The 248,871-nt window shown below is 47.2% G+C and overlaps 9 protein-coding genes and 1 long non-coding RNA gene across 30 annotated transcripts; 5 read left to right on the top strand and 5 right to left on the bottom strand.

Annotated features, from left to right (window-relative positions):
• The first annotated feature begins 1,917 nt into the window (after positions 1-1,917).
• On the top strand, positions 1,918-6,567 carry LOC139829400 (uncharacterized). The gene is made up of 3 exons (XR_011741882.1): positions 1,918-4,660; positions 4,755-4,931; positions 5,762-6,567. It is a non-coding gene; the product is annotated as an uncharacterized lncRNA (long non-coding RNA).
• A 100-nt stretch (positions 6,568-6,667) lies between these two features.
• Positions 6,668-19,795, bottom strand: LOC136109998 (trafficking regulator of GLUT4 1). Its single transcript, XM_065853127.2, has 3 exons — positions 19,177-19,795; positions 12,638-12,770; positions 6,668-12,080 (listed from the first exon to the last, which is right to left on the bottom strand). The coding sequence occupies exons 1-3, from the start codon at positions 19,723-19,725 to the stop codon at positions 12,073-12,075; spliced, it is 690 nt and encodes a 229-aa protein (XP_065709199.1). The 5' UTR covers positions 19,726-19,795; the 3' UTR covers positions 6,668-12,072.
• Positions 19,796-22,113: 2,318 nt separating this feature from the next.
• On the bottom strand, positions 22,114-22,866 carry BHLHA9 (basic helix-loop-helix family member a9). Its single transcript, XM_065852823.1, has one exon. It carries the CDS (start codon positions 22,864-22,866, stop codon positions 22,114-22,116), a length of 753 nt encoding a protein of 250 aa, XP_065708895.1.
• A 3,942-nt stretch (positions 22,867-26,808) lies between these two features.
• On the top strand, positions 26,809-65,747 carry ABR (ABR activator of RhoGEF and GTPase). Of its 5 annotated transcripts, none has more exons than XM_065852835.2 (23): positions 26,809-27,171; positions 40,349-40,533; positions 45,525-45,629; positions 46,275-46,460; positions 47,157-47,264; positions 47,999-48,059; positions 49,803-49,855; positions 50,068-50,208; positions 50,550-50,671; positions 50,790-50,955; positions 51,079-51,201; positions 51,278-51,353; positions 51,500-51,604; positions 52,115-52,189; positions 52,319-52,416; positions 52,523-52,654; positions 59,684-59,743; positions 59,880-59,989; positions 60,264-60,403; positions 60,884-61,018; positions 61,302-61,407; positions 63,058-63,205; positions 63,393-65,747. In XM_065852835.2, exons 1-23 carry the CDS (start codon positions 26,814-26,816, stop codon positions 63,480-63,482), a joined length of 2,883 nt encoding a protein of 960 aa, XP_065708907.1. In that variant the 5' UTR covers positions 26,809-26,813; the 3' UTR covers positions 63,483-65,747. The 5 variants fall into 5 exon arrangements, with proteins under 5 accessions (XP_065708907.1, XP_065708909.1, XP_065708911.1 ...); XM_065852837.2 differs by lacking the exon at positions 26,809-27,171 and adding an exon at positions 35,570-35,850; XM_065852839.2 differs by lacking the exons at positions 26,809-27,171; positions 40,349-40,533 and adding an exon at positions 43,232-43,729.
• Positions 65,748-66,895: 1,148 nt separating this feature from the next.
• On the bottom strand, positions 66,896-70,601 carry TIMM22 (translocase of inner mitochondrial membrane 22). The gene is made up of 4 exons (XM_065852843.2): positions 70,319-70,601; positions 69,686-69,882; positions 68,600-68,672; positions 66,896-67,505 (listed from the first exon to the last, which is right to left on the bottom strand). The coding sequence occupies exons 1-4, from the start codon at positions 70,542-70,544 to the stop codon at positions 67,429-67,431; spliced, it is 573 nt and encodes a 190-aa protein (XP_065708915.1). The 5' UTR covers positions 70,545-70,601; the 3' UTR covers positions 66,896-67,428.
• Positions 70,602-70,843: 242 nt separating this feature from the next.
• SPECC1 (sperm antigen with calponin homology and coiled-coil domains 1) lies at positions 70,844-151,640 on the top strand. 10 transcript variants are annotated; one of them, XM_065852820.2, is made up of 15 exons: positions 70,844-70,916; positions 87,825-88,000; positions 88,882-89,017; positions 113,569-115,136; positions 116,426-116,633; positions 117,307-117,380; positions 117,666-117,844; positions 126,493-126,638; positions 126,860-126,960; positions 128,258-128,339; positions 131,385-131,535; positions 132,359-132,461; positions 144,887-145,003; positions 145,689-145,748; positions 146,649-151,640. In XM_065852820.2, exons 2-15 carry the CDS (start codon positions 87,854-87,856, stop codon positions 146,736-146,738), a joined length of 3,162 nt encoding a protein of 1,053 aa, XP_065708892.1. In that variant the 5' UTR covers positions 70,844-70,916; positions 87,825-87,853; the 3' UTR covers positions 146,739-151,640. The 10 variants fall into 10 exon arrangements, 7 of the variants coding, with proteins under 7 accessions (XP_065708892.1, XP_071673253.1, XP_065708894.1 ...); XM_071817152.1 differs by lacking the exon at positions 70,844-70,916 and adding an exon at positions 79,851-79,929; XM_065852819.2 differs by lacking the exon at positions 70,844-70,916 and adding an exon at positions 80,132-80,234.
• Positions 151,641-160,284: 8,644 nt separating this feature from the next.
• Positions 160,285-176,664, top strand: ADORA2B (adenosine A2b receptor). The gene is made up of 2 exons (XM_065853365.2): positions 160,285-160,825; positions 172,801-176,664. Exons 1-2 carry the CDS (start codon positions 160,461-160,463, stop codon positions 173,492-173,494), a joined length of 1,059 nt encoding a protein of 352 aa, XP_065709437.1. The 5' UTR covers positions 160,285-160,460; the 3' UTR covers positions 173,495-176,664.
• A 370-nt stretch (positions 176,665-177,034) lies between these two features.
• ZSWIM7 (zinc finger SWIM-type containing 7) lies at positions 177,035-185,661 on the bottom strand. The gene is made up of 5 exons (XM_065853060.2): positions 184,992-185,661; positions 183,075-183,096; positions 181,228-181,330; positions 177,939-178,043; positions 177,035-177,334 (listed from the first exon to the last, which is right to left on the bottom strand). Exons 1-5 carry the CDS (start codon positions 185,065-185,067, stop codon positions 177,218-177,220), a joined length of 423 nt encoding a protein of 140 aa, XP_065709132.1. The 5' UTR covers positions 185,068-185,661; the 3' UTR covers positions 177,035-177,217.
• Positions 185,635-189,419, top strand: TTC19 (tetratricopeptide repeat domain 19). 2 transcript variants are annotated; one of them, XM_065853058.2, is made up of 10 exons: positions 185,635-185,836; positions 185,907-185,980; positions 186,100-186,210; positions 186,294-186,332; positions 186,892-186,948; positions 187,208-187,269; positions 187,789-187,883; positions 188,082-188,236; positions 188,494-188,656; positions 189,119-189,419. In XM_065853058.2, the coding sequence occupies exons 1-10, from the start codon at positions 185,650-185,652 to the stop codon at positions 189,250-189,252; spliced, it is 1,077 nt and encodes a 358-aa protein (XP_065709130.1). In that variant the 5' UTR covers positions 185,635-185,649; the 3' UTR covers positions 189,253-189,419. The 2 variants fall into 2 exon arrangements, with proteins under 2 accessions (XP_065709130.1, XP_065709131.1); XM_065853059.2 differs by having other exon boundaries at positions 185,640-185,836; positions 189,122-189,419.
• A 1,107-nt stretch (positions 189,420-190,526) lies between these two features.
• NCOR1 (nuclear receptor corepressor 1) lies at positions 190,527-248,234 on the bottom strand. Of its 7 annotated transcripts, none has more exons than XM_065853057.2 (47): positions 248,114-248,234; positions 237,290-237,467; positions 235,537-235,673; positions 233,718-233,913; positions 232,060-232,242; positions 229,544-229,657; positions 228,304-228,360; positions 227,808-227,860; positions 226,578-226,644; positions 226,247-226,419; positions 225,905-225,995; positions 224,232-224,410; positions 223,717-223,771; positions 222,836-222,937; positions 218,869-218,999; positions 218,239-218,456; positions 216,569-216,631; positions 215,846-215,985; positions 215,012-215,138; positions 213,750-214,305; positions 211,961-212,090; positions 211,464-211,659; positions 209,549-209,722; positions 208,568-208,728; positions 208,056-208,176; positions 207,852-207,953; positions 207,256-207,353; positions 206,706-206,874; positions 206,038-206,178; positions 204,675-204,758; positions 204,112-204,368; positions 203,382-203,742; positions 202,646-202,870; positions 202,246-202,455; positions 201,913-202,062; positions 201,220-201,393; positions 200,627-200,792; positions 199,860-200,356; positions 199,289-199,417; positions 198,597-198,754; positions 198,141-198,286; positions 197,591-197,728; positions 196,913-197,055; positions 195,641-195,694; positions 194,332-194,553; positions 193,605-193,787; positions 190,527-193,353 (listed from the first exon to the last, which is right to left on the bottom strand). In XM_065853057.2, the coding sequence occupies exons 2-47, from the start codon at positions 237,395-237,397 to the stop codon at positions 193,166-193,168; spliced, it is 7,527 nt and encodes a 2,508-aa protein (XP_065709129.1). In that variant the 5' UTR covers positions 237,398-237,467; positions 248,114-248,234; the 3' UTR covers positions 190,527-193,165. The 7 variants fall into 7 exon arrangements, with proteins under 7 accessions (XP_065709129.1, XP_065709126.1, XP_065709124.1 ...); XM_065853054.2 differs by having other exon boundaries at positions 194,332-194,520; positions 198,141-198,364; XM_065853052.2 differs by having other exon boundaries at positions 198,141-198,364.
• Between the last annotated feature and the right edge of the window lie 637 nt (positions 248,235-248,871).

The following is a 248,871-nucleotide window of genomic DNA, read 5'->3' on the forward strand; positions in this document are numbered from 1 at the left end:
GAAAATGAGCTGATGCTTCGAGCGTGGTAATAATTAGAACAATTAAAAACTGTCTCCGTGGAGTTCTGTCGTACCCTGTGATTTTCTGGCCGTGCTGTGGTCTGGACCCTCCCTCAGGTGTTAAACCAGGCAGCACCTGCAGCTGGTGGGGTTGCGGTTGGCACTAAATCATTCAATGCAGCTCAAAGCAGCAAATCTGCCCGGCTGTGCGATACCTGTGTGTGTGCATACGGCTCGCAGTGAGCAGAGATCATTCTCTATTTCAGAGCTGTCGTGCTGTGTCTAATGCTGCTTTAGAGAGAGATCTCTGTATCCTTAATGTGCCTACTAAATATTCAGGAATGACCATCTGCTTTCTCCAGGGAAAGCTTTGACTGTATGTTTCAAGATAGAGAAGAAACTTCAAAACCTGTTTTGAAAATGGAAGGGCAATTCTGTTTTCAGGTAGTGGGAAGTGCAGTTAGTTTTTCCAGTTTGCGCCGCTGGTAATAAGTGGTGCATAAAATTCCATCTTCGTTTGGATTAGAAAATAAATTATTAATGGAGCCGAATCCTTTTTTCCAGCGCCCTGTACAGTCAATAATTTATAGTGGCACAGGCGTAAGATATATATTTTTAACCATCCGCCTCCCAGAATACTGTTGTTCATACTGAGAGCTGCTGTCCTTCCTGACAAGCTGAGGCGCAGTGGGTGTTCGTGCATTATGGATGAGCTCGTCCTGGTGCAATTCCACCGGCAGATTTCCTGCTCAAAGGGAGCCGAGCGCTCCATTGCAAATGCAGAGGGGAAGGCAGGAGTGTCTTTTGTTTTCTCCGTTTCACTGAACATGGGAGATGTGCTACTGTGTGAGAAAATCTCCATGTTTACAGTAGGTATTTACATCTTCTGAATGCTGGCCCTTTATCCAAAACCACGTCTTCAGGTACAGGAGCTGTGCTGCCAGCACTGGTGCTCATTAAGCACTCGGATCCTGCTGCCTTCATCCTCCTCCTGCTGTGCAAGCTGTTGTGGCCGATACAAGCGTGTGCTGCTGCTCAGCCCTCGCTTCATCCTCCCATCGCTGCCGCGCTCCTCGCTCTTTGTTCCTAACGGGACCCTGAGGCTTTGCTAACCCACTTTTACCGGCACTACTGGGAGAGGAGAAGTCTGCCCGTAATCAGAGTCCCTCTGCCTTAGAAACGGCGTTTGCGGTTCTCATTGTGGATCATTTTCTGCTTGTACTTTGGCTTTCAAGCCCTGTGGATCTGTCGGTCAGTGGTGTGATTTTCAGAGGTCTCTGATTGTGTCCATTTAGGTCACTGGTCCTGCTTTGCCTTTGCTTGCTGCCCTGCTCCTCAGATTCTCCCCCCTTGCGTCATGGGTGTTTGGCTTAAACTAGACATTTCAGACACGTTATTTTTGGTCTCATCATTTTAATTTCTTTTAAAAAATCTACCCTTCCTTTGAAGTTTAGAAAGATTGTCCCAGCATAACTTGCAGCTTATCAATCGAACCCACACCTGGAGCCCTAGCTGAGAATCCACCGATAACCACGTCAGTGCACGAGCCCAGCGTGCTCTTCCACAAATGCTGTGAACAGGTGGGGTTTAGTCCCTTCAGATGTTTTCTTTCTTATCTTCCTTGCCCATACCCATCTGTCTGATGCAAGGTTCTTGGAAGCGGGGATAATATTCTTCATCTTTTGTTTGTATTGTTCGTCTTTGTCCAGCAACAAGAATAGAAGGTCCTTGCTGCAGGGTGCTAAGTCCTGTTTTGCTGCTAGCAATACAGCAGAAACTTTCTTCAGATGTTTGCTGGTCTGTGTGCCTGTGTGTGTCATCTGCTGCAGACCCATCTGACTTCAGCCCTGTGCTGAGCTGGCTTCTTTCAGGGCAAAATGCTGCTGAAACGTCAGGATATATTATTTGTTAAGGGAACATTTTCGTAAAACCCTGTAGGATACTCAGGAATATTGCAGGTGTAAGAAGAAATGATGAGCAGCTGTGAGAGTGCTGAGCAGATGTCCCTGGCAGGTCCAGCTATTAACACGCAAACAATTGTTTGTCACATTAAAGAGTCACTTGATCCTGCAAGGACCTTGTCACCTCTGGAGGCTGCGGTACCAGCATCCTGGTACCAAAGAGATCCCGTGAGCATCCCCCACCTTGCAGTGTAGGTGGGGGCTGAACCAACATTTGGGCTTTGTCAGCTCGTCTCGATGCGAGAGAAACACCCCGGCAGGGAGGCCAAGCGCAGAAAGGGGCCTCCGTGGATGTTTCCCTACTGCGCTATAAATGGAGTTCCCTCTAGGTCAGGCATGTATCACCAGTGCTAAATTTACTTTAAAATATTACTGAGGTGGGGAGGTTTGTGAGTCAGGTCTATAAAAGCGGGCGCTGCTTATGTAAAAAATGTAGCGTACAAAGAGGCAGAAGGCGGGAGGGCTCCCAGCTGGCAGCAGGGACCGTTCTGGTGTGTCTGCCTCTCGAAACAAATGGGTCTTTGTATTCAGGTAGCGACTGCGCCTCCACGTTGTGGCAGGACTGTGGGATCTGCTGGCCAGCTCTTCCTGAGCGCCCATACATTTCAGGAAATGTGAACATCAAACCTACACTCTGGCTTAGATGAAGGGCTTAAAAAAAAAATACAGAGAAACGACAAACATTTGGGGGATGATCAGTTCTCGTAATGCTTCAGGGATGCTTCAGCTCCAGTTGTGCTGCGGTGCCTCTGGGAGGGGAAAGGAGGAGGGATGGGAGGGATGCTGCCGCGGGAATTTCGGAGTTCAGACATTTTTAATTCATTCAGGTACATTTATCTCTTTGGCCTTTGGAAACCTGCGGCTCCTGGAGGCAGCTGTGCCTTTGGCAGAGCATCGCCGTGCGCTTCGCCACGTCAGACAGGCAGACGTTGACCGTTCTGCACCGCCAGCCTCCGCGGGCCTGACCGCAGACACAGCAGCACCCCAGGGGAATGAGCTTCTCCTGCGCTTCCTGAGAAGGAGAATTTCCTTGATGCATCAGCCGGGTCCTTTCTGCAAGCTCGGTGCCTCCAGTGCCCTTTGGAGACAAGTGCTGGACCGGCCGCGGTCTGGAGCTCTCGGCAGGAGAGGCTGGGACGAGTCATCCCCATGCAGGGGAGGAAGAGACTATTCCACGGCTGTTAACTCATTTTTTTGGACCCCTTCAGCTCGCACCCACTGTGTATGTTTTGCAATCAAAAGGTAAAAATAGAGCATCACTTCAGATGCCAGTTCTGTCAACATTCCTTGAATTTCACTCCTGTTTCCTGTGTACCTGGGGAGCTGTTTCAGACCGTAATGAATTACAGTGCAGTGGGTGAGGTGCTGTTTCACTTTTCTGCCCAACTGGAATTGATGATTTGATCCGTTTGCATCGATCCTTGCTGGGAAGGCGTCTAAAATACAAGTTTTATGAAATTGGACTTGAGACCAAATAATTGGAAGAAAACGCTTTAGAATCTGCAGCCTATAATTAAACATTTCCAAGATACAGCAACCTCAGCAGAAGAAGGCATTTCTCTGTGAAGACTTCCCGTCGTTGCTTTGTTTCACACTGTGTGCTATTAAAGCAAACAACTTTGCAAGCTTCAGAAGCATTCGGAGCTCTGGAGCAAGAATAGTGTCGAACATTACAGCCAAGCTGGAAACAATGAAGGCCATCCGTTTTGGTTTGGTTTGGTTTTCATGTAAACTTGGTAGCTGCAATCCCCATTACTCTATTTTAGGTATTCTAGAGATTGAAGGGTGGGAGTTTTCATCCTCTGAAGGATCCAGCGGAGACTGCTGTGAAGGAAAGGTCCTCATGTAGAACATGCCCTGATCTGCTTTGCAATTCATGCTTACCTCTGCAAGCCGGGCTCTTCTTTTTTCTATTGTGTAAATCCTAACCACTGCTCCTTAGACAAAGTTTATCAAATATGTCTCATCTGATTAAAAAAAAATAGTTTGAGATGTGATAGAAACATCTACCGTGTGCCACGTAGGATCGTTAGGAATGAGAGAGAAGATGGGAACAATTTCCCTGTGGTTTTTAGTTCATAGCTCCAGTCTGGAGTAAACTCTTGTAAACCAGTTGCAGAACTGGTGACCAACTTCTTGTCCTTTGCTTGAACCACAAAGTTCATGCAAATTCATTAGTGAAGACAAACATTAAGAGGTGAATGGAGAGTCTATAGTGTTTAGTAGAAAACATATGCAACATGGAAATTGGATGTAAACCTCTTGCTGTTCCTTTGCGAATCTATTATACATGAGCCCATCAGAGCAGCATATTAATAAAACAGGAGGCCAAAGCACTTGGCACTCCCAGCTCTTTAGCGAAACATCAGAGGAGAGCCTGTCAGCTTTGGTCTTTGAAGTCTGGAACTCGCATCTGCCCAGCTGCGTGGGTGACACGGTCAGGATGCTCCGAGGGGAATCTCGCCACCAAAGGGAAATCTTCACATGGCATGGGGGTTTTTAAGTGAGGAAAATCCTCCTCCTCCAGGACAAAACCTTTTGTTCTTTCTTGCTCAGGCTTCTTGCCTGCTGAATTCTTTAAGCAATATGCAAAGAAGGCCAAAGATGGCTTAAAGCAACATCAGACGTCTGCTGAGACGCAAACTGCATCTGTTCGTTGAAAACTCTCCCACCCTGCCCCAGACTCTGGTCATGCACAGGTACCACCAGCCACAACCACGAGTCCCTTTGCTGAATAGCGGTGAGTGAGACACCCTGATTTTTCCAAACATCTGCATTTTGTTTCTCCATCAGGACAACTAGAGGTGGTTCTTTGGACCCCCGCTGCAATGACACCACGTTGCCAAGGGCCCTTGTGCAGACAGTGGTGCCTCTCGCACTTCTGGGTGTAACACGGGCTCGGTGCAAAGTCCGGCCTTAGCGCAGAATGGGAGCAGCTGTGCTGTGCTGTGAGTTTGGACCCGCGTGGCTGTGAGTATTCATTGGTGGCTCTTAAAGACAGAAGTTTGAGCAGCTGTTATCCTAGCCCTAGTATGTGTGACACTACAAGACCACTAATTTAGGTGGTGTTACAAGGGGAGAGTATTTAGGTGTAAGAACCAGCAGATCTAGTTTGAAACTTTATTATTATTAAGTTATTATTATTATCTATTAGTGCTTTGAAACTTGCGGTTTTCAAAGCAATGGGGAATGGACACACCGAAGAACAATTTACTGTTCCTTTGATTGTTTTCTGAGGTGCATGTGAGGATAACAGACCTGTTTTTCATGAGTTTGTGAACGTTTAATCCGCATTCTCTCTGAGTATATGGGGGGTTTGCCTATTTATTTTTTTTCCCTCCAAAAAAAAGCCTTACAGCTTGCGTATTTAAGAAAGGAAAAAAGCTTTGTATCATAATATTACCTATGAAAACCACAGCCAGACCAAAGCCTTACCCTGTCACGTCAGAGGCCTGGGGATTTGGGTTTGGACCAGAGAGGTGGTCTTGAATGGCCTGTTCGTCCTGCTGCGTGGCCAATGTGGGCATAACCATTTAATAAACGTGAGCGCAGCAAGTCAAAGGGCTGAATCTGTTTCATGGCAGCTGGGTTATCGCCCCGTGGGCTCCATGGGGAGCGGCTCAGTGCTCCCAATGCCTCCGTGGCCATTTCGGTGGGGCCTGACCTGCCTCTCCTGGAGGGAACCCCATGGGCAGGACGTGTTCCAGACGGGGCCATTAAATACATTTCTTGCTGAATCACGCTGCAGGCTGCCAGTGTTGCAGAGAATTCACATCTATTTTTTTTCTTTCCCATCATAGGTATGGATGGAAGTGGAAGTGCAGTGTCTGGTAGCTGCTCTGGGGCTATAAAGCCTCATTTTAGATCCCTGGTGCTGGTGGCAGGACCTACCTCCCCCGTGCATGCTCTGTGTGCGTGCTGGGCTGGGAGAGGGAAGGAATGGTCCTGGGGAGGCTGCGGGACCACGTTACCTCCAGTAAGTCCTACCCTGAAGCCTGGAGAGCTCAAGCACATTGTGACAGAGCAGAGAGCAAGGCAACTAATCCAGCTCAGCCTTGGTGAACCTTCTCTCCAAGCCGAGCTGGGTTGGAAGCTGCGTTGTTCATTCCTGGAGGGCGTTAGGATTCAGCCGAATGAGGTTGTTGTGCAGCTGATCTTCAGCACGGATCGGCAGCCGTGACCGAGCGCTGTGCGGTTACACAGAAACCAACTCCGGTGGTGACCCGGGGTGCGTGTTACACACAACCAACAGCTTTCCAGCCTGATTAGAAAAACTCCTCCTGGGAAAAGACTAAAGCCAATGTTTTCGGTCATGGCTGAATTTTCAAGCCTTGGCTTAAGGAACTTTTAAAAAGCACTCGCTTCCTGGGAGCAACCTGCGTTTAGGCTTTCCGACTAGGGACCAAATATTGCTGTGCATTCTTGAAATCTATGGTTTTGATGGGTAATTTTGTTTTCTTAGCAGATTTGGGATGTTGTCTATGTTCTGACTTGGTTGTTCTATTGAACTGCAGTGGCAGGGCCAGCAAGAAGCAGCAGCTCCCAGTGGCTGCTCCCCAGCCCATCCCTGTGCTTATATGTATTGTTTGTAACCCACTGCACCAAAATACCAGCTGATCTACATGCTCTTGGAGTATGAAGTAATAGTTAAATGACCGGTTTGGATTTCTTTTTTTCCTAATTTAGACAGAAGAAACAAGTTCGGCTTTGACCATGCATGTTACATTTTAATTTTTTTCTCATGCCAAGAAATACAAAGAAAGTATATAAGATATACCATACCATCCTGCAGAAAGAGAAACGTTAATCAGCAAAGAGAAGCGCCCAGCTGCAATTCCTGATGTGTTCATGCTGTCTGTGAAACACGGCTCTTCCAGTTTGGGTTCGAAACGGGAGGAGCCGGCGCATGGATGGTGGTTGTGGCGGTGGGGGCAGAGACCCCGCACATCCACGCAAAGGGTCGTCTCCTGGGCACCATCTAACCAGGGCACCCAAAGTGCTGTCAGGGTTGCCTTGGTGAATCCTGCACACGTTCCCTTTCTGATGTTTCTTATCCTGGATGGGTATTTATAGGTTTCAATTTTGCTACCTACTGGTGTCAGCAAATGCTTTACAAACATTCCTGCTTTGAAAAGGCTGCTTTCGCCCCTCCCCACCCCCTTGGCTTGTGCCCAAGCATGGGAGTCTTCAGTCCAAATCTGTCTTTGCCGATATTAAAGGATGTATGCTGAAAAAAAATCGACCTCAAATCTGAAGTGATTTCAGCTTGACTGTGCGGCCCTGGATGTGGTTCTGTGGTAAGTAACACAGTGATAGGGCAAGAGTGGGGGGCATCAGGGGGAAAAATCAAGAGGTCATGGGACCAGCCCAGTGGGTGCATTTCTGCAGCCTCTCCCTGGGCTCGGACAGAGTGGAAATGGAGTTTTAATTCTATCTCCAAGGCAGGATCTGCTCCCCTTGTCTACATGGAGAAGCCTGTATTTGGAAGGTCAATTACTGCCGCGGTACGTGCTGGAGTCCACAGCCCTGGAGGAGCAGGTTCTCTGCCCCTCGATAACCCCTTTCAGCAAAGCCCAGCAATGGCACCTCATTGCCAACAAGACCTGGCTCGGGCCAAAGAAAAGGCAGAGGATGGGAGGGAAGAGCCTGGGACACGTGCGTTGCATGAGAAAGCAATTTAAACTGGCAAAGATGGGGAGAGAGGAGCAAACTGGGACAGAGTGAAATACTGACCAGAAAAAGCAAATTCATCATCAGTGCAGCAAACTGAAATCAAACCTTTTGTCACTTTCTTTGATCTCCTTCGCAGGTACCAGCCAGCGTTTGCTGTGACCAACTGGCTCCTGCTAGACCTTCTCTGGCCATCGGTCATTGCATCCTACAAGAAGATGTATGAAACCAAGCAAGCACATCTGCTCAGCAGCAGCAAATTGCTTGTTCAGCCTAAGCTTTAGATTTAGCATTGCTGTGCCCAGCAAGGGCTCTTCTGTGCCACCCCACAGACCCCAACTGTCCCCAAAACCCTGGGAAGAAGAGCCTGGGGACAGCATTGCCAGCGAGGTGCCACCAGCCACGTGCTCCGCTCAGAGGCTCTTTCCAGAGCAGTGCAAACCGTGTATTTATATCCCACCAGGACCTCACACTTGTCGATCGTAACTCCTACTTCAACTCGCATTTAGAGACGTTTCCCACCTTCTCCATCTCTTCAGCAAGCTATCCTCCTACCAGCTCCGCTTCGCTGTCAGGTAAGGCTGGATCACCACCACGGCTCTTGGATCCCCCACTTCTGCCCCACCACCTGCTTCACCAGGGGGCAGAAGTTCCCCAAATCCTAAGGGTTTCATGGCTGTTATAGCTGCAAACACAGACAACTCTGTTCTGATGTGTGTGCCTAGAGGAGGCTGCAGTGGGTGGCAAAGAGCTGTGACATAACTAACAAGGCTTGTTTGTGGGGATGGAGAGGGAAAACCTTTAATTACATAGTTTTTGTTATCCCACTCCTGTGCGCTAAAAGCAAAGTTAAGGAGAAGGACTGGTTGTGCTTGGATGAAGAAAAAAATGCTTTGCACTTAGGTGAACACTAAATAAGCAAAAAGTCCTGAGGGATGCTCTTGTTCCCCAGATGTAGACCAAAGGAGGAACCGTGCCTGCTGGTGGCCTCAGGATGAAGTTCTGCCGTGATTTACCCCCTCGTAACGCAGTCACGGGTGAGGTGGGTGTCAAGGGCTGGGGGCTCAGCAACTCCTTCCTTCACAAATACAAGTTAATGCACCTAAAAGAGCCAAACAGGAAGCTGAGCTGCAATAATACCACGTATGCCATGGAGAGCAAGGATCTAGTGGCAAAACCTTTGCAAAATGTCAGACTGCAAAGTGTACGGAGAAGATGGCAGAGAGAAGAGACTTTCCAGATAACCCTGGGGAGTTTCCTTTTCGTGGACTGGAGATCCAGGTTACAAAGAGAGAAAATATTTTGTCAGGGGTAGCTGTAGAGGCTTTCCCCAGGATTTAAGTGCATTATAAGGACCAAAAAGCTGTATTCAAGAGTGCAGAGCGGCACGATGGTATCTAATCAGAAAGAAGATTAAAAATGAAATGAATTTGCCTTAGTTTTTCATTAGACTGAATAGTGAGATGAGAAGCAATTGCCTCAGCAGCCCGGTGGCACAGGAGCATAAGCAGAGTTTGAGCACATGCAATAAATCATTATCGTGAGGTTTTCTGGGAAAGCTTCTGCCTTCTCCTGCATTCAGATGAATTCTGGTACCTCTACTGCAAGAACCATTGCAAGCTTCCTCACAAAGCCCCCTCGTTCCTACGACTGCAGGTATTTCAGGCTATTTTGAAGTGCAGCGTGTGTTTTTGCTGAGATCCCTTTGGATAAAAACAGATTAAAAGACAATCTAAATTCACTCATATTTATATTAAGAGAAGAAAGAAAGACGGGTTTATTTCAGAGCTGTGCGGTGCACGTGAGACTGAGCAACGTTGCCATCCATGCAATTAGAGCAGCGTGATGCTAACCCATCTCCTGGGCCGTGGCGAGGTTTAGGGCTTTAACTGTGGTAAAGCATTTTGGATGAAAAGCTTTATATAATGATAAAAGAACGTTTACATTCTTACTTAATACTTGGCGCTCTCAAGTCCTATAACTCATTGTGGTGCTTTTCCGTGAATGTCAGCTCTTCCAGCGCAGGGAGGAGCTTGCTCAGCTTTACCATCAACTGGATTTCAGCAGCTTAGAGAGCAAAGGGCAGAAGATGCACGGACAGGCAGGGCTGCCCTTCTCTATCACAAAAGCACTAGCGTGTGTTTGCCAGCAAGCCGCGTTTCACACCGAGCAGCGCTCAGCGGGCCCTGCTTGCTGAAGCTCACAAAAAATTAGTTGCAAAAGAAAGGTTGCAAATTTGGTCCATTTTAGAAGCCAATGGTTTATAATAAAGCACTGGGAAAGCAGCCCAAGGAAGTGCTGTAGTGATGTGCTATTGCTCGGAGTCCCTGGAATCCCTTTTAATGTAGAGAAAAATGTTAACAGCCTGTCTAGGGGATTTGGCTTTCTTACCCCCTGGATTCAAATAACACCTAGTGAAAGAAAACGCTTTAAAAAGGAGCAGTCAAAGAGGTGACAAGAGTTGCCACAGCAATGCCCGTGGCTTTGCCCATTAGATACTCGAGTAACTACAGCGTGGGTTTACCCTGCAGCCCTGCCCTGTGCTAACCCTGCATGCACACTCGCGCACCCCAAAGAAGAAATCAGTGCCAAGCAGTCATGTTGTGAAGTTTCTTGTGGTGTGCAATAGATTCTCCATGTAGACAAGCCCTTGGAAGCATTAGATCGGATCTAAGGCTTGGGGTTGGTTTGTTTGTGGTTATTTTTCAGGAGATTGATGGTAGGGAGCAGAAGTGCCCTGAAGCACTTTGTTTCTCAGAACATTCCAGATTTCCAGGCTGCCAGGTGGGGACAACAGAAGGGCCAGGGAGTGGCAGCTCTTGGCCATCAACTTGTGCCCGCAAAGTTTTGACGGAAGAGAGAGGCTCGGCTAACACGGAGCCAATGGTTGTGGCCAGAAGCCATCTACAAAGCCTGAATAAAAGAACAGGTGATGAAACTTTGCATAGTCTGGGTGGCTGGATAGAGAACCAACCCCAGGAACAACCCATGGCGAGGATGGAGTTGGGGGCGGGAAGAGAGGACGGGGATGGACGGAGGCTGGAGGGAGCGTGTTGGGATCGGATCCCATGGTAAGCGGCCAAGGAACCGCGTGTTGTGGAAGACGTGGCGGGGCACAGGGTACCTATAAGCAGATTGGTAGGAGCAAAGTCTGTTTTCTTGTTATGATAAATAGAAAACATTAAAAAATAATACTGCTTGTGGAACCGACCCCAGCCAGTTCTGGGGATACTGGAGATTTTCAGAGATGCAGAAGAGCGTGTGAGAGGTGCAGGACAGGGACCTTAACCTTCTCCATGCCTCTGAAAATCTCCTGGAAGACCCTCAGCTGAAGCCCAGAAGGGTCGGGGAGACAAGGACTGACAGTGCTGCGTGCTGGATCACTCTGAAGCTTTTGTGTGATGGACATGACGTGACATAAGTGGGCAGAATGGGCTCTCCGTGCCTTGGTACCGCTGCTACAGGTTAACCAGGCTCTTTTCTCAGCAGGGAGAGTATTAACCTCACTTTGGGTGCACAGAGAGAGAAACGTGTGGGTTCACAGAGGAAGCATTATCTTGCCTTCCATTACAAACCCCACCGTGGGACTGGGGTGAGAAGGAGCCTGGCGTTCTCATGCAGCAACATCCCGCTCCGCCAGCTCTGAGATCTGCCCTAAGTGTTGAAAGAGCTTGTAGGAACAGACATGGAGAACATTCCCAAAGGCATGCAAATGGTCATTGTCTCTTTTTTTTTGTTTTTTTGGTGTTTTTTTTCATCAAAAATACAAAAGCACCCACCACATCCTCCAGCTCTTGCAGCTGCGCTTTGCTCGGGGCAGAGCCGTGGTCCCGCTGCAGCTCTGCTCTCCTTCTCCTCCATGGAACAGCTCTCAGCTCCTGATGGCAGTTTGAGCTTTGTGGTTTGTTTTTTCTTTTCTTTTTTTTTTCTTTTTTTTTTTTTTTTTTTTTTGTTTCTGTAGATACACAGAATTCGACGATTTAAAAACCAAACCAACGACGCCCCAAAAATTCAGTGACTTGTGCCAAAATTCTTAGGAGGATTCCTCGAAACGTCCTGTTCTCGCCTTAAATTTTTCTTTTAAAACAACTTTTGTTCTCGAAACTCTCTCCTCCTCTTGCGCTTTAATTGTCTCCCCGCTCCGTGAATTTTGCTGGAGGGGAATGAGGTAGCAGACTTCCCCCTTCTCCTCTCCGCTCGGCATCCGATGTCCTTTCCCATTCCTTCTTGTGACATGTATTTTAACCCATTGCTTGTACAGACTGGTTTCCAAGAGGCGGTGAAGTAGAAGCATGCGTTCCTTCAGACGGCGCTCCAGAGCAGGCTGTCTAGGGCTGCCCACCTACACTGTGACGATTTTTTGTTGCAAGGCTGAAAGTAAAAACCCCAAAAGGAAAGTTGTCTTCCTCCTCTTCGAGGTATTTGCATGCTAAAACGTCTTCTAGGAAACTGTAAAACAAAGAGAGTCTTAGGGCAGCTTCCAGCAGTCACAGGTGTTTCCCTGGTGCTCGTGGTTTGGGCTTTGAGTGTTTCTGAGGTTCCCATTTGAGCTCTGCTGCCCATTGGTCATGCTGGTTTCAACAAGTGTTTGGGAAGTTCTGCAAACATTTTGGGATTGCATTTCTGGGCAGGTTGATTTATGATGTGAAACCCTTTGGTTTTTACCCCACAACACACTTCTAAACCCACTGCAGCCTTGGCCAGGGCAAGACCTTTCATCAGTACGGTCACCACTGCACTATCGGCCAGCACGGGGGACTTTCCATCCTGGTCATTGGAACAGTTTGGGTTGCTCCTACAAGGAGCCTGTTCTCCGAGATGGTTTTTTATGTGTGTGTGCAGCTGGTGATGGTCAAACCAGCCTGGACCATATGTGTGCTTAGTGCCCTAGCCCTGCTCTTGGGTGGGAACGGAGCACTGCCTGCCCTGGGGGTGGTGGATAAGTGATAGGAGCCACATGAGGTTCCTGTTCTAGCTGGGCTAGGGAAAAGAGAAGAAGATGTTACCTCTGACGCTGAGTGCAATGTAGAGCACGATGATGATGGTCCCCAGGATAATGGAGACGATGCTGAGCAGCCTGGCCATGCGGCCGAGTCGCCGGGCTCCGTCCATGTCCCCTTGCTGCCCGCTGTTCCTCGACTGGGGGAAAAAGAAAGAGGCTCTTCAGAACGGCTCTGGGTGACTCTCTGGCTGTAATCCCCAAAATAAGAGCTGCTTTGTCTGCAGGGAGCTGGATCTGCTACCCTGGTCTCTCGCAGGGTCCCCATCTCCACCTGGGACACCGTTCTGCTTGCCCTGGGTGGGAGCTGGACCGGCTCCAGTCTGTCTTTTGTTGGAGTGACTGAGAAATGCCCCAGCAGGGGACAGGAGGCACAGCACAGCCAGCAGCAGCCCCTCCCTGCCCCTTTCATGGCAAACCCTGAAATTCATGACTTTGTTCTCCAGATGAGCTCACTGCTATGGGGCTGTGCAGGGGTTTGCATCCCCCAGGGCTACCACTGCACTTGTGCAGCTCACGTGCAGGACAAGCATCCTGCCTCCATCTTCTGCAGATGTATGCATTGAGAAGCGATGTATATTGCGAGTTTAACTATCCCCGACAAACTGAAAAAGAAGCAGCGGTGACATTTCCATAGCAGCACTTGGCCCCTTTGCTGGCCGGTGGAGCTGAATGTGTGTGTGAGGAATGGGTTTGACAAAGCCGGCAGGAACTGCTGGCTCTCATCTCGTGCTGGGACGTGCTTTGGTGCCTCTGCGTTACCCTGAATTTCTCCATCAACATACGTGGGTTGTGTTCACCAACTCTGTTTTTAAATGTACTCCTTCTACAGTGAATTCCTGCTCTTGTGTGTGCTGTAGGGAGGGAAGGAATAGCCCAGGTAGCGTCTCTTTTCTGCTTCTAGTTTCATTGTGATTTCCCCTGCTGCTCTATTGATTTTTTCAGGCAGCTCAGTGAAAGCTTTTCCTGCTCTGTAACTAAAAGAAAGGGCTCCCTGGCTGTGGCAGGGGTGGGGAAGGCGCTAGCAGGTGCCTGGAAATTATCCTGTGTGAACTCAGTAAGGAATGAAGAAATATCCCCAAGAGCTGGAACCAGAACGGGACTTGCCTGGACCTGGTGTTGGTGGGCACTGGCATCATAATGAGAAGCTCTCAGTGGGATAAATCACAGCAGTCCTTGTCTTTGGGAACAAGTGGCAAGCCAAGGTGGATGGAAAGCACAAGTTGGAGCTTCCCTTGGAAATTTTGCTTTTTGCTGTTTGGTCAGGGCTGGCCACCCTTGGGCTCAGCAGATTCCAGCTGCAAGGGGCTGGAAGGGTTGAGCAGGATTTGGGTTTGCACCCGAAGGGAAAGGACATGAGACTGGGTGAGCATGGGCTCACAACACCTTGCCTGGTGCCTGGTGATGGGGCAGTGAGGGCAAGAGCAGCCTCCACCTGAGCTCACCGCACACAGCAACCTGAGGACCAAGCACAGCTCATCAGATGAAGTTTAATACACTGATGCATCATAAACTTTCAGAGTAAGTGATTAAATAAGAAACACTCTTATTCCTTGCTCTTGTACTTGGTAATTATTTGGTTCCCATGTGAAAAATACTGAAGGTAAGAATTCCTGGTGAGGGAGAAGCGTTACGGCTGAGATGAGCCCAAAGTGCTCCCCAGCCTGCTGGAGCAAGTGCGCTAGGCTTCCTGCTCTTGGCCAAGGGAGGACCCAGCACTTAGCAAAGGGCAGCTGTGCGGTGCCACGGCAAGGTTATTAGGGCTGGATTGCTCACCGTGCGTCAGCATTCGCCGTGGAGAGGCTGGAGCCCCTTCATCAGCAAAACAGGAGCCGCCTGCTCAGGAAGAGGCTCTCCAGACCGAAAAGCCTTCCCGAATTCACACAGAGCCCTTCTGCATCCCGTGAAGCCCATCGGGAAGGGGGTTTGGAGGGAAGGAAATGGGATAAGGAGTTTGAAGGTCCGTTGATAACTTTTTCATCTGGTTGGAAAGGCTTGGAGCGGGGGGAAAGAAAGGCAACGTAGGCTGGGTGGAGGGAGCAGGGCAAGCAGAGCCCAGCATACAGGTCTGTCACTGTGATCTGGTGGAGGAGTCAGGAAAAATCCCTTGATCTCACTGGGAATGGGGTTTTGTAGACACTTTAACTGCCTTGGAGCAGTTATTCTTTCTTTAGAGATGCTTTAAAGTATTTAACTTTTTTATGTGGGCTAAAGGCTTCTTCCCCACCTGTCTCCAGCCAACCTGCCTCAGCTGAGCTGGGTCTTGGGACAAGAGGGAGATCTGGGGCAGCCCCCCAAGCACCGTCCCATGTGCTGGTTCCTCCCTTTGGAGTCTGGCTGCTAAAGCTGGGGAAACTCTGAGTTAAAGAAGTAAATATGCTGGTTAAAAAGAGTTAAAGGTGGAAGTGTATTAACAATCCCACTTCCCTTTCTAAAATGTGTATCTCAGAAATAACTGTGCTGGAAAGGGTCCCCTGTTGAATGTTGGTGGGTTGGATTTTGTCTTGTTTTTCTAAATAAAAAAAGAAAAAATTAAGAGTCAGGAGGCCTAACCAGCACTAACCATGAAACATCATGAAGAATTCAAATAAACAAATACTTGATGTTGCTACCCCATTTCCCATTCATCCTGCTTTAATACCGCTACCCTCTTGGCAGTCACCAGCCCCAGCCCAGGCGGTGCACTGGCTCCTGTTCTGTAGCGCCCAGGTAGGTAAAATGCAGCTTTGAAGCTTTCCAAGTAGTAATTTCAGTTTGCATCCCCACGTAAATAACGTAGCAGAGCCTCAAACAGGCAGCTGCATCCCTGCAAAGGTCCCACTCTGCTCCCATACCACCCTCTATAGCAGCGTCCCCACCGCTGACACCAAGAGAGCTCAAGACCTTGTTCCTTCTGGTCTCGACAATACATTTGACAGACAATATCCTGATGCAGCCAAGTTTCATTACAGAACAGGAGGTGACAAAACAAAGCCTCATGGGCTGGTGGTGAGAGATGGGGAGAAGGCAGCAGCACAGGGACCGACCGCATCCCTGCCCCGCTCACTGGCAGCTTCCAACACTTGGGGTTTTTGTTAGGCTCAGGTTTTTGTAACAAGTGTCATATTTTTGCAGAGTATGAGTTAGATTGCAGTGAAATATGCAGTTTTAGCTGTCCTCTAGGGAAAATATATAGGCTAACACATTTGATATATTTATCCCTATAGCTCCTGGAAGTGTTTGCTGTTCGTTTATCCTGAACAATTGTGAAAAATACATCAGCATTGGCATGGGGTGTTTAGCAAGCATTTGTTACTGTACATATATTATTCATCGGCGTGGAACGGTTTGATTACAGCTCTCTAGTATCGCTAATCCCATGTTTTGCTTTCCACATAAAAACATGAGCATCTTGTTTATTAATCAAGACTTGCCAAGGTAGAATAGCTCAGAAAGGCTTGAGGGCTACGGGGGAGCGAGTCGCTGTGTGTGTGCCAAGGGACTTGGTATTACGGCAGAGTATTAGAAAATCTGAAGGACCTTAGAAGTGGGGCTGGAAGGGCAGGTTGTGCCACAGCACCCACAACCCAAGGTAAGTCTGGTTGATTCAAAGGAGTTATAAATCTTCCTTGTTTTCAAACTGTTATCTGTTCAAGTTACTGTTCAGAAGGGGTTTTTTCCCTAATAGATCATCTTAGTCGTCCTGTTGCAAATGAAGGCAATTGCTGTTCTGTGCTAGGGATGGAGAAGATGAATCGTTACCTTCTCTTCCTCCACAATCTTTCCCAATTTATGAACTGGCTTTGTATGCACTCTGCTGCCTTTCACCGGTTACTCAGAATAAATCATTAATCCTCGACACTTGCATTTTTTTGAAGAAAACATTCTGAGAGAGGTATAAGTCAACATCAGGCTTAGATAGATGACTGTGCCATTTAAAATGAGTAAGGATAGTTCGACTTCTCCCACATCTTTTGGGAATGACAGTACTTATTTTGGACACCAAGTGCTGTGCAGAATTGCTCTTGGCATTACTTTATGTTGGTTCTGGCTGGATTGACCTTTCTTTTTCATTTCACTTCCATTTTGGGGAGTTTTAGATGCTGGTAAGTGACCTCTCTGCTTCTTCCCCTGATGTGTCTGCACTTTGGGGAAGGGATTCGACAACAATACAGCATGTGTGTGTGTGGTACCCAGCCCTACCCTGCACACCCCTGAGATGGGTCCCATGGGGTTGTGCTGCTCTTGTGTCCATCAGCCTCCCGTGCTCCAGCTCGGGGAGGAACCTGAACCCCTTAGTGCAGCCAGGTCCTCGCTTGGTCAAGAAAATGCATCCAAGGGTCAATGGAGGAGCCTCCAGGTAACCAATTTCCAGGAGACCAGCGTTACCAGGAACAGGCTGGGGGGTAGAGCAGATCCTTTTTCTATCTCTGGCTATGGGCCCTGCTGGGATCTGAGAGAAGCTTTTGAAAAATGATTTATGAGACACTGAACCCAAAAGCATTCATTTGCTTTCTTCTCTGCTCGCTGCTTATTACCCAGGAAAAAAAAAAAAGCTTTCATGTGCAAAAAGCATTGACTTAGGGAAGAAAAATACAATTACAGAGCTAAAGGAATGTCAGCACATTGTGGAATGGCCCCCCTGCCCCCACCAGGCACCAGGAATCACGAAAACCTGATTCCTGCTCAGATTTATGTGTGATCAGGCACTCCTGGCATTTATTCTGTGAGGACACCTAAGCCTGTGGGAGCCTCAGGGGCCACTGGGAACTAAATTCCTCGCTGGTGTAAGGGGGGGAAACATCAGCCAATTCCCTGAGAGCAGGAGGACCCAGCCAGGTGTTTCCCAGTTCCCCAGGATCAGCACAGAGCAAGGATCACTCACTGTCCTGCTCCGCTAACCACACAGGGGCCCATGGTTGGCATCTGGGGGGGCGTGTGGAACGGTTTAGGCATGGCCAGGACTAGAAAGGGCAGTGACAAATCCATTCTCCCATGGGACAAGGAGCGTAGGGGCCACTGTGAAGGGGCCAGAGGGTGCACACCGGGTACTAATGTGCTGGAAGCCTCGTCCAGGAGAACATGCTCATCCAAGTGTGCCTTCTGCCTCGGTGGCCACATAGGGCTGGGCTCAGGCATCCCCTTCCCCAGCTCTGGGTGGGTTCTGTCAATGCTGTCAAGGGCCCTGGGAGCAGCGGGCAGGCAAATAGTTGCATTGCCTTGTTGGTCCTGCTTCTTTTTGGGTTTAACACAGTGAATACACACCCCTCCCTCCTTGTCTAGCAGTATTAACTGACTCCTGCTCTTTTCTTACTGTTTATTCTTCTACTCCATGGGGCTTATGTGGCCCACGGCACATCCCCACTGTGCTGGAGGCTCTAACGCCTGCAAGGGAGAGTGTGAGAATCTATTTTGCATGAAGGCTAATGTGGTTGGAAAATCCCCGTGAGAGACCTTGTTTATTACCATGGATATGCAACACTGAGCTTCTTTCCCTCTCATTGCAGTGCGAAGCCAAACAAGGCTGGCTGGCTTCCCTGTATGCTGCCTAAACAGGCTCTGCCACACAACTGTACGACGCAGATGACAGCTGGCACTGGCAGGAATGATGATTCCTCCTCAAAATGGAAACTGGTCTCTCTAAAGGGCCTTCTGTGGCAACCGCCAGTGCCTGCCTTCAAGTTGTTGGTGGTTTCGGGGGAAGTGCTGGCTGCAGGTGCCCCTCAATGTATTTCTGTATAGCAAGCAGGTAAATTGCTTTCCCTGAGAAGATTTTCAAAGAAAAGATTTGCCTCTGTTGCTGTAAAAGCAGTGGGGTTCACCAAGGGGTAAGGAGGTGGCTGTACTTGCAGGGCTGTGCTGGCTGAGCCACCTGTACCTGAGATGGGTGGGAGGCCAGCTGGCTTTTCTTCTCCCCTGCTCTGATGTTGGTGTATTTGCTGAGGTGTGGGTGGAGGTGTTTAATGGAAAAAATTGCTTCTCCAGGGCAACTAAAAGAGCTGCAGGTGCAGCCTGTCCCTTTGAAGTGTCCGAGGGCGGGAACCAGCCTCTAGCCAGGGTTTCCCCGGTGCTGCAGGGCTGGGCTCGGCTCTTGGGAGATGCAGAGGGAGATCCCTTGTCCTTGCCTCGCCTCTCGTCTCAGCTCCTTCCCGGGGAATCCCGGCAAGATGCTCTGGACCATTGCCTGGCGGCAGGGACCAGGCTTCCCGGAGCCACTGGGCTTCCCGGTGTCCTGCCCTGGGTGCACCCGGATCCCACCCCAAATCCCAGACCGTCCCTCTCCATCCCGCCACCTCTCCCCGGGTCCCCATCAGCTCGGAGAGCCCCTGCCCGCCTCCACCCGCCTCCGTTCCCCGGAGCCCGACCGAAGCGTCCTGCGAGAACCGAGCAGCGGCACAGCCCGGCATCTCAACGGGAGCTGGGCGGGCCCCTCCCGCGCCGCTCCCCGCCGCGCCCCGCTCCCCGCCGGTGCAGCACCGCGGACAGCTCCGGTCCCCGCTCCAGCCGTCGAGGGCGGCGGCGGAGGGAACCGGGCGGGTCCGGGCGCCTGGCGAATCCCGCACTCACCATGATGGAGAAGACGAGGGCCACGACGTTGATGGGCCAGACGGGGCAGAAGCAGGAGAACATGGCGAGCAGCAGGTAGTCCCGCGGGCGGCCCTGCTCCGGTGCCGCCGTGCTGGTAGCCGTGGAGGAGGCTCTGCCCAGGCTGAGCCGGGACGGTGACAGCGGGGCCGCCTCCAGGTGCCCGACCGACACCGACTTGTAGGCGAGCCCGTGCCCGTTACGCTCCGCCTCGGCGGCCAAGGCGGCCGTGAAGGATTTGGAGCCGCGGAGGCCCTTCTCCTCCCGGCCCTCGGTGGGCGCCAGCAGCTTCTCGGTCTCCTGGAAACGGGTGGGCAGCGCCGTGCCCGAGCCCGGGCCCGAGCCCGAGCCCCCGGGCGCGGCGCCGCCGCTCGCCATGGCCCGGCGGAGCGGGCTCGGAGCGCGCCCCGCCGCCGCCGCTCTGCGCTCGGGGCCCGCCGCCCCGCGGGAGGCCGTGCCGGAGGAGGGGCCAGCCCGGCTCAGCCCCCGGGGCAGGATCGGGGCCGCGGACCGCCCCCGGGGTGTCCCCATTCCTCTCCCCCTCCCCGCTCCCGGACCGCGCTCGGCCCCCGGTTCGGGCGGCGCCGCTGCCCCCGGGGATGCTGACGGGGATGCGGCGGGGCGGAGCGGTGGGAAAGCTGGGGCTCTGTCCCGCCCCACCGACCCCCCGCTCTTCCCGCTGCAGCGGTACGTGAGAGCCCAGCCCTGAAGGGGCTTGGCTAGTGCCAGTGGGGCTCGGTGGCCGTCTCCAGCCCCGGAGGAGCAGGGCGATGCCGAGGGCAGCTTGTGCTGGGTGCCAGTGCACAGATCCCTGGGTTCCTCCTGGCTGAAAGCCTTTCCTGGGCAGGCTGTGTGAGTCTCCCCTGCCCTCGCTGTGCGTGGGTGACCCTGGAGACACAGCAGCCGGGGACAGGGATACAAAAGCAGTGACAGACGCTGTGTCGCTACATAGGACCTGCAGAGGAGAAAGGGTGCAGGGGTGGGTTATGTCCTATAAAGCCAATAACAGCATCCTTGGGAGCGGGGGATGCTGTGAGGGGTAGGAGGAAGGACTGAAAAAACCCCACAGAACCCGGGAGCCTGGCAAAGGAGGATGTTTTCCACCCATTCTGTATTATGCTTCAGCTCCAAATTTGTCAGTGATTTCTGTGGCAGTGAGTGCCATCTACGGGGCACAGCCAGCACCTTCTGCCTCTCTCAGAGGTGCCCGAGGAGCCTGCTGCCAGCTGGGGACTGCACCCCGATGCCAAACACTGCCCAGAGCCTGCCAGGCTGCTGCCACCCCCCCCGGCTGCCCCTCCGGGAGTTATCCCATCCCACAGCCTCCGGGCAGAATTAGGACTCAGGTTTTGTAAATGTGAACGGGAGAGCGATGGGATCACCCTGCCCTGGGCGGTGTCGCAGGGTTATGCCTTCCTCCCTGCTCCTGCCTCTCTGGCCATCTGCTTCCATCTGTCTCGCTTTGACCGACCACCAAAGCCGGAGGTAAAACCTGGAGATGTGAATTTGGGTAGAGGGAGGAGTTCGTGTCTGGTTTAGAGCTGGGTTTTGCTTAAATCTTTGAATCCTGGTGTTGTGGGGCTCTGAGTCCCCGTGTGGTGGGTGCTGAGTGGCAGAGGAGGAGCACACGCTGCTCTGGGGAGAGCCAGAGCAGGGGAAGCCACCTGGCACAGCGATGCTGTTGGGAGAAGCAGGATTCCTTCAGCGGACATTGCTGCAGGCCTTCTCCTGGCAGGGGGAACATCTGTTGGAGATTAAAGCCAAGATGCCTCTCACCGTCAGCACTTTAGAGAAGCTCCTTCGCTGAGCAAAGAGCTCTCCCTCCCGGCTGCTGCTGGCTTTCCTCTGCTCATTGCCCAGCTCCCTTGTCCCGCCAGGGATTAAGGCAGGAGGAGAAGGAGACCCCGGGGAGGGACTGAGACACTGGAGCAGAAGGTTGAGCTCGTTGTTCCAGTATGTGCCTCCCAGCAGGGAAAGAGCTCAGGCTGCCCTTGGTGTGTTGGCAGCCGGTGCTGGGGCTCGGCTGGGAGAACTGGGGGCGGGAGTGGAAGGATCAGAGGAGCTCTGTGGGGGCTCAGCACTGCAGGAATCACACTGTGATTTACCCTGTCCAAAAATCTGCTGGTTGTCATGTGTGCGGCAGTAAACCCCTGCCTAATTCCTGTAGCAATTCCATTTTGCTGAGCCCTGGGCAGAAGGGAGCCCTCCCAGCTGGTCTGAGCTCTCTGAGCTGGAGAGAAGGGGCCAAAGAGGCCTTTCAGGTAAAACTCCCCTCCTTCCCGCCAGGGCTGGCTGGTCGCACACATCAGCCAGTCCCACCAGAGCCACCTTGCTGTGATCAGGAGGAAACTGCAAACGGATGGGTGGGTTTTATGAAAGCCGACATCTGTCTCCCCGCCTGGCCAGGGCTCACAAATCTACCGGGCACAAGCATCTGCAGCAATGAGCTTAGCATCAAAAGTCCCCAGGGCGCTAACATTTTGCTGTTTCTGCTCCCCTCCTTTGCTGGCAGGAGCCAGAGTGACCAGCCAGACAGGGGCTTTAGCATGATCCCCACGGTCCATCTGTCCTCCCCACCCATATTAACAGCCAATGCTCTTGTGCTGGGTTTTAAAATCATGTTTTCTCACAGAGCAAGCAAGAGAGAATAAATAGCAGTGACCATCAGCAACAGTGAGACCTCACAAGAAACCCAGAGCTGCTGCTTCCAGAGGACTTTTCACCTTCTTCAGTTTTCCCCCAGAGCAGAGACCCACAGTCGGGCAGCACCGGCGGCCCGGGAGGCGTGTTGGGGTCTCACAGCTGAGCTCTGTATCCTGCAGTGCTTCTCTCTCGCGTGACACCCCCTTCCTGCTCCCCCAGTTAGTCCCGCGGATGCGTTACCTTCCTGGCACCGTTTTGGTGCCCCAGCCCTGCAGGTCAGTGGATGGGGAGGCACTGCTGGTGTCCCCAGCTCTGGCAACAGCCCAGCTGCCAGGGGACCGTTCCGACCAGGGTGTCTTGCAGGCTGCCCATGTATCTCTGCTGGCGTTGGAGCCCAGGGTGGTGTGTCCCGCTGGAACAATAGGCAGGGCTGGGCATGGAGCAATCCTCCTTTGGGCTCTCATAGCGCTGAAACTGCTTCTCGGGGGAAAATGCAGTATAGAGAGGGGACAGAGGGCAGCGCTGCGAGCCGGCAGTGCCTGCACAGCTGGGCTCCCAGGGGAACTGGGGGTGGCCGGTCTTCGTCCCTGGCTCCTGCACAGGGACCCCAGCCCGGCCATGGCACTCAAAGTGGGCGCAGGGCCAGCAGCGCCCGGTGCCGTGCAGGGACAGGGACAGAGCTGTGATCCTGTTGATGGCTCGCCGAAGGGTAGCGATTTTGGAAAGCCTTTTGCCACCAAGGTCGTGTTTGAGGGCCAGCCGCAGGGCGTTGAAGGCTTGGTTGTAGTCCAGGATCCTCTTGCGCTCTCTGACATTGGCAGCCATCCTCCTGGCCTTGGAGCGCACCGGCCTGCTCCTCTTCCTCACCTTCATCCCTTCGGTGTCCCCCAGACAGGCGGCTGCTTCTCTTCCATGGGAGACCCACAGACCCTGCCCATAGCACGCCTGGGATGCAGCGCCCCGTTCCAGCTCCTCTTCCGAGCTGTCGGGTTCTGGGACTGTGCCTTTCCCTATGGCTGCTCCGGACATGGCTGTGGTGAGGGGGAGCGGGAGAGGTGCTGCTGCGGTCCTGCCTCCTGCGAGGTGTGGGAGACACTCCCCCAGGGACACGCAGACGCCTGTAAAAACCCCACGGTGGGGCCTGTCACGTGGCTCCCTCCCGACCCTCCTCACCTGCCTGCAGGTGTGCTGCCTGCTGAGAGGCACAGGGCGAGCCCTGCCTGGCCTCTGCCCGCAGGGATGCTCCTCAGCACGGTGCTGGGCTGGGACATGGGGTGCTGGTGCTGGGGTGCCCAGAGCTTGCATTGGGATGCTCACAGGCCCCGGGGATGAGAATCACCCCCACAAAACCGACCATGCAGAGGTTGCTTTAGTCTCTGCTAAGTGTTTGGTCACTGCAGGAGTCCCCCATTCTGCTCTGCCCTCTTCTCCACTGGGCAGGCTGGCGGCTCAGCCTGGGCCAGGTCATCCCTGGGTTTTATATAGTGCCATGGGGCATGACCACCCTGCTGCAGGGCTTGGGCTCTACTCCCCCACGGTTGCTGGTGCTGCAGTATTTCTTTTATTTCCCAGCCAGGGGAAACTGAAGCATGGAGTGACAAGGTTGCTGAGGAAAGCAGGGAGTCTTGTACTTGGGTGCAGGAGAATACAAAATGACTCCTGCCTGAGGAACGGGGCTGGAGCACTGAACTGTCTTTGAGACAGCAACTCAGGGCTGCACTCAGTGAGCTGGGAGCACTGGTGGGCAGGGAGGTCGGTGGGTGGCTGGGCAGGAGCCCCCCCGGGAGCCAGCGGAGGAATGCGGGGCTTGGCACGCCTCTGCCCTGCAGAGCAGGAAGCAGGAATGTGGCAGGGGGGACTGGGGCAGGTGATAAAACAGCTAAAGTGCTACCTGCCTCCAGAGCCTTCCTGTCCCTTCCCAGCAGCGGGGAGCCTGGGGGCAGAGCTGTCTGGGCTGCTGCTGCCGGGCCTGCCCAGCACTTGCTCTGGGAAGATGATGCTGAAAGCAGCTGCTAGTTCCCTGCATCCCCAGGCTGCTGGGTCAGAGGCACTTGCCAGGTGTGGAGGCTGCGGGAAGGCCAGGTCCCTGTCCTCCGAGCAGCACGGGGCTGCCACGTGTGTTTGCCCATCACTTCATTAGCGAGAAGTCGCCAAATAACTTCCTGTGCAAGCAGTAACATGTTGAAAAATGGCCCAGGAGTGGGTCTGACAAATTGTTGGGGTGGCTGGTGCAAAAGCAGAACCCCAGGAGAACGTGCCCCCCCTCTTGAGCCATCTCTTCCTATCTGATTGCCCCGTCTCATGTTTGATCAATAGCTACAATTAGTGGGGGGTTATTTGTCTATTGCCCTTCTCCTCTCTTGGCTCTTTGATGTCAGGGCTAATTTAGGTGCCTCTGCTGTAGGAACCCAATAAATCAGGAGCCAGGGCCTCAGGGAGAGGGGAGGACCAGGCAGCAGGACTTCAAAGGAAGGTGAAGCTTACAAATATTTTTGAGCACTCACCTGTGCTCACTATGGCCCTCTTGTTCTTCCCAGCAGCCTTCTGGCCACCCAGTCTTGCTCTGCACAGGAGCAGATGCTCCACCGGTCACTGATTTACACAGTAGAGCTCTGCTCAGGAGCAAGAGGCTCTTTGGGATGCTTCAGGACAGGCCCACTTGGAGACACAGCTGTCCAAAACCCAGTTAAGCAGGACACATCCCTGCTGCAAGGATGTTTTTGCTGGTGTGGGAGGTCAGGAGGTGCGGTATGGAGCAGATGTAGAGGTTGCTGACCTGGGCACAGCCCTGTGTCCCAGCTGGGGTGATGCTTGGGCAGCGATAGGGGCAGAGGGCAGGCAGCAGCTTCCAGAAGCCCACCAGGCAGGGCAGAGCCCGCTGCCCCATCCTGCCCGCAGCCCCTGGGAGCTCAATGGGCAGCGCTGCTGGGGGTTTCCAGCATCTCAGCTCTGGGCAGCACTGGCCCTGCAGGGATCCAGCCCCAGCTCTTGGAAGCAGGCAAGATAAGACCATAAATCATGGGTCAGCGGATGCCGTCTGTAATTAGTGTATCCCGCTGGGCTGTCCCCACCTTGTCCTGCATGCTTCCTATCTAGGTGCCCATTACAGGGTGGGAGGCCAGGAGGAACGCCCACCCTGGCCCTGCTCCCTCGGCCCCTGCTGATTTATCGCAGTGTGCTGGAGAGATTTATGGGCTGAGACAGGGAGTCAGAAACGTGTTGTAAGGCTCTGCTGGGCCCGTCTGCCTGACAGATGATGAAAGAGCTGTAATTATCCGTCGCCATGCATAAATCAGGCCACTCATGGCACCCCCCTACTTCTTCTCAGCCTCCATGAAGGCGTTTGACCCCCAGGGATACCCCACCTATCCAGTGTGTGTCGCATGGGACGTAGGGCACTGATGATTGCTGGGCACCTGCCCATCCTGGGCAGCATCCTCACAGCTCTCATGGGTTCCACAGTCCAGGAGAGTGTTTTGGGTGTCTTTGCCCCATGTTTTGTGTATCTTTGCTCCTAACAATGCTGCTGAGTTGGGGCTGCAGCTCCTGCAAAGGGCTCGGGACTGGCCCCCTCCCTCCTGCATCCATCCAGCACCCCCAAACTCCCGCTGCTTCCAGCTGAGAGCTACTGGGGCTGTTTAGGAGCACAGCCCTCACTGCAGAGGAGATCCTGATGGTGAGGTGGCACAGGCTGGGGGGGCTGCCTGGCTCCTGGCAGTGTCCCAGCAACATCCACCAAGGCTACGCTGCGAAGCACAGCTTTGCTGAAGAGACCACAGAGAGGGAGCACACAGTGGCCCCCTGGGAGCAGAGCCAGGGACTGGCACGCAGGGAGGTGCCCACCCCTGTGCAGCCCCCTGCTCCCGGGTGCTGATGGAGGGGAAGGAGGAGGCGGTTGTTGCGACACCGCCTGGGCCCCGTGGGTAAATAAATAGGGTGCTTTGTTCCTGGTGGGGCATGGCCAGGTGGCACAAGGGACACAGCCTTGTGAGTCATCCACAACCACAGTGAGGCCCCTGGAGGGAGGAGGGGGAAGGCAGCTCCACGCAGCCACACAGCCGCTGCCTCCAGCACCCCTCGAGGTCCTGCACCCCAGCATCTCCCATGGCACTAGGGAACAGCTGACTCCACCCAGGGCATGGGGTTGGAAACCAACATCCTGTGGGGCAAGAGTGAATGCCCTTCCCTGGCAGCTTAAATGCAGTGGGCACGTGTGCTGTGGCATAGAAAATCCTCACGCAGGCCTTTGTCACCCATCACAGGAGCATTTGCCTGCCCCTACACCTGGTGGGAACAGGCCATCCATTCTGAGACTCACAGGGCCCGCAGAGCATCACTGGCCTGAGGATGAGGATGGCCAGGAGATGGGTAGAGCTCCATAGCAAAGGCTGGGGCACACACTGGCTGTGGGCACAGCAGCTCGGTGACACAGGAGCCACCCCACGCCTTCAAGGCTCAGTTGTTCTGGCTCGGGGGCCAATTTCTTGCAGCGCGTGGGATCGTTTGTGCCGTTAGCTGTCGCTTTGTTAACTGCTCTGACGCTGCCGGCACCAGACGCTTGCTCGCCTGCGCAGCGTCCTCTGGACCACGTCCCGCAACTCCTCCCGGGAGACCCAGAAATCGGGGCGGAGGAACCGAAGGTCCAAACAGCCGGGAATACAACACCCCCTCCACACCCCGCTCGGGCTCTCAACGTCCGTCATATTAGAAGCGCGGGGAGCTCTTGCGCTGCTCCCCGGGGAGCGAGCGGCAGCGGCGGCGCTACCGGGCGCAGGTGACCCGTCCTCTCCTTCCACCGGACCGGCAGCCGCAGCCGAGCCGGGGGGGCGGTGGCCGCGCTGTTCCCCGCCCCGGCGGGGCCGTGCCGAGGCGGGGCGGGCCGGGGGCGGGCTCCGACGTCAGGCCCCGCGGCGGCGGCGGGGGGCGGAAGGCGGTGGCGGTAGAGGAGGGGGGAAACTTCGGACCGGGGCGGGGGGATGGCGGCGGGTGAGGCGGTGGCGGCAGGCGAGGCGGCCCGGGCGGACTTTGCGCGGCACTGGCAGGCGGAGTTCCCGGGGGAACCGGCGCCCCGCATGGAGCTGGGCTCGGTGCGGGCCATGGAGCGGGAGCTGGAGCGCTGCCGCCGCCACCTGCGCCGCCTGCAGCGGGCGCTGGCCGAGGAGCGCTTCAAGGTGGGCTACCTGGAGGCGGCGCTGGCCCGAGTCCCCCTGCCGCCGCCGCCGGCCGTACCCGCCGCCCCCCGCCCGCCGCCGAGCCCCACCGGCGGCCCCGAGGGCAGCTCCCCGGAGGGAGGCAGCCGTGGCAGCTCCGACGCGGAGGACGCGTCCTCGGCAGGTGGGTGCCGCGGGGGTCCCGGGCCATGGCACGGCCGAGGGGGAGCCGTCCCCATCCCGCGTCCCAGGACATCCCACAAGAGCGACGAGGGTGTCCCCAGCCCCTGTGCTATCCCCGTTTCACGGTCAAGGGCATCCCGTGGCCGAGGGCACCACCAGCCCTCGTGCTGGCCATGCTGAGCTGCTGTGCCGTGTTGGTGGCACAGGCAAAGGCACCCATACCCCATGCCATGCTGCTGCTAAGGCCATCCTGAGCCCCTGTGCCATCCCTGTCACACAGTCAGAGCACCCTGTGCCATGGTGTGGCAGAGAATATACCGGTATCCCCATCACACAACCAGGGACAACCCATGCCGTCACATGGCTGAGGCTGCCCCAAGCCCTTTCGCCATCCCCATCAAAGAGCTAATGCCACCCCCAGCCCCTGTGCTGTCCCCATCCCACCACTAAGGTCACCCCAAGCCTCTGTCTCGTCCCTGTACCACTTCGGAGTGCAGCCTGTGCCAAGACCCCATCGTCGGGCATGTGAGGAGTGCAGGTGGCTGGCCAGTCCGCTGCATAGAGATCTTGGTGATGTGCCACTGGCCCAGAAGCAATCTCTGCGGCTGGGACACTGCAGGGGAGTCACTTCCTTTGGGTGTGACCTGGCTGGCTGGGACACCTGTCCTGGGGTGACACCCTGTGATCTCTCAGGGGGAAGTCCCGGAACCGCTAAAGCAGAAGCATGCCAGAGTGCTGAGGTGTCTCAGAGTGGTTCTCTGGGTGGATCGAAGGCAATATTGTTTTGCAACTCGTTTTGTGGCACTGAAGGCGCAGCCAGCTAGCGCTGTCACCCATCACGCTGCCCTACTTCCAGTGGCCTGGAAGTTGTTATTGCATCAGCTTTAATCCTGGTTCAAACAGAGTCCTGACAGCTAAGGAATGTCACTTTTTATGTTGCTAATTCTGCAGCTGACTTGAGTTAATTTTGTTCTTGCTCAATTGTCTGGGGTGGTGGTTTTTTCCCCAAGGCTGTATCGTGCTGGTTTAAGATTGTCTGACTAGAAGGACTCTGATGTTGAACCATGCTTAATATTTAGCATAATTTATATTTATTGCATTAGTCCACAGGGCCAGGCAACAGCTCTGTTTCGGTTTCACCTTCCCAAGCTGTCTGGAGGTGAAACATCCAAACTACATGGCTGCTTTGGGTGTTGTCTCCATGCCAGGCTTGCTCACACATGTGTTTCTGTCCCTCTGTGGTCAGTGGGAACATGGGAGCCTGCTCCCAGCCCCATGGCAAGGACGAGAGTGTTCCATGTGTCACCTAAAAGGACCACCCCAAGCCTTTCTGCACCTCCCCATCAGCAGGCACCCGTTGTGGTTTTTGGAGAGCTGCTCAGCAGCCGAGGAGGCTTGAGTGCATCAAAGCGACCAAGCACAAATCTTGCACACGGATCTTGCATTTTATTTATATCTGGGTATTGCTCCTGAATGTTTCCAAACACTCAGGATTGTGCAAGGCTCTCTCGGACTGGGCTCATTGACGGAGTTTCCCTGGAGCATGGGGTTCCAGCATTGTAAGCCAGAGGGGTCCTCCACCCCCAGAGCTGTGCTTTGAGGTGGCTGGACCAAGACCTTAGCAGCCAGTCGGGGTGAATCTTTTGGGCAAGACCTTGAAATCCAGTGTTGTGTCTGCTGCGATTAAATGTGGCCTCTTCCTCCTCCTCCTCTTCCTTCCCCAAATGGGTTTCCGTCATGGTCCCCAGCTCCTGTGCTTGTCCGAGGAGGCAGTGTCCCCTCCACCAAGCAGCCAGCTCCTTGCCCCATGGCATGGCCGGGCTCTGTGCGGAGGTGGACCGATGGTGATGAGTTCCCCCCAGCCTTGTCCCGAGCCCTTCCCGAGCATCAGCACTTTTCTTTGTTGCACGTTATAAGGGCGCCTGTGTGCACTGAGGGCGCTGACATTTAAAAGCAGAATTTGAGAGTATAGTAAAACGCGTGCGGTTGTTGCCTGGATCCCCCTTTCTCTGGGCAGTTCGTTAACTTAGTGCTCCCATTGTTTTCTTCTCACTTCTCTTTATTTTTGTCATATATAATTAGAAATTCCTGACTGCGCTGCTGTTCCCTTCTCCCACCAGCAGTTCGGGTGGTGTGTAATTCGGTCATGGTGTTCTGTCTGGGATCCCTCAGTATTTCATTGTGAATTTTGGAGCTTAGCTGTGCTGTGGCTGAATGTGATCAGCCCCCAGCCATTTCACCATAACCTATGGCAGCGTTATCTGGATAGCAAACGAAGGCATGTTGAATATTATCTTTATGAGAATTACCAAAGACAGTGGTTTCCTTTAAGTAGCTTGTGATTAATCTGATTTAAAGCAAAGAAACCTGCAAAATGCCCCTGTTTGCAGCTATTGCATGAAAGCAGCGCGTGTGACAGCCAGATACATGATCCTGGCATCTGAGATAACGCCTGTGCCAGCTCATCCGGGACCAACAAAATCTGAGCGTCAGTGAGCAGATGGCTAAAACGAAGCGTGGAAAGGACTAAAATTCCCTTCATCTTGGCCGTCACCTGTCCCTGTGGCCAAACACGCAGCTGGCCTCACAGCTGAGTGTGCGAGGTGGTCGGGGTGCAGCGGTGCTTCGGCTGGGTGCTGCCTCCATCCCATCCCTTTGCCGTGGCACAAGTTTGTGGTGAAGGTTCTGGTGCTGTGGGTTGGTACCCACGAGGAGAGGGTGAGCTGAGCGGGTCGGGGGTGTCTGTGCTGGTCATCGGGAGGAGTGACACGTTGATGCTTTGTATAGCCAGGTAGTGCACACAGAGCTGGAACAAACTCGGTGTTGGGTTTCTCTGCTTTGCCCTTGGGAAGCTGAGAAAGACGCTTGCTTTGCTGTGGAGCTGGGGTGCTGCGGGAGCTGCTGAAGCTCTTCTGGAAGGCTGCTGTGTTCGGGACCCTCCAGCCTGTGCTGTGAAGCGCCTTGTGTCCCAGAGACATGAGCTCTGGGGTGGGGAGCGCTGACCTGCTGGTTCCTGGTCTATTTCTTGAAAACAATCCCATAAAGCCCCAGCAAAAGAATAGAAAATAGTGAGCAAAGTCCAGAGTTTATCCCGGTGTGTCTCCTTCTGTCTGAGGTAGGTCATGGCATGCAAGAGGCGAAGGAGCGGCGATCCCGAAGTGGGGAGGTGCATGAGTGGGACTTGTTCCTTCCTGAGACTGCATTGACCTCCTCTGTGTCCTGTTTTGGTTTTTCTGTTGTTGTTTGTTTTGTTTGTCTTGTTTGTTTGTTTTTTCCCACTGTTGCAAAGTGCTTATTTGGCTCTGAGGATGCTGAAGGCTGTTCTTCTGGCTGGGGAAGGCCAGGCAGAGCTGCGGTGTTTAATTTTATCTTCTTAGGGGAGAACAAAACCACAGCATGTGTGTGTGCCTGCTGGGGACCTTTGAACCGTCTCCATCTGCTCCGGGGCCTGGTGGTGTTTTGGGAAGTGGCATTTCTTCATGAACTCCCCTGATGGCAGCGTGACAACAACCCCTGTGTGATGTGGAGCTGCCTCCCCAGAGAGCTGTGCTGCCCGAGCCGAGGACTGAAGGGTTAACGCTGGGGCAGGTTGGCACCGTTAAAGAAAATCATAAATAAATGCAAAAGTGCGTGAGGTTGAAAAGCCTTTGAGTATAATGGAACAGTTGCTGTCTAAAAGCAAGGCTTTTAAATAAGAGCAGTAAGTGGTGGTGCCTGGAGTAACTTCTCTGTGATGGGCAAATAGTAGAGGGCTTGTACAGGTGCTGGAAGAACAAAGGGGAAAGCTGGGACCAGCTCTGCCCGTGGGCACCATTAAGGTCTCTGTTCCAGCACAGAGCTGGCAGTGGCCGCAGCATCTGCTGGGTGGAGAAATGCCTCATCCTGGAGCTGGCACCCTGCAAATGGCGAGAGGATGGGCACACAGTAAGGTTGGGGTCCCTGTCCCTCTCACCGGGCAGGGGGGCGGTAAGTGAACCAGCCCTGGTGGGCACATCTGTGCTTCTGGCAAGCTGGTGTGGCTGGTCTGGCTTTCACCCGGCTTTCACCCACTCTCGCATCAGCGAAGCGCGATTACAGTGGGAATTTGGCTGTTGCCCAGCATCACGAACCTGCACCTCCTCCCAACCAGATCCTCAAAATTGGTGTGAGCGTTCCCAGGGCAGCTTCCTCCTCTCCCCCAGCATGGCTGTGGTACCCACTCTTGTGGGCTCAGAGATGCGGTAACATCCCTTGCATATCCTTGTGTGCCATTTGCTCCCGCTGGCTGGGTGTTTGTCTGGGGCGGGTATTTGCCCAGTGGCATTTGGTGCAGAGACGATGCTGAGCTCCCCCAGCAGCGTTTGGGCCATGGGCAGCAGCGCTGCGCTGCTTAGGCTGCCCAGAGCCCTGTGGAAGGGAAGGAGGGAACGCAGTTCCCCTTTCGGTGCCCGTGGCTGTGCCACTTCGGCTTGGAGGTGGCCCCCTGGCCCCCTCGGGCTTGGTGCAGCAGTGGCTGGTGGTGTGGTGCTCGGTGGGCCCCGGCAGCAGCAGGGCACGCAAGGAGCCCTCATTTGGTGGCTACAGCCAGAAGTGCCTTCTGCGGCTTGAATACATTTGCATTGTAAGTCTATTGAAATCTGTTCGTGGTTTTGTTTTGGTTTTGTTTGTTTTTGTTTTTTTTTTTCTTCCCGGGAAGGACACTTCTGTGCAGGGGACTCTTTGTTTGGATGGTTCCTCCTTCCCTGTTGCCCAGCATGGCCAGTGATACCACCGCGTTGGATCCCAGCAAATGGCTCTGCTCTGTGTTCTCCAGGGCCAGCCCTGCAGCTGTCAACAGAGGCAGACACTTTCCCCATGCTGACGGGGGAATAATATTCCCTTGGGTTAGAAGGGGGAGCCTGGTTTAGCCAAGGCAGCTCACTAAAGTGTGCATCCATCCCGGGAAAATGGCACCTCTGCTGCTGGTTCGTGGCATTGCTGGGTGTTCCCTCCCGCGGAGGCCGGCTGGAGCAACCGCCACGAGTGCGACCAGGTCTGAGCAGCCAGGGGGAACACACAGGCCTGGCTGTGTCCCCACGAGACATCTTCAAATAGACTTGGCTTTCCCAATGCTAGTTACTTTATCAGTGTTTGCTAAGCAGGATAATTTGCATATGTAGAGCAGTAGCAGCAATGCTTCTTGGCTGTAGCTGGGAGGCAGAGCCTGGCCAGCCCACACAGAATCCCGAAGGACCTTCTGCAGATCTGCCCTGAGATAAGTCCCAGCTGCAAAGTTCAAGGATTGTTTGAAGATTTGGCAGATAGGCAGACCTTTATGCTCAGACCAGGGCTTTCTGCCATGGGCGGTTTTTGTTCCGATGCTATGAACCAACACCTTTTCCTTCTCCTTTGCAAGTCCTGCAGTAGGAAGCAAACCTGACCGAGCCGTCTTGACAGAGCTGAGAGTTAGGGCTGCGATCTCATCCCTCTCAGAAGAGAGATGCACTGCGATAGCTAGACCAGGCCTTAATCTGATATTAGAGGCTTTTTCCTGTGAGCAGCCACCACCTTTCTTTCCTTCCCTGGTATTTTGAGAGGCTGAGGGTGTTGCTGGTGTTGCCCGGGAGGAGCTCACGTAACCGGGCTCTTGGCCGCGTCTCCCAGTGTAGCTCTGGGCTCTGCAGCTCTGGCCGTGTCCCTACCACGGCTCCGTGACATCTGGGCTTCACTGCTCCAACCAAAGGACTCAACTGCTCTCTCAGTCCTTGTCTAACGCTGCCATTTGTGTAGTGCCCCCAAACCACCCTCTCTCCCCCCAGGAAAACATCTCCTTTGCCCCATGCGGGTGTTGGAGGTGCAGGTGGCTCCAGAGCTGCTCTCTGGTTGTTACAAGCCCAGGGTGCTCACCAGTGGCCCCAGTCCCAGGTGGTCACCACCAGCCCCAGCCCAGCCCTGGGCAAGCGCTGAGGCTCGTGTGGCTGTGGCTGGAGGAGCCTCTTGCACAAGAGTCCAGAAATAGCGATGCGTGGGCTGGCGAGCAGGGGCTGGGCAGATGCCAGGCAGACAGACAGACACCAGGCAGGCTGCATGGGGCGGCCAGTGGCAGGGAGGAACTGCAGGACTTGGCTTTCGGCTCTCACCGCAGGGATGCTCCCATCTGCAGCTATGATGGGGGCGGTTGAGGGGGTGGAGAATGTGGTTGGCAGCATCTTCTCACCCAGGGCTTCTCTGTGTCACTGCGGGTGAACCTGCTTTAGCAGGTGGGTTGGACTTAGATGATCTCCAGACATCCCTTCCAACCCCAACCATTTTGGTGATTCTGCAGGGTGGTGGTTACCTGGGTGTGGGTGGGTGAGTGCTCCCCCCAGCCCTGGGGAAAGGTGGGAGGTTCAGCTGCTTTGCAGGTTTTGGAGTTTTGTTGTTGTGTGTCCAAAGGTGAAAAAAGCATGAAAACCGAAGTAAAAATAGAGCCCAGCAGTTTGGTGGGGCTGTTTTGTCCAGGCTGTGCAAAGGAATTTGCTCGGATTGGTGTGCGCAGCCAGATATGGCCCATCAGGTGGAGCACATGGGTGGCTCCGGTTTGGGCATCTGGGTGCTTGGGGAGGCTTTGTAGGACACCTGCCCAGCCGGGCTCCAGGGCACTTGCCTGCCTGGTTCTCTTGGGCCTTGGCACTGCCCGTGCCTGCTGAGTGGTGTCATGCTGGGGGGTGTCTGGCTGCAGGAGGGCTCATGAGGGTCTGGTGGCCCATGGGTGGCTCCTCCAAGTGCTCAGCTCATGCGCTGCCTTCAATAAAGAGGAAGATGTGCAAAGGGGGGGGTTGCATGATGGTGTGGAGAGGCTGGTGTGATGGGCAGGAGCCACCAGGGAGTGTGTCGAGCTGGGGAAAATGTGAGAAAACCCTTATGTGCACACAGAGAGCTGTGCATGGAAAACTGGCCACCCTGGGGGGCCACTTGCTGCACCCATGGCTCTGTAGGTACCGTGCCAGAGTGGGAGCGGCTGCACCTTGTGCTGCTGCTGCTGCTACAGCTGCTGGTGCTGCTGCGGTGCTCCCCAAGGTGCGAGTGGAGCGCGGTTTCCTGCTGTGAACAGGGCTGATGTGCTCAGCCCAACCGCTGTCACCTTCCTGGCAGCTCGCTGTGCTGATCGGCAGGGCCCGGTGCTCCAGGGGCACGAGATTTGGCTGTGGAGGATGAGGGGGATGCTCCATTGGGACTTGTGAAGGATGGAGCGAACACTGTGACACCGCAGCCACCCTTGGGCAGGGCTGGCACCGCCCGTACTAACGGTGTGGGGACAAGGGGAGTGTCAGCACTGGGCAGTGCTGGGGTGATGGTGCCCAGCAGCATCCTGTGGGGTGGCTGGGGGGGTGCGCTTGGCTCCTGAAAATAGCCAGGAGTGGGGCAGGCAACCATGTGAAATGGCAGCTGGGGTGTTGCACCCTGTGATGCTGACTCAGAGTCTGGTGACTCAGAACCTGTGCAGGCAGTGGGTCCTCACCGCACCGGGGATGGATACAGCCCCCCCAGGGAGGCACAGCTGTGCCAGGGGCAGCCATGGCTCCTCACCCTGGATGCCCGGTGTCTGTGCCCCAGCCATCCCGAGCCACAGCCTTGGCATTGCTGTGCTCTCCCAAAGTGTACCAGCTGTGTCTGAGCCTGGTGTGATCCCTGGGAGCGGGGTTCAGGTGGTGGCTGCACCTCAGCAGGGTCCCCTCAGGTTTCCCAGCTGGGGCGGTTGCCAGTGCCACCCGCGTCCTGGCACTTCACGCTCCAGTGGCTCTACCTTCGCATAGTGCCTGGTGGAGCATTATCCCTCCTACCCGGTTCCCATCTGGCCCTGGTGCCTGGTTCAGGCTGAGCCCGCAGGGGTGCGTCCAACGGTACGGGCAGGGGACGCTGCCCACACCACAGGGACAGGGGCAGCGGTGCCGGCACAGGCTGAACGAGGGCAGCCTCTGCACTTGAACGCTTGGCTGGTGCCCTGACATATTGAGGTTGATGACTCTGGCACTTTATATTTCCTTTGGCTACATGCAGCTGGGGAGGGTGGTTTAACCCCTGCCTGCTCACGCCCTGCTCTGCCAGCCCCAGTTGTCTGGGGCAGGGCAGCTCCTGGGGGTCCTGGTTCCTCCCGTGGGATCAGGGCCAGGAGGAGCCTGTGTCCCTCAGCTGTAGTGGTTTGAGGAGCTGGCGAGGTTTTTCTGGGGAGGGGATGCAGCATCCCTGGGTCATAGGAAGGGGATAAGACCATGGTGGAAAGGGTGGTGGAGCCGGGCTCCTCCTTTCCCCGAACTCTCCTTGAGGTGTCTTGGGGTGGCAGCCGTGTTGCCCTGTGCCACCACTGTCCCCTCCTCCTCCTCCCCAGTCCCCAGACCCCTGCAGAGGGTCGGCGTGGCTGCGTCTGGGGGGATGCTGAGCTCGGCTCCCCCCGGCGAGGCAGGGGCGGGAGGCGGGACGCTGCCATCGCCAGGCAGCACCTCCTTCCCTGGGCACCCCTGGCAGAAAAGCCGCTGTGTGCCCAGGCAGGCGGCCGTGCCCCGCTCTCCCATCCAGCCCCCGCCTGGGCCTGCGTCCCCCGCCTCCCGCCCTCGCCCGCCGCCTTTGTTGTGAGATGCGAGCGGGCTGGCGGGGCTGAGAGCTGGCGTAGCCCTCCCGAGCATGGAGCCGCTGAGCCACCGCGGCCTGCCGCGGCTCTCCTGGATCGACACCCTCTACAGCAGTACGTGCCCTGGGCTGGGGGGGCCGAGCGGGGCCAGGGTGGGGGGTCCTTTCCTTACCTGTTGTGTAACGCTGCGTCGCGCTGGGGAGGGATGCTGTGCCTGGGATCCTGTGCCGGAGGGCTCCTGGGCTGAGCCCAGCCCAGGCAGGGGGCAGGCGATGCTGGCAGGAGGTTGCACTCTCCTCCCTGAGCATCCCGCACACCCTAGTGACAGGGCAGCACTGGCCGGAGTCGATCCAGCATCCCCCAGGCTCCGGGGACTTGTTACCTGCACCGGGGGGGCTGCATGAGCGGGATGGGTGACTGTGACTGCGGTGCTGTGGGGCTCACTGGGGCTGGAGCAGCCTGACACATGGTTCTGCCCACAGGGGTCCTTGGGGACGTGGGTGCTTTCTGCCCTAGGTCCCATCCCTCTGTCTCTGTGGCCATGGGAAGGCTCCTCACCCTGAGCCGTGATTTTTGCAGCAAGCTCCGAGGCGCTGTGCTGAGGATGCTGTGGCAACGCGGTGCTGGTTCCTGGGGCTGGCAGCCAGTGGATAGGGGCATCCTGCAGCAGCACAGGGGGTGCGACCCCCTCCTGTCCCATGGATGGGCAGCAGGCAGGAACAAGCCCTGGAGCTGTGTTGGTCCCAGTCTCAGCAGCAGCCAAGGGAGCCAGGGACACAGCTTGGGGATGGGGCGGCTCAGTCACGGTGTCTCTGTTGTTCATCTTGGGGGAGTGCTGAGCTGCATGGGCACCCCGACAGTGGGGTTTGGGGTGCAGTGTTGAGCTCAGAGCCTAGCATTTGTGGGGCAGCAAGATTTGGCATGAGTGTGTGGGAAGGTGGGATGCTCCAGAGAAGGGAGCACGGTGCCCCCTGCACAGATCTGGCATCTGCTGTGCCCTGGAGGGAGTGGGGGTTGTGGGGGACACATTGTAGATGGCTGAGTCCCCCAAAGTTTTCTAGCCCAAAGCATCCAACACCCACAGGCAGAGGCCGCATCAGGCAGCGGCAGCCCTGGGGTCCAGCATGGCTTGTGTAGCTGGCTGGGACTGGAGCCCCGAGGCCACATCCAGCCCCAATCTCCGCACCCCCCTTCCCAGCCTTGGCATCTCTGCAAAGCGATGGCTCTGCCATCCCGAATCCTGTTCCAGCCACCCTCACCATGGAGGGGAGAGGCACAGGGTGGGCTGCTTGATGTATTCATGTTTTGGGGGATGCGAGGAAGAGTCCAGCCTTCGTCATGCTGGGGAAAAGTGGCAGTGTGGAGGAGATGCTGTTTGTGTTGAGCCGCTCTTTGGAGGAGGCCCGCGGAGGCAGGTCTGAGGCCAGCTCACGCATCCGTGTTGTCATGGTGAATTTTCACCCGTGCACAGGGAAACCGAGGTGTTTCCTCCAAACCTTGCAGGCTCTGTGCAGATGCTGGGCTTCTCCCGCTGGTGGGATAGGACAGGCGACCATTGGGGTGTGCAGATGTGCTGCTGGGTGTGTGGCAGCAGCACACACCCAGCTGGAAAGTGAAGGAAATGCCACCCTGAGCTGCTGTGACTGTGCTATCACCTACCCAAGCTGGGCAGGAGCCAGCCGCTGTCTGTAGCCGTGTTCCCTCTTGGGAGCCATCATGCTGGGATTAGCCTAGGTCAGATCTGGGAAGATGTGACATAGCAGAAATGTTATTTTTCTGGAGAAAGTAATCCCCCATGGGGATGCGTTCCTGGCTCTGTCACCCTCCTGGGGCCATGTGCCAGCTCCCAGGACCCCTGCCTTGGTGGGGGTCAGCATCCCATGGGTGTCAGCATCCCACGGGTGCCCCTCCTTGGTGCATTGTGGGGCCAGATCCAGCTCAGGGCTACAGGACTGCATGTGGGAGCTGGAGTTACAAGGCTACTTCAGGCTGGGGTGTCCTTGTCCCCCAGAGTGGCTCCCCTGGGCCAGGGTGCTCCCCCCCGCTCAGTCTCCATGCCTGGGGTGGAGCAGGAGGATTTCCACTGCTGCTAAAAAACGAGAGCAAAAATAGCTCTGGGTTTTGGCATGGGCACAGGAACAGGCTGCAGGGGCAATGCAGCTGTGCGGGAAGGAGGGAGGTGCTTGGTTTGGGCTGACTTGGGTGGCGGGAGCACCCCACAGGCAGGGAGACACAGGGGCCAGCCCCTCCAAGTCCCCTCACCCAGCAATGTCCCCCTCGCCTGTTCTGGCTGCTTGGTGGTGCTTAGTTCCCTCACTGCTGAGTGTGCTGCGGGGGGTCATTCTGCCCGGTGTCCCCAGCTGAGAGCCCTGTAAATACTGCACGTCTATGAGTGGCACAGCTAGAGCCATGGGGACACATCTCTGTCCTCCCTCCTGCGGGCAGGGCAGAGTCCCGCTCCCTTGGTCCCTGTTGGGGCACTGTCTGGAGGTCTTGTCCCCAGCTTGGGTCTGGGACTGGGATGCAGGTCTGTTCCAACTGGGAGCAATGGCAGTGTGAGGGCCAGGTCGTTCCTGTGTCCCCACAGGCCAGTCCCTTCCCCCTCCGTGCCATCAGTGCTGCCTTCTTCCTTGTGCTGCTGTGGTGTCACCTCCCAGGGTCCCCAGCTGCCTCATTAAAGCTGTGTTCTTCATTACCTTGCCACCAAGCCACCCCAGCCCAGCTTCTCAGATCTCTCACAGTTTCAGTGCCGCTCTGGGTGACAACATTGACTGCCCCGTGGTTAAGCCTGGACCTGCAAACCTTGGCCTTGGTGGAGGGGAAGCCTGATGTCCTCTGAGTTGGTGTGCCTGGTGGGGACAGCCAGCTTTGTCCCCTCTCTGCTGCCTTGGCTTCCCCTTAGACCTTCCTGACTGATGGGGAAGGGTGCTTAGGTGAGGAGTTTGGGTTTTTCCAGGCCATTCCCAGCCTGGAGATGGTGCCCGGCTGGGTGGGCTCAGGGGAGCTGTGTGGCACAGGTGTCCCAGTGGCCATCATGAGGGGACACCCGTGCTAATGCTGCCTTGCTCCTGGCCTGTGCTGCAGGCATCCCAGCTGGGACCTCTCAAAGGCAGGAGGGAAAAGGGACATCCCACCGCGAGAAGGCAGGATAGTTTAGAGCCAGGGATCCCCTTTCCCTGGAAGCTGAGAACCAGGGAGAGCTCTGGGCTCCCCCATCTCTGCTCATCCAGCTCATTCATTCCCAGTCAGCTCCTGGACTGAATGGGGGCTGTGGTGGCCTGGTGAGGGTGGGACCCCAGCCTCTGAGGGATGGTTATTAGCTGCTAATTGCTAATGAAGCAAGATCTGAGAGGGGCTGTGGTGACCTGGCAGAGTCAGAGTGCATCTGGCCCATGTCAGGGCTCTCCCCAGATGCACGATGGGACCCCCCATATCTTGCACCAGCACTAACAGGGCTCCAGCCTGGCAGGCTTTGCAGCACTCTTTCATTTAAAGATTTATCCACTCTCAGTATGAAGCCACATGCAATATTAATGTGCTGAGTGGTGTTGGCCGGAGTCAGGGGAGTCCTTAGCTGGGGTGGCAGGGCCATGGGGGGACAAAGTGGCAGCAGTGTGGGGTTTGCTCTGGGGTAGCTGCTCCATCCCCACGCCCCCAGTTTTGACTGGGGTCTCTGACAGTGTCTTGGCCCCTCCTGGCTGAGGGGTGCCAGCTGCACCCCATGGCCACCCCTGCCGCAGCCGGGCTCCCTTCCCCCTCCCCTTTGTCAGCATCTTGGGGCTGCTGCAGCCGCCTCTTCCCGCCGCCACCGAGCCGCTGCCGTTTCCATGGTAACAGGTTAGGATGTACCCTGGTCCCCCGCTGCGCCCCAGGGACCCGTTGCAGACCCCGGGGCCTGCCCACTTCCACTCGGGGCTCCAGCTCCCCAAAATCACTTCCTCTGGGCCACAGCTGATGAGGGGGACAATGTGGGGCATCTAAAAACAGGTGCTGGTGTGGTGTAGCCGTGGCCTCATCCTGCTCAGTGTGGCCCAAGCTGCCCACCCACCATAGGGCTGCTGCCATCCCCCTTCTTCTGTGGGGGGTGGCACTGTCCTCCAGGCTGCGGACCCAGGCATCCTGGCACCCGTTCTCACCCTCCAAGGAGGACGGACATGGGAAAGTGTGGAGGACGGTGGCTGTGGCTGCCAGTCTGGCTCCATCTCTCCCCGGGGATGGGACGGGAATGGCGACTGCCGGGCAGGCACGGCAGAGCCGCTCGCGTGCGGCCAGGGCGTCTGGCAGAGCAGCTGTTCCTGCGCAGATGAGGCCCACGGCCTCTCGGTGCTGTTAATTATGCAAATATAGGGAAGTGTGTCGAGCAGAGGCTGCCCTGCGGGCCGAGGATGCTCTGTGTGATGCCCTGCCTGCTCGCCAGGGCAGGCAGAAAGCAGGTAGCTGAGGCCAATGGGGCCGGTGCGAGCATCCATGTCCGTGCGTGGTCACAGGTATCGGACATGGGGTCAGTCACCCGCAGGTAACCGTGGGCTGGGGCAGTTGTGGTGTGCCATGCGGTGACCCTTGGCTGTGCCGCTGCCTGGATGCTCACCACCACCCTCTCTTCCCCTGACAGACTTCAACTATGGTGCGGATGAGTACGATGCTGAGGGCAATGAGGAGCCCAAGGCGCTGCCAGAGGGCTCGGAAACCATGCCCTACATCGACGAGTCACCCACCATGTCCCCTCAGCTCAGCGCCCGCGGCCAGGAGAGCGGGGATGGCGTCTCGCCCACACCCACCGATGGCCTTGGCACAGGGGTAGGTGCTTGGGATGTGGAGATCTGCGCTGCATGCGGTTGAAGCTGGGGCTGCAGGTGCCCAGCTCGGTGTGTCAGCAGTGTCAGCAGTGCTCTGGTGCTGCTGTGACCTGGGGGACTTGTCCTCCGGCATCCCAGTCCCTGCTGGCCGTGGCTCTCTGGGTTCCGAGGAGCTGCACCCAGTGCAGCTGTTGGTTGTGGTGCCATATCTGTGGGACACGTTGTGTCCCTGCCCCGTTGTGCCAGGCCGGTGGCAGAGCCAGGACTGCGTGGGCTGGTCAAGGAGCGGGGTCTGGGTGCTGGAGCCCAGCTGGGTTTGCTGGGGAGCGGGGGTTCCCGGGGTCCCCTGCTCCGAGGAGCCCTTGGGGACAGGGCACAGCCACTTTGCCGGGCTGCCGGCTCCATCTAGCGGCACTCGGTGATGAGCTGCCAGCTGGAGGGGACACCTTGTCCCCCGCCTCTTCTGGGGAACTTAGATTTAACCACTTCTCTGCCTCTGCTCTTCCAAGAGCATCCTCGGGAAACCCTCGGGGTTTATCCAGGGCGTGTCACGGGAGGGGTGCTTGGAGAATTGCGGGATGGGAAACCGAAGGGAAATACTTGATTTTTTTCCGGAATAAAAGTTTTCCTAAAGCCCGGGGTCAGTGCAGCCCCTGTCCCCGGGGGCATTTGGGCTGCCATCCCAGTCACCGAGGACATTGGGGCTGCTGTCTCTGGTGTGTGCCCTGGACCAGTGGGCTCTTGGCAGGACAGTAGGTGCCATTGACCCCCCGGCACAGGACTCGGGGCTGCTTTGGGGAGCGCCCGCCTTGTCCCAGGGGTGCTCCTCCAGCACCTGCTGCTGCCCGGCCTGGGGTAGCTGCTGGGGTCCCACCAGGGGCTGGGGTTTGGCCAGGGGGGAGGCCGGGCTGGGAAACGTGAAGGTTTTTGTCGTGGCAAGAGTTAAGCCCTTAACCCGGATGCTGAGGCAGAGGAGGCAAGAGGTGTGGCTTCCTCCCCAGGGCTGCGCAGCATCCTCCTCCTGGCACCCAGCACAGCAGTGATCCCTGGGGAGGGAGAGGGAGCTGCTGGCCCTCTGCCACCCCCCTGCACCAAGGACCCTGTCCCAGAGCTGGGTCCAAGCCACCTGGGCTCCGGGCCTCTTGTCCCCAAGTGTGACACTGGGCACAGCCATGCGAGCTGTGTGCCTGACGCCCCAGTACCGGGGTTTGGCAGTGGGGTTTGGCGATGGATGTGCTGTGGGCAATGAGCTCTGTCCCAGGGGGCTGGCAGGGACAGCAGAGGGTGGCCCTGGGGAAGCAGGTTTTGGGGAGACTGTGGGGGATGCTCACAAAGCAGTGCCCTTGGGGCTGGCGGAGCGTGCTGGGGCTGGGAGCTGGTTCAGTTGGCACTAACAGGATTGGGAAGTGTTGGAGCTCAGTGTCAGCTCTGCCTCCATCTCTTTATCTGCAGCCGCTTGTGCCAAGGCTTAGCGGAGCATCATCGTTTACCTTTGTGATGAGCAATGGGCTTGTGTGCGGGTCCTGTTGTGACCGGTGGCACAGAGCGCTGGGCTCACCCCATCGCGCTTCTCCAGTCAGGCAGGACCAGTGTCACTGCCGTTTGGAGGTGTCACCTCCCAGCCTGGGAGCTGGAGGAGGTTTCTGGTGGGTCATCTCTTCTTGCTGCTGGGTGCAGACTCAGCCCGTCTGTCCCTCTCCTGCCTGGGAAGCATGAATGCCATGGTCATGGTGTGGGGTGGTGGCTCAGCCCCTGCTAGGATGCTGCTGTGTTTGGCACTGCAGGTGGCATTCCCTTGGGCAGGGAACGTTCCCTGCTCTGTTGACCTGGCTGTGGTGGGCACGGTCCTGCTGCCCTGGCACAGGCTTCTCTTAGCAAAGGTCGAGCTGTGGCATGGACACAGGGCTGGGCACGGGCTCTGGAAAGCCCCTGTGCCTGTTTCTGTGCCCACTTCTCACAGCAGGAGTTTCTCCCAGGCTTGGACAGGCGTGGGGAGGAGAGCTGGCTCCTGCGGGCAGAGCGTGTGCAGCCTCTGGTTCCCCTTTTGCCACCGAGGAGCAGGGGGAAACTGCTGAAACAGCTCTTGCGTTAGTGTCCCCTCCTCCAGCCCGTTCTTGCCCCATTCAGCAGGCACCACAACGCCTGCTTGCAGGCATCATGTCAGCGCTCATGTCTCTACTCCCTGGCTGCCCTGGGGTTGTGGTTGGACCCGGGCAATGTTGAGATGCCCGTGCTGGTCCCTGCAGGACACAGGCAGATGCTGCGGGAAGGCGTGTGTCTCAGCTGCATTACCCTGCCCTGAGTCCCCTCTGGAGCAGGGAGGGGCCCAGAACCCTTCTCGGGGTGCAGAGCCAGGTCCCCTTATGGGACCTGGTGATGCTGCTGCCCTCCAAGGTCACTTCTTGCTGGTGGCAGTCCCCATGGTCCAGCTCTCTGCCTGCCTGTGGGACACAGGAGGGCCAGGGGGCCACAGCAGGCAGAACGGTTGCTCCCGTGTCACTGGCTGCTCTGCTGGGGGAGAGCACAGGGGTCTGGCGGGGCCAGGGGACCCTTCCCCATGGGTCTTGCCGGGCATCTCCGCCGGCGCTGGGGGAGCCTGCTCAGGGAAGGCGGCTACTGCCGCCCCAGCCCCGACCACAGGCCGGCGGCGGAGCAGCCCCACCTCCATCGCTAAGAGATGCATTTCCTGTAGCGAGCGCGCAGGGCGGAGCGGCGGGGCTGGCTGGGGCGCAGGGCGGCGGGCAGCGGCCCTCCACCACCGGCGGCCCCCCCGGCTGAGCGGAGCCCAGGGGAGAGCCAGGCTGTCCCTCTTGTCCCGCCGCTGGTGACCCCGGAGTTGTCGCTGCCGCCGCTCGAAGGCGGTTGTGCCGCCACCCCGGGAGCGCCTGGTTCTGCAGGCGGGACGCTGGGGCCGAGGGCCGGAGCTGGGACAGGCGGGAGCACCGGAGATCCCATAATGGCTCCTTTCATCCCACGGTGGTGGCCGACGGCCAGGGCTGAGTCAGGCCAGGCCAGCTTGGCTGTGTGAGCCCCTCACCTGGAGCCTTGTGGGGTCCCCTCTGTCCCCCACTGCCCAGCCGGCCATGGAGGAGGAAGAGGAGGCCATAGGGTACCTCGATAAAGTGCTGGAGGATGAAGATGACTCAGAGCCAGGAACCCCCACCAGCCCCGTGTCTCCGTTCTCGGCCGGCGAGAAGGTGGGCGGCAGGGGCACCCCACTCCCATGGTGGGCGGTGGGTGGGGGGCAACGAGGGGTGTCTTGCTGGTGCTGATGACACTTGGGTCTTGAAGTAGCTTCTGGCTTGGTGTGGTGGATGCTGTTGGGGGGCAGAGCCGAGGGGGCAGCAGGAGCATCACTGCAACATCACTGCAGCCCCACTGCCCCCCTGGGACCGCCTGTGGCAGGGGACGCGGGACAGGGCTGCACCAGCCATTGGGTGCAGAGGGCTCAGTGAGTGCCTGCGGTGAGCACCCGGCTTTCCTCCTGCGGGGAAGTGGGGACCAAACTTGTTGCTGTGGGGGAGGTGTGTGGCTCAGCAGAGCTGGTGCCGGATGCTCAGGAAGGGGTTGAACCACTCTCTGCCACTGTCCCACTGCATGGCCACCAGCAACCCCAGTGCTGGGGAGCAGCCATGGGGAACCCCTGTGCTGGCAGGCACAGCCCAGCACTCTTCTCTCACCCACCTGACTGGGGGTCCCTGGGTCCTCCCGGGTGCTGGCACAGGGCTGGAGAAGGGCTCTGGCCTCGCTCTCCCTGGGGTCTCCTGCATGGGGTGGTCACCAAACCCTTCTTTAGGGTTGCTCCTCTGGGTCCCAGGGATCCAGCTGGCATCGTCCCTGTGGGTCGCTGTGGGCACAGACAGGCCCTTATCTCCCCAGCTCCTGCGCAGGGCCCGGGCTGGGGGAAGCAGGAAGAGCCCGTGACTAATTGGTGGCAAAAAGCCCGCAAGCTCCCAGTGCACAAAACTGCTTCCCCACCCCGTGCACCCCCCTGCCATGCTGGTCACCATGGCCTGGCCAGGTGCAGCCTGGTGGGGAGCCCCAGGGTGGGCACCTCGGTTGGCAGAGCTGGCTGGCAGACACCATGGTGGGATGGGGAGATACTGACCTGTGGCCATGCCCACCCCATGGCCCTGCACCCCTGGGTGTTTGCAGCTGCCAGACACAATGTCCAGGGCTGGTGGGGTCAGCAGTGGTGAGGCAGGACCTGCAAACTGTCGTGAGGGGCTTATTGCCCAAAGCAATTGATGTCCTCATGGCTTTGTTTGGTCCTGGTCTGGGTGGCAAAGCCTAGCTGCTGAGTGTGATTTTTTTGTGTTTTTTTTTCGTAAGTGGGGAGGCCAAGGCACACCAGGTGTTCAAGGTGGTCCTGGGGCTGGGGTGCCCATGCTTGGGTGCTGGCAGAGCCTCACTGGTGGGTCCCAGAGCCCCCAAGCTCAGCCATGCATCACCCATCTCCCTGCCACGAGGGCCATGCCACCGGAGCTCCAGTGCTGCAGCAGACCCGGGCATGGACTGAGCTGTCAGCAGCCGGAGTGCCCCCACACAGCCCCGGACCTGCCCCAGTGCCACCGGGCAGGGACCGCTGGGGTGGCACTTGGACCTCTGGGGTGGCACTTCCCTGGGAAAGCTTCAGCTGGGGAAAAGGGTGGTGCTGGATCACGTGGCAGCACCGTCGCCGCCAGCCATGATTTCACCGGGCGCCTCTGGACTCTGCCCTGGGAGAGTCCTGCCGTGCCGCACGCCACCCTGGAGTGCTGCCAGCAGTGCCGGGCTGCTGGCCAGCCGGGAGCAGGGAGGGGAGCAAAGCCAGCACAGCCCGTGGCTTCCCAGATGGCTCCAGCCTGGCTGTGCCACCCAGCGGGCACGTGCTTCCCCAATGCTGGCAGGGACGCATGCCCATGCGTGGATCCTGGGGATGGGTTGGTGGGATGAGGAGTCTCCTCCCGTGCCACTTGTTGGCTCAGCCTGGCTCCTTCCTGTGTTGCACAGGGCGAGCGAGATGCTGGCAAAGGTCTGGAGATGCGGAAGCTGGTGCTCTCCGGTTTCCTGGCCAGCGAGGAGATCTACATCAACCAGCTGGAGGCCCTCTTGTTGGTGAGCACAGTCCCCAGGCCAGGCGCCCCCTCCAGGGATGTCTCCCAGCAGGGAGGGATGGATGGGTGGTTGGGTGGGTGGTAGAGTGGGTGGGTAGGTGGGTGGTTGGATGGGGGAGCGAATGGGTGGATGGATGAGTGGAGTAATTTCTTCCTGGACAGCCTCCCCTGGTCAGGTCTGGCCCGGGCACTACCAGGGCAGGAGTAAAGCAGCAGCAGCAATGCCAGAGCCAGCCTTGCTCTGGCCCATCCATCCCTGTTCTTGCCTTCCCCTGGTGGGGAGGTATTTATAGCTCCAGTTCCTCTTGCGGACCCACTGGCCCTCATGGCGGAGACGCTGTTGCACAACACAGGGGTCACCACCACCGCAGACAGGGAAGTCTGCAGGGATGTATGAATTGGAAGTGGCTCCTTGGTCCAGCGGCTGGCCAGGACCCATCATGGGCAGCTCACACCCTGCATCCCCAGCATCCCCAGGCTCCATGGCGGGGGCAGCCATCAGCCATTGCTACCTGCGGTGCGGTTGCAGGGCTGCCTGCGGATGCAGCTCCAGGCTGCCACGAGCTCCATTGTGGGACCAGAGGAGTCTTGGGGTCACTTCCCCTCCCGGCCCTAATCTTCAATGTTCTCCCTTCTCCTTTGGCAGCCTATGAAGCCACTGAAGGCCACAGCTACTACGTCGCAGCCTGTTCTCACCCTCCAGCAGATTGAGACGATTTTCTACAAGATCCAGGACATCTATGAGATCCACAAAGAGTTCTACGACAGCCTGTGCCCAAAAGTGCAGCAGTGGGACAGCAATGTCACCATGGGCCACCTCTTCCAAAAGCTGGTACGCACCTTCCCTGGGGCTTGCTCTGCTTGGAAGAGGAGGAGGACTGGGGAGATGGAGCATTGTGCTGTGGGGCTCAGCCCCATGGCATGGCTCATGCCCTGCCATGTGCTCACCAGTGGCCATGGGACTTGTTGCATCCTTCCCTGCAGCAGCCGCTGCTGCCTGCCTGAGCCCTCCTTTCCTGGGATATCAGTTAGTGCAACCTCCATGCCCCTCGCTGCAGTGGGGATGCCCGTGGCGGGCGAGTCATGGATGCAACTGTGGCAGGGATTTGGCTAGAGGTGCGTGGTGTGGCTTTGCCACGGGGCTGGCAGGAGCCTGGGCACATGGGTGACCCTTGGGGGAGAGGGAGGAGATCACTGCCGTGGTGGCTTTTCAGGATCATGCTCCAGGTCCTGCTGCTGCTTTGGACTTGCTATGGTAGCATGAGCTGTGCCCCTGGGCGCCGTGGTCGTGCGGAGAAGAGAGGAGCAGAGGGCAGGTGGAAGAGTGTTGGGAGATGGCTGTAGCTTCAGCCCTTGTTGTCTGGACACTCCTTGGCTCTCTGCTGGATTCTGGAGGTTGTGGGGTCACAGGGCTGGGCAGGAGCCCCAGCATCCTGCCCCTGTCATCTTGGCAGCTGCCTGGTCCCCTGTGCTGTGGGGGGGGCTTCAGCATCCCAGTGGGTGCCTGGCTAACCCCCGGTCCCTGCAGGCCAGCCAGCTAGGGGTCTACAAGGCGTTTGTGGATAACTACAAAATTGCACTGGAGACCGCGGAGAAGTGCAGCCAGAGCAACTACCAGTTCCAGAAGATCTCAGAGGTAAGCTGGGACAGGGCTGTGCTGGAAGGACAGGGCTGCCATGTCTGCGCTGTCCCAGCACAGGGCAGAGAACATCGTCTCCATGGCTGAGCCAACCATGTGTGCCCCGTGGAGATGCTCTCCCTGCCCTGGGCACTCTTGGGGACTGTCCCCGAGCGGGACATCAGCAGCTGTGCTGCAGGGTCATAGTCTCTGGGTGTTGTGGGGTTTGTGTGCTGTCTCATGTAAGCTCAGGTCAGGCTCAGCCCTCACTGCCATCATTTCTGGGGTGCAGAGCAGCCTGCACCCACACACCCCATCCAGTGAGTCTGGGTGCTGGGTACCTGTGGCTCATCTCCTGCTGGCTGCATCTCCAGGTTTGGCTCCCTTATAGAAATGGGGACCTCAGTGGCTACAACCAGGCTCCCTGTGCCCCCCCGCAGTGCAGGCTGTTCAGCTCGATGGGACCAGCAGCCTCCCAGGGCTGCTGTGGGGCTGGGGGTCCTGCTCCAGGGTGCCCCACAGATCTACTGCATCCCGGCCGCTGGGTACAGCTGGAGCTGCTCCCAGCCAGGCAGCAGCCTGTGCAGCCTCCACCCCAGCACCCGTGTGTGGCCTCCAACCTGGCTGGGCTGCGGCTGGGGGGAGATATCAGAGTGCAGGAAGGGTGGGGGAGGACCCCATGACCTTGAGCAATGACCTTCCCCCCCCCCTGTCCTGCCATGGGCTGCTCTGATAGACCTTTCCCTCCCTAGGAGCTGAAGGTGAAGGGTCCCAAGGACTCCAAGGAGAGCCACACGTCCGTCACCATGGAGGGTATGGCGGGCGCAGGCGTGGGGTGGGGGACGCAGCCTTTTGTCTGTGCGCGGGACCGGCGCGGATGAATTATTGAGCGGCACTTGCGAGCAGAGCCCTTTGCATTCCTGTGTGCGGAGCCAAGGAGGAGGGGGGTGACTGCAGCTCTCTAGGATGCTGGGGGCTTGCAGCAGCCCCCCACCCCCTGCCCACCCCCTCCTCCCCGCCCGCCGGCTGTGCCGGGAGCCGTGTTGAGGGGCCGATGCCGATGCTGTGCTGCAGCCAGGCTGAGCTGCCGCGGGGCGGCAGAGATGGCTGCGCGGAGACGGGGCTGCCATGGAAATTCTCATCGTCGTCCGTCTCTGCTGTAACTGCACCTATGGTGAGGTGGGGGGTGTGGCTCTGAATTCGGGTGCTGGTCGGGAGCGATGCTGTGGGGCACTGGTCCGGGGCTGGCTGTCCTTGCTGGGGGTTGGAGGCTGCGTCGTGCTCTGCAGCTTGAAGTTGGGAGCGTCTTTGTTCCAGGCTCTATTGAATCATCTTGGCTCCAGCACATGTGGCCACGCGTTTGCTTTTCCTGCTGGGCAGGGACTTGTGCTGGTGGCGGGACAGCAATGGGCTGGAATGGGCAGGGGGACACCCCTCTGCCTGGGCTGTGCCGCGGGGATGGCGATGGGGAGGGGTCCGCATTTGCTGGCCAGAGGCTGTGAGTGTGGTGGGGCTGGAATGTCCGTCTGTCGGCAGCACCGGCTGTCCCTGCCTGCTGCTGCCTGCCCCCGTGCTGCAGTGCCCGGGGCAGCAGTGTTGGGATGATGCTTTGGCCCCTGGGGTCTCCGTAGGTGGGGGTTTTGCTGCTGCTGGGGCAAGCTGGGTTCCCCTTGCACCCCGGGCTCGCTGGGGCAGGGGGATATGGGGTGTTTCATGGGGTGGCAGAGCCTGGCGAGGGCAGGCAGGGATGGGACCTTCCACTGAGCCAAAAGGGAAACTGAAAAAGCTGCTGGCTGCTGGGGGTGATGAGTGGCTCTTGCTCTCCACAGCCACCGCACGGCGAGCTGGTAGTGCCAGTGCCTGTGCCGAGCCCTGGGGGGTTTGTCACCCCCTGGAAGTCCTTCACCCTGAGGGGACGCACTGACACAGTCCTGGTGGGGATGTTCTGGAGCTGGTGGCAGTCAGGGCAGAGCCGTGTTTGTGACGGTCCCTTCAGCTTTGCCACCCGTGATCTGTGACAGCAGAGTGGGGCAAGACATGGTGGCTGGGTCTGTGTCCCCATCATGTCTTGTTTCAGGGCAGGAACAGACAGGTCTGGCATGGGGTCATGACTGGAGGGGATGGCCACTTGGAAAGTGCCATGTGGGAAGTGCCATGTGGCAGTTTTTCAGGCTTGTCACCCCAATGGGGACCCTGTGGGTGCCGAGGCTGCTGGTGAAGCTCCTCGGGCACAGCCCCAAAATCAAACAAGGCAGGCATTAGGCAGCTGCCAGCACTGAGCTCTGCCCTCACCCTGGGCTCCAGCCGGGCTGTGGTTTCTCTTGCCACCTCTTGCCCTGACACCTCTGGGCAGCGATGTGATGGTCCAGCCATCGCCGTCTCCATGTGGAACAGACCCTGGACACTTGCCCAGGGGCTCTGTGCAGACCTGGAGGCTCTCTGTGTGTCTGCTCTCCCCTCCTTGTCCCTGCAGGGTGCAGTGCTGGCTCTCATGGTTGGGAGAGGGGCCAAGCCACAGTGGTGGGTGGCTACTGACGTCTCCTCTCTTCCCCACAGCACTGCTGTACAAACCCATTGACCGGGTGACGCGAAGCACCCTCGTCCTGCATGTGAGTGTGACGCCAGTCCTGGGGTGGGGGGCAGTGGGCTGTGCTCCCTTGGGTGCCAGGGCTAGGTTGGCCTCGCTCGGTGGGGGGCTGCAGCTGTGCCACATTACTCCTGGGGACCCACGGCTGTGGGGAGCACTGCTGGGGGGTCCCTTGGTGGGTGCTGCAGCAAGATCAGTGCCCTTGGGCCACTCACCCACCCCATTCCCTTCCAGGACCTCCTCAAGCACACCCCAGCCGACCACCCTGACTACCCACTGCTCCAGGACGCCCTCCGCATCTCACAGAACTTCCTCTCCAGCATCAATGAGGACATTGATCCCCGGAGGACAGCAGTCACCACCCCCAAGGGGGAGGTGAGCCAGCGGGGTGGGCAGTGCCTGGGCACAGGGAGAGGGCTGAGCCCTCGGCCAGCTCCTGGCTGGTGTCTCCACTCTGAGGAGCATCATGGTGTTTGGCCAAGAGATGGAGGGTTTCCTCCAGACACAGTCCTGGGTGCAAGGTTAGGGCTGTACCTGGTCTTTGCTGCTTGCTGGCACCCTACTGAGCATATGGGACTCAAAATAGCACCCAGAAGAGATGGATATTCCTATATTGCTGGTGGCCAAGCCATGGAGAGGGACGGGAGCATCCATCCCCTGCGTTTTGGTGGCCTTTGCTCCCTGCCCGCTTTCACACCAACCGTGCTGCCCCACAGACCCGGCAGCTTGTCAAGGATGGCTTCTTGGTGGAGCTGTCGGAGGGCTCGCGGAAGCTGCGGCACGTCTTCCTCTTCACTGACGTGCTGCTCTGCGCCAAGTTGAAGAAGACGGCGGTGGGGTAAGGAGGATACTGGGCATGGGGAGGGGAATGTGTCACAACCCCCTGTCCTCCAGCAGACAGGAGGATGTGCTGGGAGGGGGTCAGGCATCACTCAACGCCTGCATCCCTGCCGCAGGAAGCACCAGCAGTACGACTGCAAGTGGTACGTGCCCCTGGCCGACCTGGTGTTCCCCTCGCCAGAGGAGTCGGAGCACTGCCCACAGGTCCACGTCATCCCTGACCATGAGCTGGAGGACATGAAGATGAAGATCTCGGCCATCAAGAGCGAGGTGCAGAAGGAGGTGAGAGGAAGGTGCGGGTGGTCGGGGAGGGCATGAGACTTGCTGCTGTCCTCTGGGGTCAGGGATGGGACGTGTGTGGGCTGGAGACACCTGCGAAAACTCCTTTCTGCTCACTTTCTGCAGAAAGCCAACAAGGGACAGAGCCGGGCCATTGAGCGCCTTAAGAAGAAGATGTTTGAGAATGAATTCTGGCTGCTCCTCAACTCACCTGCCATCCCCTTCCGCATCCACAATCGCAATGGGAAGGTGAGGAGGGAGGGCTGGGGGCGCTGGGGGGCTCAGCCCTGCCTGCACACAGCTGCCGCATCGCCCTCTCTTGCAGAGCTACCTCTTCTTGCTGTCATCTGACTACGAGAGGTCCGAGTGGAGGGAAGCCATTCAGAAACTGCAGAAAAAGGGTAATTCTGGGCTGCTGAGGCCCCCTCAGCAGGGATCCTGTCTCCTCCCAGGGACCGTGAGGAGGTCCCGCGGGATTGCAGCCTGCTGGGTCCCTGGGCCAGCAATGGCTGTGTCCCTCTGAAGCTGCTCTCCTGTCCCCTCCCAGACCTCCAGGCCTTCGTCCTGAGCTCGGTGGAGCTGCAGGTGCTCACGGGATCCTGCTTCAAGCTACGCACCGTCCACAACATCCCGGTCACCAGCAATAAGGACGGTGAGTGTCTGCTGGGCTGGCGGGTCCCTCTTTGCCTCTGGATGATGCCAGGGGGAGCTGTGGGGTCCCTTGGCTGGAGCAGAGTCCCTGCTTGGGGACCCTGGCTGTGAAGGGGACAGCTTCCCACCAGGTGGCACTGCCGGAGCAGAGTTGGGCTCCCAGGCAGAGCAATCCCGGCTGCAACATGGGGCTGCTTTTGGGGTGTCTCCAGCACCCCCACGGGGCTGGGCACGACCAGAATGTCCTCAGGGTGAGACCCAGCCAGCCCTCCTGAGGCCAGAGAGCTGGAGAGCTCGGAGGGATGCAGGGATGATCGGTAGCAGGGGGTACATGTCCTCTTCCAGACCTTAGGGATGACCCTCTGAGGGGCATGGGACATTGAGGTAGTCACCACAAGTACCTAGCGCTCACTGTGTTCGAGCCCTGGGGACAGCCAGCCTGCACACTGGCCCCGGGGCACGGGAGGTGGCCACTGGTCCCTGACGTCAGCCTCTGCTCTCCCCACTGCAGATGACGAGTCCCCTGGGCTCTACGGGTTCCTGCATGTCATCGTCCACTCCGCCAAGGGCTTCAAGCAGTCTGCCAGTAAGTTGGGGTGCCCACCCTTGCTCGGTGGGAGCTGAGGTCCAGCATGTGGCCTCGCTCTGTCCCCAGTTATCCCTTGGGAGCCAGTGGGGATGTTCCTTGTGTGCTGAATGGTGTTTGCTCTCCCAGACCTTTACTGCACACTGGAGGTGGACTCCTTTGGCTACTTTGTCAGCAAAGCCAAGACCAGAGTTTTTCGGGACACCACCGAACCGCAGTGGAATGAGGTGAGAAGAAGGTGGGATGCAGAGATGGGACTGTGCCCCCACTTGCCCTTCCAGTCCCAGATTTGGAGCTGCTCTAGGGCTGAGCCTCCCTCGCTCTGCACTCCAGGAGTTCGAGATCGAGCTGGAGGGCTCCCAGTCGCTGCGCATCCTCTGCTACGAGAAGTGCTACGACAAGACCAAGCTCAACAAGGACAACAACGAAATTGTGGACAAGATCATGGGCAAGGGGCAGATCCAGGTAGGTGCTGGGGCTCTTGAGCATCTTCTCACCCAATGCCGGACCTCCTGGGGGCAGGTGCCTGGGCTGGGAGGGCTTGCCCTGGAGTGATGCCTGGGATGGGAGATGCTGCTCTCAGGAGCTGGGTACAGGGATCGCAGCTCGGGGTTTCTGGCAGTGCAAGGTGCAAGGAGGGGCTTGACATCTGCCCAAGAGGGCTCTGAGCATGCAGCCCCCCATCCCTCCTTGCCAGCCGCAGCTGTCCCCCTCTGCCACCATCTGCCTCCCCTGTGCCTCCATCAGCTGCTGTTATGGCAACGGGGGTTTCCAGGGCAACGGCTGAGCCACCTCTGATTGGTGGTTGCCAGGCAGGGAGGATGGAGGCCTGGGCTGCCCTGAGATGCTCCCAGAGGTGTGTGGGGGGAGCCCAGGCAGCCCCCAGACCCTGTATCCGCCCTAGCACCTGCCTTGGGCCAGGCTGCAGGGAGGCCCAGGGCAGCAGGGACAGTTCAGGATGGGCATGCCCCTGTGTCTTGCTGGTGGGGACCCCCAGTCTGGCTGCCTTCCCAGCTGTGCTGGGGACAGCGTCACGCCTGGGACACAGCCCTTGACCCGAGGCCACTTCAAAGGGCCCAATGCAGCCGCCTGCTCCGTGGGAAAGTGACTGCGGGCAGGTCCCGGGGGAGCAAGGAGCAGCAGGGAAATGCTGCTGGGGAGGGGACACTGCAGGAGGACGTCACCACACCAGGCACAGGATGGAAGACGGAGGCTTGGCTTTGCCAGTGGCTTGTTCATACCCCACATCACCTGTCTGTTACCCTCTCCCCATGGGTACAGCGGTGCAGGGGTGGCACTGGGCCAAGAGGGAGGGCTTGGGCAGGGAAGGGGCTCAGCGCCCCACAGGGATCAGCCCAGCTGCACTCTCGGAAATAGCCTGGGTCAACAAACATGAGTCAGCTGAGGGTTGCAGGGGTCGGGACGGGGACAGCACAGTTCGTCCCCACCATGCGAAAGTTGTGCGGGAAGAAATGAAAAGACAGAAGGCCCTGGGGCCGCTTATCACAAGGGAGACCTGGCTGGACGGAGCAGTGTGAGGGTTGGGGCTGTCCTGCTGTCACCCAGAGCCACAGCTCAGCCCCTGCCCCAGGATCGGAGTGGGTGACAGGGGCAGGGATGGGGCAGCATGGTTATGGGCAGTGCTGCCTGTGGGGCTGTGGGCTGTGCCAAGCTCCAGCACTGCCCCTTTGCCTTGAGCTGTTCAGGCAGAGATGCTGCCCTGAATGGTCCTTACCCCAGCCAGTCCCTGGGCTCACCATGAGCTGCTGTTGGCCACCAAAGCAGCGTAGTGGTGTCATGCCCCAGTGGCAGAGGGGCAGCGTGTAATGGGGACGTTGCAACCCCTCTGCAGGGAGCAATCAGGGCCTTTGAGGCTGTGGAGGTGTCACGAGTGGGAATAGTGTCCTGCTGGCACAGAGGACGTGGCTGGGTCCATGGAGGGGCTGGTGTTGGCACCGTCCTCTTGAGCATCCTGGCAATGAGCTCTAAGGGGTCGGCGGCGTGGCAAGTGTTGGACCCCTGCCCCACACCCCGTCCCCGTGGCTGGCAGTGAGGGGCACCCTGTGCCGTGTGGGCCCAGCCGTGCCACTGGCTGCTCCATGGGCAGGTGTGTCTGGGCGTGTGGATGGTTCCGCTGCAGCTCCTGGTTGGCTTTAACCCTGTTTTGTTGTTGTTAACCCCATTTTGCGTGCGGTTTCCAAGGCTGGGACATGCCCTGGTGTGTAGAGGTGCTATGGGGGAATCTTGTCCCCGTGGAGGGTTTGTGTCCCCAACACTGCAGGGCTCAGCCCTGCTCTGAGATGTCCCAGTCGCTCCCAGCAGCTGGGCTGCCTCGCACCAGTCTGTGTCCAGTGAGTGCTGGCCCGGGTGCCATGAGCTGTGGCGGGTGGCAGACAGATGCTGGGGGTGGGCAGAGCAGGCTGTGAGTGCTTGTGCCCACACTACGGAGGGGAGAGGCTGGATCTGGCCCCCGTGCCCTGGTGTGGGTGGGGAAATGGAAAGCGGGTGATGAAGGGGGTCTTGGGGTGATGGGGCTGGATGAGCAGCCCCTTCCTTGGCCCCTGCTTGATGCACGTGGGGGATGTGACAGTTGAAGTAGAGCCTGTGTTTTCATGGGCACGGTGCCTGCCATACCCGCAGGCAAGAGCTGCCCGTCTGTCTGTCTGTCTGACCCCCTCAATGCTGGGCTGGCGGAGACTCTGGAAAGGAGATTTGTGTTGCTGGGGCTCCCTAGACCTGCAGGGACCCACAGGGTGACCCACATGGACTCGAGGCTGCTGCGGGCTGGATGGGGGAGCAGTACCCCCCAAACTGGCACCTCGCCATGTCCCTGCCTGTCAGAAGCGGGAGGTAGGCAGGCAGGGACCCTTCCCTGCACTGCCTGCACCTCCTCCCCCTGCCCCACCACATCACCCCCTGGCAGTGGGGCTGACAAGGGCCAGGACAGGCTGAGGGGGATATGGGGTGTCCCTTCCTGTCCCTAGGCCTGACAGGAGACCCCAAAAGTCCCATCCCTGTGCCAGTAGCTGAGGCCAGGAGGGCCAGCCTGGCTCCTCCATGGAGCCGGGGGTGCTGCGGCCGACAGCAGCGATGCCTCTGGGGGCCGCGGCTGCTGATGGCGCAGGGAAGCGGATAACGGTGGATAGCGGATAACAGAGGTGGGGAGGCCAGGCAGCCCCTCCAGCCTTCCCAAGCGGCAGCAGCGGGCGGCAGGGCGAGAGTTAAACGCGTGAGGGCCGCCGGGGAGGGGGGGCTGCCTTTGAGTCACTTCCTCGCAGGGGGAGGGAGGCTTTTGGGGCTGCCGAGCTGCCTCTCGCCAGCCTGGCTCACACCCTGAAGATGAGCCCTGCCTGCTCGCCTCCCCGCCAGCCCAGCTGGGTTCCCCTCGCCGGCCCCTGACCCCCCGGCCACCGCTGACCTCCCACCCGGAGCAGATGAGATGCGGGTGCTGTCCTAACCCAGCCCCAGCCACCCCCACGGACCCTGGTCTCGCCTCCCTGGAGCTGAAGCGTTCGTGGTTGCGATGACGGAGGTGCTGGTGCAGCCAGACGGCAGCCCTGGTCCCGTGGGCGAGCGGTCGGAGCGTGGCGTGGAGGAGTCGGAGGGGAAGCGTCCCCCCAACACGGGCGCCCGTCTCTGGGGCAGGGTGCGCAGCAAGCTGCTCCGGCAGAAGGTGCCTCTTGGGGTGCATGTGGGGGGGAATGGCTTGGGGGAGGGCAGTGACAGGCACCAAGTGGCCTTTGGGACACCTTTGCCATGTCACTGGGCTCTGCTGTGCATGTGGCTTTTTGGCTGGTGGCTTTGTGGGGTGCAGAGGGCTCTGATATGGGTGGATTGTGTTGCTTGCGATGAGAGGGCTGTGGAGTCAGTGCGCAGAGCAGGGGGGTTGTTTGGGTGCCTTGGGAGCTCATAGAAGCAGTTGACAGCCTGTGGGGTGCTCGTTTCTCTTCTTCCCTCTCGCTCTGTGCACTGGGGGGTCCCCTGCAGAGGGAGGGGAGGGAACCCCCTCTTGCCCAGCTCTGTGGCTCATCCAGGATGCAGCGATGCGGTGCCTGCACACCCCCTCTCACTGGGGTGCTGCTTGGTCTGCAGCCCCCCACGCTGGGTCCATCCAGGTTTCCCTGAGCTCGTAGCCGTGTTGCAGCCACATCACCTGGTGCTTTGGGGGAGAATGAAGGGCAGGGGTGGGCGACAGAGGTGACAGATTGTTCCAGAGTCCTCAGGATCTCGTGGGGGGCTCTGGGGGTTTCCCTTGGTGGGTCCCCCTTTGCAGGGTGCTGCTGGCTTGCGGATCGGCTGTGGCCACAGGCAGGAGTTGCCTGGGCGCTCGGCGGTTCAGTTTGGCAGCAGCGAGGTTTGCTCGGCAGCGGGGCTGCCTGTGACGCAGCGGCATTAACCTCGATTCTGTGTCGCCGCCGCCGCTCCCGCAGAGGGGATTAAAGGGCAGCGAGGGCTGCGCGGGGAGGCTGCCCGGCGGCTGCCGCTGGCTGTTGCTGGGTCAAAACATGAGGGGGTTTCATTTCCCAGCCCCATGGGTCCCCACCGCAGCCACCGGCTTCCCAGGCTGGTGCTGACTGGGAGCACTGGGCGGGCTGCAGGAGCAGGTTGTGGCCCTGGCAGGTCTGTGCGTGGTCCTGGCGTGTTGTGGGTGTGTGCTGCTGCTGCTCGGGTCGCTCTCAGACAGGGCTGTGAATCTCTGCTTTTTTTTGGGCTGTGCTTTGCCACCAGCAGCATTTGTTGGTGTGGGGGCTGTTCTGCCCCCATGGCACAGGGAACCACCAGTTCCCTGAGGAGAGAACTGATGGTGGAGGGGTCTGGTGGGGGCACCTGCCCACCGGGACAGCTGTGGATGGCCAGGAGGGTGTCCATGGGTGTCGTGCTGATGAGAAGTGACCTTGGCTGTAGCAGCTCCCTGAGATCCCACTCCCCAGGGCTGTGGCAGAGATGGCCTCACCGGTTGAGTCACTGGTTTGCTCCTGATGGCTTCAACCTGGGCTGGTGCTTGGGTGACCTCATGGGTGTGAGGCACAAAGGACATGCCCAGCCCAGCAGCCCCTGCCCTGCCACAGCATCCCAGCACTGGGGGCCCTGGAGAGCTGCTACGAGCGTTTAAAGCCATCCCGGCTCCTCACCTGAGAGCCGTGGGAACCAGGTGCTGCCTTTGTCTATCATCTCGGCTGTTGCTGCCTGCACAGGAGCTTTATCCATGGTGCACAGCCTGGAGGTATCTTGGGGACAAAATCCCAGGATGTGGCCTTGTCCCCTCAAATCCAGAGTCACCGCATGCAAGAGACAAGCAGCAGGCAGGAGCTGCGGGTGGCAAGCGCCAGCAGGACTGAGGCGTCCCTCTGCCAGCCGAGCCTCCCCAGGATGCAGGAAGCTCTGCGGGGCTGCCAGGATGCTCATTGCCTGCTACGCTGCTGCCTCTGCCACTGTGGGCCTTATCCTACAAACAAGCACCTTCAGCTAATTTGGTAAAGCAGGACAGTGGCCCATCCCTGCAGCCAGGACCAAGGGATGTTCCGTCTCGCCATGGGTGACCGTGGCACCATGGCAGATGCTGACTTGAGCACAGATGCTGCACCACTGCCGAGAGTCCCCTGAGACACAGGAGAGAGCAGCCCAGAGAGGCAACGGTGACCTGGCTGAGCCATTTCCCTGAGTACGGGCTGGTGTTTGAAGCCAGTTGAGCACTGAGCTGCCAAAGAGGAGACGTCTGGGACAGCAGTGTGTCGCTTGTGCTGTCCTGCACAGAGAGGCTGTTCCCTGGAGCTCCCAGGCCAGCAGTTCCCACCAGCCCAGGACGTCCCCGTGTTGTGCTGGAGGGAGGTGGCTCCATTTGGTGGAGAAGCCGGAGATGGTGGTGGTAGCTGAGACGGGGTGTTTGCCAGCACGGCGTGGGCAGGAGCTGCCTCTGGCACTGTGGGTGGATGCTCCCATCCATCCTCCCACGCCTGGAGACAAGCATTGGCCACAGCTTTGCTTCCTACAGGCAAAAGCAGGCAGCGTGGTGGCGCTGCACAGGTGCCAGTGGGCAGGGCTGGGGGAGCACTGGGACCAGGCCACATCCAGTGTCCCATGGGTGCATGGGGACCTGCCCCAGCTGCAAGGGAGCTCAGGCCAGTGGCTGGATGGGGACGTTTCTGCCCAACTTTCAGCAAGAGGCTGTGGGAAGACAGCGTGCTCGGAGTAAGGTCTGTGGTGCTAGCAGCAGCCAACCTGGCTTTTATTAAAGCTTTCTTTAGAACCCTGCTAAAGCCCTTCCAGATGTGAGCTGCCCTGGGGGGACCCGGGGGACAGGGGTGGCAAAGGCACATGTGGTGGTTGGAATTAAACCTGCGCTGCAGAGCAGGGAGCCCCACAGCTCTGACCCAGCCAGGGGCAAAGGGCTTCACTGGGGCTGCCCAGGGCTCGTGGAGTTGGAAGCTGCCATGAGCAGGACCTGGCTGTGTGGGGAGAAGGGGCGGAACCCCCATGGACAGGCAGCATTGGGTTGGTGTTGGCCGTAGTGGGTGCACAGCAGCACCGTGGGGTGATCCAGTGCTGGAGGGGGGAACATGGGGGCTTGAAGCAAGAAGGGACATGAGGGACCTCGTGGTCACCTTTGTGGTGGCTTCACAGGCAGCCAGCAGCTGGGGCAGGGGAACGGCAGCTCTGTGTCTAAGGCAGCAGCAGCTCTGGACATCTTTGCACTGGCCTGGAGCATCTCCTAAACCAGCAGCTGTAAGGAAACTCCTGCGTCCTTGAGGAGTGACCCCGTGCACTTGGTGTGAGCCTGGCCTGGCAGCAGCCACACGCAGCACCGGGATTCTCCACCAACCCCTGCCAGCTCCGGCGTCCCGTCCCCTTCCCCGAGGGGACATTAGTGCTGGGCTCTGCCCTGCTACCCACCCCGTGCATTACATGGATCAATGGGGCCAGATCGATACCGCCAGCTAGGGACCGAAAAGCCCCAAAAGGTGACTGCAGCCACCACTGCCCAGCCCTGGGACACGGCACTCGCCATGGCATGTGCCAGGGCCTTGGGAATGCCAGCACCTCGCCGCAGTGGCCTGGTGCCGGGGCAGCGTCATCGAGTCCCCCGCTAGCCCCAAAGCCAGAAATAGCGGAGCCCGTCATTCCCAGGGGTTATAAATAGCCTTGGCTATGGGGAGATGTTGTTTTTCTGCACGGAAAACGCTGCCCTAGTTCTGTTTCATCAATGTGCTGCCAGAAATAGTCCTGATTTCTTGGAAGTTTCTTGCTGCTGGGGTGTGGGTTAAAGCGCTGCCTTGTGGGGGCTCAAGGGGGGACCAGGCTGAGCCCACTTGGCTTCAGGGCATCGCCAGAGGGACCCCAGACCTTCCCCTCTCCATCTTCCTGCTGTGGGCAGCACGTGGCCAGGAAAGAGCATGTCCCATGCCCCACACTGTCTGTGGGATGGGGGCTTTAGGGACAGTGGGGCTGACACGGGGCCGTGTCCCTATGGAGCTCACACACCATCTCTCCCTGCAGCTGGACCCGCAGGCTGTGCAAACGAAGAACTGGCACATGGATGTGATTGAGATGAACGGGGTAAGCAGGGCCGTGGGGACCCACAGCCCCTGGCTTTGATGGCAGCCCCTTCCCCAGGGCTGTGCTGTGGCTTCATGTGATGTGGAGGTGATGGGCCAGGGCCGGGCTGCTGGGGCTCACCTCTTGTCTCCCACAGATCAAGGTGGAATTCTCCATGAAGTTCACGAGCAGAGACATGAGCCTGAAGAGGACCCCGTCGAAAAAGCAGACTGGCGTCTTCGGGGTGAAAATCAGCGTCGTGACAAAGTATGTATGGGGCTGGGGGGCTGATCTGCTCTGGTCCCTGTACATGTGGGGTTGGGGCACTCAGGGGACCTGCGCCGTCCTTGCAGTATGTCCCTTTGCTGCCACCAACACCTGGAGAGCTCAGCTTTTGCTCTTCGCTGGGGACTTGCCCGTTCCTTCGCCAGCCCCATCCCTCCCACCCACCCTGCCCTTCCTGCTCAGGGTTTGCGGGGCTGGGCTGGCCACAGCGGGGTCCCCCAGGACTTTCTGCTCATGACTTCACTTTTTGCGCCAGGCGCGAGCGCTCCAAGGTGCCTTACATCGTGCGCCAGTGCATCGAGGAGGTGGAGAAGAGGGGCATCGAAGAGGTTGGCATCTACAGGATCTCTGGAGTTGCCACTGACATCCAGGCATTGAAAGCCGTCTTCGATGCAAGTGAGTGTCCTGGGCATTGGCCACCCTTCGCATCACGTTCCCCTGGGAGGGTTCACAGGCACCAAGACCTCCCCCAAGTCCCCTACCTTGCAAGCCCAGGGTCTGATTATTGCACTGCACGTGTGCAAAACATGCTGGTGTGGCCAGGAGGAGGGTGTAGCTGGGAAAGCAAACATCTAGAGGTTGCAGCCTTGTTTGTGCCTCAATGTCTCTGAGCAGCTCCTGCCCCTGGCTGGCTTCTGGGAGACACTGAGTCAGGACAACGTTGCAAATGGATTTGCAAATTGTTCCGCATCTCATTGCCCAGCCAGGCGGGAACTGCTCAGCTCTTCCCAGCCCCAGCCCGGCTAAACGGGGACGTGGACGTAGTGGTGCTGTCCCTGCCCTCTGGCCGGCAGCCTGCCCCAGTGGCTGGGGTGATATGGGGAGCTGAGATGCCAGAGGGGAAGGAGGTGTCACATGTGGGTGCTCTCTGGACAGATAACAAGGACATCCTGGTCATGCTGAGTGACATGGACATCAACGCCATCGCCGGCACGCTGAAGCTGTACTTCCGTGAGCTGCCCGAGCCCCTCCTCACTGACAGACTCTACCCCGCCTTCATGGAGGGGATCGGTAAGGGCTTGGGGATGGGGAAGGGGTTGATGCCCAAGTGTGGCTGTTTGGCATTGTCTGCCCTGGGATGGGAAACTCTGGAGGGTCCTTCCCACCTTGGCCCACTCGGTCCTGGCCATTCCTGCCAGCTCTATGCAACTCTGGGCTCGTGGGGCTGCTCCCCAGGGTGCAGGACCGGTCACTCATGCGCTGGCTGCCAGGAGGCATCTGGCCACGGTGGGTCCCACTGCTGCACAAGATGTCACCAGCCCCTGTCCTGAGCCCTCTCCCTCCTTGTCTCCAGCCCTCTCAGATCCTGCTGCCAAGGAGAACTGCATGATGCACCTTCTCCGCTCGCTGCCTGACCCCAACCTCATCACCTTCCTCTTCCTGCTGGAGCACTTGAAAAGGTAACACCTCGGCTTGCGTCTCCTGGGGGGCTGCCTGGCGCAGGCGGGAGGTGCAGAATGGGTCTGTCTCGTTGCTTTGCCATGGGGATGGGATACGAGTGGAGTTAGAGCTGTTGTCTGATTCCTGTGGTGCCTGTGGGCTGATCCCGAACTGGAGGCAGATGGTGCTGTGCTGGTGCAGAGCAGGGCTGTGGGCAGCAGCTGGGGCCAGCACCAGTGGCTCTGTGTTGGGCAGGTGCCAGAGTGGCCCTTTTCCAGCCCCTCCAAGAAGGTGCAGCCCCAGGTGTGTCCCACCTGCCCTGTCCCCCCAGGCTCCGTCACATTCGCCGGGGCCCTGGCGAGGCTGGGACCCGGCACACGTGAGTCCCTTTGGTTGATATTGGTGTTGGCTTCCCACAGCTCCTCTCCATGGGCCCTATAGGATGCTGGAGGGATCCTGAAGCTGTTCTGCCCCACAGAGCAGCTCCCAGTGCCCCGGGGCCACCGGGACTGTGCAGCGCACGGCTGTTGACACGGGACAGCTCTGCAGGCAGCACACGTCCTCTGGCAAGATGCAGCTCTTGGCTGCTGCAGCCGGTGTGCAGCTGGTTGGACGAGCTCTCCGGGGGAGCAGCTGGCCCCAGCACAGGACAGGGAAGCTGTTAGGAGCTGTGCAGTGTCCCCCAGAGCGGGAAAGTGGAGTGCTGTGTCCCTTCCCAGCCCTCCAGCGGTAACCCCTGCAAAACACTGTAATAATCCCTGTAACGTGTCATCAGTGGGTGGCCAACACCCAGGGACAAATCAGCTCTGTGGACATGCCTCAAAGCTGCAGGTAAACCCCTGTGTCATTTGTCCCAGAACGAGTGCAGCAATGCGTGGTTTGCTGGGCTGTATCTTGGCTCAGATGAAACCCATCCAAGCCTGGGGATGGGCAGTTCTGGGGTTCATTGCGACCTCAAAACCCGTGGAGGGCATGGGGCTGTGGGCAGGGCAGCCATGCAGGACACAGAGCCTGGCCAGAGCTGGCCATGAGTTTGGGACCAGAGCTCACAGCTCATGTTACTTGCATCATAAAGTTGTGGGTTTTTTTTTCTCTGGTTTGGCTAATACCAAACAGAAAAAATGATTGATGCTGGGGGATGGGGAAGGAAAAATCCGTTTCCATCCTGAGAACCGGGCACAGCCAGTTCCCACATCTGCTCCCCTGGCTGGGGCTCAACCGTGCAGCCTGTGCCGGGGAACACAGCTGCCTCCTAACATGGCAATGTTGTGGCCCTGGTTCCCTCGGTGCAGGCTGGCGGGGGTCCCATAGGGTTGGAGGGGTAGGGAGCCTCAGGGGGAGTCGGTGTGGAGCTCCCCGTACCCTGCCGGGGCTCGGGGAGGGTGGAGGCTCCACTGAACGCAAGCAAGCAAGGGCTTGGTTGCTGCCACATCACACCCGGGGCTCCCAGCCAGGCCCGGCGGCTCCGGCGGAGGCCGTGAAGGGGGCAGAGCTCCCTGCCCTGCACCTGGGTTTGCTGGGAGCCGGGAAGGGCAATGGCCAGCTGGAGGTGTCCCGCTGGGGCTGGGAGAAGGGAGATCAGCACTTGCCTCCCACGTTGCCCCACGGCTGCCCCATGCCGGGAGAACAGCATTAAGGGCTCACGATTTTTCTTCCCTTGCATCCCACAGGGTAGCTGAAAAGGAGCCCATCAACAAAATGTCTCTCCACAACTTGGCCACGGTCTTTGGGCCGACTCTGCTGAGACCCTCAGAGGTGGAGAGCAAGGGACACCTCACCCTGGCGTCCGACATCTGGTCCCACGATGTGATGGCCCAGGTAAGAGCTGTGCTGGCAGCATGGGGCTGCAGCCTGCACCTGCACCCCTGGAGTCGGGAGCAGAGGTGTTCACCTGCCTCTCTCAGTAGATTTGTCACTCTTTGCTGGATGTGACTGCACAGAGCCAAGCTGGGAGGTGGCAGCTCTGCCCTTTCCTGTCCTAACACCCCCCATTTGCTTGCTACAGGTCCAGGTCCTTCTCTACTACCTGCAGCATCCTCCCATCTCCTTCACTGAGCTGAAACGCAACACACTTTACTTCTCCACGGACGTGTAGCCTGCAGGGAGAAGGCATCAGCTGCACATACTCCCAGCTCCCTGCTGGGGGACACGGACTGGATTGCAGCCCCCCAGGGAGACCGGCCCGGACCCAGGATGGTGCCGCCTGCAGCTCCTGTACAATCGTGTACCAGTGGCCCGGTCCCACCCCAGGCGCCGTGCCTCTCTGTAAAGTAGTCGTGTCTTATGTCCCTTCTTGTGTTCAAGAATTGTTTTTATGTATATTTGTTCAACGGAAGAGGTAGTGACTGACAAGGGCTGTGGACACAGGCTTCCCCCTTGGCTAGTTTTCTCCTGGACTCCTTTCTGCCCGCTCACTCCTGCCAGACACCCCTCGTCTCGCCCAGCTCGAAGCCTGCAGCATCCCATGAGTGCCTGTTTCGCTGCCCAGCTCCCCTGCCCCACGCCTGCATGTGCAGCACCGGCTCGCTTCAGAGGCTGGGAGCTCACGGGCTTCCCACCCGGTGACGGTGACGACCAGCTCTGCTTTGGCTTGCTGCCTGCGCAAACGTTGGACCCTGTGCCTGGATCCTCCTCCGGCCCAAGCAAACCTGCGACCACGAGAGCAGAGGAGCAGGTGCTGCTTCCTCCTCAACACGTCTCTTCTGGGTGCTTTCAGGCCAGTCCCCTCTACAGCCCTTATCCTGTGCTTTGCCTGTCTGTGTGTTGCGTGACGGTTACTTCCCTCACCTCCAAGAAGCGTTTTGGGGTAACCCATCCCACAAGGCTGGAGCGAGAGGTGCTGTGCTGGTCTCGATCCACGGCAGGTTTGAGGGACGGCCAGCCGGGCAGGTCTGCTCCTCCGCCACGGGCTGTGCTCTGGCACCAACAGGGTATCATCGGGGCACGCGGGTACCACAATTTCCCCAAGCAGCCCTGGCAGGGCAGGGAACACGGTCCCTGCTGTTTCCATATGCCCAGATCTCTGCCATAGTAAGGCAAGGGTTGCCAGCACTGGCTGTGCCCCATGGCAGAGCCTGCTGGTGCACCAGCGGTCCTGCCGTGGCCATGAGAACTAAGATTGGTTTTCCTTCTTGGCCTTCCCCGCTGCTCCGGGCACCGGGCAGATGGCAGCACGTGGCCCTGCCTCGGTGCCAGCCTGGCTGCCGGAGGCGAGGGCTCTGCGCGGCAGCTGGACGGTCACCCAGCCTGGAAACCAGCACAGAGCAACGGGAGGAGGAAAGCCTTCCTGGTGCTGAAGGCAGAAGTGCTCAGTTCACTCCTTCTCACAAAGCAGTGGCTGCTGGGTTAGCCGTGCCCAGCCAGCTCAGGTCCATTTTATTTTGTGGCTCCAGTTCTTGACCCCCAGGCTGATGCTGGAGTTGTCACGCATGTCCAGAGGCAGAACAGCTGCATGTGCCACTGCCAGGCTGCGCTCCGGCCACCCGAGTGCCTGGCTCCCGGTATGCCCCCCACCCTCCCACACTCACAGGTAGGTGCTGGTACCTGCTGGGACACGAAACCTTTCGCTCTGTGAGCCGAGTCTGTGTTCTGGTGGGAAAAGCCCCCTCCCTGATTGCGTTGGCCCAGTGCTCTCCTGTGCCAAATGGAGATGGATGAGAAGTGACCAAGCGTATCCCCGCTGACAGCGGCATTGCCTTTACCCTCCCAGCTAACAGACTGTTCCAGGTAGAGCCCAGCCGCCTGCCACGGATGCAGATTCCTCCCTGGGGAAGGCAGGACCTGCCGGCCCCGCACCAGCAAAGCAACTAAAGGAGGAGAGGTCTTTCAGTCCCCCTCCAAAGGGCTCACACTCCAGACCCTGCTCCTCTTGACTACCAGCTAAACAGAAGGGAAACAGCATTGCAGAAAATAACCAGGCGTCTGTCTTGGCCCTGGACCCAGTGAGGAGGCCGAGTCTTAGATCTGACTGCACAACGGATCCCTGTGTGTGTGTCTGATTTGTTACATGTGTCCAAGTCTCTGTCCATGATACTGTCATTCCAGATGGAGACTCTGTACAGCCAAATTTCCCCCCCCCGTGCGACAGTGGCTGGAGGCCTGGTCCACATAGCCCCAGTACAACAGGCTGTGGCTTGTGCTTGTCCCTACGGGAAGGAAAAGAGGGGGGTGGCCAATTGCAGCTACAGGTAGAATAGAACTGTTAATTAATATTTGACTTTCAGAAGTTGTTAAGGATATATTTTTGTTTGTGTTCTGTTTCAATTTCTGTAGATTATAAACTTTAAATGGCTGTAAACCATGTGAGGAGAGAAAAAAAAAGTTAATAAAAATGCAAAGCCCCAACATTTGCACAAAAGGAGCCCTGTGGTCTTGCTGTTTGCACTAACCGATCACCTTGGCGTCACAGCTGCTTCTCTTTCCGTCAAGGAATTCATGCTTTTTGCAGTTCAAGCCAGTGCTGTAAGCACAGGCATTGTGCCAGGCAATCTTTTAAGAGACATCTTATGGTTTGGGCTACATCCTTGCATTTCAGTACATTCTGAAGGCAAAAAAACCTGGACCAGCTGGAGCCAGCCTATTTGGTCAGCCCAGAATTACTCAAGCTTAAAATTCAGCTGACTTGCACAGCCTCTGGCCTGAGGATACTGAACAGGCACAACAAGGGACATCAGGCGATCTGGGAACCTCATCTGATAGATCACATGGTGCTGTCTCCCCACTTCTCTCCATGTGGGAATGGGAGACAATGTGCCTCCCAACTGACCACTGCGTCAGCCAAACCACCCTGCTCGTACTGTTCTCCCAGGTAAGCACGTGCTGTCACTGTTCTGGGATGTCAAACTGTGGATGCAAAGGAAGTGTAGTTGGTGGGAGAAATCCCACTTGGTGTGTGCACCGAACCTGAAACCCCCCCATCTCAAAAACATGAGGGTTTTTGTCCTTGTGAAGTGGATTAATAAGGGTTAAAATCTAAATTACCATCCCAGAATATAGTTAGAAAAGCAAGAGGGTTAATATAAATGCAGATCAAAAAGGGAGCAGCCCCTTGAGCTAATATGTACCGATGTTTTGACTTCAGTACCAATGTTCTGCAGGAATAACACTTCGCTTTCCCCAGTATAACACTGGGGCACTCAGAGGTGGTATAGGGATGTGATGGGAAACAGGTCATATGCTAAGCGAATGCCCAGTTATCTAACAGTGGTTTCTTTTCACAATTCTGCTTTCTAGTCTCACCATCAAGCTACTGGAACAAATGGTGCGAGGCTGTGGCAGTTAAAGCAGTAGCAAGATTACTTGTACTCCCACAGCGAGGTTAAATCAGGCTAGCCAAGTGGCTAGAGGTAATTATACTTCTTTTTTTCCCCTTAAGCTGTTTTGTTGATCTGCCAGTAACCACACGGTTCTAAGGCTAAGGATTCCTTACTGCTTTTCCCTTTAAGACATGGTAAAGAAATCTGGCACTTCTCTCTGTACTTGAAATAAGACAAGTTGTGCAGATGGTGGTTTGTCTTCAGCTGGTATTTTAAGAAAAGCCTGGAACAAACTTATTTCTCCACAGGATCTTACCTCTCCCCAACAGAGTAGCAAGCTGCAAACTGATAAGTGTTAAACACTTGCAGCATGTTCAAATACATGGTAACTGAAATCACTGCATTTCTTTTTGAAGATTGTCCTCCTGCCTCTTTTGATGCTAGCAACAGACTTAATCAAAATCAGACCCAAAGGATCAAAAAAAGCTCAGAGTCCAGGCACGTTTCCTGGAAACTGGCAGTCAGCTGATCCGTCCTGGAGATCCTGCTCGCTGCGCCTGGCTCCGTCCTCGCGTACTCCCGCAAGTCTGCCTGAAGCAGCACGCCAGGGCTCCGAGCCAGATTATTGTTAGTCATTCAGGAAAAGCGGCCAACGCCATCCAGATTGCACTGATCAGGACTCCAAAGGCAGTGGAAAGGTAAGCCTGATGGTTCTTGTGCCGTGATGCAGGCTCTTAGCAGCAGCGCTGGAACAAAAGGGAAACTTGCTCCCAAGGGATCCCACTGTTACCGTAGATAGTAATCAATTGCGGCGGAGAAAGCAGCAAATCCACCACAGCCGATAACCCCTGCCTTCAAACCAGCTGCAATGCAAAAAAGGTGGGAAAGAATGAGACAAAACAGGAAAGATATTTTTCTTTCCAGTAACTAACTTACGCTGCACCAGCCTGAAGAGCTTGCACCCCCAGGAACCTGGCGCTCATCTACCAGGGTCACACTCACACTACCCAAGGTGAGGGGGAGAATCTGGCATGCACGGGACTTGAAACTACCACATTGCATGAGCACAGCACATTGACTGGGGGCTGTGCTGGTAAATGTCTCCCCAGAGGCTAGAAGAGAAAATGCCAGTGGCCATTGCTGACTTCGGTGCACCCTGATCCGAGCACCGCAAGTGGCTTTGCTGTTGGGATGGACAGGAAGAGGAGCTACAGCTTTGAAAGCGCTAAGAGGATTAGGTCCAGGACAGACACAACTAACGAGCTCAATTAGAAGCACTTTCAAGAGCACTTTCTTTTCTTTTATGCTCTGTGGACAGGTTTTTTTCTTAAGGAGAGGTGAGCAAAGTTTGATATTTCTGATGAGCAGAGCAGCTCTCTTCATACTTGAGGTTTTCTCCAGATATTGTTAGCGCTCAAGCCTTCCCAAAGTCCCCACTAGTGCCTGCTGGACTAAAATCCCACTGCTCCTGGTCTTTTACAGCTAAATAGAACTGTCTGTTTGAATTGATACATGAGAAATGAGGAAAGCATTTTACACACTATGCAAGTTAACAGAGTTACTGCCAGTGAAACAGTTTATATAAGTAGAGCTCTGTTAACACAAGAGCTGCAGCTTCAGACAGTTGCTCAGTATGTATTATTTTTGGCGCCCTCCCCACGACACCACAGAAGACTGTGGATAGCTAACACCATTTCCTGATTTTTCTTTCAAGTCAATTCTGTTGATTTTCCTCCAATCTCACTGTCCTGTACGACCAAGCCTTCCCTACCTACACATCTTGCAAGCTGACAGGAAAATGACAGAGCAGTTCTACCTGTTTAGAGTACACTCTCATGTTAACATCACTGTAACCTCACGAAAAGAGAAGTCGCGTGTGTTCAGTTAAAAACATTGCATACTGTGTAACCAAATTAGTCTCTTATCATAGAAATGGTTCATAGCAGGCACCACCAACCTCTGAAGCCAATAGCTCCTCCTGTGATGCAGCCGCTAATAACACTGTTCTTCCAGTCTGATTTTCCACGATACTGTGGAATCAAAAATCAGAGTCAACAAGCAAATACAGAACAAATGCTCGCTAATGCTAATACCAAGAGGGATTACATGACCTTTCAGCCCCTTCTCAGCTGAGGGTGTTTTTCCCCTCTATCCTCAGCAGATGGCCTCCTACACTTTCAAACATGAGACTTTGCAGGGCCAGAAGAGGAATGAACGGGTCACTGGGAAAGACAAATCTGTGTGGTGCAATGCAGTGCTACGGCAGACTCTCAGGTGAGCCGATAAAGCATCCAGAACACCGTGCACTGGTACCAGCTCAGAGATTTTAAAGGCTCCACAAGCACCTGAGTGCGCCACCGAGCCTCGGCCACGCAGCCTGGCTCTCAGCACACACGAGTGCCGCAGCACCCTGCTGACAAACACGCACTGTTTCCACAGCCAGAGCACGCTACTTTTGCACCAGTGCAAGGATCAATTCGTTCTGCTGCACTGTGCAACTAGACACCACGGTTTTGTTCTAGATGACTTAAGAAATAGTTGTCTTTCAATTAAAAGGCAGTACCCAAAATTCATAACAAGCTAATTTTCCTATTTAAGAAAATGGGCGATAGATTTACCACTAAGCAGCACAGGTAATTTTTTGCTGTAGGGACAAGATGAAAATAGGCCTGTTAACTTAAGAACTTTCATCAAAGGATCTCTTTCTGCATATGGAATTCGTAGAGCCTCAAATTACTGTGTTGCTACTCATAGTTTGATGTTTTAAAGTAACAACGCGTACTCCTAATTAGAGTTTCAAAAAGTAAGGCTTATACTTGCCAATATATTCAGGGCTTGAATTCGCATGCTCTTCTGCTCATATTGTCAGAAAACAGTGGTTCTGAACACAGGTCTCAAAGCTGAAAAGCTTTTATAGCCAAGAAGTAAACCAAACTAGCCTACTCTGCCCCATTACAAAGGAACTACATGTACTTATTTGGATCTAGTAAAAGAGGTCATTAAGCGTGCAAGAAAACATAACGCTTAAAAAGTTATTACTCACAGATTCTACCATGCATTCGGTGCAGGAGAACATGGCGCCCACAATGGCGAAGTTCTTTGCGTAGGATATGCCTCGCTGCCCCATATCTTTGAGGACCTCTTTTGCAGTTGGCGTGCGATACGGATCCTTGGGATCGAACGCAACGTTGGTGTCAATGCCGGCTGTGAAGACACCGAATGCGCCTCCCAGAACAAACCCTGCAAAACACAAACAGTTTTAAATGAACCCTGGCTGGATTCCAGCAGCACGTTCTATGCAGGCACTGGAGCATCTTTGCTCCCACTACCTGTCAACACTGTGGTGTGAAAGCAGCAATGCGAGAGCACAAATGGCCTTTGTCTTGACACTACAGCCACGGCTGCTGCCAGCCGGTGCTGAGCGAAGGCTGTGAGCGCCTTTCTTTGCAAGGCAGGCAGACAAGTAGAGATCCGTCCATGGGGCCTGTGACAGAGACTGGATGAGACTTCAAGGGAGGAAAATTAAACGTGGGGCCCCCTGTGCTGCAGCTTCTCCACACCTGCCCCTTTCCCGATGCAATGGGTCCAAACTGCCCCCAAACCGCCACGATCACTGCTCCCCTCAGCACCCCATCCCTTTAGCCTCCCCCGGCTCCCTCAGCCACCCCCTCCGCACCTCCCACACAGGCCAGCGCCGCCTTGAAGGCGCAGCTCTCCATGGCCCGCTCCACCATCTTCTGCTCCTCGCTTTTGGGCGGGCTGGGGATGCCGCCGAGGGCCGCGGGGTCCCAGGCGCGGGGCCGCCGCTGCTCGCCCACCAGGTGCTGCAGCAACAGGCTGTACTGCAGCGGCGGGGGAGGCTCTGGGCCGCCCGGAGCGGAGGGAGGCGGCGCTGCCGCCATGACCGACCCCGGACACCCGGCCCCGCGTCCCGGCCCGCTGCAGGCGCCGGTAACGCGGCTCCCGGCAGCCGCGGCGGCGCGCGGGGGCTCATGGGTGTGGTAGTTCCGCCGACTGGCAGGCCCAGCGTGTCCCGCGGCGGCGCCGCTCACTGAGAACTACAACTCCCGGCAGGCTCCGCAGCGCGACGGCGTGTGTGGGCGGGGTAGTGGGAGGGGCGCGCAGCGTCTCACGGGATTGGTTGTCCCCCGGGGCTAAGCGGACTACATTACCCGGCGTGCCGCGCTCCAGCCCCCTAGCGGCCGCCGGGAGCGCTGCAGGTGAGGCGAAGGCTCCGGCTGCCGGAGCATCCTCGAGAGCGGCGGCGACGGCAGGTGAGCGCTGCTCGGGCTCCGGTTGCGGTTGGGGCTGGGGTAGGTTCGGCAGCCCTCGCCTGGGGCAGCCCTGAGCTGCGGAGGGAGGGCTGTAGTGCCGCAGTGCGGGACCGAGTCCCTCAGCCTTGGCTGAGGTGGGGGAGTGGGCGGGAAGCTTTGAGGTGTCGCGGCGTCGGCGTCGTCTCCCCCCGCGCCTTGCCCCCCTGACTGACTTTTGGCTGCCCCGGTGTCTGGGGATAACCGGTCCCGCACCCTACGGGGGGCTCGGCGCTGGGGTGCCCCTGAGGCGCTGCTGCGGTGGCTGTGGGGAGGCTGGAGCCCGCGGGTCACCCCAACAGCCTTCGAGCGTCGGCTGAGGTGGGAGCTGAAGGGCCTCCTGGCACCTCAGGATGTGGGCTTGGAAAAGGTGTCTCCAGGCTTCTGTGTCCTCCCACAGTCCAGGTAATAATGCCACAGTATCAGGCCGTCTTCTTTCTGAGGAAACCCTGGTTGCCTCTGCTGTAAAGTGGCAGTTTTACTTCAAGACTACTGTATCTCAAAAGGGCATAGATAAAAACCAAAGTCTGTCTGTCACTAAACACAAACTTAGCTCGTGTCAAATCACATAGGAGCTTTGGCTCTTGGATACTTGTTTCATTGTTTTTTACCCTCAGTAAACAAGGTGCTGTGAATATTAAAAGCCTTGCAGGTGCTTTGTTTGTGCTGCATTTTGCTTTAATTGTTTTATTTATTGTTCTCGTGGACTGGAACCGATGTTCTGTTCAGCTCAGCACAAGTGAAGATGGGTATGCCTTAAAAAAACAGCTTTCTTGACTTCTATTTTGATTTTTTTTTTTCTATTTTAATGTGAAGTTACCCAAAGGTTTTTTAACCCCGGAGAAGTAGCTGTGATGGTTTCAACAGGATGCTTCGATCTAGTGTGTTTCAATAAGTGAAAATTATTTTAAAGATTTAATAATTATTTTTAAACAGTGCATTAAGTATGAATCTTCCTGATATCCAGCAACTCAACTCTTCAGAGATCCCGAAGTAATAATTTTTTTTTAATCCTTTGCACTTTGTCTTGCGTATGTCTTAGTTTAGGCCTGGCTAGGTAGGTTCAAATAATTATTTAAATTGATGGTTTAATATCTTAAAATATTTAATTATACGAAGTTAGTTTTCAATAACTTTCCTCTTAAATTCCACTGCCCTCTACTGGCGTAACCAGTAGGGTCCACCTGCCCAGTGCTCTTCTTTCTCACCCTGTTTTTTTAACTCTCTTTTAATTTATTTGTTGGGGTTTTAAGTCAGAAGCCATTGAAAAGCTTGCTGTGAAAATCTACTGTAACGCTATCTTTTCAAGGTAGAGAAGATTGCTGGCAGGATGATTTCCCCAAGGAGCCCTGAACTTTAGATTTCAATCTTCTCCTTGATCCAAAATAACCTAGTTGGGCTGATCTTGAAGTCACACTGCAAAGCCTGTTTTTTCAGAGGCATAAAGGCAAAAATAAAGGTATGGTTGATTTGGAATCTGAGCACTGAGAGCTTACATGTATTGCTGGAATATTGTTTTGACTTTATCTGTTCCCAGGTTTTGGAGAAAATGCTGAGTTACTATTTGTTTGGAAATATCATATTTTTATAAATACATATTTTGTAAATGTAATTATGTGAAATAATTATATTTGTAAATACTCATATATAAAAATATATGTGCTATATTTTCCCCCATTAGGTGTTTAAATAGTTTTTTTTTTCCTTTTCACATTTATGCTGTTCTGCATTCTACATGTGCTTGAGTCTTTGAATAATCTCATCTGCCTGAATGGACTTTTCATGTGAGTGAGATCAGGTGATGAACGGAGGCTTGAAGAGAGAATCTGAGAGTCCAACACATCTTTAGTAAATTAGTTGTTCAAATTAAACTTTCAGCTGTTTCTTTTTTATAAATGTAGGAACCTTCCTTATTGCAGACATGTATAGCCAATGCATTTGATCCTTTTCCTTTACCAGGCTCTTATCATCTGCATGCTGTGTCTGAAATCACACTTTCATCTTGGAGCTATTAAGTCCAATATAAGAGCTTGGGTTATTTTTAACCCTGCCTGGTCCTGAATGAGACATTTGTTGTGTGTGACTGTACCCCTTTCCTGTGTGATGGCAGCATTAGGTGCAGATGACAGTTTTTCTACAGCCTGCAAGGAACCCAATGCTCCAACATGCTCAGCATCTGTTTCAGCAGAGGGCAGCACATGGGGATATGAAATAATTGCGCTTCACTTGAACTTTACAGTGACTCAGTCCTTCTTCCATACTTCAATATTCTCCAGACAGGATAAACCTTGGAAATAATAGGGGTTTTGTCTGAAATTCTGGTTTTGCATATGTCTGTTAGTTGTAGGCTCCCAGGATTTTAATAGGCTTTGGCTGTCTGTTTTGGCATTGCTGTTTAAAAATAAAAAATAAGTTTTCATAGCTCTCAGCTTTTTGTAGACCTGCCAATTCCAGAGTCTTTTTTGAAGTTATCTAACTGGGCAGGAAGTGGCTGAAAGGTAAAAGTCAAAATTAATTAGATTAAATCAATTTTTTCATTCTTGCACTTGTCTACCCATTTTTCCTATTAACAGAATGGTGATGATCTAGAGGGATGAGAGGAAGATGGGATAAATTAATTGATATTTTTATGAAAAAAAATGAAAAGCTTTCATTCACGCTGAAAGCAGATGAAAATATGTCTGCTTTGCAGTTGTGTTAGTTGGTCATGACCTTGCCCCTCATGTACCAAAGAGGTTTCCAGTGGCTACAAAAGGCAACGTGCTGGGTCCTGCTGGGCTCTGATTCTGGCAGCACCTCTTCACATTTTCTCTCTGTAGTCTTCTCCCCTATATGTTATGGCTGATGATTTCCTACTTCTTGTCCAGGTTGTGAATGTAGTATGATTTTTTTTTTTTTTTTAGATTTTAAGATCTTAACTTTGAAAAGGCAATGGAGAAATGCTTTGTGAAATATACCTAAATTTGGTGAAGGAAAGCTGCTTTAACTTCTGTAATTCCCTTGAGTTATATGAGTTTAACCATTTTTTTTCTTTTTGAGGGTGCAGTTCTTTTTTTCTTCTGAGGTAGCAAGACTTTCCATGTTGGAGAATACTGTTGCTATGATGGCAGACAACTGAAGTACTGAAAAAAGGTTATATGGTAGCTAGATGGCAGGTACATGGGAGTTAAAACTGAAAAGGCACCCTGACTTAGTGACTTGTTTTTTTTCTTTACGTCAATGTAAGGTAGACTGCAGAGAGATATTTCAATAATGTCTCCTTTTAGGATCAGCAGACTTGTTCCTTGTGACTCTGTTTTGTAACTTAGAAGACACAGGATGTGGGTTTTCAAGATGGTGGTTTGATCCTGTCTTCGATATTTAACGTTTTATATCTCAAAGTGTACGTCCTTTTTGAAAGTAAGGTCATTTCTTTGTGTTTGTCCCACTTCAGCAAGTTATTCCTTCCCCCTTCATAATTTCCCTAATATCACGCAATGCTTTTGTTTTCACCTATGCAATTTGAAATGCACTTGTATTGGAACTCGTGGTCTAAAAAAAGATCTGTGTAAACTCTCAGACATCATCATCTCCAAGGGATTTTAGCTGTTGCTATAGAAGCCTGATTTCTCTTTCAAGAGACCTTTCCAATATAAAGAAGTTGATACGGGGGGGAAAGTTGTCATGGAAATATGTAGCAAAAAGAGAAAGGAGATCTCAATTTGATGATGTTACATAGGCTTAACCAACTTGGTGAAGTGGCCTCATACCTAGAGATCTGATTCTGCAGGTTCTCTGTTACATTCTGTAACTAGAATGCTACAGGCTAGAACCTAAAGAAATATGTGATTTAACATTTATATAGCCAAAGATATCTCCTCAAGTCAGTGAACTTTAGCTAGATTCTAGTTCCCTAACATAATAACATTTAAAAAGCAGTATGACACTACTACTTAGGCCACCCAACCCTCCAGATGGGGAGGAAAGGTCCCTTGCGAGCTGGGTTTGTGGCTGTGTTGCAGGAATGGGTCTCATCGGTTCCCTGATGTGAGGCCATTGGGGTGGTTGCAAAGGGTGACGTTATCTAAAGCTGCTACCCACATTTTTCTGTTAGAAGGAGCCCCCTCAGGTGACGCTGGTAGGCCAGGGAATTTCCAGCCGCCCAGTTCTAATGTGGCATGAGCTGTAGCACAGCTCTTTATTCTACTTCTGGCAATGACTGCTCTGAAAGGCTTTATAGAGCTACCACTATTGAAATGAAGCTTTCAGAACCAATTTTTAAATCACTAACTAAAAATAGTTTATTCTGCAAGCTTCAGTGCTGTTTTAGATTTGAAGAGAAGGAGTCCTTTGTGTCCAGCTAAATGGTGGTATAAGCAGATCTCTCTCCATAAATTTCTTGTCTGCTTATACTGTCAGTAAGCCTGGTTGGTTCCCTGGTTTCAGGCTTTTTGTGTCTCTCTTACTAAAGCCTCCTGATATCTAATAAATGTGATTATGAGTGAGCTGCCTTTAAATATCTATTACCAGGGTCACCATGGTAACTGCTGGAAGAGTTTCTTGCTGGTAGAAGGTTTCCAGCTCCCTGAGATACCACAGGACAAAATGCTTAGGCTGTTGTTTTCACGGTTTGAATGAGATCACAGACAATATTAAAGAGGAAAAAATAATGTATTCCTCATTTTTCATGTGATTTTATGATTCAAATTTCAGCTGCATGGTTCAATTTCTCAAGTGTGCCAAGTTGATTTAAAAGTTTAAGCAGCAGCAGCAAACATGTTCATTCATACAAGCTGCCTGGAAGCAATGAATTGCTGAACTTTAATTTAGATTCTCCCATTTTTGCTAGATTTGATGTCACCAAAGCCAAGCTTTGATGCTCTGATTTGAGGTGTCTACATATAACAATATGCATGTCTTTTGCAAAACTTCTGACTTATGGGAGCTAAAGTCAATGGGCATTGTAGATCCTTACTAGCTTGTGATATTTTGTCAGTAATTTAGGTACCTTTGTTTCCCTACCTGTAAAATAATTGAGTCATTAAGCTACTGCAATGATTAGCTGATTCTGTTCAATTAATCTGTAAAAGAATCAGAGTAAGAACAAGATGGAAACTGTAAGATATTGCTATATGGGGAATCAAACCTTACCAATAGTTTTATTTTTTGACAACCTGATCTACATTAGAGGGCTCATTCGTCTCCTGGGACTTAAACTACTCATGCTTCATCGCTTTTCTGTTAATTTGTCCTAGTTTTTGTTGCTGCTGGGCTCCCTGTGATGCACTCTCTGCATCTAAGCAAACCCTGCGGTTCTGCTTCCATTTGGGGGCTGTCAGCAGTTTCAGTGCAAATCCCTCTGAAACAAAGCTGACAACTCAGGTCTTTTATTTGCATTGCCCTGAAACGCCCCACAAAGTTCAAAGCAGTGGGATATTCCTCCACCATCCCGTTGGGGTTTTTTAATTCTGAGGCAGCCTCCAGCGCACATCTTCTCCAGTCCTTAGTTTTTCTGCACAGCTCTCTGTTGCCAGTGATCAGCAAAAAATAATGAAATGGGTTTTGTTCGAGGCTCCTTAGTGTTTCTAATGGATACCTGTTGTAATTCCTTTCCCGTTAGGTGTTAAAATGCAAGGTTTTCCAGCGTGTGATCTCTCTCAGACAATAAGCAAAGGGAGCAAGTAGGGTTGTGCAGTGTTTTGCCTGTGTAGGGAGTAAGAACTTGCTGTGCTACCTGAATATGGTAATTCTCTATGAATTGTTAATGAATACCACATTGTAAGCTGTATAGCAGAAAACTAACAGTGAGGAATAATAAAGAATGGAGATATTCCCTTTTCTTGAAGTCTTTCATTTAGTGATTAAAATTAAAAAAAAAAAAAACAAAAAACCAAAAAAAACAGTTAAGTGAAAAAGAACACTGAAAATCTCGTCTTCCTCTTTCAGGGAAGACCACTGAGTATTGCCTTTTTTACATATTTAAATTTATCTGCATTTGAAATAGAAGGGTGACTGCAGTAAAGCTGTCATTGGTTTGTTGCAATATATGTCTCTGATGCCTAAGAGAAGTGCAGAGAATAATAACTTTAGGATAAATGTGTGCAAAAGTGATCAGATACTTTTATTTTAAATATATGAAATACAAAGAATATTCCTTCACCACATGGATTTCCTTCCTCGTTTTGCCTTTTCTGTGAGTTGGCTTTTTTTCTTTGGTAGATATCTGTTAACTCTTCAGTGTTCTAGTCGGAAATGACAGAAATGCTGAAAAATGTTGGCGCTTTTTACAGACTCTTACTTTTGAAACAGGCACTTTCCTAATTCTATTTTTGACTTACTTAGTGGCTGTTCCCTTGGAAATTTTCAAGTTGTTGTCTGGTCTTCTGGCAATAGGCACCAGAGGAAGCTGTTTTTCTTGTTTCTTACAGCACTCCGTGTTCCATAAAATGCATCTGCCTTTTTTCCAGACTTCATGATTCTAGTCTCTTCCAGCAACAAATATTTTCTGTAGTTGCAGGTCAAAGCTAGTGACCATGCCACAAGCTGAGCTTCTCAGGTGTGAGTGGAACATGAAACTGTATAATAATCTTTTAAGAACAGGGAGAAAAATCTGGGTTCTCCAAGGCAGGACACACAGCTTTGTTGCACTGACAGAGCCTTTTTGGCAGCAGTTGCAGGAGTTCGCTCTGTATATCCACCCATTTGATCAGCATCATCTTGTTAACTGAACAGCGGTTGTTTTTGTCAAAATGAAAAGTGGTGCCCCATGATTCATTCTGCAAACGTCCACTAGCTGCCTCAACTTCCTGACATCTGTAGTGGAACTGAGAAAATAAAGAAGTTTGTATCAGTTACATACAAAAAGGAAGAAAGTGCATAATAAATGCTGTCCCAAAGCCATGACCTGACTCCACTTATACCCACTGTCTGGTGCAGACTTTCCCTTGTAATTACTTTTGGTTTTAGAACTCCAGACAGTAGTGTTCCAGCCTTGTAACTGAATTAGAGACTTGCTTTAAAAAGATGTTGTTATTCGCATAATAACCTTGTTTATGAAATTTCTCTCCTCTGTAATTGAGATTGTAGCGTGCACAAACCCAGTTAAATATAGCGTAAATATCTGTAAATGCAAAGTATTTTGAATTTTCTTCCTTGTGCGAGTCTTTCCCCCCCCCCCACTGTCTTTGTGTTTGCTTCTCAAAAGAAGTGATGCCACTAGAAATTCTGCCCTTTACCCACTTCATCAAGTTGTGTGCCATCCATATTGTAAAATTGTGCAGGTTGCAACATAAAGCATTTGAACTCCTCCAATGCAGTATTTTTAAAGGATATTGATGAGTGGGGTTTGGTCTTATTCTCTCCTGTCGTGTTGCAGAGTTGTGGGAGCTGGTGGATTGAGCAGCATGCAAGCAATATGCTCACTGTTATTTTGTCTGTCAACTGAATTTAGCAGCTGGGTGAGAACTTGGCAGATTCTTTAAGAAGTTTATGCTGGTACTTGAAATTGTTTTCTCATCCTGGCTGTGTGAAAGTAATTATGGTTAAGGCCCTGGACAGGCCACAGGGTTGCTTTAAGACCATGGTCAACTCATTTTAGCTGTCTGATTCTGAGCACTTTGTTCATTAAACAGGCAATTTTCCAATTCAGAAGGTTTTGTGCTGATTAATTCTTCAGTCTAAGTAAAGAGATCAGATAATTCTAGCAATAAGTGCTACCAGAAAAACCTCTAAATAAACAAATGTGCTGTCTAGTCTTGTTGGGTTTGGGGAAATTGTATGCCACTGTTCCAGCCTGTCTACCAGAGCTGAAGCATGTAAATGCTGTGACTGTCTCCTTATGTCCCAGCATTTTCATTTTTAGGCTTTGCTGAAGTTGTATTTATCAAAGCTAAAAATATGTTTGCAAATGAAATATAGTAGCTCATCCCTCCACACTCCCCTCATTTCAGCTTTTTTATTTCTCTTGGCTGAAGGGCAGGAAAACCTCCTGAGCTGCCGAGGCTGCTCTCCTGCTGAGCCCATACCAACTCACCAGCAATGGCAATGCGACACTGTGCTGCATCTAAAAAGTGTGTTTATTTTCCTCAGGTAAAGCAGCTTTGCAGCAAGGTGTGTGCAACTGATGTTCCTTGTGTTTGAGTTCACAAACCTGCAGTCGTTTGCTTCTGAGTCAGTACTTTTCAGCGGTATCTGCTCAGTTTTTGATGGTGCGTAATCAAAGCAGGTGTGACTTGCAGTCCCTCTGCTGGGTACCTAAGTCACAGTCTGAATGTTGCTGGTCAGATGGATCAGAGCAAACAGCCCTATATCTCCATGGAGTTGAATAAAAAGCCCAGTTCTAAACTCCTTAGGTTGCTGTGTTTGCCATTTGAATATGCATTTGATTTCTCTCTGCATCCCCTCTGTTTGCTCTAACTTGATACTATTTTTGCCTGCTTTAGCTCTGTTTAGACCTCTGGCCCTTTCCTTCCTGTTTTCAAACTCTCTAAATTATCTTCAGAAAGCTTAAGAAAGGGGAATGTTTCTGAGCATTGCTTACTCCTGTCCTTTATTTGCTCTCTTCTAAATAAAGACCAGATTGACACTTCTTGGACAGTCCAGGAGAAGTCACTCAGGACTGATTCTAGTTACTACTTGTGTAAAAGCCCATGTCTTAATACATCTCCACTTTTTTGAAGCAATGATGGAGGCAAGGGAAATGTCATAAGGTGTCCTGGCTCTGACTGCTGGCACTCTGGGGGAGAGATTATTAGCATGGAATATAAAAGCTTCTGGAAGCTGCTTCTGTGGTTTTGTCTGAAAAACGCCTTCTTTCTGTGGCCACCTCCTTGCCCTTCCTACATTGTATGCACTGCAAGTTTTTACTTGATTGGGTCATGCAGACTGGTCTGGAGCTTACACTCTCTGCCCAGTGTCCATTTCTGCTCTCGGGGATGATGGGATACGAAAAGAAACTCTTCATCTGCTTTACAGATTGAAGCATCTTGGTGTTTGGAAGGTGAGATACAAATGGTTTTCTTGCATAAATCCTCCTTGCTTTGAAAATATACTATTTCTCATTCCCCTGAGTAAGCAAGTGTGCATATGTGTGTGTGTGTGTGCTGAATGCCAAAGCGCTGGTGAAGCCAGCTTGCTTCCGTATGTGAATCATTTCTCAAGCAGCTCTCTGTGTCTCACTGCAATGTGGTTTTCCTCTTGGGGAAGCACTCAAGCCCTGAATTTTCAGTCTGGCTTGCACATGCTGTCAGAAGCTAGTGGGAGACAGTTTTCTTTTTAATGCAGAAAAACAGACAAGCTTTTACTGTAAGTATTTAAAAATCTTTTCTTTAAGGTGGGAACTGTATTATCTCTAGAAGGGTTATAAGATTAGCAATGTGTTCTTAGAGTGAATGGATCTGGTTCACTCCACAACACTTCTTTTCTTAGTATCTCCCTCTAAAACTAAACTGCATTAAACAAAATTGTATGGTGCAAATGATTCTGCATTAGCTGAAAATGAGCTGGGGGTGGTCTAAAAGCCATTATGACAGCAAAAATAAAATCCCACCATGTGAGCCTGCATGAGCTGGCTACTGTATTTTTCTTCTGCTCAGCTTCATATATTTTAGTGGCAGAAGGGTTGAAGCTGTTTCTGTGCCTGTTTCTGCTTCTCTAGCAATTCAAGGTTGTGCTCCAGCAGTAAATGAAGCAGGAGCACGAGCTGACTTTCCTCTGCTACTGCATGTTCGCATAGTCCAGTCAAGAAAGGAACAACCTGCTGAGCAAATAGATTTGGCGGCGAACATCTCTACAGGGGATCAGTGAGAGCATCGGGGAGCACACCAGACCAGCACCCTCTTACGGCATTACAGAAAGGGCTGTTCGTGTTCTCAGCAGGACCCTTTAATTGTCACAGTTTTACATTGTCCTTAAAATTGTACTGTGGACTGAAGCTTGATCATAATAACAATAGTAATAATAGCATTTATATAGCATGTAATATGGTGACGTTGTAGAGATGTTAATTAAATCCTGTATTTGTAGCAGTAAGAGATTACTGGTAGAACTGGTTTGAAAACAGGGATTCTCTACCCCTTTCTGTTCTACACAGTTGAAGTTCTTCTAGATATTCCCTACTAATCCTTTCTGTTTTCATCTCCAAAAGGAACAGTTTTGCATGTTCCTCTTCCACCCTTTCTAAAATATAAACTGTTCTCTGCCCATGTAGCCTCAGCAGGAGAGGGGATATTTGATTTGCTGAAATAGTGTTCTTTTTCTGCACAATTTCACAGCTAATGCAAGAATACCTCATCTTGACATGCACAGATATAAGTACTACCCCTTCCCTTTCTAGTTCAGTTTTAAACCAATTTAATTTCATTATGTAGCTGACCAAGGTGGGTCTTTCAGTCCATAAGAGGTCCCCAAAGTCACAGTTGTAAACTGTTGATGCTATTGCCTAAATCTGTTCTGTTCCTGTTTGGTATGAATATTTTTAAAATGCAGAAGTCCTCTAGTTTCTCCTGCAGTTTTAGAGTTCTGTGCCTGTCTTTGCAAAGACCCTTTCTGTTAAAAATTCATGCTCTCACTCATATAAATGTTCAGAATTTCCCAATTTATTAACTTCAATAAGTGGTCTATTCTGCACTTAATTAGAGGATAAATATCTCCTTAAGGGATAGCTTCCAGAGCTCTATTTCTCTGTATTGTGATGGATGAAAAATGGGAGTAAGGGAAACATCCCAGCATGTGCAGTCTGTGGGGCTGCTCACTTGTGTGCTGTGTGGCAGATGTTGATTTATTTCACTTTTACTTTTTTTTTTCCTATGGGATTCCTTTCTAAGGCATGTGAATGTCTGTATCTTCATAAATGTTATTTAGTGAACAATTCTGATCCCATTTTTATAAATGAAAAAATGAAGGCATAGAAAGATTACATGGCTGAGGTAGTATAGTAAATCTGTGCTGGAGCTGAGGATGAAATTGGGTGCAGCATCATCCCCCTGTGCTTTGAGAGGATGGGGAACCTGCCTGTCTGTGTGCATGTACCAGTCAGGATTGCCATGTAGCCACACGCTGTGCATCTCTGCTGTTCCAAATAACATGATTGTTCCTTCCTTCTTGTAGAAGTATCTACCCACTATGCTACAGAAAAATGTAATGACAGGTAATTATCAGGCAAACCACTTTAATTGTTCTTAATTTCTTTAGCAATTATATCACTCTTGCTCTATCTAAAATGAGACCTTTTCTTCTTCCTTGCGGGTTGGAAGAATGTGAAGTATTAACTGTATGTGTCACTTGCTTTGTGCTGTATTCACTGGGACAGTGGTTCAAAGAACCTGGATTAATGAGCAGTAGCTGCCTTGAAACGGTAGCTCATTGAGTCCTTTCAGCCTTACCGAGACAACACATCTACCTAGACCAGAGAAGCTCGGTGGGCTGTTGATTGACTGCCAGCACACAGTTGTGCTTCACACCTTCTGCAGGCATCACACTATCCCACTGGTAGCTGACACTGTCCTTCTGGATGGCTGGAAACCAGAAAATTACAGCTAGGTTGGGATTTTTGTTTCCTTATGCCCATGTTCTAGGATTGGGGTCACTGGGAGGTAGCGTAGTTTATCTTCTGAGAAGTGACTGGTTAGATAATCAGTGTGAGAGAGGAGGAGGAGGAGACTGAATATCCATGTGCAAACAGCAGAATTTAAATTTAAGGAGGAGCATGTTGCCAGATGTTTCAAAGTACAGCTTTGGCTTGATTTCTAAGCATCAGTCACTGTGCTGGATGACAGTTCTGGGTATTTTAGCTAGAGAAGTAGCAAAGTTATCTGTATTTTTTTCCTACCTTATAAATGGCCAGTATTGTGGAACCAGGACAAGAGAAATGCAGCTAAATAAATCCTTTGTTCATGTGCACACATCAGGATTTTGTTGTGACTTCTGCCATTTTTAAATGCGATCTAACCAAGAATAAAAGTTTGACAAATCCAAAACTCCAGGGAGAACTTCTGTGGAGGAGGGTGGGCAGAAGTTTTTGCTCTTATTCTCATCTGTCCATGCCTGGAAAAGTCATCAATGACCCTAATGGTTGCTGTGGGAAGGGGCTTTTATTTTGAGCGATGCTGATACATGGAGTTCTGCAGTTGCTGACCTGGACTCTGGCAGTCTTGTTGGAATGGTTTGGGAAGCTGAGTTGGTGGCCAGAAACTTGTCACTTGTGGCTGGCTGGAACTGCCCTCACCTAGGCCATTCTGATGTGTTTTACACATCCTTGTAACCTTTCTGTGTGTGTATATACTCTTAATAAATATACATTTTAGAGAATTATGGAAAACACACTAAAGAAATAAGCAAGAAACACCTTAATATAAAAATTAGACTATCTCTTACCACTGTAACCACAGGTAAAGTAACTGTGTCTTTGAGAGATACAAGGGGGTTTCCACTGTCTGGTTCCATTTGATACCAGCAAGGGAAGGAAGGAACTGGCTCTGCAGTGGTTACTTCTACTGTAGAGGAAGGGAACCATGTGCCCTGTAAAGAAAAATCTCATCCGATGCCATATTGAAAATGCACTTCTGATTTTTTTTTTTTAAAGTCCTACAGCAGAGCAATTAAACTGAACAACAACAACAACAACAAAAAGCAAAGCAAACTGAAATCCAAAGGATTAATTTTCATATGAGGAAGCAAGCTTAGCACACTGAAGATTTTGAGGATGTGACTCTTAAGCTATATTGGAGCCACTGATGGTTAAATCCCAGGACTGGTATTTTGTTTTGTGTTTTCCCAGGGATCAGTTGGGTGACCTTGGGCATGTTTGTGACTTCTGTGTATGTCCTTTATATCGAAAAACTATGAGCACTTCTAACTCCTTGCAAAAGCAGCTGGATTCTACAACTGCCTAGCTTTCTTATTATACTACACTTTTCTCCACACTTTAAAGTTACAAAATAGTAATAATAATAAAACCACCTTTGCTTGAGGCATGCATAAAACCAGCAGAGTTTACCCTGCTGTAGTGTGCAGTCTGGACTTGAAAACTTCCAAGTGGTGTCTTGTCTCCTAGTACTGTACCAGCAAAACATGAAGATTCAGCTGCAAATGAGACTGGAAAGAAAGTCTGAGGCAGACCAAAGGAAACTGCTGCTCACTGTAGTTGTGTTTGGGTGGAAGAAGATGGTCTGGCTTGTGATTTTATTTATTTTGGGGGGTGAGTCTTTAATCCAACTCTAATGGAAGCCAAGCTTTGTACCAGCAAAAATCCAGCGAGAGTCTTCATTTGGTGGAGCAATGGAGGCAGGTTGCACTGAGCCTCAAAGGCACTCAAAAATAAAGTAATAGAAACTAGATGAAAGAGAGGATGGATGTGTTAGATACAAAAATACTACATACTGAGCTGAAAGGAGCAGATGCCCAAGGAAAGCTGCTAAAGATGACCAATAGAGAGTAAACAGTTTTTAATTGTTAGCCTGGACTTATTTCCAAATAGATTTTTAACCTGTGCCATCTATCTTCAAGTTATCAATTACTATATTGAACTGTCAGCTTCCCTGGCTGGATTCCTAATGCCAGCTGAGAAATCAAGATGAGTCATGGAAGCATCTGTCAAGCCTAAAAGTCGTTGTTTAAAGTTAATTGATGTGAAAGGCAGAAAATAATTCTATTTTAGCCCAGCTGGCTATCCTGCCATATAGCTTCCTGCATGCCTTTAGAAAATGCTTTACAGTTTACTGAACTTGTTAGATATTTCTATGTTCTGGTTGATAGTTTGTCTGAAAATAGTAAAGATTGATTAGGTTAGAAGGAAAATAGTATAAGCATGATGCAAATTTTACATGCTAAAAAACCAGAAGGGAATTTTGCTTTGATTTCATGAGAATGTGTAATAAAGAGTCTAGAATAGTCTGACCTTCTGATGTAATAAAAGTAACTGAATTACATGAAAATGGCACTGGGGATTGTGCTTTTTAACCCACCAAAGTCAGACTTCTGTCCTTTGAGAGTCTTATTTGCAAAGTTGGTAATTCTGACCTCATTTTTCAGAAGTGCTGGGCACTCACAGGTCTCAGTGAACCTGCCGTCTGGTACCTTATGAAACTCATTACTAGATGTAGAGAGTAATTCTTTTTTTGTTCATTCCCCCAAAGCAACTTGAATGACTACTTTAATTTGACGGTCCTGTTGAGTGAATAGTTACAGACATGAGCACCAAAACCTACCTTGTGTAAATTACATGGGGTACAGGTAATTAATATTTCTAGCCCCCCAGCAGGGATTTTCTTATGTAACTTCATTTCTGCAGATAGGCTAATAGTTTTTCTTTACTTAATAGTCTGACTGCTAGGTTTCTTGACTGCTTCTCCTCAAGCAGTACTTCTGATAACTCAAATGTGTGTCACCTACCTAGGAATGAAAAGAGCTTAAGATGTGTGCAGCCTGGTTTTGTTCTTTGAAGTACGTGTAAGGTGTGTTGAAAATATTGGGATCCCAGTTCAGAGACTGAAATCCTTATCTACAGTGCAGATTCAGGTTAGCCAAATATGTAAGAAGCCGTACTTCTACCTTTTACAAATGCTGGTTCTCATATAAATACACAGAAAAACTAATAAACACTAATAAATTCAAATATACTGTTTTCAATTTTAGTTTCATCTGCTTGGTGTAGTAAAATATTATTAAATCCACATGGTGCATAAATCACTGTTGTTACATGAAACAGCCAGTTTGCCTCAGGCTACTGGATGGATTTCTTGAGTTGCAGGTTTTTGTTTGGGTTCTTTTTTTTTTCTGGTAGCTCATTCTTTTACTTCTAACATCATGGTCTAATGAGCCTATCACTCTACTGCAACTTCAGAATACCGTGAATGGCTCACAATTAAATTCTTTAGGATATCAAAGCATCTGTACAGCTTAAGGCAGGAAAGTATGAGATACAGTTATGAAGAAATGCAGAGGGTCTACTAAAGCAAACTGCATGCGCAACTACGGGATCTACAAAAACCAAAATCTGCATAATTTGGCGTTCTAATCAGGAAGGTAGTTTGCATATGTGTAGTTGCTTGTTCACTCATATAAATGCAGTGAAAGGTATTGCTCATTAAAAAATAGCTAATTAAATAATGTAAAGTACCAGAGCTTGCTAAGGTAGATCATGAACTGTGGGAATGCTTGATGTTATTAGATAGGTAAGCTCTATTACAATATATATCAGTGCTTTAAAAGAAGGAGCCAGGTCAAGTGATCAACATAATCATCAAAGACTACTCTGCTTTTTCCTCTAATGAGATCAGTTGATGGCTTCACACTTTATGTGTTAAGAATTTTAATGGAGTAGTGACTGTACTTAGTAATAATAACTACTCTCTTATTTATTTAGGAGCTGACAGGTTAGAGCTGTGGAGAAAACAGAGAGCCCTCTCTGCAGGAGGCACCAAGGATAAATAGATGTCACTTGCTGGCTTTGTTCTCTGTAAGACAGCAGCAGAGCACTTGACATTCCCCTCTGCCTCTGTGCTGCAAAACACTCCTTAAATAGACCCTCATGGCACCTGGAAGGTGCTGTCTGTGTCGAATATGACTTGGCCCCAGACAGGCTTCTTTCCCATGAGTTCATTGAGTGTTATTATTTGTGAACACAAAATAAAGTATAAAGCAAATTATGAGACACAAAACGTGACCTAAGCCCTTCTTCTGACAGCCAGGAATAAATTGTTTTGGTCTCTGTTGTCCACATTCACGCTGGCCCAGCTGGACTCCTGTGGGATAAGCAGTGTGTGCTTGCTGTGGGCACATGCTCCTGGCTGAGACGCTGGGCTGGTGTCTTCATCGGTCTTTTGGTTACCTGTTTGACAGACAAGAAGCAAGTTAGCCTCTGCCTGCACAGGACTGATACGCAGCTATAATAAATCCTGTGACTGTTTTAGAAAATGAAGCTGTAGAAGAAAAATGTTGTTCATACTGAAGTGGGGGGGAAGGGGCAATACCAGGCAATCTCCCCTACCTCCCACTCCCAACTCAGACTGATATATCTTCTTTATTTATTTATTTATTTATTTTAGTCCAACTAATGATGTTATTCTGTTTCTGGTTTGGATTGAACAATGGTTGATGAAAATGTATGGCTTCAGATCTGCAAGAGATGAGCTAGCTGTTTAATTGGCAACAGTCTACCCAGAGAAACAGACTAGTTTTTCTTGCTGGCAAACTAAATCTATTCAGATATATCCAAAAAAAGGACTTTGTCTATTTGCTGATTCCTGGTGGGATTTCTCTCTTGTATAAGCTTATCTCTGAGGAATAGTGGATGTGGTTTTGTTTGCAAGGAAGTTGATATTTTTACCATGTGTTGTAAATCTTTGTATTGTGAAACATCTTTTTATCACCACGTCAACATCCACTGCTACTTCTCTAGAAACTCAAAGATATTGTGTTTTCTATACAACTGAGGAAACTTGCTTCTCATGTGACTTTCTAGAAGTGAGTACTATTTCAGTTGAAGATGCCAGATCTAACAGTAAGAAAAGTAGTTTTCTTTTTATCCCAAGGTTGTCTTCAGTTGCTGTGGACTTCAGTTTTCTCAGTTATTCTTTCATCATGCTTCAGCATTCACAGATGTTCTGCTGTGGCTGATGAAGACCTCCAACACAGACAGTACCAACAAAAGTCAGTGTGCCTTCTGTTGTGTTCAATGTTACCAATCGTTGTGAAAAATGAGTGGTTGGAGCATGCTCTGAGGGATCCTCCAGGTTGAGTTTTGATGTGTCTAACAGAGGGAATAAAGTTTAGCACTACCTTTTGAGCTCTTTAAACTGATGCCAGATATCTCTGCTCTCTTTCAGATGAAATAAAGACAGTTTATGTTTTTGTGTGTTTGTATACTTACATGTATAAATATTTTTACTTTTTTAGGTTCTGTAGACTGAGTTTTTGGGAAAAAAATGAAGAGCACTGCGAGGCCTTGGAGTGCAATAGCAAAGCAAGGGAGTCATGGGGTTGATAGAGGAAAATCACTTTCCACCACCTCAACAGGAATGAAGACATCAAAGTCCTCAACTTCACTTGCCTTTGAATCTCGGCTCAGCAAGGTACTAACCAGTCAGGACTATGCAAGCTTTGTAGCCTTGTTCCAGGTTAAAGCTTCGATTTAGTCCTGGAATGTTACATTTTCACAGAATCGACTGGGTTGGAAAAGACCTTAGAGATCATCAAGTCCAACCCTTGGTCCAACTCCAGTTAATTTACTAGATCATGGCACTAAGTGCCATGTCCAATCTCAGTTTAAAAATCTCCATGGGCTACCAGCTTTTGCAGGAGTATATGATGGGAGACAGTGTCAAAGGCTTTGCTGCAGTCTAGATAGACCACATCTACAGCTTTCCCCTCATCCACCAGGTGGGTCACCTGATCATACAAGGAGATCAGGTTGGTCAGAGAGGACCTGCCCCTCCTAAACCCAGGCTGGCTGGATCTGATCCCTTGTCCATCTTGAAGGTGCTGTGTGAACATATTAAGGGCCAGTTATTTGATGCTTTGATCTGCTTGGTGTGTCAGGCTCTGCAGCTGGTATTTATCTGCACAGTCCCAAATGCCTGGCCTAATGTAAACCAGTGAGGAACTATGATGACTGCTGTGCAGAGCAACACCTGAGAAGCTGGGTTTGCCAGTAATCTACTCCTGTAAATTGTTTTTTCCCTGCCTTTCAATTATTTGCCAATTTTGAACGCTCTTCCCCACTTTCATTCTTAACTGTTGAAACTGTATTGTCTCTTAACCCACTTTGCAAATACCTAGAATGCAAAACAAATACAAAAATAAATAAAATTAGTACAGTTATTAAAACAGTATTTCCATTGGGTTACTTTATGGAAGTGTGCCTTTTCTTCCAAGAACCTTGCACTTGGAACTACTTGATGGGAATATGCAAGATCTTTATCTTCTGGTTGCTCACAAAATCTGTGCATTGCAGCTGAAAAGGGCAAGCAGCGATGACATGCTGACCAAACCAGGGGTGGCTGCGGCTGCTGGAGTCTCTAGGCTGAAGAAGACCATTACAACAGGAGCGATTTCTGAACTTGCTGAAAGTCGACTGAAGCCCAGTACAGGTAGATGCAAAGATTCTTGAAGATTGTCTGCTCTGTACAAAATGTGCTGCAAGTGTCACTTGGTTTACCAAGATCCTGATTTTTCCTTATCTCCCACTTGTATTGCAGCTATAACTTACCTTTTATAACATACAGCATATAGGACGAGACATACTCTGCCTTGCAGACTGCATCCTACACCCCCATGAATCCTTAATCTAAAGTTGAAAGGGGGAAGCCGGGGGTTTCCCGGAGCTGTCGGTGTTTGAGGCTGCCCGGCCCTGAGCAGCCTCGCGGTGGCGCTGCCGGCCCGGCTCCGTCCTTACAGGACATCTCATTTTCCTTTTAAAATCTTTACCATATATCAATAGCATTCTCCTTTCTCTCCCCTCTGAATGAGCAGAGCCGTTACCCTGCTGTTCCTGGGACGCGGCAGAGATGCGAGAACAAAGAGCCGGCCACAGCATCTTCGTGTACAGCTTGTGCTCCTAAGCTACATTGTGGCATGCTCGCTCCCTCAGCCTTAGCCACAACCTCTTATTCACATTGGTTTCAAATTTAAGCCGGTTTCTAAAGGCAGCAACACCATCTGCATACCAAGGGCTTGTGTGCAAATGCTTTGCTTTCCCCCAGGAGCTCAGCAAACGCTTGCTTTTGTCTGCTCCCGGGTGGCATTTCCAAGGAATGTGAGATCTTATTAAATTTGACCATGACCTCCCTATTTGTCGCAGCCTCGGCAGGGTTTGGCAGTGTAACAGAGCAATGTTACTAACCAGAAAGGGATTTCTGGGGAGGAAAAAAAAAAAGTGTTACATACTTCCCCCCATCAAAAAGAAAATAATGAAATAATGCGTCTTGTAACAGCATAAATGCTTCGCAGTAACCCAAAAAGAGATCCTGTTCTGCAGTTAATTGGTGTGTAAATCCGCAAATTTAATAGTGACTAGTCGTATCCAAAGGCATTTGAGATTCACCGGCCAATAAAGAGGCATGATGCTGGCAAAAGACGCTTGGGAGGAGTAATGAGGGGAGAAGAGGACCTGTACAGATGATGCAGCATAGGATCCTGGGAATGCAGCCAAGGAAACAGCACTGCAGGGAGTCCAGAATGGCATACGTACGTCAGATGCAAAAATACCAGCGCTGGAACAGAGAGCCCCCTTCTGCATGCATGTATAATAGCTGGGATTGGGGGAGGGATAAGATTTATGGTGATGACTAAATACAGAGGGTATAATGGCTTATGGAGATCAAATTACATCTGGATATTGGTTTGCCTGTTTAAATTACATCATTAGATCTGACCTCATATATTGCTTTGCATCAACATCGGTAGAAGGATGAATGAGAATATTAGTGCTAGGTGAAAAAGAGTTCAAGTGTGGAGTTACGTTTATCATGTAGATAAACACTAATATTGTGTGCTACCCCTCTAAAATTCCTGTTTACCTAGAGAGAACTGTCCCAGGTCTTATAGGAGCTGTCTATAGGTATGTATACAGAAAGACCTATACCTTACATATCTTAATTTTCACAGTGATTCCATAGTCCAAAAGGGTGCTTGGAAATCTAGTTCTGTTCTGAGAATGTGTCACTATCCTGGCCACTGAAAGGTGCTAGATGTTAGTGAGCAAGGTTACTAAGCTGAATGCTACTTTTAGATTGCCACACCATGAAAAAATACCAATGGCATATTATAATACAGTATGTTGTTGCTAAGAGGAAAATTAAAAATCAGATATGACAGAAGGCACAACATGTTCCTGGGAACATGAAGTAGAAAAGGAAAGAACGTTGTTTCAGCTGCTATATTTTATTGAAATGACATCTCCATTGGTCTCTGATTCTGATCAAGACCACACTGCAACACTGATTGTGGAGCTAATCCAAGTAGGAATGTTCCTGTAGCTGGGAAATGCAGATGTTTGTGTACATGGCCAACTGTATAAATCTTGACATTTTTTGTAACTACTTTCTTTGGTTTCATCAGTTCTGTATTTTCCTTTCATGTCTTAACTGCAGACATCATGTCTTCCCCCACTCCTGCCTTGTTTGTGCATTTTTAGATTGGCCTTGCTTTTTCTGTAATTCAAGTGAGCAATTTTATTATTTTAATGCAATTCTATTAGTTCCAGCTACGCTCTGGTGTTACTTGGTATAGTGGTATTGTGTAAGAGAAATTAAAAGAAACAAGGTATAGAAATAATAGCAAGAAAAAACTTAGATATCTTTCTTCTTTGGGTGTGACTGTTTGACATTTGTGTGTTGACCTTGAGCAATAGTATGTGTTCTAAGTGCTGCAGATAATAAATAATTGACATCAAGATTGCCTGTTCAAATAGACTTGTTGGTATGCTGCCCTTGGTGGAGTTCAGGTTACTCATTCTAACCTTTTGCTGTCATAACTACCCTGTCCACCTTTTTGAAAGTTAATGCAGTAAATAAGAAGTGACTTCAAGGGAGACGAGGCCAATCTCATGTCTCCATTCTTGGTGAATGGAGCTGAGCAAATGGAACTGGAGATGGATTCTGGCTGGAAGTTCTGTGCTGTGAGGTTTGGCTTTGTAAGTACTTGGTGGTTTTGAAATCCCAAGTAATGGGAAATGACATGGAGGGAGAAATAAATGTCTTGGATTTAGCTTCCTTATCCACAGTGTTATGTCCTTCCATGTACAGTCTTGAAGTATCAATTTGGTTTTATGTTAAGACCAAACTTAGAGCTCTTGCATGGCTTTTAGTGCTTCGATAGATGAAGAGGTGGAAAAATTGCAAAACAGGAGGAAGAGGTCACTAATCTTGAAAATGCTTATTTTAATGCTTGTGCTTGTAAAGCTGTCCAATCTATGAAGCCATATAGTAAACAACTTATTTTAAAACGCCTAGAGGAATGTGTATCTTCATGAAAAGCTAGGACTGTCCTCTCCCTAAGGTTCAGGATTATAGGAAGTCAGTGATGTTTTTCAGATTCTGATCCTTAGAGGTTTGCAAGCCAAATAACCTTATCACTCATTAGATATGGTTTCCAAACAAAACTGGAAATGTGGCACACTACAGATTTTGGAGCTTCCTGCCTGTTTCTAGAATTGTCACTTCAAGATTCCTCTCTGAGAGTAATATTCATATATTAGATTTCATAATCTATTGAGTTTTCTGCCTGTCTTCCAGCTAACTTCTCTGCTTGGCGAGCATTTGTCGCTTTCTGATGTGGGCTAACTAAGTTAATGGGAAGCTAATCCAGACCAGAAGCATCCTTCACATAATCAGAAAACTCAAACAAAACATCTTTCTGAATAAAACCCTTCTTCAAAAAAAATCCTTGCAAAAATCTAATTGACAGTTTAATTCTTCATAAGATGCTAATGCACCCCGATTAGAACAGGAAAAAGGAAAGTGGTTTCCTTTGAAGGACAGCTCTCTGTTGACCTTGGGGTCCTTTTAGTCTCCCATTCATCAGTTTTTGACAGGCCCTGCTTTTCGTGATCTGTCACATCAAAGGACTACTGTAGGTTTGTAGAAAGGTTGCTACACTTTGCATTCAGTCTCATTACTGTCTCATTTTTCTTCTGAAAGATAGAGACAAGTGGAGAGACACTAATGAGGTTGGTGCGTTCTGTTCCACAAGACTTCACTAGAAACCAAATGACTGATCTCATCTGGGGTTTCCCAGGAACAATAGATGTGCTTTAAAACTTCATCTGGAAAGCTAGTTGTGTTTTGCTGCCCTTTCAGGTACAAGACACAGCTCTCACATAATTATTCTTTCATATGAAGAAAGAGATTCTAGCTCTGGATCTGATATAAAAAGGAAAGGAAGACTAAAAAACTTTATTTAGTCAAGATGTCATTCAAATAGGCAAGAAATGCTGCAGGAATTTAACATGCAAAACAATGTAGAAATATATGCATATCTATAGCTCTATGTGTAGCTGGATATGCATATTGACATCTGCATACACTTGTATGTATCTGCATGGTTGGTTGTAACATATTGGTGCAAATGTGAATCTGATCACTTCTGATGCTTTTGCTGGAAAAGTTACTGTATTAGGTTTGTTTGCCATGTTAATTTTTCATAATCTTCTAATCTTCTAATCGTATGAACCTTCTACTGTAGCTGGGACTAGAGGGGGAGCAATGCATTTTAGTGACTGTCTGCTGGGATTTCTGATACCCGATCCTGTTAAGGATTACAGTTTCTTTGAGAGGCATTCACAGGCTGTCTGCAGTCATCGTGCATTATTAAACAGTAAGAATTAAATTCTGCTGACAATGCTGTCTGCAGTATGTACATTTTTCACTTCTGTTGCTATCTTAACCCACTACGCAATTTACATTTACTGCAGTGGATCTCCATTAACACATGCTAAGATTTTGCATGCAACTTCTTGTTAAAACAATCTAAATTGGAGACCATTTTCTCTGTTGTATATTCCCCTGAGAATGACTTTGTTGGCACGTGTTTACCACCCTGGGACTTGAGCCAGTTAAGAGGATTCAGTGTGTGGTAGGGCTACTGAAATGCTAAATTTCAGGCTGTAATGACTTGACTCATTAAATTGTTGACAGTTAATTGGCTCAAGCCAGCACATATAGGGAAGATCCATTACAGCTGTAAGCAAACTGATGATCACAAAAGCCTTGCTAGGGATGCCTAAACAGAAAGGGGAGCATGCTTGGATGGTCCAGGAATAGTACAAATCTATAATCGGTTTGTTTTCATTTCTTTTTCAGGCTTCTTTAGAGAAGTTGTTCAGCAAAGTCAACACAATGTTGTGTTGACTACCTGCCCTAGGTCAGTGATCAGCTTTCCTTCAGCTGGTTTGAAGAGAAAATGATCCTTAACACAAATTCCCTAGGCCTAAATGTATCACAGCCAAAATACCTTGGCAGAGTGCCATTGTGTTTGCACTTGGAGAATGGGAGAGAGTGAAAGAAAGGAACGCAGAGCTGGCCTGGTCCAACAAGTATGCATATCAGAAGAGGGCTTGGCATTCCTTGTGTAACTTTTCTTTTTCCCCGGGTTGTTGGGGTTTTTTTTGAGCAGCTTTTGGCTTACATTAGATTTTAATGCTGTAAAGTAAGAGGAAGGGATTGACAGCTACATCTCAGATGGGTTCCTGGAAGGCTGCACTTCTGTGCCATGAACTTAACTGTGACCTCACCAATTAACATCACAGTGAAAATTTAGTTTTTAATGTGGTTAAAAATACATTTCCTCTTTCTTCTGGGTTTCAACACAGATGTTATATTCCTAATCCTTTGGGGTCCACCACTGTCCACGATACACGCATCCCTGTAGATTTCTTTTCCTTTCTACATATGCATTTAGTGCTTACAAAGTCTTTTGCATTAATGGAAAAAGCAGAGCATGATGATAGTGATATTGAGAGTCAGTGCCTGCCCCTAGGGCCCATTCCATTTAGTTCAGTCTTTGTCAGAAGGTCCAACCCCTAGGTCCTGTTCGGCATCTCTTTGTTAGGCCTCGGCCTTCGGGAAGGGATTGTCAGTCATCTGGCTGCTGGAAGTCTGGGATAATTTGGTGACACCTTCACACTTCAGAGCATGGATTGCAATTTGAATTTTTAGAAGTTATGCTAATTAATGTGCTGTTGTAAGAGCAGGATCCAAGGAAAGGCTATGCCTGATAAATTAGTCCTGTCATTTGACTAGTGACTTGAAAGAATTATGTATGTCACACCTTGAGTAATTAATTCCTGCTTTCACTACATAGCAAAAAGGTGTTTGTGGGGTTTTATTGGTAATCCCGCAAGTGGATAGTGCAGAAGGATGAGTCAGCCTTCAAGCCTAGGAGGAAACCAGCTAATCTACTTTCTAGAGATAAAATGGTTCATTCATTTATTTTTATACCTTTATTGCTAAGGAGGAATTTGAGCTGCAAGCTCCATAAGCATCTCTTATCCGTGATTTTTGTGGAGGCTAGCTGTATTTTAAAATTCATAACTTACCTTTCACTGTGGGCTTGGGCTACAAGTCCTTCATCTGACATCATTCTCCGTGTCATGGTGTTAGAACCTTCTGACTTATGTTTTGTGCCACTGTCAAACTTAACAGATTGGTTCTTCCTGTCATGACTCCTCTACAGTGCTCATGTTTCATGTGTTTTTGCTCTTACTTGGTGATTACATTTTATAATTAGTCCAGGCTTGCACCTTAATACTGTACTGGGACCCTATTACACTATTCCCTTTTGTGTTACACAAATAGAAAGCAGGTGTTGAAATAATAAATGCTCAGTGTTGGGATTTAACAACCCAAGAGATTATCCTGGCTAATGCAATCCCTGTGGTGAATCCTGGTGAAGAAAAGCAGGAGTCACTCTTTAGTCTATAATAGAAGAAAATCTCTTTGTCTTGGAGATACATTTCACCAACATTTGGTGGACATTTGTGTCTGTACCTTTGAGAAGGGGAAGCTGAGAACCCATCCTAATAAGATGCAAGACATAGGAGACCATAAGATGACTTTTAGAAAAAGAATGCACTCTGCGATCCTTTTTTGTAGAACTTCTATGGCTTATTCATTAAAGCATTTTATATTTTGCATGTTCTAAGATAAAGTAGACAGGAGTTTTATTTAATGTCATCCAAATATAGACAGCTGTATGAAAACTTGTAACTTCATCCATGAAGTGTCAAAGCAAGAACAATGAAAAATTTAAGATTGACAATTAGAGATTTCTGCTAATATTTTGGTATAATAGGGTGAGCTTTCTATCTTATGGAATGATCTCCAGATTTGTAAATTTGAAACAATGGATTCATAACTAGCCAGATAAATTTCTGTATGTTTTCTTTTCAATCTGTTTTGAGCCTGGGACACATTAGTTATTTCTGAATTTATTTTTAACCCTCTTGTTAAAACAAAGACTTTAAGAAGATGATTTGTGTTAATTATCCATGTAATGGAAGAGTCACTGGAGTCATTCAATATTCCTCTTTCCCATGTACATCATGACTCCATTAGTGAGGAGCATCTCAGTTTCTTTCTTTGAAAGATCAGCTGTTGGCTGATCCGGGGTTGGGGGGTAGTGTTGTGAATTAGGAGCAAAACGAATTTTGGAGGCATTTGATTACTCTTGTCTTCTCTGAAGACGCTCCTGCTGTTCTTCACTCTGTCACATTTCAGTAATTTGTTTTGAATTTTACTGATGTATGCCCTAAAAACAGCCCCCTGGCCATTCACCCCCCTGCAGCCAGGGCTGCTTTGGGGCACTAAAGCCCTGCTCAAGTTTCCCAGCTGAGTTCTTGTCTGTGGTGGATCTTGGTTCCAGGCTTCACCGGGGCTCGCTAAAATAAATCAGCGCCTTTCTCGGAGCCGCCTGCAGTTTGCGGCTGCAGCCCCTGGGTGGCCCGCACTGCTCGCTGGGTCACTCCTCCTTTCTCTGCCAGCGAGCGAGCTCTTTCTCTGCCTCTCTCGCTCCCCTCCCTTTTATTCCAGCAGTCAGGCAGCTAATTAACTGCACAGCCCGGCCTTCAGTGCATAATATTGTAATGAGGTAGGAGGGAGAGCCACAGCTGCCTCAGCATGAGCAGCAGGCCCTGTTCCTGGTGCCAGGAACTAGGAAGGAGCTGATTATTTTAATTCTTTTTTGTTTTCCCTTTAAGTTGGCTGTAGCGTAGACGTTAGGAGCAGATCGAGGCAGGTCCGCCGCTGACACGGAGCATGAACGGGGCGCCGGGGTCCTAGAGGAGCCCGGGGAAGAGCCGGGGGAGTGACCGAAGATGGGCAACCAGGCTGGGCGAGCGGAGGAGCCTGACCAAGGTCTGTAGGGACCGTGGCGGGGCTGCTGCCGGCGATTCCCGGGGCTGTTCTGCAGGGGAAGGGGGTTTGTTCTCGGGGGGTTTCACCGCAGCGTCGCCCTGAGCGGAAACGGGCTGTTGGCAGAGCTGATGCTGATGGTTTTGAGACTGTCAGAGAAATTCCTGCTGTTTATCTTGTGCTTTGTAAATGCTGTTTGTTACTGCTCTGTACCTGAGATCGCAGCACCGTCCCTAGGGAAGCTTTTGAGAAAGAAATCCTTTGCTGGCTGGAACAGAATGCCTACAAGGGAGGGACCTTAATGCCTGACAGATATTATTTTATGTAGTCTGCATGATGCAGCTAAAAAGTTATAAAGCTTATCTAGTGATGCACATATAACTTGTCAGGATCTGTAGCTTGGCTATGTTCGCCTTTACCATTGTTCATGGCCTGAGGCCTGAAATTTTCCAGGCTTTAGAATTTAAAATGATGTCTTTGTGGAAGGTTTTCCCACCATTGTCCTTTCAGAAGTGTAATGCTTTGCATGTTAATCAGTAGCAGATTTTATAGAAAGCCAAGAGCTAGTATCAGGTATATCTAATTCCCCTTGTGCCAAATGTCTATACTGTGCACTAGGAAGGCTGGTAATCTGTTCCTGATGCCGTAGTACTGTTTTGGTTGCCTTTTGATTTATTTTGCTTGTTTCTCAAATGCTGAATGAGGAAAAAACAGTAGGCATACTGATTTGTGCTGTTTATTTTGTAGTTTCTGTTTAATCTTAGAACTCTCTAAGGTACAGAAAACTGGAACTGGTTGTATTTCCTGGCACTCTGCTTCTTACTGTTACCATGGGAATTTCATTCACAAAATCCCATTAAAGTTGTTATTGCTTGGTCAGGATTTCTTTATAACTTCAGATTAGATATGTGGCTATTATGTTCAAAGAAACGCATATGTACCTGATTTCTAGTATTGTGAAGAAAAGCAAGAAGCCGACAATGCTGCGTTGCTACTCACAGTAGGTCTGCCCGTGAGTGCTGGAACAGCAGTTGGGTGTAGTGGAGAACTCTCTAGCAGTATGTTAATCAGCAGGCTAATGAAGGACACAAAAGCGGCCAGTATCCAGTCACCAGAAGAAATGCTGCCCTACGGGAAAGTTAAACTTTAGGCTGGAAAGTATGGCGTCCTACATCCCTGGGCTCTGAAATCTGTATTTCACAGGCCACTGTCAGCTATAGAAATCTTGCTGGAACTAAACGTGCTATTGTCATTTGAGGAGGGATAATACTAGTGATAAACTAAGAGGGAGACGACTAAAGGCATGGGGAGGTACTCTGTTAACTTCTAATAAGAGTATGAGAAGACCAGCTCTGATTTTGTAGGCCAGTGATGGGATTAGCTTATTATTATTAACAGTGATGATAAATGAGTGTGCAGACCCCCTGTGGGTTTTGAAAATCTTTCATCCATTGTTTTCTGTTGTCCTGTGATTTATTTTAGGTTTTTTATCGAAAGAGAAAGGGTTGTGCTTCTGTTGCACCTAAGCAGTTTGAACTCTTCTCCAGTTTTTAAGTGCAGACTGTACTAAGTCTTGTTTTAATGTCTTCACTCTTCATAAGATATGAATATGACTGAAAAACACAGAGTACTTTGTATTCAACTACTTACTCAAAACTGCTTAATCATGAAAAAAGTTTCAGGAACAGCACTGCTGACAATAAATTCTGATGACATATTCCTGGTGTGTGAGAGCTCTGGCTTTGGAAGTTAGAATAATGTGAAGACATCTGAAGCAGAGTTTGTTGATTTTTGACAACTAGGATGCAAAAACTTGTTTTTCACATTAGAATGTGATACATGGAAGTGTCTACATTGGGCTTTGTTTCTACTTGGATGAACTTAATCGAGCTCTCACTCAGGAATACCTACATCTTGAATAACTGTGGTACTCTAAGTTGGGTCCTTTTGGAATAACCAAATTAAAACCCAGTACCATCTCCTTTTAAATTAATCTTACAAGCAGGCTTTTCCTGACTTCAAATTTAGAACTTATTTTAAACCATTTTTACAATCATTTGTAAGAACTTTTGTGGTATGTGGCCTGAGTTTGCATCAGTTTTTTGCATAAACTGGATGAGTGGTTGCTTTTCCTGCTGTGAGTGCTCTCAATATGAATCTTTAAAAGCATGTAGAGGTTTTAGAATGAAAACACCTATAAAGTAGCACAGAATAAGATGTGAAACGGTAGTGAATATTGCTGCAGTTTGTCAGTAGAGTTAGTTTTCTGCTTCTAAGACTGACTGCCTCAAGCTAAAGGAACACCAGATACACAAACATGGGCCAAGGCACCTGTGAAATAGTGGGAACGTTTCATGGGAGCTGTATGGAAGAATACAATGTTTTCCAGTGCATCAGTATTTATTGAGAGAAGCCTTTCAAACATTAGTTTGCCTTGGAAACAGTGAGGCAGCCTGTATTTGTGAACAGGAGTGCCTAAGATTCTTTGATATCAGTTGACACAGTGATGGTGGGGTTTTGTTTATCCTCTAAACATCTGCAGGTGATGTGATGATTAAAATCTCTGGGAAGAGGTGGAGAAAATGACTCAATAAGTACAAAAACTTTCTTTAAAGAAGCAGTTGAATGGGAAATGTTAACTTCTCTAGTTGGAACAAGGTGAGGGGTGGGGTTATCCAAGGGTTAGACTTTTTTTGGGACTGTGCTTATTTGTAAAACATGTTTACAGGGCTTGGATGAGAATATCAAATGTCAGTGTGTATGCTAAGCCAGTATTGATCTGTTTTCTTATGTCTGTTTTGTCCTGGCCTAGGGAGGCTTTCATTTTATGTTTGAGGAAGGGATTCTTCAGTGTGGGATGTATAGTGTGTAAAACAGACTTTGAAGATAAAGGGTCTTGTAGAAATATATTATTTCTTGTGAGTTCTATTTTTTGTTTTTGGGCTGTGTGTTCAGGTCTTTCTGGGTACTCTCTTTAGCCTCTCTCATCTGCTTCTCTTCCTTTCTTCTAAACATGGGAGCCATTCATCTTAACTCTGTTACATGTCAGCACACCATTTCTGCCAAGCAAGAGCTCGAGAGAACAGATGAGTTTAATAATGGTGTGGGGAGGAGGGAGGGAGGAGAGAGGGGCCAGTGAAGCTAATGAATCACATAACAGCTTGCATGGAAATACCGACAGCAAGTCGTGTCCTCCTCGAGCTCGGGCAGCGAGCCGTAGACCTTTTGTTCCCAGTGGAGCCAGCAAACCACAATTTGCTCTCCAGTGGATAGTTTAATTCCTTAGTCACCTCTTCCTCCCACAAGTCATTCTCGCATGGGGGTTTTACAGATGCTCTCATTCTTCAGAGCAGTAACACATTGATTAAACTGGTATTGAAGAAGTTTATTTTCCCCTGGAGGGTAATTTTTACTCTGCTTAAGCCTCTCTTCCAAGGCCAGTTAGGGCCAGCTCTGTTGATTAGTCTTGTGATGTGACTTGACTGGACTGACACTATTAAATAATTTCAGAAATACTGAAAACATACTGACAAACAGATGTCAAATGGCAGTGGTCTCCTCTGCTCTGCAGGCCAGTGAAATGAGTACAGCCAAGAGACTATGTCACAATTTGGACTGGCTTCTTAGAGGAATTCAGTTGTGAGTATGACTAACTTGCTGCCTCTGAAGGTATCTGTTTGAGGCGGAGTTAAGTGATAATCTGATGTCCCCTGATCCCAAGATGAGAGGTCAATGAACGCTAAATTAGTGGAAGAAATCACCAGGCAAGGGCCTTTACAGCAGTTTTCAGCGTTGGCTGGGAGGATGTGCTGAGTGGGAATACTTTCTTTAGGCAGGACCGGAGCTTTTACAAGAACAACTTTTAGGGCATGGCAGGCAGCAGGATGTGGTTTTTGCATTTTATTTTGTGTTAGATTGGTTTGCTGGTGAAAATTAAAGCCATTCTTGGATGAAGGCAGGGAGCTTCTGCTGGGAATCTTACTGAGTAAGCGGGTCAGCAAGAACTTGTCCTACAGTTAAAGCTCTGCAGACTGTGCTTTTACACTAGAACTGATGGTGTCTTAGGATCTACAGATAGTAGATCTAGTATGATAGTAAATGTAAAAGCTGATTTTGTTGCCTATTGTTTTATTAGTTTAGTTAATGTGCTGCGACTAGCTTGACAGTGGCAGAAGAAATAGCTAGTGGATGGTTGTGATGGTATGTTTGTTCTGACACAATATTAAATTAGTCTAAAAGGGTGAAAGAAGGAGAGAATAGTGCTGGCCTTGGAGGAAAAAACAAAGCTTACTGCTTTTTCTTTGGGTTATATTTGACTCCTTGAGGTCTTAAAGCTATAAAACTAGCCAAAGAAACCTGGGCAAGGACTGCACCTTGGTCTTCCTGCTGCTAGAGCCCTGTGGGTAGCCAGGAGTCTGTTCAGAACCTGCCCTGTATTTTGGGGCTTCTACTAATATTTCAGCAAGTATTTTTCTAATTTTTTCCTGTTTCAGTTCCTTCTCTGTTTTACTAATTTGCCCTTCATAAAATCTCCTGGTTTCCACTGGGAGTGCAGCTTTCAAAACAACATGAAATTGTAAAATTGAAGCGAAGTGCTTCTCTGATTTCATTGGCACTGGATTGCTTGAAGAGGACTTGGTTTGATTTTTCTGTGATTCTCACAGACTGCCACTAGCGGATTGACAAATCTTGGATACTTTCATTAATTTTTATATGTTCCCATGCTGTATCTCCAAGCAATTTGAGCATGATGGTTAAATATTATATAAAAGAGGATCTTTGATAATAGACGCTGCTGGATTTTCCATGTGTAAACTTTTTTATTCCTGTAATCCAAACTAGACCTGTGTTCGCAAATGTCTTTTGAAATGTTCCATCTACCATAATTCATGGAGCAGTGATGTTTTTCAATAAGCATCAATAGATATGGATGACATGTTCTGAGGCAGAGTCCTCTGTCGTTGTGTGATCTATGCTCATCGGTCAGTTCTCTCAGGCTATAGAATTACAGCAGAACTCTCGTTTTCTGACCTTTTAATCAGTCTGCGTAGCACACAATTAACAAGCAGTATATTTTTATCAACATCAATTTAAATATGAAGTTCTTGCAGGCTAATTTGATTTTGATGGCTGGAAAAATATACCCTTGGGAAAATGTAAGGCTAGCAGGAGTTTTCAGGGTCCAGTTCTGAGCACATGTGGGGGGTGTGTGGGATTAAACAAGGACATGCACTCTTCCATTGGTTACCAACATGAAAGAACTGTGTAGTTTTTGTCTTGTTTGGAATTTGTCCAGTTGATTAGGAAAAATATTAGGGGCTTCTGCCTTGGGAGATTGTAGTAGGATCCTTGAATTTGGCAGAAAAAACAGTAAGGCTGTTTGGTTTTCTTACAGCCTTTTATTTTTGGCCTGTTTGCAGGTAGATCATCTTGCCTTTTACCTTAATGGTTTCTTTTAGGGATGTTTAAGCAAAAGCATCTTGCACCAATGTTTCGATAGGACTGTGTAAAGCAAGTCTGAACACAGCAAGGTAATGCTTTTGGAATGCCATAGAGAAAAAGGCAGAAGCTGAGCATATTGTCTTCCTGATCATCACTGTTTGAACTGTCTCTGACCAGTCCAAATGACTGGAGAAATCTCATCCTGTACTAAGGATAGAAAGCTGTTTTAATTAATACAAACGAAGTAAAATGCAAAGGTGGTTTCTTACCTCCATCTGGAAGATATTATTTGTATTTTTTGCACCCTAAAGGTCTTTTGCATTTTGACATTGCAGCATTGATGCTGAAGATGTAGAAATCCTTATAATACCATATAATTATGCCTCTTGTAATCAGTTTTGTAGGGATTGTCTCTACAAGGGTGTGGATAATGATGATTTCATTGGCAGGAACCTGGTTCTCTGCTAGACAGGGAAGAGAAAGACATTCAAAAGTGTATCTGAGTATGTACTCTCATAGACAAAACCACATTTGATTCCTGAAATAAAGCAGAGGTAATACCTTTGTATAACAGAAGGCTGTGTGCAGAAGGCAGCCTGTTTTCAACTGGCTAAAACAATGTACAGAAATATTTCATGTGTTTCCAGGCCACCTAAAGTACATGGCAGCAACTTTACCTAACCCAAAGCTGAGTATCCGTTTGGGTATCCGTTGGTCCCAGGTTTACAATCTATCTTGAGCCAAGGTGGGAGGCACAAAGCTCTGATCATGTTTCTCCAGGCCTGAGGTGAGGATGAGGATGGAGGCATCAGAAGGAAGGAGACACAGTGCTCTTTGAGAGACTTCAGATATTTCCACAACCCTTATCTTCCACATCTTGAGAAATACTGCTTTCATAAAGCCTTGTTGAGTTTGAAGAATGGACTAATCATGTTAGAAATTACTCTCAGCCTCCTCCACACATAGTTTCTTTGAGGCTGCTTGACTGTGAAAAATCTTTGACTGATCTTTTAATTAAAAGCTCCTTTTTTTTTCCTTCCCCACCAAGGAGTTGAAGCTCTTCCTGCTTTGAAGTGGGCAGCTTTTTATAGATAAACATCTCATTAAGTTATGAGATTTCTTCCTCTCTCTCCTTCTGTCCCATTTCCTGATGTGTCTCCTCCAGCACTGATAGTTTTAATGATTTCAGCCCAGTTCCCAGTTCCAGCTATTCAGGACAGTGTGAACTGGCTCCCTTATTGCTATACCAGGCAGAGCTAAAGCTCTGGATGAGCTGTGGAAACTAAATTGCAGTCCTCTCCCCACCCCCTCACTGAAGCAGGCTGGAAACAACAATAAAACTGGGTTTATTATGTGGTCATCACATTTTAGTAAACAAAAGGCAGTTGGAATACCAGTGCAATGCACACTAGTTAATAAGCATTAAGCAAACAATTTTTAAAAAGCCTCTAGCTTTTAAGTTCTCCCCTCTGTTTTAGGAGAGGAGGAGGAACCTCCTTTCACATTTCCTATTTTTGATCCCTTTTTCTCCACTCTTTCTGGATTGGAGAATTCACAAGGAAAGAAGTTCTTTTGGCTCGGTCCGCCCTCGCCTTTTGGCCAAGCGTGGGGCAGCATTCCTGAACTGAAGGGTTCAGGTCATGGTTTCTTAATACAAAGCACTCACCAGCAGTGCTGTGCAAAGGCATTTGCTGCTGCTCCATTCCTCTGTAGCGGCTGCTGCTCACTCAGCAGCACAAGCTGAAGTGTTTGTGGGAAGGACAGTGAATTAGATCAGGATCTGCCTTTAACACAGCAAAAGGGGTGGAAAAAAACGTGCAGATATTTTTATAGCCAAATCAGTTCCATGATTCAATTCACAGCATGGCCTCATGAACAGTTAAATAAACAGGATGAATCGGTTATCCTTTGAAGTGTGCAAATATTGATATCAAGCATTTTTCCACTTCAAATTGGGTTTTGGTTACTTTTTGTGCATATAGCTGTGATGTCAGGTAGATTCTGGTAGCCTAGAGGGGTGACCCACAGCACCTGACTTGTATGGAAGGAACAGGGTTCTTTTTACTTCCCTTTTGCTTTCTTGGGCCAGGAGGTTTTAGGTAATTCCTATGGATATTTTTCTCAGGTGTTGTTTTGACCAGAAATTGTCTAAAAAATAAAAACCTCAGAATAGTCTGACTTAAAATTTACTTTGCTGTAGGTATGAGATGATAATACCTGATCTTATCTCATTTTGACAGGTGCATAGGCAGGAAATGCTCCACAACAGAGTTGGGAGGTGTCACAGAAATCCCTATAATTTTGGTGTGCTAGTATCACAAGTATGCAAAGTCAAGGCTCTCTTAAGAAACATAAAATTATATTTTTTCAATAATCTATGATGATTGTGGAAATTCTCAAACTGGATAAAAAGAAGCAACAAGGAGAGATTATTTTTAAAAAACAAAATTCTGGATTTCTGTGACTTCTGCCAGATTAATTTTGCAATAATGCTACATACAGAAAGTTTTAGTCATTCTTTTTTGGGGGGTAGACAAGGGGTATAGTTAGCAGGTGACTGAAGTGTTTGGCAGGCCCACTGGTATTAACGGTTCCCAAAAAAGTAGGTTTTATTTTACCGGGGGGACATTCCAGTGAGTGTACGATATAGAGTTTCTCTGAACATTTGCTAGACCGTTTGCTTTGGATCTCTCAGTGTTTGTTATGCCAGGTTGCTGGGTGCTCTAGAAATCCAAAGCAGTGATTGCGATTGCCCTTGTGTTTTGCACCTGTGTTGGCAGATGGGATGTGCATTGGGGTTTTGGATCCCTCATTGCGGAGGTGAATGCAGTGGTACCCTCATGATTCTCTCTGTGCCTGAGGTTGTGGCACAGTGAAGCCCCTTGAATGCTTCTTGACTCTTGATTTAAAAGGGAAATTGGCATTTGTGAAAGCAGTGACTGGGCGTGCTAGTTAAGGATACATAGGCACAGAACAATTCTTGCCTCCTCTTAGCTTTGCCAATGTATTTCAGAGCTGTATCTTTGGTACTTAGACTTCTGAGCAAAAGTTCCTTCTTATGACACAACCTGCACTGTTTTTGTAGTGGGTAAAAAAACTGTATTATATGTGACACAGGCGTATCCAAGACTCAGTTTTCATTCCAGGCTTAAACCTTCAGAAAACCCAAGTAGATGGTGTAAGAGATGTTCAGAGGAGCTCCTCTGTATGGACACTGACATGTTTCCCTGAGTAGAGATTTTAACTACTGCTATTCTTCAGAGAGGAATTGTGTGTGAACAGTCCCATAAAGAAGAAAGAAAGTCAGCTGAAATTCACAATGAGACTTTGTGAACAGGATTTGATCAGATCTCCTCTCATTTACATTCTGAATGCAACCTTGTTTCCACTGCAACAGCATTGAGTTGTGACAGTGGGAACTTGAGCTTCAGTGCTTGTGTCTGTGCTAAGAGCTTGGAACCAGCAGATGCTGAGAAGAGCTGAGCTTTTTGTGTTTTAATACTTTTTTTGGAAGAGTTAAATGGGATTTTCTGTGTAAGAAAGAAGATGATGAGTTATTGATCAGGGTGAATCCAACAAGCTGAAAATGAAATATTTGTGATTTTAAGAAATTCCTTAACTGGGCAGCAGAGATTCCCTGAGCACCTGATTTTCAAAAATCACTATATAACTTACTGAAGGGGACAGTGTAAGTAGAGCCTTTTGTGGATTCTAAGGGTACTGGACAGTACATCTGTACTCTTTTTGCTTGTTTTAGATGCCAAAATTTGAGCTAAATGGAGATGCTTCATATATAAGGTTGTTTCTCCTATTGGGTTACATTCCTACCATGGGAGAGTCTCTTTTAGTGGCCACCCTTCAAAACAATGTCCCACCAGCAGTTCATCTGCAGATTTAAATTGATGACAAGTAGTTTTGTCATTACTTAGTTTTTGAGTTACCGATAGTGCTTTTTCTCATGTGCTGCTTGTACTTAAGATCTCTAGACTTGTATCTTCTAATTAAAGCAAAAAATAAGCCAAACTTTACAAAGTCTTCAGCTAACGTCAGTTGTCTTTGTAGTCTTAAATTATGAATTGCTCAGATCAAGATGCTTATTAATGCTTTTTCTTTGGAATCTCTGGTAGTGTAACTTTTCAAATACAGGTATCTGTTGTTCCCTAATACTTTGTAATGTAACTTTTGATTCTTTCTTAGGTCTCTCACTCCTTTGTGTAGCTATCAGTACTTTAAGTCTCAGTGTTTAAGGGAGTAGAAGGCCTTATTTGAGCAGATGCTTCTCTATAATTAGTGTTAGATTATCAAAACCACCTTTGTTGTTTTGCAGCCATCTCCTTGTCTTTTTCAAAGCTGGGTGGAGTCCAAGTGAACCTTCCCAAAGAGTTGCTGACCTCTAAAGGTGTTGGCTCCGTGACTAATACTCCACAAACAGACTAATTCTGGAGAACCATGGCTGGCCAAGCCTAGGTTTGCTTTGTTTGTTGTTGCATGAAGACCAGGTAGTAGAGAACATTGTCTTTCTACAGGACGACCCTAAAAGAGATGGAAAAGGGTACGCTCTTCTGAGTTATTGAGGATTATCCAAAGGAGTGTCCAGCACTGTGGTCACTGTAAAATGCTGCCAGCATGAGTGAGAGTTTTTATATCTGCCCTACTTTTCAGCAGTTTGCTTTTTCTCATGTTGCCATTAAATTTATCGCTGTTGCTTGTTCATTACAATATCAGATGGTCTCTTGTTAGCAGGGAAGTTAACAGTTTTATTTGCTTAAACAAAGGGGAAAAAAGAGCAGGGAAAAATAGGACATTTCAGTGAAGCAGGTATGTGTGCAAAACTCAATCTTTTAATTAAAAAGTACTTTAAAGGAGTCAAACCTACATCAATCTTTCTGTGCTTTATAGCCATTTCCCAAAGGACATTCCTGGTTCACTCTTAATCAGTCTCAATATCGATCTCAGGAGCAATGCTGGAGCAGGGTAAGTGATCTGCCCAGTCCCTTGGGCTTTCAGTTAAGCTTTGAGCTCTTAGTGGCTTAGCCCCTTTAGGAAAATGGATTTTAAGCACCAAGTTAATTAGGTTCTTGAAAACTTTACTCTGAGGTGACAAAAGAAGACAGAAAATATGGCTGAGCTCCCTGTAACATGTACCTCTTTATCACAGGGACTCAACAGAGAATGCAATGGCTCCAAGCTAATACCATCTTTGCTGATCTGGCTGTGACTAAATTGATACTGACAATGTCACGAAGTCACATATTAATGCATTCTGTTTAGTTGTTTGTTGTGTGGTACTTGGGTACTGAAGGAATTCTGAAGATGGCACATAAAAGCTGCTATTGCAAGCCCTGTAACACCAGCCTGTAAATGTGTTGTGAAAGTCTGACTGTTCAGTTCAATGTCTAGTGCTGTTCTAGATGTCTTCAGACACCCCAGTTGCTCTGTCTGCCTCTCGAGCAAAGGACGGGTCTCCCACAGGTACTGTCTAATCTTTCATATCAGTGAAGGTGTTTTAAATATACCGAAGGGGCATCTGAAATGGCACTAGACATCTGTATTTTGACTTCCTACATTAGGCATCATAAACTTCATGTGATTAAGGTATGTCTGTGACCCAGATTTGTTTTGCATAAGAAATACCGAGTTGGCTAAAAATAGTACACAGGCAAGACTGGGCCCATGTGAGTACACAGCTGCGTTACCTGTCTGCTGGACGTTACCAGCACTGCTGCGGATCCTCTGCAGGATCTCAGCAAATCCGAGTCAATGCAGTCCTGCTGAGTCCAGGATCTACTCAAGTCACAGCCAGAGGATAAGCTGAAAACCAAAACTGAGAAGACCTATTTCAGCTGAATCACATGTGATGGAGCACAGTACAATTGTATGGGGAGGTTTTAATAACTCTTTTTATTCACTGTACGAGCGTGAGCTGTAAATAATATTCTCCTTGCTTACCCATTCTGCTAAATGCTTGCAGTCCACTTGATTTATACCAATCTTTCCCTCAAGGTATTGCAGGAATCACTTTTCTGAGGCTTGGGAATTCTGTTTGGATGGCAAAATTTATTAAAATATCTTAGCATGTGGGAATGGAATTCCAGAACAATGGAAGAATCACTGTCTTCTGTTGTCAGGAAGACTGAAAGTTAGCCCAAAACTTCTTGTTGCTATCTCTTTTGTTTCACTATCCTTTTTTGAGGTGGGAGTGATATCAAAGTGAAATAGCTGGTCTGTTGCAAATGGCAGAGATAGAATTAAAGAGATATCACAGTCCTTCCAGAGCAGCAGATAATCATGAGAGTACAAACTTGTCTTCAGGCAACAGTTTGAAAAGTATGACTTTAACATTGCAGAGTGCTATGAATAGCTTTCTTTTATTTCTTGTTATCCTGCCCTTGCCATTCAAATAAGCTACCCATTGTTTAAAATCATCACACCCAACATGCATCTGTCTTCATGTTGTGGTCTTACATGACTGAAATGCTTTCTGGAATGAATCAATGATCAGCATGCTGAAAATACATAGATGCCCTCTACATGCAGGAGACTTAATACATCCTTAAACTATGGAAGAATGCATTGCTAACACAGATTTTTAAATATGTTGAAAATGTTTTTATTGTTCTTAAGAGTTGACAGGATTAAAGTTTAGGAAGAAAGTACAAAACAGAACATTACCTGTTGATTCTGTCCCTGGAACAGCAGAAGCCCATGGCATTAACCTTTGGGTTATTAATATGTTAATGGAGGGAAGGATTAAGAAAAGGGCAGGCTGTGGGAGACAAATGGCACAAAAGCCAGAGGCAAATAACCTTGTATTGACTCCAGTTCCAGAAAATAGATTCAAGGCAGAAATTAGAACGTTTCCAAAGGTGGTTGTGTGGTCAAATGAAGTTACTTCCCAGTTGAGACTCTTCCTCCTCTCTGGGATTAGAGAAGCAGGTATTTGAACTGTTAATTATACTGAAGAGTCAAGTAAAATAAATGTAACTTCAAAGCTAGTACTTCACTGGGAAGATGGTTATAATGTGCTATCTTGGAGGACACAGAGTGTGATGGCTGATAAACTTACTGAATCCCAGAAAGTCATCCTGTCCCTTATTCTGCCAGCACTATGGGTGTCACTCCTGAGCAGCAGCCCTACGTGCTCCACCCTGGGGGACTGGGAAATGGGTTTCTCCATTTCCTCCTGGTTGTGGGTGCTGCCTTTGGGAGCTGATGTGGCAGGTGCTGAGAGTTTAGATCAAATATAGATGGTTATGTGGAAAAACTGAAGAATAATCTTGATCCTTCGTAGCTGTGCTGAAAATGGGATTAAAATGCCTGAAGATCATCATAAAGGGTCAACTTTTATCTTGTTGGAGTTGTACTTTGTTTCTGACATCAGTGGAAAGTCTGTGAGGATTCCCTGGCAGAAAGTGGTGCAAACAAACTGCCAGGAGCTCCAGGGTCCTAATCCTCACTGACTTATTCTGACCTTGGGTGAGGCGTTTTCATTCTCTCCACTTCCCTGTCCTGTAACCTAGACTTAACAATTATGTGTTTCAGAGGATTAGAGTTACATAGCTGTTAATTTTAAAGCACTCTGATAATTATAAGCTCTACATACATGTTAGGGTTTAATCCTTCACACCTTGAATAGTATAGCTGATATTGAAAACTGAGTTCTTACTGGGTGCTGAGGCAAAGAACATGATGATGAGGTGACCTCAGTCAGAGCAAAACAGGTTGAAAGGCAATGACTGAGTGGAGTAATTCAGGAGTAATTCCTTGTTGCTCTGAAGTGGTGGAATGCCAGCTAAGGCAATTAGCAGAGTGGGTGTGGGACTGGGAGAAGAGGTGGTTAGCTATGGTGCAAAGGGAATGAGAAATACACTGTTGGTCAGAAGTAGCCTGAGCTTGAATATGTGGGACAGAGGGAAAGAGTTCTTGAACTTGGCAGGAGAACAGTTGAGGTAGCAGGTTGGACAGGGTGGATGGACAGAGAAAACAGGATGAGGTACCATAACACTGTTTTGACCAAACAGAAAGGTTTGGTCCCAAACCCAATGGCTTGGTGTTGTTTTGTTTGGGTTGCTTGGTTGGTTGGTCTGTTTCTCCAGAATGTCTCTGAGATACAGGGCTGATGTTTTTCTCTTCCCTGCTCAAAAGCAGCAGCACTTTCTAGGAAGTGAAGTTCTTTGTGATTCCAGCCACATTAAGCAGCAGCATAAATCAACCCCAGATTGGGTTCTGCACCTTGGCAGCCGCATCTGTCTGGAGTCTCCCATGGAGCATAACCAATGTGGGCTGCCGGGCTAATCGGGTCACCAGGGTGACTTGTACAGCCCAAATGCACAGTGGGCGCCTGGGGCTGCGGGGCTGGCAGCTCCATTTGTAACTGCTACGCTGCTCACTTTCAAGGTCATTCAGAGGGGGAGCCACATAGACTTTAAAGTAGTGTTTAGACTCGTTTTGGTGCTTTGTAATTAATATATATATGCATTCATTTTTTTTTTTCTTGGGCTCTCTGTGGCTTTTTAGTATTGCATGGCACTGTTTTGGAGGGTGGAGAGAGGTAAATATATAAACACTTCTACGTCATGAAAACAGGTTGGTTAATGGTTATTGATGGTTAGAAAATGTTTTGATTTATGACAGAACAAGTCAGCAGAGCGTGGAGTCTTACAAAACACATGGAACAGGTTGAATAAGCTCAGAGCCTGCACTGGTTGGCAAACTGGTGAAGTACAGATAATCCTGGTTCAGTGTCCTTAATTGTCCTTACGTATACGTCTTCCATTGCTCAGGATCATGTTGCAATCGTCATCTGGTGGCGATTATGAGCACATTGGCATTGCTACCAGAAGTGCTACATTTCTCTTGGGAAAAGCTGTTTAGTCTGTGCCATGTGATTTGTACCAGGTGTGTAGTAGCATCATTATTTCTTGTAATATATATATATATAATGCTGCCCAGTCAACACTACCCACTACTTACATGACACTATGCAGTCAGTACTAGGTGATAGTCATGTCATTGCACTAGTTTGGGCACTTGCTTTGTCACAAAATTTTATTATAACAGTAGAAAACCCTTTCAGATTGAATAAAAGTCCAGGACATATCAGAAGGCTTTAAATCTACTCTTTAGGCTACATCCGGGAACATCTGTGTCCATTTGTAGTGCATATTTTACATCTTAAATCAGTAGAGTGACTATAGCCTGTGTAAGCACTCCTGCTCTACTCTTGGACGCTTGTCCTGCTCTGTGCTCAAGAGACATTCAAACAAGGCCTGATGCTCTCTTGCCTGGACACGTGGGGTTCAGTCCGCAGGATCCTTTGCCTCTTGGTAAGACGGAGATGTGCTGAGCTGGTGTTTCTCTGCTGGAAGCAATGCACCACATCATGGTCCATTCCATTTTCCTCTTGGCCTTCATCTTACAGTGTTATCTGCATTGACACTAAAAGCTTTACTTGTCTGCTGAGCTGAGTGTGGATGTGCTTTACAGGTGCCAGATCTTGGCAGCTGGGAACCCTGAGGTTAAGAAATGGGATGAGCAGTGAGGTGGGGGCTTTCAGCTCTGAAATGAGTTATCAGGGCTGGAGTTGCACCCACAGCCACTGGAGTTGCAGTGGAAAAAGCTTCCCCTCTCTGCTGGCGTTGCACTTTTCACCGGGGAGCCTGGAGCTGCCTGGGTCTGTTGATGCCTCCAGCTGTAGCTGACTAAATGAAGCTGTGTGGGCTGCTGGCCGTCCGGCCAGCCTGGCCCTGCTATCTCTTCCCATAAACACTGGAGCCTTTGTCTCTGGCCTTATCATGCCCCTGCCATCACAGAGCCTGTTCTGTGCTCTCCTCCCAGCACAGGCTCCTGTGTTCAGGGGTCTTTTCTTCAGCTGCTCTTTGTCTCTGGGTGTTTATTGTGCCTGCTGCAGAGCATGTTTGTTTGGGAGGGAGGAGGAGGGGCTCCTGTTGGTGTGGGGTTTATAAACCTAGTGCATTCTTCAAAAGAGATGCTGAGCAAACTGGGTAGTGTTAATATTAACCCTTCTCTGCCCTGTATTACTGAGAGAGATTCCCTCAGTGTGTGAGAAGTGCTTTGGGAGTGTTATGGAGTTGCTTGCGGTGTAAGGCAGTAGCTGCGCAGTCGTACAGCAGAGTCTGTTCCCTCTTTGGTCTTCGCTGCCCCGAGATTTTCTGTGGATGCTGCTTTTGTGTACCAAAGAGAGCCTCCTGAACATGGGAGAGGTAGCAGAGTCTAGGATTTCTCCCAAGAGCGCTTCTGGAACTTGTTTTTATTGCAAACGCTGCCTCACTAGCCCTTTCTGTTTGCATAACTGGCCCTTGCATCCTGTTTCTGTGGCTACATCAGACAATATCTCTTCATTCCCGAAATTCTATGGCTCTGTACTTTATGGCTTTTCCTGTTGAGGAAGGTTCTGAGAACAGGAATTTCTTAAATTCATAGTGTTGCCGCTTGTAGTGGCATAAAATACCTTCTGTTTGAACCAGCTTCTTTTCTTTAACCAGGTTGTTAATATGTTCGTGGTTAGGATAGCTTGTATTGTCTCTTCAGTACATGTGGTCCTGTATTCCAAGAGAGCTTTGGAAGATGAAGATCAGCAACTCAGAAACTTTATTTCCCTTGTAGTCACATAATGCTTTGCATTAACCTGGTTGGGGGAGCAAAAAAAAAAAAACCAACCCACAATACCACAACCAAACAGAACAGCATCAACTTTCTAACCTCCTTTAGTTCTTCCTCTGTAAGAGGATGGGAATTTATAACATGACAAATCTCTCGTCCATCTTGGCAAGAAGCTGCAGCACCACAATTGTCAGTGTGGTAGAAGTGCCAGGAGAGTTTTGTATTTCACAGAATCTGCAGTCAGTCTAAACATTTCACACCTTTTTTATGGTGATCTGCATGAACTGAGCATAATGTAAATAACGCAAATACGTTAGTTTTGTGTGATAAAACCACTTTTTTTCCACAGATGGTATATTTTCTTAAGTTACTTTTCCCCAGAAATTAATAGGTTTAAACTCAGTATTTTACAAAGTAGTGTAAAGAGTTTTTATTTTCAAATAATTAATATCCTGGCATTGGGGGTGTCCACTCATGTATTACAGTATCTAGACCTTATATTATTACTCTGGGAAAAAGTTCGGCAGCCTGTGTTCCTTTGTGGGGGTGGGAGAGGAAGAAACACAAAATAATCCAAGCCTTTGAAACATGAATCCACACAGTCATGACTAAACCTATTCGAACACTCAGGTGTTTTTCCCAAGACTGCTCTGGGCTCTAGTGTTGCTGTCGGATGACTTGTTTTCTTTATGAACTAACTAAATTTGCCTCATCTCTTTCCCTTCAAGGAACAGTTTCAGCTGCAAAGCGCACAGGGATTCCAGCACCCAGGGAAATATCATCCTCTGTATCCAGAGAGCGAGCTGTATTGCGTGGTCAAGCCAATACTAGGAAAACGCAACCCAGCCCCACCTCTTCTGGTACACTGACTCCTACCAAACACGTGCGCCCCACTAGCAAGTCCAAGCAAGAGAATGAAACCGGTGACAAGGCTGTTCTGGAATCTCAGGTTAAAGAACTCCTGGCAGAAGCGAAGACAAAAGATTCTGAGATCACCAAACTCCGTTGTGAATTGAAAAAATGCAAAGAGAAGGGGTCACTGAATGCTGAAGGAATGGGTGCTTCCAACCAAAATTTAGAAGCAGTATCACCTGCTGACATAGACCCATTAATACGGACCCTTCAGGAAAAAAACAGGACTTTTCTAAAAGAGCTTGCTAGCTTGGGAGAAGAAAACCGTGTTTTAAAAGAGAAATTGCTTTATCTAGAGAACTCTCCTCTCTCAGACACAACAACAAGCAGTGGAGCTGACAGCAGCCTCCCAACCCCAACTACCCAAGAGTCCAGTTTTGGAAGCCCATCAAAAAATGCCTCGAGAGGTGAAGCGGATGAGCACCGGCAGCACGTGCATGGGGGCGCGCTGCGCAATTCGGGTTCTTCCAGCAGTGATGTGACTAAAGCTTCCTTATCACCTGATGCATCTGATTTTGAACATATAGCAGATGTACCTTCCAGGCCAACATCTTCCAATAGCAACCACTTGAAAGGTTCCAAATGCTCCACTGCAGGAAGTTCTCCAAACAATATTAGTGACCTTTCTGTTGCATCTCTCACAGAGAGAATACAAAAGATGGAGGAGAATCACCACAGCACAGCAGAAGAATTACAAGCCACTTTGCAGGAGCTGTCAGATCAACAGCAAATGGTGCAGGAGCTGACAGCAGAAAATGAGAAGCTAGTGGAAGAGAAAGCTCTCCTGGAGACTTCTTTTCGTCAGCATAGGGACAGAGCAGAACAACTGAACCAAGAAAATGAAAAGCTAATGACTCTCCTTCAAGAGAGATCCAAGAACGAAGAAAGCAGAGCTCAGGAGGGGAAGGTCCTTGAACTGGAGCAGAAATGTGCGGAAGTTCTTGAAAAAGCACAATTTGAAAGAGAGAAATTGCTCAACATTCAGCAACAGTTAACCAGCAGCCTACGAAGCTTAGAAAGGGAGCATCAAGATGCCCAGCAGGTGATTACAAGCCTGAGAGAAGAAAATGAGAAGCTGCTCAAACTTCTCGAGGTAGAGCAGCAGAGCAACAGCACAGTGACAAAAACTCTGGAGGACTGTAAAATTGCCTTAGAAGGTCTAAAAATTGAGAATGGCTCTCTCAAAACCCAGTTAGAGAGTGAGAAACAAAAGGCCGCAGAAATCAGCGTGATGGGATGTACCACAGACAACTCTGAGGTGCAAGAGATGCTGAAAGTAGCCCATGCAGAGAAGGATCAGTTAGAAGCATCTTGCACTGAGCTTAAACAAGAGCTGCTGAAGGCAAACAGTGAACTGAAGCACATTCAGGGTCTGCTCTCTAAGGTAAAGTAGTAGCAGCTGTAAAATATTATGGCTGTTTGTCCTTTCGTAAGTTGATGGTTAATGGTTATTGAGCCATTGATTGTAAGTGTCCAGGATTTAAATTGCATTAACTAGTTTTGAATGGAAGCTGGGGTTGTATGATATCGTCTACTTCTGCTGCTGTATGCATATTTTCCCAGGAATAACTGTTTCTGTTTTCTGTGCAATCCTGGATGTTCGGAAGAGCTGCAATGTGAGGCATCATCAAACAAGTGTTAAAGAAGCACAAGCCCCACCACTGCAGGGACAGTGACAATCAGTATGTTCAGCCTTTCCTGGATGGGGAAGGGATTGTGATGAAAACAGAAAAAATGGGCATTTGCAGGGGAAATTAAAAAATCCAGATGTCTTTTCAGCTTCAACAGGTGACCACAGCAAATGGAGTGAGTAGAGGAAGCTCCCAAGTGCTTGCTAGGGCTGCAGTTCATGAAGAGTAAATGAAAAACTGCTGAGTGCTCAGACTCTGTACCAAACTTCTATTGCTTGGTTTGGAAACCACAGATTTCCTCCTTTTTACTCTTCCTTTCCCTCAAATTAAGCTGTTTTGAATCATTGGCTATTTGTGACACCCAAATAAGACCACAGGCTTCTGTAAGGCTGCCGTTCCATCAGGCTGTGCCAGTGCTGCTTGCTGAATTTGGCAGCCTGCACCTTGCTTTTCCAGGGCTTGTTCATACTCAGAGATTTCCCCCAAACCTGGGAGCATCCATCTGTGGGCCTGAGCCAACAAACTGAAGTGCAGCAGATTCCCCCTTCAGTAATTCCAGATGTCCTATAGCCAGAAAATATGCTCATCTGCAGTAGCTAGCACTACTATGTATGTTTTCACAATCCATTGAAAATGCACATGGTAAAAGCAAGAAAATTGTTAATGTGGACAAACTGGTCATCATCTTGTCCCTAAGGTGGTGATATCGCTCTCATGACACAACACATGAATAGATGTGGAGCTTTCCAGGAATATCATTCCTCTCTGTTCATTACCTGTAGAGTTTGGTTTTGGAATTATGGTCATCATATAAAAAAATTAATTTCATTTCTAGCATCTTGTTTTATTATCTCTATGACTCGGAAGGAAAACTGACATTCGTAGCTCGTCTGTCATTCCTGAAACTGGCACATTAGCATTGAAACTCAGATTATACAATGCTTAGAACACAGGTTCAATTCTTAAGTCCAATAAAATCTCTAATGAGTGATATCTGTTAGGAAATGTAGACAGACTTGCAGCTTGCTTTCTTCTCTTCCAGGCTGAGAATGAGTGTGCTCAGCTGAAGGAGCAGTGTGACCAGCAGGCTGAGCAACTGAGCAGAACCAGCCAGAAGCTGCAGGAAAAAATGTCGGAGAATGAAGCAGATATCAAAAACCTGAAAGAGACCATTTTTGAGTTGGAGGATCAGGTGGAACAACATCGTGCTATAAAACTTCACAATAACCAGCTCATCAGTGACCTAGAAAGTAGGTGGAGCTGGAAAAAGGATTTAAGTGAACTTACTTGGGAGGGTGAGTTGTGGCTGCAACAGGGAGGAGACAGCACATCTCGATACGTGTGACAAGAGCCTCACATGGGAAATATTCCAATTCATGCACAGAAGTCACTATTTTAACAGTTAGTGCTATAGAAATGATATTAGCGACAGTCTCCAAGCCTCATTATTCAGTGAATATTGTATTGCCCGCTTCAGAAACTGGAATTATTGTCCTTTCAAAGAGCTTTTAGGGGAAAGCCCCAGTAAGAGCTGTCGAGCGGAGGCTGCCGTAACGTTGGGACAGGGGAACTGCCACCTGGTGGCATGAGCGGCTCATGTCACCAGTGTCCCCTCGAGTGCTCCAGGGTGTGTGGACTGAACAGGTGATCCTGTGCATGTGATTCTGTATGTTTAAAAGTCTGGTTAAATGCCTCAAAATAATGACCTCCTTCGGAGATGCTTGGGAAACAAATCTACTGTTGATTTCCTTCCTGATCCATTGACAGAATACCTTAATTTCAGTTTAGTTTATCTAGTGGCATTACTAGAAGCAAAACCAAATAGGCTGCTCTGCCCTCCCATTTTACTTTTCACCCTTTCCCTTACGTGTTTAATAATCTTTTCCTTTTTTTTTTAATTTTTATTTTTTTTACTGTTCCTAGGCAAAGCAATGAAGCTGGAAGAACAAAAACAAGATACAGAGAGGCAGCTGAAGGCTCTGACTAAGCAAATGAAGGTAAGGCTTTGACTCCATGACTAAGCTAGGCTGAGCCTTTATTGCAATACTGGATTTGAGAGAAGCACTGTATTTTTCTAGAACAACTGCAGAAAGTTCTTTATACATCCTTCCAATCTCATCGCTACTGTGTAAAGAGGCAAGTATTTAGTTTAACCTCAGCATCATCTTGAAATTGTGGTGAAATCTCAGTTGCTTGTGATCACTGAAGTGTAGATTAAGTGCTTGGCTCAAGTAGGTGCATTTTTACAGCAAACAGTTTGGGGTTCTGATTGCTCTTTCCAGGAAGATACAGAAGAGTGGAGGCGTTTTCAAGCTGATCTGCAGACTGCAGTGGTTGTAGCCAATGACATTAAATGTGAAGCCCAGCAGGAGCTGCGTGTGGTAAAGAGGAAGCTTCAGGAGGAAGAGGAGAAGAGTGCCAGGCTGCAGAAGGAGCTGGATGAAGTGAAGGGCAGCAACAGGTTGGTTATTTACAAAGGCCAAGATCTGATCTCTGTGACTGCTAACATGCATGAAAACAGTGCTTTGTCAGTAACTATTCATTGGCTTGGATGTGCACGTTGTTTGTTTTTAACTCTTCCGACAGATTTTGTTGTCTCTTATTCTAAGATGTTTCTGTTCTTTTTCTTTATGGCTATCTAGTTCTGTCTACTAGGCCATGACGGTTTTAATCAGCAAATATTAAGTAGTAACAATTGCTAATATCCTGTTATAGCTTTGTTCTCGATATGGTATTCTGCTGTGTTTTATTGCCTTCATAACTCTCTGTGCAGCTGTACAAAACCATCTGTGAAAAGTCTGGTTGACTATATCCATTCAGTGGGACATCCAGAAGAGAACTACTTAACCTGAGAGGAGTCAAGGACTGTGTGTGTTCAAGTTAAAATGAGCACTAGGTGAACCTCTTTGTTCTTCAAGCCTGATACACATTGACTGCGTGATCAGTGCAAGTACTAGGATTCATCATCTCACATCTTCTGTCGTTAATTTGGAGCCTATTAAGTGACGAGCTGTGGTCTGGACTGTGCCCTGCATTAGCATTTAGCCTGGAAGTGACTTGATCATGCAGTGGAGCCACCTGTAAAACAATTGCTGTAGTCTCAGGGGGTTGGAGAGGCAGCAGTAATTGCATAAGCTGTATATGTGGGGATTCCCTCTGGGGAAGCACGGCGAGAACAAAAGTGACTTTTACAATTTAAACTGGAACCAGTACATACAGTTGCCTTACAGTGTGGCTTTTATGAAGTGCGTGACCTTTTATGTATCACCTTTCATTCAAAAAATCACTCCACAATTAAAGTACTAAATAAGAGATGGAAAACAAAAGATGTATTAGAAGGAAGAACCAACATTTCTAAAGAAGACTGTGGTCTGCTCTTTTTATGCGTTGGTGCAAGCAGAACTGCAGTGACGAAAACCCGTACAGGGGGAACAAAGACAAAATAACATGAACAGTGGTACTGTTTATCAAAAATATGTGCCAGATTAATTTTGTTCCCCTAGTTTTTTTTTTTCATTTAATCTCTGTTCTAGTAGATTCATGGCCACTGGTAAAACAGCCACAGGAATGCAATGAATCCCACCACTTCTTTCAGGTAGAATAACAGTCCAGCTTCATGTTGCACATATTTGCTCAGTGTTTTCCATTAGGGAGTTTCCACAGCAGCTGCACAGTAGATGGGACGGCTTTAGTGTGGAGGTGTATGGGTCAGAATTCCTGGATTGAAGGAACAAATATACTTTTCAGAAAAAAACAAAAGTGTGTTTAAGCTCCAGTTTCATTATCAGCATCCCCCGTGGATGCAAAGAAAAGCTATCACAGACTGTGTATTCAGACAAAATGATTACCAAGACAGTACTTAAGTTCTGGGCTCAGTTTCCATTCCTAATTTGTTCTTAATGAAATTTCTCTTGTTTAGAGTGGGGTCCATGTATAAGAGCAGGTATCATTAGCTTCCTCTCTTTATTCCTTTGGTTTTAAATCTGAAGATGCGTTTGATAGTACTTAAATTGAATTGAAGATGACCTGCTAATTTGCAAACTGGGATATTTGTCTTCCATGTCTAAGGAACATGGCTGCGTTGTCAGCTCTTTGGCATAAGAAACCTGAACTGCAAATACTGCTTTTGAAATTAGATGCCCAGAATCCATACATACATAGTTCCAGAATGAGGTATTCAGACATATATTTAAGTCAGTTTGGGCATTTGTCTCTCCCTCTCTTTCACATACATATAGACATGTTTGTCTTTGCGTTGTGTTGATTATCTGTATAGCTTGCTTTGAGTATTATGTTGGTCATGGAGCCAGATACACTGTCTGCAGTGGGCAATATTTTCTTTCAAAGACAGGTGTTGAGACCAAATTTTGCATTTGTCGATTTAGGTATAACTAATTTGACTCAGTGTCCACGCAGAGTACGAAATTTGAGTGGTGTGGAGAAGATAATGAAGCCTATAAGTCGTTGTCTAAACAAACCAGTGATCAATAGCAAAGTACTGAAATTTTATAACTGTACTGGCTGATAAAACAAATTCCTGAAGTTGCCAAAGCTCCTGCTGAGAGCCAGTTCTACACTCCCAGTTATTTTTGCATTCCTCGAGGTCACGATCTTCCCCAGCACCTCAGCTTCTTTCTCCCAGAAAATTCTGGAGATATTCTCATAGTTGCTTTTAGTCAGTTTCACAAATGCTTCTGCTTGGAATCAGCAGCAGATCCTGGCACCTGCGGTGAGTTTTAATGCATGCTCAGCACTGGTGGAAACAGTTTGTAGTGTGATACCTTAATGCAGTCTATAAAATATTCCTCATATTGGCTAATACTGAGCAGCTGTGCATGCAGCTGAATATCTGATGTCCCCAGTGAAAGTTTCCAGTCTGATTTCTGAGCTCTTATTGGAAAATGTACCTTCCAAATAGCTTGCTGCTCAAAGGTTTTTTGGCAAAATCTCAGTCATCTCTTGAGGGTCATTAGACTCCACCTCATAAATTGATCTTGAAGCCAGTTTATCTCCTACGACATCCTGCTATTTTAATGTTTGCCTGTGGCTGCCTGAGTTCCTGCCTCCAAGTTTGTTTTCACCGTTACATTCTTCTAATGAGACAAAAAGTCATTTTTGGTTCAGGAACAACCAAAGAACTTGCAGAAAAAATCCTGATGAGGTCATCAGAGTTCATCTGAACGAAGGTAAGAGCCTCCCAAAGGCATCTTTAACACAGAGTAAATGTCTAATTCTATGACTAAAAATGTTGGGGGGGAGGTTGGACCAGTATCAAACAAATGGAATAAGGAAGAGAGATGTTAACTTGTCCCAAGTTACTACTGACTGAAACTTCCAAATCGGTTAACCCAATGTTTCAGACAGTCTTCTATGATTTTTACATCCCAATTAGTGTTATTTCTTTGCAGTAAAATGCAGAACCTTATGATCCACAGTTGTGTCTCTCCTCATAGGTGATGGAATTGAAATTATGTGGCCTCCATCCTTGGAGGTTTTTAAGACCAGACAGAATAAAACCCTGAGGAACCTGGTCTGACCTCACAGCTGACCCTGCTTTGAGCAAAAAGCTGGAGTAGGTGACTTACGATGTCACTTTCAACCTGAATTATCCTAAGATCCTGTAGCAGGTTTCATCTTTTCAGAACATTCACCTTGGAAATAAACTCATTTTTGTAGCTGTTCGAGGATTAAATATGTAAGTGGTGGGGAAAAAATGCTATATTTGCTTTGTAACACAAATGAAGAAAGTTATTGCTGGAAGTACCAAGTTATGGACGGCCCTTTTTGACTTCATTATACACCCATTTCCAAGCCTTTCTAGAAATACACTGTTCAGCAGCAGTGAAAGTCCCAGAGTCTTCCTTTGATTTCCCTTCTAGTTCTCAAAATTATTTTGGCACTATAACATTATATTTCCTGAACCAAGAACATGGAGGGAAGATGGGCTGGGAGTAGTACTCAGAAAACAGAGAAATTATATATGTAATTAGATGAGCGACTTCTCAGAATAATAAAGTAATCTAACCAAATCTTCAAACAGAACCCCGAAGTGAAGATTGTGATGTATCCCACTAATTTGCTTCTATTCTTCCTCCTAAGTCTCAAATACCACAGCATGGCAGTGTTACATGCTTTTTCTCCTGGCAATAAGCTTGTACTCGGCGTATTAAACCCTGCTGTCAGTCTGTATGTGCTGATGTGCTGCTCATGTCTGCCTGTGTTTTGCAGCTGTTCTGTCTTTTAGAGATTCGATAGTTCGTTCAGCTCTCACTGAGAGTAAGCAGACCAGAAAGTCAGAGCAGGGCCCTTGAAGTATTGTCTGTTTGCTTTAGTCAGGGATTGCTCAGGGTTGGGGGGGGTTGTTTGTTTTTTTACACTGTATGGAGATTATTCTGTCCCCTTTGGTCTAAGGACCCTGAAACAGAAACTCTGAGATAGAGCAACTCAAGTTGCTCAGGGTGATGTACCCATTTTGAGTGCATAGTGCTAAATGATTATAGAAGAGGAAAACCAGGAGCATTACCTTCCCTGTCCTTTGAAATTGGTTCCCTGGTTTTAAATACTTAATTTCTTCCCAGCTGAGTTAATGGAGTGTTAAGGCACTCCTACAACACTACCAGTATTTTCCCCCCTCCCCTTTATTTATTGATGGGATGATTAACTGTAAAATGAAGAGCTGTACCTCAGGCTAGGCATTGCATTGCTTCTTATAACTTCCCCGATTGTTCTCTCTATCTCCATAGGTGCCTGATCTCTACCAGCTAACACAGCCCTGGATGGATGCACAGCCAGGCCTGTGAGACACTTGAGGATGTACCTTCGACTTGCAGCTGAAAAAGGGAAGTTTCAATTTGAAAAAGCACCTCCGGTTTTCTATTGCCCTGAAAAGTCAAGTGTATCACAAAGTGTGAATGCTGCTCAGGTCCACCACCTCCCCATGGGCAAGAGCCTCTTTCTTTGTTTCAGAAGGCTGCTCTCTTCAGAAGACTCCATGCAGCAGAAGAAGTTTTGCATTAGCCTGAAGCCAACTAGATCATAAGTAGTAATCACAGAGATTTGGGGAACGGAAAAAACTGAGGGTTTTTTTGGAGGGATGGGGATCTTTGCCATGAAACAAATTCAAACATGCCATTTTGAGCTTGAGCAAAAAATAAAACTGGGTGTGTATGTCTAATTTGTAAAAAGCAATGCACATACACATTGAATTCTCCATATAGTGTTATATTAATGGATCTGTCTGTGTGCCTAAATACATGTATGCATACAGATCGGTATGTACGCATACACACACAAAGTCAAGTGATAGAGTAGTGAAATCCAACAGGAAAACTGAAGAGAAACATGGAGTTATTTATTCAGTTATCAGCTGCTTTGCTGGTTTGGGATTTTTAACATTGTATTGGCAAGGCACTCGCCACTGGGTGGCATGTCTGACTCGGTGTGTGTTAGGGAGCAGGCTGGTGCCCAAGGGGCATGTCCTGCTATGACTTTCACAGAGAATGTCCGATGTGAGGTTTGTCCTGACTGTAAGATTTGCAGATGAAGAGATCAGAAGGAAAATAAATTAATATATCAAGCCCTTAGTAAATATCCTCTCAAAAAGGAGCCTTTCTCATGCCCTTAACTCAGGTGAAGTATATGATGATCAGGGAGAACTTACTGAAGTTCAGCTTTGCAACTGGAGACAGCTGGAGAGACCTTTACCTGGATGCTAAGGAGAAACTCGGAAGTCACCATCTCTACCAGATCATCAGGATTCATTGGAGGACCGGAGTTTCATGTTTTGGCTGTGGGATTCCTGTCCTTTCTTCCTGGATGTGTGAAGACCTAACAAGGGCCTGGTCTCAGAGCAGGCTGAGCTAGCAGAGAATTCTGCGGAGTGGCCTGGCCTTGGCATGGCCGTCACCTTTGTGCTGTGCTCCTGGAGTGTATGCATATATGCACACTTGTGTTGCCTTTCTTTTCTGTGCTGGCAGCTGTTGAATGTTGGTTTTTATGTTTAAGAAATATGTATTGAAGTGCCAAATAAATGTTTAAGTGTCTGGAATTGTCTGCTGCCTGCCCTCGGCCTCTCTTCTGTTCTGTGCATCGGTAGCTGTGTGTCTCTCCTTTGTGTCCCTCGGAGTTCAGGAGGATTCACAACAATGACAGCAATTGTGTCAAAGACTAGATTGCAGAGAAATTATATCTGAAAATATGGTTCTGTGGTCCTAGGCCTCCTGTAACAAAGAGGTCATTGAAGCAGTTTAGAAATTTCACGAAAATCTAGGTTAAGCCCAGAAGGACTTGCACCTTGTTGGTGGTCTGTCCACATATTCCAGACCTAGGAAACTGCATCTACTTCTCTCACCAGTGAATGAATGAAACTAGGCAGTGATTTTGTGAAAAGGACTGCACGTTTTAATTCCTTTGTGGCTAAAATGCTCTACTTCCTCCTGGAGCTGTTCCAGTCAAGCCAGCTGCACTTGCAGCACTTATCTCTGTAAACCATTCATTCTTGTTTTAAGGAAAGTGTACAGCAGTAGATGACATTTTGTTCAAATCCATCCTTTTTGTAGCAAAGCTTGGATGGTCTAAGCTATATTAAGCTGAATAAATTCTGTGTACAAGGAGTCACTTTTGCTTTGCAGTTATGGCTTGTCATTTATCTTTCTAAGTCATGCTCTCCTATACTGTCCTTCTGAATAAGCTTGCTGCTGCAAGTTAAGCTGTTACTCTTCTGCTTCTCTATTAAGAAAGCCATGTATGTACATATGTGCATCACCTTATCACATGATTTTTTTCGTTACGGATAGAAGGTGGTCACCAAGTTTCATATTGCTTGTTTGCTGGCATGTGTGGATGTAGTTGAAGCAAATAGGTCTCAACACTACTCGCCTTTCATGCCAAGGTTTGCAGCATGAGAGGCCTCAGTTTTCTGATGTGATTGTGTTTGATCTAGGAGGTTGTCTCAGGGTGTACTAGGAGCCTATTACAAATATACAGACTTAAGATTATGAGAAGCATCCTAACAAAATTGGAACTGGTAATAGCTCCAGAACGTGAGTTTTCATAATTATTCTGTACAATGGATTTTTGTGGCACAACATAGGGGCTGGTCTAATGGCTCTAACTTTAACACATTCACATCCTTTTGCAGCCGAAGGCTGGACTTGAGGAGACCAATCTATGAGGTCTGAGATGTTCCCAGAGTCAAATCCAAACCAATGAAGTGATGGCTGCCTAGATTGTACCTCTGACTTACTTTAGTCTCAAGATTTGCCAGTGGCCTATAGGCATTTACTGTTCCTTTCTTACTCTGATGATACTCTACAAACTGTGTGCATACCCTTGCTACCTGGATAACTAGACAGAACTCTTGCATTTAGTTCTTGAAAGTGTAATGGATTGCATTGGGTGTTTTGGTATCTCAAGGCAGAAATCTGTCCGTCCTCCATACTTTACTAGAAGCAAAACTCCTTTAGCTCTTGTGGTTTTTGTATAACTGAAGTGCAGATGCCGTCATCTGTTGATTTGTTATTTATGCTTTATGAAGCCACAGAAGAAAAAGTGAAGGGTAAAACCTAAAGTTAGTCAGCAAAACACTGGCTCCTTCAGAGCTCAGTGGTTCTTATCCAGTCTGCCTTTCCTCCGGATCCGATTAAATGGAGAATGGAACTGAAAGGACTTTTCTCTGACCATCTGCCTCTGCAGGCTCCTCTGGCACACAAGGAGCTTGGATGTATTAGCAAAGAAAGAGCCAATGTCTGCTTAGAGTCAGCACCTCCTTGAACTCTGCCAAAAATAGAAACGTTCTTACTCATTGACACCCTTTAGCCCCTTGTGTTTTGTAGACTGTGATGGCACATGGGAAAGAGAAAGACTATGACTTCCATTTTTAGCTCAACAAAAGTTGTTCAGCCTCATAGGCACTTTCTGGATGGAGTTCTCCAGCCTTCTTCTGGAATAACTTCTGGGCTTGTGTTCATGTGGCTCTTGGTGCTAACCAGACTTAGAAGTAGGGAAGAGTGGTGATACCTCAGAACCTGTAGATCAGCACACATTTCTTAAGCAGCTAGGAGATTAGGAAAGCAATGTATAAATACTATTTTTACATGACTAGACTTTATCTAATCGCAGCTTTTCTAAACTAAAGCTAGGTAATTACCCTTGAAGTCTATCTGAGAGCTACCAGGTAAGTACAGTGTCAAGGCTAAGCAATGTCAGCCCAATCCATAAAAATGCATGACTAGAAGCAACAGCTACACTGTGTAATTGCATTTGCTGTTTAACACAGCTGTGGAGTTTTCTGTGCTCACTCCTGTCAGTCCAGCACCTGATCTTGATTTCAAAAGTGCTTTTAAATGGAGTAACCTAATGATCCTTCTTGTTAAAATATGAGCCTGGTTTCTATTTTGAGTTGGCCTATCTTCATTCTAGCCATTGAATTTTGGTTTTCTTGTGTCTGCTAGGATGAAGCACTTAAGTTTTATTCCCCATATAACTGCTTATGGATTGTGATTGAGGGTTTACTTGTTCAGCAAATATCCTGGTTGATTAGCTGTAAGAGTTGAGTTTCCAGAGTTTTTCATTATAAAATATATTTTCTGGTTTTATTTTTATGGCTCTTACTTGAAACCTGTACAATTATTTCTTTTAAATTATGGCATTTTAACTGGTAACAATTACTCCAGCAGTGGTCACACCAATTGAAAACATAGAGCATATAAATAACATACTTCTCTTCGATTACTTTCCTCATTATACACTGAGGACCACAGTAGCCCCTTGGCCCCGTGCTGTATTGAAAGCCCATCTTCAGGTAATTATTGATGATTATTCACAAGACTCATCAAACTGCTTTTTTCTATGATAATCCTCTATCCTGTTGTGATGATGGGGAATGGGGATGATATGGTTAACAAAGCAAAAAAGTTTGTTAGACTCGACGATATAACGTTTGCCAGGCACTCCAAGAAAAGAACGTGAACGTTCTAATGAGTGGTCCATGCTTTAGGCTTTACAAGAAAAGATGCACATCGCTGGATTTACCTTATTGCATATAAAAAGCTTTAATCTAGGCCTGTGCTTCCTGTTGCCCCTGACTTTGATCTGGTTTCTGCTTTGCAGGCTGACCGCTGAAGAGGTAGAATCTCTAGAGGCAGATGCAACCAACCGCTGGCAAGGAGTCTGCATTAGCAGAGCATCTCCCACACCCTCAGAGTCTGCGGCCACTGTGAAGTCGCTGATAAAATCCTTTGACTTAGGATGCTCAGGTATTTGAACACTGGATTTTGCAGTCCAAAAATTTTCTAGCAGTGAGCAGGTAATTTGTGCCATTTTGTGCTGCTTTTTGCTTCTTAGTAGATGTTATTTGTCGGTGCTTGGTACATAAATACTATCTGTGGAATGTCTCTATACCAGTGGTTTGTTGTTCTGACAAAAGGGAGGTAGTTGAGTTTGAAATGCAAATGTTTCCACGTTTTTTTGCTTGCAGGTAGCACTGGACAAAATATCACAGTTCACAAGGTCCCCAGGAGCCCTCTCAGTGGAATTCCCATCAGGACAGCCCCGGCAGCTGCTGTTTCCCCCATGCAGGTACAAGGACCTCTTTCTATCCTTGTAGTTTTAAAATAGGTAGATGCAGTGTTTGCTACAGCATGACATAGCTTCAACATGCCAGCACGCATGTGTTGGCAAGGGGAAGGGGAAACTCACCTGTTTATTTGCTATAAAACATCAAATGCTGTAGTACTAACAAAAAGGATCAAAGTGAGTTTGTCTATGACTTTAACTCTAGAGGTCTCAGTGGGCGGATGTGAGCTCTTTGGAATAGAATTCTGAACTCTCATCACTGTTGGCCAAAAAATAGGTTCAATTATTTGGAGTGAGTTACAAGAAACATCAAACTAAACTAGGTAGCTGACATGTGAGTTGAGAGACGTGGGGTAATAAGTTTCTAAGATGTATGCTCCCAGTTATCCAATCAGTTCATATAGGGCTGAATGAAGAGCTCTTACAGTTTGCCTTTTTTGATTTTCCTACTGAAGTATAACTACTCTGGAATGTAGGACTTCTTATGTCACTGCACCAGTGAGTTAACTTTGTTAGCAATTTTGAAATCCATGGTGCGGTGTTGTTGGAAATACTGCTTTTTGTGAATGGTGGAGAAGCAAATGCACTTTGCTTCCTGATTTCCACACATGCTGAAGGTGGCAAATGATCCGACTGCTGACCTCTGGAGACTAGAGAAGACACTGTTTTGACTGGGGGATCACTGGATTTACAACAGGATATTTACCTCTGAATCTGGGTAATAAACAGTTGCAAGGCTGGGGTGCTTAGGTGAGTGTTCTGAAGAACGAGATGACATTGAAACACTACCTAATGAATGTGTGAGCACATTTCCTTCAAAGAATCAGCAAAAGAAGTTTAAAGAATGAGATTAAACAGAGGTCTGGGAGCCTTCTGTTAGTGCCTGCCTGGGGGACTCTTAGTGCTGGAAACCAATGATAGGGCTACAGAGACAAGAATTGTTCTGACTTCTTATCCGGGGTCCTGGGGGCAGAGGTTGAGTTAGGAACAGGCATTCTTATTTAGGGTTTGTGACACTAGATTATGTTGAACAATAGAAAAAGCGGTTCAAATAGAAATGTGAAATAGCTCAGGAACCAATAAATTACCAGCTAAAAATGTCGTCCCTTTGTCCTTTTATTTTTCACAACCATTTATGCAGCTCTACGTACAGCTGATACAGAAACCTTTCCACAAGGTATCTCTCCACCTGCTTTTTGATCTTGAGAAAGCAGAAACATCTCTTCTTTCTGCTTGTCTATTTAAGCATCTTCACTAGTGGTTTTTTTAATTATCTTTTGTATGTGTGTTTGTTTCACAGAGACATTCTGTTTATAATAATGCCAAGCCAGCCAGCAAGGGCGTTGCCAGACAGACAGACCTTTCAGACCTTCCTCTTGCAGGTAAATTTCAGTAAATGTACAAATGTTGCCTTTTTTTACCAGCAATAACTTGTCATTGACTGTCGGCCTCTGCCTGGGCCATTTTTCCTCTTCTGGTATGGTCAAAGGAAACATGAAAAAGTGTCTTCAGAGTTTTTGATTTAGAGAGCTTATTAATTTTGCTGTGTTTCCATTCCCATCTTGATTGTAGCCTTAGAAAACTAGAGAATAGCTGATTTATTATGGTTTGCCAACATAAACTTGCCTCCTTGATTCCAAAGTATCCGTGGCACCTCTCTAATCCATGCTGTGGAACTGGAGAGGATTGGATTTTGTTCAACATGTATGTATTTGGAACCAGTCCAAAGCGCTGTCTTTTCAGGGTTTATTTGTTTTGAAATTCAGCTTCATTTAAAATACATCAAACATTTCAGATACCAATGTGACTGTTTTGGGAGCAGTTATATTTGGGCTTGAAATAATTTATTTTGAGACTTCTCAAGAGATCTGTTTGTTTTTATTTCACACTTTGCTTTTGTTCTCTTGTCATTTAATATTCTTTTCTACCAGTGTTTGTTTCCCGTTTTCTCTAGGGCCCTTTATTTTGGTTATCTAGTCCTGAATGTAGTTGTTGCATTGGAATCAAAGCTAGTAACAACAGATTATTGAATTTTTAAGGAAAGATGAAATATTATATTCCTGTAGTGAAACTGCAGGGAGGGACAAAAAAAAATCAGTCACAACTTCATTTGTAGAATGGATTATCTGCAACAGTTTGCTTGTACAAGAGAGAAATTAGAGCCTGTCTTCATTTCTAGACTCTCCAGATAATCTGCTAAGCTTCCCCTTCCATTGTTCAAAGATGAAGAGATGCTGGATCTGAACAGCAAAAGAGGTTATAGGGGAGGTGGCTGCATAAACAAATAACCTCTCGTCTATGCTACTGGTTTCTCCTGCAGGAATAGCAGAAGTTATCAGTGGAACAGACAGGGGTTACTTACTTCTATCAGTTGGTTTCCAGAAGAAGTCTCACACGAGAGTATCCAACAACCCTAAACAAAACATAAACCCATTTTAATCTCTACCAGTTTACTGTAGAGTGAAGTAATCTGTCAACTGTGTGATATAATGCCAACTGTTAATAATAAATATCCCACTTTGGGCCATGGATAATTACTGTTATTACCCATAGGCAATTGTTCTGTGAAAATCTGTTGAAACCAACAGATATTTGTATGGCAAAAATTTATGGTTGCTTATCTAACAAGTTCCTGTATTTACAGCTTCTCTTTGTACCTGGGTTTAATTTAGTGCCAATAATCCATAGCAAAGGCTTATTCATTACACAGTTGTAATAGCTCTGGTTCCAATCAAAATAATCCTAGAAGGCAGCTGATCCAAGCCCTGTGCAAACAACACTGAATTAAAAAATATCCCCAAGGAAATTCAGAGTGAAGTAGTCTCCATAATAATAATCTTCTGGCTGATTCCATCTGACCAGTGTCACAGCAGGGTTCTGTGATGTCTTTAACATGACCCAAATGTTACATTGTTGGAGAGGAGAATGGATTACTTTGCAGAGGCAGCTGATCTTTGGCTGTGGCTGTATTTTCATTTAGAATCAGAGATTTACTGGGTTTGTCCTGGAGTTTCTAGCAGCCAAGAAATAAATCAAAGGAAGTATATTATTCCTGCAAGTGCGACTCAAAGTACGAAACTGGATGCTGTTAATTCGAACCACTTCAGGCACTAGTATGTAATTCAATCCAGTAGCCACAAAGTTTCTCTAAATAGTGCAAATAGTGCTAACGAAATGGGGAGGGTGACCCTGACTGAGCAAGGTGTGAGCAATCCAGTGCGACAAAGCTCTGACAGCAGCCACGTTGTTGGAAAGGAGACAGTCTCCTGGGACTGGATTCTGTCCTTTTCCACCTGGACTTCTTAACAGATAGGAACTTCGCAGGCCTTTGTGCTGTGGAAAGAAGGTACAGAAATGCCTATAGCTCTCAGCAGCTACAAACGCTGATTTAATGAAATTCAGGAGCCAAAGCAAGGGCAGCTGTCTGTCTGTTGGAAGGATGTATTTATCTGGCAACTGCTGATATACACAGCCCAGTTACCACTGAAAAGAAATTCAGGACTGATTCAGTACTATTAGCCTTTGTGAAGCTGAGAGAAGAAGGAATTCACACCTCTAGGTAATACGACATTAACTGATAATTAACATAGGGAGGTAACTGAGGGGGCGTAAAAGTTGTGTTCCACATTCAGTTAGTTTCTGATAACAGCTCAGAATGTGCTGGCCATAGACCTTTGCTTGTTGACAGTGTGTCTACAGAAAAGAAACAGCCAACTATCCCTGTGATACATTGCTCTGCTTCACGATCGATATGCATGGGGAGGTAACTTGATTTCTAGGATCTCTTTGGCTTCTCTTCAAAAACCTATCAACATTGGATCCTATGGCCACTAATTTTGTTGGTTTTTATTTTCTTTATAGATATCTACACATATATAAATACCATAAAATATAGAAATACATCATATTTGTAATCAAAATCTGCTATGAATATATTGAGGCTTCCCAAAGTCCTGTTACGGTGCTGAACATCATGTGATAGTCAGCGCCTTCTACTGCGGCCTTGAGCTGGGTTGTATTTGGGAGATGAGAGGCTTTCTTGTTACGAGTCTGCCAATGGCAGAAGAGAAATTATTGTACTAGGGCTGGTCAGTCATCTGGTGAAGATATCGGGCGATCAGCTTTTGAACCTTTCAGACTGTAGATTTTGGTATTTCCCCTAATTCACCTGAGGCCCCAACCCCCCAGCAGGAGTATCAATCACAGGAAGCCAGGCGGTCTGTACTGTTGAAATCATCAAAGCCGTTCCTTGTTATGATCACCTCTAATCTGCTCAAGGTTTCCTAGCCCCATGTGTGTTTAATGAACAAATGAGTACATTTGTTTAGAATCAAAACAACAGGCTACATATTGTGTGCTGCGTGGCAGGACAGTGATTAATCAAATTCCTCAGACTGCGAACTGGCAGCTTTTTTTAATTCCCACAGACCTTCTGAAGGGGAGAAATGAAGAGCTGAAACCAGACCATTACCTCCGTAAAAGCCCCTCCCTGGAATCCCTGAGCAAACCCCCTATGGCCTTCAGCAGCAGGATGCTTAACTCTACCCCTAGCAGCTTCAAACCCCAAAGCAAACTCAGGTACCAACTCAGTTTCATGGGAAAACAAGCACACTGGAAATGTTTGACAGCATTACCTGGCCCCAAGATGAATTATTTAATACTGTGGACCCTTGTCTCCAGTGGAAACTGTGCTGGCTTGTCTGACCAGTTCAGAATTACCAGGCTGTGTCATGTCTAAATATAAAAATTCAGATGATAACAACCACAGTTATCCGTAAAATGAGCAATCATGACAAAATGAGGATAGCAAATTTTCAGGAACTTTGAGGTCTAAGGGAAAGCTGGACACAATTTTTTTTCTATCTTAGAGGAAAACATACATATTTTCCTCTGATCCCTACCATTATTTCAAACAGTAGAAGAAGTAGGGTAAAAGCTGGTAGCCCATGGCGTGGACAAGCGCACTCTCTGCTGGGTTAAGAACTGGCTGGAGGGCCAGGCCCAGAGAGCGCTGGTGAATGGGGCTGCATCCAGCTGGTGGCCAGTCACTAGTGGTGTCCCCCAGGGGTCAATGTTGGGTCCAGTCCTGTTGAACATCTTTATTGATGATTTAGATGAGGGAATTGAGACCATCAGCAGCAAATTTGCTGATGACACCAGGTTGGGAGGGAGTGTCGACCTGCTGGAAGGCAGGTGTTTTGATTGTTGGCCTTAACTGTCCTCTAGGCCTTGACTACAATACAGCTTCCAGAGGTTTCAGTTTATTCTGTTACAGTTTGGTTTCCATTTAGGTTCTGTGTTGTCGTACTGCTTTGTCATACAGATGTTATTTACACACTGGTAAAAAATAAGAGACTTCCAGCATATTTATCTTCTTCTCCCTTATGCTTCCCTGGATTAGCGTTGAGAGAAAGGACCCACTGGCAGCCCTGGCTCGGGAGTATGGTGGCTCGAAAAGGAACGCTCTGTTGAAATGGTGCCAAAAGAAGACTGAAGGTTACCAGGTAAGAGAATAGACACCAATATGTGTGCAGTGAGCAGTGTCACGACAAAGAAATATGTGTATTTTATTCTGCTGATTTGTGTGTGTTTGTTTCTACTGGGTGTTGCCATCCTCTTCATTCAAATTTCTTTAACACTGCAGTCTCCAATACTCATTGTCCTAAGTAATTCATATACAAAACCCATTAATCATTTTGGTAAAACCAAATAAATATTTCCTTGTGTGGCCTTGGCCAAATCAAGTTTGCATCTTTGGGTCCTGCTCTTTTTCATCGGCTGCAGTTTAAGGGAATTTTACAAAGCAAGTTTTGACTGCTTGAGAACATCTAATTTATTTGCATAGTGATTTTCACTGTTAAACCGACATAATGATTTGTCAGTTCTTGTACGGCCATTGCTGTGCTTATCAAGCTCTGGCTCGTGTTTGTGTGCAGCTGGGTTAGGCCTTTGGTTCTGCTTGTAGCTGAGCTGTAGCAGGCAGTTCTAGGCATCCTGTGATATATGCTGGGTGTGCAGGGTAGTCTTGGTTTGATATAATGCTGAGATTTTTCTTTCTTAAGAATAATATTGTTTGTTACTTAGAGCAGAAGACAAAAGCAGTTATCACCACATGATATGCACCCTGGAGCAAATCTTAAATAAAAGCAGAGTCCATCTTTTAAAGTAAATAACATTTTTTTTCTTCACAGCCTGCTCTTTATGAAGCATTAGCTGCAGGGGGCAGGAGTTTGGAAGGAAAGACAGTAACTTTCCCTTTAATTAAATTGATCTATAAAAATTTGAGACATTTCTTAGCACTGGCATATTCATCTGGCTTGCACAAATTTCACAAGACAGGTGTCAGGAAAAGCTCTTGATTTTTAGATGCACCTTAAAAAGAATAAAGCCAGGACTAGCATTGAGCCTCCAGTCCTGTGCTACTGCTTAGAAGGCTGCAGTGCTGTCCCCTGAAGTTGTGTGCTTGATACTGTTTTGATTTATTTTATCTCACCTACTAAAATTCTCCTGGTCTTGAATTTAAAGGTGTGGATGAAAATTCCCGTCCAGTCCTCAGCAAATTTTTCATGAAATACAGCTTTCCAAGTCTAACTTCTGTTAAGCCAGCAGGCGCATCTTTTGAGTAACACTTTCTCCTGACAGTGTTGTCCTTTTTTATTTCAAATGGCACATATGGTGAGCATCCTCCACTTACCTTAAAACAGTCTAGCACCGAGTTCACTGTTAGAAGCATTCTCTGAGAGTCTGTAGAGTCCTGCAGTTTCCTTTCTCTGATTACACCCTAGCTGGACTATATGTTTTGCTTTTAGAAATTCTTATGTGGCTTTGCAAATACAGAGGCCTGTCCTGATTCTGTAGGTACCAGACTGGCACCAAGAGTGACAAGTATTCCCTCTGTGATAGAATAGCAAAGGAGTTTTGTTTTTCTAGGCTGAACCCAAGCGGTGGAGCTGTGTGTCAGATAGCTGGCCACCCAGGAGGTATGCAAGGCGATCCTGCTCTATTTGTTTTTCCTTTAATATTAGTCTCTGGAGGAAAGTGTGTCTGTGCTTTGGAGGACAGTGGAAATCTTTGCTTTATATATGGCTGCTGGAGTGTTGTTGCTGTGTGACTGTCCAGACGATGTTTCAGAAGAAGCTTTGTTGTTTTGGCTCCTGCTCTGAGGAGCCTCTTGTTCTGTGGGTGGCTGTCCTCTGCTGTTACTCTTTCTAAAACAAGAGAATGAGGCTGCAGCAGTTTTTGAGAACAAGCAGGTAAAACACTGCCAAACTGCGTAATCCAGGAGAGTCTGAGAAGTTCAGACTCTTGTGTGATGGTGGGGCCTTATTACCCAGAGTCTAACACCTTGAGGCAGAAATTAAAGTCAGATGAACCAAAGGACAAACACTGTATTGATTGATGATGAGAGTCTTGCCTCTTTGTCTTCACTGCTTCATTTAGAGGCGTTATCTCCTGGTCATTCTTCCTCAGATTCTCGTTCCCATTGCACTCTCTCAGTACATTCACTAACTGTTCTTGAGCTTGCTTTTCCCAGACCCTTGCACTCTTGCCTTAAGGCTGATAATGAACTCCACAGGGAGTTTTTATCGTTCTTGAGTACAAAGAACTGGAGTGGAGCAAAGAACGTCATCCCCCTTCCTGCCTCGGCTGCTGCAATGATGGGAATGAGGCAATGATGGGAATGAGGCAATAAATTCTGCCAAGCAGAGCCCTGGTGATATGCACAACTTCCATACACAATACCCTGTCTGTGAGGCATCACCTGTGCAAATTCCTGTATACTCTGTCATGTTCTTTCTAACATGAAGCCCAGAACGACAGATAACTTTGGATGCAAACGGTTTTCAGCTCTGTGGCACAGTAGAATGAGAGAATAAAAGACTTGCTGCTTGGCTTCTAACTTCTTTTTCAGTGGCAAAACGTACTGCATTTGAGGCTTAGTGACAGTTCGTAATCTGAACTGGTAAGGGAGGAGGAGTTCCTTTCTATTTTAATTATGAAAATAGGAGATTTAATTAAACAGTATGAGCAAAATGGATTAGAATAACTGATACTCTCAGTAGCAGCTACTGCCCATGTCCCAGATTCCCTGAGGAAAGCTGGATTAGTGACCCAGGCAAGTGTCTGAGGATAAGACCTGGGGAGCAGCACACAAGACTCCACTTTTTAAATGCTTTAATCCAGACAAGCTTATACTATAGATAGAAATTTACATCCTGCTTCTGGCAAATATCCTTGAGTTGTCTACAGTGGGAACATTCGCTGGCTTTGAACTTCAGCATATTCCCCACGAGGCAATGTCATAAAACAAGAGAGGGACACTGGAGGGAGTTGAGAGAAGCACAACACCAATTAGTAGTGGCCTGGAGGGTTTTGTTTGTTGTTTTTAAAAAATGAAATTGTGTGGGTGTACAGTAGCTGAGGGGAAACAAGAAAGCATCTATGTTTCCGTAATGTGCTATGTCATTTTTAAGATCCCTATTTAAACAGTGATTTGATATCAAAAATAGGTGAATGCTAAGGAGACTATTTAGAACATGAAAACAATTACTAGAATGAAAATGAAGTGGAAGTTCAGTTTAATGATTAGGAGAAAAGAATATGAAAGTGATTGCATGAACTGTGGCATAATTGATCACACAATTTCAGTTGTCATATTCCAATGCCTGGTTGAATTATCTGACATTTTGATCATCAATGTTGAATAACTATGCAGGGGAGATGCTAAAAAAATAATCTCAGCAGTAAAAAGAATTGTAGTGAAGCAAGGCTTTTTATAATTGCCTATAAGAATTGTGCACAGGCACATGATATCTTTTGTCAGACATACATAGACTGTTCCTTCTGCCTTTCTGAATTTGTTGACATCGTGGTGTATAATGGAGGGTGGGGAGATGACCAGACTTGAGAACTGCTTTTGTGGCTCTGGAAATCAATTACTTCAAGTCCTTTAAACCACAAAGCCTGCTGAGAGTAAGTTATTTATGTTAAAATAGCTTTTTCTGTTGGCTTGTGTTGTTTGATTGGTTTTTTTTAATGTTTTGAAAAGGTTACACATCATAGGAACAGTGTGAAGTAGAAATCGGGTGCCTCTTTTCTAATAGGCTCTGTTCCCATGAGTCGTAACTCCTGCAAGCTGCTGAGAGTCGTTCGTGTTGCATTATCACCTTCCATAATCATATCATTAGTGACTCTGGTGTTATTGAAGTGCCCTGGTTCTGTTTGCTCTCTGCGGAGACCATTTGTCAAGGGGCCAAACCTCTCTAGATTGTCTATTACTATCCACAGATGTATTGTGAAAATACGGAACATCAAGAGGCACTTAACCCGTGATCATTAGAACTGAAGATTATTGTTTTTGCCACATATTACCCTCTCCAGAGAGGGGAGGGAACTGCAGCCATGTTAATGAATATGGTTCGCTTAATAGAAATATTTTAATGTTTTTTCCCCAACCGCTAGACATCCATCCTAGGGCACAGAGAAAAAGATAATCCGAGACCAACTCTTTTCTCCTCTGCTCAATCATTGTTATTCTTTTTATCAAAGTTATGTTTGGTTTAACAGGACCCATTTGGGATCCACTTGGTGAAGAACCACCATCTTATCTTGAGTAGAGAAATGTTGAATAGGAAGAGATGAGGAATGTGGAAAATAGCAGCTATACCTCAGAGTTTCCAGAAATACAGGTTGGCGTTAAGAGGAGTCTAAATACTTCAACTTTTGTCCTTGCCATATATATTAGTAAAAATGCCTTTCCTGTATAGTGCCTCCGCTATCTAAAAAGAAGAAAAAAGCCTCCCTACCTTGAAGTATTGCTGCTAGTATGGCTATTCCAGCCTTGAGAGACTGAAATTGGAAACAAATTACATCTGAACTTAACCTAAAAGTCAGTAAATGTAATTCTGAATGCTTTTACTACTAGAAGCACAAAGCTGGTGTATTGGAGTATGTGAAAGTTTGGGTGTCTGCACAGTACCGTGTTCTTCATATAGCAAAGATGCAAAAGCTTAGGGAGAAAAATAAAGGCTGTTGCAGTATTTGCTGTATGTCAAGTAATTATAGCAAGAGACTGGTTGGCTAGTGGTTTGGCAGTGGGTATAATATAAAGCTTTTTACCCTTTTGTATTCAGTTTAAACTGAGACTAATACTAGCTTTTTGTTTATGAATTTGTGGCTTGCTTTTTCTCACAGGAATTTGCATTCCTTTTCTTTTTGCACTAGGCAGTATTTCCTCCACATCCTCTTTGTTCTCAAGGCCTCCTCCATTATATTATCCCCTGCTTTTTCTCATATTTTTTTGACTTGTTTGCTGGCTGGATGAGATTCAGCATAGATTTAAGTGTGGCCCAAAGATGTACAAATGCAGATGGCCTGATGAGGACACAACGTATTCCTTTTGGTCGCGTGGTCCTGGGGCCAATGCGCTGTCCTTAGGGAGGTGGCCTCTCTCTGCTGTGGGAACAGCCAGCCAGGATCACTGGGGTTTCATCACAGGTACATTCCTGGGGCTGCAGGTTGCGGGGACCTGTTTATAGGAGATCAAAAAGGTCCTTCATGGTACATCAGCACGTCTGTGTTTGACGGATTCTTCCTTATTCTGGAAACTGAGGGTTATACTTAGAAACAAGAAGTCTGTTATTTCTTTGGATGTCATTAGTGTGGGTAGTTGACGTTATCCTACTTAGGCAACTGCTGTCTCAGTCTTTTCTAAGTCTTGGCTAAGCACTTTGCCTCACATGTCAGTTATGCACCCTCTTGGACTGTGGAGAGTGAACTGAGACTTTACTGCAGATGTTACCACGATCCTCAGGGCTGGTGCTCAGGCTGTAGAGAATCAGAGAGCTGAAAACCCCAGAATCAACCCTCTCAACATCTGAACCTGGGCAGAATACAATTCCTGGAGCTTGACATAGAATAATCAGGCAAACATTTCCTTTGACATTAACATAATGGAGCGTAGTTTTAAAGCTTTGAGAGTCTCAACACATCTGTGCTCTGTCCTGAAGAAATACTGAGAACCCAGCTGGTTCTAAATCACAAGATGTGCACTGCGGTAAGGGAGGGATTCTCTCACCCTTTTCTACATTACTTTTTGTGTTTGTGTCAACAAGTAGCATAAAACTGTTTCAATATGTTTCCAAATTATATCAGTGTTTCTCTAGTATATCAGCATTAGCCAGACTTCTGTCTAATTATTTAACTAGTCCTGAGAACTAGGTAAGCTGTGGCATTCTGTAATTCTGAATTAACAGAGCGGTGAATGTTCCAGCTCTGGAAGCAGGAAAAACCTTGTCTGTCTTAATATTCACCAGTGCCATTAAGGCAACCAAGTTCTTCTGGTGAGCAATGACACCCTCAGGTACCATATGCTGGCATGTCCCTTTGGGTATGAGAGGGTGCACGTGCTTACTGAGAGCTCTGTATCCACAGCTCTTGTAGCATTTTGACATTTAGAAGCAGGATTATATGTGCCATGGGTTTTCCTGGGAAGTCATTAGTATATTCAGTGAGTTTCTGAGAAATGGGTGAAATTTATGGCTCTCTTTGTGTTCCTCTGATTTTTGCCAAAGAGGAGGGTGTTGACTTCAGGGAGACTTTTCCTATCTATGCAAAAGTGGAAGGGAGTTTTGGTGATAGCTATTGAGATAGAAGGGATTAAATAAATAAAAATTGACAAGAAGTGGGTCAGGAATTTGCTCCCAGGTCTGTGCTTTGGACCATATTTGTGACTCTGGCAGACTTGCATAATACTATTGCATTGATTTCCCTAGCTGTCAAAATATAGATCATCATGTCATATCATTGGATGATGAGTTTCAGCAGTATTTTGAAAGGTGCTCAGATAAAAAGGGCAATCGTGAGAGTTTTTAATTAAAGAAAGCATGGGCTTAAAATTTATATATATATATATTTTTTTTTTTCAGAATAAATATTTTCTTTTTCTAAATAAAAACACTTATGGTGGAATGTGTACAGGCAGTTTCTCTCTGTTTCCCAGCTGGAGCCAGGGTTGGGTCTGGAAAATAAATGCAGCAGCCAAATCGCGGCATGTTGGGAATAATCAGGTTGATTACCAACGTGCAAGTCCCCTTCGCAGTGATGCCAATGCACAAACGTGCTCCTCCAGTGCAGCCAAGTAACTTGAGCCAAGTTCTACCTTTTTTTTCACATAAAGAGCTTTATCCTGTAAACAAATACAGGTCTCTTGATTGGAGGGATAAAATGAACGCCCATGCAGCTCTCTCATGTGTAACTTTCTATCCTGCTGGGTAACTTTAAAAATAGCATTTACATTCTGTCCATCCCAAAGTCCAAGACTTTTTCCTTGTGTTGCCTGGATGCAATGACAATTGGGGAAAACACTGAATTGATTGGTCACCAGCTGGAACATCTCCAGACTCTGAATTTAACTGGGAGAGAGCTCAGCCCTGCTGCCTTTTCCATCAATATCCTTTGCTGTCCAGACCTCACCCCACCTTCTCTCCATCCTTTACCGTGAGCCTGCTGCAGCCTGCCCCTCCGCCCAGGAATTCCAGGACATAGCTAATGGCTGAACTCCCAATACAGATAATTAGAAATAGCTGTGGGAGCAGCCAGTGTGCTCATTAGTGATTCTGTGCCAGGGCTCTGGGCAGGAAGCAGCTGAGCTGCTGTCTTGGACGCAGAGGGAGGTGGTTCCTCCCCCTCTCTCCCTCCCTCCTTCCCCAGAGCATCTGTGTGGTCCTTGGAGCTGCGCTGCTGCATCTCCGCTCCTGCAGCCTCGGGAATGAAGGAACACAGCCCAGCCTGTTTCTCCTCTGTGGTGCTCAGCGGTGATGTCATTTAGATGAGTTGGTGAGAAAGCTGATGGAAGTGTTAGTGGTGCAGCAAGCAGGGAGTTGGCTTTCAGCAGGTGAGCATAACAAAAGTAATTCATGCTGAAAGAGATGCATAGCAAAAATAAGACATCATCAAAGTCTTACGGCGTTATTACAATGAGAACTAGTTAGTTCCTGGTCTTGCTGTGTAATCCATCTCTCCATCTCCAGATACAACTAACACTCATTTTACCCACTCACTGCATGTGACAGTGGTGTGAATTACAGAGGTATCTGTCACACCTGATATTTATCTTTTGTCACCATTACCTCATCTCTGAAATGGCCCAGAGATACCCATAAAATTGCTTCTGCATATACCAGCTCTTGTTTGCCCTGGATGTTTGTGTAATGAAAAGCCATCTCACTGTGAACTCAGCATTATACACTCTCTCTCTTTACATGTAATTCTCTCCTCATACAAGTGTAATTGGCACTAAGATGCATGACTTACTGACATGGCTGGTAGAAACATTGCAGTCTTATGGAGACTGCAGCTGCCTGAACCATTTGAACTAGGGATATTAATACAGCCTGGAGGGTAGAAGATCAGTTGGCTTCTTTCCCAATCTTGGCTAGCCACTTAATCTCTATACGATAAGCAGTATTGCTGTTCCACAAGTTATTCTGGATATTGGTAATCAAGAGGCATTGCTTTATTGTGTATTCCATGTTGGAGAAAAAAAAAATTGTAAGAGAATTCAGAAAGGCTCCTGGTAGTAGATTGACTGAATGTGATACGCAGATCACTTTAGATTTGCAGCTACCCATTGAAAATAGCTGTGTGCAATCGTCCAAGTCATCTGGCTGCACCCTGTAATTACAGAAGAATCCAGGCAGTCTTTAATTTTAGGCATTCATGCCTTTCATCCCTGTTAACTGGACCCGACCACACTTCCAATTCACCCATATTTCCAGTAGATTGCCCACATGTTTCATATCTTTGCTGGAGCGTTTTAGATGATCTGGAGTGGTTTGTTTGCTCAAAGCAGCCCTTCTTCACTTGTGTTGCTTCTTCGGAACTTGCCTATCCAGAGCTCAAAGCTCACATGCATCCTTTGACAAAAGCTCTTGGGCTGAAGCTCACTAACACGTTCTTCACCTATTAGGGTGTAATGGATCCAAATTCAATTTGCAGTTTCATGCAGCTCTTGGTAACGATTGGTGGATGGCGGGAGCCTTTGGGAGTTGCCCTTCAAGGTACCTTGGTCAAATTTTGCATAAGAAAGGTCAGGGTTCAGATTCACAGGGTTGTGGCTCATGAAAAGGTGGTTCCTGCTCAGAAACATGTCTAAATATAACCACATAAAAGCACTGAGCTGTGTGGCTTTTAGTCTGTGGGGAAGATGTGGGTCCCTGGTTTGTGATAAGGAGGAAGGACTGCAGAAAGCTGGACTGCAGAGAGCAATTCCCTTTGGTTTATTAAATGTAGTCATGTTAACTAGTTCTGGTTTTAGTATTTAAGTTTATATTCCGCATGGGCTGAACCTCAATAATTAGCCCCTCTGGGGTGTTCCCAGTGTGCCATTCTGTACCAGTGACTTCTGAGAGGCAGGAGGGCAGGTTGGATGCTGAAGCGGGGAGGATGATGCTAAGGTCATGTCTTCTACAGAGTTCCAGGCTAGCTTCAAACTGATTCACGTCTATAATTTATGATTCTGGGTCTTATAAAGAAAATTATGACTCAGAGAGCCATTGCTGCAGCCACAGTAACATCTACATAGCGGGAATATCTTGTGTCAGTATTTTAACCTACTCGGGCTGTAATGAAGATTGTATGATGTCATTGTTGCTTTTTGCTGAAGAATTGGAGTGAAAGATTTAGTGAAATCTAATAGGGTGGTTGTTTTTTCCTCAGACAAACAAGAAATTGTTTTTAGTGAGAACAGATCACACAGATTTCCCTGTGTGTCTTTACCGTGGCTCTCGGAGCGCTCTGTTATCTGCAAGCAAAGGTCCTGGTCCTGGGGTGGGAGGCTGAGGTTAATGACTTGCATTAGTATAATAGATAATACATTTGCTCTCTAAACATTGTTTGGAATTTTTTTTCACTTGTTTGCAAGACTTGGATCCAAGAATTACTAAAGATGGCTGGCTGGACAGTGCTGTTGCAGATGTTGAGGATTTCTGGACCTGGTTCTGATTTTATTGTAGGCATTAGCACTTCTTATCTCTAGGTATTATTACATAGATGGGAGGAGGAGAAGAGTCAAAGTATAGTTAAAACTACGAAGTTGAGTAAAATTACCAAACTGATGCTGGGCTGGTGAAATACCGTAGGAAGGAAGAGTTTTGTATCTCATGTGTCTCTCTCATAAGAGCATCATGAAAATAAGGGTAGGGTGTAATGTTCCTACACAAACATGACTTGTCTGCTTGTCTAGTCCTGTTGCTTAACTAAGGCTTTGCTTGTTCCTGTTTCCATGGCCTTTGGCAGAGTAGGGGGACAACCTCCATTTTCCATTTCTATCACACAATATAAAATGAGAATATTGGCATTTGGTAGTAGGCTATTTGCTGATAAAGTATATTGGCCTCAGTAAAAACACTTCTGTCATTTGGCAGTCAGTCCTTTCCCACTAACTGCAGATTGATAAATAGTAATTTGTTTGAAACACCAAGAAAGCAGAGTAATTCCGCTTCAGACAATTCCATAACACAAACTTGGACTTTCACGGTGCGACTTTATGGATCAGACAAAGCCAAGGCAGCTTTCAGAGCAAAAGATTTTTTTCTTGTAATGGTATTCAGCCACTACGTCGCTTTTCTTTTATCTCTGTTGACAGATGTTAATAGAGCAAACCAGAATGAGGTGGCTGGTGCGGTAATGTCTGCTGCTGATGGCCTGCTTTCTGAGCCCATTAGGTTTGTACATTTATTACAGCCAGAGTGTTTTAACCTGAAATACTCTGTACTGCTTCAATTTGAGTCATGTTTGGTTATGGACATTTATTGCTAATCTGAAATCCTGTCTAACTGGACAAAGTCCAGGTTGGACAACTAATCAGCGAGGCATTGTAAGTGAAGAACATATGCTAAAGTACTTCCTGTCTGGCTTTTAGTGCGTCTGTATTAGCTTTTGTATGAGAGTCAAAGCTTTGTCTTCGGGGGAATCTTGAAAGAAACCGGAAAATAGCTAAATAAAGAAAACGAAGTGACAGAGTCTGAGTTGGGGTTCAGCAGCCAGGAAGACATGGCTGGTGAGGATGATTTGAGGGCAGCTCCACACCTGCTGCAGTGGGACAGATGGTGCAACACCAGCATTTCCTGCAGCCTTCTGTGCTCTGGGAGTTACTTTTCTAGGCAATACCACTCAGTTCACTGTTTGTTTTCAGCTGGTAATTGGAACTACAACTGCTATTCCGGTGGCAAAACTCAGCCATGAGGATTCTTCAGTGTGCTGGTACGGTCAGCGCAAACAAGGGCGTTAGGAAGGTCAGTGTGTTCACAGAATCACACCTGGGCCACAAGCATGTGTTAAACTACAGCTGCATGTGGCCAGAGCATCCGTGTGAAGAAACCCAAGTGCACCCTGCACCCCCTGCAATCTTTGTATTTTAAAGGAGTTCTTTACGGATGGGCTGATTTTTAAAAGTCAGTTTCTGTTTTTCTAATCACTGTAATCCACCTGTTGAGTATGTTCTGGACTTCAGTCTAGCCGGTAAATAATTAAAAAGCCCTTCAGTTGTCATGAGTAGGGAAACTGGGTTTCCTCTGTGTACCTGAGTGCACTCTTGTAATAAGTTCTGTGACCTGCAGAGAAGAATCCCACCGCCTAGCAACAAGGGGAAGGAAGATGGTTTTTAGCCATTTAAACTCCTAACCGTATTAAACTATTCCTTTCAAAGTGTTTCCCTTTCACTGTCCTCCTGTTGGAGCTGGCAGTGGTGGGAGTGTTGCTACAGACAAATCAGATTTTTGTATTAATGGCTCAGCTCTAGGGTTTGGTTCGATGTTTATTAATATATTCATGAACCCTGAAACTTTCCTTCCTCAAGCAAGTGCAGCCTTGTAATTGTTAGGAAACACGTGAAGACAAGGTTTAAAGGTTTCTATTTGTTTCTGTTCTGTAAAGATCTTGTATCATACTTGTTACAAGTGATGCAACCGCCTTTATTTGTTGGTGACTAAACAGAAGAGTGAGCATCAGGAGACCTCTGTTTTCAGCTACTTATTTTGTGAATTAGGGTAGATGGTGAAATTCTGTATCCCTGACTTCCCATTCTTTATCTACCTTTTGTTAAGTGCTCTGTGATGTGCAGATGAAAGATGCTGCATTGATAAAGAACATGAGAATGCAGACATGGATTCGTGCAAATGCCTGCACACCAGGCACATCTGCCCAGCTCTGGGAAAGCTGCCCATTCAGTTGGGGCTGGTGCCAAGTGTGAGCCTCCCTGTCACATACAAGTAAGCACATTATTTAGGGCTTGAGGAATATGTTAGTATTTCATCAGTTTGATATCCCTCTTGATAAGGGGCTGAATCAAATCATAATTAATTACATATTCTCATTAAAGCATGTATCTGCTGTGTAATACCAGAAGGATAACAGTGGTCAAATACACTAATTACACTGCTTCATGGTTCTGTAAAACCATCCCTCTGTTACACATCCTGAGACAAGGAAGCATGAAATCAGTTACAAAACACCAGTTTAAAATATCAGTGACTTCTGTTGTAGGTGCTGGAGAAATCATATTTCTGCCATTCTGTAACTGAAAGGGACAAGACAGAGTCCTTCCTCTTGCCAGCATGGGAAAACTGCAGCTGCAGCACGTGCTGCACGTGGTGTTTCTCACCTTCTAGAAAGCACTGGAAAGCCTCTCTGTTTGGGTCTTGCTGTGAAAAGCATTTAATTCCTTAATAATCCCCTATCCAGGACTTTGAAACTTGCCATCCTACTTGGTGTCTTTTGATTTCATATGAAAAACAAGATGAGAATGGAGAATGTAAACCTATGTTCCTTTAATACGTTGAGGTTTTGTTTCATGACTGCGTAAGAACTACTGTTCATAGATTGTTGTTGTGTAGCACTGTTCAGGGATGATTCCTGTTTTCTATTACAGAATATTGATATTACCAACTTCAGCAGCAGCTGGAGTGATGGCCTGGCCTTTTGTGCTCTCCTGCACACATATTTACCTGCACATATTCCTTACCAGGAGCTCAACAGCCAGGATAAAGTAAGTTTTGTTGTACCTACTCCTACACACTCTGCAGAATTCACAGTGAACATTATTTGTTTTGATGGATGTGTGGTGGAAACAAGGTGTTGCAAGATCTTCATACAGAATAAGTAGATGGGAGCAACAGTAAAAGACAAGTATCAGTTGAGAGCTTACAAAGCAAACTGGATGAAAACGGGAAGGAAAACACCAGTGAGCTCCCAGAGAGGAAATGCAGGGACCACTGGATAAAGAATTAGTGATAAGATGCCTGAGTTCAGTGAGTGGATTTACTAGTTTTACTTCAGACAGCTAGTATTTATTACAATGAGAATTATACTGTCTATAGGAGGGCCTTCTATGTTGGTTAATGCATCTTCAAAAACTTTTCACTCCATAAAGACAAACTCAATGGGCTTTTTGTTTTTTTTTTTTTTTGCCCAGTTGTAATCAGTTTCACAAAAAACTGTCTAAAACAGAGGGTTATAGCTTGGGCAAAAGTAGGCAAGCTGATCAAAGATAAAGAACTTGTAGTATACCTTACTAATACAAAATAGTGTCTCTGTGAAAGTATTGAATCTTGTCTTTTTCGGTTTTCAAATATATCTGCTCATTTAAACTTAATGATTAACCAGGTGCAAGGTAGGGTTCAGGAATCAAATTTTCATTATAATCCTTTTGAACCTTTGTGTTATTTTTACAGAAGAGAAATCTGCTGTTAGCATTTCAAGCTGCTGAAAGCATAGGCATCAAACCCAGCCTGGTGAGTTACCTGCTTTTAGCATGAGAAGATTTACTGCAAACACCATTCCAAAGCCTTTGTTGCCATGTGGCCAGTCAGTGGTGGATTCACCATCCCTGGAGGGGTTGAACAGACGCAGAGATGAGGTTCTCAGGGACATGGGTTAGTGCCAGGGGTGGGTTAATGGTTGGAATTGATGATCTTGAGGGTCTCTTCCACCCAAATGATTCTGTGAAAATGTTCATGTAGTGCTAGGAGAGGCAGCACCACCATCTCTGGAAGTTCATAGTGTTAGGAGAACTTCCAGAAGAAATTTGTGGAATCACAGAATTAATATAATTTGAAGGAACTTCTGGAGGTCACCTGGTATTGAAATGAGAGTATTGATTACGTCCTCATCTTGGAAGCCTATTCCAGGTGATTCCGATCTTCTTGGGTAGATGTTCATATTAGACTATTTTCTTTCCTTTTGTTTTAACATTTTGAGAAACAGAAGAATAATTTGCTTGTTAAAATGTTTAAAAAGCATTTTCTAAAATCAACAATATGATGACAAGGAAGAGGAGTTTGATATGAAAGAAAAATATTACAAGGTTTGTGAGCTAAATACAGAACTGAAGACACGCAAAGAGGCAGGAATTTTAATAAAATGAAGTTATATAGAGAATTGATCTTTGTAGATAGAAGAAATCTTTTCAGGATGTAAAATGCATATGGCCATTTAGCTAGTCTGTTAATGAGTTTCAGAATTGCACTAGGCCAGTAGATCATTCCCGTGGACTTTTATATTGTGCGTGTTTTTAAGGAGCTCTGGAACGGAAGCAGAAGTAGTGTTCAATAGCCACAGCTACTCAGAGCACCCAGTGATGTTCCCAGTGCTGGTGCTTGACTAAATTTCGACCGTGTGTCTGTCCTCTGCAGGAGCTCAGCGAGATGATGTACACAGACCGGCCAGACTGGCAGAGCGTGATGCAGTACGTCGCCCAGATTTACAAGTACTTTGAGACCTGAGATGCAGAGCAAGAGGTGGACAGAAGTGGGGAAGAGAACAAAGAATGCTACAGATGCACTCGATCACTTTAAAAACCCCCTTGCTCCTCTTCCACAGCCAACCTAAGCTCTTTAGTTTGAAAGAAAGCGTATCCATAATTTGAATTGAATGTGGGACTGCAACCAAATAAATATGCATTGCCCATCTATACAAACCAAATTAATCTGTAATTTTATTCCCGTGTGGAAATTGCAAAGCATTTTCAAACACACGTGGGATATTTCTGAAGAGGATCCCTTGTACTAAGCAGTGTTTGCCTCAATCCAGACTCCACCACCAAGAGACCTGCTACAAGATGAAGTTCTAAATCAATGTGGACTATGCTGGCACTCAAGGGAGACTGGGAGATTAATATCAATCCAAAAGCTCACAAAAATGCTCTTCTTGCCAAAACATGCTTAACTCATCCCAAATACTTGTTGTTTTCTTGCCTACATGTATTTTATAAGACATTGAACACATGCACATAAGTGTGTAGAACCTTAACCTGAGTTACTCTCACACACCTGACCCAATAACTTTTCTCGTTTGCTTGTCATAGCTTAACCAGCAGGATAACAATGGGATCATTTGTAACTTGGAAACCACACTCTGTTCCATCACCAGTGCATGAACGAACTCTAAAAGATGCTGTTAGGTGCTGGGACTCCATTTCAGATCAAACAGAAGTCATCTCCTTGAGGAAAAATAGCTTTATTTCTACAACTTTCTTACTTGATTATTATGGGAAGCCAGAGCTTGGTTTCCCAGCTGACTGTGCAGGCACAGTTATCACAGGAATTTTGCAAATGCAAGTTACTAGCTTTAGTTTGCAAGATGCCGGTAATCAGGTGGTGACTCTAAGCAATATGGTGACATCTCAGTAGTTCATATTTTTGTGGATTAACTTCTTCCCTGTTGATCCTGTATAATCAGATACATAATTGCTGTGTAGAGGCACAGATCTTGAGACAGCCTGTGTCATGCCCAATAAAATGTAGTCCACAGTGCACTGTTACGTGCTTGGAAGTGATGTTACCCTGTAAAGAAACGCAGTAATATATTAGTACCAATGAAAGTTGCAACTTCGCAAGTTGCAGAGAATGTAACTGGAACCCCTCTCTGTGTCTCAGAAATCCCTAAGGCGCCAGAGAACAGCTTTCCAGCTCGATAATACTGTTAGTAAAATGTCTGAAATACATTGTTTAATTTCCATTATACCATTTCTCTTATTTCAACTCATGAAGTTAAATTTCTGTTTGTTTCCAAGGATTGCAGGATCGAACAGGCTGCTTAATTTGTTCTAGGAGCAGGTCTTGGCGAGCGTGCTTTGTACAGGGCCTCATAGAAGGCTGCCGAGCTGCTTTAGATTATGCTGGTGGAAAGAAGTTGTTGTTTAGTTGGCATGTTTAACCTTGTGAGCAGATCTGATGCTTTGTGAATGTTAATCATAGGGAGCTAGGGATCATTTTTGTCTTACAGAAGATAATAGTGTGTGCTCACTGCTCTCAACTCCTATAAAAAAGGCTCATGAAATAGAAACAAGTGATTCCACAGAAGAAACTTGGTTCCAGGTTTTCTGGGGCTTTGCAGGTGTCTGATCTCAGCCTCTGGCTTCCCCACAGTGCTTTGTTGTTTGTTTTGTTGTTTGGGTTTGTTGTTGTGTTTTGGTTGGTTGGTTGTAGTGCTATTTAATTAGTAAACAACTTATTTCAGATTTTGCTCTTTTTTTTGGCAAAATAAAGGATTAAGGGGTGGATGACGGTGGCCAAGGTCAGTGAGTGTATTGAATGGAAAGGAGGTTGGAGCAATGCAGTGTGTGCCTTTTTTTTCAGGAGAAGAAAAGCATCACTTGGTCATAGTTTTAGTCTGACTCTTATTCTATTCCTTCACCCCCAAGAAAGTCTGATTCCAATCGTTTGAGAGTCTGTGTGATAGAAAGGGACAGCGGCACACACTTGAAGTGTCCTTGCACTCTGTGTCATCCTGTCCTGTGAGAAAGCCATTGTAAATGCTATTCAGTTATTTCTTTGCGGGAGAATACTTTCTAGATCAAGTTAACTCTCCAGTATTTTTCAGCATACACTCCGCCGTCCCTAGAGAACAGAGGATGAGCTGCTCTAAGTGTTCTCAGATATGAGCCTCCCGTTACGTGATAAGATGGAAGAGAAGAGCTGCTAAGCAGAGTTCATTCAGGAAGGCGGCCGCGCTGCGGGGCTGTGGTGGATGCAGCCGGCGCTTCTCCCTTGAGGAATCCCTTGGCAGAGATCCCCGTTCTCTCCAAGGGGCTGTAGTTCAAAGGCGAGTGAAGTCAATGCAGAAAATTCCATGTTTCTCAGCGGGCTTTGGATCGGGCATTTGCAGGGATGAAAACTATTTGAATTCCCAGTGTCTGATAAACATTTCAAAGTCCGAGTGCTCCAGTTGGTCTAAAAGAGAATTTATAATCTTAACCCTCTGGCCACTGCAAGTGTGTGTTCCATGTGACTGTTAGATGCACACTCAATACATATGTTATCTAGCATGCCAGGATCATTTGCTTCAAGGACTGTTCTGACATTTATTCTAATCTGTTTCTCCAAGGCTAACTCTAACCTTACAAATCATTCTATTTGATCAAGCAGGGCTTTTTTAAGATTATTTTTGCAAAGCCATGTTTCCGTCATCTCTATGTGGCTTTTTCTCCCGTGCCCCCCATTAGCATAGACCAAACATTAATTCTACCCAATTTTAATGGTATATTTTTTGAAATTTCCTGTCTAGGAATTAGAACAAAGAGCTGTCTGACAGGAGGTATTCAGTTTCACCATTTGCTCAGTGGTACTTTCCAGTCGTCAAACCTGCGAAACATCTCATTTTGAAATGCTGATACTTTGAGACTGAGAGATGCTCCTCTAGATTATTTTTTGAGATTAAGTATATTATTTGTTCATTTAACTGTTACAATATTGCATATACTTTTCTTTTGAAAGTTGCACAGTTACATTTCTAGACATGGATGTTCAGAAATTACTGTTGTTTTTTCATTCTGCCTTAAAGCTTGAATTTGTCCCACACAGGATTCTGCAGACCCACCTGATTTTCAGAAAATCTACAGGCCCATGTAAAACATCTTAAATTTTAACTGCAAAATCAAATTCAGGCTGCCTTTAAAATGAGACATGGATGGTGTAATGTGTTGTATCAGTAAGAGTTTGCCTAAACTGCCTCAATCCTTCCTCATTTTGCCTCTTAGGAGTGCCAGGTCTTTCCCTGACGCAGGCAGATGAAATCTCTTCCACATGTCACTAAATGCTCCCTAAATATACAGTCACTCTCAAACATACCTGCATATGATCGTATGTGTGTAGTCTGTCAGACTACAGGAAACCAAATAGCTGATTTTGGATGAGCACGTGAGAAGGATGGTCAGGACGGGGATTTCGGTGGATTTCCATGGAGAGGTATCGCGTCTGGTGACTGTTGCACTATAGCTGCTAGGAGATTGGAGTGTGAAAAGTATACAGACTGGCTTCCAGACTTTCTGGGGAGTCGCAGAAGGTACAAATTGTTTCATGGCTTGGGAAGGTACAGAGGAGTTGAGAAACGAGCCCAGGGTCGGCCCTCTAAGAAGAGTTTTTCTTTTAGAAAGGCTGCTGAGCTGTTTCTGAAGGTACAGAATGAAATGGAGCGGAAGACTGGTGTGTGAGGAGAGGGGTGTATATGGGACATGTGTATGTGGGCCTTTGTGGACAGCAAAGAGCTTGAGAGTCCTTCCTGACTGTCTGGAGTGACATTTCTCTCCAGAGTGCAGCCTGGGGGGATCTCAGAAGCTGAGGAGGGAAGAGCACAGAGCTCGCTGCCTCTCCAGGGTCCCCTTCCTGTGCCCGGGACACCCATGGGAATACAAAGGGGACAAGGATTTCCTGGCTCTTCCTGTGCTGCAGCCATACTTGGCAGGCTGGTTTATGCCTTATGGAGATTCTTTGGCTTCCTGTCAGTTGAGACATTTTTGTTTTGTAATTTGAAGCACTTTTTTACAGGTTTTCTCTCTGATTTTTCTTCTTTTGTACGTGCAACTGGTTCTGTGCAAGTTTTCTGCCCAAACCAAATAAGCGCACATTGGCAAAATGACTGGTTCTTCCATGTTGGATTCCTGACCTGGAACTCTTCAAAACCTGCTTTTTGGCTTCACTGACTTTCTTTTCCCCCTTCCTTGGCAATGGAGACATGAGCACTGGCTCATCCAGTTGTAGGTTTTTCGTACCTCCCTCCTCTCTGTGCTTACGGTACGGGGTCCTCCAGCAGGAAGTATCTGATAGGGCCAGCGGTTTGCAAAGCTGTGCCTCATGTTTCTGATAGAAGGCAGAGTCTGTACGGGTTGAAATTATGCATTTCCCTGTCAGAAGAGGGCTTTTTGCCTAAAAAGACTCAGGGCACTGAGCATTAAGACATTTTTAAACCCAGCAATAACTTCTACTATGCTAGACTAATGGTTTGTACCAACTCCAGTGCCATTTAGACTCACCCACCAATAAGGTGTAGAATCCAGCTTGTAACTGAACTGCAGTTAACATTTTTCTCGATGGATGGTCTCTACGTTTTTGACTTGCACGTGTGCCAAGTTCCACTGGGCAGTGCTGGACACAATGTTTTTATTGATTATTGGTTCAGGCTTGAGTTTGTTGTATGGGATAATGATCTCTAACAGTCAAGTACTTTTAGCTTTCTCTATTGGGTACAGATGTTACATCGTAATCTAATTTATACAAAGAGCACATTAGAATGTATATACTAGGCATTGCCAGATTTGGACATGCTAATATTTAAGGATTAACATTATTAAAATGTATGATGCAAAAATCTGTGTAATATTTCTAATAAATCTTTTTTTCTGTTTCTGATATTTGTTGCAATGGTTCCATTATCTACATAAAAAAGATGGATTTTTCTGCAGTCTTCTGGGAAGCAGAAGCTTCCAAAGATGCTGAAATCAAATTCCGGAATGCTTTTCACAGAGGCTGCTTTTATGTCCTGACAGTAGTGGCAATACCAGAACAATCACCGAGTCAGTAAAGAAAACAAAAATAAGACATGACCATTTAAATCTCTTCAAGCCTCCCAGGTATGTTTGTGTCCAGTTGGGTAGATGAACCCTAAATGGAAAAAGTTCTCATTTACATAATCCAAAGTACTTTGCCTTTCCCCACCTCAGGATCGTGTTTCAGCCCTGGATTTTTAACGCTGGGCTGCTCCTTCCTTGTGGGGATGTCACAGCAGAGCGATGCTGTTTGGATCATTTGTCTGATCTTGGGCAGCTTTGTCTCCCGGACAAAGTACAACTGACTGAAATGGCAAACCAGAGTCCCGAATTATTTCATGCTGCCACTGCGCTTTATTTTGAAGGTTTGCTGTAGCTCTCTTAGAAAGCACCAGGCTCAGTATTTGCACCTCGGTTGTCTTCTGCAAAGGAGTTCTCAGGACCAGCCCTGTCTCGCTCTCACCATCACCAGCATTGCAGGTTTGTATTATGCTTCCAGTGTCAAGAGCAGGACTCTGAATACTTCAGTGGTTGTGTGACCTTGGAATAAGGCAGCTCATGTCTGTCTGTCTAAATTCCCAGTCCTTTCGTGACCTATTTTCAGCAGCAATTTTTTGATAGGCGTAGACTTTTGAGTCCTGGGATGTGGAAAGGCAACAATCATTTCTGCCCTACAGACCAGGGAGCCAAAATTGCATGTGATGAGTCTCAGTCCCATTCTCTGCCTGTAAAGAGACGAGAATCTCCTGAGATATTGCTGTCAGAGTTAATCTTAGTACAGTATGGCGTTAGCAGTGCGTAGCAAGATACCTGTTACTGCAGTGACTTTAGTTCTTGTTTGCTTTGGTTTCAAACAAATGATTAAATGAAATATCTGTTTATTGACTCTTTAAAACCTTGTCCCCATAATCCTTGCTTGAACTGTAATTGCTACAAAACACAGTGTCATGCTATCAGACTGTGACTCAAATCTTCAACCAAACAACAACTCAAAGCTATTTATGTTAAAATGGATTCACTGCTCTGCTGTTTGACTTCAGCAGGTTACCCTGGCTGTGCCGGTGCCTTTGCTGTGGGAAGTACATGCTGGGATGCCAGCAAAAATTAACAGCCTGACAATCAGGATCTATGTCTACAACTGGAAAGGGCGCAAGACAATTCTTTGTCAGAATGTGCTATATTCCATCCTTGGCAAATATTATGTCTGTGAGAAAGTGATTGTTGTCTTCCAGAAAATAGATTCTGCTTAGGAGCAATTCATTCCGAAGACCTGCTGTCTCTCACTGCCGGGCTGGGTGTTTCCATCACTGAAGTAAACTGTTAGATGCTCACAGACGGTGCTGTCTCAACTCTTTTCCAAATACACTCCAGATGCTTTGATTTATTTTCTGGGAAAAGCTGGATTCTCTGTGGAGATTGTCAGTGAGTAATACATGTGGATATGTTTGCAAGTGGTTCAGCAACAGGCTGGAAATGAGAATTGAGGCCAGTGTTTTCCCAGGATTGTTTCTGGCTGGTTGTAGGTGGGTTGAGACGACAAGATCCAGGATTGCTTTCCTGCTGAGTTCGGTTTCATTGCCAATATACTGACCAACTTCCAGAGCCAGGTGAGTGTCTTACCCCATCTCCTCGGGCTGTCCAACTACCAGTATCACCAGTGTACATAAAATAATGACTCGCTATCTCTCCTCTTTTTAGGCTGCAATAGCTGTAGTGATGTTTGGGCAGAAGTCCGTGCAGGTGAGCATTAGTTGAGAAGCTGACTTTGTTATCCATGTGCTTGGAAGTTCTAAGCCATAATAGATGGTAGAGAAGCACAAGCAATACAAGTAGGATAAGAAGTCTTCCAGGCGGAGACTTGGTGGGCTGCAAACATCAGAACCACGTGGCTGCAGTGTCACGGGTGCACTTTTTCAGAATTCCATGCTGGAAAACACAGGCACATACTCTGGGTAGCAGGACCCTGAAGTAAACGTCACCCAGAAAAGATGGTAGTCAGATTATGGGGGCAATCAGTGGTTTTTATTGAGCATAGCAGGAAGAAAATCAAAGCTGTAAAATGCCAATGTGGGTAAACATCATTCTCATATCTAGAATGCGAAATGTTGTCCCTTCTTAAGTACATAGCAATGACCGAGGTTTTGTCCTTACCCACACACCATGAGTTTAAGCTGGTTAAAGAGAAAGTAACAAGATTATAGAATTAACATGCGAGCAAGTGCCTTTTCTAACCTGCTGCACACAGCCAGCTGTACACCTTCTGTGCTGCTTGGCTTGAAAAAAGAATACCTGGCTGTTCAAACCCTTGCTCCACCTTGATGTGCTGTAATTTTTGTCTCTGCAGGCAGCTCATCCTTTCTGTCTCACACTAAGCCACTCCCACACGCTAATCGAGGAAGGGAACGAACTTCTCAGGTTAGTGATTCAGCAGGACATACCCAACATTCTCTTGACAGGATCAAGCTGCTAAGAAGCGAGGCTACCACCATGGCTCTGCTTGGCTTTTTGGGTTGCAAAACATCTGTTCTTTTCCTTGCCAAAACAAGAACTACAACCAGGACAGTTCCAGTGAAAGCAGTGAGTGTGGCCTCTTGCTTATTTGTAATGCAGCTATCAGTATTCACACAACCCAATGCATCTGAATAGCACAGCAATAATAATATCATATGCATAGCTCAGCCCTTGAGAGCAATTGTTCTGCCGAGGCCCTGGAGAGCCGTTCTGGGAAAGGGAGAGTTCAGTCTGAAGCTTGCAAATGGGCTAGTAATATTAATATTATTAATAATATTAATAATAAATAACATGCTATGGGATAGTGCAAGCCAAGTTCCATGTTCTTCCCCTTCATCTGGGATCAATACATTTCTTTCCTAGCTAAGATCTAGCTCTTCTCTGGCAGTTGGAGATAACCATAATAACAGTAACAACAGTTATTTACAAATCTTGGTTCTATCTTGCACCGAGAAAACAGGCTGAAGGTTTTGAATTAAGTCCAGCTTTTCTCTAGCATAATACTACATTCAGAGCAGTTATGTTGCACTGATTCAAGTCTCCTCATCATATTTATTTGGAGCTCCAATTGTCACAGTTTTGCATAAAGCAGAATAGCTTTGCCACTTGGGATAAGAGCTCATTTCCCTGCTCTGTCAGCGTTTGGCAGGGAGCAGAATCACTTCGCAGTGTCACTGTGAAGTTTGAATTGGGAGGGAAGCTCTGAGTCAGCTTGCGGAGCAGGGACTTCTTCTGGGGGGCATGAAGTTGTGAGGTGTTTGCCCAGGGAAGCTGTGAATGAAGCAATCGCAGATTGTTTGAAGTGCAAACGGCCTCACTGTCCAGCCTCACCCTGGGCTTCCCACTACTGATGTTGGGCTAGAGACACAACCATGCTTTTTATTGATTTCTCTGGGGAAACTGGCTGTACCAGCTCCCCCAACACAGATGACACAACTGGGCTCAGTATCCAGCGGCAGCCCCGTGCAGGTGAGACCTGCAGCCAGAGCTCAGCGCTGTGGGGCTTCGTACACTCTTGGCTTGAGCTGCAGCTTTCATTTAAAAATACCGCTGGAAGAGGTACTTGGCTTTTCATCACAGAAGGTGGTTAGTAAATAAAAGCAAACACAGAGATAAATTAAAAATTTCTTCAAAATGATGTCTTTATACCCTCACCTCTGCTCAGCCAAAATCCTTCCTTTTTAATTTCACCACTGTTTGTAGTTTATATTTTTCACTCTTGTGGTGACTTTTTTGTTTTCTAATGAAAGGTGCAAGATACAACCCACAATTTACAAAGAATTCGCACACCTGCATTGTTACAAGATGAGTTCTTGCAGATAATTTAAGCACCGGTCTTAAATTCCAGGATAATATACATTTATTACCTGGCAGTGACCCCGGGAGACTAGGAAGATCCAAGTTTGTTGATCTGCAATTTGTGATCTTACAGTAAATTTTCTGCTTTGTTTTCCAAGGATTTTGCAGGCTGACTGAAGTCTCCAGTGTGGAAAGAGTTTTCACTAGAATTTCACTCTCTGCTTTCCTTTCCTAGTCTCTTCCAGAAAAAACGCCCACAGCGATACAGCAGCAAACCTCACCTTTGGCCGTTCACCTCCATCATTGCTTTCTTCAGAGCTCATCTGACATCTTTGACATGCTAATGCTCAGCACAGCAATGCAGGCAATAAATATTCAGGCAGAGGTTAGTACTCAGTTAGTACTCGTCTCACCTGCCTGCATACCAAGTCAGCCTCAAAAATCATGTTCCCTTCACCCAGCTTGCGTACACTGCATGTAGTTCAACCCATCACTGGAAGCACCACTTTGAAAAGGGCTTTTGTACCTGCTGCATGGTTTACAGGTGAGACTGTGCCTTGTGCATCCTCTCTTGGAACCGGGTTCAGGACAAGCTGTGTCTTGTTCTGTGAAACAGCTCAAAAGTACTTGAGTGGTGATGGGGGTTTGGTTCACAGGGCTGTGCTGGCTCTTCCTGCCTCATGGCTCCTATGTAGCAAGTTGTAGCTGAGGTTCGCTGCCCTGGCAGGCAGACAGAACCTGCTTCTTTGTACAGCTCCTTCTGTCCACCTTGCAAATCCCTGCTATCACTAGCTATTCCCTTCACCAGTGGTCATTGCAGAGGAGACAAGTAGTGAAAAGAGGTTAGAAACAAAGTGCCTCCTGGGGACACACTTGTGGAGGCTTGTACCGAGGTGCACTGGTGAGGTCTGGAGGGGGAGAGAAACTCTGAGCCTCCGTGGCCATAGAAGGGCACACGTCATGGCACAGGACTGTGCCACAGCCCCTGCTGCACAGCAGGGCTTGCTCAGAAAGCCCTGGGACTGCCTCTGCCGCCTCCTCATTCCCCAGTCTCACCTCCCTGTGGGCAGTTTGGGGATGGAGCTGCCTCTTTGCAGAGGGGCTGCCTGGCAGCTGCTTTGCTTGCCAAGCCAGCAGGAGCTGGGCTAATGCCCTCACCACCCCAGAGCCAGTTCCACTCGGGACTGCGGCTCTCCCTGGTTGTCACAGTTGTTATGACAGATGTGCCTGTAGAAGCAAGACAAATGAACTTTTTGTCTGGCATCCACCTTTTTAAATTTTTTATTTCTGTTTTTGATATCCGGAGATGTCTGTGTCCCTTTGATGCAGAACCACTCCCACTTCAGTGCTTGTTGCTCCTCTGTTAAATGTGTGCTTAGGGACTGAGATGGCAAATCTGGCTGCAGGACCAACAAGAACATCCCAGCTGACTCGGGAGCTTTTCTTTGTGTTTATAGACTTGCCCCTGAGGGCTGTCTGGGCCCCCCGGTTCAGTGTTTATGGAGAAATGTCTGTTAGTGGGGCTCCTCACCCGTTCTTTGTGTCTGGACCAAGAGCACTGAAGGTGTCAAGACAGATTTTGCGAGGGAAGTCCTCTCTGGAGCCTGAGGCTGCGCAGAGGCACGGAGCCCTCACACAACAGAGATCAGAGAGGGCTGCAGGAAATGCGTGGCCTCCGCAGCGGCAGCTCCGCTCCCCGGGGACGGCAGCGACAGAAGGAACGGCACGTACGAGGTTGGTGGGATTCTGCCAAACCACGGGGACGCGGGCTGTGGCCACACCAGGGTGCCGATCCTGTCTCCCCTGCATCGCCATTCATAGCGTGGGATCTGCTTGAATCTGTTCCTCTCTGAACAAAGGAGCCAGATTAGCTCTTACACTTGGAAGCAGCAGATTGGGGCTGGTGCTGTTTCCTACGTGAGTGTTGTGAGGCAAATCCCTGGAGCGAAATAGAATCCAGGAAAGTAATAGTAATGATGATTCATTTGTCTCTGTCTTTGACACCCTAGCATCCAACAGTGACCTGTTGCTGTGTTATTATTACTCTCTGGTTCTTGAATGAATTCCACAAGTTGCAAGCTTTGTGCTATATTTACCTTGCTAGTGGTGTCACTTCCTTGCTCCTTTACAGACTTCAGTATATAAATATGCACATTATCATCTGTGGATTCATCATCTTCAGAGCCTCAAGAACTGATGAGTTTCCCAATGCCTGCTCCAAGGATTACTTTACAAGGCCAGCGCATTCAGACAGTATTTAATGGTAGGGTGTACGATGCGATATATTTTAAAACAGGGCTCAAAGAATGCAGCTGGAGGGCAGGATCGGTGTCTCTGGCTGGAAATGGGCTCATCCTCCTCTTACTGCCAGCAGGATTTAACCACGTTTGGTACATCAGAGCTGAGCACACTTGTCCTCCACTCTACTTGCAGCTACGTCGTATTTGGAGTAAGTTCAGCTGCATCATTTAACACCAAAATAAACCACTGCACCTTGGCGAAGGCTTTGCTGCTTTGGAGAACCATAAATCTCCATGTAATGCAAAATCCATAATATTTACAGTGCCTTACTACCTGTCTCACAGAGAGACCTTGCCCAGCACAACCCGTTCATCAGAATTTGAAATAATGGTTTCTCTGTCCATGTCTGACTTGATAAACCACAATTTCCCCTGGCTCAGCCCGTAAAAAGGACTTCCAGGATCACAAAAGCAGATCCTTTTCCAATAAAATGTATCCACTGCAAAAAGCTGATTATTGTTTCACCAAAGTGCTATAAAGCAGCATAAGGTTTTTATTGGCACGTGTTTTAGAACTAAGAAAACAACGCATGTAAAAACCCTGAGGTAAATCCATTGCTTTGGGGGGCAAAGTGCTTTTCCATGGTAGTTTACCATGGTTTACATGATTATAACAGGCTCTGCGTGAGGGAAGCTACACTCATCCCAAAATAATAAATAAACCAAACCAGTGCAGGCAAGTCCAGGATCCAGCCAGTGCTGGGGAGGATGGAGCAGCCTGACATGGGGGATGTACCGGCAGCTCGGGGTTCCCAAAGCTCTGCTGTTCCTCTCGCTGCAGTCCCAGGCGGACACTGAATGTGGAGCCACAGGAGTTCTGTGGTTGCTGTTAGAGCTGTCATGAGAATCCATCTGTTCTTTGTGCCCTCGGAGCACTGGGAAGAAACAAAGTGCAGAGGTGTTTGGGGTTGGGGAAGGGGTGACTGCACTCCCCAACTGCAGATCCTTTTGTCTAAAAGGAGCAAAGGGAACCTTGCTGTACATTCCCACTGAATTAAATGTACCACAGACACGGCTGTCCTTCAGCATCCTGGTCATCCTTAAGCATTCTGCTCCTGAGGTGTCCAGCTTGAAAAAAATGACTCCATTCCATATAAATTAGGAGTTCTTCCTCATATCTGTCTGATCCAAAGCATTTGTAGTCAATGGGAGTGTTTCCATTTACACCATGTCCACTGAAAAAAAAAAAAAGATTCTATTTTTCCCCATGTGTTTTTGCTCGGCTTTAACTCCAGATCCCCAGAAAGATTTCCCTTCCACAGGGTTTAATTTCCAACTTTGGGTTTCTTTTTTTTTTTTAAAAAAAAACCCCCAAATTCTTGTACTTTCTGTTTTGCTTATTTGCTTATTTTGTTTGGTTGGATTTTTTTCCCTGCTTTCTGTATTGGGTTCTTCAGTGCTGCTGGATGCTACAAAACCAGTGTGATGTTCAGCCTCTGATCTGTTTTGGTGGTGAACACAATACAAAGCATGAAAGGTGTGATGAAATGGTGAGTAGTTATTCAATTCTATTTATCTTCCTATTCAGTGCTGGTTTTAAGATCCACTAGACAACCCCTTTCTTTGATGATTGCACCAGGTTTTAATGTTTTCCAAGTTCCTTAGACCTAAACTTAACAACTCTGGCCCTGTGAGTAATACTATTTGCTAATCATGGTATTTTGCCACTTTCTTGCATCAGGAAATGTCACGTTGCGTGATAACCGTTCACAGCCTGAGTGCTCTCATGATTTCTGTGAAATCTTTTCGTTTCGCTCAGCTCAGTGGTCACGGGGGATTTTTCCCCGTGTGGCAATGCCGCCGGCGGTGACCAGCGGGCTGTGGCAACACCAGAGCCCAGCTTGTCTTGGGCCGAAACGCTCGGGGGAAACTTCTCACTCCCCGTTTGGCAAAGTGTTTCCCCGCCGGGCTTCAGAAACACCCGGGGCGAGCATCCAACCCGGAGGCGGCGGCGAGGGTGCTGTCCCGGGAGATGCGGGGGTGCTGTTCCGGGACCGGGGGGTGCTGTCCCAGGACCGGGAGATGCGGGGTTGCTGTCCCGGGGCCAGGCAGTGCGGGGGTGCCTGGCTGGGGGTGCAGTCCCGGGGCCCGCCGGTTCTCGGCCAATCGGCTCGGCGCCGCGCACTCCCCGCCCCGCTCGCCCCATGTGCAGAAATAGCCCCGCCGCGGCCGGCAGCGGCTTTTCCGCGGGGAGCGGGGCGGGCGGGCGGGCGGCGGCGGAGCATCCCCGGGCGGCGCAGCGGCGGGGCCGTCCCACCCCCGGCCCGGCCCGTCCGGTCGCGCCCCGAGGTGCCGGCGGGCGATGGCCCCGCGGCGGGCGCAGCGGGCGGGCCCCGCGGCGGGCGGGCGGTGAGCGCTGCCCGCGGGAGCGCAGCCGCGGATGCCCCCCGGGGCCCGGGCGGTGCGGGCAGCGGGGGGCCCGGGGTTCGCCGCGCCCCTCCGGCCCCCCAGGGCCCGGCAGCCGGGCGGGAGGCGGCGGTGAGCCCGGACATGGGTGTTTCTCTCCGGGAAGCGCTGCCCTGTGGCCTGTTGGTACCTGCGGACGGGCGCCCGGTGGAAAGTACCTTGTTCTCATGAACGGTTCTAGTTCCTCGCCCTGGGCTCTCGTCATGGACACTATGAAAACCACCTATATCGTGCTGGAACTGATCATTGCTGTGCTGTCTATCGCTGGCAACGTCCTGGTCTGCTGGGCCGTGGCCATCAACAGTACTCTGAAGAATGCCACCAACTATTTCCTGGTGTCCCTGGCAGTGGCTGATATCGCCGTGGGTTTGTTAGCCATCCCTTTCGCCATCACCATCAGCATCGGATTCCAGGTGGATTTTCACAGCTGCCTCTTCTTCGCCTGCTTCGTGCTGGTGCTGACCCAAAGCTCCATTTTCAGCTTGCTGGCCGTGGCCATCGACAGGTACCTGGCTATTAAGATCCCACTGAGGTAAGTGACTGGAGCGGACGCACGTAGCCGCATTCCCTGACAGCCTAGACTGTGGCCTCCTTGCCTTCGAGTGCAGGAACATCTGGTCACTAGTGTTGCTATAAGAGGTTTGCTGCCCGCAGGTGACGATGAGAATACCAGAGAGTTTGCACTCACTGCAGGACTGGGATCAAGTTTTCAGTATCCTGCCACTGACTTCAAAATACACCTTGAAGCTCAATTTCTTTAGGATGTTTGTCTTGGGAGGATCAGTGGCATCTTGTGGGGGGGGCTATGCATTGATGTAGTTGTGTGCTTGGCATAGTTGCAGCTAATCTATGTAGGTATTTATACAGCCCCCATTATTGTGGTGTCTGGGCATCTCCCAGGTAATTAAACACGGAGGCCACCCCTCTTTCTCTTACTTCCCAGCCTGTTAGAGAAGTAGTTTCACAGGCTGTTTGGTAAGAGCTCTTGTCTCTTCCTGAGCTCAGGTCACAGTAATTCAGAAAGGCTGAAAGTTATCTTAAGTAGATCTTAATATGATTTTGTACGTAGTTTGTGTTTTCAGCTATGACTACGGCCTAACTAGGCTGACTTCCAGTTTTTAGAGGGACATAATGAATGAACTGAAAGCACAATTTGTTGCATTTATAAATGCTGAAATTGTGTTTCAGTGCTTGTATGCGTACCTTTTCTTTCTGAGTGCTTACTGTGAGCAACTGTGTAGATCAGTAAATGTCAGAAGGTGACAGCTTTGTCCATCTGCTATGAAAGGAGAAGAGTGAAGGGGAAAGGATTCATACCTCAGTTTTCAGAATTTCACAGTTTAGCATTTCATCCATGCACAGCATCAAAAGACGGTTCTTTCTAATCCATGGGACATTGCAGTATTCTTGGGAAAAATGTATTTGATCTGTTTTAGAGGCACTTCACCAGTGAGCTGGTGCAGCAGCTTCCTTAAGCTTAAGTGCAGCAAATCCCCAGCTTTGCATTACAAATGTCCTGGGTCTGTTAGTCCCCATCTCCTTCATGTCTCTGTTGTTCCTCCCTGAGAAGCAGACACTGATGGGACCCCTGGGGAGTCCAGGATGGCTTAGGGCACTGGTCAGGATTTGTCATAAGGGACCTCAGCTGAACTCTCTAAGTTGCTGCTGTCCTAGATTCTGCTCATCTCTGGTATCTCCCTTGCACAGGCACTGAATTCACCCTAAAATTACTTTAAAAGAAAAAACCCCTTCACTCTGTTCTGGCACCTTGCATCGGAGAACTCCCATATGTTGGGCAAATATTAATTAGTCATCAGGCAGATGATAAAACTGGTAGTGGAAATGCATGTACGCTGAGTGGCTGTGTGTGTCATCAGGGCTTGGTGCTCAGAAATTCCACAGCGCGTAGAGTAAGCGAGAGCCGAGCTGTATCCCTCGTGGGGAGAGGGGACGGAGCAGGTCAGTTGGTGCCAGCACCTCTGACCTGCTCACCTGCCCGCCACCCACCTGGGTGACACCCGCATGGGCTTCAGATAACTATTTGGTGTTTTTTCCATTCGTTTGGGGCTTTCTCAAACTGGGGGTCAGCAGCACAGCAACGGCTACGGAAGCAGGTCGGATTTTTTTAAGTTTCAGTTCAATCACACCACACACCACAAGCAGGCTGTTCAAGCACGGGCCGTTTATTTTAACTCTCTCATTTCGTACCACAAGCTGCTTTTTGCAGCACTTGGCTGAGAAAGTTGGAGCTTGTGAGATCAGTTTCTACTCCGCGGGAATCCGAGGCGCGAGTCGCAGATCAGAAATGCTCTGAGGGCACCGTTTATGTGTTTGCAGAAGGGAAGTGGTTTTGCCATCTGACAAAATTGCAAGTATTTCCTCCACACTCTTTTTTATTTTCCCAATCCCGGTCTCCAGCAAGTTTGCTGGGCTCTCCATTAGATCTGTACACCTGTGTGGGATGAAATCTCAGGGCAGTTTGTGTTGCTTTGGGATTCTTTGCCAACATTGCTTTTTCACCCAGTCTTAGGCCAAGTCTTTTATTCTGTTTGCATGAACATCTTTATTCCTATGAGCATTTTCTAGCTGGACACATACAGCCCCTTCAGCTGTAAATGGAGATCCAGGAGTCCATCCTTCCTAGGCTGGTCTGAAGTGTGAAGTTTGGATTAAACTTGGTCTTGGCACTGAGGCCCCTTTCATTGCTCTCAGAGGTGACCAGTAAGTAAAACTCCATTAAAAGAACAGTGGGTTCTCACTGCTGGGGTGCAGGGCAATGGGCAGCTCGTTGCTTCGGCAATGGGAGATTTAGGGGCTGGCACTGAAAGGCTGTTTTTATTTGTGCGACCAAGATCAAAAGAGGACAGAGTGGGTTATAAAACTGTGCTGGCAAAACACTTTTCTATTGCACCAGGGTTTTCCAAGCAAGGCTTGGTTAGAACTGTCTCATCAGCATCCTTGTTCCCGAGATGCTCCCCAGCGCTGCTGTCCCACCACCCGCTCCAGGTACATTCATGTGCGGTTTCTGGAAGGCGGTTTGTGCCATGGAGAGGGAAAGTTGGTCATCATTTTGTAGGAACAGTGACCTTAGGAGAAGTTTTTGTCACTAAAACTCTCATTCTGGAGACCGGTGCAGGGTCTGATAACCGGCCATTTAAGAAACTGATTTGTACCCAGCCCCATATAGCAATTACTTAATAAATAGCGCAGTTGTTGCAGAGCAAACAGGTGTCCCTGTCACATCCACCAGCTCCCTGTGGAAACGTCTGTAGGGACAGTGAGAACCGAGTATGCCATAGGATTTAATGCCGTTTCAGGGTTATTTAAGCACACCCATAGGCTGGGCAGGCGGGGGAGCGCAGGAGATGTTTGCATTGCAGTCAGGCTAGTAATGGATTTTTCAGTCCTGTGGCTGAACCAAAAATCCCATGGGGAAGAGGGAAATTGTTTCAGTCAAACTGAAACAGCAATGTTTGGAGGTTTTAGTAAAACAAAGTGATCCAGACCAACCTGGCAGATTTTGTTCAAGTTGCTTAACCCTTCTGATGTTGCTGTGCTGCTTTTTGAAACGGAGGCATCCTCACTGGAAAGGAACTGACAAATTCTCATCTGGACAATTGCAGAACAAAAATCTTATTTAAAAATGGTGTTTTACAACCCCCACTCCTCTGGCTAAAAATATTTGCTGAATTTGACCTGAAGCCACAAATTCTTTCTGTCCCTTGAAACTCTTGTTTTGTTTGTTTTTGACAAATCTCTGTTTGTGGAGAAGCCCCCACCGCGCTGCCCAGTCCGAGCAGCTGCAGCTCCGAGCCCTTCCCCGGGTCCTTTCTCCCCCGGCCGACACACCAGGACACGGCTTCTTGTCTTCAAACAGGCACTGACCCTGCCTTGCTTCCCAGTCCTCAGTGCTTCTGACCAGGTGGCATCACCACCCGCGTCTGCCCGTCCCTGTGGCCCCCAGGTACCCGACAGCATCCATTCTCTGCCAGGCTGACCCCCCCTCAAACGCTCACACCCCCACAGTGCTGCCTCCAAGCAGAATATCAAAGCTGGGCAAGGCAGCGTCTTCCAGCATCAGTAAATCCATCGCACAGTGTTTGGCACAAGAGCAGTGCGAGGCTTTCTCTCTCTGGCTTTTTCCAGGGCTGGTTTTCACCCTGCAGCCCCATAGCTGCGAGCCAGAGAAGATTTGTAAGCTGGAATAAGATATTTCCCTTTTATTTGCATTATTGCAAATTATTTGGTGTGGCTGATAATTGTACGTATGGAGAGATGCCTGGAACAAATGTATCAGGAATTAGAGAGGGAGAAAAGCACCTGTATTTAGCGAGCAAAAGCAGAATGAAACACCCTGTACAACATCACGCTGTGTGCCCTTGTCCTGCAGGATGGCGAATGCTGTACTGCTGCTGCCCACCCGGCAAACACCCCCCGAGACCTGCAGGGGGAAAACCAGCCCAGACTCCCTGTGGCTTGAGCTGATCTGGTGCTTGTTCTTCTTCCCTGGATTTAGTTCTCTCCCGCCTTTGATTTTTATCCCTGGCAGAAACACAGTGCTGATGTCCCCAGGCAGCTTTGCCATGAGCTAGAACTGGGTTATCCATGACTGTGCCCTCTCCCCTTCTTCTCCTTGTTGAGCCCTCGCTGCCCCCGGCAGCCAGAGCACCCGCGCTGGGCCCCAACCTGTTAATGGTCTCCCACAGGAGCTGCTGCCCCTCGTCTTTGACATGATGAAGACAACAGCCCCATTCCTTTCTGCTCTCCTCATGGAGATGAATTCCATTTGGATCATGGCTGCCTTTTTCTCATCCTTTTAGCTGTGTGGTGTCCTTTCATGAGGTGGTTTGGCGGATGCTTTACAGCCGCCTGCCCTCGCTGTGCCCTGCTGCAGAGGGGCTCCCCCCTCCTCCAGACAAGAACTGGTCCTGGATTCCCCTCAACCCCCAGTTTGTTCCTCAGCAAAGCCTTGGTCTCCACCTGCCATTTTCTGTGTGCCATCAGCGACACGCAGAATTGCAGCTGCTCTTCCTTGCCCTTGCTTCATTTCCTTTCTCAAGGGAAATCCTTGCCCTGCCCTTCATCTGGTTCATGTGCCGATCCCGAGCGGCACGGGAGGCATCGTTCTTCCAGAGCCGGGGATGCTCTGCCCCTCTTGTCCATCAGACGGCTGTGCCGGGCCAAGGTTACCATCAATTAATAGACTTAACGTGCAGCAAACATGCTGAGTGCTGCAGGCAGGAGGTTCGGTTCAGCAGCACAGCTGTCACAGCTTTAAGGAAGTTCAGGTCAGTTGAGCTCGACTTGGGCAGAACGTGGGGGGTTTGTGCTGCAGCCGGGGGCCGGCAGCGCCCGCTCGTCTTCCCAGGGCTGCTGTTTGCCCTGGGCTTTGGATGCAGCCGACTCTGGAAAAGAAACACAATAAAAACCAGCAATAATCACATATGCCCTCATGGCCATCAGCCAGAGGGGGAAATCACAGCTATTTTTAGTTGCGAGCAGCCTGGCTTCCTTAAAACGCCTGTCTCCAGTTTTTATATTTTTCTCCACCTTGAGGGTCACTTCCCTCCAAAAAAAGCAAAAATCCTGTCAGGAAGGGCATTAATTGTCTCTGAGACGTGAGCCCCTGCAGAAGCTGGGGGTAGGGGATGCCAAGGGGTGACCGCAGTCGGCATGTGGCTCCAAGTCTCATTTCCAGGCTGTTGACTGAGCCAGAACCTTTGGGTTTAGGAGCTTTTTGCATGTTGCTCAGCCCAATCTACAAAAAACACAGGTTAATTCTTAGGTGGAAAAAGAGCAGCTCTTGAAATCTAGCAGAATTTTATTCTAGAAGTGAGGCTTTTGGATTTTCCTGCAAGAACAATGTATTAAACCAAAGTGTTCTGACAGTGAACTGTTTGATTTTGCAGTTGAAAGTTTTTGCTTTGTAATTATCAGGCTTGTTCTTGGGGTTTTTGTGAATTTGCTGTTTTTCATAGCAATGAGCACAGATTGCAACACTGAGATTTTTAGGAATGTTCTGCCCTGGCCCTTGGCTGTGCCGGGCAGGGGCTGTGCGGGGAGCGTCAGGGCTCCCGTCACTGCGTTACGGGCGGCTTTGGTCCGCAGGATGCCAGGAATCAGTGGTGCCAGCTGTGCCTACAGATGTGTCAGCCCTCTCCCCTCCCCATGGGCTCTCGCGGCTTTGCGAAGCCTGATGAGCAGCTCAGGGAATTGGTGCGTGCCAAAGCGCGGATTATCTCCCTGATCCTATGGATGACATCAGGCCTGGGCATGAGCCACAAATAACTTGCGAGAACATCGGTGGATGTGTGTCCGGGCACTTATGCTCACCGTTCAGCGCCCTGTGGGCACCGTCGTGTCACTGAGCGCCGTGACCAGAGCTGCTGGACCCACAAGGGACAAGGGACGGAGCGCGGTCCCTGCAGGAGCAGCGGTGCAGACGGGTCGGTGCCACCATGGCTGGGGCTCTGCCTGTGCCCCCAGATCATGCACTGGTCACCCCACACCCTGGCGTTCGCATCCTCCCTCCCATCGCTCAGAGAGGTTTGGAATGGCAAAAATTCTCAGCCCCAGGCACCCCCAGGTAGATCTGTGGGGATTCAGAGCCCGGAGGGAGGGTGGTGTCGAGGAAGAGCTCGGGAAGGCTGAAGGCTCCAGAGGCTCCTCTCAGCCCTGTGGTCTCAGGCAGGGAGAACCAGATTTTTGTGCTCTGGGACTCAGAAACCCCCTCTGGAGCACAAAGGGCGGGCAGGTACCACACCCCTGCCTGCGCACGGGTGTCTTGAGGTGGCTGCTCGTGTTCTGAAGTGAGCGTGAGAGCAGCGTGCGGAGCGCCGAGTTCATTTCCTTCCTGCACCCAGCAGCTCTGCGCGCCCCGGCACCCCCGGTGCCAGGCGTCCTCGGGGGAGCGCGGGGTTGCCCGGCGTGGGCAGCCAGCCCACAGCCCCCCCTGCTCCCCGCTCCACCCCGTGGCTCTCAGTTCAGTTTTCAGTCACATCTTCTCGCCCTGTCGGGGCGGCCGGGCTGTGGTGTGAGCAGCTGCTACAGACAGAAAACAGGGCAGCCAATGCAAATTCCTGCCCGGCTGCTGTGAAAGCACCTTCGTGAGAAAAATACCTGCACATCCACACGGCAGGTGCTGTCGGTGTTCCACACGTGCACGGCTCTGTGTTCCCCTCCCAGCGCTCCACACCTCGCAGCCACCGTTTCCCTTCTCTGTTCTCCAGATGACCCAAACGGGTGCTGTTTGCAGGGTGCTTTGGGCCAAAACTGAGCTCTCCTGCATTTCTCCTTTCCACATTCTTGGCTCTACAAACCTGGTGCCCTTCAGCCATCCCCTGCTCTGAGCTGTTGCTGTGTGGTGGTGGCAGGGCTGAGGTGCGGATGGGTGTGCTGGGATAAACTGGGATAAACTGGGGCGAGGTGGGAGCTGGGGGCCGTGGAGGGCAGCCGTCATTCTCCCAGCTGCCTTGCCTCTAGCCCAGGGAAGGAGGACTTCACAGGAGGGATAAGCTGAGAGGGTTTTGTGCTTGATAGTTTAAGCTCATGAGCAGCAGGGTCTTGTGTGAAAATGCCATATAACATGAACAAAGCAAGCCCTGGAGGAAGTTAAAGCCTTCTAGTCTTTAAATGCCTTTTAGCGGTCCCGCAAATGTAGCACCTGTGACCTCGCTGGTCGGCTGCAAACCCAGCAGCACCGGGGACGAGCGGGCGGTTGTTCCCCTCGCGCTGTGCAGATGGGAGCCAGGCAGGGCTGGGTTCCTCAGCATCCAGCCCCAAAGCTCAGAGCAGCACCCACACATCGGCCCCCACTTTAGAGTCAATGCCTGAACACTCTCCATCCTGCGGCAGGTGGGTGCACAGGGGCTGAGCACCATGAACACAGCGGGCAGCGGTGCTCCCGGCACCCAAAAACGGGGGTGCTGAGCCATGCTCCTGCCCCTCCAAGTAACCCCGAGTGCCCACCTGCGCCGTGGGGCTGGCGTGGTCGCAGTCACCGTCCGGCGGAAGGCCGGGAGTGCGAGCGGGGGCCGCTGCTGCCGCCCCTGCGCACAATAGGGACAGATGTGGGAGGAAGTGATTTGTCTGCAACTGGACAGGGACCGACGCAGATGTCCTGCTTCCTCGGCTGATACTGCAACTGCTAATCAGATTTCTCACTCTCACCGCCAACTCCTTCCTGGTTAAAAAGCACAGCTTTTTATGGGCTTTTTATTTATTTCTTTTTTCTCCTCTCTAAGGTGCAATTTATGATTCATTTAAAATGTCCTGCCAGGATATTTCTGCTGGTATGCGATCTCCGTTCCATGGCTGCGCATGGAGCAAGCAGAACAGCAGCAATGGTGCTTATTCCGTGCTGTCATAGCTCCAATGGGAAAAAAAAAAGAGCAAAATGCAAAGTACAGCTGCACGTAGATGACCAGGATGCAATGCTTGGCAGCCAAACTGCTCTCTGCCCTTGTGAATCGAGGTGTCTGTGTCTTTTCCTTCACACTTAAAATAGAAATATATAAATTATCACTGCTTCTTTGTATCGGAGCACCTGCAGGGTCTGAGATCTGCGAACTCCCCGCATCCGGCGGCCCGGGCACGGGGCAGACAGGAGGGAAGCTGAGAGCCCCCTCTCCCCCATTCCTGCTCCCTGAGATAAATTATGTGGGAATAAGAGTCTCCTTCTAGAATGTTTCCTCCAGGCTGGGTTCTTTCCCAAGTCTCATCACCCCAAATGCTGAATTACACCCAGCAGTGCCTGTGCTGGGTGATCTCCATGGGCTGTTGTGTCCCAGCTGAAGCTGTTTCGATGGTGACACAGCAGGTACAGACCCAGCAGCACTTGTACACGGAACCACCGGTGGGTCAGAGCCCTGCTGTGAAAGCCACTGAACTTCCCTTGAAGTATTTGACCTCCTGCGCTGGGACTGTGGGACTGGGACACTGGTGGCAAATGTATAGTCATGTACGTTGGCAGAACAGAAACCTGAATGGCTCTGTGATGGCGGCACTGGGTGGGAGCTGTGATAATTAGCTGCTTTATGATGATTACACCAGTAAAGAGGCTTTGCCTGGCAGCGTAAAAGGAATGAATGCATTGCCAGGTTATTTAATTTCAATAAATCATTTAAAAATATTCAGCTGTTATTTACATTAAAGCAACATTTGATGCCTCTGGGCAGAAACAAAGAGGAGATTCAATATTTGTTACACATTAATCGAGCAGACTTAGGTGAGTAAAGTTACTATAATAGTTTTTGCCTGATAATATTAAGCCTTAAAGAGAATGAAGGAGGGGTTTGCTGGAGCATTCAGAGCTGTGCAAATCTGTTGGTTCCTCACTGTCTGGTCATGTTTTATAGAGCTTAGGAAAAAAGGTGACTCTGGGTTGTCTCACAGCCCGTGCCTGCTGCTCTTGGTGGTGGCTGATGATGGGATGCGGTTGTGTGCGGTGGCTCACTAACGAGACTCTTCTTTCTTGACCTGGTAATAGTCATGCATCCTTTATTTTCACATGCTTAACTTCCATTAAGGGCAATACAGGCAGTGTCCTGGCAAATAAGTGTATTAAGTTAATAAGAAGGTAATTAGTGAACAATTTTAGAGCATCAAACCGTCCCGTTTCACCTTGGCCTCTTCTGGCTGGTAGCTCAGCGACCCACCATGACCCTTCTCTGTAGTCTCAGCAGGGACCACCATCGTCTCTGGGATCGGTCACTGAGCGGAGAGGTGGTGGGAAGAGTTTGTAGGGCAACCCTGTGAGAACGAGGAGTTAATCTGCGGAGTGTGCTGCTCACTGTGAATATCTATCTATCTATCTATCTATCTATCTATCTATCTATCTATCTATCTATCTATCATCTATCTCTATCTGTCTCTCTGTCTCTCTGTCTCTCTCTATCTCTCTATCTCTCTATCTCCACTCCAGTGAACAGCATCTCCTCCCTGTGCCGACAGCCCTGCAGCTCTCCCGCTGCTCAGCTCGGGCTCTTGCAGACACGAAGTGCAGCGTGTTTTTCCATCTCCTCCTCGCAGAAGAGGCCCCGGCTTAAATGTGATCCGGGCTGCAGCTCTGCTGTGCGCGCTGGGGAAGAGCGGCACTAAAATAAACATGCCACCATTACAGCCACTGGAAAATCAAGTGACTTAACTGGATTTGTAAGCCTCCACACTGAGAGTTATGTTTGCAGAAGAGTTCAGGAGAGGAGCAGATGGAAAAAGCCTTATTTGGGGTCATAAGCTTTCAGCAAGGGACAGCAGCGGATGTCACCAACCTGGCACGGTGCAGTGGACACCGGCCCCAGCAGAGCAGAGCTGCAGCGGCTTTTCCTTGTGCTCCTGCACACCCTAATCTAGATATGCAAAACTCTTAGCATTGGGTTTCTCTCTATGAACAATGGTCCATTTTGTGTTTGCTGGTCTTACCAGCAGAGTTTTTTGGGATGTGACACAGCTGAGGCAGCAGAGAAGCAACTGAAATGACCAGCTAAGCGTGAACAGCACAAGCCGAGGAGCCGCGGGCTCCTCTTCCCCGCGCAGAGCTGTAGAGCAGCAGCTCCTGCAGCACTGGCTGAGCTTGGCCACCGCTGTAGCCTGAGACTCCGACTTTGCCAAGAGATCGGATTTCTGGGAACTTGCTCCAACTCAAATCTTAGTGTTTTCAAGTCCCACAACCTCAGAGCAGCTCCAGCTCCTGAAAACCTAACACAGGGTTTTGAAAGCAATGGGCTTGGCCTCACTGATCTGATAATTTCTTATCTTCTGAAGCAGTGAGGCTTAGTAGTAATGAGAGAAAAGCACAGGAGAAACCCCTCAAACCTCTCAGTGGCTGGACCTGCCCTTTAGACACGTACCCTGTGGCCTGTGGTCACAGATCAGCATCTCCTAAATGTGGCAGCTGCTCCCACATCCTCTCGGCCGGCCCCGTGCACAGCGGCTGTGCAGGAGGGGCCGAGGGCTCCCCCAGCCCTGCTTTGCTGCCCGGTTGGTGCTGACAGATGCCCCACTTACCCTCCTGTTTCTGTAGCTTGCAGGAGGAGAGGGACACGGGGCTCTCAGGGAGGCAGCGCAGTGTGATTCACAGGCACAGCTGCGGTTCTGTGGGAATAAAACCCTCCCCTGCCTCACGGGCCGGAAGAAAATCAGAACAAACGTTCTTAGGAAAGGAGGAGCAGGGTAGCCAAGCCAGAGTAAACAAGCACTGAGAGACGGGTGTGGGACGGGGGACGCGTGTCAGCCAGCAGACAGGAGAGGACAGGAACGGGTTTCTCACGGTGTCTTTCTGGCAGTCGCTGGTTCTTTGCTTCTCCAAAGAGTGACCCGACTGATGCTTTGATGTTGGCATCTGTTCTGGTTGCACCAAAACCAGCTTGACTTCTGTGGCTTTAGGATCCAGGTCCGTTTGTGTCTCTGAGCATCTGGGGGCTGGAGGGGCACCTTTGTTTTCGTGGCCATGAAGACACTCAGTCTGTGGGCTTAGGAAAGGTGTGGGCAGCACATGGCTCTGCAGCCCTTGTCAACTTGTCCCTAGGCCACCGTGGAGCTTCTCCGTAACGCATGTGAGAGCAGCAGGTGCCCAGGAAGGCACAAAGCAGGGACATCAAATGGGGGAGAGGAGCCCAGTGTCCCTGGCTCCCAGCTCCACGTCTGGATGGAGACACTGACCCCAACTTGCAACTCTCCTAAGCAATCCATCATTAGCAATTGTTTTCAAATACTGGCTCAGGAAAGTCTTTCTTCTTTTGTTATGCAGCCACAACAAGCTTGCGTGGGCTGCAGTCTGGCATGTGCAGGCCAGGAATTGCACCGTTTGGGAAGCTGGCAGGATCTCCGATTTCCACACACATGTACTTACTGCCCAGCTCAGAGTACGAGGTAGCACGGGGGGGATATCACATTACGGGACTGCTGCAAGCTCCAGTGCAAGCAGCGTTGCTGCAGGCGCTAGAGCAGCCCAAGCTGGCTGTGGTATAAAGGCTCCAAGTGTGTGGTGGTGCTGGTTAAATCTTCAGCTACCCATCACAGCGTAGAACTGAAAGCCAGCATTGTCTCAGCCGAAATAAGTCAGCCCAGAAGTGCATGTAGCCCAGCAACGTGCCGCGGCGTGCCCAGTAATGGATGCTTAGAGCAAGAGAGTAAGTTGGTGGTTAGAGAGTGAGCCTTCCCCCTGCTCCTGCCCTCCTAGCAGTTGGTGGTTTAGGCTCATGCAATGATAAAGTCTTTCCTAAGACGCTAAGTCTTTTACCTCCTGTTGGAGGATGTTCACAGCCAGGGGCAGCGCTTGGCTCCTCTCAGGAATAGTAAGTGAATCACCTCCCCAAATCGCCTTGCCCAGGCACAGAGCACAGGTGAGATTTTTTTACCCCTCAGGTGATGAGAGGGGTGAGGTTCCCATGTGGGCGTGGGTGGGGCTTTTGTGGCATTAGCCAAAATGCTGATGACTTTAGCTGCTGGGAAGTCATGGGTGTTCCTTTATTTAACGGCTCTATCTTGGTTTTGCTCTTGGTGCTGTAGGTATAACAGTCTGGTGACGGGCAAGCGAGCAAGAGGCCTCATCGCTGTGCTGTGGCTCCTGTCCTTTGGAATTGGACTGACTCCTCTTATGGGCTGGAATAAAGCCATGAGTGGTTGTCCCAACGCTACCAACGAGACAGGGGCTGACACCAGGACACAGCACCATGGCTGCTTCATCTCGTGCCTCTTTGAGAACGTGGTAACGATGAGCTACATGGTGTACTTCAACTTCTTTGGCTGTGTGCTGCTTCCGCTTGTTATCATGTTGGGAATCTACATTAAGATATTTATGGTCGCCTGCAAACAGTTACATCAGATGGAACTGATGGGCAACTCCAGGACCACCCTGCAGAAAGAGGTCCACGCAGCCAAGTCTCTGGCCATCATTGTAGGACTTTTTGCCTTCTGTTGGCTGCCCCTGCATATCTTGAACTGCATCACTCACTTCCACGAGGACTTCTCCAAATCCAAGCCTGAGTGGGTGATGTATATGGCCATCATCCTCTCCCACGCCAACTCTGTCATCAACCCCATCATCTACGCTTACAGGATCAGGGACTTCCGCTACACCTTCCGCAAGATCATTTCCAAGATCCTCTGTAAGACGGACGACTTGCCCAAGTGCAACACTGACAACAACCAGCACCTGACAGTCAGCGGCCTGAACTCTCCGGTAGCCTCTGTGTCCGTATGACCCTGCACGTCCTGCTCTGCGGGTTCCGCAGTCTGTCCCCACATTACCCCTCCCTGTGCCTATGTGAACAGTTGGAGCTACCTCCGCCAGGAGTGCTCAGCGATGACCACTATGCAGTTATGCAGCTGTATTTTTATTTTATTTTATTTTATTTTTGTAATTAACACAGTGCCTCCTAGAGGAATAACCTGAGTGGGGAGACTGAGCACAGCTCACCCCCGACTGTAAACCCAGGTTGTGTGAGTGCTGGGGAGCATGTTGGATAGGGTGTTTCAAAAAGACGGACCCAATTTCAAACACATAGTGATTTCAGATCGGTTCCATCTTTTTGAAGCACCCTGTAATTCCTTTCCAGGTCAGACATTGACTGTGGAAGACCCACGTGCTGGGGGTGTTTCCCTAATTGTGCTGCTCGTGTCAAGTCCTAGGATCTTTATTTTAATTATTATTATTATTTTTTAATCTCTTGTTTCATTTAGGAGTAATAATTTTGTGTCCGTTTTCGGGTTGTTCTTTGAGTCCATACTTGACAGCACTTTGGTAATACCCTAATTATTCCATCAATTGTTTGATGCAGCTCGTATTCTCTGATGGGAAAAAGTCTTACTTAGCCCAGTTGCTGGTGTGAAACTGAATCTGCATTCCAGGCTCTGAGGGACGTGGCCGTGTTGATGGGAAAACAAGATCAGAACTGGCCAGCTATTTTTGGCCCCAGTATGGAAGCCCTACTTACTGAAAGAGGAAAATTCTAGAAAAGAGTGCACTGAAGCTTTAGAACAGCAGTTTCATTGCCTTTAAATCACTTTGGTCTACAGGATCGTGCAGACCAGTGCAACAGGTTTGATTTCAAATCTGTTTCCAGCTGTCAAAATGCAAAAGGCACAAGTGCCCTAATGGTCTGATCCGGAGTCACTGAGGGTTGTGCGGACACTCCCTTGCTGACACGATTTTTGCTCCCAAGTCAGAACCTGACAGCCTTGCAGTGCTTTCAGAAGGGCAGGTTTAGCTGGGATAGCCGGCTTCTGCAGCTCACCTAGTTCCTAAAACTTGGTCTTGCTGGGCTTCCTCTGTAGCCCAGTAACCCCCAGAAGCCGTGAGTGCTTTTATTTTGTTTTTTCTAATAGTGATTTTTATTTTTTTACTGTTTATTTTAATCTTGCATCAGTAGCAAGAGACAGGAAGGGAGGTAATTTGCTTGAGAAGCTAGAATGCCTTGACTTGGGTCTGGTTTTGGCCCAGCTCTTTGTGGAAGCAGACGGGCCGGCCTGGCTGCTGCACTGAGCCTGCTGTCCGGGCCCTTCGTGAGGACAAAGCTCAGCCCCTCATCAGCACAACAGTCTTAATTTGTGCTGCGAGTTAATAACACTCTGCAACCGCAGCTCAGTAATTACTGCACCTGATTTAATATGTAACTGTGATATGCAAAACTAGGCAAGGGTAGGAAGAACAGCGCACGGATTTCTGCAGTCTGAGCTCCGCTTATCCGGCCGGCGTGCCGGCACGCGCAGCGCTGTACGTGAACCGGTGCTCCCAGCATGGCCTTCGTTTTGCAGCGCAGTTTCACTCCACAACGGAGAGGAACAGGGAGGGGAGTCAGAGAAACACCAAACAGCTGATGGTGGTGCAGACCCAGCTGTTCTTGACTCGCTCAGACCTGCCATCACCTTGTGGTCCTCCTACAAATGGGACCCTTGCCTGACGGTCCCTGTGTGGTAAAGTGATGCCATCTCCGAAGCACCCAGTGCCAGCAGCGTCGCAAGCGATGAGAAGCTGGACCGCAGGGATGTGCTTTAAATGTGCTTTTCAGTGGTTCCTCACGGAGAGAGGCAGAGACAGAGCAGCCTTAGAGCCAGGGGCAGGGAAGGGAGTTTAAGCACAGCCACAGGTCCAGCGGGCAGACTGTGATATCTGGAGAAGTTTGTCCCTGATAAATTGTACTTGAATTATATAGAAAGCAGTTTTCTTTCTTTTGTTTCCCCTTCTTTTTTTTTAACTGCATTGCACTAAAAGGGGGGCAATAGAAGATCCTGAGAGTTTCATTTCTTTGGCATAAACGATGACAAATACAGTATAAAATCAGCTGAAAACAAAGAAATCCTCTTCCTGCAGCATCTGCTGCGCCGGCTGGCACGACCTGCAGGTCTGACCTGGGGCCCGGCACGCAGGCAGAGGATGATTCACTAGGAGTGATGGATCTCATACCGTGTGTGTAGCAGCTCAGCTGTCAGAGCCAGCCCCAAACCTTGGAGAATCACCAGTACGTTCTGAATGGGTTTGTACATGTTTATACAATGTCCAAATTTAGCTACAGCTCTGAGTCTCAGATACTGGCATCTCCAATAAGAAGCTGAATAGTTAAAAGTTACTGTCCCATGTGTTTCTCCTTTAACAGCCCCATTCAGCTTTGCTGCATCTGCCTTGGTCGTAGTCCAGCTAACACATGTAGCCACCTCCTGCCATTTGGGCAGGGTTTGACTCTCTCCTCCTTCTGTATTATCTTTGGCTGTGTTCCTTCAGTTAATCACAGCGGGAAACAAGCAGGATTTCACCTGCAGGTCTGGCAGTGTTGCAAAGTGGTTGCAAGCCACATTTATCCTCACAACAACAAATGTCAAGTCTCTTCTCCCACTGGCTGATTATGAACCAAACTCTGGGCAGCAGGAACAGACTGAAACGCAGCACTGAATGCAGAGACAGCCGCTCCCAGAACAGTTGCTCATATGCGACAGCTTGCACTGCAGCTCAGCATCCACGATTGCTGCCTTTCATATGCCTCTTATGAGCCAGAATTCCTGCAAACAGATGCGGTGTTACCTTAGCATGACTGTGCCATGGGGTTGTTTCAGCCACTATTAACTATGGCCCGGGTCACTGCGGTCTTTAGGCACATTAAGTGCCTTCGTGGATCTGAGCCAAAGTAATTTCAAGGCAAAATAAAAATAGGACACCTCTCCCCCCCCTCAAAAACAAAGCTCTGAAGGTTTCTATAAAAATGTGAAGTAAAAATGGGAGAGGAACTTTGTGTAGCGAGTGCAGCTGTAGCCATTCAGCTATCACTCATTACTGCTCTGATGTACATAGGGTGGATGTGTTTTCCTCATGTTGCTCAGTTTTTGTATTTGCAGTAGCTGTTATTTACATACAGAATGCTTAATTTACCACCTACACAACCTGGCTCAGCCTGTGCCCCATTATTTCTTGCGGTGTTGTGTTCACATGGTGTGTCATACGAGGCTACGCTGTACTTGAGGAGGAGCCCAGTCTCGGAGCACGGGCTGGGGTTCACAGCGCTGGAAGGAGCTGGCTCCCAGCTCAGCGGCTGGCGGGTCTGATGGGGACAGCCTTGCCTTGCCACCAGCGTGAGGGGCTCAGCTTCTCTGAAATGGGTCAGTTTAAACACACAGCAGCTGGGGTGATGCTTCCAAAGATCCTGTCTCACAGTAAGCACAGCAGAAGCACAGACCGCACAATACTACAGATCAGTTCAAACATCTTCAGCAATCCCAAGAATAGCCTAAATAAATGAAACTGAAGTCAACGCAGGCTTCTTAACATTTATTAATTAATCCATCAGTGCAAAGTTGATAACTAATGTCATGCTCAGCTGCAGCACAGGAAGAAACCTACCAGCCATGATGAACATTTGACAGCCTTGTAGATATGAAAAATGCTGGTTATGCAGTCGGGTACACAGAAAGCACATCCACATGTGATCCAAATCCTTCATCCTTCATCCTCCTCCTCGGCCAGTAAGATGCTTGTGAGCTGCTCCTCAGAGACAGTTAGTTCCTGGCAGGCTCCCATGGCCTGGCTGAGGTAGACGGCAAGTATATGTTTGCACTGCAAGTAATAGCGCAGCCAAGTTAACAGCAGGAGCAACGCAGGAATGCCACGCGCTACGTGGAAGCCACAAAAATGCATCCTGACCAGAATGGGTCTAATGAGGTGCTCATCTCTCCCAGGAACACAGCTCCCTCTTGGCTCACCAAGTTGTGCCAGGTCAGTCCTGCCATCAGGTTAACGTAGTACAGGGATCTGACACACAGTGTTATTGGTTTCTGATGCCGTCCCCGTAGTTGCAGATGGGTTAGTTACCCTGAGCCCTTTCTCACTGGCACCAGGTGAACTGCATCACTTCATCAGCCAGACTCCACATGGCAGCCCCATTAGCAGCAATAGCCCGTTTCCCAAGAAACCAGGAAAGTCAGAACATTAATGGGTAATTAAGAACAAAACCCTTCCCTAGTCCTTGTAAGACCCAGCTCCACCCACGTACCTGACTCCCAGAGGCCAGACCAAGCAGTGGGTCAGGCACAGCCTCCATGGGCAACTCAACACTCAGGCATTTGCTCCCTTGGAAACCTCAGGCTGTTCAGGTTCAAGGAGCAGAGCACGACCTTCTCTTTGTGCCCTGTCTGGCCCCAGGTCAAGGCAGACAACTCACCAGAAGGCTCTCGCTCTTCTGCAATACAGTGAAACCAAACGCAGGACACGTGCAGAAGTGGCAGGAACTGTAGCAGGTGTAGAGTTTGCCTGAGCTCCCAAGGACCTGAAAGAAGGGCAGAGAGAGCATTCAGTCGCCTCTAATTTCTCTCACTCAGCCTTGTACCTGGCCTGACGTTCTCTCCACAGTCACAGCGTGGAACAGGTGAGCAGGTGCTGCAGTACAAGTGTCCCCAAACACTGCATCGACCCCACTAAGCTTGAAGCTCCTCAGCCTTCTCACAACCTGTGACTCTCTTGTCACAGAAAGCTCATTCGTGACTCCAGGGCCACCACAGACCTGGGGACTGAAGGACAGCAGCAGCGAGCACCCGCAGCGAGGCCTTTTCTAACCAGCTCCAGTGTCTGGAGGCTGCAAAGGCTCTTGCTGTTCTGCTCCCAAAACCAGCTGCAGCTAATGGAATCCATTTTCGTCTGAATAAACAAAGTTGAAGTCTCCAGAGAAGAAGCCTCCCTGCTCCAGCTCTGGTTTGGGAACAGCACTGCCTCCTTTTCCCACATGCTGTTTTACATGGTTTGTGGCACACAGACACCTAAATCCAAGATAAACACAAAGAAGTGAAGAGACAGTGCAGCTCTGCAGAGTGCTTCTCTCCTCCAGGACACCCCTAGCACTCCTAAATCCCTCCAGAGGAACATTATTCCTCCCAGTCCAGAGCTACATTTGCAAGGGAAGCCTCCCCTGTCCCCTGGAGCTCTCCCTGCACCCTGTGCCCAACAGGTAACGTCCACAAGTCTCAGCTCTCCCACAGAAGTGCCTGTGCCTCCCAATCCCCCTTAACTACCAGCAGATTCAGGACACAAGACTCGCAATCCCATTTCAGAGTAAACCTTTCTTTTTTCAGCCTGGCCTTTACCCTGGGCCCTCCTTATACTCCAGGCTGTGTTTGTTTCACTTGTGATAAGTTTGTTTTTCTCTGGCCCCTTTGATTGTTTTTTCCAAGATCAAGTATCCTAATGGTGCCTTTCCGGGGGGAAGACACAGACACTGCTGGATTTGGGCTGAGTTCAGTGTTCCCCTGTCCCTGACCCAGATGGCATGAACGCAGCTTCTGCCTAATAAGGCAGAATCTAAAATCCAAAGACCAAGATAAAAAGGTGCCTCTGTTTCTGGCCACTGCAGCCAAGCCAGGCACTAAGAAGCTGAGAGATTTCCTTCCACCTCCCTCATCTCCCAGCGCTTGCTGGCTGCACCGCGAGGAAAAGTCACCGTGGTGGTGGTGGTGGTGGTGGTGGTGGTGGTGGTGGTGGTGGTGTCCCTGCCAGGAGCGCCAGCTCTGGCCCCACGGCAGCTACTGCTGCCACCAGCATAGAGCCAGGCAGCCCCACAGTGTGTGCCAGGACATGATTCTCAAATCCTTCATGGTGGGGCAGGCTGCCATACAGTTCTAGGAAACTAATTTTAACAAGACATAAAAAAGAAAAATCCAATAAAAGCGCAGGACGTGAGCAATGCAGGTGACATTGGCAGGAGGGCCAAAGCAATGCCTGTCCTCCTGCTTACTGGCTTCGCCCCACAGCTCACAGCATTTCTGCAGCTCGGGCATAGCTAACAGGTGCCCCAACTGCCACCTTCTCACCACTTTACACTTGTGCCCAGCCCAGCGCAGCTCCACCATCAGCCAGCGTCCACCGCCTCTGCAGCAGGGAAGATCTGTTTATCCCCGACTCAGAGTTACAAGGGCTGGCTTCAGTCTGCAGCGCAGGCAGGTATTACACAAGCTCTTCTGGGACGATTAACAACCCTGAGGTAACATCGGCCTTTGAATACCCCATGAGTGCTACTCCTCTATTAAGTAGCAAGAGCATTAACGCCCAGGCATTAAAAGACAAATCACAGCCTTCACTTGACTGAGGGCTCTTTCTTCTCCCATCTCAGTTCCTGAGGGCAAGCGCTGCCCACAGTACAGGCTGCAGTCCCCAGGCCTGTCTGAGCAGAGCCATTTTCCCCTGAAGCAGGACCTGAGATGTGCTGGGTGATACAGAATGCAAACAGCATTTTAGCCTGTGAAGTATCAATGTCCCAGATTTCACAATAGGACCAGCCTCATGGCCTCCAGGACAACCGTTCTCTAGACCCAGCGGGAAGTGAAAGCAGCTCAACCACAGCTCAACCACATCTGGGTGTAAACGGCAGGTGAATGGGGTGACCGTGCAGATGTTCCCCCACTCCCCACTGCACTGGGCACGCTTCTGCGCTGGGGGAGAAGTGCACACAGCTGGGATATGTGTCTATACCATACACACACACAAATGCAGAGCCAGTCACACTAGCCAGCTACTCTGAAGTGCAGTGTCCTTCTCGGTGTTTCGGTTTCTATGGCCCGGACTGTGTTCCTGTCACTGCTCCAGCCAGCAGCCTCAGAGGAGGCTCTGCTCTTCGTTTCTGCATCTCAAACAGCTGTGCTGAGGAAGAGTTTCGCAACGGGACCAGCCTTACACCCCCAGAGAAAATATCTCTTCAGATTCCTCTGTTAATGAACTCATCAGCATGGCCTTAACCAGCAATCAAGCTCCACTAAAGTGGAATGCTGCTCAGAAGCACCGTGCGCCCGCAGGCAGGGACTGCGGGCTGCCTGTCGGCTGGGAGGACACAGACACAGACCCTGGGTGATGCAGATCTCCAATCCTCGTGCTGTAAGAGGATTTTGATCTTTAGGGCTAATTGAGCTCTTCTCCCTAAAATGCTATTTTGTGAAGATGTTTCCGTGATTCACAGACTTGGCTACGGTGAACTAGGATGAAACCCACGGGCTTGGCTTGCATTGCTTCCTCCCAGGCAGCAAGGATCCTACCGCCAAGTAGAGGTCAAGAGTGCTCAGGACACTAAGGATTTGGAGTGCAACAGGGAAAGAAACGTGATGGCAGATAACGCTCCATTGCGTACACTTTGTCAGATGGAAGAACTGCCTTTGCCAGATAGGATGAAAGCAATAAAGTAAAATTAGCAATCCCTGGAAAACTTCCTTCTGATCATGATACCTAAAACACGTAAGAAAACATCTCTGACTGGCTGAGAGCCGCAAAGAAATCGGCGGTGTACCATGCTGTTCTAATTCTACTCTGCGGCTACTGCTCTTCAGTATCACTTTAGGAGTCTGTAAAACACTGATATTCTCTCCACGTTAATCCAAGTGCCCTTCCATGATATGCAAGTCAGGAATATCTTGGCTCACACGTCAACTGGAAACCACCAGAAAGTAAGACTGAAGAGAGGAAAAAACACGTACCTGGTACGCAGTCCTTCCGCTGGGCGACGTGACTCGGGTGACAGAACGCTGATCCACCAAATCCAACGCTGGCACAGCAGATGAGCCAAATATGAACTTCAGCCTGAAAAAGAATGTGTCTCTAATTAGGTTACACCACAAAACGATACCACTTGGCTTAGCCTTAAGCCATAGGATTTAGCCCTATGGAGTCCAGAAGGCCTGTTGCCAACGGTTCCCGTTGCCTCCCAAAATTCCCCCAGTTACAACCCCATTAATTACGCCACCAAACAATAAAGTGCATTTGTCCTTCTCAGCTTTGCTGGCTTTCAGCAAGTGGCCACAATCCCGGGCCCGTCCCACTGAGACAACCCCAGGACTCGGTCCTTAACCGCGGCCTCTACTCTGCCAACTATTGCAAGCTGGTTTTTTATTTTCCTAGAAGAACTTCCAAATTTCCAAGATGCTCTCAAACAGTCTCACGCCTCCTTGCAAAATTGCACTCGGATTTCATTAAAAGGCATTTTAAAGATTTTTTCTTACATAGGACATTACATCTTAGGTGTTTCTTCTTCAGCACTATGAATCAAACTCTATTGCACTGCTGATGCCGTGCAAGGGTATATGATAAGCTATATGTTAAATGCGGACATCTGTACCTTTAGCCTATTGTCCAGACAGCTCATAGGTTTAAAAGTTATTCTAGACCTGTATATCCAGCTGCTCCGAACGTGTTCCAAAGAGCTCAGAGGCAACTCAGTTAACTTTACAGACCTTTTATCCACCGAGAAAGATCCGTGTAGTCCAGATTAGTTACAAGGGTAAAAAACAACAAGCAAATCTGCAGTGATGAAAAGATAGTTGAAACCATGAGCAGAAGAGGAGAAAGCAGAGCTTTCCAACTGCAGTGAGGACACAAAGAGCCAAGGCAGAGCCCTGGCGTCTCCGCAGCACGGCTGACCTAGGCGGCTGAGTCAATCTCATTGAGAACAAGCCAAGCAGACAGACTTATTCCAGGAAGACCAAAACTTCAGTTGCACAAACTCAGGGCAATAAGGATCAGCTTTATCTGAGGACCAAGAGGAGGTGGGTGGGGGAACACTCAACGTAAGACATTCCTTAATGATGAGGTTTGGGACTATAAGGGGCCTGAGTTTAATGAGTTTCAGTAACTCTCTCAAATTTGGAGAATTCTTTTTTTTTCATGTATATAATTTGATCAGTCAAACAGGAAATAAGCAAGGGGAATACCCAAAGGAAATGCAAAGACTTCAGAGATCTGGAAGAGATTCAGAAATTGAATCAGAATATTTCTGAGCTGCTGGTCATGGAATTGATGGAAATCTGACTGCCAAGAGTTACCACCCAACCATTATTAAACTTAACAAGGGAATTTCTTTCCTCCTCTTTTCTTTTATGACAAGAAGGAAACAAAGTTATGAGACTTGTCAAATATAATCCCACCCTTCAAAGGTCACTGTGGTCCCAGAAGAGGGAGCCAGCAAGCATGCCTTTCCCAAGTGTTATGTTAGAGAACTTTAGACCAGAAGATGCTAATTCCTGAAGGGTTGCTGCTCATCTCCTCTCCGGGCAGGAACACAAAGTTGTTAAAGAAGAATCTGAAAGGCCTTTCTCACGGTGATGGTGCCTTTTCTCTACCTTTGACACCAATTAGTGAGGGCTGCAGAAGTTGTGAAACTCTCTTTGCGTCTTCATTTCCACTACCAGCAAAAACACATAGCAACTATGCATGAGAAACACCTGCTGATCAAAGACAGGAAAACAATAGCAGTAGTATGATGAGAGCAGATTATCAACTGTCATTCAGCAGGACACTTGGGACAAAAACTGAAGCAGGTGACACTTACCCCAGCAGGAGGTCGTCAGGGACTGCAACAAAAAGAAAACAAAGCTGATTTTGCTGAACTTCCCCACTGTGAGAGACACCAACATCACAGGGAGGCCGGTGTCCCCTAATGCAGCCCCACAGGCCACACAGGACAGTGCTCCAGCCACCAAAAAGCAACGAGGTGCAGCAAAATGATCTGCTATGGTAGTGCTGAGGCACTTATCAAGTACAGCAATTAAATATACACTCAGAAACACAGGGATTAATTTTAAAACGAAATGTGGAAGCTCAACTATACTTACTTTTGTAATATCTTGCTTTTAAAAGCATGCAAGAAACAGCGTGCGGCCTCAACGTTTTACTCTGCCACTTTAAGAAGTTGGTTAAAAATATATGTATTGGTTTCCCTGAAACTCTCTTGGCATGAGCTGAGAACTCTGGCATCAAAACTTTAAAAATGTTGTTCTTTTCCCAGCATAGTTTGCAGGGCGCCATTAGTTTATAGCTTTTAAAACAGCACACAGAAAAGTAATGTCTTCGCTTATTAGAATTTCTTGTTCGGATGGAAAATTGCACTTAAGAAATCTAGTCTGTTTGTTGTAGCTAACAGCTTATGCTCTGATCTTCCGATCTGATCTGTGTGATCACCAGTGGGACACAGTGAACTACATCTCTCTGTTCCACTGGAAGATCAAGACTTCTGACTTTAAAATCCTTTGTTCCAATAATTCCAAATATTTTCTATTGCTGTTGGTTTGACTTTATCATAACTTAATTATCTAAAGTAATTGATCAGTTTGTCTTTGCAGTTATGTCTCAGTGTCTAAGTACTATTTTGGTACTTCAAGGAGAAGTATACCTTAAAAGGAATGTTGCCCCAACCCCCTTTTTTTCCTACTTTACAACAGGATTTATAAAGCTCTTTTAAAAAGTCAAATATAGATTTTGGAGCAACTCTAACCTGACAGAAGCCGTACTCCAAGTGTGCCAAAAAGCTGTCAAAGCTGTCACTCTGACAGTTTAGACGTTAAGTCTCAGCGCATTTCCCACTCAAATGTAGTGCTCAGACCTCTCTGTGTTTTTATTTGGTTGGTTTTACTGCAGTTAAAATATTCCTTAATTAGATGCTTTCCTTAGGAAGAACCATTCTGGGCTACGTATGAAGTAAACACAAACAGTAATATTCTTTCAGCACAGATTACAGAACTACGTTAGTAATCCAGAGTGCAACTCAGGTAATTGTTCTTTACTGGCTGCTAGAATCGGCCAAGATTTAACTGCTGGCTTATGCTCACTTCATTCAATCAACAGGGAAGTTGTTCTTAGCCCTGGAATCACCAACACACCCCCCTCTGCCGGACAGTGATGAAATGCAATAATTTGTTATGAAGATTCCCCTTTCAACTCTAGTTTTGTGATTAGTGAGTCTCTAAAAGCAGCCCAACAAAACACCCACCTACAAGGATACAAATTATCATCCCTCAAGCAACCACCTGCACCACAAGCTCTAAGCGAGCAGCACTGCCCTGGGTCCCCTGTTCAAAAAAGTCTCCAACATGGTCTGAATTTTGGAAGGTCCTGACTTTCAGAAGGGGGTTGCTCCCCATTACCTCTGCTTCAAACCCCTTTGTATCCAGACAACTTGTATTAACTACAGCAATTAAATACACACAGAACCACTGGGATTAATTTTAAAAAGAAGCGTGGAAGCCCAAATACACTTGCTTTTTGTAATATTCTACTTTTAAAAGCATGCAAGAAAAGACAGATGGCCTCCACATCTTACTCTGCCAGTCCTGAAAGCGAAGGCCACCCCTTATGCGACAGAGTCAGCAGAAGATGCAAACAAGAGGCCAACGTTCCTCACCGCTACCTAAAGGCGGGACAGCGCGCAGCCCCCAGCCTGCTGGGACGGTTCTGTTTCCATTTCACCTACCGTGTGAGGTCTCTTGAAAAGCCTTTTTGATCTCTTTCAAAAGCTCTTCTGCCGCTGCTGACAAGGTACTATCCATCTCATGGGCACTGGCCGTGACTGGAAGCAAGACAGACGAGGACAGGAGGCGCTGGGAAATGGCTCAGGCCACCGCAGGGCTGTTTATCTGGGCAGTACTCTCAGCGCTGCACCGGGGCCAAGGAAAGGGCATCCTCAGCACCTTTCGAGCTGTGTTTTTTACACTTCCTGGGAACAAAGGGTTTCTCAAAAGCGCGCAGGTGTCTCGCAGTATAACCAGATCCCGTGGAAGGCGAGGGGGCGACACAGCCGGCAACAGGAGGATGCTCCGGCCTGGAGCCTCCCGGCGCTGGGCCAAGGCCGTCCCCGGCAGAGGAGGCCGCACAGCGGGGTCTCTCAGGGAACGGCCGGCAGCTGCGAGGTCCCGGCAGCGGGAGTGAGGGCGGCTGCTCCTCGCTGCGGCCCCCGAGGGCTCCTCAGCCCAGCGGAGCCGCGTCCGAGCCGCTCAGAGCCGCCGGGCCGGGCCTACCTGCGGCCGCGCCGCCATGAGGGCGCGTCTCCATGGCAACAAGCGCCCTTTGCCCCTGGTGACGCAATCCCGCATCACGTGGCGAGGGCGCGCTCTTAAAGGGCCCGCGCGGGGATGCTGGCGGCCGGGTTGCCGAGGCTGCTGTGCCGCTTGGCCGCCCGGCGCTGCCCCGCGGGGCTCCGGCCGCTCCGCACCGCCCGGCGCGGCGGGGCCCGCGGGGAGGAGGATGGCGGCGGCAGGACGGGGTTGGCGCGGCGGCGGTGGGCCCGGCCGGCCGGGGGTGCCCTGGGCTTCCTGGGAGGTGAGGCGGGCGGCGGGGGCGGTGCGGGCGGTGCGGGGCAGGGCGGTGCGGGGTCACCCTCGCCCCGCAGCCCTCTCCCTCTTCCCCAGGAACGCCGAGGAGGACGGCGAGGACGCCATCATCCTCCTGCTGAAGAAAGCCAAGGTCAGGCTGCAGGGCGGTGGTGCGTCAGTGGGGCGGGAGCCCGTCACGGGTGTGCACGGGGGGGTGCCCGGTTCACGGGGGTCCCTGACCGGCCCCTCGGCTTTTCCTGCTCTCTGCAGCTCAGCGTCATGAAGGGGGAGCTGGGGGAGGCCGATCGGATTCTGCACCAAGCCCTGCGGCTGTCGCACCAGGCGGACAACAGGGACGCCATCGTGTACACCTACAGCATGGTGAGTGAGCTCCGCGCCGGCTGGGGCTGTAGGCAGAAGGAGAAGCGGTTGTGTGGAGCTTCGGCACTGTCTGTCTCTTCCAGATGGCAAACGTGGCCTTCATGCAGGGACAGCTGGACAATGTGAGTAACTGTTTTGTTTTGGTTTGGTTTTTCCCTTTGAATGTGAAGATGCTGACAAGTTCGTGAAGGCGCAGCGTGCTGTGACAATCTGTGTGCTGTGACAATCTGCACGCTGAGTGTTGCGAGGCGAGAGATGTCCCAGTGTAAAGCCAAAATCTGCTTCGGGACCGCAGTCCCATGGAGCACAGGCTGCTAAGATGCTTTCACAGTTTGAGCTCCAAAATGGTGTGAAAGGGAAGGATTACTACTTACTTTTAGATGCCACAGTCAAGCACTTAGGTGACTGTCCCAAGGAGAGTCCAGGGAAGCCCTGAATGCACACAGATGTGGCAAACTCATAGCTGGCGGAGCAGTCCTGCAGCAGAAATGAAGGGACTCTTCTTTGGCAGTGCTGTTGGGCTCTGGTTACTCTTTCACTTCTAACTGGTCTTGACATACAATGTAAATGTCACAAATGGTGAGGCAGGTTTCTCCCAGTAACTTGTGTCCACATGGGGTACAGATATTTTGTTCTAACTGCCATTTTTCCTCAGTGTTGTCTTCAAAATTCTCATTTCAGGCAGAAAAGCTCTACAAAGCAAGTATGAGCTATTTGCTTGCAGGGGACACAAAGGAGGTATGTTCTGATAAAGTCCTTCAGGGAGAAGCATTAACAATTCTTTGGTGTGTTTCTTGTGCTGTAATACCGCCTGCTGGAAGCTGGCAATACCAGCTCTGAGCTTGCCAGCTTCTCACAAAATTCCTTTAAGGGGATGGCAGCTCTGGAGACAACAGCATGGGCATTTTCAGGGTCTGAACGTGTTCTCTGGCAAAGTAATGTTTCTACTGGGGAGATGCAAGAAGAATAACAGTTGCATTATGTGTCCTCCTGGCAGGATGACAATGCAATCCTTGAGATGTCCCTCAAGCTGGCCAGTATCTATGCTTCTCAGAAACAGTGAGTTCCCTGTTAAAGGCATCTTTTGCTTTCATCTCAGTGTGGCAGTGGTGGCCAAGCAGTGGCTCTTCCAAGTGCCGGAGGAAGCTCTGATATGACAAGATGCCATCAACATAAAGTTCCCACAGGCATGATATTTGCCCGCTGTCACGTAGCACAGTGACTGCTGATAGACCTGCCCAGCTTAGGGCAGAAGGAGCCATAGAGGACAGAGCTCTTTAGCCTTAAATCCACCTCTCACAGCAGATAAAGCTTTTGAAGCAGTTGGTGGCTGGTAACTTGCAGCTTTGTCTTTCAGTGAAGCATTGGTATGGGTTGTCTTGGCTGGTCTTGTTTGGGGGAGAGGAGGGGTCCTCTCTGCCTCTTGGATCCCTTTGCCCATGGGTCAAGAGGAGGGTCCAGGCCATGATCAAGAAGAGAGAACTGAGGGCAAGAAGGGTCTGGTGAAGGGGAAAAGTCAAGGGATTGAAGGTGATGGATGGAAAGAGCTTTGCTTTGCTCAGTTGTTGCACTTTGCAGGCACAATTTAGCTGTGGCTGGCTACCAGTTCTGCATCCTGACTTTAGAGGAGAAGATTGCCAAGCAAAAGGACTTGCCTGAGGATATCCTACCAGGTGGGGCTGCCTTATCTCTCAAAGGCTTCTCTTATTATATTTTCTCCATTTTCCTGTCCTTGATGTTGCTTTCCATATTGCCTAAGCACCATCTTTATGTCAATTTGTTGTCTTCACACTGCATGAGTTTCTCACACAGGATGGAGACTCGTGCTTCATCTTGCAGAAGGGATCACTTCCACTCCTCTCTATTTGCAGCTGAAGAAAAGGCCAACACCCGTCTCTTGCTTGGGATGAGCCTAGACTCCTACGCTCGCTATCTCCTAAACATTAACCAGCTCCCAGCGGCCCAGCAAATGTATGAGAAGGCTCTGCAGATCTCAAATGATGTTCAGGGAGAGACTCATCCACAGGTGACGTGTACAATCCTAGGGAATGAGGCAGCCTTAAAAGCAGCTTTGCTGACATCAAAAACATCAAAAATACACAGCACTAAGTCAGGTTTTGTTTCCCTGCCAGGCATGCTGGTATATAAGACACTTTTTTACTGAAAGCTTCTCTAGGAAATGCGACTTTTGCTAGTGTGACAGGGGGATGAATGTGGTGCTCCTGCTGCCCCAGCCTTCCACAAAAGTCTTGCTCTGAGGCTTCCTTTTCTGTCCTGGTGCAGACTGTGGTCCTGATGAATGATTTAGCGACTGTGCTGGATGCTCAGGGACGCTACGATGAGGCTTACTCCTATGTGAAGAGGGCAGCTGAGCTGGCCAAGGAAACTGAACACCCTGAGGAACACATGGTGCTCAATAACCTGGCAGGAATTCTGATGCACAAAGGTAAGTAAATAAATGTCTGGCCTACGTCACTGTGCTTGTACCTGTAATGTAGGACTGAACTATAGCGTTATTTTTATGTTACTATTTGTAGTTTACACAGTAGGTCTGCTGACTTGGTGTAGGCAACCTGTGTTGTGTTCAAGTTGAATTCAGCTGCTGAAGGGTCCTGTACAAGATAAATGCAGCACTACTGCATCTGACTCAAAAGGTCGCCAGCAAATCTAGTTTCCCTTGTATAGTAACTGGTTCCAAGAGGACAGAAGACATGCTTGAGACTTATTTCAATGAGATCTTAATGCTGAGGCAGCACCTTGTCCTGTAATCATTGCTGCTGTCTAGCTCCTTTAGTTGGCACCTTCTGCTGGATGTTTTCTGAAGCTCCCTTCTTCTTGAAAGTTCCAAGTAGCTCTCTGCCTGTCCTTTGCCTGTGGGCAGTGATACTACTTTTTCCTCTTGCTACAGAAGACTTTCTGCAAGCAAAGCAAGTGTACAAAGAAGCTCTCAAGCAGGCACAACAGAAGGGAGATGTTGCTTCTGTCCAGCATATCCAGGAAGAACTAGCAGAGCTGGCCAAGAGGAGAAAGGGCTCCAAATAAGTTTGGCCACGGAGTCCAGCCTTGAGGTGGCTGACAGCAGCGAGTCACATACAAGCAGCCAGGTTGGTGCAGTTCTCCAGCAGAACAATGAGGAGTTTAAGGACTGCTTAGCAAGGGGGCTGCTATTGCCCAACAACTTAGCCCAAAATAAAGTCATGAAATCTTAACTTTAAATTTGTGGTGTAGTTCATGGTTAGAGTGACCTACTGTGCTAGTGATTTAACTTTGTCTCAACTGCCAGCAAACTGCAGCTCTAGCCTGGTGTTAATACTTACAATAGTCATTTGCTACTCCTGACTGCTCACAGAAATATTCCAAGATGGATATAGTAAAGCTAAGTCATGAAAAAGAGAACAGGCAGGAATTGCCTCCCTCATTACACACTGGCTGGCACAACAGGGTGTACTTTTGTCAGTGCTCCGGTTCAACCGTATTCACTTCAACAAAGCATTTCGCAGGCTACACCCATACTGTGACAGAGCTGCAGCTCCACATCTTTTTCAAACAGGTTGCTTGAAGATTGTCCTTTTTGCCAGAGCATTTAGCATCCAAAAACAGAACATGCCCTCTCAGAGGAGGGGTGAGACTGTTACACTCAGCCTCCTTACCCAGTCCATGGCCCACCAAGTGCCAGAGCTGTTGTCCTTTCCTTGGAGAGGTCAGTGCTACAATGCTCGGGCTTTCTGTTGGAAAAGATGGTTATGTACAAACCAGCACCTGCCTTCACGTGAGTTTAGTGCAAACAGCCTGCTTCTACCACAGAATCTGTCAGTTCTGCCCCACAGGGAAGCCTTATGTTAAAGATGGAGGATTAAACCAGAAGTTATCCATATTAAATTTGTAGTTCTGTTACTAACAGCATTATTTTAACCTCTCATTCATAAGAACTTCAGCTATTTGCCATAATCCTTAATGTTAATTGCATCACTATTAGTTTACTTACAGCAGCATTAGTGGCTTCAGCTCTGCTTAACTTTTTGCTAAGAGGAGGCACGCAGGCTTCCTAGAGTAGATGTTCATTGAAGCTGGGAAAATTCTCTGTCACACATACAGCTTTGTTCTCAGAAAGCTAGGAAGTAAAAACATGGCTGTTACAGGCACGTTTGTGCTAAGAGAAATGCTCTAACATGTTAAAGCTGATCTCTGAAGTGCTGGTTTCTGGTTTTGAAGTGTTAACTGGGAACCCTGCAGCACCCCCTCAGGGAAGTGTTTTGCCTGTTCTGGTGAACATAGTTTGATGCTGCAAAACAAGAGGGAGACACAGGAAAAGCAAATGGAGAACTGATCCCCTTTATTGATTGGTCTGAATCCAGAAGTCACTGTCTACTGAAGACATTGTGTGAAAAAAAAAAAAAGCTGAGTTTGATGATGCATGGGATTTTCAAGTCTTAAATGATCTCATATCAGAATCACGAAACATATCAAAGATGAAAGCATTGTGAAAGCGCTGATCAGAAATCAGTTAAAAGTTTGAAGTAAACTACACTTTGTAAACATGATTTACAAACACCTTCCTGTTTGAAACAGGACAGATGTAATTCCATACTTGAAGATGACTGGAATTGTGGTAAACCCTAACTTAGGCTCTGGAGAGGTTTTTTTATACACTGGAGAAGTTAGAACTGATAACGAACAAAAAAGCAGCAGCGTTTTATGTGCATATGGCACTCAAGCTGTATCTGAGGAGCAGGTGACTACCCTACTTTGGCTATCGCTGCTGCAGCAGCGCCCACATGAAGCTTTGCAAGGAACATGCTCGACCGCTGGCACAGTTAGCAAAGACATTTCTCTCTACATGCCTCTTGCACACTGTGTTTGTTACACTAAGAAAGAGAACAAGTGAGTTTTAGAATGAAACTTAACTCTCCACTCCAAGTTTACATCTACAAAAAGGGCAGACTGACTTGTTTTCCAGTATATGTTGCTGTGGGAACAAAAAAAAGGTAAGAGCACAAGTTTACAGACAGGATGAAAAATGCATTAATTCAGGCCAGAAGGGTAAAGGATAGGAGGGTGAGAAAAATCTTTCTTAGAGAAAGACTGCAAGGAGATTTAAGACTGCCAACCCATCTATTCTGATGCAGTGTTTAGAAAGAGTAGCAAAATAATTCTGTATTTGCAATGCAGTGTCAAGTTTCCACATGAGTTCCTTTGGATTTTCTTTCCCACACTTGGGGCAAAAAGGCTTCTCTAAAGTACCCAAAGTAAATCTGCTATCGATAAATAGTTCTGTACTTCTGTTTGTAACTGGACCATTACAGTGCCTCTGTAAGATGTAGCGCTTACACAGCTTAAGGTTACACAGCTCCATGATACCTTCCATACAATGTACTGCAAATACAGTGTTAAATTAATATTTTGACTGGAAAATAACTCTTCATCAATGAGATGCAAAAGCAGTTTGGAATCTGACAGACCATGTCCCCCCGCTCAGTGCTATCTGTAAATCAGTCCTTCTACCCCGGAAGATTTAAATTCGCTTCCTGAGGTCAGTGCAGCAAAAAATAAGATGCTCTTGAAGACGGATGTCAGGACACCCTGCGGTATAACTAACCAGATGTATGTATACGCGAGCTACAGGCATATCATAGCAGGCATTGATAGATGAATGATTAAGGAGACTTTCCTAGTACCATATACAATTTAAAAATAAAAATCAAAATCACCCTAACAAGTATTGCACACTGTAGGAGTCAAGCCAAGCGTTTGTAAGGACTTCCACCAAAAGCTTGCTTAGAGGGCTAGGGATGGGGACACAGACTTTAAAATAATTATTACATCAAGATTTTAAAATCAGACTGGAGGAAGGTTAAAAAAAAAAAAATCACAGTACCTATTGCAAACTGGTTGTAACAGACGCCAAGTAGTTGACTTGTGTGTTGCTCAATTATTCTATAAAAGCATTTTGTTTTATTTAAACTTGGGATGTCGAGGTTTTTTCTTCTTGAAGGATCTATCAACCCACCCAGAGCCTCTGTTCAGATAAGCCATTCGCTGTGGTTAAATATGACAGTAAAATTTAGTAGCCTGTTTTGACTGCATACAATGCAGAAACAGCAAACACTAAGATAGGCTTTTGGGGCACAATTAAAATTCCCAGTGTGCACAACAGTGAGGTAATGCCTCCAGAAGCTGTTCTTTTTTTTTATCCTTTTAAAAATGAACCATAACATACCCATGCAAGAATATTTCTGCAGTGTTGCTAAATAAAACCAACTGCACCAAAAATTTACAATGTGGCAGAATTTAAAATTCAAAGAAATATATCATCTTATTCCAGCGAACCGGACTATGTTAATGTACAGAATTCATCAAGGGGTCAGTTTTAAAAATCAACATTTTCACAAGAGCTTGAACACCACTGAGAAAGTGTGTCTAGGGGAAAAAATATATATATAAAAGCACGATGCCTGCAAGAAGTGGCAGGGCATTAAATGGGCAAGGATGCTAGGGTTCTGTTAGGCTAGGCCGGGAGGGAGGCGAGGGTTATGAAGAGTACTCTACGCTGGAGAAAATGCTTAAAAAAAGTTACAAAATGACCCCCAAAGTTTAGGCAATGATTTGAACATAAGTACACCAGATACTATAGCAAGGGAAAAAACACTGCAAAAAGTACTCTCTATTTACAGAAGAATGATTTAAAGACATTATGGTTTTCTTTACAAATAGATGTAGAACAGGAATAGTCCACATTTTTAAAAACTCTTTACATATTTATCTTTAGTAAGTCAACCTTCTTGATCACAATCCTCCAACACACGGCCTGTGCAGAAGGCATTGAACGGACTCTCCATCAATTCTTCACTGTGTGGCCCTCGCTCTCTTGGAAAGTCTCTATGGGCACAAGTCAAAAATAGATTGTTTATTTTTTGACCCGCAAATTAAAAAAAAAATAATAATAATTCTGCATAGTTCAGTCGTCACTGTCAGACAGAGTCTCGTATTGTGCTGAAAGCAGTGGCGCGGGCTCTCGCTCCCAGATCCTGTTCTGTTGGTGAGTGGTTGCTTGGCTCATGGACGGTGGGGCGCACGCAATGGAGGTTGGCGGCGTACTGCTCAGCATCCTCATGGTCAGCGGGTTGTAGGGAAACTGCGTCGAACCTGAATCAAAGAGAGTTTCTCCAAGTCAAAACCAGGAGCTGGTCTAAGAAACCTGTATCTGAAAGACAGTCTGGTTTTGGGTGTGACAACCAGCAGAAAATCTGTTTCAGAAAATCCTCATATACTGTAACCTAGACCTATAGGTGCTTTAATCTTTTGACCAATATAGCAGTGATACAATATGTCTACATCTGACCTTTCCAAAAATATCACATCTGATTCACTAAGTTTGAAAGAAACACATTTCTCACCTGTCGATGAAGGCCGGTCTTCCCAGGCCCACACCGGAGTCTGTCTGTGGTAGTCCCCTTCTGAATGCACGGATGAGACAGACGAAGGTCTTTCGGTTCCCAAATATCCCTGTCCAGGAATCGGAGACTTCGACTTCCTACTGTTTGACTTGCCGATGAGCTTCTGCTTGCCCACTCCCCCTCCTGGAAACAGAAGGGACAGAATTTTAGAGAAACGTTACACTGCGTTTTAGCTTCTCTCTGTTTCTCTAAATTATCACGTTAACAGCAAACAGAAGTGTCACACTGGTGCCTTCTGGCACACTGAGTTACGACAATCAGTGACCGTTCAGGCTGGTCTTCTAACACCCTATTGCTAGGAAATCCCTATTCTTTCACAACGGAGTTGTTTCTCCATGTTCAGGAAGGGAGATGTTCTCAGTTCAAGCTACTTCCCACTGTCACGTGTATTTTACAGGTGATGTACTACACACGCATTGTCATCACACCACTGAGAAGCTCCAGGTATCTCATACACCCCGTTATCTCTTCCCTTTCACCAGCGTTGTCATTCTCTGAGAATTACTGGCTAATGCTCCTGAAGTCACCAGCACCATTTTGGAAGCCAGGACCACAAGAGGGAACTGGAAACATCACCTCTATGACTTCCAGAGGAAAGACAGTGATTCTCAGTGACACCAAAGGTATCCAAACCCTTAATTTACATTTAGCAGCTGCAATACCTCACCTGAATTTGGTGATGGATTAGCCTCTTCCCTACGCGTCTCACTGCTCGCTGATACTGCGGCACTGGAACTGCCGGGTGCGACTGCGATGGCTTGTGGCATCACAACTCCATGTTCCTCACTCTTGTCATCAAAGTTTCCCATCAATGCTTTCCTAATAATGTCTTCCAGACCCAGATTGCTGGCAGGATCTGCAAAGGAAGGACCCCTAGAACTGACTGCACCTGGGAGATAAAAGAAAACATACAGGGAAAGGTGGAAGGGGAGGCAAAAAACATCTCAGAGAAATTACAAAGGGATACGGGAAAAGATTTTTAGAGAGGCAGAAAGGTGGGAAAAAAAGAAAAACAAAAAAAAAGAGAGATGAGATCTTTCAAAACGCAAAGCTACATGCTCCAAAGCAGCTCACAACGACTGGAGTTAGACATGCCGGCAAACACTGCAGAGCTACGCCAGACTGATCGCAAGAGGGGAAATTCTGCTTTCGTTTTGGTGGTTGTTTTTAAATAGCAAAGGAAGCTGAGCATGCTGATTGTGATAGCGTATTGAGTAAAATCTGCAGTTATTATTCAGTTGTAAGAGACCAGAAGAATCCTTCTCTCATTAATGATCCATACTCATTTGTCTTGCCAAATGTGATACCTGGCAAATATTCATTGCAAAAGCTTCTCTTTCATCTAAATTAATGGAGATCGGGACTTTCTCCATTTAAAAGACAGCAGCACTGTTCCAGAAGGGACAGTGACTGGCCAAATTGTGTCAGGTCAATCATGGTACAACTCAAGATTCAGATTTGGCAGTTCCTATCTCCCACATTTCAGTTCAATTCTCTGTCTCAGTCGCTTCTTAAACACGGTTAAATTATGGCTTTCGTTTAATTTCCCTGTCTCAGAAAGCCGGGGGGGTTATTCTTTATCATAGAAAAAAATCTATCACTATTTTAAATACACCAGTTTATAAAGTAAGCTACATGTGATGAACTAAGCTCCAGTTTTGTTGAACTACACTGTATGTATATTTATATTAAGTGAGATGCTAACCAGTTTCATGACTTCTACATCTGTGTAGGATTTACAGAGCACACAGAAACAAAACATTCTTGCCTACGTTCCCATTTAAAATATTTTCTGAAACTTCCTTTGGTCATTTTGCTTTTCCTTTGGTCATTTTTGCTTCACAAGAAACAAATCTTTAAAATTTTCATCATCTTCCTTGTTTACTGGACTCCTCATAGCATATAATAAATGGAAGATATTACATTAGTCTATTTTTTTCTGAAATATATGTTGTTTCTTCTACCGAAAATCTTACCTGAGGTAGTGACTGCTGGCAAATTGAATATTTCAGTCCCTGGCTGAGCAGTTGCTGCAATTAAAGCACAACATTTCATTCCATTTTCCAGCATCGATGATCACTACAAGTGATCGCTACTAGTCCTAATGCGCAAGGCATAATTACTTTGAACTATTGTCAATATTCTGGTTTTTCATTCTTAGTCTTCTAAGATGAACGTGCGTCTATGTCTCCTCAGGCAAATGATCTATACCAGGGTAAAAGTATCTTATGTGGTGGCGTCTGGCCTTCTTTTCAAGATGTTACTTCAGGAAGCAGACTGACTTTTTGAAGTTTCACAGTCTATGTACTTTCAAATGCAAAGCTGCATTTGATTTGCTAAATACATATTTTAACATGAACGTCACAGGCTGAGTATTTGTATGTATTAAAAAAATGAAAGACAACAACTTTGAACGGCTAAACACCCCCTCGCCAACATTACTTATGTCCAATTTGGGAACAAAGATTTTTAACCAGAAGACCGAATAAATGTATAGATGTGTAAATGTATATAGATTATGTATACACTGTATAAAGGAAAAGATTATGGGCAGTAATGGAAAGTGTGTTTGTATGCCAAGCATGCACGCGAAATTTCCAAAGGAGCAAAATCTATCGTGCGCACAATGGGAAACCAATAAGAGAATATTGCAGCCCTTACTGACACAGCCCTGTTTCTTAGGGATTAATTTACTGCTCGAGGCAAGAGCATCCACTTTCAAATAAACACTTCCTATTAGGTACTGAGGTCACAAACAGCTAAACTTTTACTACTGATAAATTTGATACAAAGTTCCATTAAGGTTTTTAAGAGAAAAATAAAGAATATACTTCAAGTATCATATTCCGCTATGTCACTGTCCACTACTGAAACTGTATTAAAATGTCTTTTTAACAGCCATAATCCTAAGGGCCAAGAAAGCACAAAACATTCAGTTTTCAAGACCGCTTTTAACAACTCATTAATTATGCTCTTTTCTCTAGTTTTCAGAAATGGTTTCCATCTAAAATTAAAGGTTAAAAAGCTTAAATGTGACAGTTCTACATACACTGGTATTTAAAAAAAAAGGAAAAAAGCCAACAATTTTCCAGTTCTTTGGTCATAAATCATTACATGTGTGTCTTATATTCATAGATTTATATTAATTCATATGTTATTTGTAACATATTTAGGTTAGGACATCTGTGGATAGCAGTGATGTAAAGCTTAAGCTGGAAAGATTCAGTGAAAAGGCAAGTCCTCCATACCCATGTCAGAGTCACTTCCACCAGATGAGTTCAGCTTTCGAAATATCTCCTGTTTCTTGGATTTTACCATGGGTGAAGTGTTCTCCAGTTTGGTGAAGAATGAAGGCAGGTAGCTTATACTGCCCGGAGAGCGGGAGTCAGTCCTGCCAAGACCAACATGCGTCAGAGAACATTCTTCCAAGATGTACATTTACACCTTTCCAAAAGCAGTCACGCAGAAACCACCAACATTCACGTCCTTTAAGACTCTTTCCTCAGCCTATTTTTTGGGGATTAGACAAGTCTAATGACTCTCCAAGAACATCCACTTTATCCAGGTTTAAGATTCTACAGCTCGCAGAAAAGATGACCGTGTCATTGTCTGTGGTGGGGTGTGACACAGAGATGCTGCTCCTACAAATGATCTCGGGGCTGCGTATTTCTGCCTTACGACCTGCATTTTGCACTGCAAGTGTTTAAGCCGGAAGCCCAAATACTCATCCTAGCTGCTCCTCCTCTTTACAATCTTCTCACTCTTGTCCCCAGCACGTCTCAAGTATCAAAGTCTGAATACTAGTGCAAAACAGTGATTAACAACTTGCTTGTGGTACCAGAGGAGATCGCTTAAACTGCTCTTTAATAAACACAGTGTTTGCAACACAAAAAATCAGATTGACAGTTTTACAGTTTTACACGTACCTCTGTTCAGTAGGCTCAGTTCTTTGGGAAAGCAAAAGAACATTTTCCTGTTTCTCATGTACAACGGGGACCTGAGGTGGCGAGATTGGCTCATAGGGCTCTGAAGAGATATGACTCCTCTCTGGAGATTTTCCAGGTCTACATCCATAATTCAGAGACAGATAAGTACTCTTAATGCATGTAAAGCAGTAGTTAACACATGTAATTTCATTCCTGTTGTTGCATAACTACTTATGTCTAGTTATGTGTGACATGCTTTAGTACGCTTGGGGATCTCAAAAAGATGACTTTGAATTGTCCATAATGACTCTGATAAGTTCTAAGTAATTAAACATCTTAATCCCTCTAAGGACTGGAAATTAAGCATAAGAAGTGAAGGGAAAACAGTTGCAAGCTGTGTTATGGAGCCAAGCAATTGTCAAAAACAGTGCAAAAAAAGACCAAAAGATACCTCTGCTTCTGCTCTACATCGAGATTACTGTGCTATTTTAAAATAAATATCATACTTGGGCATTAATTAAATTTGCAGTTAAACTGATACATGGATTACCTTCCCCTGGACTTGTCAGACAGATTTTCAGGTGACACTCTAGCACCTGGCCGCTGGTGGTGGACAGACTGCGACTGTGACTCAGGGCTGTAGCGACTCGATGTCTTTGCTCGGGTAGAAACAGGCGCTGGAGCAGGGGTGGAATTCTGGAATGTAGTGGTGGGAGGCTGCAAAGAGGGCTGAGAAACTGCTTGGTTTCTAGCAAAGTCTTGTGTAATAATTTGCTGATTGTGGCCAAAAAAATAGAAAAGAGATCTTGGTCAGACACTGGCCAGAGTGTACATATTCATGAACTAGATGAATATGAGACCGATTGCAACAAATGAGATAAGTTCAGGCACATTATTGTATATATTGTATAATATCCTCAAGTAACATTAATAATTACAAAATAAGTATTTTCCTCATCCAAATATACCATTTCACATCTGAAAGAAAGCATGCAAATAAACCTACACAGATGTGATCAGCAAGGGTGATGAGTCGGTGGGTCCTGGGCACGTGTGCCATCCCTTCTGCTTGGGAAGAGGGAGGTGGAGGCTGTTGGGGTGAAGGGGGTTCCTGTTGTGTCCTGTAGCGGTGAATCGGCCCCTCATATTGCCTGTTTGGGTCATCTAGTTGAAGAAGAAAAGGTCAGTCTATTAAGATGGTATTACTGAGGCGTCAGGGTTTCAAAGTTCTGTGGTTACAAATTTAAAAGATGATGTGTTTCTGCATTAGATTTTAGGTATCCTGTGTGATAAGCACCTTTTCCCCCTTCATACATAGGCCCTACTATTTAGTATAGATAAACAAAGCTTCATTCCACAATGCAGGTGAATTTCAGCTGTTCTGTAATAGTCTGAGTTTTACTAATAGATAAAAAAAATTGTGGGCAACGACGTCAATATGCATTAATTTTAAATATTGAAAATAGAAAATCTATTACTAAATCAGCTGCACTGTAATGTAGAGGAGCTCTGTTTAATGCCAAGTGTCAGTTCCAATACATTTGCTTTAGTTTTTCCACAGATCACTGCAACAACATACTTGAATGAAAGTTTGAGAGAAGTTAAGAATATGTCACTTGAGGACTCCCAAGATATTTTGGAGCTGGTAAATATAAGCAAGATGATTGTGAGAATATTTGCAGCTGCAGATAAACTTACTCTCTGCCTGGCTTGGTTTAGGTGTCTCTTGTTGATAGGCCTGTAGCTTTTCTTGAGCAGGTACAGGTGAATTTGCAGGGCTAATCACCTCAATGGCATCTCCAGAAGTTTCATATCGGTGGGAGGATACTGAATGTCAAGCACAAGTTGTGGAATAAGGTGTAAATAAACCAGAAAATTTTTGTTGCCCATACATAGCAACACTAGTGCTTCCATTAAAATCACAGCAGTGAAATGAAAGCCAAAACACTGTCTTTTTCTAATGATAACCAAATACATCCACAAAACAGTTTTCTAACATAAACCAAATAACTTTAGGTTTCCTGACTTCTGACAAGGTTAGTTGTCTTATCCCGCATTTCATGTTGTAGTATGGAATGTGAACAAAGCAAAGTAACTGATTTTGCAAGAATCTTGAGTCACTATATGCAAAAACTGTATTTGTCTGTGAAGTGTTTCTATTGTGCAGAGCTGAATATTTTATCATTAAACACCAGAATAATTTTGCATGTTATTTCCCTAAAAGGCTACAACAGACAGCAAAGAAGTAGATAGTTACTAAGATACGTACAACTACTGGAAGAATCTGAACTTTGAGAGCCCCTATCTCGTGCATCCTTGTCTGAAGCAATCTGTCGAGTGATGATCACATCTATGAAGTTAGCAGCAGTAATTGTGGTCTTTCCTCGAGTTCTCAGCTCTTCCTCGTACCTGGATTTAGGAGGAGGTCCTTTCTCTTTACCAGCCTCTGAATAGACTACCGATGAAGACTGTCCCTGGGACTTGCCACCAGAAAAATTTGCAGATGTATAGGGGCACTGCACAGTCCTCTTTTCTACCTCCAGTGTCTTCTGTTCAATCTGCTGCTGCTCAGTAACCACAGCTGACCGGCGTCCCATATTCTCTTCTATCCTGGTTCCTTCGTGCTTGTTCTCTTTTGCTTTGGCAACTTCCATCTGAGGAGCAGAGGCTGCAGCATCTACGAGTGCTGCAAGGGCATCAGCAGCAGTATTGTAACGGGAAGCTGGCAACCCCTGAGTAATAGAGGGAGCTCCAGGGGTGAGCTGCCTGTTGGTAAACAGGGAATATTCTGAGTTATATCACATGAAAAAATTAACTAGGCCCACATCACGCATACAATAAAGCAAAGCCTTTGTGACAGTAATTTCTATCCAAACTGGACTGCTGAAAATGCATTGGATCATTTCTGATAGATCCAAGAGCAACCACATAGTGGTATATTCTCATCTTGTAGTATTTTCCTCAGGGTAAATGCATCTTTTAATAAGCTCAAATATTAGAACAGGTATCTCTGCAACAGTAATTTGTAAAACATACATGATACGTAGCTGAGCAGCAGGATCCAAAGGTGTGATTACACTTGTTCCATTGGTTCCTTGAAAAATACTAGGCCTTTGCTGCAGTATGTTTTCCTGGCTTCTAACTGAAGGGGACGGGGACCGAACATATCCGTGACTGCCAGGTCTGCCAGGCTGCTCAGTACCTGCAGGACACAGAGCAGAGGGGTAAAACAAAAAATATATATAGATCATTCTCACAGCAATGCAGAACTATGTATCCATGCTGTCTCCTCCGCATCCTTTCCCAGGTGTCTCCACCGCTCTAGATGTGACTGTATGTATTAGAGGTTTAAGTAGTGGCATTCTGTTTACAACACTCTAAATGTCAGGTAAGTTGTGCTAGTGATAACTGGGGTCACACCATTCCCTGGGTATGTCACAGCTATGAGAGAAAGATCAAGAAGTCTGGTACTTGCAGAAGTTGCAATTATGACAACTGCTAGGTAACAGGAACCTGCTCTAAGTGCAGACTAAAGCCAAACTGTGTGATGTGTTGCTAACAGTGGCTATAGAAAATGAGCAGTTACAGTCAATGGGACAAATGATCCAAATGTAGCAATGTGCACTCACCTGGTCGAAGATAAAGTTCAGCAGGGACTGAAGCTATTCTCTCCCTCTCTCGTTCCCGTTCTCTTTCCCGCTCTCGCTCACGTTCCCTCTCCCTTTCCCGTTCCTTCTCCCTCTCCCTTTCCCGTTCCCTTTCAGCATTTGCAGCTGCAGAAGCTGCCAGGTGTGTAGGGTGTCCTGGAAGGTCCACAAGATAAAATGGAGTAGCAAAAAGAGACAGTCAAGCACAATTTGTTACAAACACTTGCCAGTATATTCTGCCCAAATACCTTTTCATTCCATTCAAGACTATTATCCACTTACCCAGGAACACAAAAACTTAACATTCAGTGACAGTGGAAGGCTCATTGGCTTTTTACTAAAGTGGTTTCTATACACTTAGAAACTAGACAGCTTATAGACCCAAACTCCACCCTTCAACACATGTAATATGAGGTTAGCGAAATCATAATCAAGGGACTACAAAGACCTGACCAAATGAGGCAAATTCTGAATTTTTCAGGGCTCTTTCAGCTGTTAATGTAACTCTAAAGGATATCATTAAGAAAATATTTGCTATCCAAGTGAGATGTGCATGCAAAAAGCATCACCTGAGAAAACAACAAAACGTGACATTAATGAAAGCTAAATAAAGATGGCCGATTATCTCAGCATGTCAGAGGATTAGAGACATCACCAAATCCTAAGAGCTCGTACCTGGTGACAGAGAAGCAGGATTGTAAGGCCTGGGAGGGAACGTCAGCTGGGTACCGGGAATATAGGTGATTCTCTCCATGGGCGGTGTGCTTGTACCTCCAGGATGAGGCACTAAGATAGTGGGAGCCATGTTGTTCAGGTCAATAATTCCTGTCAGGAGATGACACACGTAAGAATGGCCATTCAAGGACAGACTGATGGTCCACATGTATGGATGCATCCATCTGTACGTACACATGTATTTACAAGCAGCAACAAAACAAACAAATCAACCAAGCCACACCGCACATCCAAAACACACCCTTCAAGAACATCAGAAAGACACAGGCATACCTCTTGCTCCTGCATACGGGAGAGCTAATGTTTGCTCTCTAGGAGATAATCCTCTTGTTACATCAGGACGTAAATTGACTTGCATCTGCTGTGAGGTAATGTAGTCGTTTAGGATTGTCTGCCGTGTGTTCTCCATTGCGTAAAGCTGATACTGACTGGGGTAGCCTGGGGTGGGTGAGAGCTGCCTTTGGAACAGGTAAGCAGCAGCAGCTGAGGGTGAGGGAGGGAAAAAGCAGATTTAGTAATCAGTATGGGTGCTATCAAATCAAAGTTTCAGATAGTTACACAAGCTTCAGTGAGAAGTGCTATCACTTCTATCTAGCCAGTGTCAAATCTTCTTTGTGCATCAAAGCATAGAATATTTTTAAAACTAAAAGCAACCCAACACAAACATATTTACCAGGATCTAGAGCCCTGTGAAATGGCATAGCAGGATCTAAATGAGGAGGGAGGTGACTCCTATAGACTTCAGGAGTTGCTCCTCTGTGATGAGGGTCAAAAGGACTGTGAGTCACTACGGGATCAACCCCCGGGACTGGAGATTTTGCTGGCACGCTCTCCCTCTGTGTTGGAGTAAGTGTGTTTTTCCTTTCATGGTTTGCTGGCTTCCCAGAAGATATTCCACCTAAAACCAATGAAAAACCCAAATTAATTAAATGCACATTTTTTCCACAGAAAATTCAGCTGTAAGTATACACTGGCTCCCAAGGAACATCCTAGAGGAACTTGCAATCTGATACAATAAATCACAGAGAATATTTTATATCACAAACTATTTCCAGTGAAAAATCTAAATCCTAAAACGAAGATTGCTTACACTTCACCATATTACCTTCCTCATCTATATACCTCTATAGTTCACTAATAGCTTCTGCCCTTAAACCATTACCCTTGTAGGTAACACTCTGAACCTGATTTGTAATCAAACGCACATTGACATTGAATTGCCTTCCCACCTCCACATTACAATGCAACAGATTTTCATTTTCTTATTCCAATTAACATCTTAGAGCCTTCTAAAATTCCTGTTAGCCACCCTCCAAAATGAGGGAAGGCATTAGAATAACGTAGAATGGGTTACAGAAAGCAGTTTAAATTACTGAAATTTGTCTTACTCTGGATAGCTAATAACGTACCCTCACTAACTCTGTTCATCATGGGTGAACTCCTAGACATTGGACTCTGATAGTTCACAGGTGTCCTCCGAGCATTGGTATCATCATAAATCCCAGGGCTCAGCTGTGATTTAGGAGTTTCATGAAGAGTTGACCTGAGGACAGAGGGACCAGAGCTGACTACTGACGTGTGACGGGAACGTACTGCATCCCCGGTCTTCACATCTTCGTATTTTCCTCGCTCCACCACCTTCACGTTTTCTGGCACCATTTCCAGCTGGGGCATTCCACGGGGTAGCTTGCTTGGTCCAGTGATTAAAGATTTTACATTGTGTTTGATGGCAGACTGGCCAGAATTGCTTTCATATTTTATGGGTGTGCCCTGAAAAGGAGAGAAAGATCAGGTAAGGTTATCCTGCCCATGTTTCACTCCTGCTAAAATAAACGAACAAACAACATTATTGCGCTGCTGATATCATAGTTCATTGCTTCTACCACATCAGTGCAGAATATAACTGGATCTTAATGATCGTTACTTGTCAGTTCTCTCATATTTGCTTGCAACCCTGTTCCCTACAGGCAAAGTGTCAGGATTTTTCTAATACGCAGAAAATATTTTTAAGCTTTACAAGTTGGCAACTTTCTTAAAACAAAACAACTCCCCCCATTTGTCGTTATTCAAATATCCTGAATGGATTCATTACTGAGTCTGTAAGCAACTGTTTGAGTCTAGAGCGCCTTTTGTTTTTACCTGAGATATGGAGCCTTCGATGATTGGCCTGGTCGCCTGCACCATTTCAGGAGTCTTGCGACTCTCCTGGCTTAATAGGTCCTGTCGTGGAATTTCATGGATGGAACGACCCATTTCTTTTATAGTCGTGACTCCATCATATGGTTTCCCCTTAGTAATGGCTCCTTCAAATGTCCTTATGGGAGGGGACTCTCTCTTAATCTGTTTGGGGTATTTCAAGCCTTCTTCAAAACTTTCAGCTGTTGCTCTTGGTGTGCCTTTTATAGAAAGCAAGAGTCACATCACTGGTATTAATACGACTAAGTCTCTGTTTCCATAAGCAGAGTGCTAATTACCAAGTATCCATATTAAAAAGAGTCTATTTTCCAAAAGGAAAATAAATGCTCTGTTTACACAGTAGCTTTTAGTACAAAAAGCTGCTGATTTATGCTCTGAAAACATGTTTAATAAAACAAGCTCCACCTTTAACACAGCTACCATTGTTACTAAGAGTTCAAAGGTTCAAAAATCCACATTTTTGGAGATGTCATTAATGCTTGGCTTTTAAACTTGCAATACTTTACCTTGCATTATAGAGCCAGACAACACTGTTCTCTCTTTTAGTTCAGCGTGTGGGCTACCCCTAGGCAGTGCACGGCATATTAAACCTAAAATTAAAACAAACATAATTTAAAGAATTAAACAAGTGTTCAAAAAAAACCCCAAAACAACAACCCCCCTCCTCCTTATTACATATATTACAGATATTATCTGTACCACAGTAGTGCCCAGAGGGTCCAGCACCAGTGTGCCAGTAATTGTATCAACATGTTAGAAACACCATCCTGCCCTCAAAAAATATTTTTCAGTTCAAGTATTCACGCTATTACATAGTTGCAAGTTTTAACATATTTAGAAAACTCAAGGCATTTTTTATAATTAAGCTTAACTCTTGTCCCACACTGCAGTTCAGTTTCCTTACCCAGTACAGAAAGGCATTAATGATGGGAAATGGAAGAAAAAAACCCACCTCGAAATATACCTCGGGATCCTCCAATTTAATCAAAGTTCATATTGAATCATCTGGGAAGAGCTGAATTTACTGTTCCTACAGTAGGAATCTAAATTAAGCCCCCAAAGAACTCATAATTCTCCACAGTTTGAGGATGGAAAATGTGTCTGAGTGACTCGATGCAGCGTAACAGCATCAGAGCAGCTTCTCATACACCACAAGAGTTCGAACATGAGCCAAATGCATCAGCAACTTAAAGCCAAGACTGCATTTCTATATACAGTCTAAAAACCTCTTATTCCTGTTGTTCCATCTGATGAAAATGTACACAAAATGGCCTTTAAGGGCTACCCAAAGATGGGACAAAATGCACTTAAGGACTAATAGCCTGTAGTTTAGGCATATAATAGCCTGACTTGACCTTTGCAGGTTCAGTTTGATTACAGTTTATTAAATCAGAATAATACTAGGGATGCCCTTGGGCAGGATACGGCAGCTGTGCAGGTCTTCAGCTTGGCATAACACAAGAGGTTTATTGCAGGGATGCAAAAGGTCACACCAACGTGTTCCCAAGAGCGTGTGCCATGGCCGAGAGCACTATTTAACTAAGGGTTGTATCCATGGAGTCCAGGCCAGTGGGACTTGGTGCCACAACCCGCTGAGACTGTGAACAATGTCAGATCTACCAAGAGGAGTAAGAGCTACCTGAACTGTTATTGTAACACCAGCAAATCCAAAAAGGAAAACTAGTGTGTACTTCAGTCATACTCCCAGCATGCTTTAACTGTCATGGTTATTACCTGGATTGGGTTAGCAGTGTAAGATTTAGACCTAATTTCTCTTTTAGTCTGCTCCATAAAATAACACTAAATACTCTTTTATCCAAACCTTTTGCATTGATATAACACTGAACACCTTGGAAGGAGCTGTTTTACCTTCCAGCGGCGCAGACACCGGAGACTCCCGCATGGACATTCCTTGCTTTATATTTCCTTCCATTGTATCATAGCTTCTCTTTAAACCAATCTCATGAGCAGTTCTTGGACTCCTTGTTCCTTCACGAACATTTTTAATAGCTGGCAAAATTTAAAACAGTGTGGTTAGGGAATGTGGATGGCAAGACACACACACAAGCATTACACTTACTGAGAACTTAAGTCATTAATACTTCAACAACACAACTTCAATGTAACATTGTAACATTAAGACTCATCCTTAAAAAGATCTTTTGTGGTTTGTTACAAACATATTTGTTCAAACAGTTAATCATTTATCAGTGTTTCAATTAAAGTTCATAGTTAAACGATACCTTAAAAAATTTTAATACAGATCATTTTGAACTTGGCTGTTTAACCTCTCAAATAAAAATATTCCATGACAAATTGGAAATAAACACCAGAAAAATGAAATAGTTTAACTATATTTTGCATACATAGTACAGAAGACTCCTCAGAACACAGGCACAAAAACACGTGCAGGTCAATACTTCTCCTAGACAGTACCTCAGTGCCTGGGGTCAGAACTATCCATTTGGGAGCAGATGTACTTCAGCAGAACTTGCTGCAGCCTTGACTTTAATTAGGGAGAATATATAAATACTCACTATCGTAAGATAAAATATGCCCACTTTTGCCTTCATAAATAACATGGCCTTTGGCTGAAGCTTCCTCTCGGCACTTTTCTGGGCTGCTGTCTTCTGTAGCCAGCCGGGTGATTGTTCCCTTCAACAACGCATCAGCTGCTATGCCGGACTGGGACAGAGCTGGCGTACCCTGCGTTTAAAATCAAATATAATTCAGAACATATGTTTTTATTTAAGAGAATAGGGAGCAGTGAAGGGGGGAGGGGACAAAACATGTTTTAGATCTAGAAAACCAATCTGTGCAAGACTGGTTACAGTTAATACTTGAACTCAGGTGTGACGCTGTTTTCATGGAAGTTGCTAACAAGCCGCCAGTTCGGTGTAGCAAAGGCTCTGGTGGTTTTATTTAAAAAGTTTAAAGACTTGTATGCATGAAGACGAAAAAATGGTAATGCTGAATTTATTTTTTTTTGAGGCAGTGATATTAATTCAATTTTTCAGACATGCAAATACATTCACGGTGATAATTTAAATATGTTTGCTACAGCCTTCTCAGTAAGGGGAAGAATACCTGAGTTATGGAGCCTCTCAAAGAAGGAATGGTCTCAACAGAAACTTTATTAGTTGGAGTTCCTCGTGTTATACTTCCCTCCTGTATTGTTGTGGTACCTGATTTGCAATTGATAAATAAGAGAATAAGAAAGAAAAGTAGCTACTCTACTTGAAATAATTAAAAACACTAGTTAGAACTGTTGGTTTACACTAAAATACAGGGATGATTTCAGTTTAACAACATGCATTTGAGGTAGTTAAACTATTTCCTCTTTTAAAAGTATTTTGCAGACTAGAAGTCTTTTCCAGCACGTGAAACCATTAATCCATGGTATTTAGCCTCTTTTCTTTTGATGTATTTGGATATTTCACGTGTATTGCTCTGCCGTGCTCTAGAGAACAACTTAATTTTGAAACTGGCATGCCTTGAAATAAGTTTTTAAATGAGGCACACAGACAAGAGGAGCTAGCTACAAATACAGGTCTCGGACACAGGGAGCAGATTTATCATACAATACTTAAATACAACACTTCAGCAGTTTGAGTTCTAGAAGTTAATTCTCGCCGTTTCATCAGGCTCTGACAAAATTTCTTAATTTGCATGCCTTTCTTTACCTCGCACCACACTTTCATGTTGTGCCCTGACGAGGAGTCCCTCAGGCTGGGAATTCTGACTTCTGGGAGAGAATTCTTCTTGTTTGATATAGGGCAGGGAAGCTACTCAGAAGAAAAAATACAAATAAAAAGGTTGTTTTTTTTTTCTTTAATTATGAGTCATTAAATAGTCTATATAAGACATGTCGGCTTTTATTTTCTTACCAGATTTGGCTGACTCCTGCTGCCTTGGCAGCCCAAGAGAAATAGAACCCACTGATGGCTTTGCATTTTCTTGGGTGTAGGAAGCTTGACTATGGGATGTTAAGTAAGTGCCAGGTGTTCCCTGAAACAACAAGTAATATTATGTTAATTCTTGTTTCTGGAATGAAGATTCACATCTACATTGAAAGCAGAATGCTAATACTGCTATGACCCTGTCTTAGAATGCTACAGTACAGCACTGCAAATATGACAGTGCAGAACACCAGGAGTGCAGTGTCGCCATTAGTCTGGAGTTCACCTCAGCTGGACATCCTCAACCATGCTACTAAATGCCAATAACCGCACCATGTTCTATTTTCTGAGGCACCTGTAATTCCTGGACTTTCAGAGATGGCACGTACAGGTCTGAAGCGTTAATGCCGGGAACACGTAACTGAGTACAAGGCGTTGAAAGTTGGTGAAAGGGCAAAAAAATTACGTAAGCACAGACTTTCAAATAATAATTCTCTTACTTGTGAGATTGAGCCTCCCATGATGAAGGAAGGCTTTTCTGATGGTACACTTGTCTTGGAGGATGGAATGAGTGGAGGTGGTGGTCTGGTGGGTCTGGTGGTTGGAAGGCGGACTCCCTCAGGTATGTTGGTTATTACTTGGTGAGGTGCTGGCTGGAGAACTTGGGGGAAAGATTGTACATTAAGCATTACAGTCTGTTGCAGCTCTATGAGTTGTTAAGAGACAAGAAGAACAGAAACAGCACAGTTCACCTGACAATTTCTGATGGGAATCGCCTCACAACACCCAAAAGCTCTGTAGCCGTGGTTACAGCTCCAAAATTCACTCTGTCCCAATGTATGTTATAAATAGAAACTGAATGCAGAACATCTAACCCTGCATCAAAGTTCAAAAAGAAATGGCAAAAGCTGCACTGCATAAGTGCAGACTCTGGAAAGTACCTTTTGAAAATAGAAACCCAGGGTACATTCAAGTTTTTTGTTGTTTTCCTGTTTTTAAAGAAAGTTCTTATTTTTAAAATGGAATGCAACTGAGTCAAGTATAATCTAAGCTTCCCTGGTTTTGTCTTGTCTGGCTGAAGGGAAGAAGCCAGAGAGTCATGGTCAATGGGGTGGAGTGCAGTTGGAGGCCTGGATCCAGTGCAGTGCCTCAAGGGTCAGTACTGGGGCCTATATTATTCAATATATTCATCAATGATTTGGATGAGGGAATAGAGTGACTGTCAGCAAGTTTGCTGATGACACCAAGCTGGGAGGAGTGGCTGACACGCCAGAGGCTGTGCTGCCATCCAGAGACATTCTGTGATTCTGTGATTACACTCTGAAGGGAAAAGCAACAATCCAAGTTTCAGAATTCAGATTGTTTTTTAGTTATTTCACTGCTTTATAAAACATTCTGGCTATAATATGAAGCAATTACAGTGTGAAAATAATGCCAAGGATACCAGCAGCTTTCTGTACGATCCATAACGAAGTCTTTACCTGGTGGGACACTATAGCGAGCTGCATTCATGTCAGGCTGGGGAGAGGCTTTATTGACTTCTCTTGGAGAGAGCCTGTACGGCGACGCTGACCTTGTTGCTGTGCTTTGCACTTGTGCTTCCTGCTCTATCGCTCGCTTGACTTCAGCGTAAGGCATGTAGGCCACCGGTTTTCCTGCAAAGGTTAAAGTCAGCAGAAAGAAAAGAACCCAGGATTAGAAACTGGAGTCAAACAGTCCAGTTTACAGCACAATTTTAACAAATGCCCTACTCCAATGTCAGGTGTACTCATCAGGTACGCGACATGGGCAGCGTTCTGACCTGCGCAGTACAAGGTTTTTAACGGTCTGTGGGTTCTCTGCTGCACACAGCAGTTGGTGGACAAGCTTCATGTGCACAGTATATCCTGGGAAGCAGCTGCTGTAATGACCTGATGACATCTCAGTCCCTTCTTGTTTTCAGATTAAGACGTCCAGGCTTGTAGAACCCATTTCCATTAACCGCGTATCCCTCCCTCTCTGTCTCCCTCAATAACCACCTTGATTTCTGCTGGCAGAGGCTTCACCCCAGAACTTTCCCACACTTCATAATACTGCAATGCCGGTGCCAAGTTCAGGTAGCATTTCAGTTAAATGGTACTTTTAAGCAACCTCAGACTTTCCACCTAAAGAAGCAACTTCCAGAAACCACAGTCTTACCTTCTCCACCACAAATCTACAAGCACCCTTCTCACAATTTTAAAAGGAAAAAAAATGGTTACGTGTCTTTCATTTTACTTAGGTAAAAGTAATTAAGGTGAAGCATTTTCATAATATAATTTTAAATTCTTATGCATATTATATATGTGGGGACAACAGAAACAATGCATGAGAACATAAAACCTAAAAATGCATAATTATGCAACCATGATGATATCTCGTAACATTCAGCATATTAATCTCACTGGGTTTACTTCCCTGTTACAATGTACAGTTTGTGGACCTATTTCTTCTCTAGTAAAGAAAGTTGAGGTAAAAGTTACACAGTACAGAACTGGGCCTCCCATAGGTTACACTTTTCTTGCACAGAAAAAAAAGGCATCTTCTGCTAAGCTGTTTGCAATTTGCAAGCTGTTGATAGAATTAAAATAATTTCAGTTCAAGGTATGAAAATATAGACAATATAGATGAGTAGAAAGTATACTATGAATGCCTAATGAAAGCTAATAAATGCACCCATAGGCTCTTATGCAGTCATGTGGATTATGTAACATACACTGTCCATCTGAATCACTTTTCTGTAACCAGCAACGGTAACAGATTATTTAGTCAAGCTGACAGGATCTGTGAGCAGTTCTAGCCTTGTTCTGGACTGAAAATCACATTCAAGAAACACAAATCCAGATCAGCGTACAGTTCAAACCCTGCCTCCGAGTATCCTCTCTCTATATAAAAACAACAAACCATCATATTCCCAAGAGAAAGAACGTTTCACATCGCCCTTCTGCGGCCATACAGGCTGGAGCGTGACAGTTCTACCAGACTTCTGTGCCCTGCTCCAAGGCGCAATGTCCACTCCAGTGCAGTAAAACATTCCTTTCAGTTGTGCTCATGCTCCTTCAACAATTCTCTCCCATCTTCACCTTAAGCTTCTGGAAGGGGCTCCCCCAGAACACACGGTTACCTGGGGCCTCTCACCTGCACTCCTCATCTTTCTGCACCTCTCCCTGTAGGAACAACTCATCTGGGGATTTCACCCACACGGAACCAGTTAGTTCTCCAACATCGTGACCACAGCAGAATCTGTATAGTAGCCAGGTTCCCTCCACCAAGTGCCATCAGAAAGTAACAGTTAATTATTGGTACGCTACACTTTCATTATTAAATGAGGCAGCAGTGTAACACATGGGCATAAAATGCAGATGTGAAAGTGTATACCTTCCCACTCCACGTTAGGGCTCTTGGAAGTGCCACAAGGGCTCACAGCACTTCGATACTCCATGTCCAGCTGCTCTTGCCTCTGGCGTTGCTCCTCCAGCAGCGCCGACTCGTGCATCGCTTTAATGTGCCGTTGATACAGCGCGTAACCACTCACTGGTGTTCCAACAGGAACGGTACAGGGACTGCAAGACACCTGCAAGGACAGGAAGGTGTTAACATCAGGTACGTTAACATGGGTACTTCCTAAATAACTGTCTTGTTCAGTGCCTCGCTGCAGCGGCTGCAGTCCATGTAGGAGTGTTTCAAACAGCACACACCTGCTTTTCAGCTATTACTTGGTTTGTACTTAAATTAATTTCCCCCTCAAAAGTAGCAGGATAACAAAACAAATTATATAGATATATATATACACACACTTTTTTTTCTACTTCAGTGTTGCAACTAGTTGTAGGGACAACAGATACTCCTTCAAATATCACTTAAAACACCCATACCATAGGTGGTATGACAGCAGCTCGGTGGTGAAGTTGTTGTAGGTCCATCTGCCCTTGCTTTATGGTGGATGATACCAGTATTGATCCGGTGGGATTTAACAGTGAGGGCTTTGACTCTCTGCTGAAGATACTGGAAAAAGAGAGACAGAAGGAAGGGAAAAACATCACCAAAAAGACCAAGATTAAACATCTTAAATTTACAGGCAAAAGTATGCATCCCAACTTCAAAAAAACAACATACTTAACACACCAAACAAACAGATGAAAAATCAAAATCATGTTGCGTTTTGTCCCAAAGCACATCTGGTGGAACAGGTAACAGATGCTGCTGTATTTCTATAATACACAGAAATACCGAAAGTGTTCCAAATCTCCAATAGTAGAAATTCAGGTATGCTGTTGCTATACGCACAGTTCTGCAAGAATGTAGCCTTCTCTATAATGAACGCTTTGAAAAAATAGATAGGAAACACTAGATATATTTAGTCCACAGGAAACAAATAAATAGTATACAATAGACTGCTTTCACATGGAGGGCTAATACATTTGTGAAGCGGAAAGAAGATGTCTGAAGAAGCCAGAAAGTACAGGAACACCATCAACTGCACCCTTCCAAAGACCACAGCAGAACAATCACACTGATACTTTTGACATCTAATGTCTATCCTTATTATGGCATATATATTAAGAGCACTGGGAGGGAGGAGGCACCGGCTGCGATGCTACGCTGCGGTTACACAGGAACTGCACCAACAGAACGCTAAAAACACTTCAAATATCATCAGAGCTCTCAGCCACCCCTAAAACATGATTCCACAGACACGCAGCATTGTCCGTTTAAAGCCCTGTATACTCATGGGGGTTGTCCGCAGTGTTTGGGGCCAAGTTCCCAGCAACTTGGAAGTCTGCACAAAGACACTGTTCACTTTGGAGAAAGAGGTCAGCCATTTCTCAGGACACTTGCCCGTTAGTTTGCGGACACTGACTGATAAGAGTGACGAATACTTCCACTACTCCGTTATTAACGGCCTGCAAGAGGTTCAGTTCAATGACAGTAATTACGTACAAGACTCTTAAAGGTTATACCAACAAACAAACATGAAATGATAAAAGGTAACTAAAATATCCATATTTTATGCCCCTAGATTATCTTTTTAAAAGCAAATTTCATCTCCTACTTAAAGATATTCAGGCTGTTTTCCCTGTCAAATTCAAGGAGTTTTGAATGCGTTCTATTATACTAAACTGAGTTTGTGAGAGCAAGAATCCATTAAAACAACTCAATCCCCAAATTTTTGGCTCTACATTCAAAGTGTCCCTCTAGAAGGAACGGGGAGCCCATGTACTATCCCACACTAACCAATGACACTATAAAAAATATTCCTGATCTAGTTCCAAATGTGTAGATTTGCTCTTAAGTATTGTGTAAAAGTAACAAACTAACAAAACCAAACCAAAGAACTTCAGTACAGATGCAGTTACACAATCACTGTTGACTTACTTATCGGATAGTTGTGCTAGTTTGCTACCTACCCAGTCTGTCTATCACCATGGAATTTTGCCTTACCCTTCCTTAAAAGACCCTTGTTCTGGCTTTTCATCAAGATTTTAAATTAGCATTTCCCTCTGTTGCACTTCCAGCAAAGACTCTGTAGAAATTCTTTCCCTTGTAGAAACTCATAACAAAAATGTCACTACTGATGAGTTTTTGGATCAGTGTTAAGTAAAACCACTTTTTCAACAACTTCTTAAAGATGGCAATATTTGAATGCTAAACAATTAAACCCACCCTTGTCTGTCAGGTTCTCCATCAACTTCCTCATCAGCACTACAGGTGGCACTCGAATCATTATCTGAATGGGATTCTTGTCTTGCTGTATTAACTTGTTGTGACAGACTATAGTCCATTTCCTCCGGTTCTGACTTTTCCTTGGGTTTCTCCATCTCTCTCTCTTTGGTATCACTCTCTATTTTCACTTGAATATTCTCTGGTAGCCTCATTTCAGTCTCTACAGGTTCTACTTTGGTATGGACTGGAAGAGTAATCACAGGCTTAGCTTCAGCTGGATGCCTTCTACTGTCAACCTCCATAGGCTCCTCTGCCTCATTATTTATTTCTTCCTTAACCTGTGGCTCAGGGTTCTGACTTTCAGCTGTTGATACGCTTTGGGCTGGTAAGGAGGGAGATGTGCTGATTGCAGGTTTGATGGTAGATTCTTGTTCTGCTGTCGCCTCAGTGGTTACTTTTGAAGCAGCGGTCTCGGATGGAGTTTCTTCACTTGGTTTAGCAGGTTCTGCTGGAGTTGGAGACGGAGCACTTTCTGTATCAGAACTATTTTCAGCACCTGGGGAAAACCCAAAGTTTTGGCATAAAGGTTCAACATTCATGAAATCTAACTAGGCTTCGATGAACTGCTTCTTTAGAATAATCAAATACATGTTTGCTGTCCCAAAACACAACAAGACAATTGCCCTGAAGAATTGATTCCCAAAGGGAGAGTAACCAAAAATCAGCAGATACAGGCTAAGGAGGGAGACTGGAATTACAGAAATAAGACTACTTAACTAGCTCTGATCTTCCAGAGAGCCACGCAAGTAAACTCTTGTGCATATGTCAGAGACTTTGTACGTCTAGTAACGAACCTTCCTCCTCTTTTTAGTCTAGTTCATGAACCTGATTGTGTTATAAATAGCTTTTAGATAAATAAGAACATTTATGAAAGGCTATGGCAACATCCAGAACATAGATATTATATTCAAGTCTTATCTTCTGATAAAAACTTTCATTCCTTAGAACGACATGCAGGTGCTGACTGTTTACCCTCTAGATGACAGCACAGTCAAAGCACCTCAATATGCTGAGCAATAACATCTTAAGGCGCTTCAATACTACAAGCATTTTTTCCTCTCCAGTGAGTGCCAACTGCTAAGATCCAACTGAAACACAGTATGAAACATTATGAAGTGGAACACGGCTTTCTGACCACATAACTGGCACAAAACAGAGGTCCCTTTCTTCACACACCCAAGTTTCCTTTCCAGAAACATTACCTTCACTGTCTTCTGGATTCTCTTCTTCATTAGATGCTTCAATATCTTCATCCTCCTGGGCTGACACCGTTGAAGCGACACTCTCACACTGTGATACATCTCGCTCCTCGCGGGGCCTTCGCGAAGACTGATAGAGACACAACATCGACATTGTACTGAAAATCCGCAAGTATTATTTCCTTTTATGTTTACCAGTCTGAGGTTGAAATGAAAGACACAGAATCTCTGTTTAGCACAGATTCATTCACGCTCTTTCAACTTCTGGCCAACTTTTGCTGCTCCTGATCAAAAATAAGTTTGGGGACAAATCACTGTTTCAAGACGTTTGGGAGACTACAGAACTAGTGCAGCAAACAGACGCTGATGTTCTTCACTTCAGTGAGAGGAGACCAAGACTACATTTTAGAGGATTCCAACACTCAAGATTCTACTTTAGATGGCCCAAAACTTTCAGTTCCTGACATTCTACCAATTCTCCTGCTCTGTTCTGTAAGGTTAGTGCTTATTGTGTTTCAAGGATCTACAGCAATGACCTGAACTTCGCTAGTTGCTGGTGTACTGAAGAGGAACATGTTTTTCAGAACACCAAAGAACTTTTCAGGCTCGAGTGTTCTAGCTGATAGAAAATTTTCTATTGCATTTTAAAGCAAGAAGTGACCAGTATCACAGGTCACTGAGCATCAGCTGCTTTTTCTAAGAGATTTATGTCACAACACAAAAACAAGTAGAAAAGGAAACGTGGTGATTGCAAAACGGTCCTAGTGAAGCGTGATGAACGACTTCAGAAAGACGCCAAGTTTCCCCTGCGAAATATTCAACACGCACTGCACTTACCTTCTGCTTGTGCTGCTGCAGGAGGCTGTCCAGATTGTGCCTTCTTTTATAGTTGAAGTAGAAGTTCTTACACTGAGCTTCACTTTTCGTCCCAACCATTTTGGCAATTGCTGCCCAGTTTCGTCCGTGTTCCACTAGGCCTGGTCAAACATAAAAGAATCAATATTTACCATGATAAATAATTCAACTATTCAAACCCAAATAAATGGAACAAAAATGTCCATGGGAAGGTAAGATACAGAAGTACCGCTGCCCTTAAGAGAACTCTCACTATGACAATGTCTTTGATAACTACTCATGGAGCAAAAAAAGCTGTGTCAACCTCAATGTCTGCTTATGAAACCTACAAACTTAAGTCTTTACTGTTGCTTATATGTAGCACCTCTGCTGAAATACTGATTTTATGCACAAAATTTACAGGCAGCAGTATCTACCAAATGAATAGGCAACTTACAAACTCCATTAGCTTTTCTATGAAAAGAATGCCTTATACAAAATGAATTTTTGTAGCTTATAGACACATTACTTTGAAAATTTACAAATGACTTGCACACCTTCACATCTGTTTCACAGACTTCCATCATTCTAGTACAATATCAAACATTTCTAAGTGGCCCATATGAAAAAAAAAGTCACAGCACTCATATTCAGTAATTCAGCGGATTATTGTAATTTTGTAAATACAAATATTCAGAAGTAAGTCAAAAGCGTTATAGGGTTTACCTTTCTTCGCAACTTCCATTTCTTCCTCTGTCCAGCGGGATGTCTCCACAGGCTCTGTAGAAGCTGACAGAGAAGTAAAGACACTGATCAGAGAACAGGCCAGGATTCACTATTACGGCAACAATCGCAAATCGCATAGTCAACTAATCTATTTACATTATGGCTTGTTCAAGTCACTTGGCAAAGCTGCTCTTGTCAGTGGGAAGTAGTCACTCTCCATTAAACCAAGTTAGAGACACAGTAGGAACCACCAGTCTCAGCAGAACAAACTGCTCAAAACTATTCTGCCTACAAAACCAGGATGAATTATCTGTCAAGGAAGATTTGTAACTAATTTAGATGTGTTTACTGCTAAAATTGTATTAAGACTGTCAATAATTACCATCAACTACTAAAGGCAGCAATCCGACATGTTATAAGCTAGCTCCATTTTATTTCACTGACTGTTGTGGAAAGGACTGAAATGGTTATTTATTGGTTAGTGGGTATCAAGGAATCTACTATTCTTGTATTTACTGAATCTCCTACTGGACAAACAGAGAAAATAAAAGAAAACAAAGCAAGAGTAAGTCAAAACAAGTAGGAAACTAAATATGATTCAACACAAACCCTTTTCATTCACTTTGCTATCATTCTGTTTAAATTTCTGAATGGCATCAAGCTGCAACAGCCTCCATTTCCTTTTCCTAAGATCTGCCACTATGCACAGCACACCACGTGGACCCTTCAACAACTCCACTAACAAACGACAAAAGTGAGACACTATATAATATCTGATCCACTGAAAAGCTGGTTTGGATTTTCCAGAAAATCCTGTAAAAATGGTTGAAATAAAACCCAAAGCAAACCCCACTCTTGCCTTAGTTTAACTTCTGACAAAAACCCACCACACCAACTGAGCAGGAATGTCTATCGCAATCTCTGATGTTTACAGTTAAATGAGAACTCATTTGCCCACGTACTCTGTTCTTCAGGATATGCAGAATAGCTGAGCAACAAAACAGTTGTTACAAATTCTAGAATAGCAGCTGCCTGTAAGTACCCAGTTGAAGAGCTGGGAGCAACAAACTTTGCCACAACAGAGCACTGAAAAAAAATCCCAACAAAAAAAAACCTGTCCCGTCATCCTGCATAATTATTTACTAGCCACAAGGTTCGCTAGTACTTCTGCACCACCACAAATTATGTCAGCTTTAAAAGTAACATTTTATTTTAAAGAAAACTCTTGCTGCTAGTGCAGAAACAATAACAAAACCCAACTTGCTAGGATCTATTTCAGATTATGAATGTCCCTAAAGCACTCAATATCAGGACCATTATTTAGTAATAACCTCCGTGAGCTACAGTCAACCTGCATCAAAGCCATTTGGATCTCTACAGATCCATCATGAACCCTGCAAAGAGAGAAAACGTAGTTACCATAGAAAGGCTGAACTGCCTTTTTTTCCCCTGCGTTTCTAAGAGTCACCTGATTACACAGAGTACTATCCATGGAACCGCACTCGTGAAATTTAACAGCAGCACAATCACAAAATTATAAGCAGGCCTAAGAATAAAGATGTAATAGTAAATAGAAGAAGAAGTGCACAGCACGCAGAGAGTACAGCCCTGTGTCACCGAAGAGCCTGACAACCAGCCGGGTCCCCGAGTGTCCCGTAAACGCTACTCACAAGGTTCTGGCGGGGGTGGAAGGGGCGGTGGGGGCTCTTCGGTGGCTGCAGCTGCAGCGGCACTTGCTTGTGCAGCCTCATTTGTCATCGATCTGGTGATTCTGCCCTTACGCCGACCTTGACTATTGGCAGTTTTTCGGCCCCTAGGAGTGGCCTGTTCCCGCTCCTCCGTTTCCTCTGGTGCGACTTCAGTTTTGTCCTTTTCTTTGGTATTCTCTCTGGAAGTAGATACAAATATAATCCAGTCGCATTCAGATGGCCAGGATAGCACAAACAAAACCCCCAAAACCCCAAAGACACCTTTAGTGAAGCAGAATTCACTCACTGCTCACCATTTAGACTTGCTAGAGAATAACAGAGATACACGATATTATCAACTTCTAAGAACATATGAACACTGTGATAGAACATATAAAAAACCCTAAACCAACAAGATATTAAAACTATCACACGTGCAAAAAATAATCTCATGGTTTTCTCCACCATTCTGATTAGTTTAGAAAGAGAAAACTAAATAAGAAAAGTTTTCAGTCCAGATTTCAATGTCAGGCTAATGCAAATTCTGTTGTGATCTTTGCAAAAAATCTGCAATCTAGGGTGAATTAATGCATTTTCAATACATATACTTACTTAGAGTCCTCCTTCTCATCCTTTTCCTCCTCATCTTTCTTTTCCTCCTCTTTTTTCTCTGATTTTTCTGCTTTTTCCTCTTCTACCTTTTCTTCTACCTTTTCTTCTTGAGAAGGACGAGCAATTTGTTGCTGAAATGAAATGGGATTTACATATTCTAACGACTTGATCACAAGGTGCAGCAACTTGTACTCAGAGCAGCACAACCAGTGATACTGCCTCACCTCCCACTTGATAATGTGTTAATAAGAAACTCCAGAACGTAAGAGGGTGGGGAGTTGGCTGTGGCGACACAGAGGGAACCACTCACAGGAGTTTACACGGAAGGGGCTTGAATGGGTCAAACAAAACCACCTCCAATCATCAAGTCCCCCATTTGGAAGCACTGCAATATTCTCCACTCAAATCTGGGGCGTGCAGAACCACCTTGTTCCTTCTTGGCCATTAGACTCTGCAAGCCAACTTCAAAAAGCAAAATATATGTAATATTTACATAAAGCTAACTTTCAAAAAAATACCCACTTGGCAATTCCTGGAAAGGCAAGGACAGAGAAATACAAGACTGAAGTCCTGAGACTTCATTAACTCAGATTTTACAGTCCACTGAAAAATTCCTCAAAATAGGCTTTTATTTTTCACAGAGGAACCAACTTTCCTGTAAGTGTAGCAGCAGGTGTCACTGTTTCACTAACAAAACTGATGCTGGAAATAGTCACTAAAAGGACCTGTTTTTGACATTTTTATAATGTCGACTGGAGCTGAAAACCCAAACACTAACCACTATCATCTTGATGCAAATTGTTAGCACTTAAGATGCTGGTATTACTTGGTTATGCAAATATTTTCTTCCAGCAAGATGTCAGACAAACGCTAAGACAAATTATTTCCACTGTGCTAGATAGATTGGCCTCAAAAGCAAGGAGTTGAAAACTGCATGTTCAGAAGAATATAAATAATAATAATTTTTAAAAAGTCTGTATTTTACATATAATCTATTCACAAAACAGTTGCTGAAAATCTGCCGTTCTTTTTGCCTGGCTAACTTAACATCACACTTTGTAAATAACAGGGTTCTCTATTTCACAGTGAATTTATTTAACATGCATAATCAATAGCTTAAGTGCAGGTTAAATACAAACCTTAAGAGTTGAAGCCTCGGTCAGTGACGTACCTGCACATTCATCTGTTGATTAGAACTTTTGCTATCCAGGCAAGGGGACGGGCTTTAGCTCGGGGTACAATTCAAAAGGACAAAAACCACCCCAGCACCGCCATCACTCAGCTCTTTAGCAGAGGCCGCCTGACCCAGCAACGCGTTTATTCCAGGAAACTGTGTCATTCTCCCAGTTCAGCTGCCTGCGGCAGCGTCACCCATCTCACATACACCCTTCTAATCTCACCGGGGTCACCCGAGGCGATCCCCACCGAGCTCGGTTTGATTGGCCGTCACAGACGTACAGCAAATTTCTGTCTCGTCAGATCAGCGGCTGCAGCACCTGCTCCGAGGCACCCGCTGGATCCTCGGCCATGCAGTTCTGCTGAGCCGGCAGCCGCAGCGCGGAGACGCGGCCCTTACCTGCGCCTGCCCACCGAACGGCGGCAAACTGCACCGGGTGAGAACCTCCTGTCTGGGAGTTACTTAAGGAATTCTCTAGAAGCGATGCAAAAGCGTCATACAGCCATGCTTTCCTCTACGCTTTGTTCAAAACTTGCTCTTCATTGGAAAATTCATATTTGGTTTAAAAACATGCTTAGTTGTGTCTAAGCATTCTGGAACAGTCCAGCTAGCATTTTATACAACAACCTTTCTAGACCTACTTGAGGACAAGAATGTATCACAATTCAGTAAGCCTTACTTCTCTTAACTTGAAATGCCTTCATCTAGCACTTGGATTCGCTTAAATAAAAGCCCACAAACTGAAACTTGAGTCAAGTTGCACTCACTACATTCTCTGAAGGATTTCAGCATAATTACCATGATTAATATCTTTTCCACTGCAATATTCCATTTGTTTGCCTTCTAATTTACACAACTATATGAACTCTTACAGAGTTTAAGCTGAAGCACTTGTTATTGGCACCAGCTCATCTTAGAGCACATCATAAATCTCTCGTGACTTGCCAGTCAGCAAGGAAGTTTCAGGTTGCTACTCAGAGATATGAAAAATATCGGCTTCAAACAAAGCTGGCGTGGGAGGTGGGGGGAGATGAATTGGATTCTGCAGCCGTGAGATAAAAATTCTGGCAAGCAAGAAAGTTCAACACTCAAGTTCTCTTTTACTAGCTGTTATAGAAGCCGCTAATTACTTGTTACTAAAATTAAGAAATACAAATATGATTTTTGGTACTGTGTAATTCCTTACTGCAGCATCATTAAACATGGTAACTACAATATCTCTACGTTTAAACGTCCAGAAATGGTAAAAAAGCACAACACGATGACTGTTGCCAGTTGGAGGCCTGGATCTAGTGCAGTGCCTCAGGGGTCAGTACTGGGGCCGGTATTATTCAATATATTCATCAATGATTTGGATGAGGGAATAGAGTGACTGTCAGCAAGTCTGCTGATGACACCAAGCTGGGAGGAGTGGCTGACACTGGAAGCTGTGCTGCCATCCAGAGACCTGGACAGGCTGGAGAGTTGGGCAGCGAAAAATTGAATGAAATATAACAAGGGCAAGTGTAGAGTCTTGAATCTGGGTAGGAACAACCCCAGGTTCCAGTTAAGTTGGGGAATGACCTATTAGAGAGCAGCATAGGGGAAAGGGACCTGGGGGTCTTGGTGGACAGCAGGGTGACCATGAGCCAGCACTGGGCCCTTGTGGTCAGGAAGGCCAATGGTACCTGGGGTGGGTTAGAAGGGGGTGGTCAGTAGGTCAGAGAGGTTCTCCTGCCCCTCTGCTCTGGCCTGGTGAGACCACACCTGGAATATTGTGTCCAGTTGTGGCCCCTCAGTTCCAGAAGGACAGGGAACTGCTGGAGAGAGTCCAGCGCAGGGCAACAAAGATGCTGAAGGGAGTGGAGCATCTCCCGTGTGAGGAAAGGCTGAGGGAGCTGGGGCTCTGGAGCTTGGAGGAGACTGAGAGGTGACCTCATTCATGTTTACAGATATCTAAAGGGTGAGTGTCAGGAGGATGGAGCCAGGCTCTTCTCGGTGACAAACAGTGACAGGAAAAGGGGTAATGGGTTCAAACTGGAACACAAAAGGTTCCACTTAAATTTGAGAAGAAACTTCTTCTCAGTGAGGGTGACAGAGCCTGGCCCAGGCTGCCCAGGGGGGTTGTGGAGTCTCCTTCTCTGCAGACATTCAAACCCGCCTGGACACCTTCCTGTGGAACCTCAGCTGGGTGTTCCTGCTCCATGGGGGGATTGCACTGGATGAGCTTTCCAGGTCTCTTCCAATCCCTGACATTCTGTGATTCTGTGATCTTTTTCCCTCCAAAGACTTCCAAAAAATACTTCCTGAATCAGCAGATTTTATTTGCATGCATTAAATTGGTCTCTTTCTTCTTGCTACTAAGTTCCAGTTTGACTTTCAGCCTGACCACCAAAGAAACATCACTATTAATTTCTGCTTTTTGACAAACACTGACATTATGAAGCCATTATATATTTTCCACTGCAAGTCACATGCTAGACCTAATTTCTATTGGCTCCATCATAGGATTTAATGATGGATTCAACTTCAATGTCTATAGCAGTGTCCTTAAACAAAATTAATTGTCATATTAAAAAGAAGATCACAAATATGCAAAGGAAACAGATATTCCACAGAACTAAAAGCTAACTAACCAAGAACACCCTTGAATCAGAATTACTTAAATTTAAAAATGCAGTAAAAATAATTCTTTTTCCTTTTCTTTCCTCCTTATAAATTTCATATACTTGCTCTATCAGACAGAAAGGCAGCTGTAAATATGAAACAATAAAAATAACAATATCCAAGTGACTAATAAATTTAAGATACCTGGTTTCTTCCTCTGCGTTTTCCATAATTCCGTCGCACAAGGGCTTTATAATTTTCATTTTTCTTGGTCAAATAATAATATAATACACAGTCGGGAACATTCTAAAGTGAAAAAGAAAAAAATAGGTACTACTGTTATAAAAAAATACATTTTTAGTATCTGATTTCTCTCAACACTTGAACTATTCAGCCCCGAGACTAAAATAAAACTCTATTAGATTTGTTTGCTCAGCAGGGAAGTAAATTCACACACAAATATAATAACATAACTATGCATAAAATTACAGTGCTAAACGCAAGCCTCATGTATTTATAATACCCCTCAGCTTCTTCAGTCTACATTTAATCTATACCAGACAATTTGCAAAACTTCTATTTATCAACAGCATGTATTCACGATACCATTGTTTTAACAAATCCTAATTCTCCATTATCTCTTATATCAGCTCTGCAAAATCAGTTCTAAAGACTAAAGTCAGTCCTAAAGACCAGTCCAGCCAGCAGTGGGATCCCGCTGGTTTGAAAGGTGGCAACAAGATTGCTGAGAGTTCGAACGGTGGCTCAGCAGAGCCAGTGACGTCCTTATCTACAGAGTGAGGTAGATGAACAGCTTATACCTCCTTCAAACACAAATTAAGATCAAAACTAAAGCGTCATTTTATTTTATTGTTGCCAATAGTGTCATAACTCTAACTTTTCTTAGCTGTTTGCATGCATTGACTGTGTTATGGGTAAAGCATTATAAAATCTTGTCAACGCAGTAACTTTTGTTGGACTTCGAATATTTTCCAGGAAGAGAAAACGATGCTGGGATGAATGACTTACATTTGGAAAGTTAGGGATCCCACCCTAGGCTCTACTTAGATTAAAAAAGGTCTTACCTTTCGTTCCAGGTAGGAAGCAATTAGACCAAAGTTCTTGGGATGTTGGACAAACCTTTCATAAATCAGAAATTATTTAAGTTTAACAACATAATTCGTTATCAAATAAGCAAAGCAATCTTCCAAATAATCTCTTCCATCAGCAAGCCTTTGATTTACACAACTGAAATTAGTCTAAAAGGCCAGTTTCCCCATTGTGCAAATTTAGAACTAAGGACTTAATATTAGCTATTTGGTGATAAAATGAGAACATATACCTACTTTTCATTTTCACCTTATCATGGAACTAAAGTATTTTTAAAAGAAGTTCTCATCGAGGCACTTTGAGCCACTCAGTTGAAAAATAAGTGATGTCTAAAACTTTTGCAAAGTTTCACTCACCCAACTAAGAACATTATCAAACACTATTGCACAAAAGTTTCAGCACTCCCGATTTAACTGATGTTTACTGCGGGGTTCGGTATTTAACTGTCATTTGCAATGTAACAAAAATAAAAGATAAGAAAGCCCATTACTTCTCCTTAAAAATCTCTTTCTCATGGTCGGTCCAGACATTCATGAACTGTCTGTCTTTATAAACTTTCATGGGATCCTCCATCAGACCATTCATATTAATAAACTTCACTCGTCTTTGTTCTGCATCAAACATCATGGGAGGAATGACAGAGAGCTGGCGCATCTGTTTTTCATTATTCTATGGGCAAAGAACAAAAGAAATAGTAAAGAAAGCAAAGTTGCTACTAATGTTTACAGTTCTTAAATTACACAACTCTTGAAAGCTCCACCACCATATACATTCACAAGTAAGAAGTGGACAAAAAGAAGTTTCCACCTAACTCTTCTACAAGTTGTCACTGTCCCAATGAACATTTACAGTCAGCTAAAGTAAACAGTGTCACAAATGATGAAAAACTAACATAGTGCAGGTTTTTGGAAAGGAAGAGTTTTCATGTGTTTGTCAGAGCTGGAAAAAACTAGGTTGTAGCAAGCCTGCAATGAACACAGACATGAGAGAAATGTAGGACAGAATCCCAGAATGTGAGGGGTTGGAAGGGACCTCAAAAGCTCATCCAGTGCAATCCCCCCATGGAGCAGGAACACCCAGCTGAGGTTCCACAGGAAGGTGTCCAGGCGGGTTTGAATGTCTGCAGAGAAGGAGACTCCACAGCCTCCCTGGGCAGCCTGGGCCAGTGTCTGCCACCCTCACTGAGAAGAAGTTTCTTCTCAAATTTAAGTGGAACCTTTTGTGTTCCAATTTGAACCCATTACCCCTTGTCCCTTGTCCATTACCCATCCATCCATCTTGTTACGTCCTCATAAAAGTCAATGAGGTTGATCAAGCACGACTTCCCCTTGGTGATGGAGAGTGGCCCAGCAATGACCTCAACCAGCTCCCTCAGCACCCGCGGGTGCATCCCATCCGGATCCATGGATTTATGGATGTCCAGATTGCCTAACTGCTCCCTAACCCAGTCCTCACCAACCCAGGCAAAGTCCTTAACATTGTCCTGCCTTCCTCTGGGGCCTCAGCGGTACGGCGCCCTGCAGAAACCCAGGGTTGCAATTCTGTTTGCTATCCTGCTCCTGCCACAGGAGATCCTGAACTCCACCATCTCATGGTTGCTGCAACCAAGGCAGCCCTCAACCTTTACTGCTTCAACCAGACCCTCCTTGTTAGTGAGGATGAGGTCCAGCAGTGCACCTCTTCTAGTCGGCTCCTCCACCCTTTGCATCAGAAAGTTATCATCAAGGCATTGGAGGAACCTCCTAGACTGTGGCTGCCGGCCAAGTAGTCCTTCCAACAAGCATCAGGGAAGTTAAAATCCCGCAACACAACCAGGGCCTGTGATTGTGAGGCTGCTCTCAGCTGTCTGTAGAGGCCTCATCAACTTCCTCACCCTGATCTGGTGGCCTACAATAGACACCCAGAACAGTATCACCCTTGCCAGCCTGCCCCTTAACTTTCACCCATAGACTGTCAACTTGCTCGAAGCAAAACCCTTAAAAGAACAGTATTTCTAAGACCTGCTTCAATCCAAAGTTCACACACACACACTCTCAATCCAGCCTCAAGGGCTTGTCTTATCAAAAAAACCCAAACCCTCTTAAAAGAGACTTTTCACTGCCAGCAAAAGGATATCAAGTGATTTGCTGTGCTCCTATAGCCAAGCACAGACAACAGCCTCACCTCCTGCTCAGAAAGTCCATCGATGATTTCCGAAATCTCATGTTCACTTCTAGCAATAGTTGCTGAAAGTCCAGCCCCTCTTTGGCCAACTCTAGAATTAAGGGACAACAGAAGCAGTAAGCACAAAGTGGGAAAGAGCTGTATTTTCAGATTTTGTATACAATGACAACCTTCAAAATTGTTTAAAACGCTGCTACCAGTCTCCCAAATAAGTTAGTTAGTGCAATTCTTTCTGAAGTAGTGTCAGAGTACAAACTCTGTTCATGTATCGCCATTTCAAACAACTGCTCAGTTAAGTCCTAAGTGATATTTTATAGGAATATTTCAAATCTACGGCAATACCTTTGGAATCGCTCTTGCTGTTCTCTTTGCTTCCGGATTTCTGGAAATTGTTTCTCATAGTACTCTCTTGTTTTGCTCTCCTTGGCTTTCCTGCGTGGATTATTTTCTATCCTGTCAACTTTTTTCTCCCATGCCTCCATCAGCTGATCATAACGTTGACAGATTTTCTGTTCCTGTTAAATTCCAAAAGTAAAGCTTGAAGGAAACACAAATACCTTAAGTGATCCGTACACATACCATGGGATTTACATGACAAATTTGGGGATGTTAATCAAGGATCCAGACAGAAAACCAACCACATGCTCTTTTTACAAAAACACGGTAGTATTACCCGTTGTTTTCTTGCATGATTTCTTCTTTTAAAGAATAGTATTAGCTTCTTCCTCATCACCTGGTTTCTGGGAAACAAAATTGGGGGGAAAATAGTGAGTTACATAGGAATCAAGCACTGATGAAACAATGATGTAACTGATACTGTATTGTATCAGAGAGAAAATTCTTGAAGATGGCTGGAATAAGCATCGGAGACACAAAAGCTCATTTCAAGCCAGGTGCTCTCTTTTGCCACAAGAGAAATAATATGCTAAAATAAGTAAAGCTGGCTTAAGGTATTGTGCTTCAGAAAACAAATCATCTTTGTAATTCAAACCTAAAGAGTTTCACAATATATTACTGTCCCGGTTTTGTCAAAAACAAGACTGGTTCTCTTTCAGTGATTTTTCTTTCAGCTCAGTTCTTCTAGGTGGCTGTACTTTTCTGAGTTTTAGCCTGCATATTTTTCCTAGGATGCTGTACTCAGTGCTGATAAGAGACCAATGGAATGCTGAAGAAGCTTGTGTTTAGATTTATTACTATGGTAGCTAAAAAAGACTGATAAGTTTTCCCATGTTCCATTGTGAGAGGGGTGTGTTTGAGGAGGGGTGGATGGAACAGGTGACTAGAACTGACCAAGGGAAGTATTTCATCCCATAATCGTCATACCCCCTACATAAGAGGGTCAAGCTCTCTTCGACCATGGCCGGCATCTGGAGAGGACCCTGCCTGTCTGCCTGTGATCCACAGGCCTCAGGCCCTGCATCCTGCAACCAGGTTCTGGTTTGCTGTGCAGTCCCGCCTGTGACTTCCGGGGGTCTGAGCTGCAGCTGCTGGAGCCGCCAGCTCCGCACACCCAGCTCTGCTGCTGAGTGACGCCAACTCCACATCCAGCACTTGAGATTGGTTTTGTATATTTTGTATATATTCTCTATTTATTAGTAGCATTAGTAAAACCCTTTAAAACTCTCCAACTTGAAGTGTCTCTTCCTTTCCCCTTATCTTTCTTATCATCTCTTATCTTTAAGTTACGACGAAGAGTTACTGTTTCCCTCTGCCTTCAGTACATATAACTCACTTCTTGCAGGGCTGTTCTACAACAAAGAAATTGGAAAATTACACAGACTGGAAGCTTTTAAACATGTTTGAAGTGTACGCATCCTATTTGGAAATCACAGAAATGAATTTAAGGGGTTTAGACTCAAATATTCACTCAAATGACACAATGACAAGATATTACAGCACTTACGTTTTGATGTTTTCATGGTAGACTTTTGTGTCTGATGGTTGGTTGTAAAGTGGCTGCCATTTTGAATTAGAAAGGTACATTTAGTACTTTTCAGTGCATGTAGTTCTAAAATTATATGCAATGTATTTAACAATATTGTAATATTCTGTCAACTTTAATCTGAGATGCAGGAATCTCAAGGGACTAGAAGATACTCAACACAAAGCACAGATTTCATTACATAAAATTATATCATTTTAACTACTTATGTATATAACAGCATTTCAACTTTTTGTATTTCAAACTGTTCTCACAAATAGATTCAAATCTATTTTTAAAAATTATGCAGCAAATCAGTTCATTCAAGCCTCAATTCACCAGTGTATTTAAACACACACTTATTTTATATATAAACATAAAACTACATCTGTTTACACTAGAATTACAGACACCAAAGCAACACTGGCAACACAGAAAACAGAATGAAAGGAAATTGAAAACAAAGCCCACAACTTACCAGTTCAACTTTTGGACCAAGACCTTCAAAAATCTTGTGAGCTTCTTCTGCTTTTTTCTGCAAATAAGATTTTTTTGCATAGGCTGAGTAAATCATCTGAAGTTAATACCAAATGTATAGCTGAACTCTGTCCCCTATGCCAGCTGATAAAGCCCTGTGTGATCCTTCTTAACCTACTTCTGCGGTGTTGCCTCAGCAAAGGAGGAAACCTGACTACTGTGACCTCCATGTCTGGAAGGAGACATGGGCATAAAAGGGCATAAAAGCAGAAACTGACCTCTGCAGTTCAAAAAGAACACACATTTAATAACTAATATAGCAAATAATTATTAGGAGAAGAAAGGTGTCCAGTAAAACCAAGTATAGATAGCTTTGAAAAATGGAATTGAGACTAAAATTCTCCAATTGCAAAGGCTGGGAGTGTGAATCAATGTGTACAGACACAAAGGAGTACATCAAAGGTCCTTCCCTCACACTGGGTGAAGACCCCAAAATAATTCTGACCCTAAAGGAGGCAGCACAGGACCGGCCACTTTCCTTTCGCAAATCCATTTCAAGCCTGTAGCACCTTCCAAAGCCCTTTATTCAGCAGACAAGCTATGTGAATTGACCCAACCTACTCGCTTGAATTTGTGTCATTCCCCCCCCATAGCTGTATGTGCTTGCCCCAAGACATCTGCAAAGAAAAATATACAAGAAACCATTTCATAAAGCAGTTATTATCAGAAAGTGTTCTGCTAAATTCCAACCTCTTTCCATGTGATTTCAATCTTGATAAATTCTTGGGAACTTACAAGCTGTACAAAATAATTATATATCAAGGAAATATTATAGTGTTATCCTGGTAGAATGGTTTTTCTGGTCTCAAAACATCTAAAACTGAACTCTAGTCCTATTACTTTAACCAAATTTTAGCCAACAGTAGTTGAATATTAAAAGTAATTATCCTAAACTGCATGGTTTGAAGATGAAAGCTGCCAAGCAGACTGGCCTTTTGTACTACTGCAGACGGAAAGATACCAATCAAGTGCTACGTATACAAATGGATTAATATATCTTTAATAACGCTTTACATAAGAAAGCGAGTATAGACACGTGCTATTTGTTTTAAGCCCGATCAATACTGGCTTTCTCCAGTACACGTGATCTCTGATATGAGAACTCAAACCAAGTGCTAAATGGATTCACGAATGCACAAGGCTTGCCCAGCTACACTCAGTCAACTGAAAAGCGCGCTTACCCGATTTTCATCGTAAATAATTTGGACAATACTGCGGTGTTTCTGTTCCACTGGAGGAGGGGAGACAGGCCTCTCTGGCTCGGGAGGCTTAGCAGCTTCTTCTTCAAGTTGTTGCTAAGAGACGAAAGAAAAAGAAAATCAGCCATCCGCACCACGTTACCCTTACCAGTAATTAGTCACCAGAGATAAAACACGCATCTGATCAACAGTTAGCGCTGCCTGTTATTTCTCTTCTTAACGGACAAGGAATGAACCAAATGGTTTTAATGCCAACAGGGACAGTAACAAGACTATTTTTTGTACTGTTGGTAAACAAAATTAACTGTTTACAGCCTTGTTTCAGCTTGACATTTAAAGCCACTGTCACATTATGAACTACCACTATTTAAACAAAAATAATGATTCTAGAGAACAGTTACACCCAACTTGCCTTCTCACAGAGGAAGTAATCCACAGAGATGTCTTTCTACATTGTAGATATTCAAGTCTCATTATTACTAATGTCTTGTTTCTTAAAAAGGAACAAAAGTCCTTCTAACAATCCACAGAGAACAAAATTCTAAACATACTTCACAGCAGAAATAAACCACTCCACGTTTATTGAAGTTCCAAGATTGTTACAATACTGAACAAGGAAAAAAAACCTGTATTATCTTCCCGGCTACTACACAGCTGTGATTTACTTTCACATCAAATAAATCTGATTCAGTGACATCTTCCTTGATTGTTTTAATTGTAAATATCCTTCATCCATACCTGCCGCAAAGATGCAACAAAGAAATTCTGACACTAGAGATCCATCCTGTCCTACGGCACTGGCTAGAATGTGCTATATTGCTGTATAAGAATCCAAAATCTGATTTTTTTTCAGAATGCCATAACAAACAGGCTCAATTATTGCGGGCAACAGCAATTTTGTAATTTTTTTAAAGTCAAATCATAGTACAAACATGCACAAATGAACCTGCAGAGATGATATGCATAGTACTTGCTGATTTTGTGGAAAATTGAACAAACAAAAGATAAGCATCATTAACACACAGTCAGGTACTTAGTGACAGTCTTTTTTGGTTTTTTTTCTGCTGAAGGTCACCTTACAGGTCATTAAAATTCACACATAATTAAATACTTCCAGCCCATAAAAACAAGCATTCCAAAGAGCTGTCTATTTGTTACCCTGGACCTACACATTAACAAATCCTATAGCGTAACACTCATTTCCTACAAAAAACTCAAAGCTGGTACTACTTCTGTCTGGATCTTCGAAAGTCAGAAAAGGAGACAAGGACTTTGTTTTTTACCAGTGAATAACAGATGCCTGGATTGAAGGGTGGGTTTAGTTGGCCACAGCAGCTACTGGGAAGGCAACAACCACTGCCAGCAAACATTTCACAGAATCACAGAATGTTAGGGATTGGAAGAGACCTTGAAAGATCATTAACATTGATGAGGTCACCCCTCAGTCTCCTCCAAGCTCCAGAGCCCCAGCTCCCTCAGCCTTTCCTTACACGGGAGATGCTCCACTTCCTTCAGTATCTTCATTGCCCTGCGCTGGACTCTCTCCAGCAGTTCCCTGTACTTCTGGAACTGAGAGGCCACAACTGGACACAATATTCCAGGTGTGGTCTCACCAGGGCAGAGTAGAGGGGCAGGAGAACCTCTCTGACCTACTGACCACCCCCTTTCTAATCCACCCCAGGTACCATTGGCCTTCCTGGCCACAAGGGCCCAGCGCTGGCTCATGGTCATCCTGCTGTCCACCAGGCCCCCAGGTCCCTTTCTGCTAGGCTGGTCTCTAATAGGTCATTCCCCAACTTATACTGGAACCTGGGGTTGTTCCTACACAGATGCAAGACTCTACACTTGCCCTTGTTATATTTCATTCAATTTTTCGCTGCCCAACTCTCCAGCCTGTCCAGGTCTCTGGATGGCAGCACAGCTTCCAGTGTCAGCCACTCCTCCCAGCTTGGTGTCATCAGCAAACTTGCTGATAGTGCACTCTATTCCCTCATCCAAATCATCGATGAATATATCGAATAATATAGGCCTTTGCTTCCAACAGTTGAAGTGCAGTTCTTGGACAGAGAGCACAGCCAGGATCGTACAAAAACCAGTGATATTTCCTCCTTTATTTCTCTGCTGTCTGTTTACTTTCCCCCAAGGCTGACTTTAGCTCCAGATGTTAAGATCTCTTGCCCTTGTGCATACAGATGACTTGCGTACAAGTTCTGGTTTTGGATACACCCACAAGGGATTCTCCCCTTGCACAGGCTGTGTCCCCTCACCCAACAGTCATCTTTAAAGCTGAAATTACAGTCACAGTGCCCTTGTGTCACTAGTCTTCTAACAGAAGCTTAAAATATAAAGTCAGCTACTGTTGGTGTTCCTACATGGCTTTCTCCTATTTTCAAAAATGTTTAAAACGACACGATGTTCAACTATTAAACATTCCAGCACTTTTTCACTGGCAGGTAATAAGATACATATGTATGTATAACAGCGTCTGCTCTGCTTACTTGCTTCTTCTTCAGTTTGAGGATTTGCTGTTCAACTTTCGCAATTTCGCGATCTACACGGTCCATGCTCTGTATCAATTCTTCCTTTGACAGTTTTGAAGGTGAAGCATTTTGGTCCTCCCCACAAGGCTGACCGGAGATTGGAGAAGATGGTCCCTCATGCTTTCCTCCAAAAGCCGGGTCCTTTCACGGGGACAGGAGGTGGGGGGAGATTGGGAGAAATCAGTCACATTGATAACATTTTTAAAAATACATCTTCATAAACACAAACAATACCTTACATTTTGAAAGGAAAGGTTACTTAAAAGCAAATCCTCAATACTCTGCACATGTATTGATGAGGATATTCTTGAAGATAACCCTGATCAGCCTGACAAGGTACATCTGGAGCCAGCTGTGTTTAGAAACAGTTCTCTTGAACTTAACGTGACTTACAAGAAGCGATGACTTAAGAGAGGACAGGTGGTCATTTGCTCATTTGGCTCTGACTTTTTTGTCTTTTTTTTTTCTGTCTGTTTCCAAACAACAAATTTCAACATGCTTCATGTTTTAACATAAGCTCTGTTGCACCTTATGCCCTCAGACCATCACGCTCCGTGGCCACCTTGCTGTCCAACGCCAGCTCAGTAAAACATCCCTCACTCAACCAAAGGGACTGAAAGATGACATGTCTGAATGCCACTTCTCCTCAACATTATACCAGGCAGTATCTTTTAACTGAGACAGCAGATTTCTGTACATAGTGCCTGGGTAAAACCTCAGTGACATGCAAGCATGTTGACACTGCACACCTTAGCTCAGTTTCTCCAGCCCCCTTTGATATTATCTTTGCTACACAACAGGCAAGTTATTAAGAAATCACATGCTATAATTTTATTTCACAGACGGTTTATCCACAGGATTTAAAAAAATGGTAGAAAGAAGGCAAGATAAGTAATCAACTTTTTAAAAGTCTGGTGCCTACTAGCTTTTGAATCCATATGGTGAAATTTTCCTCTATATGATCCAAATTTAGCAACTTGAGCACCCACCTTCAGAAGTCACACCCACTATGCACCACCTTTCGGTGTACGAGTCTGTGCGCTTGCGTGAGTGCATGAGAGGAGGTATTAAATATTCATTTAAGAGACATTTGTCTGCTCTACACAAATTGCTGTCATCAATATTCAGTATCTACAATACAAAATATCCACACCAAACTAGACTGCCTTAGATTTACCCAAAATGAGACAGTGACATGTATAATTGTTAGGTAAATAAGCAGATTCATTTGAAATGCTTAAAAGGGAGAGAGGGTGGCAGGGAGTACTTCGACCATTCAGTACAAATATTCATTGCAGAAAAAAATAGACTTGGATGCATTTGCCAACAGCTTTCAACTGAAAAGCAGAAATACTTCAGGCACTATACTTTAATCGTTCTGCAACTGAGGTTTTAATGACCTAAGTACGTAGTGGCAACTCAGAACTTCAGGTCTCTTTACTGTGTTTGAGGCAGATTTATCTTCCTGTTCTTTGTATAAAAGACCAACACTGACTCAAGACCACAGTTTGTGATAACGTGCAGAAATAAATTTCTGGGACTAAAGAATGAACCTGAACAAACGAAAAAAATACCTAACAGAAAAAAAAAAAAAATTATTAGGTCAATATCTTTACCTTCTTAATATCTGCAGACCTCAACCCTTCCTGCAGAGGATGTACTAACGGCAAGACAGCAGCTGCACTGACACGCTGAAAATGGGAATCAGAGACTTGTTCAAGACGTGGTCGCTTAGATTCCAGTGAATCATGATCTGTCTGAGATGGACCTGGATGAAATTGCTGTTCATATCCAGTTCTCCTTTCCTGTGGCCTAATATATAGAAGAGATAAGCTATTAACATACACACTTTCCATCCAAAAAACCCTATTTGGCGTTCCTCAACCCTTTTCAAATATATAAGAGATGCAATTTAATGAAGCCCCGTTGACCACAACTCTCTGGCTTCTTCCCTTCAGCCAGTTTGCGGTCCACCTCACTATCTGATCATCCAGACCGCACTCCCTCAGTTCAGCTGTAAGGATACTGTGGGAGACTGTGCCAAATGTCTTACTGAAGTCAAGGTAGATCGCATCCACTGCTCTGCCATCATCCATCCATCTTGTTATGTCCTCATAAAAGTCAATGAGGTTGGTCAAGCACGACTTCCCCTTGGTGAAGCCATGTTGACTGCCCCTAATGACCCTCTTATCCCTCATATGCCTTGAGATAGCACCAAGGAGAAGTTGTTGCATCCGTTTCCCATGGATGGAGGTGAGGCTGACTGGTCTATAGTTACCCAGGTCCTCCTTCTTGCCCTTTTTGAAGACTGGAGTGACATTTGCTTTCCTCCAGTCCTCAGGCACCTCTCAGTTATAGCAAAATAAACTGCCAGCAGTAATCCAGCAGATAAAGTCACTCCTAGCAGATATACTTACTAAGAGTCCAAGAAAAACAAGGTTGTTACAAACAATAACACTTGCTTGTGACTATACATCAGCATATTAATATGCTAAAGAATTGAGGTGCATACATCATATAGTAACCTCTCCTCTAAACAGAATCGTATGCTTGCTAACTTACTACGATCCAGTTAATCTTATTCTTATCTGTAGTGGGTTCTTAATTGCTAAATTGGGTTTTCAAAGTACATCCAATACTCTACAGGTACATAGTCAAATTAATGCTTAATACAGTCAGAAATCTTTCTTGAACCTATCAACCTCACAGTAATAGTAACGTACATCTGAACATCCATCAATATCCACGATGAAGTAACCTGTTTTACTAAGAAGTAAGCTGTTACCAATCTGAAACTAAATTACAGCACGTGGTTCACTGTAGTTGTCCGCTATCCTTGTCCTCAGTTAACCTACTGGGCCCAGATAAGTTGCACCTATTTACACAGCGACAGCAGTGGTACACAAGACTGGCAAAAAGGGTATTTAGAACAAATGACATGAAGCTGTCAAGTGACTTGCCAAAGGCAGCATACGCTCCGATTCAGTCCTCTGTGCCCAGATAGTCCATTCTGTGCTACATTGCAGTGTTTTACAATTCTTACAACTCAAATATCCAATTACCTCTGTTGTTACGTCAATACCATCTGGTGAATAAGCAAGCTTAATCTAGGAAATATGACAGATAATATTCACACTGTAACAACTCTTGCACTTGTTGCTTCTACTCGGCAAGATTAAATTATCCAAAGGTACAAACCTTATAAACTTTTAGCCTAAACAGCATCATAAAGTCTGGAATGCGCACTTGCTTTCTCAGAAGCTTAATGACAGTGTTGTTAGGAGAGGTGTAGCAAAACTGTCACCTCCTGTCTATGAAACAAATATGTTAGTTGAGCTGAAACTCAAAACCTTTTCTATCCAGAAGGTAAAACCAACTTTACAGAAAGCATGGACTGAGTCCTGCGTTCACAGGTTTCAAAACCAGCGCCCTCACCTGTCAGAGCCTGGGTGGAATTCGGAAAGCAAGGACGGTCTGCGCCGGAGCTGCTGCTGCTGCTGCTGTTGCTGCAAGAGCTGGGTTGCCTGACTGACTTCCAGGTGAGAAGAACGATAATCGGGAACCGCAAATTCCTAAACGAAACACACCTCTGATGTTAACGAGAACAAAGGTGCAGACGACAGGATCAAAAGCGTTTGGTGTCATGGAATGACACAGACCAAGACCGTATCAAGAAAGCCTTATCTCAGCTCAAAAAATGAAGTGGCAGTTCTAATTTCAAATGAACTTTCAAGAGAATAAACACTTATGCTAAGAATTCCACCTAGTTTATTAACTTCTAAGAAAACACAAATGAGTCAGCAGCAGAAGAATATCATTTGAAAAAAAAAAATCATTTAAAAATCAATTTTGCACATTCAGCTACCAAGTAGTAAACTGAGAATATATTTCAGCAAGCCTGAGGCAATTTCTTCTGTTATCACCTCAAGACATTTTTATATCAGGCACTATTAATTAGGACTAAGAGTCAGACAAGATGCATCTTCTCACTGATAAAAATTTATAATCAAAGCAAAGTACAAGACAATTTATTTGTATATATACGTCTTCGATGACTTGCTTTTAAAAATTACATGCAGCTGGCATGAACCAGAGAGGCTCTATGACACACACAATAGGTCATTACCCGTAAGATTTAGTTTTTACAAATTATCTAAAAATAAATACGGAGCAAGCCAAAAAGCTCCAATTCTTGAATTTCCTTTTGCAAACATGTAAGTAGAACAAAACAGCTGAAGTGTCTGTAGCAGAAGGAGAGTTTCATTAAAATAGGGGAAACCAGAGCTGTTCTGACACCAACAGCTTAGTCCTCTGCAGCCTAATGTGCCAGAGAGCTCAGGGTGGCAGAATAAATGCTCAGCAGAAATGACAAGCAGGAGGTTCTTAGAGGTCCAGGCCCCTAATTCTGGGTAGCAGAAGGAAGCACTAATACAGTTGCTCCAGAAAAGAAAAATAAAATCAGAGTGTAACACAAACTTTTGCACTTCCGATTCACATACTCCACCTTGCACGCAGATTTTGTCAAGCACTGCATTTAGATAATCTACCCCAATCCTTCCATAGAAGGAAAGATGACTATGGGTTCACTTCTTATGCTCCAAGGCCTAAGAGGAGATTAATTCCCCATAAAAATTTAGTACCTACAAATGCCCCAAAAGCCCAGTCTCTCAACGGATTTGTTACACCCAGAACACTGCATTCATATTAAATGTATACTGACTATAGACAGGTTATTTGCATAATAATAGATAACACTGACAAGCTGTAGGGCAAAACCTTTAAAAAGCCAAAATTGCATTAAACTGTAGCCAGGGATTCAAATAATTTCAGCTACAGCATTGCAGGAAGGCATCATTCAACAGGTCATTGCATCCTTTCCAGGTCACACCTCAGAAGGAACCAAGATTATGCTTCCCAGAAACTGCACCACAGTCAGAGCCTCCAAGAGACAACACACTTGAACAAGCTGACCCATCAGCCTTAGCACAAGAGCCAGACTCCAAAGGCACAAACCAAATTGTCATACAGCTTTCCCCAGTCAGGTTTAACTGGGCACGTGTGTCTGCAACTCCGCTGTTTTCAAATATGATCGACTTGGATTACATCAGTTCAATAAAAAAAATCCATTTGGCACAGCAAACACCCAAATGATCCTCTTGTTGGATTTGTAATCCTCCCGTGTCCTTACCTGCTGGTGTCGGGTGGAGGGGAAGGTGTACTGGACAGAGTGGGTAGCGTAACGACTCTGTTCTGTGCTGAACGCCCCTTGGTTAGGAGGGTAGCCTGAACTTGACATTATCAGAGAAGAAGTCTTCCCAGAGCTGTGAGATCAAGACCAGCAAGCAATCATGTTTCTAGGAAAGCGCCTAAAGGAAAAAAGATCACTGATAAGCACTGAAGTACCAGATGTACTCACAATACATTACAGCCATAGTCACCTAAGCAAAACAACCATTACCAGTAAAAGCTTTTTCCTGATGTATTTATTTAATAGGTTACTCTAGTCTGAAACACGTTAACAGGTCTTAAATGGGTGCAAAATGAGACATGTCAGCATTGTCTACACAAAGATTTGAGGATTATATTGTCGGAATACATCACATTACCAGTTACCAGTTGAATTAGGAGGATTTTAAAAGAAAAGTAGGTCACTTCACATAGATGTTAAAGAGGTTATAATGGCCTATAGAGGGACTCTTTATTTACAGTAAATTTATTTAGCACAACATAAAGTTCACTTTCATTTCTTCTACAGAGTTTTCGGATTCTATGAACTGCTTCTTACTTTCAGATTCAGGTAGTTTTAGGGCTGCTTTACTCAATGCCACCTACAGCTCATTAAACCACAGTGTATTAGTCAGGCCTTAAAATACTATTAGCGTCTAACCGCAGCTTACAGAAGCAGTTAGTTTAACGAGGCAGTCACAAAGGAAAACCAACACTATTGCAATTGACAGCGCAGGTTGTCTCAGATGGGATGCCAAAAACCGAATATACTCTGAAGCCTTAAAACAATCCTGCTTAGTTGACATGTGATGACTACTTTGCCTCTATTGTATTCTCCAGCTACAGATTAACAGTGAATGCTGAAACACATACTGATCTGGGGAAGGTTTTAAATACTGAAAAAACCCTGCCAAGTTCCCTAAAAATGTCCAAGCAGCTGGGATGTCATGGATAGTTTCAGAAGACATTGATTAAACACTGCACCCATCAGTGCTTTGAGCAAGTAAATCACGGCTCTAACCAAAACAGCAGAACATACATATTTTTAAAATACAAGATATTTCTTTCTGATAGCTCAGAAGATGTAATCCTTGGAGTCTATGTATTAAATACAAATTCTATCAGACCTGCAGCAAATTCTCAATCTCCAGTCCAGAGCCGAGCAGACATATCAGACCTTCAGATGAAGTACCTGTTGATCTCTGACTCGATGGCTTCATTTCGAAGCACATTAATCTGCAGCCTTTCACAAACATCACATGTAAGGTTATATTTCTGAACTGTATTTTCCATTAACAATCAACAGACAAAATCAGCTTAGAAAAGGATCAGACACAGCAAGTTTATCCAATATATTTTACCATTCCTGTTTGGTTTGGGGGTTTTTCTCCCAGCTCTCCATCAAACAAAGCAAGCTTTACATGTTGGACTATCAGAATAATGGGACAAATTTAGATTTACCTCTTAAACTTGAATTTCAGATACAAAAAAACTAAAGAAAAAAAACCTTAGTTTCTCTTTCAAAGCAATACTACAGATCCCTAATTTTGTGCTTTATAGTACCTATATATCTATTATAGTACCTACAATTCATATCCAAGTGACAAGTTCTAACACAGAATTCTTCACCATTAACATTTATTATACTTCATCATTCATACTGCATTCATTAGAGTTACATCTTTGCCAACTCCGTGATGGTCTAATAGGTCTGCATCACGTGCTTTCCCCTGAATCAAGAATTGCTGTCAGAAAGCAGCAGTTTCAGCTAATGCACACTGTTAGCTGCCAGCTATAGTACCTGAACACTCCAATGAGTCAGAGCCTTTCTGCTTAAGATTTCTCAATTACTTTCTTTTCCACCAGTTCGTCCAGCCATTTTCTGAACTAGTGTAAACTCTCAGCATTCACAACTGCTTGTTGCAAGAACTTCTACAGTTTAGTGGCACTTTGCATGAGAAACCACCAGCTTTTGTTCACTCTGGACCTGCTGCCTTCCTTTGACGTCTCTAGTTTTGGCATTGGAACAGACCAAACAGCTATTTCCTATTCATTTTTTCCCCCTGTTGCATATGTGATTCTGCAGGCTTCTATCATATACCTTTATCTTTCCATGCTGAAGAATCCCAGTCTACTTGGTTGTTCCTTGTCAACCACTTCCAAACCTCCTCTAGCTCTGTGATGCCCATTCTGAGGCACTAGGAGACAGAAACGCACACCGGATTCTGCGAAAATATCCATAAACACTCCTCCTGTTCTTATTCTCTTCCCTGACGTGCTGACCTGTCAGACAGATCTGAAGAACCTGAGGATGCAGAGGGGGCCAGGGAAGTAACCACTTGAAAATCACACATGAATATAGACCAACTGGGGCATGATTCAAGGTCCTTCCTAGTTTCTCTGTCAAGTTACATCTTCTCCTTATTTTCTCAATATTCAGCCAAACTCGCCAGTTGATCATCAACCCAGGTGCTGAAAGATCGATCCACACTTTGTGTGATGTTATAAAGGTCATTGCTCCATTCACAAGAACTTCAGTGTACAAATTGTTACGTTTGCCTGAGGACTCTTAGTCTTGAAATCTTCACTGAAAGAACCTTTCACAACAAGCAGCAATGAGAGGTGCTGACTGTCTCTCCACATTCTGTGCTAGATGTGGAAAGGGAGGTACAGCGCACAAGCACGAACATTCTCCATCCATGCAGCAATGTTAACTCAAATCCCTTATCTCATAACCTCCAAGTTTTACATAACAAATATGAAAACATTCAGTCTAACGGCTTTCCTGCTGAGAACTGCAAGTATGATCATGTTCGTAGCACCATAATAATAATATTTTAAAAGTGAAACAAAGAAAAGCTGCCAACAGAAGGCAAGAGAAACAGCATTAGAGGATATCATTGTGTTCACTAAGTGAGGTGGGAAGTGAAGGAATGAAAAAACGAAGTTATCGATGGTGCGGGTGCATTCTTCTTCCTCATTGGGGGAACTGACACAACAGCAGGAAGAGATAAGGGTAGCAACAGTAGAGGAAAATACATGGTTACAGATTGGCAATAACAAGGCGAGGAGGGAACTAAAATATGGGCATTCTGCATATGACCTCATTTCTTTCAAGACAAAATCAACAACATATAAAATGATATTAAAGTGCAATATTCTCTCCCTCTAAACCTCTTTTTACAGACATTTATATGTGCCTGCACACTTTCCTAATTTAACTTCTCTATACACCCTGCAGACCCCATCTTATCTCCCAGGCTCCTACAGCAGGAGCTTATTTACACTTATTTCTGCCAACGTTCACCTATAGAATTATCATTGATATTCTGCTCATCTCTCCATGTCTTACTACCTTAATTCTGCGATTGTGGATGTAAGTACTTGACTTCAGCTCTTATTTCTCTGCAGGCAAACTTTCATCTAAAAGCATCTGCCTCTCTCTTCAGCATCTGCTCACATGTAGCCAGTGAACACAGATTATTCTTCCATCAATCTATTTCTTGGTCAGCTTCCTGCTGTAACCTCTGCAAGTTCCATATGTTCAGATTATGCTTAAATACGACAGTCTTTTTGCATAAATCTGTAATTGTGTGCGTAGACTGTAAACAAACTCATCCAGGCTTTCCTCACCGCTGTATCCTTCCATTAGTCATGAAAGCTTCACCCAGTTCCATTCAGATCCAACCAGAATGCTCCTGTAAAGCTCCTCACTATTAACTCTCTCTGCTCTCTGATCCTTCCCCTGGTTTCCTCTGCCAGAACAGAGGCTGCTCATCTTCATTTTCAGCACCCTTGACAAATTACAACACAAGGAATCAGCTTCCAACTGCTCAGTTAACGACAGCAAGATTAGATTTTTCAGTCAAGTATCTTCATACCTTTACATGTTACTCCGCAAATTTCAGAGGTTTCTAATATAAACATTTATAAGAACTGTTATAGACTTTGGAATTGTGCCTTAAATGTCTCACAAAGATATTAGGCTGTGAATACTTTCATGCAGCGGCCAACCAGGCTGGCAAATCGTCTGTCTCACTGAATACTGATGATTAAAAGGAGCAGAAAGAAGCATTTCTTGGTTTGTACTTCAGAACCTGGTCCATTTTGCTGTAGTGTCCCACTTCACTGACATTCCCAGACTCCGTGGTAAAACATATTATGCAATGGGGAAACCCAGCAGCGTTGAATGGGCAACATTAAAAAATAATAATAATTGCAGAAGAAGTAGGAGTAAAGAGTCAAAAACGAAACTGTTAAGTCTGAAGATCCTTAGCTGAGAAAAAACAGTGACAAGAATAACAGTTTCAGGAACCATGAAGAGATACTGGGCCCTGTGTTATTTTGAGCTTCTCAGCCAAGGAAATGATTTAACAATGTTTACTTCTAAAGGTATTACGATATTTTTCTCTTCAGCCAGCTCAAACTACCGAACAAATCCAATTCAGACTCTCCCTTAAAAGCTACTGTTCACATTTACATTTGCCATATGTGGAGAATTTTGAGTAAGTTACAAATGATTTAGAACTGGTTATTATAATGGCAACAGTCATAGCATAATTCCTGATTTGTTTTCTATGAGGCAATACTAATTTGGACCACATCTCTTGATCTCCAGATCTCAAAATGCCTCAGAATGAAGCAGAAGTACAGATCATCTTCAGCATACACATGGGAAAATGAGTCACAGAAAGGTTAAGAAATCTATCAAAAACTACCCAGGAAACAGGCAATGACTAAATCAGAAATAAGACTTGAGTCTTGCAGCACTTAAGCAGGCAAAAGCTAGTGCTGTCCGAGAAAAGCAGTTCTTCACTCGGGAAAACACAGCAGGTTAAAAACCAGGACTATTTTTAGCAGGGCAGTTCCCCAAACCCATCCAGGCTGTGACCGCACCAAGGGTGACACCAGCAGAAGGGAAGGGGTAGAGGCCAGAAGGATGCGGAGTCACCTCCTCGCTGTCTGCGGAACCATAGCCTGGGATTCCCGTTCCCCTTCACCGATAAAACACCCGTCTCATGGGTAGACTCCGTTTCTCTTCACATATATGAAAAAAGCCAACATTTCTACATTTAGAGTCATTTTCATGCCATCTTGAAGTACTTAACCAACATTTGCTAATTAAATTTCACATCCTTCCGGGAATTTTCCTCGTTTTTAAGCAAACTAAGTGTGATATAAAGAGCACAAAGAACTAGATTACAGTCATGTAAGGCTTAAACCGAGTTAGGGGATTTTGTTTTTAAATCAGCAGCTTCAGTAAATTAAGATCTGAGTAAATGGGGCAGAGTCCAGTTGGAGGTCTGGATCTAGTGCAGTGCCTCAGGGGTCAGTACTGGGGCCGGTATTATTCAATATATTCATCAATGATTTGGATGAGGGAATAGAGTGCACTATCAGCAAGTTTGCTGATGACACCAAGCTGGGAGGAGTGGCTGACACTGGAAGCTGTGCTGCCATCCAGAGACCTGGACAGGCTGGAGAGTTGGGCAGTGAAAAATTGAATGAAATATAACAAGGGCAAGTGTAGAGTCTTGAATCTGGGTAGGAACAACCCCAGGTTCCAGTGTAAGTTGGGGAATGACCTATTAGAGAGCAGCGTAGGGGAAAGGGACCTGGGGGCCTGGCAGACAGCAGGATGACCATGAGCCAGCACTGGGCCCTTGTGGCCAGGAAGGCCAATGGCATCCTGGGTTGGATTAGAAGGGGGTGGACAGTAGGTCCAGAGAGGTTCTCCTGCCCCTCTACTCTGCCCTGGTGAGACCACATCTGGAATATTGTGTCCAGTTGTGGCCCCTCAGTTCCAGAAGGACAGGGAACTGCTGGAGAGAGTCCAGCACAGGGCAGCAAAGATGCTGAAGGGAGTGGAGCATCTCCCGTGTGAGGAAAGGCTGAGGGAGCTGGGGCTCTGGAGCTGGAGAAGAGGAGACTGAGGGGTGACCTCATTAATGTTTACAGATATGTAAAGGGTGAGTGTCAGGAGGATGGAGCCAGGCTCTTCTCGGTGACAACCAACGGTAGGGCAAGGGGTAATGGGTTCAAACTGGAACACAAAAGGTTCCACTTAAATTTGAGAAGAAACTTCTTCTCAGTAAGGGTGACAGAGCCTGGCCCAGGCTGCCCAGGGGGGTTGTGGAGTCTCCTTCTCTGCAGACATTCAAACCCGCCTGGACACCTTCCTGTGGAACCTCAGCTGGGTGTTCCTGCTCCACCGGGGGGATTGCAGTGGATGAGCTTTCGAGGTCCATTCCAATCCCCGAGATTCTGTGAAACCACAACTATAAAGTGGGGTTCAGGATAAAGTCTCAGCCTCATCACCCTCCTCAGCTGACTAGGTTCAGATACAATCAAGTCTAGATTTTAGCCAAAAATACAATAAGGTTAAATATGACCTTTTTTTTTAACTGTACATAAGAGCAAAGCCCAAGTCTATTCAGATACTCCAAAGGAAATGCACCAGGGCCTCCTGGAAACAGAGTTTATTGTTACTACATTTATGATTGAGATGTTCTATTTCGCAAGGAATGCAACAATATATAAAAATATAAGTCCTAATTGAGGCTCATGGAACAGCCTCTAGATCACAGAAAAAGGCAAAGAGTGGAAGAGATCTTGAACTACAAACGGCATAAATAAACCTTTATATCTGTGAGAAAAACAACAACAAAAATCAAGAAAACAAAACCAAAACACAGAATGTCAAGGTTTTAGATATACCTAAGTCTGACCTTTGAGACCATAGTGAAACACCAGCACCCATAAAAATATTTATTAATAAGAGTTTTGGGAGTAATGTTCCAAGAAAACTAAATCATGAAATGACACTGATTATATGCGAAAATTCCCACTTTCCAGACACCCTTTCTCTGTCAACACAGCATTTCAGACAGCAGAAAAACAGGAACAAGAGTTGAAGAATATGAACCTGAGACAAAATTCTACAGTGGCTAACAAAGCATATACATTTCTTTTTGCTTAAACTAATTCCTCTTCTTTTTTTTCCCAGAACTGCTACTAATGAGGTGAAGAGCACAGCTGAACAGTAATAATATACCTGTTTGCTGAACAGCCCTTGAACTTGTAATGAACTTACATGGGCTTTACTTTCTAACACTGACAAACAGGACAGGAATCAATGGGTTTCCTAGTTAATTTATATTCATGTTTGTTAGACATCTACCTTGAAACGTGAATGTATTTTAATCCATTTAGGAGAGCATACGCTTTTCAAATCAGCCTTGAGTTCTGCCCAGGAACTCACCAGTAATGGCCCAGCAGACATTTAAGTGCAACCAGGGAACGGTAGCTGGGCTGTTTGCAGCTCTCCATGGGACTGCAACTTCACCAAGACTACAAAGAGAATTAACCAAATGCACTTTCCCTGCAGCACGGCATATGGCGCAACTGAACGTATGGCACAAGAGGAGGTATTAAAAGAGACATCATCCTAGTTTAACCATATTTTACCTCATCTTTTTTCATTTATAGGGAAAGCCCTTGCCATCTTTGTGAACATATTTTCATTTTCAGTTTTATCAAGACTACTCACTCAACACGCACTGAATGTGTAAGTCCTGGTCCACAGTTTGCCCAGGCAATCTGTCTGCACAAAAATTTCATTTCTGATTTTTTTTACTGCTGAGATTTACCAACAATAGGATTTTTCAGAGATGCTTGATGCATCTCTGTACCAATACGGTATCTTAATTTTGCAATAGCCTCTGTTATCATAAGTAGGTGAAGTCACTGACTTCAAAACCACATAGACCAACATCCTCCTTAAGCCTGAAGAAAAAAACCTGCATATCAAATCAGCCTGGGAGTGGCAACATCACAGGAGTGGTTTAGACGTGAAGCTATGCAAGGACACAGAAATCTCTGTCAGGATGCTGGGAGGAAACATAGCTCCAAGGTAAGATTGAGCTTTCTGCGTGCACATCAACTCACCCAACTTCAGCCCCAGTAGGCCCAGACTGCAAGAGTTATTTAACAGATGGAGGATAAACACTGATCAAGCACGGAAGAGGAAGGGAACATCACAAAACATCATTAGTAGAGGGAGAAACACTGAAGGAGAAACTAAAATGGAAGATAAAATCAGCAAGTTCCTGGCTATCTGCATAATTTAGAAATAGCGCAAAGTAAATATTTACAGGCAGCAGTCCAGCATAGGTCAGAATTTTTATCTGGAACATTTGCAGAGGGACAAGGTAACAGTACAGTTAATAGCTTGCCATTTGAAACACTGATTCAAATTTGACTAAAGAACATAAATGACTTGAAGAGTTCAAGACTGGCATCCAGGAAACGATTGTTTGCATTATGAAACCACTGTCTGGTTATTAGTCTGTTCTCAAGATTGTGCCATGTTGCAGTGCACCTGCACGAGGCACAGATCCCTTCCAGCTCTAACAATTCTTCAAATCTTCAATTCAAGTAGCTACACACACCACAATTCCATAAAGTATTTTTGATCATGCAAGAAAACCTTCTTTAAAACCATTTTCCAGGCAAGCATAAAAGAAGGGGAGTAAAACATTCCAGCAAAAATTTGGCTGAGAGCTTTGAAAGAATATGTTAAATACCAACATTAAGAACATAATTTAAAAAAAAAAAATCTCTGATACAGAAGACCTTTTCAGTTACTTTTATGAGATTAACAGTAGTCGAAGCAGAATCAGCTTCCCATCCCTGTAATCATCTCTCACTCTTGCTGTAACTGAAAAATGAAATAACTTAGAAGATGCAGTTAGAGAAGCACAAGAACTGTGGAAAGGGTCTAGAGGGGGAAACTGAAAGAAAGCTTTAGTGTCTGTCCCTACTTTTACCACAGTTTTTGAGAGGGCTTTCTAGATCCCTTTAGATCACAATGAAAAACATGCATGCCCCAAAAGAGCAACTAAAATGAGTGGTTGTAGGAGATAAAGTGTATTTAAAACAAATCATCAGCGGCACAGTGTGGAAAAGTGAATATACTCCAATTTTGTACATGTAATTTAAATCTGGAGAGTTACTTTTAATTGATTCATACAATAACTAACAAGCTAGAGACAAGTAACACTTGTGGAAGGAAACACTTGTAATATCCTCTCCACACACTAAAAAACGCATGTTGTAACTCTTAAAAAGAAGATTCAAAAATGCTGCTCTTTCCCATGTTTCAGTAACAAGTTTAGGTATTCTAGTGACCAATATCAAACAGTACATTTCAAACAGGCAAATTATGCTGCACATAAAGCACAAGAGAACTTTTTTCCCTGAGTAGTCTATACTATATCACATAGAAAAGCGACATCAAGAAAAAAATTAACTATGCTTTCGCAAAAAGGGTCACTGTAGTTGGCTTGTTTCCTCTGAACTTTTGAATCCTCGGGATAAGCACGAAGGTCTTTCATCCCTCAATACAAGACACTAGATTGCAGCTAACAAGAAATCCACTTCAAATATTACATACTTCCTTTCCAAATGTCAAGGTTGTTTAGTTAATCAGGAATAACAACATTCTGCAGTTCCAGGGCAAAATTGTAACAGATCTGCGGGGTCCTTAGATGCAGCAACACAACACTATGTGTCCACTTACTGAGGCACTTAAGCTGTGCCCATGGCCACCCTACTTACCACAGTAATAATGTTTTTTATAATAGCACCACTTTTTTCCTCAAATCATACTGCCTTGTATAAAAATCCCTACCCAAGCTGTAGCAGTTCATAACTAAAGGGCTATATCTAAAAATACTGCATAATACAAGAATGCTGCCACAAAGCCACATATTTAGAACTAGACAGCCCCTTCTCACAGTAACAGGTTGTCCTTTTATTATTATTACGTTACAACAATATTTACAGACATGAAAAGGCAAAACATTCGTTAAGACCCTATCTGTGAAACAAGAAACAGATTTTGGACAATAGATTGCTCAGACTACCTACTTACTTACTTGAGCCTGTCTAACAGTACACACATCCATCTAGAATCTTGTCTAACTGCAACCAACCCGATATCCACAGGTTTGGGGTTTTTTTTTTAAATACAGAAAAACCACCAAGTACAAAATTCTTCACCATCAAGTCAGAATAATTCTAGAAAAAAAAGGCACTTCCACTCTGCCCTTCAGCAGCTCAGAGATGACAGAAGCTGGGGATGTTTACAGGTCCTATATGAATAATTCAGCGTCAGCATCAGCAGCAACTCCCCAGCACTGACAGCCCCCCCGTGGGGCCCGGGCTGCGCTGCACCCCAACCCCAGCGCGACAGTAACAAATCCTCGGCAACACACCCACTCGAGCGTCCAAGAGGCCACTTTTGAAGAACTGGCCTTTCTTTAAACATTTTTAATATACATATTCTTTCTAATTTGCACTTCTACCTACCTACAGCACAGGGATGAACACCCAACGCACTGGTGCTCTGGGATTCCTCCAAAAACTTCCCCGCAAGGGGCATCTCTCCCGCCCTCCCCCGCCCCCTCAGAACCTTCCCACACACAAACCGCGTAAACGGAGAAAAAACCCCGCGGGCAACCGGGCACCCCCCGCCCCAGCCCACACCTGATCCGCCCACCTCCCTCATCCCCGGGGGCTTCCCCAAGGGCCCCCCCCAGCTCCAGCGCCCTCCCCCCGGGGACGATAGCGGCTCTCTCCCCGGTGAGGAGGGAGGAGGAAGGGATGGCTGGGGCCCCCGCCTCTTCCCCCTCCTCCTCCTCCTCACAGCGGAGGCGCTAGGCCCCGCTGTCCTCCCGAGCCGCGCCGCCCCCCCGCGCTGCCCCGCCAGGCCCCCTGCCCTTACCGACGGCGCGGCGCTGGGGCGGCCCGGGCGGCAGGTTCTGGCGGGGCTGGACGGTCGCGGCGTCTCACCTCAACCTCAGCGCCACCGCCACCGCCATCTTGCCTCCCCTCCCCCGGCTCGGTGGGCTCCGCCCCCTCTCGCCAGGTCCTGGCAGTTACCGAAAAAACAGCCGTGCCGCGGTTCGGTGGTTTCTACCGGTCCCCGCGGCTCGCCCCTTCCCCCCGCCATGCTGGGGTGAAACGTTGCTCGGGCAGCACCCGCTCATAAGAAGTCCCGGGCAGGCCCGGTGGTGTGAGGGCGGGTGTTATGCTCCTTCCAGGACCCGCTGGCCGGTGCGGCGGGGAAGGGTTCCCTCCCCCTCCCCGCTGAGGGGGCTCGCGGCGGGAGGGGGCCGGCCGCCATGAGGCGAGCGGGTCCCGGCACCACCGGCCGCGGGTGCTGAGAGACCCGGCGGCCCTCCCGGGGATGTTCCTGACCGGAGGGGCGGGAGAGTTGCAGCGCCTCGCTCTCTTTCACCGCATTACGGGCAAATCGATATAAATTTATAAGAACTGATAACGGGGCGCGGGGAAGGGGAACCGCGGAGCCCCCGGGCCGGGGCCGTGCCCGTGAATGGGGACCCTGGAGCTGCGGGCACCTCAGAGCGGGAACCCGGCCCCGCCGAGCCCGTCCCGCCCCCCGGGCTGCGGCCCTGTCACCCCCGCGCTGTCACTGCGGTGCCTCTGGCGACCAGCGACTGCTGAAAAATGTGAGGTTTA

The sequence above is a fragment of the Patagioenas fasciata genome, chromosome 19 (assembly GCF_037038585.1).
Source record: "Patagioenas fasciata isolate bPatFas1 chromosome 19, bPatFas1.hap1, whole genome shotgun sequence".
In the NCBI taxonomy this organism is placed as follows: domain Eukaryota; kingdom Metazoa; phylum Chordata; class Aves; order Columbiformes; family Columbidae; genus Patagioenas; species Patagioenas fasciata.

Excerpts from the sequence above, each read along its gene's own strand:
- ABR (XM_065852835.2), top strand. The coding sequence starts at position 26,814 with ATGGCGGCGGGTGAGGCGGTGGCGGCAGGCGAGGCGGCCCGGGCGGAC. Across the intron at positions 50,672-50,789 it reads TTGAAGAAGACGGCGGTGGG|GAAGCACCAGCAGTACGACT; the intron begins GTAAGGAGGATA and ends TCCCTGCCGCAG. Across the intron at positions 61,019-61,301 it reads CGCCTTCATGGAGGGGATCG|CCCTCTCAGATCCTGCTGCC; the intron begins GTAAGGGCTTGG and ends CCTTGTCTCCAG.
- TTC19 (XM_065853058.2), top strand. The coding sequence starts at position 185,650 with ATGCTGGCGGCCGGGTTGCCGAGGCTGCTGTGCCGCTTGGCCGCCCGG. Across the intron at positions 186,211-186,293 it reads TCGTGTACACCTACAGCATG|ATGGCAAACGTGGCCTTCAT; the intron begins GTGAGTGAGCTC and ends TGTCTCTTCCAG. Across the intron at positions 188,657-189,118 it reads AGGAATTCTGATGCACAAAG|AAGACTTTCTGCAAGCAAAG; the intron begins GTAAGTAAATAA and ends CTCTTGCTACAG.
- TIMM22 (XM_065852843.2), bottom strand. The coding sequence starts at position 70,544 with ATGGCGGCAGCGCCGCCTCCCTCCGCTCCGGGCGGCCCAGAGCCTCCC. Across the intron at positions 69,883-70,318 it reads GGCGCTGGCCTGTGTGGGAG|GGTTTGTTCTGGGAGGCGCA; the intron begins GTGCGGAGGGGG and ends TGTGTTTTGCAG. Across the intron at positions 68,673-69,685 it reads CCGAATGCATGGTAGAATCT|TATCGTGGAAAATCAGACTG; the intron begins GTGAGTAATAAC and ends TTGATTCCACAG.
- LOC136109998 (XM_065853127.2), bottom strand. The coding sequence starts at position 19,725 with ATGGGGACACCCCGGGGGCGGTCCGCGGCCCCGATCCTGCCCCGGGGG. Across the intron at positions 12,771-19,176 it reads CCCTCGTCTTCTCCATCATG|TCGAGGAACAGCGGGCAGCA; the intron begins GTGAGTGCGGGA and ends TTTTTCCCCCAG.
- ZSWIM7 (XM_065853060.2), bottom strand. The coding sequence starts at position 185,067 with ATGGATAGTACCTTGTCAGCAGCGGCAGAAGAGCTTTTGAAAGAGATC. Across the intron at positions 183,097-184,991 it reads TTTTCAAGAGACCTCACACG|TCCCTGACGACCTCCTGCTG; the intron begins GTAGGTGAAATG and ends TTTTTGTTGCAG. Across the intron at positions 177,335-177,938 it reads AGAAGAGCGAGAGCCTTCTG|TGCAAACATATACTTGCCGT; the intron begins GTGAGTTGTCTG and ends TATTACTTGCAG.
- BHLHA9 (XM_065852823.1), bottom strand. The coding sequence starts at position 22,866 with ATGTCCGGAGCAGCCATAGGGAAAGGCACAGTCCCAGAACCCGACAGC.
- SPECC1 (XM_065852820.2), top strand. The coding sequence starts at position 87,854 with ATGAAGAGCACTGCGAGGCCTTGGAGTGCAATAGCAAAGCAAGGGAGT. Across the intron at positions 128,340-131,384 it reads TTCAGACCTTCCTCTTGCAG|ACCTTCTGAAGGGGAGAAAT; the intron begins GTAAATTTCAGT and ends TAATTCCCACAG. Across the intron at positions 132,462-144,886 it reads AGAAGACTGAAGGTTACCAG|AATATTGATATTACCAACTT; the intron begins GTAAGAGAATAG and ends TTTCTATTACAG.
- ADORA2B (XM_065853365.2), top strand. The coding sequence starts at position 160,461 with ATGAACGGTTCTAGTTCCTCGCCCTGGGCTCTCGTCATGGACACTATG. Across the intron at positions 160,826-172,800 it reads GCTATTAAGATCCCACTGAG|GTATAACAGTCTGGTGACGG; the intron begins GTAAGTGACTGG and ends TTGGTGCTGTAG.
- NCOR1 (XM_065853052.2), bottom strand. The coding sequence starts at position 237,397 with ATGTCAAGTTCAGGCTACCCTCCTAACCAAGGGGCGTTCAGCACAGAA. Across the intron at positions 206,179-206,705 it reads GCATATTTTATCTTACGATA|CTATTAAAAATGTTCGTGAA; the intron begins GTGAGTATTTAT and ends AAATTTTGCCAG. Across the intron at positions 204,759-206,037 it reads GGTGTCTGCGCCGCTGGAAG|GTTTAATATGCCGTGCACTG; the intron begins GTAAAACAGCTC and ends TTTTAATTTTAG.